The sequence below is a fragment of the Pimephales promelas genome, chromosome 8 (genome assembly GCF_988280905.1).
Source record: "Pimephales promelas chromosome 8, fPimPro1.hap1.1, whole genome shotgun sequence".
NCBI lineage: Eukaryota > Metazoa > Chordata > Actinopteri > Cypriniformes > Leuciscidae > Pimephales > Pimephales promelas.
Genome location: NC_142776.1, coordinates 11,419,174 through 11,707,531, shown reverse-complemented (window position 1 = coordinate 11,707,531; position 288,358 = coordinate 11,419,174). Strand labels below are relative to the sequence as shown.

General features: G+C 40.2%; 1 protein-coding gene and 1 long non-coding RNA gene across 16 annotated transcripts; one reads left to right on the top strand and one right to left on the bottom strand.

Moving 5' to 3' along the window:
• Positions 1 to 42,626: 42,626 nt before the first annotated feature.
• Positions 42,627 to 45,924, bottom strand: LOC120467016 (uncharacterized). Its single transcript, XR_005620081.2, has 3 exons — positions 45,589 to 45,924; positions 44,905 to 45,018; positions 42,627 to 42,856 (listed from the first exon to the last, which is right to left on the bottom strand). It is a non-coding gene; the product is annotated as an uncharacterized LOC120467016 (long non-coding RNA).
• Positions 45,925 to 84,958: 39,034 nt separating this feature from the next.
• On the top strand, positions 84,959 to 223,659 carry tns1a (tensin 1a). 15 transcript variants are annotated; one of them, XM_089133938.1, is made up of 36 exons: positions 84,959 to 85,025; positions 85,967 to 86,078; positions 100,339 to 100,401; positions 132,224 to 132,338; positions 148,736 to 148,773; positions 152,469 to 152,507; positions 154,882 to 154,928; positions 155,159 to 155,330; positions 160,120 to 160,170; positions 160,277 to 160,399; positions 161,546 to 161,610; positions 161,722 to 161,805; positions 162,353 to 162,465; positions 162,584 to 162,644; positions 165,239 to 165,314; positions 165,429 to 165,558; positions 165,657 to 165,725; positions 165,822 to 165,938; positions 196,289 to 197,818; positions 199,676 to 199,753; positions 200,209 to 200,396; positions 200,508 to 200,583; positions 203,670 to 203,726; positions 205,037 to 205,120; positions 205,526 to 205,658; positions 206,101 to 206,729; positions 206,834 to 206,923; positions 211,813 to 211,941; positions 212,021 to 212,116; positions 212,237 to 212,314; positions 219,251 to 219,322; positions 219,418 to 219,447; positions 221,074 to 221,242; positions 221,321 to 221,389; positions 221,511 to 221,540; positions 221,631 to 223,659. In XM_089133938.1, exons 2-36 carry the CDS (start codon positions 86,073 to 86,075, stop codon positions 221,770 to 221,772), a joined length of 5,049 nt encoding a protein of 1,682 aa, XP_088990064.1. In that variant the 5' UTR covers positions 84,959 to 85,025; positions 85,967 to 86,072; the 3' UTR covers positions 221,773 to 223,659. The 15 variants fall into 15 exon arrangements, with proteins under 15 accessions (XP_088990064.1, XP_088990067.1, XP_088990059.1 ...); XM_089133941.1 differs by lacking the exon at positions 100,339 to 100,401; XM_089133933.1 differs by lacking the exons at positions 84,959 to 85,025; positions 85,967 to 86,078; positions 100,339 to 100,401 and adding exons at positions 111,317 to 111,681; positions 111,758 to 111,941.
• The last annotated feature ends 64,699 nt before the right edge of the window (positions 223,660 to 288,358 follow it).

Here is a 288,358-nt window from a genome sequence, read left to right as displayed (position 1 = left end):
CTGGACAGCAGTGCATCACTGCTGAGGTCACTGCTGAGGCAACCCTAAACATTTTTTGATGTTTCAACAAGGAACCTTAAATTCAGTTCATGTCACATGTATTTCAAGAGGTCACATTTGCCCCTAGGTAGATGCTTTAAAACAAAGAGATCCATTCAGGAGCAAACTTGCATGGCCTGACTAAGAGGGTTATTCTACAACACTGATGGCTATAACAAATGAAATAGGGCAAGAGTGAATGTTCTAAAGGTTTATTAAGATTTATTAAGGTATTTTCTCGAAATGAGTCTTAATGATTAACACAACAGCAAAAAGACGTGTTATTTCTTCCAAAAACTAATGTATAAATAGGTAATTTGGGTGAATGATTTATTATTCACTCAGAGAACAGGTTAGTGTGTGCACATTTGTCATGTCAAGTATATAGGCATTCCTGTAGGTCAAAGAGAGCATGACTAGCAGCCAATTGGTTTATTCGTTTATTGGTTTATTTATTTTCTGTATATTTAATTCAATTACACTTTAAGAGTATTGAACATACATTAATATTATACTGATAACACACTTTAAGTGATTTAAAACACATTGCAATGACATTCCAAGAAAACTTGAAGTGCATTTAATTATGCAAATGGCATCATTATAGGGTGCTTCTAAGTAATCTTTATGGCAGTGCTCGAAAATTTGCCTTTTACGGACAAACTCCAGTATACCAGTAACTCGCTTATCCAGAGAACAGATGTAGGCTATGTACATTGAATGCAGCAACAACAAAGGACTGGAAGATAACCCGGGTTGCCCAAGTCATAAATGGACTCGTTTGAATGTGCCAGGATTCCAGATTTATTTCCAAGAGGGAAATCACAAGTGGCAACAGCTGAAGAGAGATAGGCCTAGTATAATGATTAGCATTAACAATGTTGTATTTATTCAGCGAATACCATTGGAGCGTTGTCAACCTATTCACAAGCAAAATATTGCGTGTAATTAAGGTGAGCCACGGCAGGGGAAAATATTGTTTTTTTACTGGTCAATTTTGAGATTTTTGGATATTTGTCTTTTTTCAGACTTGTTGTGAAAAAAAGTTTGAAATACACATTTAGGTCTTTATCTTAATACACTTTATTTGTTTGCGTCTGTAGATTTCTCATAAATTCATCAAAAGTTGGCGATCTAAGTCATCCTGCTGCACCTCGATCGCTGTCTGGCACCCTGTCATCATCACACACACCGCTAAAAAGCTCTCTCTCTCTCTCTCTCTCTTTCTCTCTCTCTCTCTCTCTCTCTCCTATACAATGCTGTCAGATCCAAATATGGTCATTTCCTTTTTATCAATAACCCATCGTAAAAGTAAAAGGGGGGATTTAATGCGCAATCTCATTTGCTGATGCTAAAAATAAGCCATTTTTTTTAAATGACCTTTCTCTCAAACTCCAAGTACGAAATCTCCATTTCAGTAGCAGCCATATACACCAAACTTTCCCGTCTTGTACCTAGTTATATTATGAAGAAAATTTCTGAGGGATTTGTATATTATTCGTAGCCTGATTTATATAACATTTTATTACAAAAAACATGGCGAAAATATTTTTTTTGAAGGCTATTGACAGTATATTCTTATTTACAGGATAACAAAAGTAGATATGCATAAATCCCTGTGTAATTTTAAGAGTAGTATACACTCACCTCGTATACACTCAAGGGTAATTAGGAACACCTGTTTAATTTCTCATTAATGCAATAATCTAACCAACCAATCATATGGCAGTTGCTTCAATGCATTTATTGGTGTGGTCCTGGTCAAGAAAATCTCCCGAACTCCAAACTGAATGGCAAAGAAAGTTGATTTAAGCAATTATTTCACAATTTGCTCAGTTACTGGGATTTTCACGCACAACCATTTCTAGGGTTTACAGAGAAAATGTGTGAAAAGGGAAAAACATCCAGTATGCAGCAGTCCTATGGGCGAAAATGCCTTCTGCCTAGAGGTCAGAGGAGAATGGGCAGACTGATTCAGGCTGATAGAAGAGCAACTTTGACTGAAATAACCACTCGTTACAACCGAGGTATGCAGCAAAGCATTTGTGAAGCCACAATACGCACAACCTTGAGGCGGATGGGCTACAACAGCAGAAGACCCCACTGGGTACCACTCATCTCCACTACAAATAGTAAAAGAGGCTACACTTGCATCAGTGGAAACATCTTATGCTGCAGACTGATCTCATGAAGTAGCGTGTGTATGAGACGCCAATTCGTATTTCCATTTTTGGCGTGCTATCAAGACGCATAATCGCCTTTCAGCGTGTTTATGAACGCCGTTGACTTAACGTTATATAAATATATGACTTACCTCAACCCCGTCCCTAAACTTAACCATCACTGGGGTTAATGGCATTTATGACTGTTCCCTTACCATCCTAGGTAAAAAAAAGATATGACTTACCTCAACCCCATACCTAAACTTAACCGTCACTGGGGTTAATGGCATTTATGACTGGAGATTTGACTGCGTGTTCAGACACGCGGAATGACGCGGACGTTAATGGCGTAGACATATACGCATACACGCGGATACACGCGGATAGCACAAAATGCGTGGAGATAACACGCCACCTGACTCGAAAGTGGCGTATATGTTTACGCAAAAGTCATGATGTCATGTTGTATGCTGAGTGAACATGTTACTTGCACACATACCTCTAAGCAATATACAGTTTCCCCCTGACATGTGCTATCTCTTCTTATGCATTCAAACTCATGCTTTTGAAACTCCATAAGATAATACACTGATTATGAATATTAATAAATAACAATAATACAGATACATAATATAATTAATAAAATGTAGTGCTGTCAAATGATTAAAATATTTAATCGCGATTAATCGCATTAATGTCATAGTTAACTCGCGATTAATCGCACATTTTTATCTATTCTAATTGTCTTTTGATTTCTTTTTGTTACATTATTTTTTCTCATTTTAATGCTCTTGTCAACATGGAAAAGTGGATCGGCTTGTTTATTGCAAATGTTTTTATTATTAATATTATTGAAAATAACAGTGTTAATAGTGTTAATAATAGTGTTCTAAATATTATTATTTAATAACTAAATAATAGTGTTCAATTTCACACTAACATATATAAATAATATCTCACACACTGTAACACTGTCTATCAATAAAAGGGTGAAAGAAATACTGACGAGGTCCTGATATTGATGAGGGGGTGGAGAATTCGCATCATCTGTGTGTGTGTGTGTGTGTGTGTGTTTTTGTGTGTTTACTTGGCCATCATCAAGTGGTGTTTCAGACTGGACGTGCTGTGATGATAATAGCTCAGTTCACAATGACAAACACACAGATCACTTGGTCTTGTCAATGGGACAATTTGGCAACTTTTTAAAAGTAAACTTTCCATTCAGAATCTTTTAAGGGCATCCATTTCGGTGTCTCGCGCTCGTCATCCACTCAAAACGTAATGTTACTATTTGGGCGGCTTGCAAGCCGAAACGAGTGTGTGCGGCACAAAACGTCCTCGTGCTGCGCTCTGAACCCATTCATTTCAATGGCTTGCGCTGCACGAGGACGTTTTGTTGCTTCTTCTACCAAAGCGCAAGCGGATCTAGCTAGAACAGAAACAAAACAACAGGCACGCCGCAAACACACTTTTGGGCTGGCGAGCCGGCTTTAAGTGGATGACGAGCGCGAGACGCCGAAATGGATCAGGACACATGCCGCGTCCTGTTGCAAAAGCATGTGAAAAAACTACAAAGTTTGCTAGGACAAAAAGGCCTTTAATCGTGCAATAAAAAAAAATAACGCCGTTAAAATGGGTTTGCGTTAAGGCCATTAATAACGCGTTAAACTGACAGCCCTAGTTTAAAAGTATCGTTCTTTACAACAGTAGCATGAAAATAGAGACTAGTAGGTTAAAAATGATTAAACATTAAACGGCTTGCCATACTCTATCTGTCGTTTCGACTAGTCACAATTACGTTACAGATATCTTAAATGATAATACAAACTATCCAAAATGTAATTACGACTAGTCAGAAAGACGTTGTTGATATCCACAATGTTAATTCTGGATAGTCAAAAGGGCTTTAAATGTTAAAAGGGCTTGCCATAAAGAAACGTACAGTAGGCTCAGAGAGAGGCTCACCGTATTCAAACCAAAATAGCTAGCTAATTAGTGAGGAAGTTGTCCGGCTTGAGGAGTACAATATGTACATGCCGATTTTTGTAACTGTAGATAAAACTAACAACCCCATTTTTGTCAAAAGGTGGCTCTACTGAGCCCTCATCACACCCGTTTCTGAAACTTTGCACATGTCTACTGGCTAATAAATGTGATGTGTCTGACGAGTTTCATGCAATTTGAAGCATGCTAAGGGTCTCAAAAGCATCCTAAAAGAATGGTAAAGTTTGATGCGTTGCCACGGCAACAGTTTCAAAGATATCAAGAATCCATTCACAGGTCTTCATCTGCCATGTATTTACATTATACAGATGAAGTTTGAATCAAATCGGGTAAAAATAAGAAGGTGATTTCAAAGGATTTTGAAAGTGACACACTTCCTGCTGCCAGTTGGTGGCTCTATAACTTTGACTCACAATAGTCACATACATGTGATCGGCCTCTTACAACGAATACACTGCTGTGATGAAGTTTCATCAAGATCAGTTAATGTAGAAGTTATGACACACTTCCTGTTTCACGTTTCTCGCCATGATTTCGTTTCCACGCCACGGCCAAACCGTTCGAGATATCAAAAATCCCCAAACAAACTTTCATCATCAATGTCTTAACTTCACGCTAACGAGTTTCAACGAATTAGGATCAGTGCTCTAGGAGGAGTATTTCAAATTCCATTGTGTGTGTTTTACAAAGAACCCTAAATAGCCGACTTCCTGTTGGGTTGTGGTAAAAAGTAAAAGTATGAAGTATATATGAAACGATGAGATCTACATGTGTACCGAGTTTCATATTATTACATGCAAGCGTGTTTGATTTATGGATCAAGTTTTCGGAACCCGTTCAAGGGGGCGCTGTCGAGCCCCCCTGCCACGCCCGGGTACCATCTTCAGCCCGGCCCTGATGGCCACGGGTTCTGACCTGTGTCCAAAGTTTCAAGAGTTTTCGAGCATGTTAAGGGCCCCAAAAGTGCCTGAATATTCGTAAGAAAAATAATAATAATAGAAAAGAAGAATAACCCCAAGGAAAACAATAGGGCCTTCGCCCTTTCAGGGCTTGGGCCCTAATAAGAATCCTAAGGAAAACAATAGGGCCTTCGCCCTTTCAGGGCTTGGGCCCTAAATATATTTACAATCAGGCAAACCAACTGAAAAGAGCAGTCCAAATCAGAGTCAGTAAACAGGCAAAGGGTATATCCCATAAACCAATGGGATATTTAGATAAAAACTGTTCACAAATCAAACAAACAAATGCCACTCACAGTCTCAAATCTCTTAACGGTTCCTCCGTTAGGCAACACAAACGTGTAAAAATTATCTAAATTGTTTATCAGAATGAATCTTGTTAAATGTAGTAAAACATACTGAGAAACAGTAAGGCAATTTATAAAAAATCTAAATTTAATATTATTCTTCTTTTTACATTAATTTGATTTTCATTCAGCATTCAAAAGATCCTTTGAGTCCAAGTGCATTCTGGTTTATCACTTGATAATACTAATGCTGTCTGCTTCTTTGCTGCTGTCTTTCACATATTTATCATCTAACAACACTAAACTAGACTTCCTTGTTAAAACACTGCTAGATTCTCAAAGTGGCATGCAGAAAAAATAATCTTTAGACTGGAGTTTTCAGTCAAGCACACAATCATGCAAACACAATCTTCAGCACTTCACCAAATCCACTATGATTAGACTAGCCTGGAATTTTCTCACAGTATGCAGAACACCTAAAGCTAAAAGAGAATACTGCTCTGGGTTGGCACTGGTTCTGGTGACCGACAAGCTCAAGCCTCTGCTGTATCCTGGCAACAGTAATTGGTTCTTTATGCAAGTAAATTGCTGAAACCCCTGAAAGAGGATAAATAAAATGTATTTAGCATTTTATTTAGCATTTTATTCTACATATATTATTCTATACCTCAGACGCCCTCTCAACGTTTGATCTTAAACTCAATTTAAGAGTATAATTATTGACCCCCCAGTGAAAATGAAATTTACTAAAATATAATTTAAATACATTTATTTTATGATAAGTATACTACACATACATTTACATTATTATGTGCTTACATAACTTAATATAAATACCCAGCAAATGTACTTTTACTAAATTGCTATACTTAAAGTCTGCCAAAATGGAACTAATTTTGTACTTATTGTATTTTTGTTATTCAGACACAGTGCTAATTTCCAACTAAAGATATACATGCTAAAGTGGGACTACTTCAAGTATACTTTAGGTACACTTTACATATCTTGCATTGAAAGACTGATGTTATACAGAGATCATACTATCTTTTCTAATATAGATATTGAAACAAATTTTTGGCTTAATATTAAGAAGTGTGCATTGTGCAATAAAGTTTAAATATGACGAAATGTCAGTAAATACATTCATGGATTTGCTGTTTACTGTTGTACAGTTCTATATAAAGTGCAATGCAATTACCCTGGGTACTTGTCTATTGTAGACACCTTTTTCTTACAGATATTTAGCCAATGTACTGAATATAATGCAGTGTGTACAATTTTATAAGAAATGACTTATACTGTATTCGCAGAGATGTACAGTAATTGATAGTTATTTATGTGTATGTGCCTACCCATGAGAAGGAAGAGCAGAAGTCTGTGCATATGTGTGTGTTCAAGGACACAAAGTACGTCTCAGCTGCACATGCAACCTCTGTTCCCTGAAGGAGGGAACAGAGTTGTAGTCGACGTTCAACTGAATGGGTTCACACCAGGGAGCCAGTCATCTTTGAGTACTTTTGAAACGAGCCAATGAAATTGGCGGCGTGCATGACTTCCATCACACAGTCCGTCCCCATGGCACAGGTATAAATACGGAAGTGGATGCACACATTAGTTGCTTTTTCGCTGAATAGTCGAGTGTAACTTCGGAATCAGTGGTGGTCCAGCAATAGCGGCAAGTGTACTACGTCTCCATTGCCTCCTTCAGGGATAGGGATTGCATACACAACCGAGACGTTTCCTGTCAGTCATTCACGTTCAACGTAGTCGACGTTCGACTGAATGGGGTCACCATAAAAACGCCACTAATGCTGCTACCTTCCAGTGCCTCGACAAAAGCCTCCTGACCCCTCCACATTGAAATGGAGATGGCAGGGCTTAGGCCAGGGAAGTCACTAATGTTCCACAGGACCACTTAGAAAGTGTACCCTATCAATGGAAGGAAGGGACGCTGCGGAAGCCACATCCTGCCTGAAGGGAGGTAACAAAGACACATATGGACTGGGCTGATGACTGGGCAGTACAACATATGGAATGTCATTGGGATAAATTTGGCCTATACATGGGGGGGGGGGGGGGGTATCATGGAAGAATACACATATGGGATAGCCATATTAGTAATGTGAACCCTCACCAGTGCCAGAGCACATAAATATTTCTCTTGTTCACACTTACATAAAATTAGAGGGAACAATTTTAATGTATATTTGGCTTGCTGGCCGGGGGAAGGGCTTCGAGTTCGGAATTCAGCCCGAAACCTAGTACTCCCCCCGGTATGTACGTGCTTATGACAAGAAGTGAGGAGAAAGGGGCGGTGGAGGGATGCAGCAAACTGCCAGTGCAACGAGGTGAGACTGCTGGGATATATATACCTTTCCTCGTTGATTGCTGATTGCTCTCCTCTCGTGTTAATTTTCTGTGCGTGCTCCTCCTGAACTTTGTTAATAAAAAAAATCATATGGTAAAAGTAGTGCACGCACTGAAACACAAGTTTGGCATGTTCACATTCTTCCACCAACGAATGTCCAGGGCCGGATTTTCAATTGATTGAGTGGCATTGATTCAAAAAGGTGCTGAAAGCATTCTTTAGAAATGTTGGGCTATATTGATAGGATAGCATCTTGCGGTTGATGGAGATTTGTGGGATGCACATCCAGGGCACGAAGCTCCCATTCCACCACATCCCAAAGATGCTCTATTGGGTTGAGATCTGGGGCCTCATTTATAAACAAAAGGTGTACGCCGCTCTCTACGCAATAGTTGGTATTTATAAAAAGCAAACTTGACGGTAAATTGTGCCTTCAAATTGGTCCTTCACGCAAGCTCTGACCCAGGCGTACGCACAAAAACGGGTGAAATGAGAAATGGCGACACCGTCGGCAGTTGGAAAAAACACGTGAAAGTGTGTGAAACTGTAGACGGTTGTGTAAAATAAATGGCTATACTGCCTCTCATAAATAACATGAAGACTTCACAAAGCAAGTCTTACAATTAACAGCCTACACGAACACCCATTTGATCGATCTGTAACAGAAAAGCAAATTAACCCATATTTCCAAAAAGAAAGTGAAATATGTTCTGCAATAATATTGGCATATACAATTCATCCTTATAAATAAGATGGTAAACAGAACGAAATAATGTACAAAATATTCTCGCCAATAGGCCTATGTCCATCTAACGGAGCAGATATAGCAATTAGTCTGTCAGATAGATAGATACTAATTAGGGAGGTAGATAGATCAATAAATAGATAGATGTATTATTTGTCCACTGGGGAAAGTTGTTTTCATCGTAAAAATATCTTCATCAGCTACGGAATCATGGTATTCATGCATATGCCTTTAGTTCGTTTTATTTTTGATAAAGCAGGCTAACGTATGACGTATGTCTCAATCATTCAGAAAGCTGCAAGAAATTACATTTGTGCTGAACTATTTCCCATTTAGATTATAAACGACATAGTGTCAGATGCAGAATTAAATGGATGTAAATAAAATGCCCATCACAATGCGTATAATGACGCACTTGGCTGATCTTGCACTCTTAGAAGATGTGGCGATTAAATGGAATGATTCGGAGTGAACGCATCATCTTCACAACAAAAGGTGTGGAAAAAATATATTATTTAAGAATTCCCTCATTGTGCAGTTTATTTCAGTTAGGATAGTCTTGATTTCGCCCAACTCCTTGGCCACCTCTCTAATTGAATTAATGACTAGACCCTTTTTTGCCTCGACTTTGATGTCCGACCATTTCTTTTTTATTTCGGCCACAGTCCGAGGTTGTGAGGCTACAGCATTTACGGCGTCTGAAACCTTTTGCCACTCAAGTGCCTTTTTGGCATTAGTAATGCCCACACTGTGTCCTCCAAACAACATTTTTCTACTCTTTTCCACCTCGCCAACGATAACTTTTACTTCACATTGAGTTAAGTTACATTTTTTGTTTATCCTCTCTGTGTTTAACATGATTTCGCAATCGATGAATATTACAGTTTTTCTCGCTTGTTTACACACATTTTCTGGTACTTGAGACACAATGACCACAACATGTAACTCATTCACCAACCCCCTGAACCAATTCTACTGAACTACAAGCACAATTCTTGCTTTACACTCAAATTGCAGTTCAAAAACACACTTTTTTCAAAACACTACACACAATTCTCTGCATTTGGCACAATTTTCATGCAGAAAATCTCTTGTTTTCATGAGGAACACACTGCCATTCAAATATTCAAACTGACTCGTCACATGGGCAAACACATTTCACACAGTTTTACAATTAGCGATCAGAGCTTTGGCATAAAATACCAAAACCAAAGAGAGGATGCAGCATAGATATTTTTTTTATTTCTTTTTTTTTACTGTAACAGCATAAGAAATTCTGTTGTTTTGTATGTAGACCACTGTATGTGCAACTTTGTGTTGGTTGGGGTGTACAACATGTTGGATCTATCTCCCATTGATTTTGTGGGAAAAATAAAATATATTTGTTACCGTGTATTTGTGTGTTCTGTGTATAAAAAACAATATTCTCAAATATTTTACAACACAGTTATGTATGTAATATCTGCAGTAAGTGTAACACTGAACAAAAAAGGCCTAAGTCATTATGATGAATGGAGAAGAAGTGTTTTCCATTACAGTTTTTTTTCGATTGCTTACACACTAAAATTAGAACTTTCCCACAATAAGCGAAACCTTACACTCAAGGAGCAAAACACCGGCCTAGATTTGCACAACTGTAAGCACATTGTCAGCTTCACACTTTTTGCAAAACATTACACACAGTGATTTGCAAAACACTAAACACACTTGTATGCATTTGACACAGAAATTTATCATGATTGAATTTCCTTGCAATTTTAAAGCAAAGGCTTTCAAATAAACACACACATGAACCAATTGGTTAAACACAGCCACCAGGTGTGCACACACACTGGTGCTTAACTGTAGACACACCAATCAGGTTTAAGTACTATAAAAAGGCAAAAGGTAAGTTCATCTGTCTTCAAAATGGACAGTGTCAGAGGAAGAGGGAGAGGAAGACCTGGAGGAGTGATAGGACATGCACAAAGAAGAAGACAACCAAATTCAGACAGGGTCAAGGTCCTGCGGTGTGAATATGTGGTGGTACGTTTTATTCACTGACTATATTGTGTACTGCACACATAACCTTTTTTACGTACTGTACATGTAATTTTTACTATATACAGACCTACAGTATATTGATCTACACAATGTGATCTTTTGCTGTATTTCAGAGAGTTTTGCAAATGGATGCGGAGGAAGTCCTGCATGAGTCCCACATTTCATCAATACGCAAAATTTACAGTTCAGTATTTTCCACCATACACCCTTCTTCTTACAGTAAGGGACTATGTTGAGTTCTTCTCAACATGGCGGTGGAAGGTTTATGATCTCTGGCCCTATGTCCAGATGCCCCTCATTCAAGCTATGAAGGAAGCATGTGATCAAATTGAAGCAGCATCCATGGATTCGTCACTCAAAAAGATTCCTCCCATGTTGCCTTGCAAATGAAAATATAGCATAATATATGATGTTTACGAGGCCCTGTGGCCAGAACCAGCTTGGCGGAGAAATGTTTAGTACTGAACTGGATATGTAATCTGTTACAGTATTACAGTATGTACTGTAAGCTTATAGTACAATGCTACGTTCAGTAATACTGTATGAAAACTGGAAAATGTTTTTTTTGTTTTTTTTTTTTGTTGAAATGTTCAGTATTGACTGAATTGAGTACATGAAAAGAAATAAATATTTTCATTAGTCTGCAAAATTTGTGCCATGTGGTGTTGGTGAATTTATTTTTTTCACTTTCTCTGTAAATGCTAAAAGTGTTTTAGGTTGAGCATAGGAGTGTTTAACTGATTCAAACAGAATCAAACCATATGATGGTTGTGTTCATGTTATGACAGCAAAATAAGGTTTTTATAAGACGTTAAATAGTTTTGATAAAAGTGTTCCATTTTGCAAATGATCTGAAGTGTTGTGCTACTTTGGTGTAGGGTTGTGTTAATTGTTTGTAGTGTTTTGACAAACCGGGCCCTGTTTTCAAAATTGTGCTTAAGCAATCGAAAAAAACTGTAATCATAGTGTTTTACATTGAGCACATCAGTGTTCAACTGGTTCTTATAAATGTCTATTCATATGATGGTTTGTGTGTGTCATTTGAAAACAAAATACCATTTTGAGAAGAAATAACATTGTTTTGAATGTAAAGTTTCCATTTACATTGTAAAGCCATTAAAAGAAATGTAAAGCCATTAAAGGATGGGTACATGGTGTCTGAAGACTAAAATTTCATCTTTTAATATAATTTTATGTATATATAAGCTATGTATATATGTATATATATAATATATATATATACCCCAGTGCCTTTAGGTAACTAAAGGAACCGGGGTTGCGGTGCCACCGGCTTGGGTATCGCTGCTCGCAGCTATATTTTATTGTTAAATTTAGAAGACAATGTAATCTATGTAATTGTTACTCTAATAACAGGGGAGTTTTAAATTATCGCGTTAGGTAGAGATTAATCCGTGTTAGATATAGATCCAGGTCGCTAAAGACTCGAATATGTAAGAATAATTGGCAAATTCCCATTTAACAGTTAATGGAATATGAAAACCTAAAATAGGCCTTCAGAGGAAAATTGATATGTTTGTCAATTGGGATATTCCTTTCTCTCTCAGTGTTGCAGTTCCTTTGGGAGATATAACAATGATGTCTGGCTCACTGGACAGCATTGCTTAAGCCACATAAAAGTTGAAGCATTGTCATTGTTTAATGAAATTGAAGCCACAGCTCTGAAAAGACAAATAACTAAAGCAATAAGTGTGTCACAAGAACTGTATTTATTTAACAATCCTGTAGTTTATATAGAGATAAATACCAAATCCCAGAATGATATATGACACTTTTCCTTTATTTTGTAGGAAAGTTGAGAACACACTGAGAGGAATAGTAGGGTAAGACAAGAATGTAATTGGGACATGACCCAGGTTGAATTCCGAGTTCTTTTGAGCCAACAGCTCAGTATGTACAGTATATAGTATAGTATACTGTGCAACTCTAAACCAGATCTCAGAACCATCACTCTGTGCATTATTCCTGATCTCATTGTCTCCCAACTTTTCTCCATTCTCTTTTTTTGTAGCTTTACTTCACTCTTTAGTCTATATTTGTCTCTTACTTTTGACCTACAACATGTATTTTATGTGCTGAACAAACAAGACTGGCTAAATTGACTGTTTTTATTTTAGTGTTAGGCCCTAATACAAATGCACACCTGACTCCACAATCGGTGATAAACTTTTAACTAAACAACTAAACAGTTGCTTTGTTTACAAGGATTCATAATGACCCGTCCACCATAATTTACACACCCTTGCAGTCAAACAAATCATTGCAATACCCGTTCATTTGAAAACATAATTTTTGAATGAATTGTTTGTGTTTGTTTCATTTCAGTGAGCACATAAATGTCCCAGTATTGTTGATAAATTCTTGCACACCATGATTCTTTGGTTACTATGGTGTATAAGTGACATTTCCAGACTGATCAAATGACATACACAATGATCACAATGCACTTTGACTTTCCCATGCTCCTCACTTACAAATACAGTTTAATGAGTTTGTTTAGTTCTCTTGCTCCCATTGTTGAGCATGTGCAACGAAAGGCAGTTTTCAGTCAATTGAACAAGTCTACACATGAGCTGTTTTTCTAAAGGCAGTTTTTCCAATAGACTCTATACTGATACTATAACTTTTGATTGCCACATATAAATTATTTGTATAATGCATAAATCATACTGCTGTTATGTATAAACAAAGTGGGTAATTCTGTGTTCCAGTAAACCCTCAAAGTGCACATATACCCTGGATATATAGTTCAGTGCTGTTTAGATATTAAAATGTGATGTATACTGTGGTTAAACTCCTGACTCCCGTGCATGTTCCTTCATAAGGAGTAGGCTATGTGAATTGATGTGAAAGATTGATGTAACCCACCCAATTAATTGAGGCTGTGTTGCTATGTATTTTCATGTATTTTTTTTTGTTTTGTTTTGTTTATATACATATTTTTTTTTCCTTGCCTAATGCATGAAATGTTCAGACATATGTTTTAGTTTTATTTTTATTTTAATTACTATTTTGTTTTCGCGGAGTGGTGAAAATAATTCATTGCGTCGATGGGTGCTGACGTCACATGCGCGCCAGATCATTGAAGAGAGAGACGTGAGCCACATGTGTGAGCTCTCGTTAATCAAATCCATCGTTGTTAATATTGTTCTAAATCGATGTCTGAACTGTTTCATTGTATTAGGTAAGTCACAATTGGGTCATATTTTCATGAATAATGTTCAAGTTTGTGTTTGTTCATATAAGAAAATGTGGATGGTTAATGGTGTTTGTGATTGAGTATATAGTGTGCAATAGAGAACATGTAAAGCACTTATGCTGCAGTAGTATACTTGTTAAAAACTGGTTGCACATTTATGTAATGGGAATAATGTAAGTTTAAACATTATTGAATGTTAAATGCATTTTTGCGATGGATGCTGACGTCACATGCGCGCCAGCTCATTGAAGAGAGAGACGTGAGCCACATGTGTGAGCTCTCGTTAATCAAATCCATCGTCATTAATATTGTTCTAAATCGATGTCTGAACTGTTTCATTGTATTAGTTGGGATTGTTTCAACGCTCTGGGATCGTGTTTGAGTTGCGCCGTGAGGGAGAACGCGCTGGATTTCCACTGGAGGAATTGCGTCATCAGGGACTCTTCACTCAAGGGACTCTTCACTCAAGAAACTCTTCACGTTCGGCTTTCATCACTGCACGGAGTTTAGTAGGCATTTACGCAAACAAACAAACCCAACTGAGTCATTTTCACTTTCACGCGAACTGAGTCATTTTCACTTTCACGCGAACTGAGTCATCTCCATCTTCTCAATGAACTGAGTCACATTTCGAACAAATTGAACCGAGTCACTTTACGAACAAATTGAACTGAGTCACATTCCAATGAAACTGAACTTAGTCATTTGCATGGCACTTATACTGCTGTGAACACGAACTGAATTTTCTTTATTTTTTATTTTATTTTTCTTTTATATATTTTAGTGTCCTTTGATTGGTCATTGTTTTTTTTTGTTTTTTTCGAAATGGTGATTTGTCAAATGGGATTCTAATGTGATGTGTGAAAAGCGATTCGTGCGCAATGACATTCAAGTAAACAGTTACTGTTCAGTGATCTGATTGACCTATCTGTTAATTCCTTTCATTATCATTTATTAATTCATTCTATTTTATATTGAAGTTTATTCATTGGTTTATTTAATATCATTTTCATTTATTTACTTTTCTAGTTAGCACTACAGACATTAATTTAAACAAGTGCAGACACACATTTAATTTTTTTTTATTGCAAGGTGTGAGACCCCGAACCCGGGACTCCAGATACCATTATAAACTGTGAATTATAGGTATTTGGTGAGCTCAGACCCAAGTAGATATTTTTCCTCCTTTTCTTTTTGCGGTGTTAAATCCCACTAATGGGTTACATCCAAGAATAGAGAGAGAAAAATTTGGCGCCCAACGTGGGGCTGCGCTTGTTTGACAAAATCGGGTTTTAGTCCTAATTTTCAGAATAATTTTCTTTCTTTTCTCACAATGGAATTTTGCAAGCAGCATAATTTTGATCCTGAACGGTCTGTAATACTTACAAAAGTAGATCCAAAAACTACTCTTATGGACGTGAGGCGATGTTTTGATCATCTTGATGAGGTGAAGAAAGTTGAGTGGTTAGGTGACAAATTCGCAGGAGAGCTTCTTTGCGAATTTCAGGAGGTTACTACTCCGTTAATAGCTGAAGAAGAATATTTGAATGCAGATGGCCAAAATGTATGGGGTGTTGTGCCACTAGAGGGTAGGCAGCTCGACGATATGCAACCTCACCCTAGTTCCCCAACACCAATACAGAGTAAATACTCGGGTCAAACCTTGGATGATATGGCTGATCAGCTATTGGTGCAAATAGAGAGTTTGGCACAACTTCACTGTGTAGATGTAAATGAACTAAGCCAGCAGGTTGTGACTAAGCTTGCACACATAGCTGATGGTGTTGATAGGGGCCCCTCCACTTCAACCCCTGCTCCAAGAAAGTTTGGTAATGTAATGCCAGCAGCAACGCCTACTGTAGCCGCCAATTCGGCATCAAAAGTGTCTTTTGCAATTCGAACCGATTCACCTCCTGTGGGTAGAAACACAACACATGAGACTCCTATCACTTTCACTATACCACAGGACGTACAGCGAGTAGTGGTGGAACATGTGGTGAAACATGACTCTGATTACCAGGGACATGTTCCCTTACCCCCCAAGTTGAGAATGTTTTCCGGACATTGCCCCAAGCCTAGTGGGGAAGTTGATTTCGCCACGTGGCAATTGTACGCTAGGCAGCTACTTTCCGACACTTCTCTGATGGAGAGGCATAAGAGAAGGCACATTTTGGATAGTCTCCTTCCCCCTGCTCTTAATGTTGCTCTAGGAGTAGGTACAAATGCGCCACCAGAAACGTACGCACGGGAGCTAGATAAAGCTTATGGTAGTGTCACAGGGGGAGATGATCTGTACATTCAGTTTATCGAGACGCACCAAAACCGAGGTGAAAAGCCCTCTGATTATTTGAGGCGTCTTCATTCCTTGATGCAGGAGGTGGTTGAAAAGAAGGGAGTGGTTGGCAAACATTCTGACACTTTGCTTCTCAAGCAGTTCATCAGAGGGTGCTGGGATGATGTCCTGATAACGCAGTTGCGTCTTAAAGATTTGCTATCAGATTCTTTACATCCCGATTTGAGCTATTCCAGCTTGCTTTTCAAACTGAGGTCTTTCGAGCATGAGAAGCAGCTTAAAGAGAAACGTATGAATGTCCATTTATGCATGCCTCCTGTTAGAGCGCAGAGCCAAGTGCATGTTACTGCCGATCAGGGATTTGTAGCAAACTCTGGGGAAGCACAAGTAAATCTGGCCTTGACAGAACGCATTAGAGAGCTTGAAGCTGAGGTAGCTAAAGCAAAAGCACCAAAGCCAGTTTCAGTGAAGAAACTGCCATATGATCAACACCAGTCAAAAGTGCCAAACAAGAAAGGGAGCAAAGAAGGGAAGTCCTCACGCCCTGTGCCTCAAACTCAAGCTAAGTCACTGCCCATGAGTGGATTTTGTTATCGCTGTGGTGAGGATTCTCATTATTTGCAACAGTGCACTAATCCAGTGAATGCAGCCTTGGTGCAGAAAAGGCTGGTGCAGAGACATGAGCAAAGGAGTCTTCCAAACAAAGTGACGACACCCGCTGCTCATTTAAACATGGAGTAGCCTCTGTTGTGGAACAAACAGAGGCTGGAGTTGTAAAAGGTTCCATAGAAAAGACAAACCAGGTTCCTAGGGGATTAGTTGGAGAACCTTGGGAAAGTCAGGCTTGGGTGGATGGAATTGAATGTTGTTGTCTAATTGACACTGGGTCACAGGTGACTTGTGTAGCTGAATCTTTCTACAAGCAGTGTTTACAGCATAGGGGTATTACCCCCATGGTAGAACTACTCCGGGTTGAGGGGGCTGCAGGGCAATTAGTCCCTTATCTAGGATGCATTGAAATCGATGTCCAGTTTCCAAAGTCTGCTTGTGGAACAGATGCAGTGGTTGCCGTACTAGCGCTGGTCTGTCCTGATCAAACCTACAGTGCTCGGTCGCCCTTGTTAGTGGGTACAAATGTTCTCCGTCATCTTGTACAAGATTGTAACACGGTGCAGGAAAAGAATTACCTACCGCAAATGCCCATTAGCAGTGACTGGATGGCTGCTTATAGTACTTGTGAAGCTACTTCGACACCTTGTAAAGGGGCACAGTGCCTCACCCCAGTTAGACTGTCGGGTAAGAGATCTGTAACGATCAGTAAAGGTGAAAAGTGTGAAGTGACCGGGGTGTATCGAGCTAAAGATTTCGGCCAGAGCAAGACAATGATCATTGATGAACCAGTGATGCATCATCTTCCAGGTGGTTTAGTCGTGGAATGTAAGTTGATACAAGCTGAGGCTAGAGCTCGAAATAAAGTCAAAGTGGTCATTCGAAATGTTTCAGACCACAGTGTGACCTTGCAGCCAAAAGGCGTTCTCGCTGAGTGTTCAGTGGTGGAATGGATGAAGTCTCTGCCTATATTTGATAATGCTAGTACTTCTCAAACTACCACTTCTCTGATGGCAAGTCTTATGGTAAAGGCAGACGATCCTGTGGTTCTCGATTTTGATGGTTCCCCCATTTCTGAGGAGCTCAAAGCTCGCATAGTGGGAAGAATAAACCGTGAGGCATCAAGTGCATTTGCCAAGCATGATCTAGATGTGGGACGAGTGTCAGGCGTGGCACATAGGATAGAGCTAATTGAGCATGTTCCGTTCAAAGAGCGTACTCGTCGTGTCTCTCCAGCTGACTTTGAGGACTTAAGGAAACACTTGTTAGATCTGCTGGCTAGTGAGATTATAGAAGAATCAAATAGTCCCTATGCTTCACCAGTAGTACTGGTGAGGAAGAAAAACGGTGACTTGAGAATGGTGGTTGATTATCGCAAACTAAATAAGTTGACAAAGGGAGATGCATATCCTCTTCCCAGGATCGAGGAAACCTTTACATTGCTGTCAGGTTCGAAGTGGTTTACGGTCCTAGATTTAAAAAGTGGATATTACCAGTTGGAGGTGGAAGAGAGTGATCGCCCCAAAACTGCGTTCACTACGCCATTTGGAAATTGGCAATTTCGGCGTTTACCACAAGGGCTGACGAATTCTCCAGCCACTTTTCAGAGAACCATGGAGAAAGTCATGGCGGGTTTGAATTTGCAGGAAGTTATAGCTTTTCTTGACGACTTGATCATTTTCTCTGACACACTTGAAGAACATGAGGCTAGACTTATGAAGGTTCTCCAACGTATCTCCGCGTTTGGGCTTAAGTTAGCACCGTCCAAGTGTAAGTTCTTTCAAACTTCCGTCAGATATCTAGGGCATGTTATTTCTGCGCAAGGCATACACCCTGACCCAGACAAGATTTCTGCTTTGACAGAATGGCCCATCCCAAAGACTGTCAGAGATTTGAGGTCATTCCTAGGCTTTGCTGGGTATTACCGGCGATTCGTTGAAAGCTACTCCCAGATAGTTAAGCCTCTGAATGCGTTATTACAGGGTGAATTCTCTACTAGAGGACGGTCAACATCATCTTACCGTGTTAGGAGTAAAGCGCAATCTCTAGCTGGGAAATGGGATAATGAGTGTCAAGTTGCTTTTGACACTATCATTCAAAAGCTCACAACAGCGCCTGTTTTAGCTTTTGCAGACTGGAAGTTACCATACATTCTTCACACTGACGCTAGTGTCACTGGCATAGGTGCTGCTTTGTATCAAGTTCAAGATGGAAAGACAAGAGTGATCGCCTATGCCAGTCGTGGTCTTTCTAAGAGTGAGAAAAACTACCCAGTGCACAAGCTAGAGTACTTAGCACTCAAATGGGCTGTGTGTGAGAAATTTCACGATTTCTTGTATGGCACAAAGTTTACCGTGCTAACAGACAACAATCCATTAGTGTATGTGCTCACTACGGCTAAATTGGATGCGGCTGGCCATAGGTGGCTCGCGGCTCTGTCTATGTATGATTTTGATATTAAGTACAGAGCGGGCAAAACTAATGTCGACGCGGACGGGCTGTCTCGTCGTCCTCAAAAACCACTTATGGATGATGAGGAGGCCATACAGATCGATGAACGAGTAGCAAACTTAATAAGCAGAGCAGAATGTGCAGCAAGTGAGTTTGAAAACATCGAACATCAAGCAATCAAAACTGTGTGTTTGCGACATTCAGTGTGTTGCGAGACGCATGTTGTACAGCCGTGTGATGAGGGAGACCTGCTGGAAGGCAGCGTCATCTCGAATTCCGCTGTCGAGATGCTTCTTTGCAATGATGATGTGGTTCCTGATGATTTGATAGAACCTGAGCACTGGCCTGGACAGACTGCTTTACCCAGTATGACTCCCACAGATTGGTACCAGTTACAGAGAGAGGATGTAGCCATCGGAAGGATAATTGCCCTTGTGGAGTCTGGAGAAATTTTAGCTCATGCGGATAGACTAAAAGAATCTAAAGAAGTGAGTCTGATGCTGAGGGAAAGGCCTAGACTAAATTTAGTTGATGGCGTTCTGTATCGTACAGTATCTGATCAGTATGGGCAAAAATACAGGCAGCTGGTGGTTCCCCCGAGTCTTAGAGACAGGGCTCTTGAAGGAGTTCATGACGAGACAGGGCACATGGGGTATGAGAGGACACTGGAGCTCGCAAGGGGCAGATTTTATTGGCCTAAAATGGCAGAATATGTGGAGAAAAAGTGCAGGACTTGCGAGAGATGCGTCAAAAGAAAAGCTCGTGCACAAAGAGCTGCAGAACTAGTGAACATCAAAGCTTATTCTCCCTTGGAATTAGTTTGTATTGACTATCTTTCATTAGAGCCAGATTCAAATGACACCCGCAACATATTAGTCATTACTGATTTTTTCACTAAGTTTTCTTGGGCATTTCCAACCAAAGACCAAACAGCCAAAACGGTGGCCTCGGTGCTGTGGGAAAATCTGATTTGCAGTTTTGGTTTTCCTAAGAGAATACATAGTGATCAGGGGGCAAATTTTGAGTCCGATCTTGTGAAGGAGTTGTGCACACTAGCAGGAGTTAAGTCCCGCACTACACCTTATCACCCGCGGGGAAACCCAGTAGAAAGATTTAATCGAACCCTACTGGATTTACTGGGAACCCTTAGTGATAAAAAGAAGGAACATTGGAGAAAATATGTCCGTCCTGTAGTGCATGCGTACAATTGCACTAGAAATGATGCGACTGGTGAGACTCCTTTCTTTCTTATGTTCGGACGCCAACCTCGTCTCCCAATTGACCTTTGCTTCGGGATTAACCCAAAGGGGCATAATTCCAAAACGCATACTCATTATGTCAGTGAGTTGAAACGAAGGTTGAGGTACGCTTATCAATTGGCAGTTCAAAATGCGGAAAAGAGGCAATTGATGAATAAAGCTAGATGGGATAAGAAAGTGACTGCTGCTACAGTAGAAGTTGGCGATCGCGTTCTTGTAAGAAATGTTAACATCCGGAGAAAGCACAAGATTGCAGATCGTTGGGAATCCACCATCTATGTGGTGGTAAAGCAGCCTAATGCAGAGATCCCCGTGTATGTTATTCAGCCTGAGAACTGCGAAGGCCCTGAGCGTGTCCTGCACAGAGATCTTTTACTTCCATGTGGGTTTCTTCCAACGAGTCATGATGAGATTGATGAGGCTCCGGTTGTCGAAGGAGCAGTTACACGCAGGAGGCGTAAACTTGAGTTGGAAGGGGATATGGAGGCTGAATGTTGTGATGAGAGTGTGGAAATTGAAGGTCACAATGTGTCTCTGAATCCTTATGCCCCAGAGTTCCAGTTGGGGACAGTCTTGCAAGAAGTCTCTGAACCTTTTGTGTCTCACAGTTTGTTGAATGAGCATGAAGTTGAAATTCAGAAAGGTGATTGGCAAGGCACTCAATCTGTTGAAAACAATGTGGATGATGTTAATGAGACTGTAATCCAGCAAGATGTCTCGCCCTTAGAGGATGATGTCAATGAGGTGTCAGTTCATCCTGATGAGTTGAGTGCTGAAGGGAAACTTGATTCTCATGTTGAGTTAAGGAGGTCCCAAAGAGAGAAAAGACCCCCAAGTAAATTGAAAGATTTTGTTTGGAAAGCACAATGTGGAAAGCAGAGTGTTCATGTAGAACCCAAATCGAGTTATTTTAGCCAAGTACTTGAAATGATGCAACAACAGATGAGAGTGCAACAAACTCAAAGTGAATTGTTATTTAGCCTTGTGGGTCATGTATCAAATTAAGTATCTGATGAGGACATCAGAGTTTCAGCAGGGGAGGATGTAACCCACCCAATTAATTGAGGCTGTGTTGCTATGTATTTTCATGTATTTTTTTTTGTTTTGTTTTGTTTATATACATATTTTTTTTTCCTTGCCTAATGCATGAAATGTTCAGACATATGTTTTAGTTTTATTTTTATTTTAATTACTATTTTGTTTTCGCGGAGTGGTGAAAATAATTCATTGCGTCGATGGGTGCTGACGTCACATGCGCGCCAGATCATTGAAGAGAGAGACGTGAGCCACATGTGTGAGCTCTCGTTAATCAAATCCATCGTTGTTAATATTGTTCTAAATCGATGTCTGAACTGTTTCATTGTATTAGGTAAGTCACAATTGGGTCATATTTTCATGAATAATGTTCAAGTTTGTGTTTGTTCATATAAGAAAATGTGGATGGTTAATGGTGTTTGTGATTGAGTATATAGTGTGCAATAGAGAACATGTAAAGCACTTATGCTGCAGTAGTATACTTGTTAAAAACTGGTTGCACATTTATGTAATGGGAATAATGTAAGTTTAAACATTATTGAATGTTAAATGCATTTTTGCGATGGATGCTGACGTCACATGCGCGCCAGCTCATTGAAGAGAGAGACGTGAGCCACATGTGTGAGCTCTCGTTAATCAAATCCATCGTCATTAATATTGTTCTAAATCGATGTCTGAACTGTTTCATTGTATTAGTTGGGATTGTTTCAACGCTCTGGGATCGTGTTTGAGTTGCGCCGTGAGGGAGAACGCGCTGGATTTCCACTGGAGGAATTGCGTCATCAGGGACTCTTCACTCAAGGGACTCTTCACTCAAGAAACTCTTCACGTTCGGCTTTCATCACTGCACGGAGTTTAGTAGGCATTTACGCAAACAAACAAACCCAACTGAGTCATTTTCACTTTCACGCGAACTGAGTCATTTTCACTTTCACGCGAACTGAGTCATCTCCATCTTCTCAATGAACTGAGTCACATTTCGAACAAATTGAACCGAGTCACTTTACGAACAAATTGAACTGAGTCACATTCCAATGAAACTGAACTTAGTCATTTGCATGGCACTTATACTGCTGTGAACACGAACTGAATTTTCTTTATTTTTTATTTTATTTTTCTTTTATATATTTTAGTGTCCTTTGATTGGTCATTGTTTTTTTTTGTTTTTTTCGAAATGGTGATTTGTCAAATGGGATTCTAATGTGATGTGTGAAAAGCGATTCGTGCGCAATGACATTCAAGTAAACAGTTACTGTTCAGTGATCTGATTGACCTATCTGTTAATTCCTTTCATTATCATTTATTAATTCATTCTATTTTATATTGAAGTTTATTCATTGGTTTATTTAATATCATTTTCATTTATTTACTTTTCTAGTTAGCACTACAGACATTAATTTAAACAAGTGCAGACACACATTTAATTTTTTTTTATTGCAAGGTGTGAGACCCCGAACCCGGGACTCCAGATACCATTATAAACTGTGAATTATAGGTATTTGGTGAGCTCAGACCCAAGTAGATATTTTTCCTCCTTTTCTTTTTGCGGTGTTAAATCCCACTAATGGGTTACATTAACTCAAAAGAATTACATGATTCACGACAAATTTAACTAAAACAATGAAACACTTTCACACACTGAATGAAGTTGTGTTAATTGCAAATAAAATATTTAAAACAAGTACACAGACATGTTAGTACACATATAACCTTGAAATACCTGCATAACTCTGACTTGTATCATAACCCACGATAGACAGAAAAGACAGAGATAAGAAGATAAAAAAACTAAAATAAGCAGTAATATAAGTTATTTCCGCTGATATAGCAGATTCTTACCAGATTTGCCATGAAAGGAACATCGCTCAGCTCAAACTGAAGGATGTTTTATATGCAAGCCATATATTTCACTGAATCGTGTAACCAGTTTCTAGCTCTGTGAACTACATGGTGATGTTTAACAGACCATTTCCTCTGGACTGCTTGCTCAGCTGGAGGAGTCCCCCCCCCAGGCCAAGAGATGCTAACTAATAACACTTATAAGATAAGTGTGCTAATTAGCAAAGGTGAAAAAGTTGAAGCTCCAGTGAAAGCAGTAATTAATTTTGTACAAAAAGTTCATTAGCCACTCATTAATCATTCATTGCTTGGGATAACCAATGGTGTAAGTTATAAAATATATAGGTTAGAATACTGTATCTTACTTACTGCATAACTAATAAGGAATTAATGAAGAACTAATAGGTAATTCGGTAACACTTTATAATAACTACACGCTAATAATAATTAGTTAAGCATGAGTAAACCATTAATTCATCATTCATAAAGCATTAATAGACATTAATAAGCAGTTCATAAATACAGCTATAAATGCTTTCTTCTTGATTTAAAAGCATATGTATAATTTGTTTAATAATTGTATTTTCATCCTTTATCAATGATCAATTTATCATTTCTAAATGAAGAATTGCATTTTTTATGAGCCAGTTATTTAAGAGTTTTCAGTGGTTCATACGATTTCTTAGAGCGAGTAAGTAAATTATTAATAAACTATTTTAATGTACATTCATACATCTTATTATTCAGACATATAGTGATGGTTACTTAATGTGTTAATAAATGCTTTATTAACATGTATTAATGCTGTAATTAAGGGTTAATTTGGGTAGTTATAAAGCATTTAGTAGTGGTCAGTTAACTATGTTCGTGAGCTCATCTAAAGTGAGGACTAGTCATGCCTTGTAAAGCATTTTTAAAGGCTGTTAAATATTTCTATGTTCTGTATCACTGCGTTGTGTTTGTTACTTTTTACTGTTTAGAAGATTGATAAGTCTTTAAATCGCCTTTATAAATGCTTTACAAAGCATGAACAGTCCTCACTTTAGATTAGCTCACAAAAATAGTTAACTGACCACTACTAAATTCTTTATAACTACCTGTATTTAGTATATTTACTTTCTAAGTGATCTTATGAATGACTGACAACTCTTAAACAACTGGTTTGTAAATAATGCTATATTTCATTTAGAAATTATTAATTGATCATTAACAAAGTATGAAAATAGAAGCATTAAACGCATTATAGATATGCTTATAAATCAAGAAAAAAGTATGTATAGCTATATTTATAAACTGCATATTAATGTCTATTAATGCTTTATGAATGATGAATTAACTGTTTACTCATGCTTAGCTAATGATTACAGTTTTTTTCGATTGCTTAAGCACAATTTTGAAAACAGGGCCCGGTTTGTCAAAACACTACACACAATTAACACAACCCTACAACAAAGTAGCACAACACTTCAGATCATTTGCAAAATGGAACACTTTTTTCAAAACTATTCAATGTCTTATAAAAACCTTATTTTGCTGAAATAACATGAACACAACCATCGTATGGTTTGACTCTGTTTGAATCAGTTAAACACTCCTATGCTCAACCTAAAACACTTTTATCATTTACAGAGAAAGTGAAAAAAAATATTCTCCAACACCACATGACACAAATTTTGCAGACTAATGAAAATATTTATTTCTTTTCATGTACTCAAGTCAGTCAATACTGAACATTTCAACAACAACAACAACAACAAAAAAAAAAACATTTTCCAGTTTTCATACAGTATTACTGAACGTAGCATTGTACTATAAGCTTACAGTACATACTGTAATACTGTAACAGATTACATATCCAGTTCAGTACTAAACATTTCTCCGCCAAGCTGGTTCTGGCCACAGGGCCTCGTAAACATCATATATTATGCTATATTTTCATTTGCAAGGCAACATGGGAGGAATCTTTTTGAGTGACGAATCCATGGATGCTGCTTCAATTTGATCACATGCTTCCTTCATAGCTTGAATGAGGGGCATCTGGACATAGGGCCAGAGATCATAAACCTTCCACCGCCATGTTGAGAAGAACTCAACATAGTCCCTTACTGTAAGAAGAAGGGAGTATGGTGGAAAATACTGAACTGTAAATTTTGCGTATTGATGAAATGTGGGACTCATGCAGGACTTCCTCGGCATCCATTTGCAAAACTCTCTGAAATACAGCAAAAGATCACATTGTGTAGATCAATATACTGTAGGTCTGTGTATAGTAAAAATTACATGTACAGTACGTAAAAAGGTTATGTGCGCGCAGTACACAATATAGTCAGTGAATACAGTAAAACGTACCACCACATATTCACACCGCAGGACCTTGACCCTGTCTGAATTTGGTTGTCTTCTTCTTTGTGCATGTCCTATCACTCCTCCAGGTCTTCCTCTCCCTCTTCCTCTGACACTGTCCATTTTGAAGACAGATGAACTTACCTTTTGCCTTTTTATAGTACTTAAACCTGATTGGTGTGTCTACAGTTAAGCACCAGTGTGTGTGCACACCTGGTGGCTGTGTTTAACCAATTGGTTCATGTGTGTGTTTATTTGAAAGCCTTTGCTTTAAAATTGCAAGGAAATTCAATCATGATAAATTTCTTTGTCAAATGCATACAAGTGTGTTTAGTGTTTTGCAAATCACTGTGTGTAATGTTTTGCAAAAAGTGTGAAGTTGACAATGTGCTTACAGTTGTGCAAATCTAGGCCGGTGTTTTGCTCCTTGAGTGTAAGGTTTCGCTTATTGTGGGAAAGTTCTAATTTTAGTGTGTAAGCAATCGAAAAAAAACTGTAATAGCGTGCAGTTATTATAAAGTGTTACCGGTAATTCTTTATTAACACTTAAGTCACTACTGTTAACTACTAAGGAAGATGTGTTAACTAATCAGTATGTAATATAATTTTATGATTGTGTTAAGTATCAGTTAGTTAATCAATAGCTAATGAATTCTGTCATACCTCCTGAAGAACTACTATTAATTATCTATTAATTAAGGTTCAAGAAAAATAACTAAGTAACTACTAATTAACAGTCATACACAGTAGTCAGTTTGTCATTCTTCAGCACTAATAAGAAAGATAAGTGCAGACATTTACCTATAGGCTGTGATCTGCAAATAAGCAAAAAACATATCATAGATATGACGCCTTATTATTATACTTAGTTCTTATACATTTTAAACTTCTTTTGCACCATTCAAGTTCCGGCAATATCGTGGTAGCCACATACACTGAGCCTGGGTTCTCCCAAGGGAACCCCTCTCAATTGATATGAGGATAAATTCAATTTAAAGTACAAAGGTACAATGACTGTCTATTTTTGTCTGATGAAAGTAACTGTATTCCAAATACTCATAATTTAAAGTTTATTTGTTAATGGCATCTACGTCGGTCCGCTCTGGTTACCAATGATAGGTGGGTGGGGAGGTGTTGGTGGTGGGATGGACCCCTATTTATAAGCTATTGCTTCTTGGGGATCCATTTTCACAATAGAATATATCTGCTTTACTGATCAGTTGTTGGGAAAGTTACATTGATCTATGGTGTACTATAGTAGTAGGTGTAATTGTAATGTGTGATGTACTGCATAATTTATACTGCTTCTATCTATACTATTTATACCCCAACAACTGCTTTTGTCAAAGTAAAATGTACTGAGTTATTGTGAAATAAATTGTGAAATTGAATTGAATTCTCCATTCTGTCACCTGATGGAGTTTTGGTTGCTTGCCACTGTTGCCTTTTTCACCTCTCTTCGCCTTTGTCGCCATTGGCTTTTGACTTGCTTAGTTGGGGACATTTAACATTTAATTTTAATTTAACAATACTATTATAACATTGTTTTCCTATTATCTATGTGAAGCTGCTTTGAAACAATTTGTATTGTAAAAAGCGCTATATAAATAAGGGTGACTTGACAGTGATTTGGTGACGCAAGAGCGCGGGCATTTGCATCCTCCTCTGGAGAGTTCTCAGCACCGCCGATTTGGTACATTTCTTTAGCGAAATACAGATTTGTGTACGTTTTATTTAATCCATAAAATTATTACTGTGCTGTAAATAATTTTGTTTTATGCAAGGCAACATACACGATGTCAGTTACCCTATAGCTAGCTAAATCTATTTACATCAGATGTTAAAATCTGTTCTCAGAGCTGTGCACTGTTATGGGCAGGTTATGGAGTCAAGTATTTTTTTTTTATTCTAAAATGTTTGTTAAATGAGTTTAAATGTAAACAGTATTATACATGTTAAAATGAAATAAAAAAAATTACAGTAAGTTTGATTTGAGTCGGAAGTATGTGGTAATTCTTTATTAATTACTAATGGGTTCCCTATATTGTCACTTTAGAATACTGTTCCAGGTTCTAAGTAATTCCTGAAGAACTATTTAAAAGTTAATTATTAATTACTAATAAGTTCCTTATATTTTCACTTTAGAAGACTGTTTCAGATTATAAGTAGCCTAATTCCTGGATAATTATTTGATAATTCTTTATTAATTACTAATGGGTTCCCTATATTTTCACTTTAGAATACTGTTCCAGCTTCTAAGTAATTCCTGCAGAATTATTTGATACTTATTTATTAATTACTTATAAGTTCCCAATATGTTCAGTTTCCCTCAGTCGTTGCCTCAAATACATGAATTTACTCAGTGGCATTCTATGCTGAGGAAAACAGACACACAGTGTATATAAAATATACAAATAATCTGAGGTTAGTTTTGTATGACTCTTCAGTAATTACTTCTTAGTTATATTTCTTGAACCTTAATAAGTAGATAATTAGTAGTAGTTCTTCAGGAGGTATGACAGAATTCATTAGTTATTTATTAACTAACTGATACTTAACACAATCATACAATTATATTACATACTGATTAGTTAACACATCTTCCTTAGTAGATAACAGTAGTGAAGAAGTAGTTAATGAAGAATTACCTATTAGTTCGTCAATAATTCCTTATTATAATTCTGCAGTAAGTAAGATACAGTATTCTAAAGTGTTACCATGCCACCTGTCTCCCTTCTTCTGAAAAGTTTGAAAAAAGTTCACCGTTGATGATCTTTTGTGATATTAGTACAATGAGCTTTGAAAATGTATGTCTTGCTTGTGAAAGCAGTACCAAAGCGAATAATAAAAACTATAAATCGAAAAATTGTGGGCTTAAGCGACATCTAGTGGACATTTGACACTGCTTTCAACAACGAAAGGATCATCTGCCATTTGTCCTCTTTAGAAAGCCAGTGTCCCCCAAGTTTCATAAGTTTGAATTTAAATTGAGTTGGCCACACCCAAAAGAAAGTAGAATTGAATTTTAAATGGAATTGACAGAACTTTACATTCACATTCTGTATTTGACAGATGGATTTCATGAGAATCTGCAGCTGGAGCACAACAGTGATGCACAGATAGCCTACTATAGAAGAACAAACAACTGTTGATAAGACATAAAAATGTTTAATAAATAATGAGATTTAAAGAACACAAAGTCTAATTCAGTTATTTACTCACCCTTGCACTATATATGTAAGCAATATCACACAAGTAGCTGTGCTATCATTCGGTCGTTGGCAATCACAGCCCTGCTGATACGTAGCCATATATTGCACAACTACAAGTGTGATATTGCGTTTATACACCAGTATAGACCTTATATAGAGTATACAAAGAATATCAAATATAAAATATAGAATATAAAGTATAGACCTTAGGACTATTTCTGGATAACTAAAGTGCATTAAGTACCAAAATAGTTAAAACAATTTAGAAGACTTTATACCAATTTAGAATAGCAAAAGTGCAATTGCAGGGTATTTATATTTATATTATATTTTCAATTTATATTAAATGTAAATGTATTTGTCAAATACATTTTAGTATATTTATTTCTTATTTTACTTATTATTTTATTTCACAAATAAGCAAATAGGTGGTTTGCAGTCACGTGATTGTGTTGACGCGCGAAATGCAGACGGAGGGCAGGGAGTGAAGAGCGCAATGAACGAGATGGAGGAAAGTCCGTACTGTACTACTTTAGACGCTATTTCAAGAGTAATATATAAACAGAAAATCAAAACATATGTTGGACGTGACCCTTACGTTATGAAGAGGACTGATTTTCAACTGAATTGAGAGATTTGCCTGCCATCGAGGCGGAAGATACCAACTACCTTGTCTTCGGAAACTGGTATGTTACACAAACAGCCACATAAGTGTATTTAAACACCTGGATAATGTAATTATAATAAGCCACATAAATAATGTATTAACTCACATTTGACGAAGTGATCACTGCACACACACACACAGGCATTTTCCTATTCGGTTCCTCCCGCAGACGTAGGTTTGCAAGGCATTTTTCCCGGTGTTTTTCTGTCAATTTCTTGTATTTTCCCCCCTTATGAACAACAACTTTTGGAACTCCATAAAAACTCCACGTGGTTTGATCGATTTGAGCAACCATAAACGACGCAAATCATAGGCATTTTGAGTTTGTTATAGTGCTTCCTATCACTTTCTGCCCTCCATCTGCATTTTGCGCCATGGCAACAGAGTGTTGTGACGTCATATGAAGCTATAAATACATTCAAATAGCCTAGCACTCCATGCTGATCTATGCTGGTTTGGTGCTGGTTTAGCTGGTGGACCAGCATGGTCTTGCTGGTGATGCTGGTCAAACAGCATGGTGATGCCTGTCAACCAGCAAGGTCTCATTGGTGATGCTGGTCAACCAGCATGGTCTTGCTGGTGATGCTGGTCAACCAGCAAGATCTCATTAATGATGCTGGTCTACCAACATAGTCTTGCTGGTGATGCTGGTCAAACAGCAAGATCTCATTAATGATGCTGGTCAAACACATTTTTGTGACAACCTTACGGGAACCTATACTTAATTACTAAGTAATAAAATAAAAACATTGAGGAGCAACACATAACATGTGCTAGACAGATGTTGCGTTATGAGTGTATATGTTTTGTTGTTGTTGCTGTTGTTGTTGTTTTTTCAACAGAAACAAATAAATGCATTCAAATAGCACTCCATGCTTCACTTTTTCCCTGCTCTTCTGAACAGGAACAGAAGAAATCTTAAAGGGTCACACAAAAAAACAAAAGCACCAGTTAGTTCATTTATTAATGATTATGTATGTTTTAATCAAGTGACTTTTTGCAATGTAGGCTACTTTTATTTTTGCACTGTTTGCCATTTCTAAAGCTACTTTATATATATTTTTTTTATTATAATCAATATTACTTTCATATTTACAACTTGTAAAAGCACTTTCAGGACATCTTTATTTGATTTTGATGGACATCTATATATATATATGTTAAAAATAAAAATAAAATCAAAAGCAAATGATGGTATAAACAATATTGCAAGCACCTTTTGCAAATTAAATACAGAGGTTGTTAAATTCTTAAACTAAATTAAAACTGGGTTAATATTAATTATATTTTTAATTATGTTATATGTTTTAATTCTAGATGTTTATTTATATGCTGCGTGCATTTGAAGTGTTTTAATGCGCGTGCACATAAACATTCGAGTCGCAATGAAAGACTGGAGCGCGCCCGAGAGCAGATGGCAACAAGGAAACGTCATCAACTGACAAACATCAAAACATATCGGTTACCTAACGTAACCGCGGTTCTCTCTAGAAAAGGGAAATTTTTGAGTATTGCGTAAGCTGGCTTACACTACGGGAAAGATTCATCTTTTCTGAGATATTACGCAGTGCAACAGCTGCCAGACCTAGAGCGGGCTATCTAGCGAGCTCATAGGCTGCTCTGTGGCAACTGCAGCAGCCTATCAGTGAACCTGGTGATGTCACGCCCCCCGCCAGAATGGTTGTGGCTTGGTGTATATAAGCGGGGATCAGAGGCTGCTTCCCTGGTTTTCATCGATTGAAGTGAAAGTCGCTCTTGGCGCGAGCACTGCCGGTTACGCAATCCTCGTTCCCTCTTCAAGAGAGAACCGAGGTTACATTAGGCAACCAATACGTTCTCTTAGGAGAGGTTTTCTTGTATTGCGTAAGCTAGCTTACGCTACTGGAACCTTTTGTCAATGACATGCGCACCACACATCCACTACATGAGCCTAGGGGGAACCTGGGGATCCCTGATAAGTGGGAATAATAGGTGGCCAGCAGCAGTGCGGGCCAGCACATGTACTTAGAGGGCGGGGCTGCGGGCTGCGGTACTCAGAGCGGCTGGGCCGGTCTGTGTAAACACATAGCAACCCAATAGTACAGCTCAACCAGGAAAGCTGTTTGTGGTGAGAGTTTCACACTTATACCGCCAGAAGTTATGCCTGCAGGACGGGAACTTCCAGATTGTAAAATCTGACAAAGGTGGACAGGGAAGCCCAGCCCACCGCCACACGTGTCATGAATGGAAATCCCACTGGACCATGCCGACGATGAGGCCATGCCTCTAGTGGAGTGAGCCCTGGCACCCAAGGGGCATTGCATGCCTTTCGACATGTAAGTAGTCCATTCGCGTCCATTATCCATCTGGGCAGTGTCTGTTTCGAGGGGGCGAGACCTTTAGTGCGCCCATCAAATGAAACAAATAGCTGCTCTGTGAGTCTGAAAGAGGCGGAGCGCGCAGTGTAGAAAATGAATGCTTTGACTAGGCAGAGGAGATTAGCATCGCATTCGCTATCGGATGCTGGGAGAGCCGATAGGGAAATGACCTGCGCTCTAAAGGGAGTATCAATCACTTTAGGGTCATAGCCGTGTCTAGGTTTGAGAATGACTTGGAGTCATTTGGCCCGAACTCAAGACACGAGACTCAAGACACCACACAGTTTGACTGATGACAAGGCTGTCAGAAAAACGGTTTTGAGTGAAAGATACTTTAAATCCACGGATTGTAGTGGTTCAAAAGGGAAAGTTTTAACCCCTTAACGCCCACTGTCGCAAATATGCAACAAACCATTTGACTCAGTCAACCAGCCGAGATAACGTCTGCATTCCCCCAATGCCGGTTTGTGCATATTCACTACGGACCTATGGACCTTCGACAAGCACTTGTTTCAAAGTGACGGACTTATTTCCTGTTTAGGCACGAGGATTTCTCCGGTCAGGAACATTTGCAACATACCAAATTGACCATTATGCCCGTTGTTGCAGATTTGCAACATACCAAATTGACCCCAAATTGACCATTATGCCCGCTGTTTCAGATTTGCAACATACCAAATTGACCCCAAATTGACCATTATGCCCGCTGTTTCAGATTTGCAACATACCAAATAGACTCCAAATTGACCATTAATGCCCGCTGTTACAGATTTGCAACATACCAAATTGACCATTATGCCCGTTGTTGCAGATTTGCAACATACCAAAATTTCTATTTATTTGTTGTGCAAAAGTGAAATTGATAATCTCAACATTATTTACCATCTACTTAAAGGCAAAAACACACATAAAACATTTTTTTATATACAGCTATATAAATTCAGACGGTAAGGGGTTAAAGGCCTCGAGGACTACAGAAATATCCCGTATAGGAAATGACAAACTCCTCTAAGGAAGCGGATGACCAGCTCGTTTTTTTCCTAATGACTAGCTGTGCAAAGGTTCTGAGAAAGCCACGACAGCCGCCACATATACTGTACTTTGAGCATGGATGGGGACATGCCCTTATCCAACAGCTCTTGTAGAAACACGAGCAGCCACGAAACCCCACATTTCCGTGGGTCCAGATTTTTGTCGGTGCACCATTTAGAAAACACAGACCTTTTAGACACATAGAGCTTTCTAGTAGAAAGAGCTCTGGCATTCACTATTGTGTTTATTACTCCTTCTGGCAGAGCAACAGGTAGTCGTTGATCAAAATTCAAACAATGGCGTTTTAAAAAATAGTAGGATACTATGGTAGTCAATGGGGATTGAGATCTGTTTGATTAAAACATTCTTCCAAATATCTTCCTTAGTGTATAGCAGAACAAATAAACACATAGAGGTTTGGAACAACATGAGGGTGAGTAAATACTGACAGAATTTTCATTTTTGGGTAAACTAACCCTTTAAGAGAAGGAGAGCTAAACGGGAGATATTAGCAGTTTCTTAAAGGAGAACTCCGGTCAATTTTAAAATTGAGCTAATTTTTTTATACATTTGGAGTGTTTTCAGTACAGACAAAAGCACAAAAATCGGTGTTGCCTACACCGTGTTATCGTCTTTTTAAAATTTACTGTCTTTTTACATTTTTTCAAATTTTAAAATGTTATCGACTAGCCCCCGACACCTCAAGAGGGCTCGACATTGACTCTGGCGTCCCAGAGTCACCCCCCTCCGTCCCCCACTCAACTCAGCCCAGCTTACTGACCTCTACAGAGACCTAACCAAAATCCAACCATATATACGCACCAACCCATTTGATAAAGGCTGTCGAGCCCCACTGGAGCGTTATAAAGCAGTTTCAGTGGCAAACGGTTCCGTATGGCATACCACTTATCGCAAACCACAATATCTGGCCAACCACCGTCATTCAAACAATATACACAGGAACGTAATGACTGTAATTTCAGTGCAACCTATACAAACAGACTGATGCATTTGTTAAATTGTTTTCATTAAAAAAAAAATGTTTTGGCAGCAAAATATCTTGCAGGTCAAGGGAGTTGAATAATTTTGATTATCAAAATTACAGTAACAACTGTATGTATTATTTATTGTGTCAAATGACAATGTCAAATTAATTGTGTCTAGTTGGTATTTTGAGGAATCATGGGCTTTTTAATGTTTGAACAACAATCTTTCCAGGCAAGTATCGCAACTTTTGATCAAGTGTTTAATCTGATTGCACTTGGTTGGACAGAATACCACATATCATGCTCTTTGCTTAGACTTCTCTTTGCCCATGTGACTGATGTGAATGCATGTGAGCATTTATTCTCTGAGTGAGGTGGGTATGACTAATTTCTCACTTTGAGAGGACATTGCAGGACACTGTCTCCTCTCCCCAGGCCATCCATCACCTCTTTTGAGCTGAACGAGTCATTTTCTTAGCTCTCAATGTACTCACAACATTAACATCTATGCTTTTACATAACAGATAACACACTTTCTCTTCCACCTTCACTTTCTCTCTCTAACACAACCAGGGCTTGACATTAACACCCGCCAACCTGCCAAATGCGGGTGGATTTCACCCATGGCGGGTAACACAGTCACTCCTACTAGCCACTTTGGCGTGTTGAAAAATTGTAGCCTTGTCAAAAGACATTTGACATAACAAACGAATGGCAATTAGAGAAGATTAAACTCGCGGACTGGCCGTCAGACTGAAGGCTATTTTCGTCGGCGTTTAATTATCAACTTAATGTGATAATATAGCGATATTTTTTAAAAGCAGGGGAATCCAGAACATGGGCGCGTGTCACGCTCTCCTGCCGTGCCGCTGCGCGAGTGTGCGTGCGCCAAATATGACATCCAGACTTTTGTAAAACAATCACACCACCACACGCGACTTTTCGCATGCACACACAAATCAACACAGCGTTCAGTCCGTTCGTCAGTGTGCGTGGCCGATATAAAGAAAAAATAGTCTACATGATTTATGGACACGGTGTTACTACTAGCAGGGCTGCCCTTATGCCACGTCATATCACAACTATATTGTCAGAGTTCATTTTATGTTTAAAATTAATCATGCAATGAAAGAAAGCAGGAGATGCGTTTGTGGGAATAATCTGGAAAATAAAGACCTGTAGCCCTATACTTGTTTCAGATGCACATATCTCCAGTTGATGATAATTATTAAGTTAGAGCTCTGAGGAAATACTGATGCAAAACAAACAATTCAAAGTCCCCAAAACTGTCATATAGGCCCATATGAAGTTGTAATCCTGTTGCCTTAATTGTGGATTTTTTCTTAGAAAAAATAAATTATTCTTTGCTCATTGTTTCTAATGCAGATACTTATTCTACCCTGTATTACAGTATATACTGCTGTTAAAAAACAAAACAAAAAAATGATGCAGCAATTTTATTTTATGTAAGAAGCTATTTTACTGTATGTGTATCTTAATACACATCTGTTTAGCTGTGCATTTACTGAATGAGCACCGTGCCACTGTTCGTCCGACTGTTACTGCATTTTATTTTATTCTAAATAGTTTTAATTTACTGTATTTTATTTTTATCATAATTTTTATTTTTCATTATTTCTTATTTTTTATTCTAAACTGTTTTAATTATTCTGATTCCTTTTGATTATTTTAATTTCTTCTATGTAAAGCACTTTGAATTGCCATTGTGTATGAAATGTGCTATACTGTATAAATAAACTTGCCTGGCCTTAATAGATAACATGTTTTCAAAAAAGGAGCTTTACAACAGAGTTAGTAAATTTTATTACGTTTAAAGCCCCTTTGTCAACTTTAATCATATAAACGTAATTTTCCAACAACAAAAATGTGGCTAGTAAAAGTGCTGCGTGGGTAGTAATTTTGGAAAACCAAAGTTAATGTCAAGCCCTGAACACAACTCATACCATTAAACAAATAAATGTTTACATTAGCCTACATTTTAAATAAAAGCTTTTCCAAAAAGTTATTTTTGTCTGTATTTGTTCTGTAACACATTATAATCACAATACATTGACCTGCTATAATGTTTTTCACATCACCATGAACATTGAAGGGTAACTAAACCCTAAACCAACTTTTTTAGTTAATGATCTGTAAGAATGGGGCTTTTTAAATGCTGATCATAGATTCGAGTAACTTTTTTAACATTTGGGAATAAAGGGCCCTATCTTGCACCTGGCGCAAATGACTTTATACACAAACGCATGTCTCATTCCTATTTTGCACGCGCGCAAAGCGGTATTTTCCCCTCCACAGACGCACGTCGGTAAACTAGGGAATGAACTTGCACACCCCTGGGCGGATCGGCGCAAAAAGGAGGCGTGTTTCGGCACAAACATTCCCTGGTGCTATTTTACACTTCCAGAAAACAATTGTGCCACTGACCAGAAAAAACCTGGTCTAAAGTCAGTGGCACGTTCCACGTTGCTCATAATGCTATTTTAAGCGTGCATGCTTGCCCAATGTAACGGGTACACAACGCGCATAAACTGATTCTCTCATCAACACAGATGCAGTAGTTTTTATTTTTGCAAATCATACATTATAACAAGGAAAAATATTAACACATGAGGGAAATCATTGTGGTTTACATGAAGATGAAAAAACCGAATTACCGATTTTTTAAGGCTAATTGTAGTACTGGATCAGACCTGTTTGCACAATAGTGGCAAGAAACATACGTATAGGCTATAATGTTTAACCGACGCTGATGTGTGAGAGTTTCTCCCATCCCCATACAACGTCACCTCTGTAAGGACTTTTGGCTAGGCAACGCAACTTCTCAAAGGAATTTCAGAGAAGTTTGGCCCTCTCTCCCTCTCTCTGAATTCTAACTAAGGAGAAATGAATCCTTATTTACATACATGTGCATTCTGTTATATATTCTCTTGAGAAATTGTATAAACAATGCATCCAATCTCCTTATCTCACGATGTGCCTTTTATTTTGTGTTTGATCGATGTTGTTTGAAAATGCTAATGGGTTAGTGTTTTAAACTCTACAAACTACGACTAACCAACATAATGTATGGCATATCTGGTACCCACCAACTGGTACAGGGAAGATTAAGATGGACAAGTACATTATCCGTCGATAACAACTTGAATATTACCAGAATGTGCTCACAGTTTCTTCATTGAAGCTTTCCTCACCCCTCCCACACATGCCCACGTGCATCCCTTTAGAGAACAAAGGACCATAAAAGAAGGCTTCGCGCGTGCAACATCCATTCTCCGATTGGCTCCAGCCAACAGGAAGGGGATGGACTTCTCCAAGGTGATAAATGTGGGAGCGCGGCTCCGCCCACTCTCTTCTGAACTTTCCTGCTCTCCTTCAGCATGTAAACCTCATGGGACTCTGATCCAACCATGGATCTTTCCTTTTGTTGGTCTAAAAGTTTCGTCTTTTCCTCAAATGGACTACCAAGTTCGTCTCCCAGGAAAGGAAGTGGACTTTGCCGAACTATTTCCTCGGGTAAAGACTTTAAGCCTTTCAAACACTCGCGCTGAATGCCAATGAACGCCACGTGAATCCCGGCGGAACAAAGGAGCCACGCGCAAGCAACCGACCAAGCACGCGCCGGGACGGGCCGTGCAAAAACGCTGCTCCAAGTGATGCGCGCACGCAGGACAGCACCTCCAGTCGACACGCGGCCCGAACAGGCTGAGCAACGAGTCCACGACTCACACAGACAAAATATGCTCTGCAAGTATACCTTCTTTTAGCGCTTCTAAGCAGAGTATGTAAGCGAAGTGGAGCGGCAACAATTTCCCCTCCACGCTCCAAGCATTATATAATCACTCCGCTCCAGCTCCGCTCCGGGTTCACCATTTACCGCTCCCGCTCCACTCCTCGCTCACTGATATCAGAAACACCGCTCCGTGTTCGCTCCCCAAGGAAATTCCGAATAAAGTATTTAAGTATGCTTTAAAATCTCACAAAATGTCTCCTCATCATAATAGATACATAGGCATAGTAAATAAATAAAAAAAACAACGTTAGGAGAATAGTTGCAATGTTGTTTATTGGATTTGGATAGTGTGCAAACTTTTCCTATGACATGCTATGCTTATTACAGGTTATCAGCATTATAAATTAAATATCATTGCTGCTTTTTGCAGAGCACATTTTGGAAAGAAGAAAATAACTACGTTTTCATCAGTTATTTATCTACGGGTCGCTACATTTCTCACAGATTCATGCTCATTTAAAATCAAATACTGACAGATAGCCGACTGTATGATTACATTTGTTTGAATGCAATGCATTAGTGAGAAAGCGATTGCGTTGGTGAATAAGTGTTACCTGTTTAAAATGTGCTTTCACCCCGCCCGATCCAGCGCCCCATCTCATGAAAGTGCGTAGGCTATCTATATTTTATTTCTCGTGGGCATAGCCTACGATACGCACTTAATGGCAAGAACGCACTTCACACCCATCCTAACCAAGGGGTTTAGTGTGCGTCATTTGCACGCACAAACAATTTTTTGGCATATAATAATAGGCACGAGAAATAAAATGTGTGCTATAGATTCGCACTTTCATGAGATCGTGGTGCCCACTCAGGCTTGATAACTATAACCTCCCGCAGCCACTCATGTCCATCGGCGTCATCATAACCCTCACATTTTTTTCTGATTTGAGTGATCCATCTGTATCATGCTAGTGTAATGTGTTTAACACGTGAATCCTTACTAAAAATGCAGTTCTATAATGAGCCGTTGGCATGAATTGTCCTCGTGATAGAGCGGTAGTGGAGCGCGCTCGGAGCGAGTGAAAACCACGACGCTCCGACTTTTAAAAAATCCGCTCCGCGCTCCATTCAAAATCATGCCGCTCCACTCCTCGCTCCGCTCCCACTCCACTCCGCTCACATACTATGCTTCTAAGAAGCATTAAGAAAGTGTTTCCGTGGTGTTCAGAAAGGTTAACTGACTGTTTTGGTGAATGTAACTCACTCTCTCTCACTCTCTCTCTCCCTCCAACTCACTTATGTGTATCCATTGTCTAAACGCCCTGCGTCGTCTTAGTTTGTGTTTTAATGTTTGTAAATACATGTATCATTGTAACGTAGTAAATGCTTAAGTAGTTGCTTTATTAAATACAATTATGCTAATTTCTGACTGAATCATTATCTCGCTCATGATACAAGCCCCTGAAGTGTCAGTTAATAAGCTACACGCTTTACAGAACTAAAAATACCTAAGAGGGTATTTGTTTATAGAGCTGGGAAAATTAAATTCTTGTGGCCACAGAATTTGTTTTCACAAGCTCTATAACTTAATTGAGCTATTTGCCTGTCTTGTAAAATGTGGTCCTTGCAATTAATAACAATTAACTTGTGGTTAAGTGCGGGGATGCACATGTATGCATATGGGTAAAATTAATAAGCCTCCCTAAATGGGAGATTTATTAACATGTAAGACCGGTCTGATCTAAATCTGTATGAATAATTATTAATTATAAATTATGAATTACGATATGCAAATTCCCCCCCTGATCGGACCGCCTTGTGTCTTTACACCTCTCTGTCTTTCACTGTCCTGACAAGAACGTCGGTCTCATCGGCTGTGAACGCTCCTGGCGCGCGCCTGGTAAATCCGCCGTTATAATAACAATCCGTCATGCAACATGCGCACCTGTTCTTAAAGGGTATGTTGGATGGCGCTCTGATTGGTTTATTTCACGTTACGCCCAAACCACACCTATGAATAATGAAGCTACTTCAGACCAACCCCTTTTAGATTTGTGCCAGGCGCAAGAGGCATTTATCCCGCCGGGAAAATAGCAACAGTGCCGGGACCCGCCCACAAAGTTACTTGCGCCATGCGCTTTGACACTTGCGTTTCAGATCGTTAAAACAGGGCCCAAAGTGTTTTATTTCTACAATATATGGTGTAAAAACGTCTTAGTGATGCCCTCTTCAGGTTGAACGGTGGCTACTGCAGTTGAATTTTCCTATTAGATGCTCCACACTTCATGACATAAACAGGTTTCAGCTCACCACGCCCTTGGTATGAGCTACCATGCCCCAGAGCCGGCTGCAGAAACAAACCAATGGACGGGCATTTAATATTGTAGAGGGGGGGCCTAATTATGACATCCAATAATTTTTTCTATAGGACAAAAACCAACTATTGCTACAACAGTTTCACGCCGATTTCAAGTACCAGGCGTTATTTGCGGGTGGGATATGTCCCCACCGTCGATATTGTACCCACCACTTTTGAAACATATCCCGGCACGAATGTACCAATACAAATAAACAAAACATCTACAGTTAACTAGCAGAGCATTTGTTTCGTTCGTTTTTTAAATAAGAGACGATCTAGCGCTGAAATGTGTTTTTTTAAATCAACTGATCAAATGCTTGTTGCCGCTGGCGCGGATAGGCTAATGTGTTTTTTTCTGGCTTGCGCACAGTCTTCACTCGGACGCGCAATCCGTTGTGGAGAGACTCTATTTATTCCGGTGAAATTAAAACACAAAATGTTCTGAAGATGTTTTGTCTCTGCCTGATATACAACCACTGATAAACATAATCAGTTTTGATGAAAACATTTTTTTATTAGAACGGATTAGAACCCAGAATCTCTGGCACGCTTGGCAAAAGTTCTACCCCTGGACCATTTACATTCACGTTAATTTCAAATATAAAGGCGTAATTGAACGACCACATAAACCTAAATCAATAACTATTTAAATCGATTAAAGGACATCGTAATGTTATTGTACATATCTTTTTTATGATTTAGCATTGTCAGGGCTGGTGCAACTTAAGAAGAGTAATAAAAATAACTGCCCCACTCACGACCTTAATACAGCTGAAGTCGACGTTTTTGGGAGTGGAATCTCCGCATGAGTTTCTCTTTCCATTCATTTCTGAATCTCCTGGTAAGGTCCTTCTCGAAGGCAAGTTGGATGAGATGGGCTTTCCGTTTGTGAAGCATGCTCTGCCGGTGTTCAGAATAGATGTTTTTGAGTGCGGAAAATGATTTTTCACACATAGCTGTTGATGCGCCTAGTGTCACAGCATTTGTCATGGCAGTAAGCACACTGGGCATTGCTTGCAGGGCACCGTTGAATTTGGTTAACATGTTGCTCAGTGTCCATTTTCCATCATCGGGAGGAAGTTCACTTTTACGGAGTTTGTTGTAAAGGAACTGGCGGCCCACGATATACTCTGATTCAACAAGTTCAGTGCCTGTTAGCTCCAGTAGAGGTTTTATCTTAACTGTATCCATAAAGTTCTCTCTGTCGGCCTCCGGGTCCAAGGCAGCCAGCGCACCAATAAGATGGCTATTACGCTCACCAAAACGCGCAGATAGCTCTCCGTGCACTGCATCCACAACACTATAAAACAACCTCTCCAGTTCAGATTTTTCATTAGTTTTGTTTTGTCCAACGCTTTCCTCCACTACAAAATCCCGTAGATTCTGATTCAAGACACGCTTTCTCTTACTTGGTCCAGTTGTTGTTGTCGCGTCGTCATTGGCGGCTGGTACAGATGTGTTCCATAACGCACAAAATGCTGTCTCATTGCGAAGTTGTCCAATGCATTCCGAAGCACTGTTAACGAGTGTTACAGCAGTATACAAGTCCATGTTCTCGGCTTGTAGCATGCGGTTTGGGGGCTCCCCTTACAAAAAATTACTGCAGGTTTTTTAGAAGTAATACTGCATGTAGAAAATGCAGTTTTTTGGACACGAAAAAACTGCATTATTGCAGTATACAGTAGTTGGAGTACAACTGCAGTAGAACTGCAACATAACTGCGGTAGTATTACAATAATACTGCAATATAACTGCGGTAGTATTACAATAATACTGCAATATAACTGTGGTAATACTGCAATATAACTGCAGTAGTACTCCAATAATATTGCAATATAACTGCAGTAGTACTACAATAATATTGCAATATAACTGTGGTAGTACTCCAATAATATTGCAAAATAACTGCAGTAATACTGCAATATAACTGCAGAAGTACTCCAATAATATTGCAATATAACTGCAGTAGTACTCCAATAATATTGCAATATAACTGCGGTAATACTGCATTATAACTGCAGTAGTACTACAATAATACTGCAATATAACTGCAGTAGTACTGCAATAATACTGCAATATAACTGCAGTAGTACTACAATAATACTGCAATATAACTGCAGTAGTACTACAATAATATTGCAATATAACTGCAGTAGTACTACAATAATACTGCAATATAACTGCAGTAGTACTACAATAATATTGCAATATAACTGCAGTAGTACTACAATAATACTGCAATATAACTGCAGTAGTACTACAATAATATTGCAATATAACTGCAGTAGTACTACAATAATACTGCAATATAACTGCAGTAGTACTACAATAATACTGCAATATAACTGCAGTAGTACTACAATAATACTGCAATATAACTGCGGTAGATCTGCAATATAAGTGCAGTAGTACTACAATATAACTGCGGTAGTACTGCAATAATACTGCAATATAGCTGCGGTAGCACTGCAATACATAATTCGACTAAAGTACAATACTACTGAAATGCAATACAAATAAAATGCTGTACAATACCATTGGAATACAACCAGAATATCCCAAATAAGTAAACAAATCTGCAATAATGAATTAAGGTACAAAACAGTGAATGTCTCAAACTGCAATGCAACAAATAACGTGATTTTTATTTTTATTTTATTTCAAATAACAGGCTGAGAGTTAGACAATGTATTTAAAGTGTTTATTTACAAATCATGCAAACATCTCCCCCCACATTATTCAGAGAAGTTGTGTTTTTTGAAGAGCTTATTCTTATTCCACTTCGTTCTTTTCACTGCCTTCATCTCAGATGTGGAAACACAATTTTGGAAGTAGTCTGCAATAAACAAACAAAAAGAATCAGAGACAATCTTTTCAGTTACTCTTCACCACAGGCATATATTATGCTTAAAATGAATCTGCAAGTTAATGCAGGAACACGCCACTGTTTTTTGAAATAGGAGTTATTCAATGGAATTAATATTGTGCCATAATTAAACAAACAAATCCAGCATTTGCAAACAAACTCAATCTGCTTTTTAAAGGAAAACTCGACTCATAAACAAAGCAAGCAATGCGCAAGTGAAAAGGTCAATTTGAGCGAAAATGCAGTGTGAGACACTTGGTAGGGACGCAAATTATTGGATTTTGGCCGATATTCGATATGCCGATATTTGCAAACTCATTTTGGCTGATACCGATATTTATACACATTTCCCCCCATATAATAATATATATATATATAAAAAAATACAGGCACGGCCCGTGTACTTTTTCGTTCATTCATTATTCTATTTCGGAATGAAAGATGACATTTAAAAAAGGGTGCAACTTGGTTTTTTGTTTAAAAGAAAAAATCAGAAATGGCTGTATTTTGTTTTCCAAATGTATTGTTGTCATCAAACAATAGTATTAGAAAATTGGACGACATTTCCGATCGTTTTTTAATCTGTAATATTTATTTGTACGTTTATTGTATTTCAAATGACTCGTAGCCGAAAAGTGATGGTCCGCCGAAGATTGATGGCCGGCCGCGGGAGCGCGCGCCGCGTGTTACAGGTGTATCGCCCATTCACTTTACGAATGCAGTTGCTTTTATGTGGATCAAGCAGACATAACGTGCAAATAAACATCACTCACCCAGTACAACCATTATTACAACCAACCTTCAGTGATTGAAGCCTCTACTTATTGATTGAAAGGTTATTTCTGCCCTGAAATGTGTTGCTTATATTAATGAGGTTAAATCTGACTGATTATTACTCACCCAGTACTTTTGACCTATTAAAATACCTGTAAAGGGCCAATACAACCATTATAATGCAGTATTTTACCTGCCAAAAAGTGATCACTTGATTTAAAAAAACAACACATTTCAGAGCTAGATGGACTCTAATTTGACAAACAAACAAATTGAATGGTCTGAAAGTTAACTGGAGATGTTTTATTATTTTGTATTGGTACATCCTTGCCACGAAGATGTTTTAAAAAGTGTTGGGGAGAATATTGAACATGGCAAAAGAGTGGTGAGTGGTGACATGTGTTAATGTGATCGCCCCCTCATCAGCGCTCCGCTGGCGGAGGGTGGCAAATAGGCACAACACCGGCTCTGAGTCATTTGAAATTATGAAATTATGACTATTTTTGATCTAAAAAACATACTAACATAAGGGCAACCCAGGAAACATTATAAAATAATAATAAAAAAAAATGTCAGGGGACCTTTAAAACTGCTCTAATGAGGACACTCGACAAAACTGACATTTTGGCACATATTGTGTGTGTGTTATGGTTTGTTCAAGCCTGAAAAAGAACTCGATACTGAAGCGCACCTTTTCCTCCACACAGCTGGACATTTAAGTTGCTGGCGCTCATGCTACGTTCACGGTCGTCACGTGCGCATAGTATATCCACCACACATTGGCAAGGCTCATCGGCAGAGATATTACTATCGGCCGATACCGATGATCATTAAGCTTTTATCGGCTGATACCGATGTCGTGCTGATGTCATCGTGCGTCCCTAACACTTGGCTTTATATAAGAGATCTCGGCTCAATTTTCTCACAAATGCAGTTGAGCAACTTCCTCTTCTAAAACAGTAGACAGCACTAAACTAGGTGATTAATTTAGTCTCCCAGGAGAAGCCCACTTGCCTTTGCATACAGCTGTGGAAAATGACCAGTGAACAGGTGTTTACTGTATCTTACTGTATCTATAATGAACCTTTTTGAGGTTTTCTTTAGCAAAATGTTATTCTATATCTAGACATATCCATATTAGATTTAATCTTATTGAATTACATCCTATTTATGTTAATTTATGGTTTATTGTTCAGCATTAATAATGAGTTTGAACACTCCAGATAAAAAGTTAAATTACTCACCCTCATGTCATTCCAACCCCGCAAGACACGGGGAACACAACTGAAGATATTTTTGATGAAATCTTTCTGTCACTCCATTGACAGTCTACACAATTTGCCCAATAACATGCATTTCTGGAAAAAAAATTTAAAGTCTGTGAGTGCATATTTGTTCCACCCCAGCCATCGTCTTCTGTTTTTAGTTGTTACCAGTACATTTTCCTGGAAATAGCAATCACACAAAAAAAGTAAGTTAGCCTACTTAAAAAAAAAAAAAAAAAAAAAAAAAATCTTTTCTACACATAATGTCAAACTACTGAACATAATTTGCTTGTATTTTCCAGTAAGTTAGTGTCTGATATTTCTAATATTCCTGATATTAAATTTAAACAAGTAAAGTCACCGTGTATAGCACTTCATACAATACAGATAACGTTAGTTTTTTTAAAAAAAAAATGTGTTAAAAGTGATAGACAATATGCTGCAAAGGGCAAACATAAGTTACACAATCTGCTGTGACGCAGTTAACACTAACGTTAAACAGTGTAACGTTAAACCGGAGAATGGTAAAACTAACATAATAGAAGCGGCGTTTCCTCTTATTTTCCCACCGGGTTGAACAACATATACGTAAAGTCTTTTTTACACCAATCTAAAATAAAAAAAAGAGAAATATGAGGACATTATATGTTATAATTTACTCACCTCTAAGCTGAATGACTTGACAAGGCCTCGCGCAATGAACTTCTTTTCTTCCAGAAAACGCTTCTCTTCCATTCCACTTGTTAATGACCGTCGTCACCACGAGTAATGCTGTCATGTCTTCGTGTTTTAATTGTGATAGTTCATAAATATGAACCTATATGAACGATAATTTCAGTGAGGAAATCAACCAAACCATATTTTATGGAGCAGACACTACGCGGAAAGACGCTGACTGACAGTAATGAGCATCAGCTGCTCTCGAGACTCGTTGTCAGGACAACGCCCGCGGCGCGTGCGCGCGAAGGAAGCTCGTCACATGGGCTATGTCTCGCACAAAACAGCAGAACTGCAGTACAGTTTAATATTGGTAGGCCAAGACTTCGAATGCAAAAAACAAAAACTTCATCTGTCTTTTTTTGCTCCTTTATTTAGGTTCAGTAATTTCACTTTTTAATGGCAAAACTGATATCATTGCCTGAGAGCCCAATAAAAACAAAAAGATAAAAAAAAAAATTATTAGTTTTCTCTATCAAAAAAAGTCTATCACTTTTTAAAGTGTATCACTGAACTGAAGTTATTGCAACTACTTCATTATACTGCAAATCTACTGTTGTACTGCAGTTTTACTTCACTATTCTGAAGTTGTACTTTTTGTACTGCTGTTTTACTGCAGTTGCACTTCAATGTACTCTAGTCACATTGTATCTATACTGCAGTTATACTTCGTTAATACTGCAAATCTACAGTTGTACTGCAGTCACATTATATCTATACTGCAGTTATACTTCGTTAATACGGCAAATCTACAGTTGTACTGCAGTCACATTGTATCTATACTGCAGTTATACTTTGTTAATACTGCAAATCTACAGTTGTACTGCAGTTTTACTTCACTATTCTGAAGTTGTACTTTTTGTACTGTGGTTTTACTGCAGTTGCACTTCAATGTACTACAGTCACATTGTATCTATAATGCAGTTATACTTCGTTAATACTGCAATTCTACAGTTGTACTTCATTGTACTGCAGTTATACTGCTTTAAACTGCAGTTTTACTGCAGTTGTACTTCATTGTACTGCAATTATTTTTCGTAAGGGTCTAACAGGGCTAAAACTCTCCGGATCAGGTTAGCTATGAACTTGAAGCTCATCTGCGTAACTGCGCGAAGGAGACCCACGGCCTCGATGCGCACATCTGCTCCAAGGGCCCTCGAACTCTCCACTTCAGTGAGTACCGTTAAAATATCATCAAAATTGTCAATGATGATAGATACTGTCGCCAAATTACCTGTCCACCGCTGATCCAACAGGCGTTTTAAAGTTTGGCCTTTGTAGTGAATTGATATTGTGGGTTTTCTAAAGAATTTGTAGAGCAGATTACAGATATGGAAAACTTCCTCAACTGCATTCTCGACTAGGGTTGGGAATCGTGAGAAATTTTCCGGTTCCGGTTCCGCCAAACGATTCCGGTTGCGGTTCCGGTTCCGGTTCCCATTCAATTAAAAATATTAGTAAGAGAAAAATCCACAATCCTTTTTGTGTTTATTTCTTATAGTACTTGACAAATTAGTTTAACAGACTGGTAATGTAAACAAACTCAAAATATTATTAAGCAATCTTCGGATAAATCGGCGCTCTAGCAGTTAATAAACAGAACTGCATGCGTCTTGCGGAAGAACATTGTTGCCGGAGCTACTTCTCTCTGTTTATGTCCATGACGAGTCACGCAGGCATTGGGCTACTCCGCAGCAGCTGTGATCCGCCGGCCAGTCTAAACAAGAAGTCCGAGTATTAACGCTTATTACAGGCTTTACGTAGTGATTCAAGATAAGACAAAAACACGGTTTGAAAAAAAACAACATTATGATGCACTCGCTCATTGTATATATTTTGTAAATTCTGAACACAAAAAATATACGGACTGTCTGCATCTGTTTTGACCACTACCGTCAATGTTTACTCAAACTATAATCTCACTAATTCTGTAACGGAAATCATTTGAATATGTGAAACAAATAAATATTGAGACTGTGATTGTAAAGCAGTTTCATATCGACAACTGCTCTCTCTCTCAGCGCAAACAGATTTGAATGTAGGCTAGAGAGTGACTCGGCGGTCGGCGCGCGCAGCGTGCCTGTGTCTGTGTGTGACAAATGCAGCGTGTGTGAGAGCAAATCGCAACTTCAGTGGTGAAGTTTTTGTCATTTAGGAATAAGACGGCGTCTTCTACTCCCAGCACTTCGCCCACATGATGATATCGCATCGGCATCAGAACCGTTTTCGGAACCGAAACTTAGGAATTTTGCACGGTTCCGGTATTTTTTCAAAAACACAACCGGTTCTGGAAAAGAACCGGTTCTCGGTTCCCAACCCTATTCTCGACTGACATGGCATGAACAATAACCAAATGGAGCTGGTGATTAAAGCAGTGCACGTATGGGATATCACGGCCAAGTTTATCCTTGAGTAGTTTCTGCACTCCTCCATATTTTCCTGACATAAGGGAAGCACCATCATAAACCTGGCTTAATATCTTGTCAGTGCTGAGTCCGCTTTTTTTCAACTCATCAATTATTGTTGTAGTTAGAGTATCCGCATCCCCCTTTTCAGCTGTAGCCATGACTAATAAGCGTTCACATGCTGTGTAATTTTCATCAACGTAACGCACAACTATTGAAATGTTTTCTTGACCTGTAGGGTCGCGGGTTCCGTCCACTTTGATGGTGTATCACGAGTCCCCGATCTCTCTGACAATTTCCTCTGTCAGTATCGCGCTCATCATTTCGATGATCTCGTTTTGCACATCATGGCTTGTGTATGTTGCATTTCGAGGAATGGATTTGGTTATTTCAGCCAGCTGATGATCTTTTCTCAAAGTATACTCAAATAATGAGAGAAAAACTCCAATGTTTGCATTTTTGTCGGTCAAATTGGCAAAACTTTCATCATCTCCTCTGAATGCCATTTGGTTTACAGCTAAAAACTCAATCATGTCAATAATAGCCGATATATAATATCTATTACGTGCCAGCTGCTCTGCGTGGACAAGTGTGCTGATCTCTGTACATGTCTGTCTGCGTCTTTTGGATTCTTTCCACATAGATTCACACCTCATGTGTTCTCTAGAGGAACTATGCTTGTTCAATCCCTTACTAGTCTCCGTTGCATGTTTTCAATCAGTGAATCCTTTCATGGTGAATGTTGTGTCTGAGGAACTGAATTTGCGACACGGGAAACAAAAGGCTGCATCTGCTTTTAACGAGTATTCAAGCCAATCCCTGTTTTTGTACCAACTGCAGCTAAAAGAACGCTTTTTCAGTCCATACAGTTTCACAGGATATTTGTCCAAAATCACCTGCTGGGGTTCATCAGTGCCCAGGTCACACACTGACTCTGTTAATTCCACTGACCTGCTTGGTCCCACCGTGACGACGTCGACATGATCGAAACATGAAAAACATAGCTTGGATCAGGACTGGTGCTGCTAGCCAAGGCTTCACCACCTTCTGTCGTTGTAGCAGGTGTTTCAGGCGCCACAGGTGTTAGTTTCGTGCCTCCAGAATCTGACGATTTGAAAAATCTTCGTATATCCATGTTTTCAATTTCCACTTGCACTTTCACGATTAATTTAACATAGCTAGTTAGCACATCTCACAGCTATAACTTTACCGAGATTCTGTTAGAGCGGTAGGCGGGAAACCCCCTTTTGTAAACAAGCAGTCAAACGTTCGGGTGTTTTAAAAAAAAATAAGATTATGACTCAAACATTACACGTAAACACACATCAATAAATATATAAATACTACACGTACATTATTGTTATTTTTAAAATAATTTATTAAATGCAAATTGCATGGAGAGGGGGGTACAGGGGGGGCACAGGCGCTCGGTAGGCGGGCCCGGCCCCCTAAGGCCCGCCCATAGCGCCGGGTATGCCATGCCCTCGGCAGTTTAAAAATGATCTTGTTTCGTCAAAACCACTGCGAGTCAAGAGTTGGAATTACGAGTTTTGAAAATGATCAGGATAGAATATTGTAGCATCTATTTAGCATAGCATTTATATAGTTATTTAGATTATTTTGTGTAGCCTAGTTAGTAGCATAGTACAGTTAGGATAGCTTCAAGTTAGCATAGATTTATCTGTGTTTAGTACAGTGATCAGGATGGTAACGGACATGCACCACACAGCTCGCGCTGAAAGCGATGCAGTGCCACACACTGCTCCTCCTGCATGGACTTCACGACCACCGGAGCGCCATTTTGATGTGAGTGATCATGCATATTTTAATCACAAGTTATGGTTAGGCTAAACTTAATCCTCTGGGGTTGACAAACGTGCCGGCGCATTTTGCTGGATTTTTTCACACAGCGGCAAAATATCGATATGAACATATGCCTACAGAGCATGCGCTATTGAGATCAACTCGACGAAACTCATCAGATGCCGATCGTGATGTGGTAGTTAAGACCACAGTTTGAGTCAGTGGCTGGAATTGATATCGCCCTGTCTCCACAGACAATTCACCCCCCTCCACTTCAGGTGAAAGTGAGGGAGAAATGTCATCGACTTCAAATGACCGCTCTGTTGCAAAGCTACTTGCGTCACTCCAGTCACTCTCATTTTTAGAGTCTGACAGCAGCTGTCACTGTGGGTCTCAGGTGGATGCCCCCCGCTCAGACCCCGCTGGGGTCTGCCCATTTTTTCAGCATTTTTCAAATATTGCTAGTGGGTGGAGTAAGGCTCTGACCAGGGGTTTAGTTACCCTTTAATTCCAGATTCACACTGTCACATAAATGAATCTCGCATTCAGTTCCACATAACCTCATGTTGTACATGCAAGTCACCATTTTGGCTCTAGCTCGCGCTTATTATCTCTCACTTCACCTCAAATTCACATATTTATCACTCGTGTGTAATTCGATATATCACTCTCATTACTGCATGCATTAATCAAACTAACAGTCTTTTTCAGTCTTCTTCTAGGTAGTCCATCGTTGTCCGATGATGACTTCTCCTACAGTATAACTTGTGGGTTCTTTGATGACGGTATAGTCCAATGCGGGATGCACACTGTCTTTCACAGACAGGGCATATGAAAGTTTCTCCTGATGATCTTAAGGGGTCAGGAACAAGCTTGGCCTGCTTTGTCTGAAGTCTTTTAGTTATGCAATGTTCAGTTCTCCTGTCTTCATAGCTTTGTACTCCATTTTGACAAAGTTGTTTCCAGAGCTTGCGATTCACAGCACTAGTTTCAAGGAATGTGGGCCTTATCACACACTTCTTAAGAAAGTTTTTTAGTTGGTCTTTCAGCCTCTTTTTTTGGCCTCCTGCAAATTGCGTGCCAAGATGTAATTGACCGTAAATTATCTTGCGTGGAAGGCAACTTGGTGGCATTCTCACAACATGACCAAGCCATCTCAGTTGATAGAGCATCAAAGTTGCCTCTATACTCCAACAATTGTTTTTTTTTCAGGATCTCAGAACTCGATCTTGCCGTGTCACTTTGAGGATGCGCTGCAGGCATCTAATGTGGAAAGATTCCAACATTTTCAGATGTTGAGCATTGTTTCGTCAAAACAATGAGGTTTTTCTTTAAATTCTGTCATACTCAAAAATTCCTGTAGAGGGCAGTGTAGTGTGGTGACTGGGCAGGAACCATTGAGAGGGTTTGTTTCCAAGGGGGCACAATAAAGTGGTGCACCACAAGAGCACATGCAGGTGAAAAGTTTGGAGAAGATCTCTTGCTGGACTTGCAACGAATTTCACCCACATTCAGTTAAAACTAATTCAAACTTGAAGAAGCAACTGGTATGAACATGAATTTATTTATTTATTTTTGATGTGAACTATAAGTTTTAAGAGATCAGTATTGTGTTTCAGCATATTTGATGAATTGTGCTAGTTTGCTTGCTACAGTACTGATTGATAGTGATGGCAAAATGAGGCTTCCTGAACCACTGAGACCTCGCAGCCCATTGCTTCACCCAAAGGTTCATTACTCGAAGCTTCATTCATCATTGCTCACTAGTGACACCTAGCTACCGTGCAGAGAAATAGCAGACAAATTAAATCATTCTGAACCCATGACCCGCCCCCTCCCGCTTTGTTTTATTTATCTTCTTCTCACTGTTAATGTCTCTGTAACCTTTCATTTGCAATAATAAAGAGATCTGTGCAAACTTTTGTCCATTGCCTGGATATTAAATAAAACGTGTATCTTTCTCTGTCTGCATTTTGTACAGAGACAACTGTCACACCATAGACTGTAAGTGTCACACACACAATTATTATTATTTTTTTTTAAATGGAGTGACAGTATGAACAAAAAAAGTGACAGGTGTTGAGTGCAGTGCTTATGGTGGAGTGACTCGAGGGAGTGTAATAAAGTAAGCAAACTGCAGTGATGAAGGAAAGGGTTACAGATTTTTTTTTTTTTTTTTTTTTGAGAAAATGAATTCTTTTAACTGTGTTGGGGTTTAGACAATTCCTCTTCTTGGACAAAACCTCTCCACCCTTGGAAAAATATCATTTCACAAGGAACAGAGGACGTCAGTGTGTCAGCGGGTAAAAATGAAGATGCTGATGCTTAGCCCAGACAGGGTTGGATTTCCTCTTTCTTGTTGGCTCCATTACCATGAAAAAGGAAGATGTCATAAAAAAAATTAAAAAAACAAATCCAAAAGGGCAATCCAAATCAAAAAGCAGTTCAGTCCAGTCCAGAACCAAAAATCCAAAGCAATCGAAATAATCTTGTCTAATTAATATAACAAGACTATAATATAGTTACTATAATTGATAATGACAAATATTAATTATTATTTCAATTTATACCTGTTAAATAATAAAATACAAGGTTAAAAATATTTTGGACTGGCAATTTATGTAAAAATTAACAGAAACAATCTTTCCATCATTAACCGTCATTTCCACCACTTTCCACCACTACACAGTTTTTAAGTAAAAACATAAGAATAACAAATTATGTGGATCTAAATGTATTTTAAATCAAATATTAATAGTTCATTACTTACAATAAATGTGTGAGTGACTTTAAAAAATAATCATAGACCTGAGCAAAAATGAAATGCTGTAGGCAAAAAATCCCAACTCGTGGCAACTCGTGGCATTTAACAACTTTAAATGGAAATGTATTAAATTCATGAAGTATTAAGATTTATTTTGTAACATGATTAGGTAGCCACTGATGTTGTTGACTGATACATAATCTTATATAATCAGTTTTACAATATTATATTGTAATAAAATACATAAATTGAAAAGTGGTGGAAATGACATCTTTGAAATCGCTCTTCAGAAAAACTGTTAAAAATAATAATATTCCATGGAATTCTAAAACTGCCCACTATTATATTGTGTTAGAAGACAAATTAATTAAGCTAGGAAGATTGTTTTAAGTGTGTTTTAAGAAAGTGAATTTTCCAAAAACTCACAGTGCCAAAAGTGCTCCTAGTTGGAGAATCCTCCAATAACTATTCTAACCTGATATAGACTAGTGTAGTAATATACAGCCCTAGCACATGACACAATAACGATAATGAGATTTCTCTGACTCTGACGTTACTACAACTTCTTATTCTGCTCATGAAACAGCCACAGGGTGGCGCGAGCCGAACCGCAGACCGAACCGATGACGTTTTTACACAAACCGAGGCCTCGTTTGTCATCAGTCACGTGATTTTCACGGTAACAACACAAGCCTCGAATCGCGGCTTCATCTGGCACGCCCATTTTTTCTCGACACAAGCTCCGAGGCCTCGGTTCAAACGTCACATTACTACTGATTGATGCTAAGATTTTGTATGATTTGGTGTGATTTGAGGGAAAGGTGTTCAAGTTTGTTAACATTTATTATTTCTTGTCAAAACATTTTGATTTAGTTGATTTACATTGTAGGTAATATGGTGATGTTAAAATGTTACTTTAAATAACATCTTTTTTATATTAATGTGTGTTTCTTTTGTTTATTTTTATCTTTAAAGATTATCAACCTATTGCAGACCTATTGCAGACCTATTGCAGATCTGTTGCAGATCTATTGCTGATCTATGTCTGACCTATTGCTGACTACTGCTTCTGCAAATACCTCTGCAATCCCAGAAAATAAACAGTCAAGTCAATGAGTTGCTTTCTCTTGCGTCCTTCAATGTTTGAACGTCATATCAAGTTTGGGCAGAGCTGAATAAAAAAGTGGGAAACTTGACAGTTGATAATCAGCGTGGCAATGAAGACAGAAGGATCAAAGGCCTAAACGTCTCAAAGTGTCGACGCAGTGAAAGAGAATCATCTGAAATCGTCTCGCAATGGCAGAGGAAGCTTTTGGAAAAGCAGTGAAGCAGCTGAAGCAAGAGAGGACCTTGGCTAAGAGTGCATTCACCAGGCAGGCAAACTTCCTCAGCAGAGGAGCCAAAAACTTGATGAAAAGTGAACTACAAGAGGAGTTCAAAAAACTCATTTCTGAGGCAAGGAGTGTCGGCGAGACAAATGATGAGTATAGAGCTGGTTTACTGGCAGACATTGAAGCGGACATGTCAGATGGTGAAGAAGCTGAACTTGATAAGCAGCAGCAGGCTGATTTCGAGAAGACAATCCATGAATGTGAGGTAAGATTGGAAGAGGTCAAACAAATTATCCTGTTCAACTTATGGTCAAGATATGGTAAAGATGAGATGGGAACAGCAATCCAGGAAGCAGAGACAGCCTGTGATAGAGCTGCTGCAACACCCGTTGTCGCTTTAAACAGAGATGGTTTTGAGTTCCAGCTGGATGGCGCAAAAAGAATGATCCAAGGTGTAATCACTACCCTAGCAGCTTGGGAGATGTGGATTCCAGAAGCAGAAAAATCCAGTCTAGAAACTAGAGTAAAGAATCTGAAAGGATGCAGTAGCAACCTTGAAGCACGAAAGGTGGAGTTCATCATCGCACAAAGAATAGCAGAAGAAGAAAGAGACAGAGCGAGGGTTCCCCAGATACCCATGCCAGTTCCACAACCACAACCAACGCTGAGAATAAAGCCAACCAGTCTACCCAAATTCAATGGATGTAAAAGGAATTTCCATCGATGGAGGAAAGACTGGGAAAGTCTACAAAAGCAGGGAGAACCAACTGGCTCAGCTGAAGTTAAAAAGATACAACTCTTTGACAGCATAGACGACAGGATGTGCAGAGAGCTCCGTTTGTCTACCTACAACACTGCTGAAGACATATTCCGAGTGCTTGAGAATAGATATGGAAACAAGTCCACAATTGCTTTGGAAATTATTGAAGATCTTGAGAAGATTCCTGTTTTAAGAGCAAATCAGCCAAGAAAAGTCATTGATTTAATTCAAAATATAGAGAAGGCCCTGGATGACCTCACAGAACTTGGAAACACGGGAGCCATTAACAACCCTCTGGTGATCAAATCAATAGAAAGTAAGTTACCTGACAACATGAGGCCATCCTTAAAAATATTTTGGTTTGCAGTAACAGCAATTTTTTTTTAAAAAAGGGTCGGTAGGTAGGTCTATATTTTTTTTTTCCAGGATTCAGTGTAAAAAAAAAAGTAAAATTTTGGTCATGGTGATCATGAATTTATTTATTTATTTTTTTTTTTTAATTGCATACTGTGACGTCACTGACTGGGTCTTCAAACTGTGCATCCACCACTAGGTGTTATTGCAACCTACAACCGGTTACGTTTTTAGGCCAGTCACACAATGAATAAATATCTACTGTATTTGTTATGCAGCAGTGTGCAGGCTTTTTTCCCCCCAAATACATGAGATATAAGCAAAAACAAGTACAAACACATGGTGAAACAAAGAATACAATTAAACAAAGATACAAATTAGCCTATATACACAGTGCTTTAATTTCAGAAAGGTCTAAAATTAGCTACTTTAATAGCTGTCTGAAAAGAAATTTAATTTAGTAAATCAAATGTAAAATGACACTGCATGGTTTATCATAGTTAGATTAATGCTTATTAAAGTTTAAGTTAATAATTCAAGAGCTGCGAGTGATTTTTCTCTGCCTCTTGTTGTGTTTGATTCCCATTACTGGCTCAATCGTCACATGTTTATTAGACTACTGCCCCTTTAAGACCGAGTGCGGATGATGCTGATGCACCACCATATCCTCCCAACTATTCACATCCATTTAAGACATAAACTGTGTTTAAATGAATCTCAGAGCAGGTCATTTTAGATTTTATGTATTTGATAGTTTAGCTGCGCACATGAAGCCCAAAATGAGGCTATAGCCTACTTTTCTTGTCCCGTTGCAGTGCATTTCGGAGCACGCATCACCTTGTGAACAGCGTCTCTTGCGCAGACTTTTGTGCTTTTAATAGCTCTTTTAATGATTGAACACGTACGCAGTTTAGCAACAGTACAGACTGCATTTTACAACAATTACCGATCGTGCTGATTCTGACGGTACGTTTGGGTTTTAGGAAGAAATGACAGCGCAACGCTGTGAAGGGAAAGTTGCGCTATAGACAGAATGCGTCTGTAATGGTTTCATCTCAAATATCTTTTTATAATCTTTGAAAGCGGAAATCTAAAATGCAATTAGAATAATATCCCAGATCTAAAGTGTAGGTAACCACGTTCTGTCCTCATTGTCACTCATTAAGCAGGGCTGTCATGTTGTTCGCGCTGTGGCTCCGGGTGATCGCTCTCTCTCTTCTGGACTGGGAATAGCAAAATTGCATCAGACAAATTGTTTAATATTATTATTATATATAGAAATGGATGATATTCAGCCCATTTAATACCGGGTTTACCAAGCGGGAACACTGAATGAAACGAAGCGAACGTAAGCCTTATAGACAGTGTGACACGGGTAAACCAATCGTGTAAACATAATCAGATGACTATGACGCCACGGGTTTTTATTTAAAAGAAAGAACGTAGCCTAGACATAAGCAACTTTCACAATACTAACTAAAATATCATTTTATGGAATTTGAATTAGTCGTTTGAAGAGTAAAAAAAAAAAAAAAGTCGGTCGGTCTGAACGCAAGTTACAACCGGCAAGTCGGTCGGACTAAAAGGGAAAAAAAATTAAAAATTGGGTCGGCCCTAAATTGACAGGGTCGGTCGGGTTACGGCAAACAAGAATATTTTTAAGGGTGGCCTGAAAAGAGATTGGCTTGTCTTCATGGTTAACCCAGCAAATGGCGTAACACCGGACAATCACTTTGAGAATCTTCTTAAATTTCTGAAAACACAAGAAGAAATTCTAGAGAAGTTAGAGCAGTTGGGAATTAGTGAAAAGCCAGAAAAGAAATATGCTTGTATGGAGAGAAGATATGCGTCCACACGTTCCACAAGGAAAGGCGGATGTGTTGTCTGTGGAGATGAAAAGCATGGAGAAAAGATATTCTTTTGCAAGCGTTTCAAAGAACTGAAGCCTGTGGAAAAGTTGGCTGCTGTAGAAAAGCTGGGGGCATGCAAAAGGTGTTTAGTCTGTCATGGTGAAGATGATGAATGCAAAGATACTTACCTGTGCAGGAACAGAGACTGTAAAAGAGATCATCACTTCTTTCTTTGTCTGAAGGGAGATTTCAAGAGAACTGACTCAGACAGAAGACAATCCCATGTGAGAAGGCATAAGTTTACGGAGGAGCAAGAGGAATTTGTATCTAAGCTCTCCCCAGAGATGGCAGAGAAATTCAAGAAAGCATTCACTAACATCACTGGGAAGACAAACTGTGGTGAGAAGAGTAAGCTTGGAGTGACTGATTCAAGTGCTATAAAAGAATTGCCAGTTATACTAATGCTGCTCGAGGTAACTGCTAATGCAGGAGAAAAGATTGGGACTCTGATCGACTTAGCATCAGATACAAACTACATCACCCACAAAGCCGCCAGGAGATTAAATCTTCGAAGTGAAAACATTTCTTTAATTATTCATGGAGTTGGAGGAATGAACATGAATGTTAAAACAAGAAGATACTTTCTTAAAGTGAGGGTCAAGATGCCTATGGGCACGGAGAGAGCTCATGAGCTTATCTGCTATGGTTTGAATGAAATTGCCAACATCCACAAAGTCATCAAGCCTGAGCAACTCAAGAGGTTCTTCCCAGAAGTCAATTTAGAAGATCTGAGGAGACCGGAGAGTATTGAGCTACTGGTAAGCCACCGCGAGGGAAGACTTGCTCCACAAAGAGTGAAGGTAATTGGAGACCTTGTCTTATGGGAAAGCCCACTGGGAAAGACTGTTGGTGGAGCGCATCCAGATCTTTTTGAAGAGATGGATATAGCGATGCACAATTCAGAAACGCATTTTGCTCGATCCATGAGGGCATCGGCAGTGAGGTATCAAGAGATCACAGAAGCACAAGAGTTCAAAGCTGAAACCAGAGTAGCTAGTAAAGAGTTTCTAAACTGGTGGAAATGGGACAGCATTGGAGCAGCCTGCGAGCCCAAGTGTGGAGGATGCCGGTGTGGCAATTGCCAGCCAGGAGGTAAGGAGATGACTCTAAATGAAGAAAGAGAATTAGAAGTCATAAAGAAGGGCCTCACCTACGTCAAAGCAGATTCTCACAGTGAGAAGCCACATTGGGACACAAGATACCCGTGGATTCAAGATCCAAGTTCCCTTCCCAACAACAGGAGTGGAGTGGAAGCCACCTTCATGAGAACAGAGAAACAACTCAAAAAAGAGCCAGAGTGGAAAATAGCATACACCGCACAAGTCCATGAGATGGTGGAGAGAAGGGCAGCGAAGAAACTCACTAAAGAGATCATTGCCAGCTGGAAAGGGCCAGTATGGTATGTCAGCCACTTGGTGGCACCAAATCCGCATTCTCTCACAACACCTGTGCGGCTGGTATGGAACAGCAGCCAGAAGTTTAAAGGGATCAGCATGAATGACCTTCTGCTGAAAGGGCCTGATGTCCTCAATCCCATCCGAGCAGTACTACTCAGGTTCAGAAGAGGCGTCCATGCTGCCCTTGGTGACATCAGGAAAATGTACAATTCTGTGTGGTTGAAAGATCTGGAGATGCACCTCCACAGATTTCTCTGGAGAGACACTGAAGAGGAAGAGATTGAAGAGTATGTGATTACCAGAGTCAACATTGGCGATCGACCAGCAGGGTGCATAGCACAATTGGCCATGAGAGAGACTGCCAAATTACCCATGTTCGCTCACCTGGAAGAGGAACGTAGGATTCTTGAAGAGGATGCCTATGTCGATGACATCCTAACTTCCCATAATGACTTGAAAAAGCTGGGCCAGAACATCGAAGGAGTTGAGGAGATCCTGAAGGCAGGTGGGTTCTTCCTCAAGCCCTGGGTCAGGTCAAGTCAAAGTGGGAGGCAGGAGATTGTACCAGGAGAACAAAGAGCGGAGTCAAGCACAGTACTTATTCTTCCAAACCAGATGAGGGAAGGAGATAATAAAGCTCTTGGAGTCGGATACCTTGTTGAAGAGGATAAACTGTATCTCATGACTTCAATCAATTTTTCAAAGAGGAAAAATAGAATGAGAGTTGGCCAAAATCTCCTTGATAAAGAGGTGAGAGAGAAAACTCCAAACCCACTGACAAGAAGAGAACTGCTGAGCCAAGTAGCTAGCTTGTATGACCCAATAGGCCTTGTCACACCTGTCAAACAGAGGGGTGCCATTCTTGTCAGAAAGGCATTTCAGGAAGCTGGAGGCAAAACTTTGACCCGCGACACTTGGGACAAACCTTTGTCGGAAAAATTGAGGGAAGAAGCCATCCAATTCTTTGAGGAATACACACGTCTTGGACAAATCACTTTCCACAGAAGTCTCACACCAGTCAACTGGATTGGAAAACCTTGGGGGAATAACATTCTCTGATGGAAGTGACAAGAGCTATGGAGCCGTAGTGTATTTCAGATGGGAGACTGAGCAAGGCATCCAAGTCAGATTGGTTGAGTCTAAGGCAAAACTCACACCATTGGACCAAAAGGGAGAACCAGTAAAAGCTGAAATCTGTGGCGCTGTCTATGCAGCACGACTGAGAAATTATGTTGAGAAGCACAGTCGAATAAAAGTTGAACGATGGCTCCATCTGCTGGATAGTCAAACTGTGCTGGGAGCAATCCAGAGAGACAGCTATGGATATCAAACTTTTTTCGCAAATAGAGTTGGGGAGATCCAAAAATCCACATCAGTCGAAGACTGGTGGTGGATTCCGGGATACCTGAACAGTGCTGATGCTATAACAAGAGGGGCAGCCCCAGAAGACCTCCAGGAAGGTTCCATGTGGCAGGATGGACCAGCGTTTCTGCGACAACCTGTGGGAGAATGGCCACATAAGTCAGCCAAAGAAGTCGCCACGTATGCCAAAGAAGGCATAAATAAACTTCAGAGGAAAGCTTTCTCAGCAGCACTGACTAGAATGCAGGCCAAGAAAGACAAGAGGGATGTACAGCAAGCTAACCCAGATGAATCTAAGATTCAGATCCGAAGATTACCAAGCGGCTCTGCAGTAACTAATCTGATTGACATCAAGAAATTCAGCAATCTGACCAGGCTGATCCGGGTCATTGCCTGGGTTTGGAGAGCTGCAAGAAGATGGAAAGAGTTGTTGAACAAGAATTCAGCCTCAGATAAACCAAAGTGGGAGGGAGCTTTTTCAACAAATTGGAGGTCCAGAGCCAAACAAGCTGTACTCACTGTCGGGGAGTGTAGAGATGCACTAAGAGACCTGTTCCTTGCAGCTCAAGAAGGTATAACCTTTCAAGACACCACTCTCAACAGACTCGCTGTTTATAAAGAGAAAGAGACTGGGCTTTTAGTTTGTGGAGGAAGGTTCCAGACTTTTGATGAGGACAAAACTGCTGTACCCATTCTACCCTATGATGCGTGGATATCCACTCTCCTAGCTCAAGAGGCTCATGGTGAAAATCATGAAGAAATAGCCGGCACACTTCTCCGGATGAGGAAAAAAGCCTGGATAGTAAAAGGTCGAAAGCTGGCTAAAAAGAGTGTTGATAGCTGTGTTGTGTGTAGAAAGGCTAGGGCCATAAAGTGCCAACAGATCATGAGTGACCTTCCATCTGAGCGGATAACACCAGCCAGACCATTTGAATATACAACGGTGGACTTGTTTGGACCGTATGAAGTCAAGGACGAGGTGAAGAAGAAAACAAAGCTCAAGGTGTGGGGAATTGTCTTCTGTTGCATGTCATCCAGAGCTATACACACAGATGTTGTCAGTGACCAGTCAACTGAAGGCTTCCTAATGGCTTACCAGAGATTCACAGCACTGAGAGGGCACCCAAAGAAACTGTGGTCAGATCCTGGAAAGAATTTTGTGGGTGCCAGACCTGCACTGAAAGAACTCTATCTCTTCCTGGATCAACTAAATAAGTCTGAGCTTGAGAATGAAGCTTCCTTGCATGGAACAGAATGGAGCTGGAAAATCCACCCAGCAGACTCCCCTCACAGAAATGGAGCTGCAGAAGCAGCTGTTCACACAGTGAAGCGGGCTTTGCACAACCTGGGAGGAGAAGGACTCTTTACATGGAGTGAGTTTCAGACATTTATATATATGGCTGCTAACCTGGCCAATGAAAGGCCTGTAGATGCCAGAACTCAAAGCCGGGAAGACTGCATAGAATATGTCAGCCCAAATTCCCTTCTGCTTGGACGAACTGGACCCAGAGGAGATTTTGGATGCTTTGACTTTGAAAACTACCCATACAAGAGGTTGAGAGCTATCCAAACAGAAGTTGACCGGTTCTGGAGGAAGTGGAGTCAGTTAGCTGGGCCCAATCTATTTGTGAGAAGTAAATGGCACACAACCCATAGGAACGTGACTGTTGGAGATGTTGTCTGGCTTGCCGACCAAAATGCCTGGAGGGGCCAGTACAAACTTGCTAGAGTCATCAGTGTCAATATTGACAAGAAGGGCATCGTCAGAGATGTACATGTCAAAACTTTTCCCAGCTATCCAGTCCCAACTGTGAAGCCTGTCCAAAGAGATAAAGTGAAGAAACTGTCAACCAAAATCCCTTCTACAATCCTTCATAGGGATGTAAGACGACTGATCGTTTTGCTTCCTTTAGAAGAACAAAATCAAGAACAAAAGTGAAAGTGTTGAAGGTGATTGGAGTGACCTCCTTAGGTTCATGAACCAGGAGGTCAAATGGGAGGTGTTTCGTCAAAACAATGAGGTTTTTCTTTAAATTCTGTCATACTCAAAAATTCCTGTAGAGGGCAGTGTAGTGTGGTGACTGGGCAGGAACCATTGAGAGGGTTTGTTTCCAAGGAGGCACAATAAAGTGGTGCACCACAAGAGCACATGCAGGTGAAAAGTTTGGAGAAGATCTCTTGCTGGACTTGCAACGAATTTCACCCACATTCAGTTAAAACTAATTCAAACTTGAAGAAGCAACTGGTATGAACATGAATTTATTTATTTATTTTTGATGTGAACTATAAGTTTTAAGAGATCAGTATTGTGTTTCAGCATATTTGATGAATTGTGCTAGTTTGCTTGCTACAGTACTGATTGATGCTAAGATTTTGTATGATTTGGTGTGATTTGAGGGAAAGGTGTTCAAGTTTGTTAACATTTATTATTTCTTGTCAAAACATTTTGATTTAGTTGATTTACATTGTAGGTAATATGGTGATGTTAAAATGTTACTTTAAATAACATCTTTTTTATATTAATGTGTGTTTCTTTTGTTTATTTTTATCTTTAAAGATTATCAACCTATTGCAGACCTATTGCAGATCTGTTGCAGATCTATTGCTGATCTATGTCTGACCTATTGCTGACTACTGCTTCTGCAAATACCTCTGCAATCCCAGAAAATAAACAGTCAAGTCAATGAGTTGCTTTCTCTTGCGTCCTTCAATGTTTGAACGTCATATCAAGTTTGGGCAGAGCTGAATAAAAAAGTGGGAAACTTGACGAGCATAAATGGTCCATGTTTCACATCCATACAGGAGGGTAGCAAGGCAGATTGCCCAAAATACACCAATCTTTGTGTGTACTGTAGATCTAAATTAGTATTACAAAATACTCTTTTCCTCAATCTCCCAATCTCCACTAGATAAGTAACTGCCAAGATATTTGAAGTGTGTCACTGTGGCAAGTGGGGAATCATGAATAGTGAATACTGGATGTTTTTGCAGAGGATCCAATGACCATTGGCAGAGGACTTCTGTTTTCTTGATATTCACATCTAAGCCCATCCTGCTGTATGCTCTAACAGCAGCATTAAGAGTGGTCTGCAAATCTTCTGGAGTGTGTGAAACCAAGGCACAATCATCCGCATACTGTAATTCCAGCACACGAACCAACTGAAGCTTAGTGACTGCCTGAAACCTCCTGATGTTAAAGAGGTTACCATCCAGTCTATAAGCCACAGCAACCCCACTTTCTTCTTCCATCTCTTTGTACAGCAGCTTTGTAACACATAGTAAGAAGATGTAAAACAAGACAGGCGCAAGAACACAACCCTGCCTTACTCCAATACCTACTGGAAAGTGTGCATATTCTAATCCACCCAATGTTACTTTAGATGTTATCCCATCATGAAACTGTCGCAAGATTGTGATAAACTTTACAGAGCATCCAAAATGCAAGAGCATAAGATGTCACGATGTACAGTGTCAAAAGCCTTGGAAAAATCAACAAAAACAATGAACAAGTTCTTATGTTGCTCACGACATTTCTCCTGCAACTGGCGTGAGGTGAATATCATCTCCACTGTACTTCGCCCCGCTCTGAATCCACTTTGGGATTCTGGCAGTAGGTTTTCAGAAATGGCATTGACAAGTCGATGGAGCATGACCTTTGCCAGAACTTTGCCTGCAGCTGAAAGAAGTGAGATCCCCCTACTATTCCCACAGATGGACCTATCACCTTTGTTTTTATATATTGTGACAAGATTTGCATCTTTCCATTGTTGGGGAATACTTTCTTGCTGCCACACTAGGCTGATGAACTGATTGATTGCCCTTGTGCAGAGGTACCCTCCTTCCTTCAGGAGCTCAGCAGGAATACAGTCAGGTCCAGGGGACTTGTTGTTTTTCAATTCCTTGATTGCAGCATACACTTCAGAAAAAGACGGTGGAACATCAAGACTCTGTATTCTTGGTAAAGTTGGTAGTTCCTGTAATACTGTAAGATCCACTGTTGCCTTTTGATTTAATAAGGCTTGAAAATGTTCCCCCAATCTTTGAACAATGCGTTTTTGGTCCTTAATGAGAGTCAGTTCATCGACTGATCTCAAGGGGCAAACAGAGTAAGATCTGTGGCCATATGGTCTTCACTGCATTGTAAAAGTTATGCATATCATGCTTGTCTGCAAGAGAATGAATCTGTTGAGCCTTAGACGTCCACCACTCATTCTGTAGTTGCCGCAGAGTCCATTGCGTTTCTTTTCTCTGTTCATGCCAGACCTTCTTAAGAGATTCAGAGGATGGATCATCAAGGTGGGCTTTATGGGCACTATGCATTTCCTCAAGAACGGTGGAAATATGTTCAGAATTTTCATTAAACCAATCCTGTTTTTTTTCTCTTAAGTTTACCGATTGATTCAGCTGCTGCATCGTAAAGTGATGTACTTATAAGGCTCCATTTACTTTCAATTGCCTCTTCATTCCTGAGAAGAAGCTCAATGTCCTGGAGCTTTCTAGCAACAGAGCATCGATAGTTGTTCCTCGCTTCAGTGTCTTGGAGCCTTACACAGTTCAGTTTCCCCGTCGCTGCCTTTCTAAGATGTACAACCCGCCGAATCCTTAGATTAAAGAGGCTGCATGCGTTTTCCTGAAATTTAAACTCGCGACTGACACCTGTGGCCAAAAAACAGAACTGCTCTTCCTTTCTGCTCGCTCTCGCAGCGAGCGCTCGTACGTGCACACTTCACAAGTCATCTGCTGCAAGGAGTCAACATTATGTTTACAGAGGTAAGAACAGTTAAATACATATATTTTTTGAGATAAGTGTTCTGTTTGCGAGTGTAGGCTACTTTCTGACTAGCAGTGGTGGGCTGGCAGAGTGATCTGAGGGTTTTCACCGACGTCACGTTCTGGGCGGTAACCCGGATGAGCGGCCATTATGGAGGCACTCGGATGTAAACAACAGCATCGACTGCACTGTTAATGTACAACTGAACACATTGTTAAACAAAAAAAAAATCCGTGGTAGATGCGAACTCATATAGAGAAGGACCTTATTCATTTGGATAAAGGTGGGCATCGGCCAGCTTTTTGACACGCTGCATTTTTTCAAATGTAGCGCCGCGTTGATGCTTTGCGGAAAATACGTAACATGAACGCGCTTGATGTTACATCCGCAGACAGCGCAGGAAAAGTCCGACCCGACAGAAAATAGGAAAAATAGGATACAGGCTTATAGGTGCACCCACTGTGAGCGGACAAGGTGTCAGTATGCTCATCAGGAGACGTTTGAGTCATAAATGGTAAAATAAAAAGGCTATTGTTATGTTTATTTTGGGGGAAAAGCTGCATATAGCCTCTTTAAGCTTGGCAACAATCATCCAATGATCAGTCCAGCACTCTGCTCCTCTCATAGCTCGAGTTATGAGGACATCCCTCATATCATTTTACCTGACTACAACGTAATCCAGGAGATGCCAGTGCTTGGATCGTGGGTGTAACCAGGAGGTTTTATATTTGTTTTTTAATTGGAACATAGTATTAGTAATGGTAAGACTGTGTTCAGCACAAAGACTAATCCATTGGTGTTAACATTCCCAGTGCCCTGTCGTCCAAGTATTCCCTCCCAGATATGACTATTACGTCCCACTCTTGCATTGAAATCACTCAGCAGTCAGATTTTATTGTGTCGTGGAACTTTCCCAAGGGCCTCATCCAGTGCCTCGTAGAAACTGTCCTTCACCTCTTTTGCTGATGGTAGAGTAGGTGTGTAAGCATTGAAAATGGTAGCATATTTTTTTCCAGCAAGGGGGAAGCGGAGTGACATTAACCTTTCATTGATGCCAGTTGGGGCCTCAGTGAGGTTTGGGAGAATGCTATTTTTAATCCTGAGATCCACCGGTAGGGTACCCTCTCCAGAAAAATGTATAGCCCCCACTTTCCTTCCTTAATGATCCCTCACCCAGAAATCTTGTTTCACTTAGTGCAGCTATATCGATGTTATAACGCTTGAGCTCAGCTGCGACCAATGCTGTCCTTCGACTAGGCCGATTAGTGCCATAGTTTGAGTCCAGGAGTGTTCTAATGTTCCATGTTGCTATACGTAACGAAATGTATTTATTTTTCATTCATTTTTCGGCCGCTGAGATGGAATGGCCTGATAGGTGCGGCATCCTGTCCAGGCTAGGTCTGAGTGGACAATGTTTAGATCACCTTTTCTAGATACTTCCCCAACTGGGGTGAGCAGTGTGATTCCTTAACAGGACTGCTCAGTCGCACAGGGGTCTGCCGGGAGCAGCTGCCACTCATTCCAGCTGCTGACGACCATATACCCTGTGCCGCCACTGTGCAGAGTCTGAGCTAGAGGCTCCCAGATCATTCAGTCCTGCCCATGTTACCAAGCACAGAAATGATTTAAGTGATGAGAGAGATGCGCCTGCTCCAACACCACTACTTTGCTGTAGGGGGACATAATCCGATGGCAAGGACAGAATCTAGGACAACCCCCCCCCCCCCCCCCCAGCTGCAGGAGGCTGCCAGAGCTCCGGTCTGTTGGAGGACTGCCTTAATGTACACCTACCAGCACATGCTTTGTTTTCAGGATAAGCTAGCCTAGTCTTAGTCTTACCAGACTTACCCGTAAGGCAACAGGATGGTGGTTGATCAAAATGATCTCTGGGGACCACCGCAACTCCGAGATCCCCTGTCAAAGTTAGCCTGAGACCGCAAGGCACCCAGTTACCGTGTGTAGCCACGTGGAGGCCTGACAGGAGTCTTGATGAAGGAGAGGCTTTATACTGGCATGGGGAGACTTACACAATAGCTGCTTCCATGTTCACCTCCAAGGGCTAGCCAGCGACAGTAAGCTGTAAGCAAGAGGATGACAAGCAAGCAAGTAATACACAAGCATGCCACTTCCTCTCTTCCTACACCACTGCACTAGACGCATCACAACACCCTGTGTGAAACACACACCTACACACAGTAACCCATCAACTTTTTCAGTAACCCATCAACAATCAACATGTTTGAAACACAGTATTTAACATTAATTTCGACCAATTTCTGAATCGTTTTTGCTCACCTGTAGAAAAATAAGCAAATGCTGTGAGACAGCTAGCTCTCTGTCTTTTTCACAACTATGAGGGCATTAACAGTAGAACTACCAAAACAGTCATTTTGACCTTTTTTATTTTATTTTACAATGTAATAACTTTGTTGAAATAAAACTCATATAGCTATTAGCTACTACCCTGACTTTTCTTAATTGTGTGCATTTTAGTCTAACTTTTTAAAATTACAAAAGAGTTCTGAGTAGTTCTACATTGAATGGCCAAAACTGTCAAATTGACCGTAAACACATTGCTGACAGTGTATCACATTGCTGATAGATTGTTGCAACATTTTTTTTTTCTTTTGGTTTTATATGTTATTGCTAAGCTAAAACTTAGCTTTACCTTTCAAATGTCAGCAAAAAAAGAGATTGGCTGCCACAGAGGTTTTATCCTTGTTTCAGAGCCTTGATGATGCTGAGTCTGATGGAAGGAGCAGGTTCAGATAGTGATGTCTCTTGACCGTTCATCTGACACTGACTCTGAGAGTGATTCAGAGAGCCCAATGTCCTGGCACTGCGTGTCTATAGCATGAGTTCATGCTTTTATTTTGCATGCTATTTATATGCAGACATTATCTTTTAAGATTACTTTTGACTATATAATAAAAATTACTAAATAATAACTTTCAGGTGGCATAAACACCATAAGAGTATGGAATTATTAATTCTAAAAACAGGTTGTGATTGGTGTGCTAGCTAATAAAGGTAGTGATAGCCTGGGAAAGATGCTTCAGTGCACAGAGATCTGTAACATCTGCCTTAGGGCAGAAGTGCAAACAGGCTGTGGCCTGGGTGAGAGGGATCTGTGATGATGTTACCTGCCTGATTCTTCACTTTAGATATACAAGTCCTGACAATTAGACAATGTAAGTGTCCCACTTTAGGTTTCCTGAGAGATGGTGGAGTCCAGGAACCTGGATGACTGCTGCCACAGTGCTGTTCATGATGGTGTGCTGTTTCTCCTGAAGTCCACAATATCTCCACTGTTTTGAGTGTACTGCACCAGACAGCCAGTTGTCGAACTACCTGTCTGTATCCAGACTTGTCACAGTTGTGGATGAGGCAGAGAGCACACCTCTGAGGAGCACCAGTGCTGATGGTGCAGGTGTTGGATGTGAATTTTCCAAGCCTCACTATCTGCTGCCTGTTTGTCAGAATGTTTATGATCCACTGATGGATAGAGGTGGGTACAGAGAGCAGGGTTAGTTTAGTCAGGGTGGATATCTGAGATTATGGTGTTGAAAGCCGAGCTCTACAAACAGGATACTTGCATAAATCCCTGATTTGCCCAGATGTTGCAAGATGTAGTGCATTCCCATGTGAACAACATCATCCATAAACCTATTTGCCTGATAAACAAACTGAACAAGGTCTAGCAAGGATCCAGTAATGTCTTTCAGGTGGCCAACACTATAGTCTCTCAAATAATTTCATAAACACGGGCTTGTGATTTTTGGTTTCTTGGGTACAGAGATTACTGTGGAGCATTTGAATCGGGGGGGGGGGGGGGGGTGGAGTGATCTGCACAGCTCTAGTGATCTGTTAAAGATAAGTGTGAAGATGGATGACAATTGGCCAGCACAGGTTTTTAGACAGGCTGGCGAGTCACTATTGGCTTTCCTTATCTTCTGTTTCCTGAAGACCTGCATACATCCTCCTCATGAGATTCCAGGCTGAGATTCAATAGGGGTGTTAATGGTTTTGTGGAGAGACTGGGTGAGAGATGGTTTTGTGGAGAGACTGGGCTTTTCAAACCTGCAGTAAAAAAAAAACTTTCAGGTCTTCAGCCAGTTGTTGATTCGCCACAGTGCTGGGGTATGGTGTCTTGTAGCTGGTGATCGCTTTTAGGCCTTTCCACGCAGATGCAAGAAAAGCTTTTCAGGGTAGCTTCTCTTAGCAACTGTTTTCTTATTTGTCAGTGTATTTTTGCTCTGTTTGTACAAGGATTTATCCCCACTTGCATCCTTGTCGGCCTGCAAAGCTGTTTGAGTTTTGCAGTGAACCATGGTTTGTCATAGTTATATTTTAAATTAGTCCTAGTGGGATGTCATTACAAACAGGCCTGTAGTGCCTTCTCTATTTCGTTGGTCCTCTTTACAGTCCTTACTACAGGCTTCACATATTTAAGTTTCACCCTGTAGGCTGAGAGAAGATGAACCAAACAGTGATCAGTGAGTCCCAAAGCTGCCCAGGGGATAGAGTGATACACATTCTTATAAAACAAAGGAGAAATCGTCCAGTATGTTACTTTCCCCCCCAGGGCATGTGTGGGGCTGTCTGTTTTAAGTCAGTTTGCAGGTGTGATTATCTATAGAGGAGCAGGGAGCGGGGGACTCCTGCTGTCTGCCCAAGGCACCCGAGGAGCCATCACCATCCACCGGGGGCGGGGGAGCGTCGAGGCGTCCACCGAGGGCCGTCCAGCGTCGCCGCCCGGTACCGCGGAGGAGATCGCCCAAGCTGGTGAGGGACAAGATGGCAGCGCGTTGTGGGAGCCGGACCATTTTTTTTTTCTTTCCTCGCTCCCCTCTCTTGTGTCCGTCGCTCCTCATGCTTCCGTCTCCGTTTCCCTCGGCTCGTCGATCCATACCCCCAGGGATCGTCACCGCCTTGGGGGGGGGTATAGGCTCAGTCTCGGGCCTGTACCCCCCAGCCTGGGAGGGGTGATGGGGGTATGTGGTGAACAGGACGGCCGAAGGACGCGAAAGAGAGTCGCGAGCCCGGTGGTGCGAGTGCTAATGAGCAGCACCTGTGAAGCACACCGGTCTCGCATCATTCACGGAGGAGCGGAGCCATAAAGGGGGAGCGACGGAGTGGATGATTGAGAGAGAAACAGGCCTGCTTTTGTTTGTGTTTTATACTTTATTTTGGTAAGCCACCAGTCGTCCACGAGGGGCTGCTGGCCGGTATTTATGTTTTATTTTGGGTAGCCAGCAGTTCCGTGAGGCAGGTAATTTGTTTATTTCATTTAAATAAAGTTTTATTTTTGATTGTCATCCGGTTCCTGCCTCCTTCTTCCCTGAACCTTGTCACACTGAGATTCGCCAGATGAATTCTCGGCACTGGGGACCTAAACCCATTGGGAATTTCACCAGTGCACCAGCTTGCTTCCCTCATTTGCATCCCTTGGTGCACTTGTGCAGGATTGCTGTTCTTCCGTCTAGAATGTCTCTTTTACATGCCTGGTGTTGCTGTAGGTTTGGGCAAATAAAAGCCGGTCTCAAATAGAGGCCGGGTCTGTTTTTTAGTTTCGGGTTGTTAATCTTCTGAAACCGTCAAATCGTCCGCTTTTTGGTGGCTGCTAAATCAAAATTTTGTTCCGCCAAAGTCTATTTTGATCAGTGAGAGAGAATAGAATGACAGCTGCGCTTGATAGGGTGCATCACAACAAGCAGAGAGAGCTCCCCGGCCGTGCGCGCACTCTTACGTCTTCAAACAAAACGAGCGCTGTCTTGCTCTCTCCCTCACGCATATTAATCAAATCAATTGACACGATAAAAGGTTGGAAGACTGCAGTTTCACGTAGAGCATTTGGAGATTGTTAGAGATTATAGACTCAATGAACTGTCAAGGTTCATCAATCCGGGTGTTCGTTCTGAGTTTCTGTTGGTGTGTTTTGTAGGTGTGGGTTTGTGGGTGTGTACTACCTGTTTGTTGCTTAGCACCAGTTGATCAATTATCAGCCTTCAGCTGCAGCTTGTCATTATGTTAGCTGTCTTATATCGCTGAAGTTGTTTGTGCTTAGTGTCGGTCCGTCACTCTTGTTTGTGTCTCTCACACAGTTCCTGTGTCCTAGTCTCCGTGCGGAGTTTATGTCTTTGTTTCCTGCGCATCCAGCCCTTAGGGAGATCGCCTAAGTCCATTCACCTGTCTTCGAGCTAGCCTTCACTGGGGATTCCCCGTTTGACATCCTTCAGTCGGAGTGTTGTCTTCCATGTCTCCCATCTGCTGAATGTGGTAATCTCCTGTTCTGTGTGTCAACAATAAACTGCTTAACTTGCATTTGGATCTACGGCTCATCACTGTGACAGGAAAAACTGTAGCAAATGCAACATTAAATAATATACATAAAATGTATTTAAGAGGGCCGGAAGGCCAATTTAGCTCATGATTCAATGATTCAATGATTTGCAATGAATCTTAACCGAATCACCATGGAACCGAGCAACTGACTCGTTTAGAGTTCATTTGAACGGGCCGTAATTATAACCTTTGCAAGGATATAAATACCCAATCTATAGTGAAGCAATATATATTAGCATGGTAACTTTAGATCGAACAGTACAAGACATGCAAGCACGACACAAGGCAATTATCTTTCAAATATATGGAAGACTTTATTAGCTATTCTAAACACACAAACCTAAGGTCTAAACATAAACACACACATTCATACACACATTCATACAAGGCGCAGAGGAAAAGAGAGAAGAAAGAGTGAGTTGGAACGGGAATGAGAGAGAAAGACTCTCTATGCACTTTACAAGACGTAACCTGGAATGGAACACCAATCATTAATTTAAACCTTCGTTTCTTAGAGAGGTTATTCGATTTACATTAAAGCACCAGTTCAGTTAGAGTCTGGAGTACTTGCTTGTCTTGCGTGGATTAGGGAATTCCTTTTGTCGCTGCGTCGAAGGGGGGTTTCCCGGCCGGGTCCGTTGCGGGGTTGTCTTCTCGTGCTTGGATGGAAGTTTCGTTGTTGGTCACGTGTGATTAGCAAGCGAATGAGAGTCTTTTCCAATTCGAAGTGCGTTGCAGGAAAGCCATTTAAAAACGAAACTTTGCAGCAAACTTAACTTTGAAACGAGACTTTTACGAAAAAAAAAACAAAGGAAAGAAATTAAAGTAAACCGAGTTAGATGGCTTGAATGAGCTGTTTAAGCCTGATCTTGATTCGGGTTATTTGTCTGGCTGGTCTAATTTGTAGTCGTGGTTTCTTGATGAGTTTCTAGACGAAGCTCTCTTGCTGTTTTAGAGAGAGGCTCGAAATTAACAGTTACAAACCGAACGAACTCGGGCTCTTGGTCTGAACAACTGAACACTGAACATGAGGTCTCGTTCCTTTGTTCGGATCTTTAACTTAAACTTTAGTCCAACCTCTTTTGGAGAATTCTGACCAATGAGACAATGGCATCATCTAGGAGGTGGATCTAGTTTCTGCTGATCATTATCTTGTGATCTGCCTGGTTCTCCCGCACTTAGCAGAGAAACAAGAGAACACAGTTTAAACATTAAATAGATTATTATAATCATAAAACAAAGCATTTTACACAGATTTCAATCAAGCCACCTTTTGAATTAAGAGAATACGATTCTTTTGATAGGAAACGAGGCATTCACACTCTAGAGTTATAAACAATCACAATAGTTAATAGTTAACAACAATTACATGATTAATATGTGATATAAGCAGAACACATCAACATGTGAATTGTAGAAACACATAAACTTATGTAGTTTGATTATGAGTCCAAGAATTGTTGTGTTTGAGTTTTAATGATCTTATGTGTGAGATCTCAGATCTCAACAGTGAGGTCATGGTATGTTTGACTCGTGGGGGAAGAGGTCTGTGTGACATCTTTGTCAGGGGATCAAAATGTGCCATTCATGTGGCATTCTGTTGATCTACAGGACTATAAAAAGTCTTTGGGGGGGGGGGGGGGTTGTTGTGATTAAGTTGTGTTTGATTCGCCTCAATTCGTTACAGAACCGAGCATATTATGGATCCAGCAAGTGCGGCAAAATTGCATGACGTATTGGTCGACAGTGACGCTCGTCTTCAGCAACAGGAGGAACAAACTATGGCCACGGGTCGTGCTGTTCAGGCGCTAGTTACCCAGGTCGCTGAACTGACGAAACAGGTACAACAACTATGAAGCGATGCTGCTGCTTCTCAACAACAGGCCACGACTAATCCACCGGCTGCAGTGATCCAGACCATCTGTTCCACTGAACCCCACCTTCCGTCTCCTGCATGATACTCCGGTGAGTCTCAGCTGTGTCGTTATTTTTTGGCAAAATGTTCACTGTACATCTCGCTTGCTTACGGTGGAATCCAAGGTGGCCTTTGTGATCACTTTACTTGCGGGTAGAGCGGGCTGCTTGGGAACGACAGTTTGGGAGCAGAGACTTCCGTGTTGTGCATCCTTTCAAGCCTTTTCTAGCAGGCTTGTGCACAATTCAGAATTGAATTGAGAATGACTACTAAATTCCAATTCAATTCTTGAATTTGAATTGATGTCAAAAACAGGATCTAGAATTACAATTCGAATTTGAATTAAAGGAAGCAGAATTACAATTAAATAAATATTCTAAGAAATTCATATAGATATTTTAAGTGAAGTGTTGAACAATGTAGCTTCACAATATACAGTATGTCATATGATTGCATATTATATAAATTATATTAGCTGAAATACCAGGAAATGTTTTCCCTCAGCAATAAATGTTAAAATCTCTAGTCACAGAACAAATAATAAGTTTGATCTATTGTAATTGTAAGGCCATTTCCCAGAATTACTTTAGTAAATCTTTAGGAGGAATTTCAAATTAAAAAGGAAATTGCTTTACATTGATAAAGTAATCCAAATAAATTAATCTAAACCACATTTATAATGGGTTAACTTATAACAGTAAGCAATTGCATTTCCAAAGTACGCTTCCTAACCCTGACTGTAGGGGAGTGCGGGGCACAACGTAACGCAGGGCTAGTTGTAACACACTTGTGTTAAATACTTCCACACGCTAGCATGACGTAACTTGATGTATTTGCAAGTTGCCATTTCAACACTATACAGAGAAAAATTTGCAATCTTTGTAAGATATCACTGAACATTTAACCATAGCAAAAGTACATTTCCTACTTAAGTTAATTTTTCATCTCTATTTTGTGTTTAATTAAAATGACACAAATCTGATTTTTTTTTAATCTCTAATCTGTAGTTTAACAGTTGATATAGTCCTAATACTTCGCTAACTAGCAGAAGACACTAGCAGGGTTTAAACCCCAGTTGTGCAGTTAGGGCATGTTGTCACACTGCGTTACATTGTGCCCCTATTAGAAATATGCTATTATATTCTATACTGTTATGAATTCTATTGAAAAAACATGAGAAACATGTAAATAAAGACTGAAAGTCAATGTTCGGAAATGATTAATTATTATTTTGTTTTGAATTATGCTGTATAGTTGTGTTTTCCTGTGTTTGTTGTCAAAATCAAAAAATAGAATATTTTTAATTATTAAAAAATTCCATTGTTTTATATGAAAAAGTTAATAATTTTGGTTTGATTTGTATATTTTTTTGATTAGGTGAGATAGCATTTTAAGCTGTCATATGGTGATGTTACAATGTGCCCCTCATGTTACAATGTACCCCACCTATGGGGCATGTTGTCACATTTAACATTTATTTCAGGGTAAATCAAGAAAAAAGTATACACTGTATTAATAAAACAAAACCACATAATTGTACTAGACATGTGGGAAATTAATGTGGGAAAAAATAAATACTTAATAGATTTGCACAAAATGAGAAAGTCAAAAAGAGTTGCGTTGTGCCCCACTTATTTCCTCTATGTGAGATTCAACACATTCTTTCTGTTGTGTGACTGTGTGGAATTTCTTTGAATTGCCATGAATTTAATTCCACTTCCTGTCATTCCAATTAAAATTCAACTTCTTGGGGGGCGGAGTCAATTCAATTCAAATTCCAATTCATGAATTGAATGGAGGCCAATTCTGAATTTTGCACAAGCCTGGTTTCCAGTTTTTACATTTTGTAGTACTCCACCTTGTAGTATGGTGAGAAAACAGTCCAATTTGTGACACCTGTACACATAAAACTTTTTTTTAAATCACACACAAAAATACACAAGACTGGAATTCATTAACCAGCCAATCAAGAAAAAAAAAATTAATGCAAAAAATTAACACTTACTATCAAGCCAATGAAAATGGGCTCGTATCCTGAAGCCTTCCCATGTCACAAGGTCTCTGAAGCAAGTGCACACAAGGACCAGCTTCAAAATTGCCTCATCACCCTACTGGAGAACCACATCGATAAAAATGTCCTCCAGAACAGATGCTGGCAACTGTGAACAAATATACAAAAAAGAGAAACAAAAGAAAGGATAATGGCCCAAAAGCCCAGTTCTTCAATTTATCTAGGTCTTTGTTTTTGGTATATGTATGTAGTGAATACTACATAAATATATACCAAAGTGGATGGTGGATACTACATACATATATACGTGACGGCCCGACTGTTTTTATTGTGAAGTAAAATCTAGAGTGATTGTGAAGTCAAGGTTGTATAAAATCCACATACTCGCTGAACAAGGAATACAATCACCGGTATTCTGTGAGACAAAATTTTCTACAATGTACAAATTGCTAGTGACTTGTCAGAAATTATACCATAAGAATCCAGTGGTCCTGGACTCCTTGGAACAACCATGCATGTAATCCACTTGATACTTCTTGAGGCTTGAGGCTTCCCTATAACATGGTAAATGGTTTAAAAATTAAAAAGAAAGTGAAAACTTTGGAAAGACTGTTTTTTGTTTTGCAAATCTGATTCTCACCTTTCATGGCTCATGCACTTTAATGCTAGGTTCAGCCAACACTCTCCGATTAAAGGCATGTCAGTCTAAGGAAACAAGAAACAAAAAAACTGAGACAAAATGAAAGAGTCATCAAAACATGTCTCTAATAAATTAAAGGCTCTCACCTGGGTAAAATAAAATGGCGACTCAAAAGTAATGTATAGTGCATATTGTAACACGTAATTTATTTATTTTAAAATTATTCATTTCCAAGCACTTACAAATTCTTCCTATACCCATTGCCTTTGAAAAGGCACTAATGCAATCCCCAAAGTCAGGTAAGGTTAACTTAAGCTTCATTTGTCACATACCATTAGCATGAACACTCCACAGTCCAAGTGGTCTCTCTGCGATGGTGGAATATATACCACTAACTGGGTTTATGCACTGTGAAGGTAGGTGACGAACATCACAGATCACAGATCTTTTTAGTGTGTTTTCTTTTAACATGAACATCAAGATTTTTCTTGTTGATGGTTACTTTACAGTGAACGCACTGCACTTTTTTCTGGATACGAACATTTTTGAGATCAGGCAGGGATTTTACAGGCAAGGAGACTCCTTCAGCCACAGCTGGTTCTTTAAAGGAAACTTCTCATTCATTTGAAATAATTGGTTCACTTGGAATAATTGGTTCACTGGTGGCAACTGGTTCAATGATTGCAACTGTCTCAACAGTGTCTGTGGGAGGAACTTACTTTTTGAACATACTTGTAGATGTTTTATAATCTGGACTTTCCTTATGACTGTTTCTGAACAGTAACAACAGTGAAAATGTGCATGTACTCTGCACTGCAAGTTGCACTTGACAATAAGGAATTCTGAGAAAAAAAAGTGATATATATATATATATATATATATGAATTTTAATGTAAATAAAGGGATAACTTATAGGGTTAGTTCACCCAAAAATGAAAATTCTATCAGTATTTACTCACCCTCATGTTTTTTCAACCCCGTAAGACCTTCGTTCATCTTCGGAACACAAATTAAGATATTTAAGATATTAAGATCGCTCCTGCATACAGTCCATAGGCTTCTTGAGGTACTGGCTCTTGCTGTCCCCGAAAAGTCATTAAAGACATCGTTAAAATAGTCCAAGTGACTACAGGGGCTCAATCTTAAGTTTATCAAACGACGAGAACACTTTTGTGCGCAAAAAAACAACAAAAATAAAGACTTTATTTCAACTATTCACTTCCTTCTCCATGAGCCTGTAAGTCAGTTAACGTAGTGTGATTGCGTAGAGCTACGTCACACGTCAACACAGTCTCATGAAGATGCGTATCTATACCACGAGTGTCATTTCTCGTGGCATTTATACGCCAAAAGTGTTTTTTTCGTGTATATGGTACGCACTAACAAACCCTGGGTTAGGTTTAGGGGGGAGGGGGGTGGGGAGTTCGTGCGTATTATACGCAAAAAAGTGCGTATCATATGTACGCGAAAATCGCGTGCCAAATACACGCAAAAACTGTTTTTGGCGTATAAATGCCACGAGAAATGACATTCGTGCCATAGACACGAACTTTCATGAGATCGGGCTGCACACGTAGGCTCACTATTGGCCGACGCTGGTCATGTGTGTGTGATGCGTGTGACGTACAATAACAGAAGCTTGTGTGACAATCACAAAAATGTTGAAATTGTATGTTAAATATATTCAAAATTATTTGTTTCATTTTGATGTTATTGTGTTATTTTGAAAAAAAAACATTCAGAAGGGTTTTATTCTAAATTTGATTCCTTTTAAAAGAAAAAAAGTGAAAAGTGTGCAATGCTACTCCTGACCGTTAGGGGCAGAGTCGAGTGATGGGTGTTAAGCTTGTGCGAGTCGTGAGTTTCTCATTACTCCAGAGAGCTTGAACTGACACGACTGTCTCCTCGTTTCTCTCCTGTGTTACAGGTGGGTTTACGTATAAAAACACTTTAAAGTTGAATTTAACCATGCTGAAATGTGTTGAGAATATAAGTGAATTATGTTAGAGAAGTGATGTTCATCAGGGGTTGGTTTTGAGTTTGATTTATACGAGAGAGAAAAGCTCGAACGATTAGCGGCCTATACTGAGAACGCACATGTAACGTAGTGAGCGTGTCAGTTAAAAATATATACTTTCCATTGTACAAAATGTACATGAAGGTATTTTACAAGCTTTAAAGTTTAATAGGTATTGTTTAATGTACTATATATGTGGTTTAAAGATCGATTGATCATTGTTAATGTGTTAAACAAGGTTTAAAGTTGGTTGGAGTCTATTAATAATTCTGAGAGTGATTTGCAGCAATGTAATACTGGTGAAATACTGTGAATAGAAATGATAATCATTTAAGAGAAGTAATTGATGCATATCTCTATGGTTTTTGTATTTCTTTTTTGATGAATAGTGTGAAACATAGAAATACAGAGTCAGTGAACATGAATGTGAAATTGAGAAGTTTATTTCATTGCAGATTGTGAATTGACATGAACACTAAAAGTCATTATAATGTTAAGAATACATTTAAAAATGTGACTCTGAGAAACAGATATTTGTTAATGCATATTGTGAATAAATTACTCCAGAGAGCTTGAACTGACACGACTGTCTCCTCGTTTCTCTCCTGTGTTACAGGAGTATAATCTGTCCCTCACGGGTGCCGTCGCCACGGTACCCGTTACAGATTTTTGGTGGCCCGTACGGGGACTGACAGTACATGCGCAGGCTACAAGCACGACCAGAATCAGAAGTTGACATGTTCCAGAAACCGACGTCTCTTCAGGCTTGAAGTGAGAGGAAGACTGGGTGATGCGTGGATCCTGCTTTCACCAGAACGAGTGCCGGTGAGGTGACGATTGTGCTGCACACGTGGAACCAGACCAGCAAGAGGCGAGTGAAAGCGTGACCAGGACGAGCAACCGACGGAAGGGAAGAGAGAAAAGCAGTCATGGCGGATGGTGAGAGAAAAGGCTTGATGTGGAGCATCAAGAAAAGTCTACTCATGCTGACGGCCGATGAACTTTTCCAACTAGCCCAGAGAGTTGGTCCAGTGCCAGGGAAGGACTCATCCACGCTTCAGGTCGGCGAAGAAGAGAGTTGCTTTGAGTACATTCTAACTTTTATGAACAGTGACATGTTGGCGGAATCTGAGGATTCAGGTATGGCAGTGCTGTTAGAGCTTAATGATACTGTGAATAATGTCATTCAGATTCGTTATGCTCAACCTAAATTAGGTGTTGGTGAAAATGTGGACGAGACAATGCCAATTCCAGTACTGAGTGAGAACAGGACAGTAGGTCCGCTAGCGACAGATACTGATAACTTGACAACTGTTAACGTGACAGCCAGTGGTTCGAATATTACTCGCACAGCTGCAGTTAGCATGACCAAACCCCCACTTACACCTATTGAAAGCAAAAGCACCCAGAACGCTGACACAGAGTTACAGAAAGTGCTCTCCAGTTTCGCTGAGCTTAGCAATAAAGTCATGCAATACATTAACAGCCCCACATCCTCACTCACACCAACACCTCCACCATTACAACCTACTCAACAATATGACAACACTACCACACCAGAACAGCAGCCACATGGAAGACAAGACCGAATAATTCCCCTTCGAGACCTTTCACTGCTTCGTCGCGAGTTCAAGATCCAAGGTGGACAGATCGGCGACCAGGGCTCAGATTTAAGCTACAATAGCATATGCAGACAAATCGATGAGGGTGTTAAAGAGCGATTCAGCGAGACTGAAATATTGAGAGGCGTTCTCAGAGCCATTAAACCGGGAAACTTCAAAGACATGCTAATACACAAAGACGACTTGACGATAGATGAGCTGAAAGGATTTCTGCAATCTCACCTAGGTGGGCGAAGCAACACAGAACTTTTCCAAGAGCTCATGTGCACAAAACAAAATGATGGCGAGACTCCACAACAATTTTTGTATCGAGTGATAGGCCTCAAACAAAAGATCCTGTTCGCTTCAAAATACGCTGACACAGAAGTGAAGTATAATGCGAACACAGTTAAAGACGTTTTCCTGCACGCTGTGTATCAGGGTCTCAGCCATAAGCATAACGACATACGTCGAGAACTGAAACCATTTCTGTCAGATAGCAGCGTGTCTGACGAGACAATCTTAAAGCAAATGATGAAGATAACAAACATTGAGAATGAGAGACAGAGACGTTTGGGGTTGGTTGTGAAGCAGAAACAAATAAGTGTAAATAGCACAGAGCTTGAAGCGGCAGCAGTACAAAGCAGTAGTACAAAGAAAGATGTTCCAGACAAACAGTCAAAGGCTGATGTACTCCAGCAGTTAACTGAGAAAGTAGAGGAGTTAATGAATAAAGTTGAACTACTGCAAAGACCCCCCCATATTCAAAACCCAGAATGCTGCCATCATTTCCAAGTCAAAGTGGATCAAAGGAAAACCAGACCAAATAGCTGTGCTAATTGTCTAGACCAGAACCGCCCAGGTTGCACTCATTGTTTCTACTGTGGTGAGGACGGTCACAGAGCAGTAGGCTGTTTGAAAAAACCCAAGCGTCCGGAAAACTGGAGCCGGTTTCTGCCACGGGACAAGCAGTGACCGGGCTTCACGTTCAGTCCCACAGTGCTGAGGGTGGCGTACGGAGCTTTGATAGTCGTGCAGAGACAAGTTCAGCTAATCAGAGACCAAAAGAAAACAATGAACAAGTCAATAACCAACTTTCTCTCTCTTTACCCACTCAAACCAGTAGACGTCTGGCCAAGTTCATAGGAGCCAAAGCCCTTGCACGATGTGACCTCAATGGGATGACATTCAATGCCTTACTGGACACTGGAGCTCAGGTGAGCATGATAGATAAAAGCTGGAAAGAGAGGTATCTACCAAACACACCCATTAGGCCGCTTAGTGAAATCTTTGATGAGAGAGAAGAGCTGGAAGTGCACGCGGTGAATGGAGAAATCCTCCCTTTTGATGGCTGGGTCCTTATTGCAGTCAGTTTCAGGGGAGATGGTGCGCTTAGCCAATCGATCATGGTGCCTTTTCTCATCTGTAGCATTCCGCTTGCACAGCCACTACTTGGATTTAATGTCCTAGAGGAAGTGATTCAGAATCGAACAAAAGAACTTGTTCCAGCACTTACCACGCTTCTATCTGACGCAATATCGGTTCCTGCTGAGAAAGTTGAGCTGCTGATGAACTTCATTCAGACTGACAAACCCTCCATGTATCAGAGATTAATAAGAACTGGTAATTATGAGACTACAGTCCCAGCCGGACAAGTAGCCTGTGTGAAGTGTCAGGTTCCACCCGCTGTAGACCAGTCAGACCCCCTTCTCTTGTTTGAACCTAACGAGAACAGTGGCCATCTCACAGAGGTTGAGATTGAGGAGGGCTTACTAGAACTACATACCGCAAAGAGACCTTATGTCATAATACCAGTAAGAAATAACACAAAGCATCCTGTTACAATACCAAGGAAGACAGCCCTTGGTAGCGTCCAGACGGTGGCCAGAGTGATAGAGAACAATCCATTAGAGAACCCCAGACCCAGAGTAGCAGTCGTTAAAACAACAACAGCCCCAGGTAAACAGAGTGTTCCAGCGTTATGGCAGCCTTGTGTGGACCTCAGCCACCTTAGTGATGAGGAACAAGAGAAAGTCAAGAAAATGCTGTGGGAAGAATCGGCTGCTTTTGCACAAGACAGTCATGATATTGGATGTATTCCTAGTTTACAGATGTCTATTTCACTCAAAGACGAGATTCCAGTGCAGAGAGCTTACTCTTCGGTGCCCAAACCACTGTTCAAAGAGGTGAAGGAGTATGTACAAGATCTGCTCATGAGAGGTTGGATTGTGAAGTCAAAGTCCTCTTATGCTGCTCCAGTGGTCTGCGTCCGAAAGAAAGACGGTACACTCCGCCTCTGTATCGATTATCGTCTCTTGAATCAGAAGACCATTCCTGATCGACATCCCCTACCTAGGATACAAGACCTGACTGACACCCTCGGTGGTTATTCCTGGTTCAGTATCCTTGACCAAGGAAAGGCTTATCATCAGGGCTTTATCGCCAAGGACTCCCAGCACCTCACTGCTTTCATTACCCCCTGGGGGCTATATGAATGGTTGCGTATCCCTTTTGGTCTCTCTAACGCCCCAGCAGCTTTCCAGAGGAGTATGGAGGAGATGTTGAGTTCCTTGAGAGATGATTGCTGTCTTCCGTACCTTGACGACGTGCTCTGCTACGCAAAAACCTTTGACGAGCATGTGGAAGGGGTCCGTAAAGTACTCCAAGCTCTTCAGCGACATGGAGTGAAGTTGAGACCTGAAAAATGTGAATTATTCCGACGAGAAGTTAGATATGTGGGTCGTCTTGTGTCAGCTCAGGGAGTGAGAATTGATCCCAAAGACCTGGATGCAGTGCGGTCGTTAGTCAGCAGGACACCACAGACAGTGGGAGATGTAAGAAAGCTCACTGGGTTCCTGGGCTATTACCGTTCCTACATTCAGGACTTCTCAAGGATAGCAAAGCCCATCTATGAGCTGCTACAAGTCAAGCCAGGACAAGCTGCTGTAGCACGTGGGAAAGTTAAAGGTCCTCAACTACCATCCAGAACCCCTGTGGAGTGGGCCATCGAGCACCAGGAAGCCCTCGATCGACTTGTATCTCTCCTTGTTAGCCCCCCCGTGCTAGCATACCCCAACTTCGACTTACCCTTTGTATTACATACCGATGCTTCAGACCAGGGGCTCGGCGCGATTCTTTATCAACATCAGAACGGCAAGTTAAGAGTCATTGGGTACGGATCTAGGACTTTGACTGCGGCTGAGCGAAACTACCACTTGCATAGTGGAAAGCTAGAGTTCCTCGCCTTGAAGTGGGCCGTGTGTGAAAAGTTTAGGGATTACTTATTCTACGCACCCCACTTCACAATATTCACCGACAACAATCCCCTGACCTACGTCATGACTACAGCCAAGCTAAATGCAGTAGGCCATCGATGGGTAGGAGAACTCTCCGATTTCAGATTTGACATAAAGTACAGACCAGGAAAGGCTAACATCGATGCCGATACGCTGTCGCGTCTACCTTTAAACATTGAGGCCTATGCTGAGTCTTGTACCAAAGAGTGTACCGAAGACGTGGTTCGTGCGATATGGGATGGAAGTAAAGTAGCCAAACTGAAAGATGTACCGTGGGTGGCGGCTCTCAACATCTCTTCTCAAGCCAACTCATCCCCCTCATTTGATCACTTGACCGCAATCAGTCACGATGAGCTTGTGGAGGCACAACATGCAGATGAAGCCATCGGTGAAATGATCAAGTTAAAAGAGGCGGGTACACCTTTAACTGACGAGATACGGAAAGCGGCTAGTGGAGCCACTAGGAGACTCTTTCATGAATGGGGAAAGTTAGTTTTGGAGAATGGTCTCTTGTACAGGCGTGCTAATGAAAGAAGGCAGTTGGTGCTCCCTGCTAAGTACAAAGGCATTGTCTTGAAGAAACTCCATAATGAAATGGCCCATGTCGGTACGGAAAGAGTCCTCAATCTTGCCAGAGAGAGATTTTATTGGCCCTTCATGGCTAGAGAGATCGAAGAACATATCACGAGGAAATGTCCATGCATAAAATCGAAGAAGCCAGTTACTCATGTTCGCGCGCCAATGGGTAGTATCACATCAAGTTCGCCACTGGAGTTGGTGTGTATCGACTATCTACACCTAGAGACCAGTCGTGGGGGTTACGAATATATCCTTGTGGTTGTCGATCACTTTACGAGATTCGCCCAAGCTTATCCAACAAAGAACAAGAGTGGGAAAACGGCAGCTGAGCGCATCTTTAATGATTTCGTCCTCCGCTTCGGGTATCCATCAAAGTTACACCACGACCAAGGCCGCGAATTTGAGAACGAGCTCTTTCGCACGTTGCAACAGTTGTCAGGCATTCGTCATTCGAGAACATCACCATACCATCCCCAGGGGAACCCGGCGGAACGGTTTAATCGGACAATACTCCAGATGCTAAGAACGTTGACAGAGAAAGAAAAGGAACGATGGAAAGATCAAATCCCACAAGTCATTCATGCGTACAATTGTACTCGGCACGAGTCGACAGGCTACTCACCTTTCTTCCTCCTCTATGGTCGTCATCCTCGCCTTCCAGTTGACTTACTGTTTGGGTTGGTTGAAGAAACAGAGCCTGACTCACCAAAGGGATATGCGAAGAAGTGGGCAAAGCAGATGTCGGAGGCTTATCGAATTGCTAACGAGAGTAGTAAACAGGCCAGTGCCAAAGGCAAAGTGCTTTACGATAAGAAAGCGAGGGGAGTGGTACTACAGCCTGGCGATAGAGTCTTGGTCAGGAACCTTGGTGAGCGTGGTGGACCAGGAAAACTACGGTCATATTGGGAGAAATCGATCTACGTTGTGAAAGAACAGTTTGCGGATAACCCAGTATACGTAGTCTACCCTGAGTTTGGAGACAAGAGAAAGACAAGGACATTACACCGTAATTTGTTGTTACTAGCAAATGACCTTCCGGTGGAAACTCTTCCATGCCAAGATGCTCCTGAAAAGAGAACACTGGAAAGGAAACACCAGACTCGACGCACCAATGTGTCAGAACGTGCAAGTCTACAGAAAGCATCAGGTTCAGACTCAGATTCTGGAGATGACTCAGATGGTCCTCGTTATTGGTTGAGGGTACCAGGAGAAAAGATAAAGGAGATACCCGTGGTAGTCCCACCACAACGACCAGTAACCTCTCTGAGCCAGCCAACTTCAATGCCTGCTGAAGAAGAGGAGGAATATAGGATGCACCACTTACCTGAAACGGATTTGTTACCTGAGGGAAACGTAGAGATAGAGGAACCCGGAGAAGAGGAAGATCAGTCTGTTGTTGCGGGACCTGAGGAAGAAGATGGATATGATGAGGATCCAGAGTTCAGTCAAAATGAACAGTTTCCAGTCAGTGCAGTGCCAGATAATCAGACCCAGGTCAGAAGGTCAAGTCGGGAGCGACGACCTAAACAGATTTTCACATATGAGAGCTTTGGTCAGCCTTCACAGACAACACAGGCTACAGTTAATGTAACAAACACACGCCTACAATCACCCGTTTACCCTGTACCTCAGACCACTCAACCTTTGCACCCATTTATGCCTTATTTGACCCCAACATGCCCACTTAACCCTTATTCTACTCCTTACCCCTTATTTACATACATGCCTTATACGGTATCAGCAACACCATATATATTGCCAGTTCCGGTTGCTTGTTAAAGGAGACTTTGAGTTAGAGAAGAAAATGGTGGGACCCATTTCTTTTTGCTGGGAAGTGTGTGACAATCACAAAAATGTTGAAATTGTATGTTAAATATATTCAAAATTATTTGTTTCATTTTGATGTTATTGTGTTATTTTGAAAAAAAAACATTCAGAAGGGTTTTATTCTAAATTTGATTCCTTTTAAAAGAAAAAAAGTGAAAAGTGTGCAATGCTACTCCTGACCGTTAGGGGCAGAGTCGAGTGATGGGTGTTAAGCTTGTGCGAGTCGTGAGTTTCTCATTACTCCAGAGAGCTTGAACTGACACGACTGTCTCCTCGTTTCTCTCCTGTGTTACAGGTGGGTTTACGTATAAAAACACTTTAAAGTTGAATTTAACCATGCTGAAATGTGTTGAGAATATAAGTGAATTATGTTAGAGAAGTGATGTTCATCAGGGGTTGGTTTTGAGTTTGATTTATACGAGAGAGAAAAGCTCGAACGATTAGCGGCCTATACTGAGAACGCACATGTAACGTAGTGAGCGTGTCAGTTAAAAATATATACTTTCCATTGTACAAAATGTACATGAAGGTATTTTACAAGCTTTAAAGTTTAATAGGTATTGTTTAATGTACTATATATGTGGTTTAAAGATCGATTGATCATTGTTAATGTGTTAAACAAGGTTTAAAGTTGGTTGGAGTCTATTAATAATTCTGAGAGTGATTTGCAGCAATGTAATACTGGTGAAATACTGTGAATAGAAATGATAATCATTTAAGAGAAGTAATTGATGCATATCTCTATGGTTTTTGTATTTCTTTTTTGATGAATAGTGTGAAACATAGAAATACAGAGTCAGTGAACATGAATGTGAAATTGAGAAGTTTATTTCATTGCAGATTGTGAATTGACATGAACACTAAAAGTCATTATAATGTTAAGAATACATTTAAAAATGTGACTCTGAGAAACAGATATTTGTTAATGCATATTGTGAATAAATTACTCCAGAGAGCTTGAACTGACACGACTGTCTCCTCGTTTCTCTCCTGTGTTACAGGAGTATAATCTGTCCCTCACGGGTGCCGTCGCCACGGTACCCGTTACACTTACGCTATTAAACTAGTAACCTGACTCGCGCAGAGGGAGAAATAAACGAATAGTTGAAATAAAGTCATTATTTTTGTTGTTTTTTTGCGCACAAAAGTGTTCTCGTCGTTTGATAAACTTAAGATTGAGCCCCTGTAGTCACTTGGACTATTTTAACGATGTCTTTAATGACTTTTCGAGGACAGCAAGAGCCAGTCTCTCAAGAAGCCTATGGACTGTATGCAGGAGCGATCTTAAATATTTTAATTTGTGTTCCGAAGATGAACGAAGGTCTTACGGGGTTGGAACAACATGAGGGTGAGTAAATACTGACAGAATTTTCATTTTTGGGTGAACTAACCCTTTAATGTTGTGAGTCATGATGGCATAAGTCGTGGTGATGCGGTTATGATATAACTGATTAAATAAACAATTTATCTATTATTTGGATTATGATTATTTTACTTATGAAATAGACTGATGTAAGAAGCATGCTAAAAAAGGTCAACAATATGTTATTTAGTTAAATAAAGCAAATTAGGCTAATAAGCAAACGATAACGTCAGTAAAGTAATATCAACATTAGGAACATGTATAATAATGACACGTTAAAATTTTTTTCGAATAAAAATAAAATCAATGCCAACTTGCCTTGATGCTGTACTGCCAACGATAAGTGGTTGGAGACATGATTCTTAACCACGTGAAGTTCCGTGGTGGGTTTGAAGATGCAGAACGGGCAATGATAATTACAACAACAGCTCTGGCATCTCTGAATGACAACCTTCCCATGTTGCAACACTGTTCTGTGCATCTATGAAGAACGTTAATTACATTTCAAAGGTTATTTCTTGCCAAGTTAGCGATGCATATCCTGGCTAGTGAGTAACGTTAGCGTGACTGACAACACATATTAGCTTACCCTAGCTATAAACATTATATCTATCAGTAGTACCAGCAGTATTATCCCAAGCTAATTACTTTAACTAAATAGATAGGTAGGCCACATCTACACGTGTGTGCTAATGTTAACGTTAACGCTAAAAACGACCTAAACTTGATATTAATGGATGGCAGTTTGGCGGACTAGTTAAACATGTCTTGGCGTTATCAAAAAGTATGGACACTATCAAAAATTTACTTAAATACACACACTAAATTATTAATCTATCTCGACTATATTAGTAAGTTAATCAAAATGTAGACTTACACTGATGAGAGCAAACAATGGACCACTATCTTCCTCAAAATGCTGGTTCATCTGGTTGTGGTCGGGCATGGGGGCGAATAATATAAAGTGGGAGGAGTTGGATCTGGATTTTCACTGTAAATATGAACTTTTTGGATTTTCACTGTAAATATCAGATGCACTCTTTTGGAATATCTTTGTTTTTCACTTTTTTTGGTATAAACACTGTACTTTTGACTTCATCAGCACGTCATCTCATTTTTTTTTACGCCTCGGCCGGTACATTCAGAGCAGTGGTGCTGCACAACCCTGTCTCACAGTTACAACTACATTCCCCTTCTGTGTCGGCACATGGCCAGACTACGAGGTTAGCGATTCCAATGCATTATTATTGCTTTGACAAGCAAACATATGAGGCTTTGTATGTTAAACACACATTTATTTTATTGTCAAAAAATAAATGAACCCAACCCACTATCTTGCAAGCTTATTTTTACCCAATCTGTATAGATCTACAGGCGAGTTCTCATCCACTGTTTCACTCGAATACAGATTGATGCAAGGGCCATCACTTCACTTCCACCCTACTCGGGGGAGCAGTGATCTGTCCTGCTTAATATATATATGTAACGGAGGTACTTTTCTAACGGGACTTTTATTTTGACGGGGTTTTTCCTTTTTCCGGTGTGCTCGCGCGAGATGCAGAGACGTCTGGGAAGGAGAAGGGTGAGCAGGAGAATTCGAGAGTTTCGCTGAAAACGAGAAGTAAAACTGTCAGATTGAGTTTTATGAGTTTAGAGTATACCTATATCGTCGTGTGACACGAGAACCGCAGTTAGAGCTGAAGTTCGGTCGGTTATATCTTCGGACGGAGAACAGTGTTGGAAGCTTGGCTGAGTGCACGAGGAAGATTGCTGCCTGGAGTCGTGAGTTCATTCATAACACTGCCGGGTGTCGTCGTTGCTTTAACCGAACATATTTTCAAGAGCCTACTGTTTTTTTAGTTTTTTTTCTGAAGTGACGTGAACCGTGCGGAGCGAGAGTTTTCTGCCTGCAATCCGTTTAAGTGCACTCGTTAGTGAACAAGATCGCGTGTGCAGACTGCAAGAGTAGTTTTTGGAGTGAATCGTTTTAGTTTTGTCTATAAAGGGGCTGAAAATCGTTCCAGAACAGTGTGTATTTTTGAGAGACATTTTTTTGTGATCCAGATCATTCCGTGTACGCGAGCCGTGTGAGAGCTGAACTGAGTCATTTTGTCTTAGGAAGATTTTTTGGGGCCCACACTGAAACTTTTCTTGTGATTTTTATTTTTTTTGCTCATTACCCTGCCATCCTGACGACATCTCGCTGTTCTGTCTCAACTGTTCATTGAATCATCACAGGTCATCATCACAAGCCTTCACGAATCTCCTAAAAGTCTTCAAAGTCATTGCTTCGAAGCCGTCGTTGCCACAGACTGGTACAACATTTCAGTACACACACGTACACATGAACATATGAACATTTTACTGAATCAGAATGGACTGAACTGAATGTTTGAACAAACTGATTGTTTCGATTGTAAGTTTGAACTGTGATTGCTGAGTTGATTGAAAGCTGAATCATAAGATTGATTCAAAAGAGTCGTTTAGTGATTTCAAGGTTAACTATGCATGTGAAATGGGTCATTTGAAGTGAATCATTTGATTGAATGAGTTATTTGAATTGAATCACAAAAGTTATTCGTACTCAGGGTTGTGAATAAGTTTTTCTGTGTTTAATGAGAATATCCTTATCCAGATAATAAGGTTGGGTAAACACTTTGAAGGTGTTTAAAGGTGTTGTTCTGAATATATTAGTCAGTTGAAGATCATTCAAGAAAACAAGAACACTAGAACTGTTATTTTATTTATTTTATTTTGATTGTCATTTTATTTGTTTGAGCTGTCTCTTTCAGCAAATACGTAACCTATTGAGGGAAGGAAAATAAATTATTAGTTGTTCAAACTAAAATATTTGACAGTTATTTCTGAACTTATCTTGGGGTAGGGGCGTCTCGCTTACACTATTAGGATTAGGTGGGTGGGGACGTGAATTCAATTTACTTCCATTTCACTTCGTGCACTTCAGGAAGCCACCGCTCTGACATACTGACCTGAAGCCTACACCACGTATTCCTGTTGCATTTTGTAGTAGTGTAAGATAAAACATACACTTTAGTGCATACTGAGACTTAAAAGAACTGGAGCGGGGACTAAGTTCCTTTCGCTTCTAAATCTCCCAGGGTAACTATTTAAATATTCCCCTACTAGGCGAGACTTAAAGTCCCGTTACATTTGGCGTCACGAACAGGATAGAATTAGACTGTATTTACCTTTTTTTGTGTGTGTCACTAGTCCCAGGCCTACAAGCTGAAGAATGGCAGAGTTTGAGGAACTGAAAAAGGAGATGGCGGAGATGCAGAGGCGGTTTGCCGAGCAGGCGGGAGCGCTCGACCAAGCCAGAACTGAACAAAGAGAGGCCCTGTCACTAGCGAGAGCTGTCATCGAGCATCAAGCCACCGCTCAAGCACCCCCAGCTGCCATTTATATTCCCAGGGACCGGAAACTTCCCGAGTTCAGTGGCCGTTCGACCAAAACCGGGGAATTAAGTGTGGAGGAATGGGTTGCATCAATGAAATCTGCCTTCCAAGTGATGAGAGTACCCGCAGAAGATCGTGTAGAGTTGGCGAAACAGCATCTCAAAGATGAAGCCAAAGCGACTGTGAGGTTCATGTTGGGTGATGGTGAAAAATCTACTGACGATATCTTTAAAGTACTGCTAGACACCTATGGAGACAAAGTGCCAATTGGGACCAGACTGAAAGATTTTTACGAACGAAAGCAAATGCCAGGTGAGACGATACGCTCATACGCATACGACCTACAAGAGAGACTCAGCCGAGTTCAGCGCAGAGAGCCAAACAGAGTTCCAGAGGCCGAAAGTGTGTTAAAGGAACAACTTGTCCTGGGCCTTCGAGATGATTTTCTGAGGCGTGAAATGAAAAGGCGAGTTAAGGAGGATGAAAGGTTGACTTTTGTTCAGGTGATGCAAGCCGCAATCACTTGGGCTGAAGAAGAAGAGACTCAAACACCGGACATTCCTAAACCCAGCCCCCGTGTCAGAGCAGTAAGTGCTGATGCAGAACAAGCTTCCTCTACGTTAACACTGGAGAAACTGCATGAAGCTATACAAAAGATCGCCGCCCGTCAAGATGAACTTTACCAAGCAGTGCATGGTAATAGCAGGCTACAATTTCAACAGAGCCGTCCAAAAAGACAACCCCTGAAGGACAGTGATGGCAGATACATCTGTTATTCATGTGGTGAACCGGGGCACACTAGCAGGCGATGTCCACAAGGTACTGATGCAGCTACAGTGACTGATCGGGCCCGACATTCTACGGGGGTGCCTGGAACTAACACTGGAAACATTCCAACAAGTACAGCACAAACCAGCCCTGGCCCATCAATGATAAGAAGTCATACAGCTGAATGGACTGACGAAGTGACGGAGACGTTGAAAAGTGGCGCATTTGGAGATTGCCTGACTGTTGAAGTTAGAATAGCTGGTGTCAAGACAAGCTGCTTACTGGATACAGGCTCAGAAGTGTCCACTATTACAGAGTCACACTTTAGGAAACACTTCGGAGAACAAGAGCTGAGGTTGACATCTGCTCACTGGGTTAGACTCACCGCAGCGAATGGACTCGACATACCTGTGCTAGGATGTTTGCAAGCTGATGTGGAGTGCATGGGGAAGGTTCTCCCTGGGAAGTGTATCTTTGTGCTGACAGACACGAGCCCACAAGCAGAGGAGATAAAGGGGCTCTCAGGAATCATTGGAATGAACATAATCAGGGAGTTCAAGTCAGTGTTCGTCACAGGAGAGAAGGTGAAGTCAGCCAATAAATATGGACAACCCGCAGAAGCAAAGATACGAAGGGTGTTAGCCAGTGTCGAGAAAACTGAAACCCTGGGTCCTGATGGCAAGATTGGGTTCGTCAAAGTTGGTGGAAAACAGGCTATCACCATCCCTCCTCTGAGTGAAAAGGTGTTCGAAGGTCGTTGCAGAGTGCCACCTAAAGTGAAGTGCCAAGTATTAATTGAGCCCACCACTAGTGTGAGTCTACCCAAGGGGCTCCTAGTGGCCAATGTGCTAACAAAAACTGAGGGTGGTAAAGTTTCTGTACGTGTGATGAATTCAAGCGAGCGGACAATCAGACTTAACCCAAGATGCAGAGTGGCAGTAGTGTCTAAACCACAGGAGGTGTTAACTGAGAATACGCTGGAGTTTGAGGAGGAGGAAGGGACACTTCATGTTAAACGAGTGACGCATGTTCAAGCAGTTGAAATCTCTGACATCCCTCCAGTACCAGTTCAGGTGAATTATGAAAAGCTCACCCCTGCACAAAGAGAGGAACTTAACCAGTTGTTGGCAAAGTACAGAGACATATTCTCCAAAAATGACAGTGACTATGGTTACACACAGTCCGTAACGCATGACATTCACACTGGTGCTGCTCTGCCAGTGAAACAGCGACACCGTAGAGTACCGCCACATGTCTTTCAAGAATTCAAGAAACACGTGCAGGATCTAGTGTCACAAGGCATCCTTAAGGAGAGTGCGAGTCCCTGGGCATCCCCAGCAGTGATAGTTGTGAAGAAAGACGGCAGTGTGCGCTTCTGTTGTGATTATAGAAGGCTTAATCAAGTCACATGCAAAGACGCATATCCACTTCCCAGAGTGGAAGAATCTCTGGACGCACTGGGGAATGCTCAGCTGTTCTCCACTTTAGATCTTACAGCCGGCTATTTCCAGGTAGCTGTAAATGAGCGTGATCGTGAAAAGACAGCAGTCACTACCCCGTTTGGACTGTTCGAGTGGACGCGGATGCCATTCGGGCTGTGCAACGCACCGGCCACCTTCCAGCGCCTTATGGGAGTAGTGCTCGGGGACTTGTCTTTTGATGTACTCTTGATATATCTTGATGATATAATCGTTTTTTCCAAGGACTTCCAGGGTCACTGTGAGAGACTAGAGCTGGTCTTTGATCGACTGAAGCGTCATGGCCTAAAGTTGAAGCCAAGCAAATGTTTCCTCTTCAGATCTGAGGTAAAATTCTTGGGCCATGTGATCTCCTCCGAAGGAATCAAAGTTGACAGTGAAAAGGTTAGTGCCTTGGATGCTTGGCCTGTGCCTAAGAGTGTGAAGGAAGTGAGACAATTGATTGGATTCATGAGTTATTACCGGCGGTTCGTACCACAGTTTGCTCAAATAGCAAAACCGTTGCATGCATTAATGGGCAGCAAAGACAAAAGGAGAGCCTCCGAACTGTTCACGTGGAGTAGTGAATGCCAGACTGCATTTGACAAATTGAGACAATGCTTGATGTCACCACCGGTCCTTGCTTACCCCGACTTTGGCCTTCCATTTATCCTCACTACCGATGGAAGTCAACAGGGCCTCGGAGCTGTATTGAGCCAAAAGCAAGGGGGAGCAGAGCGTGTCATTGCATTTGCTAGCAGAGGCTTGAGAGGGTCAGAGAAAAACGACAAGTACTACAGTGCGTTTAAACTGGAGCTGTTGGCCCTTAAGTGGGCTGCAACGGAAAAATTTAAAGAGTATCTGATGTTCTCCTGCTTCACTGTGATCACTGACCATAATCCACTGCGTTATCTGGAGACCGCAAATCTCGGTGCAGTTGAACAACGCTGGGTGGCCCAGTTAGCAGAGCTTAATTTCGAGGTCATGTATAAGCCAGGACGACTGAACACCAACGCTGATGTTTTATCAAGGATTCCCTCCAGTGAAGTTCCTGAACAAGAGGACACGGAGAAGGATTTCATCAAGTTGAACTCTGAAGAAGTGCGTGCATGCATGTGGCCTGCACAAGAGTCCAAGCAGGGCGAGACTGACGTTCGAGTAACTGTACAAGCGTCCATCAGGAAAGTGCTGAATGGTTACAGCTGGGATGAAATAAGGGAGCTGCAAAGAAGTGATGCCTTGATGGGACCCATATACAATGCCGTGTCCAAAGCCAGAAAACCAAGTGGGGCAGGACGGCAGAGTATGCCACCAGAGTCGAAAAAGCTTTGCAGAGAGTTTGAACGTCTTCAACTGCATCATGGAGTGATGTTTAGATGTCTTCTTGATCCAAGGGATGGAGAGAAAATTAAGCAGCTGGTTGTTCCGGCCCCCTTACAGCGTTCAGTTTATGACAGTCAACATGAGCATGGAGGTCATTTTGGGGAAAAGAGTACTTTGACACTGATGAGACGAAGCTATTACTGGCCGAACATGTCTAAGGATGTTCAAGGATGGATATCACAGTGTAAGAGGTGTACTTTGGCAAAGGATGTCTTTCCGAGAATCAGAGCTCCGATGACTTGTAGCAATGTCACTGCTCCTTTAGAAGTGCTGGCAATGGACTACACCCAGCTGGAAATGTCCTCAGGAGGATATGAAAATGTACTGGTGCTTACTGATATGTTTACCCGGTTTACAGTTGCTGTCCCAACCAAGAACCAAACAGCAAGTACCACTGCGAAGGCCCTTATCAAGCATTGGTTTGTTTACTATGGGTGCCCAGCTCGTCTGCATTCGGATCAGGGAAGGTGTTTCGAGGCACAAGTGATTAAGGAACTTTGTAGAGTATATGCTATTGGAAAAAGTCGTACAAGTCCTTACCATCCCCAAGGAAACTCTCAGTGCGAGAGATTCAACCGCACCATGCATGATATGCTGAGAACGTTGACACCTGAAAAAAAGAAAGATTGGAAAACCCACTTACCTGAGTTAGTGATGGCATACAACAATCATGTCCACTCATCTACTGGTTATTCTCCTTTCTACCTGATGTTCGGGAGGGATGCACGCCTTCCATTAGATGTCTTGGGTGGCAAGGATTTGGATGAAAGTGAGGTGGAAAACCTGGATGATTGGGTGAAGGGTCATCATCGTCGATTAAAGACTGCAGTAGAAGTCGCAAATACTGCCGCACAGGAAGCCTCTAAGAGACGGAAAAGAATGTACGACCGCAAGTCCTCTGGAGCGCTTGTAAGGCCTGGTGATCGTGTGCTGCTACGTAACCACAAACATAGGGGCAGAAATAAGATTCAAGACAAGTGGGAACATGCGCCTTACATTGTAGTAAAACAGAATCACCCTGACACACCTGTATTTACTATTAAACCTGAAAAGGGGGGTCAGTCCAGAGTAGTACACAGGGATCAGCTCCGTCACTGCACATTTCCTTTGTCGCCATCTAGTACGCCACGTAGAATCACAAGTAGACCCGTAAACCAGTCAGACTCTGAAACTGAATTCCCAGATCTTGTGTGTTTTCCAGCCACTGCACATAGTAGAGATAAAAGGGTGGTACAGATGGAAACCAATGATGTAGAACAAAGTGGGTGTGTAATGCAAGAACAGGAGAATGTAGTAGATGTGGTCCCTGAAGTAGAGTGTGAAGTACAAGAAGTTTCTGATGATGCTGACATTTCAGATGTTGAATGTGAAAATGTTCCAAAGCTCAGATGCTCTCAAAGACAAAACCGTGGTAAATTACCTCTGAGGTATAGAAATGATTATTTTATGTGATGAGGAATATGTATGAGACTGTGATTGAAAAGAATGTATTTTGTACAATGTTGCACCTTTAAATTGTTTTCTGTTTATATTTCAGGGACAGGCTGTCTGGAGATGTCGATGGTATGGCAGGGTTTAGCAGGGGGGAATGTAACGGAGGTACTTTTCTAACGGGACTTTTATTTTGACGGGGTTTTTCCTTTTTCCGGTGTGCTCGCGCGAGATGCAGAGACGTCTGGGAAGGAGAAGGGTGAGCAGGAGAATTCGAGAGTTTCGCTGAAAACGAGAAGTAAAACTGTCAGATTGAGTTTTATGAGTTTAGAGTATACCTATATCGTCGTGTGACACGAGAACCGCAGTTAGAGCTGAAGTTCGGTCGGTTATATCTTCGGACGGAGAACAGTGTTGGAAGCTTGGCTGAGTGCACGAGGAAGATTGCTGCCTGGAGTCGTGAGTTCATTCATAACACTGCCGGGTGTCGTCGTTGCTTTAACCGAACATATTTTCAAGAGCCTACTGTTTTTTTAGTTTTTTTTCTGAAGTGACGTGAACCGTGCGGAGCGAGAGTTTTCTGCCTGCAATCCGTTTAAGTGCACTCGTTAGTGAACAAGATCGCGTGTGCAGACTGCAAGAGTAGTTTTTGGAGTGAATCGTTTTAGTTTTGTCTATAAAGGGGCTGAAAATCGTTCCAGAACAGTGTGTATTTTTGAGAGACATTTTTTTGTGATCCAGATCATTCCGTGTACGCGAGCCGTGTGAGAGCTGAACTGAGTCATTTTGTCTTAGGAAGATTTTTTGGGGCCCACACTGAAACTTTTCTTGTGATTTTTATTTTTTTTGCTCATTACCCTGCCATCCTGACGACATCTCGCTGTTCTGTCTCAACTGTTCATTGAATCATCACAGGTCATCATCACAAGCCTTCACGAATCTCCTAAAAGTCTTCAAAGTCATTGCTTCGAAGCCGTCGTTGCCACAGACTGGTACAACATTTCAGTACACACACGTACACATGAACATATGAACATTTTACTGAATCAGAATGGACTGAACTGAATGTTTGAACAAACTGATTGTTTCGATTGTAAGTTTGAACTGTGATTGCTGAGTTGATTGAAAGCTGAATCATAAGATTGATTCAAAAGAGTCGTTTAGTGATTTCAAGGTTAACTATGCATGTGAAATGGGTCATTTGAAGTGAATCATTTGATTGAATGAGTTATTTGAATTGAATCACAAAAGTTATTCGTACTCAGGGTTGTGAATAAGTTTTTCTGTGTTTAATGAGAATATCCTTATCCAGATAATAAGGTTGGGTAAACACTTTGAAGGTGTTTAAAGGTGTTGTTCTGAATATATTAGTCAGTTGAAGATCATTCAAGAAAACAAGAACACTAGAACTGTTATTTTATTTATTTTATTTTGATTGTCATTTTATTTGTTTGAGCTGTCTCTTTCAGCAAATACGTAACCTATTGAGGGAAGGAAAATAAATTATTAGTTGTTCAAACTAAAATATTTGACAGTTATTTCTGAACTTATCTTGGGGTAGGGGCGTCTCGCTTACACTATTAGGATTAGGTGGGTGGGGACGTGAATTCAATTTACTTCCATTTCACTTCGTGCACTTCAGGAAGCCACCGCTCTGACATACTGACCTGAAGCCTACACCACGTATTCCTGTTGCATTTTGTAGTAGTGTAAGATAAAACATACACTTTAGTGCATACTGAGACTTAAAAGAACTGGAGCGGGGACTAAGTTCCTTTCGCTTCTAAATCTCCCAGGGTAACTATTTAAATATTCCCCTACTAGGCGAGACTTAAAGTCCCGTTACATATATATATATGAAGAGTTCAGATGCAAAAGCTCAGAGCCGGCCCGAGGCATAAGCGAACTAAGCAGCCGCTTAGGGCCCCCTGACCACCAGGGGGCCCCCTAATCGGGGTTATTTTTTATTTTTATTTTTTTTTAGATTATTTAAACAAGTGACATAAATCAATGAATGACTGAAAATTACTGAATGAATCATTCAAGACAACAAAACTCTGATTTAATGATCAATATACCTGCCTAAGTTACAACTGTTGCTGTGTCTGCCTGCGTTTAAGTCATGCGTCTAGATCAGACTGTAAAAAACCGGATTGAATATTGTTTAGGCCACTTTGTTTGATATAATCACAACAATTTAACGCAAGTATGGGAATTGAACTCAGATCTTCTTGATTAAAGCCCAACGCTTTATCAACTGAGCCACTGCATCTATTGCGGGTTCAGTTTTATTTGTTGGAAAAATAAATATAGAAATATAATTTGACACAAGAGGGCAGTATAGCCCCATTTATGGTTCTGAGTTTAAACTAAACCGTGACATCTACACGTTTTCCAAATTGGACCAACGTGATTATTTCACGTCTTGTCGTGATACGGGTTAGTACTGAAGTTACAGGAGTTTCTTCCCGTTGCTAAGCAATGGAACTAGGTCGAGTATTTAAAAGGTTATGGTTAACACGGTTAACGTGGTTTAACGTCGATGTAATACGTTGTTTTAGAGTACCTTTTGCTTAAACGAGGAGCTGGGGGACGCCGGAAAAGTAGACATTTTACTCATTAGGCTGCTTCATTAAAAACGTGACATTTAAACGTTTTCTTCGGGGTGGATCCAGGCAAATGAATCCTTTTCACCTTGAAAACAATATATATATATATATATATATATATTGCATTTTAAATAATAGAACATTTCTCAGTGATCGTAAATAAAACAAAATTCCATTTTTCTCGGTTTAATGAAAACCTGACATCTACACATTTTCCAAAGTGGAATATTTAGGCTGCTTCATTAAAGTGACATTTAGACGTTTTCTTCGGCGTGGATCCAGGCAAATGAATCCTTTTCACCTTGAAAATAATAAATGTTTTTTTTTTTTTGTTTTTTTTTTTTTTGCATTTTAAATAATAGACCATTTGATTTCTCAGTGATCGTCAATAAAAGAAAATTCCTTTTTTCTTGGTTTAATGAAAACCAGGTCGTGATGGTAAGTTTTAAGTGTTATTCTGCTTAGGGCCCCCAAACGGCTCGGGCCGGCTCTGCAAAAGCCTCTAAGTGCCATTTGAAATTTTCTTCTAGAATTATCATTTTTATCAAGCTTGTATATTTAAGTTCAGTGATTTCACTTAAATGGCAATGATGATTACCTATTAATTGTTATTTAAGTGAAATTACTGAACTTAAATATACAAGCTTGATAAAAATCATCATTAAAGAAGAAAATTTCAAATGGCATTTAGAGGCTTTTGCATCTGAACTCTTCATATATATATATATATATATATATATATATATATATATATATATATATTGTCACATCCAAATTCAGACTCAACGCAACCAGAGGAACGTAGTCGTGAACATTACACCATCACTCCTTGGCTTACCGGCTTTTCGTGGCCCCCCCAAATCTGGATTAGTACCTGAAGACAGAAGCAGAACGTGTTTGGTCACTGTCCCGCCGAGCACGTGCTACAGACCGCTCGAGTGCGCAACGATAGGGCTGCTGGTAGCGCCCAGCACACATGCATTGGGATTGGAGAGATTCCAAACATACTGGTGTGAGTTACAATATATCCTAATAAACACCCACATAACTTATGTTTAGATACTTCTCATGAAAAAGTATTAGTCATTTGTTAGTTGTGCTTGAGCTAAACACTTCTCTTTTATGCCTTTTCCTTCAACAATAGTAACCACTGTGGGATTTCTTGTGAATGTGGCATATGTTTACAAAAAAGCCGAGACACACAGAAGTCGTATTACATGCTTTTACTGAACTTCCTTTTTACTTACATCCTCGCATGCGCACCAGTGGTGGAATGTAACGAAGTACAAATACTTCGTTACTTTACTTAAGTACATTTTTCACGTATCTTTACTTTACTTAAGTACAATAAATAGTGCCTACTTTTTACTTTTACTTCGTTACATTTTGCAGCAATTATTATACTTTCTACTCCACTACATTTCTACAACTTCTGTTACATTTTCGTTACATTATCTGATCAGTTTTTCCCTGCCAAAACGTAATCTGACCGTCTGTTCGTTGCACGTTTGTCTCACCAGTGACGTTTGGTTGCCATAGATACAGTATATCAACCCGGTCACACTAAATGCGTCTCACACGCAGTGTTTTTTTTATTGTGCAACTCATACGCGAAAATTTGTTTTTACGTGCATAAGAAACACACCGTGTGTAGCCTAATATATGTTTGGTTTGGTTAGGATTATGGCAAGCCAAGAGGTTCAGAATTACACCATAAATGAATCGCGTTTACTGCCAAACATATTAACATATAGTAAGGATAAGCATGATATTGCCTAATTGCAAGCTTGTTTCAGAAATGGTGACATTTTTTTCCATCATTATTGAACATCATTATAGGAGTAGGCTATTAGGTTGAATGAGTTAGAATTAAATGTTTTATTAATCATTAGAAAATAGACATTAAGATAATAAATTGTTATGCAAGTACTTTTACTTTTAATACTTAAAGTACATTTAAAATAAAGTACTTTTTACTTAAGTATGGTTGTCATTGTGTTACTTCTACTTTTACTAAAGTAAATATTTATCTGGGTATTTGTACTTTTACTTAAGTACTGAGATTCAGTACGTACTTCCTCCACCACTGATGCGCACCATAAACATCGCGCAGCTGATTCTATAACCAACACAGCTAGATTACTTCATAATAGTAGTCCTCTTGTTATTTTCCTAGCAGTACGTAAATAAATGATTTCAGTAATTATGTGAACACAACATTTCCCCCTCCCTCTCAAGAACAAAACATATGTGTGACATTATTAGTTAAGTGATTGACAGTTGTGGCATCCTATCAGGGGATAGTATCATCTATTTAATGCGGGTTGGCTGTGTCCGGAGATGCGTCGCGTCTTTACTCCGCCTCCCCGTGTGCGTCATTCACTCGCGTCTCAGGTATGTTTTGATCGCGTCTGGTTTAAATCAGGTGTTTGGAACCTTACTGATATTATTCTTTCAAATTGTAGTTGTCAATCAGCACTTTTCCGGCGGTGCACATGAGTTCAGAGTGAGTGTCTGTTCACCCCTCAGGTAGGTTCTGTCTCTGTATTGAGTACTGGGGTGCAGTAATAGTGGGTCGCTATGTTACCATTAATGTGTTGCTTTCTGTATCCCAGTTAATCGGCGGTCTTGATGATTGCTGTAAACAGTAGCCAGAGGGAATTATATGTGAGGAATATTTGTGGTAAGTGTTATGTAAAATGGATGGAAATTGTAGTAAAGAGCAATAGTAACATCTCGCTTTCTTTAAGGCGTGGGTCTCCTCTCTCATTCTCCGGACTGTTCTTTGCTCTCGTCTTCAGTACGATCTTCTTCCCGTTCTGCAGTGGATTGCGCTCAAAATAAATAAATAAGTGCATTTGAGAACCACGTGTTTACGCTGCGATCGCGCCGTGGGCCAGCAGCAGGATTTGCATCGTCTACTTCCTCTACTTCTAAAGCAATCGCAAAGTTATAATCGGTCTGTCCTTTGTATGAGAGCCGATGTGTGGGTGTGTGTGCGCTACATTAGCTCGATTTTGCTGTACGTATTTTCTTGAATTCTAATGTGTGAATAGTGTTTAGATTTTGCTTTTATCTAAATGTGTGCGTATCCTTATCGACCTTGATTATTTTATTTTTATTTTCTCTGTGGTCATTGTTGTGTTTTTTTTTATTAAACTCAGTTTATTTGTTTTCTCAGGAACTGAGGTGGCCAGGCGGAAGGACCTTCTCTTGTATGGTGATAGCGGTGGTTTTGCAGTGGGTGAGACTTTTGAAGTGCCTGTGTGTGTGATTTGGTGCACGGTGACGTGTGTGTGCGTGAGTTGGATTGTGCTTTTGAAAAAAAGCCATTAAGTGGTCCTTCCGCCGGCAGACTCGGCCTGGTGGTTTGGTATATTGTTTGTTTGTATTACCTGTAAATTGAGCTTTGTAGAGTTTCTTGCTGTTCCTCCTACCCTCGTGGGTAGAGGACTGCTGATGTAGCCATTATATATTGCCCGCTGTGAGTGACGACACCTTTTGTCAATTGCCATTATTTGTGCATGTAGCGTTGTGCGCTCCTTTTTTTACAAGGACATACCACTTTTTAACTCTTTTATATATCAATAAAAACTATTTTTTGTAAATTCTTTGTACATGTCTCTGACCTTCCTGGCACACACGAACCTGTGACCTAATGCAAATTGCTGGGTTATTTAGATATTCCCTGAATTATTCAGGGTGGCGTAGTCGACAATTATCACTGGAAAACATAAAGTAAAACGTCTCTGGTTACGTATGTAACCCTAGTTCCCTGAAGGGAACGAGACGCTGCGTGTAAACGCCGTGGGAACGCCTCTGCGTGACGAGTCATGAAGCACGTATGAAATCTGTCCAATGGCGAGACGGAACGTCATAGGCGGGGTGACGTATCGACCAGGAAACTATAAAGAAACCCCGAAACACAAGCGCAACAGCTTCTGATAGGACTGAAGCAAGCGCTCACGGGCATGCTGGGAGTATGGCATAGACACGCAGCGTCTCGTTCCCTTCAGGGAACTAGGGTTACATACGTAACCAGAGACGTTCCCATTCAGGGAACTTCGAGCTGCGTGTAAACGCCGTGGGAACGCTAATACCAACGCCGCCATGCGAGCAGGTGTCCGTTGTATGAAATCAGGCACATATTTAGACGAAAGCACCTGCGCCCCTGGAGCGGAGCTACCATACCCCTGGTTGAGTGAGCCCAGACAGCCAAAGGAGAAGGCTGACCGGCGGACTCATATGCAAATGAGATGGCCTCGACCACTCACTTACTCAACCTCTGCTCAGATGCGGGACAACCTTTCTTCGGAGGTCCAAAACAAACAGATAACTGTTCAGGCTTTCTCCACAGGGCAGCTCTGTGGACATAAGCATCTAGAGCCCTCAGAGGGCAGAGCAGATTAGTTTCTCTTGGTCTGACCTCACAATACCACGAAGAAAAAGAATTACCAATGGGTATCTCCCGTGAAAAGCTCCACTCAAAGCGACGTGGTAAGCAGATAGGCCACCACATACACCTTTAGTGTGGAGTGGGATAACCCTGTGGAGAAATGCTCCAAAGGAATTCCAGCACCGCCACACCGGGCAGTTAACTGGGTCCAACTGGTGTTCTCCCCACCAAGAGGTGAAACATTGCCACCTCAAGGCATATAATCTCCTCGTGGACGGAGCTCTGGATTGGAGGATGGTCTCCACGACCTCAGTCGAGAGACCCGATTCTATGAGCTGGGCCCCCTCAGAGGCCAAGCCACAACCTCCATAGATCTGGGCGGGGGTGAAGTATCGACCCGCATCCATACTCGGGCCGGCCAACGCGGGGCTACTAACAGTAGAAAGACCCCGACTCGGTGAACCCTCTCCAGAACTCCTGGGAGCAGAGCAATCGGGGGAAATGCGTACAGGGGTGACCTCGGCCACTCCTGTACCATCACATCCAACCCCAGAGGGGCTGGTGGATACAGAGAAACCACAGCCTGCAGTGTCTCAGTCCCTGGATTCAAATAGGCCTACCTCGGTATGACCGAAATGACTCCATAGGAGCTCCACCACCTCGGGGTGGAGTCTCCACTCCCCGGGCCTCGGCCCCTGCCTCGACAGGATGTCTGCTCCCCGATTTAAATATCCTGGGATATATAATCGCCAAAGAAAGAAGCTTCCCCTGGGCCCACAGAAGGATCTGGCGCTAGCCTGAATAATGGACATGAGCGCAGACCCCCTTGATGGTCTATAAAAAGACCACCAATGTGCTGTCTGACCGGACAAGAACATGGTGACCCCTCAGGTCTGGGAGAAAGTCCACAGACCCCGGGCTGAGCGACCACTCATGATCGCCCCCAGCCCGTGAGGGAGGCGTATATCGTTAGCTTCTTTGGAACAATGAAGTAACGGCTGTAATACCCAAACTCTCTGTCGGGGGGAAGAACTCGTTCTATCGCCCCCTTCAGTAACAGAGCTTTCACCTCTTGTTCCATGACCAGAGCCTGCTCGGGGGATACCACTGTAGGCAAAATCCCCCGAAAACGAGGCGGACGTGACCTGAACTGGATCGCGTACCCGCGTTCGATAGTCTGCAGGACCCATCGAGATATATTTGGAAGACTTTCCCATTCTGCCAGAAATTCCACTAAGGGTACCAGTCTCTCGAGACTGGCCTCTGGAGTAATTATAGAGACAGAAACAGTGCCCTGTGACCGCGCACAGGCAGGGTTTAACGACTGTTCTGTATCGCTCCTCGGAGCAAACGAGCTTCCCTCGGGAAACCACTCGCTAGGACCGTCTGCGCCCACCCTCACAGGCAGGTTCAGCAGAACGGGTCCCTGCAGACCCCCCTGGTGGTTTATGTAAGAGACCACAGACATGTTGTCTGACCGGACAAGAACATGATGATCTCTGAGGTCTGGGAGAAAGTGTTTCAGAGCCTGAAACACCGCCATCATCTCTAGACAATTTATATGCCATCGGAGATGATGGTCTTGCCACAACCCGCGGGCCGAGCGACCACTCATGATCGCTCCCCAGCCCGTGAGAGAGGCATCCGTCGTCACCGTTACCCGGCGGTTCTCGTCACCGTTACCCCACCGTTACCCGCGTTCGATAGTCTGCAGGACCCAACGAGATATATTTGGAAGACTTCCCCATTCTACCAGAAATTCTACTAAGGGTACCAGTCTCTCGAGACTGGCCTCTGGAGTAGTTTTTAAAACAGAAACAGCGCCCTGTGACGCGCACAGGCAGGGTTTAACGACCGTTCTGTATCGCTCCTCGGAGCAAACGAGCGTCCCTCGGGAAATCGCGCGCTGGGACCGTCTGCACCCCCCATTACAGGCAGGGTTGGCAGAACGAACCCCTGAGGGCACCGAGAGAGAGCGGGCGCCGGATTCAGCGGCGAACACCTCTGTCTCACGGTGGGGACCACCCTCAGTAGCCTGACACCAGTGGCGTCAGGACTTCTTCGACGAAGCCTTCCTGGCGACAATAACCGTCCTCAGATCGGTTCTATCCCGGGAAGACCTCGCCTGAGAACGCCGCGTCTCAGCCCAGTTTTGCTGGGGAGGAGCCCGAGACGCGACGCTCTTCTTCTGCTGCGCCCTATGCGAGGAACCCGACGGGCGGGGCTGCTCTCGCCCAGCAGCCCCCGAAGGATGAGTACAGAGGGGGAGACATTTCTGGAGCGCCGCTGCCTGTTTTTTCGGTCGACAGCGGCGCATCCAGGAGAAAAGCTTTATCTTTCTCCTTCATATTAGTCAGATTTAGCCACAGATGCCTCTCCGTGGCCACCAGGGCTGCCATAGAGCGGCCGACTGATCTGGCCGTCTCCTTGGTGGCACGGAGAGAAATATCTGCCGCCTGACGCAGTATCTCATTAATCACGTCAGTGCCGACGACCTCCCCCTCACTCATATCTCCTAGACCCAGCAATATTAGCATACATAGAGGTCTGGTGTGTCAAAATTCTAGCTGACACTGGTTTGTTCCACGATCTACACACCTCGGTGTGTAGATCGGGGAAGAAGGGCAAACACCGGCATGGAGGTAGTGAGTGTGATTTTAAAAATCTCTCATCCATTTTACTCTCTCGACTCTTGTTTCTCAACTGGCCATTCAATGCTTCATTTTTCCACAGCCCGAGTCAAAAACCTCCATTTTTTTTTTTTTTCATTTTTTTTTTTTTTTTACTACATTCGCGGGAGACTGGGATGGCAAACGAGCTTCCCTCGCTCTCCACTGAGTCCATAGACTCTGCATCCACACTTTCAACATCCAGCTCCTCAGAACTGGATAATTGAAGTGATGGCGCCTCAGCCCGGGCATGAGAAACCGCAACGCGGACCCCCGCAGCGAGAACTGAGGCACTGGATCTACCAGGTAAGGGCAGAGAATGGGCGGGGCCCGTCTCAATCCCCGCTGATAGATCCATCTGCGATCCCCACGACGCAAGCCTTCGCTGTGCCTCGGCAGCAGCGGGACCCGAGCCGCGGGGAGCGCGCACCGAACCACTCTCCTCGAAGAGTGCCCGGCGGGAGCGAAGTGTCTTCATGGGCAGACACTCGCAGTGCTCACAGCCGGCCCCCTCGAGAGCCGACTGAGCATGCTGCACTCCCAAACAAACAACACACAGATCGTGTGTATCCCCACCCGTGATGAAGCGAGGGCAGGGATGAACACACTTTCTGAAATTCTGCTGTTGTTTGCTTGCCATATCAATATATATAAATATACAATATTAGACAGACAGACAAAATTCATACATAGAGCGCTTGTGAAGACTCAGAAGCTGTTGCGCTTGTGTTTCGGGGATGCTTTATAGTTTCCTGGTCGATACGTCACCCCGCCTATGACGTTCCGTCTCGCCATTGGACAGATTTCATACGTGCTTCATGACTCGTCACGCAGAGGCGTTCCCACGGCGTTTACACGCAGCTCGAAGTTCCCTGAATGGGAACCCTATATCGCTTACTGCCACATAACTGAGTCCTTGCCAAAACAATAGAACAGTCCAATACCTAGTGCAAGGCCAACACTGTCACTCTGTGACAAAGTCCTTTAAGTAAGCAGGGCGGACCCTGGCCCTTACAGGTCGGCCCTCCTCAACCTCAGGCTGCAGCCGTGTAAGAACTGCTGGGCAGTTCCCCATAGCTGGACCTGTGGCAGAGCCCGGCCCTGGGTCTGACTGATGGCCAGGGGAAAGCAGGTGAGGTTGCAGGTCAGGGGCATGTTGCTGGGGCGCTGGTGACGGTGCGGCCTGAGGAGTATGGGAAGCCTGCTGTGGCCCTGTACATATCGGCACCAGTGGGGGAAGGGCCGATGGCAGTGGGGCCACCATTTCCTCATCTGGGTTCCGCACTTTCCTCAGTCTTTTAGCATGCCATCGTGAACCGTCACTAAGCATGAATGTAGCTGGGCCCAGCTGACGGTGCACCTGACAGGGCTGGCTCCAGTATGAAGCCATCTTGTTGCTCTGATGCGGCCTACGTGCTCGAACCCAGTCACCTGCGGTGATAGCCGTGGCCTTGACCCTGTGTTTCCGGTCGAAATACTGTCGCATCCGTTGCTGGTGTCTGTTTACAGCCGCCTTGGTCTGGGCCTGAGAGCTGCCAGCTGTAGGCACTGCCATGCCGTGTGCCTTAAGTCTATCCAGAGGCAGTTCCATCTCCCGGCCCAGCATGAGGAGTGCTGGAGAGGCCCCAGTTGTAGCGTGTTAGCTGGCCCTGTAGTGCATTAAGGTTTGGTTGAGTGCTGTTCGAAATGTACACCCCTGAGCCAGGTGGGCCCGGACGCCATTCTTTAGGCTCTGGTTGAACCTCTCCACACCACTATTTGCTTGTGGATTGTAGTATGCTGTGCGGATGTGTTTGATTCCCCTATCACTGAGGAACTGAGAAAAGTCTGCAGAGATGAACTGGGGTCCATTATCTGTTGTGATGGCGCGAGGCGTGCCCCAACACACGAACAAGACTTCTAGAATGTCTGTGATAACCTGGGTTGTGATTGTTCCAGCCGGAACCACTTCAGGCCATTTTGAATGGAGGTCGTACAGCACCACAAGAAAACGCTGATGATGGGGAATTCCACGCCCATGGATCTCTCCACAGATGTCAAGCTGGAGATGTTCCCATGGGCGGGACGGCCATGGGACCGGCTGCAGAGGGGTTGGCACTGGAGGCCCACTTTTCCCACTAAGGAGGCATGGCACACAATCTTTAACGAGGGCTATAATATCGCAATCGATGCCTGGCCACCAGATGAGATCTCGGCATCGCTGTTTGAGTTTAACAATGCCTAAGTGCCCCTCGTGTGCCATGGATAGCACGCGGGCCCGCAGGCTACCGGGCACCACGGTGCACAAGCCCCTGGAGACACAGACATCACCCCAACATGACAGTTCATCACGCACCCTTTTAAATGGCATGAGTTTGTCACAAACCCTTGCTGGCCATCCAGAGCGAATGTATGTGCATAGCGAGGACAGTGTGGGGTCACACTCTGACTCATGCCGCAACTCCTCCAATGATACACCTGACTGCAAGGGCGTGTGAAGCATATGAATTAGTTCGTTCTCTGTGTCCTCGTCAGGGGCGACCATGGGTGTGGGAGCATCGATGGAACGAGAGAGTAAGTCGGCGACTACATTGTGCCTTCCAGGGGTAAATTTCAGTACATAGTCACATTGCCTCAGCCTTTCCCCCCATCTGTGCAGGCGCAGGGGTTTATGACCGGATCCAGATGCCATCAGCAATGTAGTCAGGGCCTGATGGTCAGTCCTGAGGGTGAAACGTCTTCCGTAGAGGTAAAGATGCCACCTCTCCGAAGCCCAAACACAGGCAAGCGCCTCGCGTTCACCCACAGAGTAGCGTTGTTCTGTTGGTGTTAGTGCCCTGGAGGCGAAGGCTACAGGTCTCTCCACCCCATCCTGCACCTCTGAAAGGACTGCACCAATAGCCCGATCTGAAGCATCGCAGGTGACTAGAGTCAGACATTCAGGGTTGAAGTGGGCTAGTACAGGAGGTGTTGTGAGCTGGGCTTTCAGTGTTTGTACGGCCTCAGAACATGCTGTAGTCCAGTGCCATTGCTCTTCTTTTTTAAGCAGCTGGCAGAGGGGTGCAGTGGTTGTGTGTCTCGATGTCTTGGGCATGAATAACAATGTCATCCAGAAAGACCGCTACTCCAGGGATGCCGGCCAGTATTGTGCTCATCACCTTCTGAAAGCAGCTAGGGGCGGAGCTTAATCCAAAGGCCATTCGAGTGTACCGGAACACCCCAGCATGCGTCACGATAGCAGTGAGGTCCCTGCTGGCTCTGTAAGTCAAGCTTTGTGAAGACTGTTGAGCCATAAAACTGTGCTGTGAGCTCCTCTGAGGTGGGCAAAGGATATCTGTCTGGAATAACTGCCTTATTCACCAAGCGTAAATCCACACATATTCTTATTCCTCCAGATTTTTTCTTTGCAATGACTAAGTTTGAAATCCAGGGAGCAGCGTTGACTGGATCAATAATTCCCATGTCCAGGAGTGTCCCAAGTTCGCGGGTGACCTCATTTCTCAAGGAAAAGGGAATCCTGCGCAGGGGCTGGATGACAGGTGGCACTTCCGGGTTCATGAGAGGCCAGTGTGTGAAGGCTGAAAGACAGCCTAGGCCATCGAACAGAGCCGGCCACCTTTGCTGCCAAGTGGAGGTGATGTGGTGGATGTCGGAGCCAGCATCGTTCCGGAGCGTGAACCCCAGGCCTGTGAACAGGTCCAGGCCTAGAAGGTTGGCTCCCCTCCTCGCAATGTGAAAGGGAAAAGATGGTAGGTGCTTGGAGCCATAGTGGACCGGCACGTGGAGCACACCTAGGATGTCAATCCTGGAGCTGTCATAGCCACATAGAGCAGTGGTAGGATGGTCTAATGGCAGGTGAGAGAAAAACTTAAAGTAAGTGCTTGAATTTAGGAGCGATGCAGCCACGCCAGTGTCCATTAATAAGGGTAAGGTTACTTCAGCTAACTGGACAGTACATGTTTTGAACGCCACCTGACCAGCAGTCACATTTCTGATCTCTGTATAGCTGTGCTGAGCTGGTGGAGGTCCAGTGTGTTGTGGGAGCGTGGCCGGGGCTGAACGGCACATCTTGGCAAAATGGTTTTGCTTCAGACAGTTTCTACATTGTTGTCCTTTGGCAGGACAATGCTCCGCCTTAGAATTGTATGATTTAAAGCCACAGTGACCACATACCCGTGCAGTTCGCCTGTTGTTCTGTCTCTGTGTGAATTGTACTGGGAAACCTTGCTCTGAACCCCGACTGTCATTGTCCGAGTGCATGCTGGTGTGATAGGCAGGCTGTAGTTGCTCAGTAGCTCCGTCTGCTAGTGGCCGCGCGCCTGCCAGCTGAGACGTGCATTCCATGGCTGTCTCTATCTGTAGCGCTATATCCACAGCTCTGCTTAAAGTCAAATAGTCCGCTTCTAGTAACAGCTTTTCTCTTGTTTTTTTTTCACATGATGTCCCCTCAATGAACTGGTCCCGAAGTATTTGATCTTGCAAAACCCCGTAATCACACAAACGCGCCATGTCTTTCAAGTTTGTCACGTAGCTTCGAACAGACTCACCAGGTCGTTGCAGGCGCTTCCGAAGTTTATAGCGATGGAGTAAAGTCCTTTGGTGGCCCGTGAAATGAGTCGTCAAGAGGGTAACCGCAGCATCATAGTCGTTGGGCGTCCCAAGATTGCGAAAGATGCGTTGCCCCTCCACTCCCAGACAATGACGGAGGAGCGCCATTTTTCTCTTGTCAGTAATGTCATCAAAGCCTAACGCGTCCAGGTAGACTGTGAAACTCTCCAGCCAGTTTGCCCATGGAACTGGAGGGTCACCGAGGACGGCAAGAAAGTGTGCAGGTGGGGGTAAACAAAATTCAGCCATCCTCGTCGCCAATATAATGTTTACAAAAAAGCCGAGACACACAGAAGTCGTATTACATGCTTTTTACTGAACTTCCTTTTTTCTTACATCCTCGCATACGCACCATAAACATCGCGCAGCTGATTCTATAACCAACACAGCTAGATTACTTCATAATAGTAGTCCTCTTGTTATTTTCCTAGCAGTACGTAAATAAATGATTTTAGGAATTATGTGAACACAAGGCATGTTTGAACATTTTTGTTTGAGAAAAACTTATGAGACGTTTGCCAGCAAAGCTGATCTTGTGCTAAAAGTTTTCTCTTTCTGCCTTAGTTTCGACAAGAATCACCACTGTGGGATTTTATTCCTGCGAAAATGTGGTGTGTTGGTGTTTCAACAGCACGGCGAAGAGCTGAGGAACAAAGGCATTGACGCAAACGACTGCATTTATATGCTGTGGTCAGGTAGACCCGCCCACGTCGTCATGCGTCATTGGCCTTTCAGGCGTGAATATAGGTGTCTTCAGCAGATGGCACTAGAGCGCGATATTCCATAGTAATGTTTTGTCCCGAGTTGACCGACTGAATGGGAACTACCTTGTGGTGTTAAACACTACAGACTAGACCTGACTAGGCAGGAAACACACAATAGGAATCATCCTCAGGCAGGGTAACAACAGCATGCATCAATGTGCAACAACAATCTGGCACAGGATAGCAAGCACAAGGGGAATAAATAGGACAGCAAACAAGGCAAGTAAACAGGTGGGCAAGCTGAACCAGAGAGAGAGAGCACATGGCACTGGGAAGCATAATGAGACTAGCCATGTGCTCACATCAAACATGAAATCACACACAAGTACATGACCAACAATAACCAATCACTAGCCATGAGCTTACACAGAACAAGACAACTAATGAGAGACACTCATAAGCTGTGTGTTCACACAGAACAAGATAACATGAATGCACGTAACCAGTGAGAAACACTAGCTGCGTTTGACACAGCACAAGACAGAAACACAACAAGACACTCAGACAAAGACAGGAGACTACAGGAGTGTCAGGGCTCTTTCACAAAACCAAGAAACACACTAGTCCAAGGTGACAGAACCCTGACCGTATGCAGACGAAAAAAGGAATTTCTCAAATCTGGTGTAGATTTTACCTATATATATATATATAAAAAAATAAGCTGGAGAGAAATCATAGGTTGTAATGTGCAGTACACACATTGCAGAGCATGTATAATTTATAAAGCAGGGACATTTTCTCAGATGAGGCAAGGGAGTTTTTCTTAAGTGACACATTTCATGCTTCCCTTGAGCTCAGTGATAATCTTAGTTGTGTCAAGAATGTGGGAAGGGGATGAGTGCAACACAAAAAGTAGCATGAGAGGTCACTGTGTAATATACAGTATGCCTAAGTATGAATAAGATCCATTCAGATCTGCAATGCAAATTTGTGGTATGTCATATGGACTATGGTAAATAAGGAGCTTTATTAGCAAGGGAGCTTGGGAGATTCATTTTTCTCAGATCTGGCACAAGGTCTGTTCATTTAAAAAAAAAAAAAACACTCAACGTTCAAACTGAATATGACAGCACAGTCAATATGGCGGCAGACTGATTATGGGAGTCTGTTGTTTTTTAATGATGGATTTGCTTGGATAAAATAGATCCTGCAGCTATGTTAAAAAGCATCTGCAGCACTGTTTTGATGCTATGGTGTTCAGTAGTGCCAGAATTTGTCTTTTGGGAGAGAATATATGCAATAGGAATTAGTTAAAAAAAAAAGACGTGAAGGGGAAAAGAGAGTGAGTATGTATGTATGTATGTATGAACATGTATCTGTATCTCTTCCTCCATTTCTGCTTTTTTCTCTCTACAATTTTTGGCATCTCTTTTTCTCTCGGTCTCTGCTTGCTCTCTATTAATCCCACCCCCGCCCCCACCTATGCAGTGTGAGGGTACGTTTGTTAGTGAAGCGTGGCGACTCTGCAGTGGTGCGATGCACCTGCAGTTGGATGAGCACTTGACACCAGAGAGCTTTTACACAGAGCTCCACAAGCATTCACATGCACACATATGCTCTCAAAAAAAAAAAAAAAAAAAAAACAGAAATGCTCCCACAGAAACCCAGTTGCACACGGCACGTTATTTGTCCCCCCTTCTTCATATAGCCTCGTGTTAGAGTGCGTGCATGTGTCTGTGCGTGTGCATGTGCGGCAGTGCGGTGACATTCAGAGACTGCAATTCAGTTTATTTCTGCCTTCCTCACTCAGTCTCCCTCTTGTGATCTCCCTCTCTTTCACTCCATCCTTTCTCTATCTAATCCTGCCTCCTATTTGCGTTTTCCTTCTCAATATTGTGCTCTTTCTTTCCTCTTAATCACTGAAATGTTTTCTCCTTCTAAAAACCCATTTCTCTATCGCACACATTCAGTTTCTTCTCAAACCTTTTTCTCATTTTCTACCTCCTCCTCATCAAAAGCAACTTGCCTTTCTGCTATTTCTAGTTTTTCCCACTGCATGCCCCTCTCTCTCTCTCCCTCACTCTCTCTGCTTTTTTTCTCTCACACCCTCCCTCTTTCCTCTTCATCCTCCTTCGACAGACAGAATGCTGCAGCATCCACTGAGTAAGGTAACGTGTGTGTGAGTAAGAGTCGGGTAATTTTTGCTACCTGCTCTGCAGCTAAAGGGATCTGTTTTCCCATCAGTTCTCTGCTATTGGATATTACTGGAGAATACACAGAGAATAGAAAGGGTGAATTTAAGGCAGCAAAATACTGACAGAAGGAGGCAACCATGGCCCGGCTGAACTGGTGTCTGGCAGCAGTGATAAGCTGGGGGAAGTTCCTCTTCTCTTGTTTCTTTCCATTGAGAGCAGCTAGGAGGGATAAGGTAAGGCTGCATACTGCGCTGTCTCACTCCAATACATACACACAAACTGGGGTCACCTTTTGAAACTGATTGTGAGTGCTACCAGACAACAGCCTGTTTATTCAGACATGGTTAATGTTTTGTTTCACCCTTGCTGTTTCAGCCTTCCTTTACCCGTGGTGTGTTTTCTGACACTCAGTACATGTTAAAACTGTCTTAGTCAAGTCTATTTTGTGAAGTCTTGTCCTGCTTGTATGTTTGTCCAGATTGTTGTGTTCAAGATGCTATCCTACTGTACATGGTGCATGGTCACTTTAATTTCACTCTTTTTGAGTGTTATTAGTGACAGTGTTGAATCTCATATCTAGTTGTGCTGGTATGATAATAATAATACTAAAAAAAAACTGAGAGGTTCAGTGTCCCCACTTTCCCCCACCCCCATTTGATATGTTATTGCCAATATATGTGCTAATTTTTGAGATGCTGCAAATGGTCCCTTAGGTTTATGCTTAGTTAATGGCTGCCATTTCTAAGGAAGGAGCAATTTTGTGGGTACATTGTGAACCCGTTGCATAAAATTGTTTGGTTTTGTTAGTGCAGTAGAGTTTTATGTGGTGTTTTAGCTTTACCAACTCCTGGTGATGCCTACTAGATTTGTAGCGTGAGATACCTAGTCTAAAGTTAATGAGTATGGTCAGATTATGGGTCAAGTTTTTATTATTTTTCTCATTTTATGTCTCTGTGGTTTTCTCCATGCTGATGTGTCTGCCAAAAAAAAACAAAAAAAAAAATTCTTCTGCCGCAGAACTACTGTTTTTTTTTTTCGTTCCATACACCCCACCCCCAAATTTCAATCTGTCCCAGCAAACGCTTCTATCCTTCAGCTCCTGCCAAGACCATAACCCAGTGTTATTAATCCAATTTCCCCATCAGCTTTCACAGCAACACCATTTTTTGCTCTTTGTAGACCCTTATCCCCTTTCTTCATCTACTATACAGTCATCAAACAAATGGCAATTTCATAATTGGGGGTGTAACAATAGATATGGATTTATACATCGGTTAAATGACTACGACATGATGTATCAATGCAACACTTGACAAAAAAAAGACGCATTTCTGTAATCGCACACTGAGTGAAGTTTCTGTGCACACACATCTGAAGTGCGCACAGAGAGTTAAGATCTTTTTTACTTCTTTTTGTCCTTGAATGGCCAAATGCATATGACATTATGTCAGAATACCAGCCTTGGCAAACACAGTCAGTTAATCAGTTATATCTTCAGTTAACATAAACTAGTGATGCGTGGCTCATGGTTATTTACACGGACGCTGCAGGTAAAGTAATAACATTCCAAAAATTGCTGGTGTGTCATGGTGAATGAGAGATAACTCATGTTTATTAAAATAAATCTCCTTTATTAAAATATTATGTTTAAACTAAACTCATTAGCCATCATTTCATGGTAAAAAGCGACAAACGTGTGCCACTCTTTTTTGTTTTCAACAACAATGTCTATCTCTTCAGAGTAAAAACAATCAAAGAAAACATATGCCTAGAGCACCTCCTAGTGGTCATTATATAAAACACAAAAGAACCTACATAAGATTGCTTACACAAGCTTATAGCCCCCTGTGGTGAAAATGAAGATTTGAAAATCAAAAAAATGAAAACTCATGTAGATTTAGCAATATAACGGGTAAGATGTATATTAAAATGTTATGATACATTATATGCCTTTCTCCACTGACGTTCTATGTTGTCCAAAGCATGTCTGATGATTGTTAGGAGCTGTCTATCTGAGATGGGGAACGGAAAACATGGTTTGTGTAACATTAACAGCATCATTAGCAGTTTGATAAACTGACATACATACATATTTAACTGAGCTCATGTCAACAAAAGCTTCAAAATGGGGTTAATTTTATCCTCTGCTAATTTCAAGATCAAAGACCGCAAAGGGGGAGAGAGCAGCATCAGCACTGGTAATTTAATTTAGTTTCACTATTTTTAATGAGGACAACTGTGTGTTAAGCTTCAGGATGGGACATTGAACATTTAAGTTTCATTTGCGGCAGTTTGCGCATCAGTTTGCTGAAGGGATACTGAGCTACTTGAAACACATGAAGCGACCAGCATGAATGGAGTTTGCACATGCGTCACCGTCATTGCGATGTGTGTGGAATTTTTAAAGGGACTTTTTATACTTTATATTTCTGAAATGTATACCATTAACTTTTTTTTTTCTCTCAAAGCTAAGTGAAATAAATAGCGGAACAAGCTAAGCTTTCAGTCAGAACTTTTGCAGACTGATTTCATGAAATTGCGTGTGTATGACACGCCAATTTGTATTTTCATTTTTGGCGTGCTATCAACATGCATAATCGTGTTTATGAACGCTGTTGACTTAACATTGCATTACTGTATATATGAATATATGACCTACCACAACCCCGTCCCTAAACCTACCCGTCACTGGGGTTAATACCATTTATGAGTCTTCCCTATATCCTAGGAAAAAATATCGCTCCACAGATGTAGATCTACATTTTGCTTCGTTTTGCTCGGACATTTAACGCCATGTACATATACGCGGAATCACTTGGACATTAATGGCGTAGACGTACATGCGGATACATGCGTATAGCTCAAAATGCGTATAGATAACACACCACTTGACTTGAAAATGGCGAGTATGTTTACGCAAAAGTCATGATATCATGTTGACTTTTGTGTGAGAGTGATGCACAGCGTTCATGCTTTCAGAGCTGCGTGCTTTTAGCCTCGCAAGCCAGACCCACATCAAGATATTGGGTCTGGGAACTCAACATTGGCAGAGCTCAATCCGAGGGGCAGGATAAACGGTTGTCTTTCAAATTCCCTCTGCATGCAATAGGATAGCGCTACAACCAACCAGAGCGTTTTCTCACCAGCGAAGCTAGTTGATAGATAAAAATTTTGCCGTATCTGGTCGGCAAACTACGAACACATCTTCCTTTTTTAAGAATGACTTAAGTGCCATTCTTTGTTCTTTTCTCAAAGCAAAGCTTAACTCCAAATCCAAGCTGATTTGAAAGGCCACTGTTCACCAGCAAGAGCAGCAGCCATTCTTTGTTTTCAAGTAATGGAACCGTCACAACTCTGTGGTCATTATGTTAAGCCTGCCTACCGACTCTAATTATAAAAATTAAAAATAAATAAACACAATTAAACACATTAAAAATAATTAAACACATACCTAGACATCTCTTGTTTTTTGCTCACATGCTAGCAATTACCCCTATGTGTGCCATATAGGTTGCCGAACCCTGGTTTAGGCTATTAAAGAAATGTAATTTTGCCAAAGAAGAACTCATGTTTTAAATACAATTTCATTCTGGCATCCATTAACCCCTTGGTCTTTGATTTCTGCCCAGGGGGACCACACCACTCTATAGCATCTTTACATTTCAAACATGGCTGTTTATTGCTCTGGCCACATTTGCAATCTATGGCATGTTCACACAGGTTAGCAGGGATTCAGTCTGTTCAGTGTCCTAAATTATTGTAACTGTGACCTTAAAGGGATAGTTCATCCAAAAATGAAAATTGTGTCAGTAATTACTCACCCTCATGTTGTTCCGACCCCTCAAAATAAGAACTCAAATTAAGATATTTTTTATTAAATCTGAGACCTGGATCACTCCTCTTCTAAGGGAGTTAGTTTGTTAGTTCACGTAGTTTAAACGTACAGTATGTAATTTTTTGGCCACCAGGGGTCACTAATTTAAAATAATAACAAAAGGCGTACTTTGATGACTTCGGAAAAGATCGTGGGCTCGCGGGTGTTGTTGTCGCTGTCAATGACAACCAGCTCAACCATCCCAGAGGCACTGTCCCCGACCGCCACGCGATGCTGCAGAGGCATGTCAACCAAGACAGCCCCACAACATCCAGAGACTTGAGGTATTCAGGGCGGATCTCATCCACCCCCGGTGCCTTGCCACCGAGGAGTTTCTTGACTACTTCGGTGACCTCAGCTAGGGTGATGGACGAGACCACCTCTGAGCCCTCAGCCTCTGCTTCCTCAATGGAAGACGTGGCGGCGGGATTGAGGAGATCCTCGAAGTATTCCTTCCACCGCCCGACGACATCCCCAGTTGAGGTCAACAACCGCCCACCCCTACTGTAAACAGCATTGGTGGGGGACTGTTTCCCCCTCCTGAGGCGCCGGACAGTTTGCCAGAATCTCTTCGAGGCCAACCGATAGTCCTTCTCCATGGCCTCACTGAACTCCTCCCAGGCCCGAGTTTTTGCCTCCACAACCACCCGGGCCGCAGTCCGCTTGGCCTGCCGGTACTTGTCAGATGCCTCCGGAGTCCCACGAGCCAACCAGGCCCGATAGGACTCCTTCTTCAGCTTGACGGCATCCTTTACTTCCGGTGTCCACCACCGGGTTCGAGGATTGCCGCCTCGACAGGCACCGGAGACCTTACAGCCACAGCTCCGAGCAGCCGCTTCGACAATGGACGTGGAGAACATGGTCCACTCAGACTCAACATCTCCAGCCTCCCTCGGGATCTGGTCGTAGCTCTGCCGGAGGTGAGAGTTGAAGATCTCTCTGACAGGAGATTCGGCCAAACGTTCCCAGCAAACCCTTACAGTACGCTTGGGTCTGCCAAGTCTGTCCAGCCTCCTCCCCCACCATCGGATCCAACTCACCACCAGGTGGTGATCAGTTGACAGCTCCGCCCCTCTCTTTACCCGAGTGTCCAAGACATACGGCCGCAGGTCAGATGAAACAATCACAAAGTCGATCATCGACCTACGACCTAGGGTGTCCTGGTGCCACGTGCACTGGTGGACACCCTTATGCTTGAACATGGTGTTCGTTATGGACAAACTGTAACTAGCACAGAAGTCCAATAACTGTACACCACTCAGGTTCAGGTCGGGGGGGCCGTTCCTCCCAATCACGCCCCTCCAGGTGTCACTGTCGTTGCCCACGTGAGTGTTGAAGTCCCCCAGTAGAACGACGGAGTCACCAGTTGGAGCACTTTCCAGCACTCCTCCCAGAGACCCCAAGAGGGCCGGGTACTCTGCACTGCCGTTCGGCCCGTAGGCACAAACGACAGTGAGAGACCTATCCCCGACCCGTAGGCGCAGGGAAACGACCCTCTCATTCACCGGGGTAAACTCCAACACATGGCGGCTGAGCTGTGGCTATTAGCAAACCCACACCAGCTCGTCGCCTCTCACCATGGGCAACTCCAGAGTGGTGAAGAGTCCATCCTCTCTCAAGGAGTGTGGTTCCAGAGCCCAAGCCATGCGTAGAGGTGATCCCGACTATCTCTAGTCGAAACCTCTCAACCTCACGCACAATCTCAGGCTCCTTCCCCGCCAGCGAGGTGACGTTCCACGTCCCTAAGGCTAGTTTCTGTGTCCAGGGATTGGGTCACCGAGGACCCCTGCCTTCGACTGCCGCCCCATCCTCTCTGCACCGGCCCCTTACGGCTCCTCCTGCAGGTGGTGCGCCCACGGGAAGGCGGCCCCACGTCGCTCTTTCGGGCTGAGCCCGGCCGGACCCCGTGGGGAGAGGCCCGGCCACCAGGCGCTCGCATACGAGCCCCAACCCCCGGGCCTGGCTCCAGGGTGGGGCCCCGGCTGCGCCATACCGGGCGATGTCACGGTCCTTAAATGTACTGTTCTCATAAGGGGGTTGTTGAACCGCTCTTAGTCTGACCCGTCACCTAGGACCTGTTTGCCTTGGGAGACCCTACCAGGGGCATATAGCCCCAGACAACATAGCTCCTAGGGTCATTCGGGTACTCAAACCCCTCCACCACGTTAAGGTGGCAGTTCAAGGAGGGGACAAGCGAACAATCGGAATATCAGTGTTTAATGCTATAGCTAATACATTTGTGAATATTTTTAATAAAAAAAAGAAAAATGACATAAAAGCAGATCATCATTCATTCAGCACTGTGTTGTGGTTGTGCTGTGTCACGTGACAAGCAATGACGCATCACCATGGAAACATTAAAGTGGCAAGTTCTAAATAACGGTCGCCTTGAAAAACTCACGCTGGGGGGTGAGTTAGAATATTTTAAACTTACGTGTGAAAGGGTTTTACTGGTAGATGAGCTCAGAGTGTCAGATTAATGGATCCTTTCAAAAAAACTCTGTATTTGTCTGGATACCTCCCTTCCCCCAGCCTCCTTCCTTCAACCTTCAGTATAGATCTTTCAGTTCATTCTTTCCAGAACTTATTTAACTCTGATGGTCCTCGGTCACTTCTGACCAAATAATTTTCTGTTTTGAATTATTAAGAATCACAGCTTCATCGGAATGTTACGAAACTTGGTGACATTTCTGGCATTAGGTATGTGAACACAAACAAATTTGAGTTCATGATCCGAGCATGCTAAGTGGTCGTAAAAACAATTACTCACAATTTTGGTCTTTGGTCAGAAATGACCCCCATAGGAAATTAATGGGGAAACATTAAACTTTAATATCAAGTAGGGGGCCACAAAATATCATCCCGCGGGCCGCGAGTTTGAGACCTCTGCTGTAGAGACTCTGTTCTGGTCTGATCAAGTGGGAATTTGCATATCATAATTAATAATTGATAATTAATAATTATTCATACAGATTTGGATCAGACCAGTCTTACATGTTAATAAATCTCCCATTTAGGGAGGCTTTATCAATTTTACCTGTATGCATACATGTGTTTCCCTGCAATTAACCACAAAATAATTGTAATCAATTACACGGACCACGTTTTACAAGACAAGTAAAATTAATTAGCTCAATTAATTTATAGAGTTGTGAAAACAAATTCTGTGGCCACAAGAATTAGTTTTCCTTCTGTATAAACAATTACCCTTTTAGGTATGTTTAGTTCTGTAAAGCTTGTAGCTTTTGATCGACATTTCATTGACTAGTATTATGAGCAGACAGTAAATCAGTCAAAAATGAGTATAATGAATTTTAATATGGCAAAACACTACTTAAGCATTTACTACATTACAATGATACATGTATTTACAAACATTAAAACACGAACTAAGACGACGCGGGGCCTTTAGACAATGAGTACACGTAAGTGAGTTGGGGAGAGAGAGTGAGAGAGAGGGTATGTAGAGAGAGAGAGTTACATTCACCAAGACAATCACCTTTCTGAAACACACGAAAACACATTCTTAATGCTCTGAAAACAGGGTAACCCAAATTTACTTGTATGGGAAAAGTGGTCTCATGTGTTGCTGCGTTCCTTGAGCGGCCTGCGTGGTCTAGCCGCGAGTTGGACGGCGGATCTTTTGTCCTCCGTGCGCGTGCGGCCCGCATGGTTTAGCTGTGCGCGTGGCTCCTTTGTCCCGTGGGCGCGGGGCGTCACGTGGCATTCGGCGCGAGTGTTTGAGAGGTTTGAAGTCTTTGAGGTGACGTTACCCAATGAAATAGTTCGGCAAAGTCTGCTTCCTTTCCTGGGAGGCGAACTTGGCAGTCCACTTGAGGAAAAGACGAAACTTTAGACGAACAAAGAAAAGATCCAGGATCGGATCTGATCTCCATGAGGAGTGTGGAGGGAGTTGCACGCGGGAGCTTGAGTTTTTATGGTCCTTTGTTCTAAGACCACGCGCTCCTCGTGGGAAGGGGTGTGTTCAAGGAAGTCTAATAGTAAAACAATTTGATCTTCATTGGCGGTAAAACATATTAAAAATACACTTTACTTTATATCTCTGTGCATATTCGGGTGTTTCATTCCCTCAGCATTCTGGAGACATCAAGGAACATTATGTTACATTAAAGGGATATACACTTATGTTTAACATGCATAAAAGAAGGTATTTCTAATTTCTATTTATGCTGTGACCAAACAAAGTTATTTCACTGTGACATGGGGGAAAACACACATACATAAAAACATTGAAAATATTTTGTTAAATGTCTTTAAACACAAAAGGAATGCCTTTTCTTTGTTCAGAGATACGTTCTGCCACATTCCAGTGGTGTCATAAAAGTCTTGTAACTCGATGCCACTGGGGTAAGTGGCTGAGTGTGTGTGTGCGTGTGTGTGTGTGTGTGTGTGTGTGTGTGTGTGTTTAAGTTCCGGGGGAGGGTTGAGTCGCCTGGCAAAGTCCGTACATGACTCATAAAGGAAGACCATCAGAGGGTTAATATAGTCAAAAAGAGAGATATAGAATACTCCATCCCAGATGTACTGATCACTCTCACTGGGGAGGAGGAGGTTTGATTAAAAGTGTTAGAGGGATGTGGGGTCAAGGGGATGTATGTTTATTTATTTATTTATTTTTTTTTGTTCACACTGTTTCAGGCTTAATGCAACATAATTTACTTAGGACTACACTATAAAGAAATAACCAATTCTTAAAGGGGTTCTATAATGCCTCTTTCACAAGATGTAAAATAAGTCTCCGATGTCGCCAGAGTGTGTATGTAAAGTTTTAGCTCAAAATAGTCACTTTTTGAGGGTGTGCAAAAACGCACCTTATTTGTGTCCCTTTAAAGGGACATTGTGTAGGAATTGCTGCCATCTAATAGTGAAAATGTATTTTGCATTCAAATGAATTGTGCTCTTTATGTACCATTATGTACCAAAAAGCTATGACAGGATTTGCACTTTGTCAAGTGTTCCTTCAGGTGAACAGATTTGTCATTTCAAACAAACAGCAACTGACACAACGAATAAACGAATGTTACAGTATGATACTTATTACTTACAGTATGATACTCATCACTTACTAATTACTTACTGTGAAAAACATGAACTATTGTAATAAGTACTTATGTTTTCTTTATTCGTTATATTTTTTGAAGTATCCTACATGCATCACATATCATCATCAACTTTTAACTATAAATGTTTATCTGTCTATATAATAAAGTACACAACCAAACAAGGAAAAAAGCTTGTAATTAAGACTAACTGTCACGGTTGTGGTGCAGGCAGAGGAACGAGGAGTCCGGAGTAACGGTGAAGATAATATTTAATGTTCAAAACAGGCAGGAAGACAGGAACTCAGGTGCAACACAGGCTAACATTAGACATTGACCGACAATAACTGAATGAAACAGAGGGAACTAAATACAGGGAGGAATCAAACATAACGATGTGAAGACAGGTGATACTAAAGAACAAGACGAGGAACAGGTGGCTGATGAGGGAGTGAGTTCAGGAGTGGAGACAAGAGGATCCTGGGAAGTGTAGTGCTGATGACAAGACAGGACGGTGCAGACGCAGACTGTGACACTAACATTGCCTTACCTGTCGAGAAGAAAGCAGGACTTTAGTGTCTCTTTTGAACTCTTTCTCCTGCATTAGCTCTATCCACCTGGAAAAAGCTATCCCGACATTAACTTGTGTTTTTTGTAATCTCCGTTCACGTTCACTTTTACGATCTATTTTTTTTTTTTTTTACTTTTCTGGCAACAAGGATTTGCAATGCAGCCTTTTAAACTTGCCGGGCCGCGAGCGCCTCTCACTGCTCTGCTCCTCCGTTTCTGCTGCTTTCAGTTACATCACGCTGGCTCTGAACGAAAACGCGCTGTGGAAATGCGTTGGCCTAGTACTTTTTGTCCCTCTCTGCTATTATAGTTAAGATGGCGGAACTACATGGAAGCCTCCATGGACCTACCCGTCCCATGTATATAAAGATAATAAATTCTTTGTTTACGAGGATAAGTCAAATGATCATTGGCAGAGGTATTTGTACACCACTGAGGACATTTATGAATAAAAATATTGATTTTAAATAATAAAATACATTAAAAAGTACAAATTGTCCCTTTAAAAAGCGATTCTGTAATAGAAAATATCTCCTTTTTCTTTGAACTTTGAGCGTTGTGATGTTGTAATGCTTGATGTTGTTTATAATAACTGCAACATTACTAACATAACTAAAGTTAAAAAAGTTAAATCATAATCAACCACCCCTTTAAATATTTTCATATTTATTTAAAAATATAATTTATTTACATTGATTTTTTTCACTACTCTAACTATAATTATAACTATAAAACAGCAAAGCATATTTCTTGTAGCTTTACTGTGCTACTATACTAATTATTATTCAGCGGATATTACATATTATTATTCACATTTCAAGTCACATTTATTTATATTTATATTAGCCCTTTTTTCAATATAGATTGTATCAAAGCAGCTTCACAGTGATACCATGAAGGTAATACAACACAGATCAATAATATTGTTGAATATTAAATGCCCCCAACTAAGCAAGCCAAAAGCAAGGCAACAGTGGCAAGGAACCAAAACTCCATCAGGTGATTGAAGATTGGAGAAAAAAACCTTGGGAGAACCCAGGCTCAGTCGGGGGCCAGTTCTCCTCTGGCCAATAAAGGAACAGTGATTACAAAACAAATTGGATCGAAACATTAAGGGAATTGTCCACTTCCATCTGTTTGGAAGTCGAAGTAATCACGCCGGTTTGGAGATGATGTTTAGATGAGGATTAGTGCCAATGGCTGTCGTGTCGATGAGGCCGGCACTTAAGGATGAGTAGGAATGGGTCCAGGCGCAGGTCCACCATAGAGGGTCCCTCGGGATAAACAGAGAAACTGATATTAGCGTAGACGCCACCCTTCTTTTGATGTACCAAGTACATCAGGATTTATGGGACGTGTTCCCAGTTCCGGCTGATCTAAACTATGTAGCCTAATTTCAATTGAGGAAATCTATAGTGTGTTATGTGTATGCTAGGTCAAAGAGATGTGTTTTTAGTCTAGATTTGACCTGACCGATTGTGTCTGCTTCCCGGACAATGTTTGGAAGATTGTTCCAGAGTTTTGTTTCTGAAGTTTGTTTATTAAGCGTGCAGGGCAACCACCCAGTAGAGCATTACAATAATCTAGCCTTGATGTCATGAACGCATGAACTAATTGTTCCGCACTTGTCAATGAGAGCATATGGCGTAATTTAGATATATTTTTAAGATGGAAAAATACGGTTCTACAGACACTAGACACATGACTTTCAAATGAGAGATTAGTATCAAAGAGCGCACTAGTGATGTGTCGTTCATGAACGATTCGTTCATTTTGATGTCGGTCCGAGTCTTTCGTTCTTCCTGTCAGTCCCATCAAACCCATGACTGACAGCATAGGCTCTATGGGTAGATAGCTACATAGATTAGATCAGCCGGAACTGGGAACACGTCCTGTAAATCCTGATGTACTTGGTACAAAAGAAGGATGGCGTCTACGCTAATATCAGTTTCTGTGTTTATCCTGAGGGACCCTCTATGGTGGACCTGCGCCTGGACCCATCCCGACTCATCCTTAAGTGCCGGCCTCATCGACACGACAGCCATTGGCACTAATCCACAACATCGTCTCCAAACCGGCGTGATTACTTCGACTTCCAAACAGATGGAAGTGGACAATTCCCTTAATAATTAGGCTATTCAATACGGTGACAATTCATGTGACTAAAGAACGAAGGACTCAAACCCGAAGACTCAAATGAACTAATCATTCCTCTTTCCGGTGTTCTGACACATAGGCTCAATGGGACTGACAGGAAGAACGAAAGACTCGGACCCGCCGAATCCAAACTCGAGAGATGAACTAATCATTTTTCTTTCCGGTGCTGACAGCATAGACTCTATGGGACTGACAGGAAGAACGAAAGACTCGGACTCGGGCGAACCCGAACTCGAGACTCGAGAGATGAACTAATCTTTACTCTTTCCGGTCCTGCTATATCGCACGGCACGGCCCAGCAGACAGCACAGATCAGAGTTAGACACTGACGGGTCAACAGCTAACCTCGAGACATGAGAGGAGGAGAACAAACCTGATAAATATGAAGTTGCAAATGAAAGAACGTCTCGGATCAGGAGGTGAGGTGAACTAACAGGGTCAGACTGCAATAGCCTGAACTTGAGACCCAGCAACTATTAAAACAGTTATTTCAGTTGCTTATAATTTGGCTTTGGCTGCATTACCCTATAGTTATTTATGTTATTTTTATTATTTTTACAAATGTAATCAAGATTTCCGTAGGTACTAGATGTTTTTGGATATTTAACATGACATTTTAATTATATAATGATGAAATGACCGAAATGAACGAAATGACTCGATAAAAGATTCGTTAATTTTGCTGAACGAGACTCAAAGATCCAAGTCAGTAAAATTATCCGAACTTCCCAACACTAGAGCACACCCAGACGAAGACTTAACAGAGCTGACATCAAGTGTTAGGGAGTATTCTAGGCTGTTACGTGTGGAAGTTTTTTGTTCAATAATTAGAATCTAGAATTTAGTAGTAGGAAATTACTAGTCATCCAATTTTTTATATCAGCAATGCATTCCGTTAATTTTGTGAGTTGGTAAGTTTCGTTAGGTTTTGAAGAAATATACAGCTGGGTATCATCAGCATAACAGTGAAAGCTTCCATGTTTCCTAATGATATCTCCTAATCGTAGCATGTACAGAGTGAATAGCAGCGGTCCTAGTACTGAGCCTTGTGGTACGCCATACTGAACTTGTGATCGATAAGACATCTCTTCATTTACTGCAACAAACTGATAACGATTAGATAAGTATGATTTAAACCATGCTAATGCAGTTCCACAAATGCCAACATAGTTTTCTAGTCTATTTAAAAGAATGTTGTGGTCAATTGTGTCAAATGCAGCACTAAGATCGAGTAACACTAATAGAGAGATACAACCACGATCGGACGATAATGACAGCTGTCTCGGTTCTACAGTATGATGTGGTCTAAATCCTGATTGAAAGTCCTCACAGATATAATTTCTTTCAAGAAAGGAACACAGTACTGCTTTTTTCCAATATGTTTGACAGAAAAGGCAGGTTCGAGATTGGCCTGTAATTAACTAATTCTGTAAGATCAAGTTGCGTTTTTTTAACAAGCGGTTTTATCATAGCTAGCTTAAAGGTTTTTGGTACGTATCCTAGCGACAAAGACAAATTAATGATATTAAGAAGAGGATCTATGACCTCCGAAAGCATCTCTTTCAGTAGTTTAGTCGGTATAGGGTCTAGCATACAAGTTGTTGATTTAGATGAATTAAGGAGATTGCAAAATTCTTCCTCTCCTCTAGACCATTTCACAACAACACTGGTCCAGAAGCACTTCATGTTTCAGTTTTTTAACACTACATAAAAGCTGGGATAAGATACAACCAACAGAACATTTAAAACTGAATCAAAAAGTTAAACAAACATCTTTAAGATGTTTTCTTGTGAAATAAAGAAAACAGTTACAAACTGAAACAGGAAGTGTTTCTGGACCAGTGTTGTTTACATCTTGTGAAATGGTCTATAGCAGCAAATTAAACAAATGTTTCCTCAGGGAGACAACAACGCACCCCCTGATGTGATACTGTAGTAGACAGTTGCATAGTTATAATTTTATCCCTGATATTATCAATCTTATAAGTGAAGAAATTCAAGTCATTACTGTTGTGTTGCTTGGACACTTCTGGGCTTGAAGCTTTCTTTTTCGTTAGTTTAGCCACTGTTTCAAATAGATACCTACGATTATTGTTTATTTTCTTCTAATAGGTTTGAAAAATATGCAGACCTAGCCGTTTTTAAGGCCTCTCTGTATGCAAACAATTTCTCCTTCCATGAAACAGGAGTTATTACAATACAAAGTGTATTATTGAACAACAAATCCTTGGAGAACACTGTGGGCCCTATTTTAACGATCTGAAACGCAAGTGTCAAAGCGCAAAGTGCAAGTAACTTTGTGGGCGAGTCCCGGCGCTGTTGCTATTTTCCCGGTGGGATAAATGCCTCTTGCACCTGGCGCAAATCTAAAAGAGGTTGGTCTGAAGTAGCTTCATTATTCATAGGTGTGGTTTGGGCGTAACGTAAAAATAAACCAATCAGAGCGCCATCCAACATACCCTTTAAGAACAGGTACGCATGTTGCATTACGGATTGTTATTATAACGGCGGGTTTCCAGGCGTGCGCCAGGAGTGTTCACAGCCGAGGAGACCGACGTTCTTGTCAGGGCAGTAAAAGACAGAGAAGTGACGTTGTATTGGGATGGGAGAAACCCTCGCACATCAGCGTCGGTTAAACATTATATAGGTATGTTTCTTGCCACTACTGGGCAAACAGGTCTGATCCTTTAGTACTACAATTAGCATTAAAAATGGATAATAAGGTTTTTTCATCTTCATGTAAAGCACAATGATTTCCCTCATGTTTTACTATTTTTCCTTGTTATAATGTATGATTTGCAAAAATAAAAACTGCTGCATCTGTGTTGATGAGAGAATCAAAGTGTATGCTCGCTGTGCACCCGCTACATTATGGCCAAGCATGCACGCTTAAAATAGCATTTTGAACAATGCGCAACGCACCACTGACTTTAGACCAGGTTAGGTTTTTTCTGGTGAGTGGCGCAATTGTTTTTTGGAAGTGTAAAATAGCACCAGGGAATGTTTGCAACGAAGAGAAAAATGTTTGCGCCGTCTGTGGAGGGAAAAATCCTGCTGTGACAGTGATGAAGCCAATTTGTATGTATATGGGGATGATTAGGAGGCCATGATGGACAGAGGCCATTGGGCAAATTTGGCCAGGATGACGGGGTTACACCCCCACTCTTTCGAAAGACATCCTGGGATTTTTAATGACCACAGAGAGTCAGGACCTCGGTTTAACGTCTCATCTGAAGGACGGTGCTCTTTGACAGTATAGTGTCCCCATCACTATACTGGGGCATTAGGACCACACAGACCACAGGGTGAGCACCCCCTGCTGGCCTCACTAACACCTCTTCCAGCAGCAACCTGGTTTTCTCAGAAGGTCTTCCATCCAGGTACTAACCAGGCTCAGCCCTGCTTAGCTTCAGTGGGCAACCGGTCCTGGGCTACAGGGTGATATGGCTGCTGGCTGTGGACAACAGATGTCTTGGCAGGATCAGGTTTAACACCCTGGTCAGTGAGTAGGTGACCAACATAAGGGACTTCGGTGACCCTGAACCGGCACTTGTCAGGGTTCAATTTGAGGCTGACAGCCCGTATTCTGTCCATGACTTGGCAAAGGCGCAAATCATGCTCCTCTCTTGAGCGGCCCCACACCAAGATGTCGTCGATAACAATTGCACATGGCTGCCCCTCATAAAGCTGCTCCATGCACCTCTGAAAAACCTCACTCCCTGTGGTGATGCCATAGGGCATTCGAAGGAAGGCATAGCGGCCCACTTCATGCAGAATGCAGATTTGAATGGCAGAATTTAATGTTCTATTTTTCTCCTTTAAAAGCTATGCACGGACAGGGTCACTGTGGATCCTGATCAGTTCATCATTTAGTGCTCCGAACTCACATTTCTTGGCCATTATTTTCAGTGTGGAAACATAAGACTGGGCCGACTCATGTTGTTTCTGGTTGGTCGTGTTAAATGCATGTCTGTCCATAATTATGCTTTTAACTGGCAGGCATAGCTGTTCAAACTTATGTACGCGAACGTCACGGTCCTCTCGGTCCTCGTCCCCCTCGAAGTCAAACGTGTCAAATTTATCCAGTGGGCCGGCAAGGTTAAGAAACGTATAAGCCTTCACCTTTTTTGTAGCTGTTGATAGTCCGGCGTTGCTGTAGACGCGCCATTCCCGCTTGAACTTCTCCCAGTTGTGAGCGATATCCTCATTGAAAACGAGCGGGTCGATCCGGCCGAGTCCTTGAGCCATTCTGACACCATGTAGATGAGCGTGTATGAAATAATAATCTCCGTGTTGAGAACACTAGCCTTTATTGTAGCTTAACACCCACAGCTTATACAGTACACAACACGGGCTCTGGTAATGTTCAACTGCCATTCCCCCGCCCCCTGACGTGATCACATCATAGCCGCAACCATGGCAACTGTCACCACAGTCTACACAGTACACCTTTTTGACAGAGACAATGGCTTTCAATCCTGTGTTCCTTTTTAAAACTGCCAGATGTTTCTGTGATGGACTGCTCAAGGAATTCAGGCAAGCTAAGCAGGGGAAGCCATGGGAAAGAAAAGAGAGTAGTGAAAGATAGAGAGTAGAGGGGCAATGAAAAATTTAAGTAATGTGTGTTAGCAGAGACATAATCAAGCAGGCATGCAGGCATACAGGCAAGATGGAAGAAAGCAGAGAAGGGAGGAGGGAAACAGAAAAGGATGCTAAGCATTGGGGGTGGGCTGTGTTGCTTGAAAGAGAACAGCACTTGAATAAGACAGAAAAATGAAAAAGAGGAGGGAGCACAGAGAAGATCTCCAAAACCACCACTGGATGTTGAACAGAATACATGGCATTTATATAATTTTGAATCCGATTCAGAATAAATTTGATCAGGTTGCCATTGTCATCAACCCAAGAAGAGGTCAACATTAATGAATACATTCACTCCTACAAATTTGTAGTTTATATAAATAGCGTCAACATTCTAAAGAAGGGGTCAGGGAGAAGTGAGAAACAAATAATACAGCTCCCTTCAACACATACCACATATACTCAAGATCCAATGTGCAGGAAAGCCTTGGGTATAATCACAAATGAACATAATCACAATAACAATATTAAGGACAATATTTCATTAATGCAAAATTAAGGAAATAGATTAGGGGCCATTTTTCTTCTTAAAATATACTGACATAGACATTATGCAACAAAATGGGAGCTACTTTTATCTACACATTTTAGAGTGAAATTCAAGATTTTTTACAGAACAGCATTTAGAATAGCATTTTTAAGGTATAACAGAGCTTTGTGCTTACATTGACTCAAGCATTTATTTTAGTTTTGTTAGTGTATATGAATTATGGAGTGAGAGCTGTCTTTTAAGATATTTTTATTCTGTTATGCTCGTGTATAATTTAATCTGCTGGTTGCAGAAAACAGAGTGCTCTCAGTCCAATGGGCTCCTAACGCCTAGGAGACAGCCAGGGTCACAGGGCAAGAAAAGATATCCATTATTTCCAACATTTTAGCGAAGATTCCTTAGGGACTGGTGAAAACCATGCAAGCTAAAAATGTATGTTTTATTGTTAAAGGTCCAAGCACCAATTTTGTTCACCTGAAGTATGTATTGTTTGTGTTAGCTTTCTTATTCTTTGAATTATTATTAATGGTTTACTCCACCCCGGGTTCTGCAGCCCCGTTCTCTCCACGCCAATCTCTTGACCCACTCCCCGCTACTGGGGCGGCGGGGAAGCCTGGGCCGGCCTGTTGATGCTGCGGGGACCCAGAAAACTTTATCAACCGCTGTGCGGTGATGGGGGTGGGGACACTGATCCAGGTTCCCGACGCACCACAGGCTGCACCTGATCAAGCTGGCCTGTACCAGATACCAGTGAGTATCATCAGGCTGTGGTGTATTCAGGCTGCAACCAAACCTCCATTTATCAAAGCCTGATTAAATCTTTGGCATTGGATAACAGTCGCATGGTTAAGGTACGGTATGTGAGGACGGGGTGGTGGTGAGTTATCCTATAATGCCTGTGGTAATTCAATTCAGGGGACAAAAGCATAGTGTGGTGGAGGTAGCAGTTAATCCGCACCTCCAGCATCCGCTAATTTTGGGAACGAATTGTCCGGCTTTTAGTGAATTATTTGGATCTTTGTGTGCGGCTGCCTCTTGGGAAAAGAAAAGTAAGGGAAAGACAGTGGTGGTTCAGGTGAGAGATGCTGAGCCGGGACCTCTGGGTTCTGCTGCAGGGGAAGGGAGTGCTCTGGAGAGAACTACAGTATCATCACAGAGTGCGCTGAACACACAAAAAAGGTACTTCAGAACGAATTAGAGGCAATGCTGGACATGGGGGTAATAGAAGAGTCCAGCAGCAACTGGGCGAGCCCGATAGTTTTGGTTCCTAAAACCGATGGCTTAATAGGTTTCTGTGTGAACTATAGAAAGGTGAATGCGCTGTCTAAGTTTGATGCTTATCCAATGCCAAGTATTGACAAATTGCTTGATCGCCTGGGTTCTGCTAGTTTTTATTCGACACTGGACTTAACAAAGGGATATTGGCAGATCCCCTTGTCTCCCATGTCTAAAGAAAAGACAGCTTTCACAACGCTGTTTGGATTTTTGGACCAATTTGTCACCCTTCCTTTCGGCTTGTTCGGGACTCCTGCGTCTTTTCAGCGTCTGATGGACAAAATTCTCAGACCGCATGTTGCATGCCGCTGCCTGCTTGGATGATATTATCATCTATAGTAACGACTGGTAGCATCATATGCAACATTTGCGTGCTGTCCTGAAGACGCTGAAAAGGGCTGGGCTTATGGTCAACCCAAAGAAGTGTGCGATTGGACGTGTGGAAGTAAGGTATCTGGGCTTCCACTTGGGTCACGGACAGGTGCGTTCCCAAATTGATAAGATAGTAGCGGTTGCGACCTTGGTCGTACAGTGGATGTCACCTACAAAGTCACTATCATGGCTCCTCCCTCCATCGATTCCGCCATGGGCTTTCATCCTAGCTGTCCTCTGGGTCACTAACAACTGACCACTCCTTCCATCATTTCCACCATGGATGCTACCTCCATTATCGCCACCCTGGTCTCTCCTGCCTGTATGTCTGCCCTCTTACAGGCCTTCACCTGCTCCTCATCCACCTCTAAGGTCGCGTGTCCACCAAAGCATTTTTACCCAGTTGAAAACGGCAGATGCTCTGCTGAAGACGCCGTGCTTTTCCGTTGAGACGTTTCGTTGCTATGATACAGAATATCCACAGCACAGTTTACTTGTAACTGATTTCGCAGATAATTTGTTTCATAATAAAAATGTATTTTTCATCCATTTTGTTCGGTTAGCTCTGTTGGTTGATGTCGTTTTACAGAAAGAATGTTGTGACAGTTGGTTAGTGTGCTTTAGTCCCGCCCCTCCTCCACTGTGATTGGACGGGTGGGTAAAAAGTGACAATGATGAGCGGTGTGTTTTATCCAAAGTTGAATATTTTACAAACCATACAAAACGTTGGGTGCTCAGCACTTCAGTGTGAAAAAACAAACAAACCAAAAAAAAAACCCCGCTGTGCTCCCATTGAAAATAATTGAAAAACGCTTTGGTGGACACACGGCCTATAGCCCCCAACATCCCTCCCTTGTATCATCTCTTGCGGCGCAAGGTCACATCTTCCCGGAGGGGGCGTTATGTCACAACTATGTTATGTATGATACGCTGTTATGTTTGTTCTTCTCTAGTTTGTTTTATTTAATAAATACAATTGTTATTTGTACTTCTTGGACATCTTTGTCTTCTTTGGAGCTAAAACTTTACATTGTCGTAATTATTTATCAGATGGTACAACATAAGGTTGTTTTGTAAGCATTATGCATGAATTATAATCCATCAAAAATACATTCTTCATAGAAAGTGCTAATTTTTAATTTGTTAAATCATCTGGAAGCAATGATTCACTATGTTTTGGAGGTGTCCCATAATAGCTACTTGTTTGCATATAACTACTTGTCAACTCAAGTCAAGTCAAATATATTTATATAGTGCTTTTCACAATACAGATTGTATCAAAGCTGCTTCATAGTATCAATCAAAACAACTTTACTTGTTTGCAATAACTACTTGTTTGCAATAACGACCTGTTAATGACCTTTTTTTATTTATGAGACTCTAAATATTATGATTGATATATATATATATATATATATATTTTTTTTTTTATTTTTTTTTGGATGTGAAGTCTTGATGCATATAAATGCGCGTGCCTCTCGTCAAGGTCACTGTTAAACACAAACCATTCCCATTCGGAGTGAATGCTGCACTTACGGTAATGGTGGTTTAATAGAATTGTTTTAATAAATGTCCAATGATTGTCCACCCTTCTCTCTGGCTTTCTACAGCCAAGGTCACTGATGCCAGGCTTTGCTGTCCTGAGCTTGAATGGTCTTGTCAATGTGTGACAAAAAGGCAGTAAGATTTAGGGAGATAGTACAGTTGAAAATGCTGAGGATCATACTTTTCATTACCTTGACCAAATGGCTTTTGGGTACAGTGACTTAATACATGTGTTGTGTGTTTGTGTGTGTAACTGTAATGTTGACATCCTTTCTGTCATTCAATCAATAAAACTGTACAGGACCTGCCATCACTTAAAATTAGCTGTGACATTTGTGTGAGGCTCAAAAATATCACTACCATAAAAAAGAGATATATGGTCTAAAAATGTAATTACTCTGATGAACCTTGTTCTCTCTCTCTCTCTCTCTCTCTCTCTCTCTCTCTCTCTCTCTCTCTCTCTCTCTCTCTCTCTCTCTCTCTCTCTCTCTCTCTCTCTCTCTCTCTCTCTATCTCTCTCTCTCTCTCTAGCCAGAAGACTTTGAGGATGTCCATTCCCACACCTTCAAGGCTAAGACCTTCAAAAAGGCAAAGAGTTGTGCAGTATGCAAGCAGGCTTTGACGAAGGAGGGCCTAGTTTGCAAAGGTCAGTACTGCTATTACAACATATTCTATATTATTATGATGGTGACATACTATGATTCAGCACCAGACTATCCTTGGATAGCTCGTCAAAAGATCTGTGTTCATTATTTTGTCCAAGTATGGTTACTGAATTTGTGTTTTTGATACAAAATATGTGTTGTAAAAATGTGAAAAAACAGAACATCCATATTATTATTAAATCTAGTTATATCTTTTCATATAGCATACACATTTAAGAAATATATTTTGGCAGCAGCAAGGCTGTTAAAATTAGCCTGCTGATTTAACATATAGTAAAAAAAAAAAAAAAAAAAAACACCACAGAGCTTGACAAACTCACTAGCCATCCGTTACTCTTTTGTTCCTTCAAACATCACACTGCCCTTACCTGTTTACTCTTTTTTTTCGTACTAATTGACGTTTATTTCTCTCTTTCCATCAAAATGGTACATTAAACAGACAATAGTATCACTTTTTGTGAATGCCCTTTAGTTTTCCTATCTTTTGACGATTTATACAAAATCAAGTCAAGTCACCTTCATTTGTAAGGTGCTCTTTACAATACAGATGGTTTCAGTAGCTTTACAGTGATAACAGAAAATGAAGGTAACAAAGATTGTTTTACAGCAGATCTATAGAAAGATATTGTCCAGTTTAAAGCTACACTGTGTGATTTTTACCCCCATCTAGCGGTGAAAATGTATATGACCATCCAGTGAATATTAGTTTCTGTTCCTCTCAATTCCGATTTCGTTTTAACTCCTACGGTGGCCAATGTAGTCCAAGATTAACATGGCTTCCAGTTCGACCTAGTCCATGAGTGTTAACTCAAACGTAAACGCGAAAGGCAAAGCCTGAATTAACATGTATGTCCCTCTTTGGCTAATGTACATTCAAGATGGAGGGGCAGCATGGCGACCGACATTAGAACCCCTTACCCGTATATATTTTCAATGGCATATTATACACTCACGAATACTTTATTACTTGAACGAAGTAAATATACATTAATGAGCACATATATTTTTGAAAGAACTAAGTGTTTTTAGCTAAGAATAAACTAAAAGAGTTACACAGTGTAGCTTTAAGTAAGTTCAGCATTAATTAATTTCCTTTGTAAAGAACACTTAATGGAGCACTATTATGATGTTGTTAAAGGCAACAAGTAATGGAAAGCATGTACAATTTGGTTGTGTTTAAGATAGACTAAAGCTCTATCAGGTTTTTCCCTGGGTCAAACATGATCTTCGGTGGTGATGGACGACCACAGTCATCCACACAAACACAATAAAAAGTACCCTACCCATGTGAACTGTGAGCCCAGTACTGACAATAAATCAAAATAATTGCAAAAAAAAAAAAAAGTTTGTAATATTAACTTATCCTATTTATTCATGAAATAAAAAAAAATAAACACTGTCAGGACAATTCATAACAAAGTGCTTAGAACTGTCTTATATTTAAAAATCTGTTAATTTATATGTAAAAACTCACTAACTGACTGATTTAAAAAGAACAACAACGGAACACATTACATAGAAAAAGTCAATTATTTTGCATTTACACCAATAATTGATGCACAGAATATTTGTTTTGCCCATTGCTATGTTTATCACTGTCAATTGGATTCAATCGTGCATTTACATAGGTTGTCAGTCCAGACACTTTTGGCGCTTTTCCACTGCATAGTACGGTACGGTTCGGCTCAGTACGCTTCGACTCGGCGCGGAACAGTTCGGATCGCTTTTCGTTTCCACCGCAGTAGTACCCCTTCAAAGTGTGTGGGACTGATCGTTATTTGCGCGCGCCTCTACTGCCATGACATCATCTTAAAAGCGCCACATTTTCAAACCCACAACACAGGGACAATGGAGACTATCGAGGGGATGGTGTTCCTGATTCTCGGTATGTGGTTGTTTTTAACTGCTAGACGGAAAAATGTGTTTAAAATGAGGCTGATTGCAGCAAAACAAAAATACTGCTAAAAAAGTGTCTCGTGTCTCGTGTCGCAAATCCAATGAAGCTAGTAGTGACGCAGGGAATGACGATTCTGTCTGACCAATCAGTGATCTGCAGTGTTTCACGTCACATTTTAATACCGGTACGGTACGCTTGGAACCTCAACAGACCAGGTACCATTTAAAGCGGCCTGAAGCGAACCGTACTGTACCGTACCATGCAGTGGAAAAGCACCACAAGTGAGACGTAGCGAACCGAACCGTACCGTACTATGCAGTGGAAAAGCGCCTTTTGATTTGTAGGTTAGCAATATGAAAAATATAAATTTTATACAGAAAGCGAGCAAATATCGCTGCCATTAGTCAATGATGTCATGATCCTGGTATTCTCCTTCCTCTGTCTCCCCCTTTTGGTCACACATTGTCATCTTCATTCACCCTTTCTCTGTGCTGACACGCCCACTTAGTATTACTCTTCATTTTCTACCAGCCGTCTCGTCAATTATCGCTATTGCACTCATCTCCTCCTCACCTGCTACCTCTTTATCTCTAATTTGTCTTTCTATTTCTCGGCCTATCTCCCAACTCTCCTTTGCCAGATTATTGTAGATGGTTACATTCATGTCGGATAGTTCTTCTGTTTAACTAAGTCCCGTCCTGTTTGGTGAGTCCTGTCCTGTTTGGTGAGTCCTGTCCTGTCGGTAACTCTTACTGTTCATATGCTAAAGTCTGCCCAGTTGAAGAAGAGAGACGGGTTTCTCACCTGTGTTTCTGACCGCTGTTTCTGTTCCTCATCTGCTTTCTCCGTTGTCTCTCCGGGACCAGCCAGCCCAGCCCGGGTGTCATTTCTACTGTTTTGTTTAAGAGACTTTCTGTTGTTAGCCCAACGCGGCGCATTCCTTGGTTATATTAAAGAGACTATTAATCTGCTTACGCCCTTGGGTCCTTCCTTCAGACATCCTTGACAGAATAATCTGGCCATTATAGACCCAGCATTGGAGAACCCAGTCCAGACTGCGCTAGAGATTCAGGGAGCCATGCTGGGCTGTCACAAGGAGGAACTGTCCGCTACCAGACACGCCGTGGATACCTTGGCAGCTCGAATTACTGACCTCTCTGAGCAGTTACTCATCTCCGTCGCGACCCTCCATCTAGACAACAGGAGGTTCATAAGCCCAGGGTAAACAACACGCCCTGCTTTGCCGGTGAGCCATCTGAATGTCGCCCCTTTCTGACTCAGTGTGAGGTGTTTTTTCTCTGCATCCTGTCACTTACTCCCAGGATCAAAAACACATCACCTATATTGTCTCTCTGCTCACCGGGAGGGCACGCAAGTGGGGTACGGTCGTTTGGAACGCCAAGTCGGACCGCTTGGACCGGTATTCGCTGTATAAGGAGGAGATGATTTGAGTTTTTGACCGCTCCGCTCACGGAATTGAGGCATCTCATCTCCTCTCCGAGCGCCACTGCTCTTGACCCTCCGCTCAGAACCCACACTACTTTTTCCACTACTCTCCACTGGCCATGCTCCTCTGTTTCCTGTCAAGCCCTAATTTACTTGGGAGCCGAGGGTAGTTTTATTGATGAGGCCTGGGCCCTTGAACAGGGCATTCCCTTAGTTGATTTAGAAGAGTTCACGTCTGGCAGCCTCCTTGAGAGGGTTCACCGGGCTACTATTCTGGTGAGTCTGACTGTTTCTGGAAATCATCGAGAAACTAGGTGTGGAACGGTACATGTATTCGTATTGAACCGAAACGGTACGGGCATCACGGTTCGATGCACGAATTTACACGGAGAATACACGGTACAAAAATAAATAAAACTCGCGTGCATATTAATTTATGTAATGCGGAACTACTGTTAGATACTCGCGTTCTTTAGGGACACATAATCTGTACCATCGGCTAGCTCTGAACGCGCGTTCACTTCAAATGTTGGCTTTATACGCGCATCCTCACTTTGCGTCAAACTAGACGCGAATGTGGCACTCTGTTCGTGTTTTGTGTGACCGCATAATGAACAGGCTGCGATGTCAAGATTGCAGTGTGTGTGTATGTGTGTGCATGCGTGCGTGCGTGCGAGAGAGAGAGAGAGAAAGAGAGAGAGGCGCGATAGAACTGTGGTTACACTGAATCCCACAGCAGAAACGCCCCTTCAAACAGAATGTTCAAATCAGAGGCAAAAATCAGGCTAGGAAAAATGCCCTTTATTACTAAATTATGACTATTTTTAATCTAAAAAATATACTAACACTACCGAGGAAACATTATAAAATAATAAAATAACCCCATGTCAGGGGACCTTGAAAGCATATTTTAAAAACTGAATTATAAATTTACATTTATTTGTTTCATATTAACACCAATAATAACATATTCCTTTTGTCACTGCGTAGCATTGTTGTACTAACATTCCATGTGAGTACAACAAGAGCATTAAGTGGCTTCATTATGACATACAAGTGTCATACTCCCTCCATTTTAAGGGCTTTGGTCTTAAGAGTTAGTAGGGTATAGAGATGGTCACTTCCACATGGACTTTCCCTGTATTTTCCCTTTCCCTTTTCCCTGTATTTTCATACCTTCACGCATGCACCCTGCAGATATCACGCGTCATCAGCACGTTTCATGCTATGCAGAGTTCGTCACTAGACAGATGTCAGTCACCTTTTACAGTTCCTCCTGAACCAAAACAACAAACTTATGCTTCGTTCACACCAACTGTCATTTGGAGGAGATGGAACCCTGAGTTTCAATGACAGCCCTATCAACGGCAAAATTAATATTGCATATTTTGAAATCTGGATGCCAAATGCAGCATTTCTTAAAGTCACCATAGAATCTAAATTGACCAATTGTATGCCCTCCTAATCTTTAATCAAAATAAAAGTCCCCTCCCACCAGCGACATCTCTGATGAAGTGTCTTTTGGCGCAAGGATGGGACAACCTTGGCAATCACATGAGATTGCAAAGCAATGGCAATCAACAACAATCCAATCAATTCCCGTAGGACAAAATTAAGTCCCGCCCAAGATTTTTTCTAGTTTGAGAAACCGTTTCACTACTTCCATTTAATTGACTTTAAAGGGTTAGTTCACCCAAAAATGAAAATTAAGTCATTAATTACTCACCCGCATGCTGTACCAACCCCGTAAGACCTTTGTTCATCTTCGGAACACAAATGAAGATATTTTTGATTAAATTTGAGAGCTGTATAACTACCACACAGGCTCCTAAGGGAAAGACACTTGACGGCCCAGAAAGTCAATGAAGAAAATGTTTAAATATTCCATGTGACTACAGTGGCTCAACTATAAGTTTATCAAGGGACGAGAATACTTTTTGTGCAAAAAAACAAACAAAAATAACGACTTTATTAGACTATTCCTTTTCTTCCTTGTTGGCCTGAAACGAGACTTCCTTAGATTTCCACGACGCATGCGCGAGAATTGAACTGAAGTAGTTGAAGGAGATCGCAATTTTCGTGCATGCGTCGTGGAAATCTATTGAAGTCTTGTTATTTATTTATTAGTGTGAGCAATAATTCCCATTTCTGCCAATTACCTTTACTGTGTGCATGTGTGCCATACATGCCTGCAATTTATCATGAAAAACAGTTTCAAAACTCGTATTATTGTGTATTTAAATGTACTTACTGATATCAGTGTAGTTTTAGACAGGCAGTGAGGAAAGTGTTTTAGAGACAAAGTCATTTCTGTGTATCATTAAATATGTGTACTAACTCTAACACTTTATTATTATTATTATTATTATTATTATTTTTAAATCAAGTACACTCAAATGAGTGTAGGGGAGAGTGGGGCACAACCTAACACATTTTGGTTTTGGCTCAATTAATTAAAAATAATTAGGTTAGATTAATATTTTTTTACACAAGCAACATACACATCTCTACTACAAATGAACACTTAAAAAGTTTTTTTCTAGGACCTACCATTTTCGTACAGTTGCACTGAAAGTGACAGAAGTGCAAATGTTACAACTTACCCCATATGCGGGGTTAATTGTAACAGACAGAAGGTTTAGTTGTAGCACTTGTGTCTAACACACATAATTCAGTACTATTTTATTTGAATAGTTTAATATTGTTTGTGCATCTGTATAGACAGATATCCATACATCCATCCCTCATGCAATCATCCTTCTATTGTGGATCAATATCATGGATAGAGACATAGAAAAGGGTTGCACAGTTTTGCAATAAATAATAATAAATAAAATTGTAAAATATTGTAATTGCAATTAAATTATATTTGTGTGTGGAAGCTGCATGTACAATTATTATTATTGTTATTAATAATAATAATAATAATAATAGTCATAATAATACAAATGAGCTTAAAATAAAAAATAAAGGGTTTATTGCTTTAAAAACAGGCCATATTTTTAATAAATAAACAAGTTATCATTCATAGTACACTACATTTGAAACATTTTTAAATTCCAACATTGTTTGTGAAAGTCCAACAAAGTTAAATGTATACTCAAACCTGAAAAGTTGTGTGGCTCCTTTTTCATTTGATTATCATTATACACTTGGCGGCTTAGTTGTAACACTGTGTTACAACTAACCCCGCTGTATATTACATATTTTTAAGCCTAGCTAACAGTCGCTAGGAATTGCTGACATGTTTAAAACGGTGCTATGTTTGAGCCAACAAGACAGTGATTAAGGCAATATAAAGTTAGATTTGGAAACGTATATACCCAACTCAGAAACCGAAAAAAATCTATGATGAAAAAATTTACTTGCATGGTGTCAAAACACTCTTTGTCCAGTATCTTCACTAAATATAATTTAGTGGGAGGGCCGTCTTCTGGCAGTGAGAGAAAAAGAGCAGAAAGACAGCCTGCTTGATCCTGATGAACTATGTAAAACGTCCATGTTACATTTAACCCCACGTTAGGTTGTGCCCCGCGCTCCCCTAGTCACATAATTAATCAGCCTAATGAAAGTCATTTTATTTTATATGGAGCAGGTCACCTCAGGAGCTGACATCATGATCACATAACAAGCCAAATACAGTACACTTTCTTTTGGTGATCCCCTTTATTGGACAATTTCTCCCCTACAATAACCATGAAGAACCATGGCTGAATTGTGTATAAAATATTGCAAACAGTGTATTTCTACAGTGGCAGGGTACAGTTTATCATCGGATGAGCTGGATGGTGCCTTGCATGGCTGACACCGCCATCGGTGTATGAATGAGTAAGTGAATGGGTGAATGTGAGGCGAATGTGAGACAAATGTAAAGCTCTTTGGTGGCCATTGGGTCTGTGAAAGCGCTATATAAATGCAGTCCATTTACCATTTTATTTTCTTCAGTAGTAACACCAAATTTAAATAGTCTCACTTAAGGTCATTTTATGGTAAACTCGTGATAAACTACTAATATAATAAAATAAAATAAAAAACAATTTGATCAAATGGTTGCAAGAGGTCTTTTTAAGGACACTATAAAGTATATGCATGTTGATAAGAGTGGTGATGGTGGGGGGTTGTGTTTTATGTTGAAGTGCATATTTGTGCAACCACAGCAGCATGTCAACTTGCTCACTGCAGCATGTCTGTGTATGTATTAGCAGTTGCACAGCTTTGTACTTGCAATGCATCAGCAGCATAAGCAGATCCACTGTGACCAACTACTTGTCATATACATAATAACATGCTAAAGGTTTATCCTGAGAGTTGTCATGACTGAAATATGTTTAATTTTACATGGTGCATGCTAGTGGTTCATATTGGGGTTTTAGGATCAAGGTTTCATTGCGATTTGTTTTGGGGGTGGAGTACAAGGTAAATAAAAAGTCTACACACCCCTGTTAAAAAAGCTGGATTTTTTTTTTATATAATTATGTAATAAATGAAACAAAGATAAATTGGAATCTTGGCTTGGGAATATTTTCCCACTCTTCTTTGTAAAAAAACTTTCCCAATCTGTTAATTTCTGAGGGCATCTCCTGCGCACGTGTGTCCTCCTCTGTTTCAGAGTCGGTTGACAGTGTGCGCTGTCCCCGGATCATACTGCTCTCATCCCCCTCTGTCCCCAGAACCCTGGCAGAGCAGGCCCCCGTGGAATACTGGTCCTTCCCTGGCCTCCTCTGTCAGGGCACGGATGATGACCGTGCCCCCACACGGAGCTGCTATGCCGTCCACGTCCGGGCAGGTCATTTCGCTTCACTGCATGACCGAGGGGATGTCTGTGGTTTGCTTGACTCCGTTGGCACAGTTCTTGTAAGCCTGGCTAGAGTTTCCTAATCTGTTCCGCTGGGTCGTACGAACCATCGGCTCGGCTATGCGATTCAGTTTGCACGGTCTCCTCCCTGCTTCAGGGGAGTCCTCTCCTCTATAATCGGTGGCTATTCCCCTATTATGAGAGCGGAGGTTGCTACCCTACTGGCGAAGGGTACGATCGAGACTGTCCCTCCAGACACTGCTCTTGCATTGCTCAAGGTCAACGTGTACTAGCCCACTCTGACATTACCGTGTCAATATTATACATGTCACATTTATTTATATAGCGCTTTTCACAATACAGATTACACAATATCATACATCTAACATCAAGGTGGTCTGTGCTCCTGCCGTATGTCACAACTCGCCCGCCACCTCTTTATGGAGTCAGAAGCGCTTCGAGACATTATTCCTGGAGCCCTGAACTGTGTAGCCTAAGAGCTCCCACGGTTTCACCCCTCCCTGAATGGTGACTCCATCCCCTGGCGGTTCAGCTGGTTTTGGACCAGTTCTGGGATATATCTGTTTGCCTCTTATGACTCGACCCATTGCTCACTATATTATTCCCTGACCGAGAATTACTTCCTTCAAGATTGGTTGGAGCGAAGGCTGTCTCCCTTCACCCTCAAAGTATCCATTGCTGCTATTGCTACACACCATGACACATCCTGGTAGAAGGTAAGTCTGTTGGGAAGCACGACCTGATCGTCAGGTTCCTGAGGGGAGTGAGGAAACCTCCTCAACCTCCTCTCGTTCCCTCTTGGGACCTCTCAGTGGTTCTAACTGCCCTGCAGAGTGCTCCCCTTGAGTCTTTGCAATCAGTGGAGCTTAAGTTCATTTTAATAAAAAAAACAGGGCTCCTGGTTGCATTGGCGTCCATCAAGTGGGTAGGGGACCTGCACGCATTCTCCGTTGACGAAGCACACCTGGAATCCGTGCCGGCTTACTCTCATGTGATCCTGAGACCCTGGCCTGGATATGTGCCCAAGGTTCCCACCACTCCCTTCCGGGACCAGGTGGTGAACCTACAAGCACTGCCCCTGGAGGAGGCAGACCCAGCCTTGGCACTGCTCTGTCCAGTATGTGCTCTCAGCGCCTATGTAGAAATAACACAGTGTTTCAGGACCTCAGACCAGCTCTTTGTCTGTTATGGTGGGAAGCAAAAGCTTTCTCAATGGATAGTAGACGTCATTGCTTTGGAGTGTGGCATCCTCTTGGGCTATACCTCATGGCACCTCGCTAATTGACATCTGCAGAGCTGCAGCCTGTGTGACACCCAACACATTTGCCAGGTTCTCCAATCTCTGAGAGGAGCCTGTGTCAATATAAACAATATTCTCTCAAAAATACAAACATGTACATACATGTTGCTCACATATTATGGTAGCCCTCTTGGTGCAAAATAGAGTGTAATTTCACCTTTACCATTAATATGTTAATAAGCAACTGAAAAAAGCACAAATGTCAGGGCATTTGAAAACATCTCAAGGACCCCAAAAACACCTTAGAACCCAAAAGGTTAAAGAAGTGAGAGAGTCCCACTGAAACTTATTCAGAGGCTCCTGGGGCATGTATGGCAGATGCAGCTCCATATGAAGATCGCTTCAGCACTGGCTTCGGCTGGATCCCTAGGTGGCCTTGGCAGAGCGGCACACCCCATGTAACAATCACCCTGGCCGGCCACCAAACCCTCAGCCCTAAAACAGACCTTTTGTTTCTCCAGCGGTGTCTTTAAAGAGAGGTGAAATGTACGCAACTCAAGCCACTGGATTCCAATGCAGACAGAGGGCGCTAGGCCTCTGTTCCTGCATGCCCTTTGTACGTGGCCCCTCAGCTGTAATGGTTTATACTAGTTCTAGAAGCCATTGGCCCGGAGAAACAAAAGATCTGTTTGCAGGCTGAGGGTTTGGTGTCCACCTCAGTTCCAGAAAATTGATATGTTACAAGGACTCCTCAGGTGACCAGTAGCTGCCAATTAGCCTATCGACGGCCCCTCTCCCAAAACGGTCATTGTCCAATCACACATCATAGCAACTGTTACTATGTGAGCTGGTTCATCAAACATTGACTCCAAGCAAGATGGTGAAGCGGTGCGCCCACAGCATTTGTAAATCAGACACAAGATGTTGATGAATGTAAAAATGTAAATATGAATTGGCGTGTCATACATATGCCATTTCATGAGATTCAGTCTGGAATATTCCATATATGGAACAGACGAAGAAGTGCCATAATCATGTGACATTCCAGGAACAAAGCTAACAGAGGCCGTTTCTTAAAACCAAGAATGCAAAGAACGGACTTGTATTCTTGGGAAGAAAGCTCTTGCTAGTTGTTCTTGGAAGAACGAACTCACTAGGTGACGAGCACACAGAACGCTGCTGACAGTTTGAGACGATGTGTTCTTGCTGGTATTGCGCAATAGTACCCCCGTACAGACGCCGTCTGCAGTGCCCAAACATAAAGAGAATTATTACAGCCAGGCTTTATCACCCAAACCTAAGGGATTACTATACATACACTACAATGTAATGTATATTCATAACAATAAAGCAACATCTGTCTCATTTTAATTCTGCTTCTGTTGTTTGTTTGTGCACATCATTAGCCAACGGCGGGAAAAAACGCCGGTAATATTCGGTAATATTCAGGTAACTTTTGACCTTCCTCTCTCTGCTTCCCGCTCCTTCCGCGAATGCCGAAATGAATTATGGGATATTTCTGCCGTCAAGTTCACACAAGTTACCAACCGATGCATCCTCGGTAAAATGGGAGTGTCAAGAACACATCCGGGATTTTTAACCGTTCTTGCCTAAATGCAAACTTGTGTATTGGGACAGTACTTGGGCCACGACTGATGACGTTTTACAAGTCCACAAGAACACAAGTACAGACAAAAAGGCATATTGAGAAACGGCCAGAGATCGCCGTAACATGCAGATGAAGATGTTTTGAAGACATATGAAGATATATATATATGGTTGAACTCAATGAAAAATCGGAATCGGCCTAGAAAAACTTCACCTAGTTTTATTTATTTATTTATTTTTACATTTGCCGTAGTATTGTTGATAGTTGTCATCATGAATATTGATGTATTTCACATTAGTAGTGGGAAGTTGAGTCTTTGAGTCTCGTTCAGCAAAATGAACAAATCTTTTTTTCCAAGTCATTTCGTTCTTTTCAGCATAATATAATTAAAATGGCATGTTAAATATCCCAACACATCTAGTACTTACGAAAACCTAGTACTTACGAAAACGACTACATTTGTAAAAGGAATAAAAATAAACTATAGGGTAATGCAGCTATAGCCAAAGCCAAAAAAGATGGCCAGAAAAAGTAATGATTAGTTCATCTCTCGAGTTCGGGTTCGGCCGGGTGCGAGTCTTTTGTTCATCCTGTCAGTCCCATAGAGGCTATGCTGTCAGTACGAAAGAGAAATGATTAGTTCAATCATTTCAGAATAATTAGTCTTCGGGTTTGAGTCCTTCGTTCAATTGTCACGTGACTGCTGGTATCTCGCATCAAATACAACATTAGATTCGTGTTATTGATTGCGTCTGAATGTATATTGTTTTATATTTAGGCATTAAAATACTAAATATGTGCAATGAACATTATGTAAAAAAATAAAAGTTCCACTTTGTCCCTGTCCGTCTCTTTTCTATATTGTGCATCCGTGGTGTGTTTTATTATATATTAGTAATTAACTACTATTATATTACATTATCTATGTGCTTGTTTGTAAAATGTTTTGTAGGAATTAGTAGGCTATTCAATACGGTGACAATTCATGTGACAAAAGAATGAAGGACTCAAACCCAAAGACTCGAGAGACGAACTAATCATTTGTCTTTCCGGTACTGACAGCATAGTCTCTATGGGACTGACAGGAAGAACGAAAGACTCGGACCCGGCCGAACCCGAACTCGAGACTCAAGAGATGAACTAATCATTTCTCTTTCCGGTACTGACAGAATAGCCTCTATGGGACTGAAAGGAAGAACGAAAGACTCGGACCCGCCCCGAACCTGAAGATTCAGAGATGAACTAACGTTAATCATCTGTTTCCAGTACAGATTCAGAACCCATATGTTGCAATGCGCATGCGGGGTTAATACAAAATGAACGAATCACTATCTAGTTAAAGATCCGTTCAAAATGAACAAATCGTTCATGAACGACACATAACTATTTCACACCTGGGAAGACAAAGACCCTCCTCTAATTGTCCTATCAGGTGGGACTGTGAGGGAACTATGGAACAAAGAATGTGGAGAGATTAAAATAATGGCTTTTTAATTGTTTGGATTTATTTACAACACAACACAATCCAAAGATACCGTAGGACAAAAAAGCTCATTATTGAACACACTGATCTAAAGACAGAGACTTGACACCTTTGTTCCATTTCCAACATACCTGTCATTTCCAAGGTGTTTGCTTTTTTATAGTATCATGTTCATATACATAGACGCGTGTGAATGTTTAAGTCAGCAGGACTCATCAGTGGCATCTGACAGGCATCTAAAATCACAATCAAATCATGGCAATCACATTGACTGGCAGACAGCCCATGACTCATTAGCGTGAAGGATTAACGTGTGACCTGAAACTATTAAAGGGCCCCTTGCAGACATGACAATCACCTTTCATCTGAAGGGACTGTTTGGTAGGCAGGCCCCGAGGCATGGCAAGGAAATGCAGTGTTTCATTCCCTGTTCTCAGGGAACATGGGTTACAGTCGTAACCTAAGGCGTTCCCTTTCAAAGCGGAACTTGCACTGCGTCGATGACACTGTGGGGAACGATATACCCTTGCCGCCATGCTAAGGGAAGTGCATACCCATTGGCAGTGACAACTGTCAGAACCAGCAATTCAGGTCACACTGGGCTGTCAGTGATAGGATTCCCTACGGTCGTAGCCCCAGCTATATGTTCCACTGGAAACCTCCAAAAACATAGTTTAATGAAAGGCCTACCTCAGCCTGCTAGGGCCTAGGACCACAACTCCGAACTTGACGCGCAGGAATTTTTTACGCGCATAACGCGTCTTTGCATTGACTTAAAATTGAAATCATTCGCGCCTGACGCGCTATTCGCGTCCGGTGTGAACGTAGCATTAAGCTGCAGGCAGCGCAAATAAAGGATCTATCATGAGCGAGAAAGCGAAAGAGACTGGGGTACACCAAGTTACTGTCATGACGTGAGTTTGTTGTTATATTCTCTTGACCTATCTGGCTGGTGCTGTGATAATCCACTAGTGCTTATCACTGCCTCTGACGGTCAGGAGGAATGAAACTGCTCTCTTTGGGGGTCATAATGGACTAAGGCTTCTGCTGACTGAAAAAATAATTTTGCCTGTTCAAATGTATTCTCTTGTTCAACACTCCATTTGCACTTGTAATTAAAACTGTGAAGAAATTTTGGCAGAACCTTCAGCTCTTCAGGGTCCACCTTGTGTCCTTGAACATTTCCATTCCCATTATGCTTCTCGCTTCAGTCATAGCTCTCCTCTTTGAAGTCTTGGCAGTACTGTAGCAAGAGTCAGAAGGTGCTTGTGGTCAACTTGTAGTCCCAACATAGTCTCACTGAATTGTCAGGCTTTAGAATAGGTATGGGTTCTGGGTTATTCATTGCCTCTATTATCATAGGTTTAAAATTATAAAGTTGTGTTGTGAGCAACTTATGTATGTTCCTCTCTTCATCTGTGAGTCTTTTTTTGTTTTTTGTTTCCCATGTACTGTATGTGATGTAGCCTACTCTTTGCACTTTTCCTTGTTTGTCTGTCTTGTGCACTGCTCCCCCTTTAAACTCTTCCATTTTTGACCTCGTATGTCTTTTTGACACATTTATGTCATTTTATTTTTACTTAATGAGTGACACCCTCACAACTACTGCTGCTGCAGCTAAGCCCGACATCTGTAGCATGTTTTGCTTTGACCCCCTCTTTCCTTCTTGCTTAGGCCAGGTTACACCACTGTTTGTGCATCTCCATGGCCCTTGGTATCTGCATTTTGGGCCTGCAAATTCCTCATATTCTTGTTGGCTGTCTCTATTGCTCTGTTTCTTACAATAACCTGTGGTCACTGTGGTCGTTGGATATTCCACAGACCAGCCTCTTTCTCTGTGCATTTCCTGTTGATTTGTTTCCATACTTGCAGTTTCCATCTTTACATAACATATACTGTATATCCTTCTGTGTGTGAATTCTAATAAAAATGATTTCTGTCTTGCTGCATCAGTAATATGTATTTGACTCGATGATAAATGGCATCTTGCTGCCTACCATGCTAGCCATCTTCTATTCCTTTCTTAAAATTTTGACTGCATAATCAGTAAAGTTCCTGATCTTTTTGTTCTAGAGACCTCCTCAGTCTTTCCTTTTTTTTCTTGATGGCATTTATATAATGATTTGAGACTTGAGGTTTCAGTCAGGATGTTCACTGAGAAGCTATCCCTTGCAAAAATATAGTGTTCTGACAAACTCCTGTGGCAAACTTATGGTGAACATTGCCACAAATTCAATTTTTTTATTTATTTTTTACATGTGAGCTTTGTGGCGAACAGTGTGCAGCAACTTTGCAGCAGACAGTTGTGGCAAGTCTATGGTAAATATGAGTGTACAAGTGCTTCTACTTTTTGGTGTAGATTCAAAGTATTTTTTTATATCATTTAAGGTTTAAATATAGAAAACAATTATCTCTTGACAATACATCAAAATACAACTACAAAAAAATCAACACTATGTCCAATACTTCTAAACATATTGGTCTTCAACATATAACACATAATTCAAATTAAAAGGAATGGTAAGCTCTAATTGAATACATAATATTAAATAACCAAGATAAACAATCAATATTACATTGTATCAATATGTAAAAAAACAACAACAACAACAACAACAAAACAACAATATTATCATAACCTCAGCCATTAAACACTATAAATTCATTCATTTACTTGTTTTTTATTCACATATTCTATTAAGCATGACTGCTCCCCTACAGGTACAAGTTCACTTCTTTGTTGAAATCTGCATCTTTCATTTTCAGATGATCTGAAAATGAACTGAAAAAGAGAGTGAAACTAAACTGTATAATGGGGTGATGGAACATTAAGCATGTGTTATTCATTTCATTGCTCAGACTTTATTAATTTTAACTTAAATGCTGTTGATGTCTTGCCATACAGATCACATGATTCTTAAAGTCCCTCCATGAGTTTGTGAATGGTGAAGCCTGGGCCTTCATGCTGGAACCTCTCAAGAGTTGTTACAAGCCATGTTTTTAAGACTGCCAATGACTTCAGTATCAGGGGCAGGCTTCATTCTCTTTCAGGATCAACTGGTAAATAAATGAGTTTCTAAACAATCTATATATATACAGCTGATACAGAATATGAGCATGACTATTCATCTAATCACATCTAACGTCATCAGCAGGCAACATATTTACAGTCATTGAACTGAAAACCTCACTTACAGCTGTACATAAGTAAATATAAAGTATGGGAGAAAAGAGGGACACAGATGAAATATGACACACAAGTGAGATAGATAGATAGATTTTACTTAACTAATTTGCTGTTTTGAATGAAAAAAAAAATCACTTACATGATTCATCTAGATCTGAAGAACTGTCACATTACCAGAACCTCAGTCATATCTATTGACATAAAGTTCATGCTATTTTCATATTTTTGTCATTTATATAATTTGTTATGAAGTAAAATGGCCTCACCTCAGAGAAACTCACTGCTTTTAGGTTGCTGCAGATTTGCCGCAAAGTACCCATAAGTTAGCCGCAAAGAAATGTTTTTGCAAGGGACATGCTATTTTCACTGTAAATAGTGTTACAGTGTAAATAGTGGTAAATGCTGTTTGCACCAAATATACATAGCACCAAATATCACCTTGCTTGCATTAAATACAAATAGTGACATGACATTCACATAAAGTATAAATAGAAGTAACTGAATATTTGTACTATTAAATAGTACAAATAACCATAGCCTATTTGCACCTGTCTTGTAGAACACAGATCAGATTATCTTTACAAAGCACTTTTGTAGTGTGAATTGGGACAGTAAGAGTAAATGATTGTATATTGAACTTTGGATTCAATACTTCTATGATCACATTTAATGCATTTTTTTTTCTTTCCTTTCCCTGCAGTGTGCAAGTTGTCCTGCCATAAGAAATGTGAGGTAAAGGTAAATCATGTATATATTTTTTTTCATATTTCACTTTCTTTTAAGAGGACTTTTACAAAATTATATATTTGTATTATCTTTCTTGCTGTGTATCATGCTAGATTCTGACACATAAGATTTTATAGGTGTATTTTATTTAATTGACCTTTATTGACCTCTGTTTACATGTTTGTTAAAATCACCCTGCTTTGCAGTGCCAAATGTATGAAATGTGCCTTCATACAGTCACATAAGCTGTATGTGTTTTAAAACACCAATCAGGATTTACGTGTCAACATTTTTACTTACCAATACAAAAGCTCAAAATAATCCAGTTATTTAAATCACCCGCACGCTGTATTTATCTGAGCATGGCTGCTGATACCACAAATGTGCAAATAAGGAATTTAACTGAGGGTTTAAGAATGTAAAGTGTGAAACATCAGATTATAAATACCCAGGATTAATTGCTAAATCCCAAATTAGGTATGAGTAGACAAAACATGAATCAAGATAACCTCGGAACCTTGGGTGTGCAAAGCCCTAGCCATGCTTGGGCCTCATGGGAATTCTTGTTTCTCGACTCTTTGCTCAGCCCCACAGCGGTCAGTGAATTATCTGTACAAGAGGTTGGATTCAGGAGTCATTTTTTCAGTGCCCCTCCTGGGAGAATGTTGCGTCTCGGTCACCACGATCCAAGAGCTGTGTTGCCTCTGCCAATTTCACTGCCTTCACTTTTTCATTCATAGATACTGGGTTCACACAGCTTACTTCTGTGGCCATGGGATTGAAAACAAGAGTTTGTCTACTATGATATCACTCATTCAGCCACCTTGAGCAGGTTTAAATCAATCGCTCATAGCAGCTTATACGAGAGTGAAGAGACACACAGAAGAGGATTGTGTGTCAGAATAGATTCCGGGTGTATTTCCTTGTCACTCCCTGCTGAGAGAGAAGTTGTTACTCATTTTTCTAGTTTGCCATTGGCTAAATCTCCCACCAGTGGTGATGTAGATTGTTCACACAGGGCCGGCCCGTGGCATAGACCTTATTCAGAGCAGCGCCATGACAGGTATGAAAGTGAAGCTGTGAGGGATAGACTTACCGTGTTTCCAATGGCATCCGCTGTAAAAAGCTGAATAAAGCTCCTAGATTACTTACAATTTTCCACAGCTTATGTTGTCGGGAGTTTTTTGTCAACTGACATTTCTTGGAAAGATATTTTTCTAATGTTTCATGAGCAGAACAATCCCAAACACATTAAATAGTAAATAAACAGTAAATTAAATTAGTAAATTAAACAGTACAGCTCATTGAAGAGATGCATGTCTATCCCTCACAGCCTCGCTTTCATTCTCATTAAAAATCAAAAATGGCGCTGCAGTGAATGTATAGGCAGTATAGGCAAATGCTGATTTTTTAAAAAAAAAATTGTATTACTAATACTATTTTAAAACCATTAATTTTAAATACTACAAAATAAAGCAAAACAACTCCACAAAAACTTAACTAAGTCCCCCGACTCCGGTCCAGTGCATCAATCTCCCCCCGCCCAGCGAGAGCTTAAAGTGTGCCAGAAAAAGAGTGCGTGCGATCAGTTTACTGTTGGTAATTTGTTGTTTAGCGTCGCCGCTCGCCGCATCCAATGTAGACAACATTGCTTTCGTTTGAGGGCGCTTACACTCAAGCACTCCCTTAGAAACGGGCCTCGCGGCCATCTAGACACGGTGAAAGTTTCCTCATTGTGACGGATGGCCGAATTTTCATGACACATTTAAATTAGCAATGTTAGCAATAGTCTGCTGCGATAGATAGCAGGTTATAACCGTGTGTTCTATTTCATAGATCAAAACGTGAAAATATTTAGAGGCTCTGTTCACCACAGACCTTATTTCAGGCGATTTAGCAAAAACCCATTCAAAAATCCCATAGAGCGAGGGAACCATAATGCTAAAATGCTAACTCACTTCCGCGTTTTGGCCTACAGAGTGACGTCGTAACTTCGGGACTCAATTGCGTGCAGAGATGTCATGCGCGCACGCATGGTTTGAATGAGCGACCTCCTGTTTCGTCACGTGTAGATCTGTTATCCTCTCGCGAAAGTCATTTGCCATGCGTGCCAGCATCAATTGTGTGCACGTTTATTTTAGTCATTAATTTGTTGCCATAGTTAATACAAAACCTCGATTTTGTATTAATGTTGGTCAGAATTTGTGCATGCAACAAGTAGGCTAAGATGTGCATTTGTGGATCAAGTGACACGCGTGCATTTATTGACTTGTTGGATGGATCTTTTTGGATTCATTTGGAGTTTGACACTTTCATTTCGCCGGTTTAGAAAACCTGCTACCACTTGATGGCAGTGCTTAAACAACGGCAGCGTAATCAAGCGTTCTTCCCAATTTAAGATGCTTTTGTGGATTATAAAGTGATAGTACAAAATACCTACCTTATTAATAAAGAATAATTTGTAGAAGCAAACAGATTAAATCAGATTATGAAAAACACCCATAGAAAACCATTATAAAACACTTAATGTGCAATAGCACGTTAATAATACTCTTGAAAACTGTTCTAACTCAAACTTTTAGGGATTAAAAAAAGTGAAACTTTTTGAGTGAAAAGTAAAACTAAAAGTGTTGTCAGAAATTTAGTAATGGTGATGTGACCGTTATGTAGTCCATTTATAGCTTTTCACATCTGCTGATTGTATTTGGGCTTCAAAATTCGTAAAAGTTGTGTGAAGATATTGTGAAGATTTTGTGTGAAGATATTGGAAAAAAATGTGTATAAACTCATAAACTTTTGTTGGTCACAGAGATCCTATTAGAATTTTGCTGAGGGAACCAGGGTGATGCTAACTGTTGTACCAAACTTTGGTACAATTTCAGATTACATTTTCATTAAATTATGCTTTATGTAAAAGCAGCAGTATTTTAAAAGCATCTATTTTATGAAAGAATGTGATTACGTAATTAGATTTTGCTAATTACTAGAAGTGAGAGTTGTATTGCTTAAGACGTTTTCCCTTCACTGCTGCTACCACCTATTCTTATCTACATTCAAGGCAAAGCTTTTCTGATCTCAGATGAGCCTACAGTTCTGGAATGTTTTTGATTCATGTAGTCACTGGTATGAATCAAAATTGCGAACATTGGTCACCCATATGTCACTTTAAGCAAGAATATATATGTAAAAGATTTACCTTGATTCCTGCCTGAAGTTGTCATAAAATTTGACTTGATCGTACAGTGCTTTCCAAACCTGTCCCAGAGGGCCCACACCACTGCATTTTGTAGAGAGTGCAATATCTGAATTAGTTGTGACCATTATGGAGACATCTTAAATGTGTAGAAATATGATAAACAAATTATATAGTAATTCAAAGTGGGTAAAAATTACAACAATTTATTTATTAATTTTGTGGACAAAATATTTTATCTGCAGCAAATTGTAAAGTTTAAAAGTTACAAAATTCAGATTTCAGTATCCAGAACAGTATTCTATATGAGAACCTGATATTGACAATGTGTTGATTACAATTGTTATTTACTGTAGGTAAAGAAAATGATAAGGGAACAAATCACAATTTTCCTGCTTAAAATACTGTAGGCCTACTGATATATTTAGACTCATTGTGGGTTAAAAATATAGCTGATGTTTTCAGTCACAGTTGTCTTTTTTCTCCCTCTATCTCCTTCTCGATTTATCTGTAGGTATCCACAGCCTGTGAATCTACAACTAACAACAGCCAGGTTAGATGTTTTTAATTTAATACTTATTTTGTTTTTTTGTAGCTCAATATTCCTCCTTTCATTCAGCACAGAATGAATTTGAGTTATTCATGAAACAACACATATTGCACAATTATTATTACTACAGATTGAGTTGCTTTAATTTTAAGGTCTCCATCAAAATTTCAATTAAACCACTAAGGTCCCCATCACAATTTCAATTAAAATTAAAATGAAATCGGCAATAAAAAAAAGTTTTTGTCTTGCTGCAATGTAAGTAATTTAGAACTAATTTTGATGCAGGCATTTCCATGTTTGTCATTTTACAGTAGTGTAATTTTTTATTCAAATGATACCAAATATTGCATGGTGGTAATAAAAATGCATTTTTCTGAACCTATATCCAAGAAACATGTACATGAAATTGAAAGTCATGAAAGTCCGTTCAAAAGATCTCGGAGTAGTTGAAAAACTGATGTGTTCTCTCTTGCTGTTGTCCATGTGTATCACAAATTTCGAACAATGTTGCAATAGCCATTATGGACCACGCCTAAAAAACAAATAGGTTATATCTGCTTAAACATTGGTATTTATTATACGTTGAAAATATATATGCAATTATACTCTATATTGCCAAAAGTATCGGACACCCTTCCAAATCATTGAATTCAGGTATTTCAAATCACTTCCATGGCCATGGCATGCAGACCGCCTCTACAAACATTTGTGAAAGATCGGGTTGCTCTTAGGAACTCAGTGAATTCAAGCATAGTACCATGATAGGTTGCCATTCGTGAAATTTCCTCAATACTAAATATTCCACGGTCAACTGTTAGTGGTATTATAACTAAGAGGGGTCAGCACATGCTGAGGCGGACAGTGCGCAGTCGCCAACTTCCTGCAGATTCAATAGCTACAAACCTCCAAACTTTGTGTAGCCTTCAGATTAGCTCAAGAACAGTGCGTAGAGAGCTTTATGGAAAGGGTTTCCATGGCCGAGCAGCGGCATCCAAGCCTTACATCATCAAGTGCAATGCAAAGTGTTGGATGCAGTGGTGAAAGCACAACGCCACTGGACTCTACAGCAGTGGAGACATGTTCTCTGGAGTGATGAATCACGCTTCTCTGTATGGCAATCTGATGTCTGGGTTTGACGGTTGCCAGGAGAACTTCTCAGGTTCGTCCTTCAGATCTATTGTGACAAACCAATCCTCGGGTTGAATTTTATTCACTATGGTGAGCATCTTGAACCTGAACCTCCTCAGAGGCCGATTCAAGTGCCTGAGATCTATCATTAGACACAACCCCCCTCCTACTTGGGAACTATGAAGTAGAGGCTTTAAAACCCGGCTACCTGTCTGGCTGAGGAATATGTTATATAGCTTCATTTACCAGCAGGGAGTTTACTTCTTGTTCCAATACTCGACCCTCCTTTGGGTTGGCTACAGTCCAGACCACCCCGATGAAATTTGTTGGGAGGAAACCGAACTGCAGTCTGTACCCCAAGGAAACCAGCCTCTCGAGGCTGCTTTCGGGTATCGTTTGAGATTCGTTCAAGATCTCCTGAAGCGGCTCTCGGTCTGCAGGGTCGAGAATCGAAAGGATTCTCGATATGTGGGTGCGAGCGCTGCCTAGCCATGGGATACAGACATTGATTTCCTGAGGACTCCCCAGATAGTAGGTTTTCATTCTTGACACCCTGAAGCGGAGGACCAGCATGGAAAAATCGAAAACGATTTTTGACGTTCGTTGCTCATCATTTTAATTTCTCAGAATTAAATGCAGTCATTAACACTGGATAAGTGAAACACGGTCTGGATGGTAGGCTGAAATTATAAAATATATAAATTCTTAAAGTCAGATAATATTCCATCATTTCAATTTCATAGAATTAAATGCAGCCATAATCACCAAAAAATACTGTTTAAATATTATTTACGGTCTCTCAATCTACTCGCTGCCTCAGCAAACATCCCTCAAGAATAAAGTCAACAGGTGCGAGGCTGAAACTAGATATTTCTCCTGGCCTCAACTCGATAGAAGACCTTTGGGATGAATTATAGCGGAGACTGCGAGCCATGCCTTCTCATCCAATATCAGTGCCTGACTTCACAAATGCGTTTCTATGAATGGTCAAAAATTCCCATAAACACACACCCAAACCTTGTGGAATGCCTTTCCAGAAGAGTTGAAGCTGTTATAGCTGCAAAGGGTGGGCCAACTTCATATCAAACCTTACAGATTAAGGAAGGGATATCATTAAAGTTCATATTCATGTAAAGGCAGATGTCCCAAAACTTTTGGCAATATGGTGTATTTGTGGAAAAATATGTGCAATTATATTTGTGAAAATATATGTGGATTGTGTGTGTTTTCTATCATCATCTATAACCAGGGATCCACAAAGTCTCCCAATATGGATTCAAAACGAAGACCATCCAGGTACGCATGCTACACTGACATCATATCTTGGTCTGGTATACAATATCAACTCCCCTATGGCTGGTTTATCATATTTTATATTTGTATATTGTATATCTTTGTTTTTTTAGATCGATAAACAGCAAGATGTTTCTAAAAAAAAAAAAAAAGCATGCCCACTTACACTATATAAAGCAGGTTATCTGTGTCTTTTATTTAATGTCTAGCATTTGTTACTTATCTTTCCTAAGAAGCCTGAGTCTGGTGCAAGCAATGGAAGAAATTAATGAGGTGGACCTGGTCTATATCACAGAACGCATCATTGCTCTGTCCTTTCCTGGTGGAACAGAGGAGCATAAATACAGTGTACACCTGAGGGATGTGACCAGCATGCTTCGTTCTAAACACCAGCAGCACTATCTAGTAAGAATCCTCCAAACCTTGGGGCAAATGACAATCCAAAAAAAATTGAAAATAAGTTCTAGTACATTATTTTTGGTGAATAAGAGTTTAGTGTTCCTATCAAGGAAACGCCCCTTATTATTGGTCTATAATCAGACCAATGGTGTGACGAGACGTCACAGGCGGGTGAGGTCATAGACCAGGAAACTATAAAGCACACCTGAAAACAGACCATGCTAGCTTCTGTGCCTTAATTTAACACTATGTCTATTTGGTGTTTGTAATTGAAAACAAAATCAATCTATCTATCTATCTATCTATCTATCTATCTATCTATCTATCTATCTATCTATCTATCTATCTATCTATCCATCCATCCATCCATCCATCCATCCATCCATCCATCCATCCATCCATCCATCCATCCATCCATCCATCCATCCATCCATCCATCCATCCATCCATCCATCCATCCATCCATCCATCCATCCATCCATGGGATCTATCTATCTATGCTCTCACCTAAAGGATTATTAGGAACACCATACTAATGCTATGTTTGACCCCCTTTTTGCCTTCAGAACTGCCTTAATTCTATGTGGAATTGATTAAACCAGGTGCTGAAAGCATTCTTTATAAATGTTGGCCCATATTGATAGGGTAGCATCTTGCAATTGATGGAGATTTGTGGGATGCACATCCTGGGCACGAAGCTCCCATTCCACCACATCCCAAAGATGCTCTATTGGGTTGAGATCTGGTGACTGCAGGGGCCATTTTAGTACAGTGAACTAATTGTCATGTTCAAGACACTAATTTGAAATAATTCGAGCTTTGTGACATGGTGCATTATCCTGCACTCTTAGAAGAAAAGGTTCTATATAGAACCTTAAAAGGTTCTAAAACGCTACGTATTTGGAACCCCTAAAATGCAATACATGTGAATGGTCACAAAATTAAAGATATGGGGGTTAAAAAATGTATTTAATCAATATCAAACAAAGAGTGCAATTTCAGTTTTTATCCTCCAAAAATCTGCATGATTAAAATGTGATATTAAGTTACTACAACAGTTTAATAAACAATAATTTAATTACAACTACAAAATGTTGCAGAATAAAAAGAGCGGGATAAAAATAAATAAATAAAAACTTGTGTGCCATTGTAGTTTACACAGGACTGGCGGGACCTTTATTCTGTTATGTGGTTTTATAACCGTTACTTAGAGCATAGAGTAATGACAAATAATAATCGCTTGTTATTACCACTAAAAATTTTCAAAATAGCCCCACACTAACACGGTAGCATAATAAGGGTCTCTACATTCAAACCGAAGCATTGAGAACTTTGTCAGTGCCCATACAGTTTATTAAGAAGATATTTTATACACACAGTCAACTTCGCAAATACAGGAGGAAGCCATCTTTGAAAAATAGTCTCTACCAGTCGATCTACGAACGCCGATCCAAGTGCGCTGAACTGTGCAGAATCTGATATGGTCCGTTGTTTCCAAACACAAACCATTTTCTTCTCTTCAATATGTACATGTAACTATTTTGAGCCTTGTTAGTGATAATAACAAGCGATCTTTATTTGTCATTACTCTATGCCCAATATACTAGCGTTATACTAGCGTTATAGGCTAAACTGTTTTTTGAGATGAAACTATTTACATTCGGCAATCATGAAAACAAATCTCAGATAACGGTTGACTAGGTAACAATGTGTAATTAGACCAAGGTTCATTTTGCACCGGAGTTCTCCTTTAATTCCATGAATCCATCTATCCTCATCACAGGAAGTTTCTGAGATTCGCTGTCAGGGGCCAGTCACTCACTGTGAAACAGTTTTAGGGACTGTTGGGTCTCATGGCAGCTGCGTCCAACGTAATAACTTTTGGCCTCCTGTGCATGAGTGGTGGGTTGATGCTTAACGTTATCGAGGGATGCTTCCCTCACAGGTTGGATCATGAGTGGTCTCTCGGCGAAAGGTTTATAGCAGGTCCATCTACTTTCTTGGCACATAAATCAGCTAGAAATGATGGTGGTGTTTCGAGCTCTCAAGCACTTCCAGCCAGACCTAAGAGGTTACCATGTGCTTGTGGCCGAGGCTCCCCTATTATGGTTTTCCTCCAATATCTATGCTTCTGGGAGTTCTGGAGAGGGTTCGCCGGGAAGGGGCCCGTCTGTTACTAGTAGCCCTGTACTGGCCGGCCCGTGTTTGGTTCTCGGACCTTGTGTCCCTTCTAGATGGCTCTCTGATGGAGATTCCGATCAGGAGGGACCTGCTGTCCCAAGCAGGGGGCACGATTTATCACCCTCACCCGAAGTTGTGAAAACTGTGGGCTTGGCCCCTGAGGGCCAATCTGCTTACCACACTCCTCTGGGTGGTGCATCATTGGGGGAAGATCCTCTCATTACTTGTTTTTTTCGCTGCACCCTAAGGCCGAGGCCTGCACTGCGCACTAGAGCACCGGCTTGGGATTTGGCCATTGTTTTGGAAGGCCTGGCTTTGGTTTCCATCGAGCCCATTGAAGAGGTTTCTGAAAAGTTCCTTAAACTAAAAACTTTATTTCTCCTCTATTTCTTCTATCAAGAGAATTTGAAATTTGCAAACCTTGTCGGTTGGTCCTTCGGGCCTACAATTTGCACCTGGTATGGTGAAAGCCTTTCTTCCCCCTTGGCCTCGTTATATTCCTAAGGTCCCTACTAATGTTGCAGGCCCAGTTGTGCTGCAGGCCTTCTGTCCTCCACCTTTTAATACACCAGATCAGGAAAAACTTAATCTGCTGTGCCCTGTGCGGTCTTTGGATGCTTACTTAAACAGAGCTGCCCTATGGCGTAAATTGGATCAACTATTCGACTGTTTCGGGTAACCAAGAAAAGGTTAACCTGCGTCTAAGCAGAGAATGAGCAAGTGGGTTTTCGAGGCTTGCTTATGAAGCGGCTGGTCATCTTTAGTTGTCAGGGCCCATTCTACCAGGAGTATGGCTGCCTCAAAGGCTTTATTATTGGGGGTTTCCTTTCTTGACATCTGTGATGTGGCAGGCTTTTCCTCACTGCATACATTTGTTAGATTTTACGACTTGAATCCACTCCAGGGTCTAAGGTGCTTGCTGCTTATGTTCAGACTGCACGATTTTAGCCACGATTTTGGCTCACGACAAATGCCCGAAATGACAGGCAAATCGGCGCTCATTCACGCGAGTGACAATCACGCAGTGTGAATGAGAAAAGATTAGATCTGAGAGAATCGCCAACGAGTCGCCAACACCCGTGAGATATTTGGCATGCTAAATATCTGGACCTGTCGGTGATTCAAAATCCTGCTGTGTATAAAGTGTTTTGATTAATAAACTACATCAGCGATTACAGACAGCCAGTGAGAGTGTAAGACACAGAGCAGCGGGTACTTCGGGGAGGAGTTATAGATCACGTATCAACATATGGCATTGTTTCAGAAAAAGGCTTCTTCTCGGTCTATTTGGATTGGACCCAAGAAATTGAAGAAAAATTTGTAGATATTTAGCTGGAGCATCCGTGTCTGTTTGACGTTTCATCTGAGCTTAACCACAACCAGGTCGAAAAAGAAAAAGTCTCAAGTGAGAACTCTGGTCTTGCACCTGAGATGTTGTTCCCTTGTCACATCTCACGTGTGTTTGTTGTGAAACGTACGTAGTTTGTGCGCAACGTGCTGGACAGAGTTGTCGGTGATTCTATTGTAAAATCATGCAGTGTGAAACCTTCTGTTGCCGATCGATCATGCAGTGTGCGATTAAGACGATGCATATTAGAACCGTTTTGGACGCGTTTGAATTCCCACGAAACAATCCCACGTGGAAGGAACAAAGGAATCTGCGCTTTCCATTTCACGGACTTCACACGCCTCCGTCTCTCACCACCAAACCAGGTCTGAAATGCAAGTTGTTCCAACTAAATTTTAGACTCAAGCTTGAATTTTGTGGGTGTCCCTGAAGGTCTAATTGTGCTAGCAATAGTATTTTTCTTCGAGTTTCCATTTTCCCTTTCTTAGTGTTTTATTCTCATTTTGTTTCAGATATATCCTTGTGTGATTATAATGTAACTTAGTTGTGTTCTTTATTAAACCTCATTTTATACATTATTTGCCATTGTCTGTATTGATCACATAACAAAGCCTCTTTAATATGAGATCCTAACGCTACAATCTGATATTTGTTAAGTGCACAAAACATTGTCAGTAAACTTAAGCTAAAATAGACTGTTGGTTGATAACTTCCAGCAGAACAGCACGGCGGACGAGCTGACTCAAAGGAAGCAGCTTCAATTATTTTGGTAAATTGTAAAGATCAACACCCATCTGTCTGTGCGGGATGTATATTCCTAATTAATCATAATTCGTTGTGTTTAATTGTTTATATATGCCCGAAACAGACGTGTGTGTTGTAAAACCCCTCGTTGGGTGATGTATTTATGTAAGGACTCGGTTCAAGCTAAATTCAATAATTTGTTGATCAGAGATGTTGAACATCTTTTCCCGAAATTCAAATTGAGCTATAAGCATTACTAAGCCGAGATTCTTTACACTAGCGTGGTCTGTTTTCAGGTGTGCTTTAAAGTTTCCTGGTCTATGATGTCACCCGCCTATGACATCCCTTCACACCATTGGACAGATTATACAGTACATGTAATTCACAGCGCAATCACACTGCGTCTCGACACAGCATCTGCGGTTACATACTGACCTGAGATGTTTCCCTGTATGACTATTAACTGGTCATTATGTGGGGTTTTAACAATTCATGTTTAATGTTTTTTGTTTCCAATTTCAGCTGCTTAATCTCAGTGAACGGAGGCATGATATCACCAAGCAGAACCCAAGGGTGATCTTTTGAATATTTATTTACCGTATTTATTTGTTTTTTTATTTTACAGTTCCTTTCAGCTTGTGGTCTTAGAGGTGATTTTATGTATCTGCATTTATGACAGGTGCTGGATTTTGGTTGGCCTGATCATCATGCTCCTGCTCTAGAAAAAATTTGCAGTATCTGTAAAGCCATGGACACCTGGCTTAATGCAGACCCTCACAATGTAGTGGTACTGCACAACAAGGTGATTATCATATCACACCTGTCCTTAGGCACCCAATCTCCACCACCCTCGCTTTGCATGACTGTCCGGACTGACGTGCAGTTGTTAATTAGTATGCTGTAATTGGAACTTTTACAATGGAACTATACAATGGAATTTACAAAAATAAGCTGATGTTTTCATGAATTGGAGTTCCATATTTTATGTTGCTGGTTGTTAGCAGTAGTAATCTGATCACAACTGGACACACAGAAGGATTCTTCTTGTATCATCTCCCTAATTGCGGAACCTGATTTCACCAAGTGCAACATGTTCCTGGATCATCACCTTTGTTGATCCTGGAACAACATTCCAATCAACCAATCAGATTTGAGGGACAAGTTTAGAGTTTATGCTTACAAGTTTAGGCTTACAAACAGGGTTTGGTGCTCCGACACCTATCATTTCCCTCTGATTTTAGGGATGACTTATTGGAAGGGTTAGGTTTAGAAGTAGTCAAATGATTAAGACTAAATTTTCAAACAGGAATGTTTGATGTTCCAGAATCAACAAAATATGCTGACCCATGAACATGTCTAACTCGGCAAAATCAGGATAAGCTGGGCTTTCTTGACATCTGCAATCTAAGATATATAATGGTGAAGATAATTATGACCAGAGGTGACAATTATTTTGTGTCATATCCAGAACAACAGTCATGGTGCTGTTAACAATTGATGGAAATCCAAAATTATAGGATTTTCCCCCTAATCTCTTTGTAGAAAAATCTCTTTGTAGAAAAATGCTGCTATATTTGCATCCATGGGAAAAAAAATCTAATTTTCCTTCAGCTTCGCATGTTCAAAGTTAGCAGTCAACCACTTGAAGGATACCTGCATATATTTCTGATGGTTAATAACTTACAGTTTTTTTTAAAAAAAACTGAACAGTTTTCATTCATATTTACACAAACAATTCCAAACATTCTTTTCCCACAATTTTTCTGTCAGCTAGTCTGTGTTGTCATTGCATAATTCAGTAATTACGCACCTGGCATGTATGGTTCATGTGATTGGCTTAAAATATCCTGTGGTCCCATAACCCAAGATGGCATATTTCAAATGACGGTGCCTTCTTTGTTTTCACTTTGCATATTCTTATTTATAAATCTGGCACAAATTCTTGCAGGGAAACTGGGGGAGAACTGGTGTGGTGGTTGGTGCCTATATGCACTACAGTAACATATCTGCCAGGTAGGATATTCTATTTGAACCATTTTGGTTGTTAACATTTTTGGTGTTAGATAAATTAGAGAGGATTGTGCATTTGTGTTGAGTGTTCATGTTTTGTGTTCATAATTTCAGTGCTGATCAGGCATTGGACAGGTTTGCCATGAAGCGTTTTTATGAAGATAAAGCCATGCCCGTGGGCCAGCCTTCCCAGAGAAGGTTAGCAATGACTGATTACCCTGTCACACAAGCCTATTTTGACTCTGCACCACAATATCCATGCCAATTATTGAATTTGTATAATGGAATTAAACATATTGCCCGCTGAATCACACTGTGACTTGCTATTTGTTTTGTGAGAAAAAGGTCATTGTGCTTTAGATATCTGCGAATCACATCACATTGCAAAGTCTAAACTGAGTCCATGCACTTGCAGTTTTGAGATGAACCAGCAGATGATACCAAAGTACATGGAATTACAGTGGAACATAAAATTATGTCTAATAGCCATGGTGTTGAATGTAAACCAATATGAATAATGATTAATATACAGTCCCTATAATTTAAGTGGCATTTGGGGGAATTTAATTTAGAGAGAGTACATTTTCCATAAAGGCTCCAAAATACAACAAAGTATTAATGTGATAGTGATCACTAAAATGACTTAAACCTTTAAATAAAACCTTTAAATAAAACCTTTAAGGTTAAAACCTTAAACTGCTAAATTTTCATGTGATTTTATTTAATAGTTTCCCTTGCTGTATAGGTATGTGCATTACTTTGCTGGTCTACTTTCTGGGCACATAAAAATCAACAACAAGCCCCTGTTCCTTCACCATGTAATCATGCATGGCATCCCTAATTTTGAGTCTAAAGGAGGTAGGTGCAAACACTTCTACACATTCAAATCCATCAGTGCAATGTATGTGTATGATACTATGTTTGAACAAGTTACCTTAAAATCAGTGATGTGCTTTACTATATCTAACCCTGTCAGGTTGCCGACCCTTCCTCAAAATCTATCAATCAATGCAGCCTGTATACACTTCTGGAATTTAGTAAGTAAATTACTTCCTAGTATGTATGCTAAATTATTTTAATATGTAAAGTGTGGTTGTGATCTCATTTTGTTATATATGAAGTCTGGTTGTAGCACACATAGGGCCTACTTTTTTGTTTATATAAAGACATGTACATTTTACATCACTGACAGCTTTTAAAGTATAAGCAAACTTTAGCAAATACATTTCAAGATAAGATCGAAAAATACATTTATTTTAGTTAATAGATAAAAAAAAAAAAAAAAATCAAAACTAGTGTATCTAACGGATGAAGTCCTGCTAAGGGTCAATCAAGTCAAAGTCAAGTTCCAATACCAAACAGAAAAAAAGTAGTTTATATCGGCCTAAACCTTACACTTTAGAATACTGTATCTTACTTACTGCATAACTAAGAAGGAATTAATGAAGAACTAATAGGTAATAGGTTTTTTTTCTCCATTCTGTCACCTGATGGAGTTTTGGTTCCTTGCCACTGTTGCCTTTTTCGCCTCTCTTCGCCTTTGTCGCCATTGGCTTTTGGCTTGCTTAGTTGGGGACATTTAACATTTAATTTTGAATTTAACAATACTATTACAACATTGTTTTCCTGTTATATGTGAAGCTGCTTTGAAACAATTTGTATTGTAAAAAGCGCTATATAAATAAAGGTGACTTGACTTGACTTGACAGTGATTTGGTGACGCAAGAGCGTGGGCATGCATCCTCCTCTGGAGAGTTCTCAGCGCCGCCGCAGATTTATTTAATCCATAAAATCATTACTGTGCTGTAAATCATTTTGTTTTATGCAAGGCAACATATAAGTTATCCTATAGCTAGCTAAATCTATTTACATCAGATCTGTTCAGTTAAGATCTGTTCTCAGAGCTGTGCACTGTTATGGGCAGGTTATGGAGTCAAGTATTTTTTTTTTATTCTAAAATGTTTGTTAAATGATTTTAAATGTAGGCAGTATTATACATGTTAAAACAAAATAAAAATTTTGCTGTATTAAAAATGTTCTCATCTGAAATAAAGGAAGATATCATGTAAACAAGTAATTGTCGTGTATTTTAGAAAGGTTTAGATTATTACATTAATATATATACACTTTAAAAAAAGGGTTCTTCAGAGGTTCGTTGCGGTGCTCATGGTGGTATATAGCACCACCGGTTCTTCAGTGGTTCTTCAGTGGTTCTCTGGGGTGGTTAACGTGCTCTATGGCACCTCTTATGGTTCTACATAGCACCATATGACAAAGATAAGTAGCACTTAAAGAGTGTAGACTGTACACTCTTTTAGAGTGTAGGCTATATATATATATATATATATATATATATATATTACAGTAAGTTTGACATGTTAACACATGTTCCTTAGTAGTTAACAGTAGTGAAGAAGTAGTTAATGAAGAATTACCTATTAGTTCGTATAATTCCTTATTAATTCTGCAGTAAGTAAGATACAGTATTCTAAAGGGTTACCACTTCTTATGTTGTTTTTCGTCATTGGAAAGAGTAACATAATTGGCTTAAGCATGATTTGGAAGGAACTGTGGCAAATGTCGTTGTGAATTTACATTTTACCAAACATATGCCATCACTAATTATTATAATTTTAATTTATTGACGGCCTTAAGCTTCATTTGAAAACATAATTTTGTATAAAGAGGCATGCTGTTTTGACCACTGTTCTCTGTAGATTAAGCGTTTGTCAAATTAACTATAACAGACGTGGTGAAAGAAGTTCGAGGTTGTGATGGTCGTTTCTGATATCCCTTGCCAGTTATTAAGCGTACAACAAATCTTCTTGTAGGAATATCGTCAATTTCTATAGTGTTTATATTCAAAAAGAAACAATGCTGGGAGATGTTTTTGTATTTAGCGTGCTCACCACTCCTGTGCTTGTGCAGCATCACGCAATCCTGCAGAATCTGATGACTGCGTCAATGGCTCCGTTGCTTTCATTTTGTTCATCGATTGATGTTGCAATGATTCATATAAAAAACAATATATATATATATCAAGTCATTCTCGAGTCATACAGTTCAAGTCAAGTCTCGAGTCATTAGATTTCAAGTCAAGTCATTTTCTTTATTTAGTCAAAGCAAGTCTCAAGTCCTTAAATGTGCGACTCAAATCAAGTCATGTGACTCGAGTCCTCCATCTCTGCCTTCTACGTGTTTTTTTTTTTTTTTAATATATATATTGTTGAGAAGTCGTTACGTTTAGGATATGGTTGATGTAAATAAACAACGTTTGAATGAAAGGCTACTCTGTGCTCTCTGGCCTGGCCAAGAAAAGATCCTTGAATTATTTTCTCATCTGACTTTTGCGCCAAATACTTGTCCATCTCTTTTTCTATCTGAGTTTTTATGGCATTAATAACCTGTGTAACTCCAGAAATTCCACTGTTGCTATTTAATTTTTTACTTGTTCTTGTTCAGCAGAGGATGATATTTTAACAAGCTAGTCATCTTTAGTTTATATAATTCAGCATCGAGACAGTTTGAAGTATGCCTGTGACAACCCCAATTCCTGTGATAGGAATGTGAGTATGCCTGTGATAACCCCGGTGATAACCATCATTTCTTCCCTTCCCTCTCTGTTTTACAGTAACGTTCAAGGCGACAGCCATACAAGCATCTGTATCACCATTGAGCCTGGCCTGCTACTAAAAGGAGATATACTGGTAGGAAGTGCAACGGTACCATTATCAACACCAAAATTATTGTAGTAATAGTTATATATATATATAATATACAATATATTTTCTGTCTCTTTTTTTATATCCTCCATCCTGAAGCTGAAATGTTATCACAAGCGTTATCAAAACCCCAATAGGGATGTGATCTTCAGAGTGCAGTTCCACACATGTGCATTACACAATTTAGCTCTGGTCTTCACTAAGAATGACCTTGATGAGACATTTAAAGGTTAGTGTACTTTGTTTATTTTTAATTGCGAATTTAAAAAAAAAAAGACTAAACACCACCACAGTGGCATGCAGACTGATCTTAAATTTGTGATTTAGCAGATGAGAGGTTTCCTGAATATGGGAAGGTGGAGTTTATCTTTTCTTTTGGACCAGAGAAAATCAAAGGTAATAGTTTGTATATCTTTTCTGCACAGAGATGTGATCATGATAAAACAGATCCACATGATTCGAGACCTTCAAGATCTTTTTTGTCCCTCTAAGGGTTGGATCATCTACAGAACGGACCTAGTGTTTCTGTGGACTACAACACCCAGGATCCTCTAATCCGCTGGGACTCTTATGACAACTTCAACAAGAGATTTGATGACATTAAAGATGGTGAGAGGAACTTTTCTTGGTGTGCTCAGGCTTAAGGTGCTGACTGGTCAGATATTTTTACGTGCTGTGGGTTAATGGAATGATTGTTCTCTTGGCGAAGGCAGCTTCTTTATGGAGACAGAGGGGGTCAGTTTTTTCCACTAGCTTTGCTGAATGGCATAAACACCCAAGTGAACAAGGAGAGCTAAATGAGATATATGGATTCTCCTCTCATTGCTACTAAAATCTCCTCAAGACTTGTTTCATGGATTATGATTGTTCTTCTGGGTATTCAGCATATTGCAGATTTTATGAAGTAATTTGACTTTATGATAGGATAGCTCTGTTTGCTTATTTCCATCCATCAAAAAAATTTAAAAAAAAATTAAAAATGGTGTCGGGTCATTAGGACACTTATACCGTGGCTTATTTTTTTTAACCATGTGGTCTGCCATAAAGAGCCCTTCCCATGTCTCCTGCCAATCATAGTTTTAAATAGCATCTAGAGAAATAGAAGGCGTCAGTGGCCCTGCTGGCAGCCCCAGGGAGGGGTGGAAAACTGACACTCCTCTCTTCAGTGTCCTCTTCATGGAGGAAGGGCTGGTGGGTAAGGCCAGGAGACGTGGGTACCCCAAAACACACACACGTGCGCACACACACATACAGTTAAATACACAATGGATACATTGACAGTAAAAGAAAGATCGTTGCAGTCTTGACATTGACAGGTCTTTGGAAAATGGCACAGAGCCCTAAGGAAATTCACTGTTACAAAGCTTAAAATTAATCTGTAATGGAGCTGCATGCAAATAAATAACTATACACAGCGTACAGCGTAGATAAGCAAGTTTTTTATAACTTGCCTATAACCCCCCCCCCCCCCTTTCAGAGGAGCCTCCAGATTTAAAGGTGAAAAAATAGACACATTTAATATATACCATAAAAACATAAATGTAAATTCCTGTCCTTTTTATGTATTTCTAAGTGATCTAATCCTGCCAGTCACAACACAAGAGTAATCATATACCGGTATAGAAGGCCGCTTACCTCACTCCAGTGACAATTTTTCCAGCAACCCTCTACCTCCTCATCTCCACCGTCTCAAGCCATTTTATTACTAATATTTATTTAAGGAAGTTCAGGGGTGTTTAGAGCTTGAGTCAAGCTTGGCCAACCAAATATGTAAACCTTTATCTCTTTCAAAAAGGATTATATATTCTAATGGCATGCAACATTGCTTTTAAAGTAAGAAAGAGTCTGCTGAGGTTAAGGCACACTTTTTACTTCATGGTTTAGATAGTTTAAGCGATATGAGACTCTCAGATCTCTATCTACATATATACATTTGTGTGTGTTTCCAGGTAAAGGTTATGTGGTGTCTGCGTGCATATTTCTATGACAGAGACAGAGGGGTGCTCTGGGGCAGTATAGCCACCAGGGCTTGTTTACAGCTCAGGCTCCCATATTTGGCTGCTGCACAGCTTCATGGCATTTTTGGAATGACTAAGAGGGAAGTGTGTGGAACAGAACAGAGAGGGACAGAGAGAGGTGACTGTGACTCTTAGTCAGAGTGACTCACAAAAGCGAGCAACTGATTAATGAACTAGACACAATGATCTCACAACAAAGACACAGAGACTGGCAAAGTCTCTGGTGAGCAGCGCTTAATGCCGTTTTTGGAATCAGAACTGAATTTTATTTTCCATTGGGCTTGAAATTAGGTGAGTGTTACAGTCGAAGTATCCTCATTCAAACTATCTACAGTACTCATTCTCAATGCATGTATATGTGTGCTTTCAAGTGACTAGGTGTAATTTTTATGTTCTGATACTGTATTTCTTTTGGGGGGTATTGTCACAAGTAATGTTATCATCTGTGCTGTGCTAATATGTGTGATAAGCATTTAAAACAGAGAAAAATGATGAGGTAAACTCAAGAAGAAATATGTAACACATAAGTAACATATGTACAATAAGGTTTCATTTGTTAACATTAGTTATTAACTAACAGTGAACAATCAATAAAGCATTTATTAATCGTAGTTAATGTTAATTTTAACATCTACTAATATTTTAAGGTTCCATTTGTAATTGTTAACAATGCACTCTGAACTAACGTGAACATAAATATTTTATTAAGTGCCATTAACAAAGACTAATAATGTTAGTTATTGCACCAATAATGTTAAAGGGGTCCTATTATGCCCTTTGCAAAGTCTTGATTTTGATTTTGGGGTGAATTAGAATATGTTTTCATGCTTGATTGATCAAAAAACAGATTATTTTTCACATATTTTAAATTATTACAGCTCCTCTCTTCCCAGTCTGGTTGAACACACCGTTTTCAATGAAGCCTCTCCTCCCGAAATTCGTAATTTCTTAGCTGGCTCAGTGTGTTGCAATTGGCACATCGCATGTTCTGGAAATGTCATGCTCCTTCATAACTGCGAGCTCTTCTCAGATACAAATATTAATGATGGAATCAATTTCAAACCATTTAGAACCGGATTCAGACCCTGATCGTTAATTAAGTAGAGGAGTGTAAGCACAGACTTTGCAAGCACGGATTTCCCAGGACGTCTCAAAGTGGTGTGTTTTTGTAATGTTATTATAGATACGATGTCATCCACCATTTAATTATATTTAATGGTAAACTGTGGTAATACAAACTCGATCACAAAATCATGGATAATTTTCCTAAGGCCGGGTTAACACTGAGATTTATTAACATCCTTTACAATTGGTCCTTGTCAGACTGTACGAACATGATCATTGCTGTAAGCCATGTTACACTGTAAGATCTAAGTTGTCATTAATATCAGACTATACACAATGTTAATTCTGGTCACGCCTTGTCTTGAAAAATGAAGGCAATTTGATGGTCGTCTTAAGAGAAGCCACAATGCAGGACTGTGAGTCAAATCTTCTGACACTGCTAGAAATTTGTGTAAAAATGTATCGCAGCGGTCATTAATCGGCTGTTGGTGAACATGTCAAACTAACATTCAAAGACTTCCGATTTTAGCCTAGGATCAGAGGATTCTTTTAGGATTTGCTAAATTTGTCTCAGACGGCCAAATCGCGGCCAAAATCGCACCGTGTGCACTACGTCAAAAATGTTAGTTAGCAAGTTAGCAGGGGCATAGCCTTGTCCTTAATTTACATCATAGCTATTATAGCAACTACATAAAGCTTATAATTGAAACTGTTAATAGAAAACTAAAAATAATAAGACATACTTACAAGTTGTGATCTATAAACAAGATTGTCCCGACAAAGTGGGAATGGCTATGTCTTTCAGGAGAAGCTTTTGTGCATATAGACTGCATTGTACTCTCTTCTGAAAGCTGTTTTCCGTAAAATGTGCAGCACACAGACAAACAGTTAGGTTATAATGTTCAGGAACAGTGTTAAAAATAAATTTTAACCTCTTACAAAGGACAAACTTTTTCCAGGGTGAAAAAAACCACCACAACCAGTGAGCCACAACTCCTCTTCTCTAAAGCACCCCAACATGGCCTCATGATGTTGTAATTTTTATGTAAATTTATGTAAATTTTAGGGTTTGTTATGTCACCTACATTACCCGGGAAGAAGCTTGTTGTAGTCCCTACCAGCCATTTGTTGTTGTCTTTCCTAAGTGATTTCTGTAAAAGAAAATATCTCCCTTAGTATTGAACTTTGAGCGTTATACAGTAACTTTGCAGATGTAATTTATGCTCAAATAGCAACATTGCACACTAACTATTGTTAAAAAAGTGAAATAATAATCAAGGACCCCGTTAACAAATGAGACTTTACAAATGAGAGTGTTACAGAAATATGTAATCATTTTATAACTAGATCATTATTTCTCTGTCTCATTTGCACAAGACATCTTGGCTTCCACTGAAGGCCACAATTTGCTGTTTGGAATATTCTCTAATCATACCTGGACCATCAGGTGAAGCATTAACTTGTCCATGCAAGAGTGTGCATGGTTTATTAAAACTGCATTTTTTTTTAACCCAAACTAATAGGCTGGACATTATTTAGGGGGCATTACTTCCTTACTATCTCAGCCAACCTAGAAATCTTTTTATAAATCAGCTAACCATAAAATCTTTATTTAACCAGGGCAAACTGAACCCATCTGAAAATTTGACTGGTCCCATTCAGTGCCCCATACTATAAAATTGTGTGCAATGTGAAGCCAAATGATCCAATTGTGAAGCCAATTGTGATCTCGTTTTACATTCTATTTGAGTTTTGTATTTTTTTATTTTATGTTTTTAATATGTAAGCAAGATTTTACCTCTACTTAAATCTGCAGTCTGTATTTGTTCCTCTTTGTCACCATCGCTGTTCGAAATCTATAATTGCAATTATTCGATAAATTATCAACTTTACGTGTGTTGTGCCTCGGCACGGCAGCACGGATGAATCCAATGGTTTGAGGAGAATCTGCGGCTGTCAGTCACCGCGACCATGTGGATACTGTCATTCAGACAGTATTCTACTTTTTGGAAGTATGATCAATATAAGAAGTTTCACTGAAAAATGTCATCTGAACAAGTATGTAACATCCACTTTTGTTCTGACCAACTAAAGCATTGAAGTAAATGGCGATAATTAAATCTAACGATCGCTTATGTCACGTCAAACCGTGCAAATATACTTTGTTCTCAAATAATTAATTTTAACATCAGCATTGAGTGACTACATTTAATGTGTATTAGGGCTACCTGTAGTTCAGTACTCCGTAATTGTATGAATTAAGCAAACAAGTGCTTCTGTAATTGAACCATTGAAATGTCTTATCTGTCCAGCAGAAAAAAAGCCTTATCTGTGTTCGCTTTGAACCCCTTCAAAACAAGTAGTTCACGCCACCTTTCAAAAGCCCTTTCCATATTTTTTCATGCTTTCGCATGGGACCGGTTGCAGCCTCTTTTTTCTTTATCCACTCTGAAGTCTTTTGCAGTTTATGGATGAATGGGTGAATCTCCAGTTGTCACTTGTGATTATCGTTTGAACTTTTCTGGATCTGCCATCAGATTGAAAAGTTTAATTATATCATGTGCTGTGAGAAAAGCTATAAATCTTCACCTCCAACATCCTCACACGCAATATAGCCTACTAGCCGAGACTCCTTCTTTATGTAGATGTGACGTAATGACGCAAAGACATGCTCAAATTGCCCGTGGAAATTCAAAACATTATTACAAGCTTACTATTTTGAATCGAGCTAAGTCAAGCAGATATTTAACACTGGCTAGTTATGTAGGGGAGAGCGGGGCACAACCTAACGCATTTTGGTTTTGGCTCAATTAATTAAAAAATAATTAGGTTAGATTAATAGTTTAGCAACATACACATCTCTGCTACAAATAAACACTTAAAGTTTTTTTCAAGGACCTACCATTTTCGTACAGTTGGACTGAAAGTGACAGAAGTGCAAATGTTACAACTTACCCCATATGCGGGGTTAATTGTAACAGACAGAGGGGTTAGTTGTAACACTTGTGTCTAACACACATAATTCAGTACTATTTTATTTGAATAGTTTAATATTGTTTGTGCATCTGTATAGACAGATATCCATACATCCATCCCTCATGCAATCATCCTTCTATTGTGGATCAATATCATGGATAGAGACATAGAAAAGGGCTGCACAATTTTGCAATAAATAATAATAAATAAAATTATAAAATATTGTAATTGCAATTGACTAATAATACAAATACAAATACAATAACAGTAATAATACAAATGAGCTTAAAATAAAAATTTAATGGGTTTATTGCATTAAAAACAGGCCATATTTTTAATAAATAAACAAGTTATCATTCATAGTACACTAAATTTTAAACATTTTAAATTCCAACATTGTGAAAGTCCAACAAAGTTAAATGTATAAATAAACACTCAAACCTGAAAAGTTGTGTGGCTCCGTTTTCATTTGATTAACATTGTACAATTGGCGGCTTGTTTGTAACACTGTTACAACTAACCCCACTGTGTATTGCATATTTAACCCTAGCTAACAGTCGCTATAGGAATTGTTGATGTGTTTCAAAACGGTGCTATGTTTGAGCCAACAAGGCAGTGATTAAGGCAATATAAAGTTAGATTTGTAAACGTATACACCCAACTCAGAAACAGAAAAAACCTATGATGAAAAAATTTACTTTCATGGTGTCAAAACACTCTTTGTCCAGTATCTTCACGAAATATAATCAAAACTTTCCGCAAATTCGCGGGAGACCGTCTTCTGGCAGCAAGAGAAAAAGAGCGGAAAGACAGCCTGCTTGATCCTGACGGACTATGTAAACGGTCAGTGTTACATTTAACCCCGCGTTAGGTTGTGCCCCGCGCTCCCCTACTTTGGATAAAGTACTTTGGCTAGTTATGTACTTTGGATAATTTTTAACCCAAAGAAGTTACAGACTGCAGCTTTAAGATTCTAATGAAATCTTACATTTGAGGCAAGAAATGCAACTAGCAAAGAATTGCTATGAATTTGAATAGTGTTTTATTTTAGATCTTTTAGTCTCTCTCTCTCTCTCTCTCTCTCTCTCTCTCTCTCTCTCTCTCTCTCTCTCTCTCTCTCTCTTTCTCTCTAAAATCTTGTGCAGAAACATGGAAAACTGTATGTGTGTGTGTGTGTGTGTGTGTGTGTGTGTGTGTGTGTGTGTGTGTACTTGTCTACCTATCTAAGAGGGGACTTTGGTGTCGTTACACACTCACCAACAGGGGACCGCCGAGGGAAGTGGGGACATTTTTCAAGTCCCCTGTTAGCTATGCCTTAAAACATGTTAAAATCAACTAAAAAACGCTCTGGTGAATTTTTTTAACTTTTGACCAAGTGGGGACTAACACACGTGTGTGTGTTTAAGCCCATACTCAGCAGCGCTCCTGTAGGCTGGAGCAGGAACTGCAGTGGCCCATTAACACACGTCGTTCACACTTCTCTATTGTCTGAATGGCTGGCTGTCCCAAAGCCTCTGAGACTGTAGAGCTGCTTAGTTAAGGTACTTTCAGTAAATTTAATAACCCCACACTAGTAATCATTAGTTAAGCAATAGTAAATGCTTAACTAATGAAAATACAATTATTAAAACACATTATAGATATGATTTTAAAACAATATTAAAGAATTTATAGCTTTATAGCTGTCTTTATAAATTGCTGATTATTGGTTTAAAAGCATATCTATAATGTGTTTTAATCATTTTAATTCCATGCTTTATTAATGAACAATTTATGATTTCTAAATGAAGTATAGCATTATAAACCATAATAATAAACCAATATAAAGTTATTTAGGAGTTGTCAGTGGTTTATAAGATCACTTAGAAAGTGAGTAAATGATTAATAAACTATTTCAATGTGCATTCATGCATCTTATTATTCAGACATATAGTAATAGTTACTTAGTGTGTTAATACATTTTTAACATGTATTTCTACTGTAATCCAAGGTTAATTCAGGTAGTTATCAACCATTTAGTAGTGGTCAGTTTACTATTTTGTGAGCTCATCTAAAGTGAGGACCTGTTATGCCTTGTAACGCATTTATAAAAGAGATTTCAAAGGCTCAGTTAAATATTTGTATGTTCTTTTATGTTCAAAGTGTTGTGTTTGTTTCCTTTTTCTGTTTAGAAGAGAACTGAGCCTTTAAATCTAATTTATGAATGCTTTACAAGATATAACTATTCCTCACTTTAGATGAGCTGCCAAAAAAAGTTAACTGACCACTACTAAATGCTTAACTTCTTGCATTTACTACATTTAAATACACTTAAGTGATCTCATGAATCACTGACAACTCCTAAATAACTGGTTTGTAAATAATGTTATTCTTCATTAGGAAATTATAAATTGATCATTAATAAAGTATGAAAATACAATGATTAAACACAATATTATGCTTCTAAATAAAGAATAAAGCATTTACACAAGAATAGAGCATTTATAGCTGTATTTATAAACTTCTTATTAATGTCTATTAATGCTTTATAAATTACAGATAAACTATTTACTAATGATTAACTAATGATTAATAGCATGCAGTTATTATGAAGTGCCCAGCGGCAACAGTTCGAAAGCAGAGGCGAGAAGACGCCTCTTATCATTCATAATATTATTTTTTTCTTATTTAACGCTCTCTCTTCATAGATACTGTCTATGCTTGGTTATAGCAGTCCCTAACAATTTACTTGCCATTGTTACTTTTCTTAATAATTTTGTCTGTACCTCAGTAGCAATTCCATACTAACAAATAATACAGAATATCATAACACTTTCGATGAAATTCCTATAAAACATCAGAAGCTTTATGTTGTGGACAATACAGGAAAGTTATTGCTTTAAAAAATTAATTCTCTGTTGTGGCTTTATACTTACAGTATATGATTGGTCCACATATCGCATTTAAGCTTATTGCCTACTGATAAGTTGTATTTGACAAATATACAAATAGTTGTATTTGACTATATTTTACATTTTACAAGCAGTTTTGACTGATATGTGTGCACTGTAAAACAATTATTGTTGGTTTAACTTAAAAAATGAAGTTACCTGGTTGCCTTGAAACTTTACGTTCATTGAAATTGAAAAATTGACTTAATACAATGAAGGAGATTGATTTTATAATCAGAAACTCAAAATATTATGTCATCTGAACCACATACATTATCTAAGTTGATTTGACAGAAGAAACAACGTTATGATAACAAATCATGATTTTTTTTTTTTTACAGTGTATATTACTTTAGTTTGAAAATTACTTCAATTATCTTTTTAACAGTTAACTGGTTTCAATCTTATTTATGGAACAGAAAGTTTTTGTTCAGGATAGGTCATTTCTTCTGTTCTGTCGCTCACCTCCACAGGGATCGATCTCGGCGCCCTCCCTTTACTCGTTCTACATGCTACCATTGGGTTCTATATTTTAATAAGACATGGTGTTGCCTTCCATTCTTATGCTGAAGACACCACAATATATATACACCTATTGAGAGAAATGATCCGTCTGCTTCCATTTCTCTTTTATTATGCTAAGATGAGGTTACATCTTTGCTTGCAAAAAAATTGTGTCTTTAAATGAACACAAAACTGAGGTGATAGTTTTCCCCACTGATAATTTTAAGACCACCAGCATCGCTTTGAGGAGCTTCTCTGCATTCAGATCTATGCGGGATTAGGTGTGCTTTTAGATGGGCCTTCAAAACGTGATAATTATCTTCCGTAACTGCATCTAGTTTATCAACTCAATAAAATCAAGCAGAAATATCTCTTTAAGGTATAATTGCAGGTCTCCACACAAGCTAAACTGTACATGATCTAGACTCTAGATAAATAAAATGCAATGGCAGCAGTAAGTCTGGGGAATGCTTATAATTCTCCTTTTGGTTTCAATTATGAACATGTTTCAATTCTTTTTAACAAGGCCAGCCCATTCTCACTCCCAAGGCGTCACCTAACTGACGCCTTGGAAAGCATTTGGACATGCTTCAATATCTGACGCTTTAGGCGCTCTTTAGCGTCAGTAAGATGACGCCCTAGGATCGCGTGTACCCTACCCCCACCCCACACCTAAACCTAGCCGCGTCCTCTAACTGACGCTTTCCTTTAGCGTCAGTTAGATGACGCCGTAGGATCGCGTCATTTAAGTGACGCTGAAGGGCGCCTAAAACGTCAAATATTGAAGCATGGTCAAAGGTGACGCCTTGGGGTGAGAATGCGTTGACAAGGCATATATTTCATAATACAATTATAAAAAGATATAACATTATTTGATATTAGCATATTAGCAGCAGTATATAACAGTATATTAGCAGCAATTACACATTGTTCCCTTTACCATCAAACTGGAGAGCCTCTTTTCTGTAATGAAAGACCAATCTTATGGGTTGTGGTCCCTCATATTGGCCAATATCAGTAAAAAAAAACAACAACCTTGTTTCCCTTAGGGCTTAAATTACCCAGATTTGTTTATTTTTTATCATTACATTTTTATCCTGACTGACATCAGGTGATGCTTGTAACCCAATCATAATCTGTTAACCCACAACATTAGAATGTTATATTCCCATTAAATTAAATTAAATTAGAATGTATTTATTTCTAAATACTTATCACTTTTTTAAGCTCTTCACTTCAGCTTCACTGCAGTACATTTCACATTCAAAACGCATTAAAACTACCAAAACACATCATTCATATATATAATAAACCAGACCGTTCTCATCCTTTAACGTCATAGAACGCTATATGCAAAAACGGCGCTATACTACACACATGGCACCCTTTATCATTAATATAACACGCGAACCCAAGTCGTCATAAATCCTTTAGCGTAAATATGATACGCAGACCCTACCCCACACCTAAACTTAGCTCTCACAGCACGTGTTATATTAATGATAACAGGTGCCATGTGCGTAGTATAGCGCCGTTTTTGCATATAGCGTTCTATATGACGTTAAAGGATGAGAATGCGTTGAATAAACACACACACACAACAGGCAGCAATATGCACTATTTTTTGCTGTTCAGAATTCGTTGGTTCATGTTTATATGGAAGACTTAGACTTGTTTTCGTGTTTAGTTAATTCTTAATTTTTAAGTGAGTGAAGAGTTTTGAGAAGTTGTTCAATGTTGTATTATGTTCAGAGTTTTAGCAGTGTTGTGTCAAAGTGAAATATGTAGTTTGGAAGATGTAGTCACTGAATGCATTAATACAACTCTAAAAAGAAAAACAACAACAAAAAAGCAACCTGTAATAGCAGCTGCAAATGGGGCCTTATTTATCACTCAGAAAGAATTAGTGTTAAACACATTTACACAAACTCTAGACACAGAAGGATCATATGTTCCCCACATCACACCAGGATATTTCACTCAAAATTGTGAAATATTTCACTCATTAAGTGTTTGATTTACTCATTCAACTGATGTTCAAAACAACTGTGTAGTTACAGTGCTGCAAAAAAATGCAGACATGTTTCTTTATAAAATAGCAGACACAATACCACTGATATTGAAAAAAAAAAGATCTAAATCAACTTCTAGGTTTGGGTGAAGTGAGAGGGTCACAGAGACAGAACTAAAAACCTAATTTGTCAAATAAACTCTAAAAATAAAAGATATTCAAGACTGTGGTATAAATAATTGGATGATCTGACCATAACTCATACTATCCTTGATTTTCTAACTTAGGACATTTCCTTTGTGTGTGATTACACCGCCCTCCCCCACACTAATTTACATTTCAATGCAGGATGGCTTGGTCTAGTGTCTAGGTGTCAAGGTGTCTAGGTGAAGTGGCCTGAGTGCTTACAAATACAGCTACCAATGTTCAAGAATCTGTGCAACTTCTCAAATAAACTACAATAAACTAGAGAAAACGTTGGGATTTACCCTTCCAAATTTATTTTGTAACATATTCTTTTGTAAAAATGTATTTAATAAATAAATAAAAACAAGAAGTAAACTACTGTTAACTGCAGTTTGTTACATTATCCATGTTTACAATACTGTAATCCCTGGTACTGTCGATGAACAGAAATCAAAAGATCAAGGGACAAATTATCAGTATATTTTCTAGAATCTCGGAGTGAAATGGGCTTATGTGACAAACTGTGGATCATTTAATTTTGCTTTGGAATTTATTTATTCAATGGCGTCTTTCAATTTACATGAATGTATTTCACACTTAACACAAACACCAACAGAACTTTATGTTCTATAAAGACCAAATTGCACATCTTTACATTCTCCAATCAAAACTGATGTTCAAAACCTAACACAACATGAATAAGACCAAAATTTGCAATATTTATACAGTAATACCATTTTGAAATATAATCTGAATTAAAAACAAAACAAAAAAAAACAATTATATTTAACTAAACACCTCCACAAGTGTTTGTGTTAGTCTCAGTTTAATCACCAATTTAATCTATACAAAAGGGGAAAATTAGGAATAATTTTGTGCAGTATTGTAAACATGGATAATGTAACAAACTGCAGTTAACAGTAGATAGTCTAATTCTTGTATTTATTTATTTTTTAAATACATTTTTACAAAAGAAAACATTACAAAATAAATTTGGAAGGGTAAATCCCAGCATTTTCTCTAGTTTATTGTAGTTTATTTGAGAAGTTGCACAGATACTTGAACATTGGTAGCTGTATTTGTAAGCGCTCAGGCCACTTCACCTAGACACCTTCCAGCCATACTGCATTGATATGTTAATTAGTGTGGGGGAGGGCGATGTAATCACACACAAAGGAAATGTCCTAAGTTAGAAAATCAAGGATAGTATGAGTTATGGTCAGATCATCCAATTATTTATACCACAGTCTTGAATATCTTTTATTTTTAGAGTTTATTTGACAAATTAGGTTTTTAGTTCTGTCTCTGTGACCCTCTCACTTCACCCAAACCTAGAAGTTGATTTAGATCTTTTTTTTTCAATATCAGTGGTATTGTGTCTGCTATTTTATAAAGAAACATGTCTGCATTTTTTTGCAGCACTGTAACTACACAGTTGTTTTGAACATCAGTTGAATGAGTAAATCAAACACTTAATGAGTGAAATATTTCACAATTTTGAGTGAAATGTCCTGGTGTGATGTGGGGAACATATGATCCTTCTGTGTCTAGAGTTTGTGTAAATGTGTTTAACACTAATTCTTTCTGAGTGATAAATAAGGCCCCATTTGCAGCTGCTATTACAGGTTGCTTTTTTGTTGTTGTTTTTCTTTTTAGAGTTGTATTAATGCATTCAGTGACTACATCTTCCAAACTACATATTTCACTTCGACACAACACTGCTAAAACTCTGAACATAATACAACATTGAACAACTTCTCAAAACTCTTCACTTAGTGATCACACGATCAGTCTTGGCTAAACTAAGATCTTTCGATTTACATGAATTGATTTCTGGCAAACAAAACTTGATTTACTGTACAGGCACATGCTTACATATTATTTCCAAGACTGTTATTTAAGTTCAAAACTTATCAACACAAAAATGAATAAGATATTTCTACCGTATTTCACACTGAAACATATTCTGAATCTAAAAAAAAAAACTGAAAAATTAAGAAGTAACTAAACACATACACAAGTCTTAGTCTTTCATGTAAACATGAACCATGTAAAATGCTTGACATTCTGTCCCCCTCACTTTTGAAATGATTGCTACGCCCCTGATTCCAAATCCCCCCACACTCATTTACATTTCAATGCAGGATGGCTGGAAGGTGTTTTAGGTAAACTGGTCTGAGCGCTTACAAATACAGCTACCAATGTTCAAGTATCTGTGCAACTTCTCAAATAAAAACTAGATGCAGTTGATAAACTAGATGCAGTTACGGAAGATATTTATCACGTTTTGAAGGCCCATCTAAAAGCACACCTAATCCCGCATAGATCTGAATGCAGAGAAGCTCCTCAAAGCGATGCTGGTGGTCTTAAAATTATCAGTGGGGAAAACTATCACCTCAGTTTTGTGTTCATTTAAAGACACAATTTTTTTGCAAGCCAAGATGTAACCTCATCTTAGCATAATAAAAGAGAAATGGAAGCAGACGGATCATTTCTCTCAATAGGTGTATATATATTGTGGTGTCTTCAGCATAAGAATGGAAGGCAACACCATGTCTTATTAAAATATAGAACCCAATGGTAGCATGTAGAACGAGTAAAGGGAGGGCGCCGAGATCGATCCCTGTGGAGGTGAGCGACAGAACAGAAGAAATGACCTATCCTGAACAAAAACGTTCTGTTCCATAAATAAGATTGAAACCAGTTAACAGTTAAAAAGATAATTGAAGTAATTTTCAAACTAAAGCAGTGTTCATTTTGACAACAAATTTTGATTTAGTTTTAGTCTTTTGACTAAAATGCCATTTAGTTTGTCATATTTTAGTCATCTGAATTGTTTTAGTCTAGTTTTAGTCAACGAAATTCAATATGATTTTAGCAGCCTGGTCTCATTGTTAATACGTAGGTATTTTAAGTTTTTTGCAAAGATAGAAAACATACTTTTTTGTACGTTTGGATAGATGCTGAAATGTATAATATATACGTATTTGCAACATTTAAAAGTAACATTATTATGTTTTTACAGCTACAAAACGTTAAGTATTTACGTATATTCTATGTCATAAAGATATCTGTATATATCCCTTTTTACCATTTTATGTAAGATCCCATAACCCTAATCCCAAACCTAAACATAACTACAATGTAAACGATTTCTGTTGTTTTCACAGGATTATACAGTTTTTGTCAACAGTTTCTTACTGTATAATCTATGTACAGTAAGTTACAGTAGAATTTAGTTGTTTTCACAGTATTATTTTGTTTTTTCAACAATTATGTACTGTGCACACAGTTGACAGTATGTTACTGTAGAATTTCAATGCATTCTGGGAAATTATCAGTTACTGTTAATCTAAATACAGCAGTGCAAACTGACCGCGAAAAACTCGACACACAGTTCCACGGGTAAAATTGCTAGACCTCTAATGTTATTATTCTTACATTAAAAAAAAAAGAAATGTAGCACTGGGCCAGTGACCATTAACAGCCTTAATTCAGTGTGCATGAGAGCGCATTTGAATTTTGAAAGAGTTTGTCGTGTCAGTGGTGCCGCTGTCTTTTCTGCCGACCAGGAACTTCTTCATCTGGTAAGTAATAATTATTATGGATTCTTGCTATAACTTTAAAGTTATATAGAATAGCTGACCACAATTTCTGTATTCAATTTAATCTATTCTAGACATTTTACTATAAGATGTACAATTTGACACTCTTCAATGTAACCTAGGGACATGTTACTGTCAATTTAAATACATAAGTACGAAATGACTGCGAAAAATAACCACAACAAGCTGCCATTTTATGAAGAACTCTTCAGTTCCCTTATTCCCTCTGTGAGAGCGCGCAGGCCATGCATCGCGCCGCTGTCGTCTGCAATGTTTTCGCCATAGCCTACATATGATATATCTGGTTAGTAATTTTATATTTTATGCAAACCATATCAGTTACTTACATTAACGGATTAAGGTTAGAACTGGCCGCGGCATGAACTATATGAAGTTACTTGATTAAATGTGATTTTATTAACATGTATATCATATATAGCCTCTTATAAGGTCAAAATGGTCTAATCAGTTTTGTTATTTACCACGTTATGTCGGTGGAAACGCCTGCACGTTCATTATTTTATAACTTTATAGGGTTGGGAATTGAAAATCGATAAATGTATCCTTAAATCTGATATCCAAGGTTAGGATTCGGATTAGCCTGTTGTTATAAAATTAAAGTTTCGATTCCTCTTATTGATTTTTTCACGCTTATTTTTGTGTAAATCCTGACCTGGCAATCTGCTATTTAAGTTAACGTTAATGTTTACCTCAGTGACAGTCTCTACCGCAGCGCCCAAAAAGTGCAGTTTTGTCCAAATACAAAGCTATGTGTGACATTTACAGTATTGTCTGATATCGTAATTGTTTTTATAACTATGTGTAAACTGACATGTAACGTTACTTATTTGAAGGGAAAGACGCCCTGTCAAGCTTCTTTTGTCATACGATGTAACTTAGTATCACACAAGCAAGATTGACGTTTTCACGTGACCGTAAATGAATTGATTTTAAACAGTCCAACAAACAAGATAGTATTAAGTGAACTACACTTTAGACATCATTTTGTCTGTTTTTGCTGTTTAGCTAAAAAAAAAACAACAACAACAAAAACGCTTTTACTGTAAAAACGTCTCGTCTGTTCTCCTTTTCCACAGGTGTGAGCTGTGCATATTAAGAAGACCCCATCCATCTTGACGACCGATGAATTGTAAATCTAATCTAATTTAATTATTCTATTTATCCAACTACTACTACTATACCTTGGCCAAATACTGACCCACTGAGAACATTTTAAACAGATTATTTGCTATCTGTGAATTTTGAACAGATAATTGCCTATCTGCAAGTTGTTAAGAATTGTTCTGGTTCAGTTGCATAAAAGCTTGGATAGAGAACTTCCTATTGCAAATGTTAGAACATTAAGTCTGCATATAAATGATTATTAATACCGTAATGCAAGTTTTTCATGGCACATGTGCATGATGATATTGTTTTGTGTTTAGATTTTTTTAAAGGACACTGGATAACACACTCTAAAAAATGCTGGGTTGTTTTAACCCAACTTTGGGCCAAATATGGACAAACCCAGCCGTTGGGTTAAATTTTTACATTGCATTTTTAAGCCAACATTTGGTTTTGTCCATATTCTACCCAAAAATTGGGTTAAAACAACCCAGCATTTTTTTTTGAGTGCAACTTGTCATTTTGTAATACTCATCTGGATTGGTGGTTTACTCGTCAAAGCTAGTTTATACATTTCTCCCAGCCCTGCAAATCTGGTCCTCTAGTTATAAAGGAGCCCAAAACCCTTTAAAATCAGCAACAGACCAGTCTGACCAGTTAGACAGTCTATCTCAAACCAATAGACTATCTAGTTTAAGCCCCCCCCCTTTCTAATAGATTGATCAGATAGCGCCCCTTTAATCTTTTCTATTTTACCTGTTCATAATCATTTTTGCATGAATTGAAACGCATGATTGTTCATGATTTTCATGCATGATTTAAATTGTATTATATTACATTATTATTATTCATGTATTTAATTTTATTCATGTATTTAAATGTATATATGTAAATGTAATTTGAAAATACACAATAAACCTTGAGCAGTTAAAGCTTCATTTGTTCTTTTTTCTATTTCCTATAGTGCTACTGTGCAAACATGTAGAATATGTAGAAAATCCATAGAAATATTATTTTAACTGTTAAATAATACTCTATTTCTACGGATTTTCTACATATTCTACAGGTTACACAGTAGCACCAAATAAATACAATAACATTTCATAACTGTATAATACTATACAGTATTATTAAAAATTAACAGTGTAATACTGTACTTTTTATATGGTAAGAAATTACAGTAAAATAATGTTATTTGATTTTACAGTATGCTTAACAGTACTGTAGTTAGTGTTAAAGTAATTTTATTGTTGAATGAAATACAGCAAGTACTGGATAATTGTTGCCAGTAAGTTACTGTTAATTTGACAAGACATTTTTTTACAGTGTATTTTATACAGAATATAAAAAAAGGATAAAACATAATGGACAGATGTGTTGGGAAATGGCAGTTGTATTAACAATATGGCATTAAAATATATTTTGAGCCACCAATCCTACTCCTACCCCTAAACCTACCCCTAACAATTCGTTAAAACTACGTAAACTAACGTTACAATTATGAAGAAAAACGTGACTAACAGACAAGTATAATCACAATAATATATTTATTGCGAAAATGTCAAAACCGCTACCAAAAGCCGTTCACATGAAGATGCTTTGCAGTCGCAGTCCTCTCTGGCAACATTGTAATAGTTTTGTATGAAGTACAGAGCAGAATTTAAATTAATAATCAATGAAAATGTTCATCCGGCTTCAGTTCGCAGCTTCGCACTATTTCAAAAGAACTAAACCAACCGTCACAGAGTCCTTCATGTCTCAATCTGTGATGAGGCAGGGAAGAGCCAATGACCATTTGATATCTCTGCCGTAAAACACGACGTATCGCTTCTCAAGGGCGCGATTTTTGAATTTGAATTCATCACCAGCGCGGGATTTGACGTGTACGGTTGCTGCTGAGAATGGAGGCGAAGATCACGACTGGATAAAAGGTTGAATTAGGATTTTTTTTCTTGTAAACAACGTAGGCTATGGATTCTAAAGATTTGGATTACATCAAACTAATAAAATTGATGTCTTTTGTGAATTTATGTTTTGTTTTATAGGAGAAAACACTTTCTGTGCCTCACGACAAATAAACTATATTACAAAATGGTTAAACGAGTAAAGTTAAAGAATGTATTTTTAAGGTTTTATAGTGTATTGTTTAACACCATGCAGGCGAAACGAGCAAAATGTTAATATTTATGAGTATTATATCAATAAATGAGACTGAAAACGTAATGAATAAGACAGTTGAATGCAATAGAGTCAAAACATAATGCTACGATTTTAATTTGCATAAATTGTGATATGTACAAATGTGTACATCGGTGGATTTGTTCAAATGTAAATAAATTACGTTTTTGTGCTGTCAATAACGTAAATATTTTACATTTTAGTTCTGTAAATACGTCAGTATTATACGTTTCTGCGCATATAAAACGTAATTATATGTACGTATGATAGAACTACACTTTACGTACAAATGCATACGTATTCTCATGAGATCACATTGGATTTTAGTCGACTAAAATATAATGGGTTTAGTTAAATTGTAATGCGTTAATTTAGAATTTAGAATAGAATAAAATGTACAAACCCATACACTCCCGAAGAAAACATCTATTAACCTATTAATATAAATGATTTAAAAGTCTGAACATGCAATACAGATACGGATTTAACTACTGTGATTTAAAAAATATTTCTTAAAATTAAATAAAAACCACTTTTCCTAAAGTACAACACAGCCTTTTCAATGGATGATATACAGTATGCATTCTTTATAACCATGCATACATCCTTCTTTATTCTTTCAAGCAGAAATATTCTTTGTGTAAATTAAATATAATTAATCCTTATTATACTAAAGCTATTAACAAACTGTGATTGCTTTTCTCTTTTTCTTTGGTTGCTTGATCAATATTAAGGACACAGACCACATTATGTTTGTTGCCACTTTCACTTTAAGACGTCGGATTATTTCCAATGACATACGGATCCAATTGCACTGATGCACATCCGATACACTCACAACTGTTTAAGACATAACCGACATAATTTACATGAATACTGTCCAAAGCGGACATTTAAAGCACTCAATAACCTTGCCCCTTCATATTTATTGGACCTTCTTAATATCTATATTCAATCTCGGACTTTAAGATCGTCTTCCTCGCTCACTCTTGTTCTCCCTAGAACCCGCACTACTTCTATGGGGTCCCGGGCTTTTAGTTTTGCAGCTCCTTATTTATGGAACCTGCTGCCACAGGATGTGCGAAACAGTGAAAGTATTCATGTTTTTAAATCTTGCCTTAAGACCCATCTTTTCCGGCAGGCTTTTATGTTTTATGTCATTTATATATATATATATATATATATATATATATATATATATATGTGTGTGTGTTAGGGCTGGGCAAAAAAAATTCATTTTTCGATTAATCGGTTTTTAAAATGTGGCCGATTCAAAATCGATTCTCAACGGCCTCGAATCGATTTTTTCCATATAAAGGGCTCGCGGACGCGGTGCGGCGTCTTCTCGTCTCACTGCACTAGGCAAGCACTAAGCTAGGGCTGAAACGATTCCTCGAGTTACTCGAGTTACTCGATTACAAAAATTCCTTGAGGCAAAAAATCTGCCTCGAAGCCTCGTTAAATGACGCAGTTCCTATGGCGCACGCAGGGATCTGATTGTTTCACACGGACCGTTATTCAGGAAGCACACCACAGCGCATGATACATATGACTTCATAAATTGCAGAGAATGTCTAAAGTTTGGGATCATTATATGTTTATAAAGGGAGAGAACAAGATGCAATGTGTCTGCAAAGTATACCTGGCAGGGCTGCCAACTCTCACGCATTCAGCGTGAGACTCGCGCAATTCGATTTTTCACGCTGCGTGTATATCCCTTCGGTCAAATGCCTGAAAGATGAGTTCGTCTATAGATCTACCTGTTGAGCCACTCGTGATCGACTAGTTTTACCGCCGCATATTAATTCGCAAGTTAAAATATCCTGTAATCTAGTGCGAGCGCGCATGCGAGATGTTGAGCTCCTAACCGCGGCTCGCGCACGACGGCAGAGAGGTAAGCGAGCGCGTGCACCCATGTCTCTCTCACGCGCCAGTCAGACCAATTGCGGCAATTCATCATATGCTTAAACTTTTATGTAGCCACGCAACAAAAATTTCAGCATACATTCACCGGGACGTGATGGAGGAACAAATATTGTGAGACACACAGACACACACACTCTGATGTTTGTCTTGAGATTACAGTTGAAAAAGTCTGATTCTTATTTATAATTGTTTTATTTCCATTTATTTATTTTTTATAAATTGTACACATTTGTGTACCTGTTTGGGTTGATATTTTATATTAATATATTTTTGTTTCCAGGTGGGTAATTTGCAGAAGGTGCAATCCTTTTTTTGTAATGTTGTATTAAGAAGACAAAACTAAGGCCAAATGGGCTTTACTATTTAAGTTTGTATTCAAAGTTTTACATGTTATGGGCTACATGTAACAGGTTTTACAGTAAATTGTTTTAACTGTATTGTTATATAATTGTTGGCACTGGCACTTATAAACACGGGTAAAAATTGCAATAATTAGTTGTGGAGCCAAATGTTGCAGTTGGAATAAATACCTCTATTTTCTTTTAAATAAATAAAAGCCAAACACCTTATCATTTTCGTAATACATTATTTGTTTTGGTTGCTTAAAAACACACATAAACAAATTATCCGATTACTCGATTAATCGATCGATTAAGTGCTAGATTAATCGATTACAAAAAGAATTGATAGCTGCAGCCCTACACTAAGCGCTGCAGCTGTCGATACACACTCGCGTTTAGGAGTCGGGACACGACGAAATATTCACTTGCACAATCGGGCCAGCATTGCATCGTAACCTATGATGGTAACTAACGTTTATAATTTTCACGTCTTTTTAAGTTTTAGTTTAAACATTCAAGCAATATTAAACCATCCCGTGCTCGCGCACTCTCAGAGATGTCTTTCACTGCGTGCACATACAGTAAAGCCAATCCGCCTCAAACAGCTCGCCTGAAACAAACGTTTTATCCCTGGATTATATCGCTTTAACAGTTAAAAACACGCGACATTATGTCAAAACTCTGGTATTGGTGAGTAACCTCGTAAAGACAGTCTAATGTCTTAAATAAGCATTAAACGCGTGTGACAGACAGACAGTACAAATGAGACAGGGATCCGTTCTTAAAGTGAACGCAGCCATATGTGTCATTAATTCTGTTGAATTAAAACAACAGAATATAGCATTAATTCTAAGCAATCAGAATTAATAGCCTTTGTATTTAATTCAGTCTGGACTAAAAAGACTATCCAGTGTTATTTTACATTGGATTACTTTATTCAGTTTCTGTAGTATTTCTGACATACCAAAAAAACTCTTTATTCTATTCTATTTATTTGCTACTTTTTTCAGTTTAATTCGAAGATTGAAATCAAGCTTCCATGTGTTACTTAAACTCTTAACAAAAAAAAAAAAAAAAAAAAAAACATTTAGGTAAGATCAACGTAAAAAAAATTTCTAAATATTTATATTTTTATTTATCTATATCTATCTCAAACATAAAATAACATGATCCTGTTTGATCAAGCTGTGTGACTGTTCTGACTTTTTTTGCATATTGCATCAAAATCCTGTCTATTCTTTGTATGCATTTAGTGTATCTAGAATAAAAAGAGTTTTATATACAGGTTTGTGGCTCTTAAAAAACTTTTGCTGGTAATTTACTCACCCCCATGTCATCCAAGATGTTCATGTTTTTCTTTTCTCAGTCGAAAAGAAATTAAGGTTTTTGATGAAAACATTCCAGGATTTTTCTCCATATAATGGACTTACATGGGAACCAGACGGTCCAAGGTCCAAAAGACGGTTAATAACAGTTTCAGATGCAGCTTCAAATGTCTTTAAACGACACCAGACGATGAATAAGGGTCTTATCATGCAAAACGATCGGTTATTTCAAAACTTATTCCAAAAATGTAACTTTTCTAAGGACAAATGCTAGCCTAGCTCTATTCTGTCAGGCGCGTTTGTAACGTCACGTATTACGTAATTACGTTCAAAAGGTCACGGGCGACGTAGCCGGAAGTACAGAATCAAAATCGTCCGACATCGTTGTTTTACCTTTTAATTACTTTTTTGTAAACAGCGTTTGAGTTAGTTTGCACGTTCAACCTATGCGTTCAACTTGTAAACACTGACTCTGTACTTACGGCTACGTCGCCCGTGACCTTTTGAACGTAATCCTGCTGCCGCCACAGAGTGCCATTTAGTTTTATATAAAGTTTAAATTATTTTATTGTCTGAAATCGTTGATAATGTATACTGACTTTGCCCTATGCTGCAATAAATTTAGTTTTGCATTCATTTACATAAATCAGCTGCTTGAATGACAATTGCTGATGTAATTGGGTTTTCATGTGAGATTCTCAATTCATTCAGTTAACTGATGCTCTGAGGTAGTTTTCAGACTGCAGACTCAGCAACGATTGTATTTAATTGTACAGTACAATTATAACATAGAACAAACATCTTCATTTCATGTCATTAAACATAACAATATTGCTGGCCATACACTGATGAGAAAGTGTGAGTCCGGTGTGCGATACTTGGAGTTGTCCTAGACGTGGCGCAGCGCTGCGCTTCTCATTCGGTGTGCGACCCTCTTTACGGATGTGTATTTCACTGCCACTTCAATTCACTGTTCACACACACACACACAAAGTCCCCACTTGGTTGGACAGATATCATTCAGAAAGTTCCCTCTTGGCTAGTGTGCAGCGACACTTCTGTGTTAATACATGTATATGTTAGTAATATAGACGTGTGTGTGCAATGGCACATAACTATGGCAAGTAAATTGTTAGGGACTGCATAACAAAGCATAGAAAGTATATGAAGAGAGAGCGTTAAATAAGAAAAATAGTATATATATATATACATAATGTATATAATAGATATATAATTTAACTGTAATGAAGACATATTTCACTGCCAGTTCACACACACAAAGTCCCCACTTGGTTGGATAGATATCGTTCAGAATGTCCCCTCTTCGCCAGTGTGGAGCGACACTGCTGTTAGTAATATATAAATATATAGTTTTAGATCGGTAAGATTGTTTATGTTTTTAAAAGAAGTCTCTTCTGCTCACCAAGGCTGCAATTATTTGATAAAAAAAAAACCAGTAATATTGTGAAATATTATTACAATTTAAAACAGTGTTTTTCTATATATATATATATATATATATATATATATAATGTATATAATATATATATATAATGTAAGCGTAATTAAGAAAGCTTTCACTGCCAGTTCACACACACACACACAAAGTCCCCACTTGGTTGGATAGATATCATTCAGAATGCCCCCTCTTTGCCAGTGTACAGCGACACTGCTGTTAGTAGTATAGAAATATATAGTTTTAGATCGGTAAGATTGTTTATGTTTTTTAAGAAGTCTCTTCTGCTCACCAAGGCTGCAATTATTTGATAAAAAAAACAGTAATATTGTGAAATATTATTACAATTTAGAACAGTGTTTTTCTATGTGAATATATTATATATATATATATATATATATATATATATATATATATATGAAGAGTTCAGATGCAAAAGCCTCTAAATGCCATTTGAAATTTTCTTCTAGAATGATCATTTTTTTCAAGCTTGTATATTTCAATTCAGTACTTTCACTTAAATAACAATGAGGATTACCTATTAATTGTAATTTAAGTGAAATTACTGAACTTGAATATATAAGCTTGATAAAAAATGATCATTTTTGAAGAATATTTCCAACGGCACTTAGAGGCTTTTGCATCTGAACTCTTCATATATATATATATATATATATATATATATATATAATGTATATAATAGATATATAATGTAAGCGTAATTAAGAAAGATTTCACTGCCAGTTCACACACACACACAAAGTCCCCACTTGGTTGGATAGATATCATTCAGAATGTCCCCTCTTTGCCAGTGTACAGCGACACTGCTGTTAGTAGTATAGAAATATATAGTTTTAGATCTTTAAGATTGTTTATGTTTTTAAAAGAAGTCTCTTCTGCTCACCAAGGCTGCAATTATTTGATTAAAAAAACAGTAATATTGTGAAATATTATTACAATTTAAAACAGCGTTATATATATATATATATGAAGAGTTCAGATGCAAAAGCCTCTAAATGCCATTTGAAATTTTCTTCTAGAATGATCATTTTTTTCAAGCTTGTATATTTAAATTCAGTACTTTCACTTAAATTACAATGAAGGTTACCTATTAATTGTCATTTAAGTGAAATTACTGAACTTGAATATATAAGTTTGATAAAAAATGATCATTTTTGAAGAATATTTCGAACAGCACTTAGAGGCTTTTGCATCTGAACTCTTCATATATATATACATATATATATATATATATATATATATATATATATATATATATATATATATAATGTATATAATAGATATATAATGTAAGCGGAATTAAGAAAGATTTCACTGCCAGTTCACACACACACACAAAGTCCCCACTTGGTTGGATAGATATCATTCAGAATGTCCCCTCTTTGCCAGTGTACAGCGACACTGCTGTTAGTAGTATAGAAATATATAGTTTTAGATCGGTAAGATTGTTTATGTTTTTTAAGAAGTCTCTTCTGCTCACCAAGGCTGCAATTATTTTTTTTTAAAAAACACAGTAATATTGTGAAATATTATTACAATTTAAAACAGCGTTTTTCTATGTGAATATATTATATACTATATATATTTCTATATCTATATATATATCTATATATATATATATATATATATATATATATAATAGATATATAATGTAAGCGGAATTAAGAAAGATTTCACTGCCAGTTCACACACACACAAAGTCCCCACTTGGTTGGATAGATATCATTCAGAATGTCCCCTCTTTGCCAGTGTACAGCGACACTGCTGTTAGTAGTATAGAAATATATAGTTTTAGATCGGTAAGATTGTTTATGTTTTTAAAAGAAGTCTCTTCTGCTCACGAAGGCTGCAATTATTTGATTAAAAAAACAGTAATATTGTGAAATATTATTACAATTTAAAACAGTGTTTTTCTATGTGAATATATTATATATATATATATATATATATATATATATATGAAGAGTTCAGATGCAAAAGCCTCTAAATGCCATTTGAAATTTTCTTCTAGAATGATCATTTTTTTCAAGCTTGTATATTTAAATTCAGTACTTTCACTTAAATTACAATGAAGGTTACCTATTAATTGTCATTTAAGTGAAATTACTGAACTTGAATATATAAGTTTGATAAAAAATGATCATTTTTGAAGAATATTTCCAACGGCACTTAGAGGCTTTTGCATCTGAACTCTTCATATATATATATACATATATATACATATATATATATATATATATATATATAATGTATATAATAGATATATAATGTAAGCGGAATTAAGAAAGATTTCACTGCCAGTTCACACACACACACAAAGTCCCCACTTGGTTGGATAGATATCATTCAGAATGTCCCCTCTTTGCCAGTGTACAGCGACACTGCTGTTAGTAGTATAGAAATATATAGTTTTAGATCGGTAAGATTGTTTATGTTTTTTAAGAAGTCTCTTCTGCTCACCAAGGCTGCAATTATTTTTTTTTAAAAAACACAGTAATATTGTGAAATATTATTACAATTTAAAACAGCGTTTTTCTATGTGAATATATTATATACTATATATATTTCTATATCTATATATATATCTATATATATATATATATATATATATATATATATATAATAGATATATAATGTAAGCGGAATTAAGAAAGATTTCACTGCCAGTTCACACACACACAAAGTCCCCACTTGGTTGGATAGATATCATTCAGAATGTCCCCTCTTTGCCAGTGTACAGCGACACTGCTGTTAGTAGTATAGAAATATATAGTTTTAGATCGGTAAGATTGTTTATGTTTTTTAAGAAGTCTCTTCTGCTCACCAAGGCTGCAATTATTTAAAAAAAAAAAACAGTAATATTGTGAAATATTATTACAATTTAAAACAGCGTTTTTCTATGTGAATATATATATATATATATATATATATATATAAATATATATATATATATATATATATATATATATATATATAATGTATATAATAGATATATAATGTAAGCGGAATTAAGAAAGATTTCACTGCCAGTTCACACACACACAAAGTCCCCACTTGGTTGGATAGATATAATTCAGAATGTCCCCTCTTTGCCAGTGTACAGCGACACTGCTGTTAGTAGTATAGAAATATATAGTTTTAGATCGGTAAGATTGTTTATGTTTTTTAAGAAGTCTCTTCTGCTCACCAAGGCTGCAATTATTTGATTAAAAAAACGGTAATATTGTGAAATATTATTACAATTTAAAACAGCGGTTTTTTATGTGAATATATAGTGAAGTGTAATTTATTCCTGTGATCAAAGCTGAATTTATCATCATTATTTCAGTCTTCATTGTCACATGATCCTACAGAAATTATTATAATATGATGCTCAAGAAACATTTATGATTATTATCCATGTTGAAAACAGTTTTTTACATTTTTATTGCAGGATTCGTAGATGAATAGAAAGTTAAAAAGAACAGAATTAATCTGAAATGGAAATATTTTGTAACATTAATCACTACCATTCAAAAGTTTGGGGCCAGTAAGAATTTATTTATTTTTTATTTTTGGAGGAAAGAAATTCGAAAATACTTTAATTCATCAAGGATGAGTTAAATTGATCAAAAGGATCATGTGACACTGAAAACTGATGTGTAATCAGCAACAGTAATGGTGTTGAAAATTCAGCTTTCAAATTACATTTTTAAATATATTAAAACAGAAAACAGTCATTTTAAATTGTCATAATATTTCACAATATTACTGTTTGTCATTTTTTTATCAAATAAAGCAGCCTTGGTGAGCAAAAAACTTACTGATCTAAAACTTTTGACCGGTAGTGTATATATATATATATATATATATATATATATATATATATAATGTAAGCGTAATGAAGAAAGATTTCACTGCCAGTTCACACACACACACAAAGTCCCCACTTGGTTGGATAGATATCATTCAGAATGTCCCCTCTTCGCCAGTGTACAGCGACACTGCTGTGTAGCAATATAGACATGTATATGTTTGAGCATTATATAATGACACACCCACACACACACACATATATGTGTATAAGTATGTATAAGTTACAAAATGAAGACAAGATTTCACTGCCAGTTCACTTCACTGTTCACACAGACACACAGTTCAATTGCAGGCTATATGAGTCCCCTGTTGGTAAGGTAGACATCGGCCAGAGTTTCAGGTCCCCACTTGGCATGTTTTTTTAAAAATAAAAAAATGCATATTTAAAGTCATATTATGAAAAAAGACCTTAAAAGAGAATTTTGTACGTCATTTTTGTTTCTTCAAAATGACCAGAAACACTAGTCCCCTCTTGGCCAGTGTAGAGCGATAGTCCCCTTTTAGTAATATAGACGTGTATGTGTGTGTGTGTGTGTGTGTGTGTGTGTGTGTGTGTGTGTGTGTGTGTGTGCGTGTGTGTGTGTGTGTGTGTCTGTGTGTGTGATGATAGGGTTATGCTCAACATGAATGAGATGAGCTATGCTCTCTCACTGAACAGTAGCTGGATCGCTATGTGACTTCATGTTGCATATAAACAGTTCACCCCCTGCCAACACCCCCCCCCCCTTTTTTTTTTTTTTTTACTGGATCATGATGCCTCTTATGCTTTCACATGTCACTGCCATTTTGTCAGATTACCATTGGCCCATTTAATTTATGTAAAATGTCTGTAAAATTACATTTTTATCCCCCCCATCCCCCATGTATGTCTGTCAGTCAGTCAGCCATTCTATATAGCTGTCTACATGTTTGCTGTCCACCTCATATTCTTTTTTCAACCTCTCCCTGCATGCTGTCTGTCTGCCATGTGTCTGTCACCTCTAATATACATTACTTTTTTTTCTCTTTGTATACTTTAGTTATTTACTAACATGTTCTTATCTTTTTTTCTCTCTATTTATACATTTGGCCTGTATAACAAGATTATGGAATGTTGCACTAAAGTTTCCCTCTGCCTCTTCTTTCTCTTGACCAATAGTTTGGCATTATTTACCCATGATATCATTCCCTTGGCCCTAACCTAATGGCATGGCTGTTGCTAGACAGACTGAGTTAGACTTGGCTATCATTATGCCAAGCAAGTTTGTGCGTATTTTCGGAACTCCAAACAACAATCATTCATTAGTTACGCAAAACTTAGATATAAGTTACCAGGTACCAGTTGCATAAACATAGTCATTGAGTTTTTCTTAGACTGTGTCTTAAAATCTAATTTGGCCAACTAGGAGTTAGTTAGTTAGTTGGTTAGTTAGTTAGTTAGTTAGTTAGTTAGTTAGTTAGTTAGTTAGTTAGTTAGTTAGTTAGTTAGTTAGTTAGTCAGTCAGTCAGTCAGGTAGTCTTAGTTTTCAGTGTCAAATTAGACTAATCTACATTTTTACATAACTGACATAGAAAAAGTCACAGAACACAGTGGTGATTGGGTAAAAGTTGCTGTCTCATTTGCCTTGTAAAACCTGCAGCTTTGGCCCATTAGACCTCATTAGCCCATTAGACCTCATTAGACTTCTACTGTCAATGATTTCTAATCATTATGCAAGAACAAACATGGTACTAGAAGAGTGGAGAAGGGGTGGTAAAGGGATGCTGCAATTTGGTCAATTGAGACTGGTATATCTATATACACCTCTTATCAGTTTAGTGCTCTCCACCTGTGTTAATTATCGGAATGTGCTCCTCCCAAACTTTGTTAATAAAACATCATTTAATCTTCTGAAGTCCATCCGAAGTGAAGTGATGCATTCGTGTAAGAAAAATATCAATATTTCAAATTTTTTGACTAAAATAACTAGCTTCCGGCAGATGGCCGGTATGTAATGCAATGCTATGTTTCCTGTTTCGCCACTTGTGTCATTTATCAGAGACCAATGCACAATTTTTCGTTGTGAAATATGATGATTATACCTGCTGGGCAAAATTTAATGTCATCAATCTGTTGTAGAGCAAAAACAGGTGGCAGGGTTGGTGTCATTGCCCCAGAGACAAGGTGTGTCAAAAACTCAAATAACTTGACCACCTGAACAAAAATAAATTCTACTGGCACATACAGTTTTATTCAAATGTTTTGGCATCTCGGATAATTATCATTATTTCTGTTTAGAATTTGCTGACCTTTCGAAGCAACTTCATTTGGATATAATTTACTCCTTAAACAGTAAGATTTCAGTTCTGAAATAACATTTATTGAATCAACAGAAACAACACAGTGTGTGTCATAACAAACACAGACAGGTCCAAAAATGTGGGCACCCCAATGGAATTACCACATCAATATTTAGTAGGGCCTCCTTTGTAGGAAAGCTCATTGTGGGACTGGCTTGGAGTGGCTATAATTCTGTACCAAGGCTAAATTTTGGGAAAAGGATCTCAGATACAGTACTAGATACCACTAAGGCCTATATCAAAGCCTACAAAAAGAAGCATGTCTTGGGACCTTTAAAAGTGTGATGATGCTAAAACTGACCTGCTTTTGGATGTGTTACCATCCAGGATAGGCAGCCATTCATACAGGTTAATGTCTGATGTGGGGATCTGTTGCTGATTTTATGATATATGCAAATAGCAGAAGAGATTCAAACAGAAGGTGTTCTAAATAATTCTAAATGTGATAGGTTGTGCAAGGCACAGAATAAAATGGTAATTGTTGTTCTCAAAGAAATTTACACATTCCAAAAAGCCCCTAAACAGGCCTTGGTGATGGAAAAAATATGAGAAAAAAATATAGGTGCTCTTCGGTCCAAGATAGGACATCTAGGAGACAGTAGAGAAAGAAGTCTCTGATGACCAAGGCACTCCTGAATTAAAATGTCTTTATTGAACAAATGACATGTCCTAAACGGACAAATTTAAAAAGCCCAGAGCAGCATGCTCCTTCTAGCAGCATGGAGCCTTCTTCAGGGCATCTTCATCGGTCTCGGTCATCAGAGATTTTTTTGTGCCTTTTAGAATTCTGATTTAGGCTTTGGGCATATTAAAGACACTACTTTTTAAATTGAACTTGAGCGCAAATGACATTTGAGAGCTCAGGCGGAAGGTACGATTTTCAGTTAATAACAGATTCGATTTGATCTGTTGGCCTCCATTGTCAAAAGTTATCATTTGACTTCAGAAGAGAAACTGTCCAGAATAGTGGATGTGTCATATGTACTAAGTTGTATAGCTTCAATGATGTTACAAAAGGGTTTGCAAATGATGGCAAAATGTTCATTTTTAATACAATTTTAATCCAGAAAACGAACAAATTGAGTCTATTAATGCTATTTTTATAACCTCTCTTTCAGATGTTGCTCATTCTCAAGGTTCAGTAAACAGCAGCCTGTACGTCCAGGTTCAGAAGAAAGACTCTCTTGAGGGTATTGTGTCTGCCAGTGGGGCTTATTCAACTAACCGTGCTCCTCCTGTAGTTGAACACGCACTTCCTCTTCCAGTGGCCAACCATCCACTACCAGCTGCAGATCACACCCTTTCTGTCAGCAGTGACTCAGGCAACTCCACTGCTTCTGTTAAGACAGACCGCACAGATGATGCTCAACAGTCTTTGTCATGCTCAGGCCCTGTGAGCCAAGTTCCTCCTGAGACTGCAATTAGCCCTTGTGAGAACCGAGAGTTGGAACAGCTTCTGAATGGTTCTGAGGGACCACCACATCTCTCTCATCAGAATTTCCTCTCTTTTGCCAACACAAGCCCAGGGGGTGGTGTGCGGCACCTTGTGCCTGCCCAGGTCCACGTTAACGGACAAGCAGGTGCTGAGCGTGAAACTGATATTATTGACGACGAGTTACCGGAAAGCCAGGTTGGAGATAACAGTGCAGGCAGTCTTGGCACACTGTCCTCCTTTGAGGGTCAAGATACACCAGCCGACAGAAAAGAAGTCACTGAATCCACTGTAGTAGAAGTAGACGGACAACGTGGTACTTTCCTAGAGCGAAGGCCTAAAAAGGAGATGCCTGTACACCAGCTTCGAGGGTCTTCATCAGCACATGGACTGATAGACTACAGTGGGCAAAACGAAGGAATGTACCGCTCACAGTCATATGGTGGCCTGGTGCTGGATGGAGGACCCCGGTACATGCCACAAGCTCCTGAACGTAATACCAGCAGCCGAGAGGCAGTGCAGCGAGGGCTCAGTGCTTGGCATCAATATGGTCTTGTGGATGACCCCTTCTTTGGCTCAAATGGTACCCTGCCACACTTCCCAAATCGTGGAGGAGGATCACAGCAGGATGTAGAACAGTCTATAGATGCCCTAAACATGCTCATGCTTGACTTGGAGCCTTCACATACACCAGTTCCCAAATCTCAAAGTGCCCCCCCTGGTGAGAACATCTCAGCTTTCCAACCACCTTTTGCCCAGACACTAGCTAGACCTTCTTACCAGGCTGACCAGGCCATCTATAGCGTCACTGGTGGCCCACCTCTCTCTTCTTCAGCCAGTTTTGGCCAGTCCTCACAAAGATCATCACCTGCTTACCCCATGACTCCACTATCTGAGCATCATCAAAGGGGTTTTCAGTCCCCTCAGCCCCATTCACCAATCTATCAGCAAGATCCCTACAGTATCCGTGGAAGTTCAGTTACAACACCATCCCCAACTTTACCCCTCCCATCTCCAATAAAGCCCCAGTATGTCTACCCAGGAACCAGCGAGGTGTCTTACTCTCCAGATCTTCAGGGCACATTCCCAGGCCCTCAGAGAAGTTACAGCACATCGTCATCACCACTTCCCCCTGTTACCCTTGTAAAAGAGCCTGAGCCGAAGTCTGAGGAAGAAATGCTAAACATTGAGGGTCTTGTGGCCCAACGTGTGGCAGGTAAGGAAGATGGAAACAGTTTGGTCTGAATACATGATTTTTTTATGCATATGCAAAATGTTTTTAAATTTAAAGAAGACAAAAAAATCAGTCAATTCTTTAAATCATCTAATGATTATGTAATACATTTTCTTGGTTTTACCTCTGTAGTTTAGAGATTTTTTTTTTTTTTTTTTTTTGCTGAAGCTGGCTCGCAATTATGGTTCATTATCGAAGTTTGTAAGTGACAACTTGATGGATAATCAGGACATGATTCTACCTAGCCTCAGTGCTCATTTTGACACTTTATGAGAATATATCTTAGTCTTCTCCTGTTTTCATATAACTCTTCGGAATATAGACAAGTCATCTCACTCACTTAAATAGTGCATGATCTAATATTTAATCATATTTGACAAAGAAAATAATACACCAAGCCTTGGTAAGCCATAAAACTGTGATCAAGTTCTCTCATCTCCTGATTAGGCCTATAGGAGTTAGACCAAATATATAAACATTGGAAAAGTTCCCTGAAAAGTATGTCCCACTGCATGGATACACAATAAACACATGTTCTAATAATGAACTAAAGTTGACCTACACACTAAAGAATGACGAAAGGAGATTATAGATCTGTCATCATTTCTCATGTGTATGTAAAGTATTCCTGGCAGACAATCACACTGTTCACATCAACACTGTGCTATATGTAGGAGTGAATAGCTGCATAGATGTAAGTCACCAGCAATGAAAATAGACCCTTACCATGCTGTACTTCAGCTACTGTACCATGCATTTTCTGGTTTGAACAACAGACTATTGAATTTACAGGAAAATACATAGTAGCAGCACCACCTTCTGGCAATGAATTGAATTACTGGGAAGAGCTCACTGAACCAAACTTATTCTAAAGAGACTCTGAAGCCCCGTTCACACTATACACGACTTTGTCACTGCAGGTCGCCTGTGGCTGCGCTGGAGGGCGTTCCCCACTACTGGTTGCTTAGTAATGTTTGTGAGTGACATTCACGGAAGTTACTCTATGTTAGACAACAAATCGTTTTATTGCCGCTACAAACAAATATTTTGTAAGGAAAAGTCTAAATATAAATGGAATCAGTACATAAAATGCATAATATTAAAGATGAACGAGAAACAGTGAGTGTTCTTTGCCATCGCGGCAATTTAACTGCAGCAAACGGGTAAATACCAGTCTATCTGGGTTCCCTGAAACCACTCAGTCACGGAGTCAGTACGATGAACACCACTGTATGTACACGGAGATATATCATGAATTATAGGACAGTTTCTGACTGCTAAAATGAGCTTCTCGTTCAACTTGCCTCGGTCAGACTCAGCACTGAAGAGTGACGCGCTCCACTGACTTCACTCCTATTGGTTGTCGCTCGCGAAAATCGCCCTTCATTTGCATGAAGTTAAACATTTCTCAACTTTGTCACGTCGCTGGACACACCCCTCCGGTCGCTGCCGCGCGTGTCGCCGGAAATCGCCCGCTTACCACTGATAATGAATGGTATTGCGTCGCTTGGTCACGTGTAGTGTGAACGGGGCTTCAGGCCTCTTGTGCCACCCAGTACTATAGCAGGCAACTATATCCTTTTGGTTACTTTATTATTTAGTCACATATGGAAATCCACAAACAATTACAAAAACAGTTTCTAGTAATGTAGAGTTGCACTATAGTACTATATGACATGGTCCATAAATTAGGATTCAGATTCACCATTTATTCATTTTTCTTGATGTTCACCCTTCTGTCTATCTCTGCCTTGGCATGTGGACCACCCCTCACACCACTGATACCCCACCTGCACTCTCCTCTTCTTCTACTTCAACCCACTCCATTTCTCCACCCAGAGTACAACGCTCGCATCCGGGGCATCTCCAAGAGCATGTCCATCCGGTCTGAACATCATCGTTCCTATTCCTTCTCTGGTTTGTCCCCTCTCCCAGTCCTCCACCTCTCACACTGTCCCGTACTCCCTTCTATTCTCTCTTTTCTCTGTCATCTTATTTCAGTTTTATATCACTGGAATACTTGGATAAATTATTGCAAATTTAAAGAAGATTTCATATCAAAACCAGGTCAAAGTTTAAATTCAACATGGCTGCTCCACTTTTACTGAAATGGCCAGCTATTATCACAAATGTCGGTACACAATATGTACAGTAAGGCTCAGATCTGAGGAGTGTTCAGTAATCAAAAACATTGCATTCAGAGGCCACTGAATAATGTAGGAAAAATCTACTTTAGAAGAAATTAATTTGTGATATTAGAAACAAAATACACATTTAATAGAAATTTAGCAAAACGCAGTAAAGTAAGGAATATATATGGCCTGGATCTGGATTTGTTTAACGAACTTAGAACACTATTCCGTGTTCTTTAGGATCCCATTCACGTACAGTAACCCCAGATGAAGCAATGCCAACTATACGCCGACGAACCACCAGTGAGAGCCAGTACCTCAGTAGCCAAAATGAAAGTTCAGCCCTCGGGGTGTGTTCTCCATTGAAACATGTGTCTCCAGACTTTTCCAACACAATTGCAATGAACCCAGGTGGACAACCCAAGGAGGTATATAATTTAATTTATTTAACATTGTATTGTTTTAAATAAGTTGTTGTACAGTACATTTGTTTTACTTCTCTCAGTTGTATTAAATTTGTAAATTTGTTTCCCTTTCAGAAGCCAGTGCATAGTTTCAGGGATGCCTTTGAGGAAATGGAAGCAGTTCCTTTTAGTCCCTCCTGCAATATTAGTGGTGAGACATACATCCTGTCCTGGCCCCTACCATTCCTGTGTTGCCAGAAACCTTACCACATTCTCTTTAACATGTAATTTTAGCCTTCCTGCATAAATCATGACTCATATCAAGCAATAAACAAAATGTATATGTATTTATGGACAGTTAAAGTTCTGTCATGACTTCAGGTGACGAAACGTAAAGGTAAATGTAAAGATGATGTCTTTTGTAACAATTGCTTTTTTTTACTATCTTGATATTTTTATTAATAGCTTGTTTTCACGTGACAATACGCCACTGCGTTGCCATGGCGCGAAATGCAGATGGAGGGCAGGAAGTGATTTTCTATATTTAGGAAGCACTATAACACACTCAAAATGCCTATGTTTTGCGTCATTTATGGTTGCTCAAATCGATCAAACCACGAGGAGTTTTTATCGTGTGCCAAAAGTTGTAGTTCATAAGGGGGGAAAATAAAGAAATTGACAGAAAAACACCAGGGAAAATGCCTTGCAAACCTACGTCTGCGGTCAGGAGGAGCCGAATCGGAAAATGCCTGTGTGTGTGTGTGTGTGCAGTGATCACTTCGTCAAATGTGAGTTAAAGGGGTCATGAACTGGCTTTTAAAATGTTATTATATTGTTGTCTGAGGTCAACTTAAGACGTTCGCTTGGTTTTTGCATTCAAAAACATCAAAATGAATAAGTAATAGGCTATTTTGTACCCAAGTTGTGAGCCTTCCTGAAAAACGGTCGGTTTTTATGGGCGTGTCGCACTGAAGACTTGGAAATAAATGCCCACTGCTGCGAGTGGGTAACAGTTTTGCATATTATAATGAGTTAAACTCACCCGTCAGTGTACGTGGGGGAAAACGTCCAATGTTGTCAAATGGCAACCGGATTCGCCCATGAATGTTCAACCAAGAGTCCGTGTGTTGCACAATTCCTGTCAGATCCAATATAGACGACACAGCACCGTTCTTTACTCTTAATCGGTCAGCAAATCCAGTCTTTTTTACAAAACAATCCTCAGTGAAATGAAGCGAACAGACGACGATGTTTTACCCTCATCAGCTGGAAAGTCATTAAAAATAAAGTTTATCCATGAAGTCCTATTGGAATCCAGAGGACGCTTATGCAGCAACTGTCTTCTTCCACAACCAGGCACAGCACACAATATTCTGTATTGCTCGTTAGATCGATCCGGTTTGTCATCACGAGGTAGGCATAGGCATGTATGTTAGGCTACTTAGCTATGCGTGTAATGCGCGAATTGGTGGGCGGGCTAAACCGGCTGTGTTGAAGTAGGTGTTGATCTTCTTCTGCGGGGGTGGTGTTTTAACCCCTTCGACGTCATAGTTTCCCACTTTTAAAAACGAGACGTTTTCAGAGGCTGGTGTAAATAAAAGCTTTTATTGGACTAACAAGGACGTTTTCAGTTCTGAAACTTACAGGATATTCTTATAATATGATGACCTCTTAGATGTCAAAAGCTCAAGGAAAATTTGATTTCTCAGTTCATCACCCCTTTAATACATTATTTATGTGGCTTATAATTACATTATTCAGGTGTTTAAATACACTTATGTGGCTGTTTGTGTAACGTACCAGTTGCCGAACTTTGTAAAGTCAAAGTATGTAAGATGAGTTAGTTGCTGATATCTACCGCCTCGATGGCAGGCAAATCTCTTAATTCAGTTGAAATTCGGTCCTCTTCATAACGTAAGGATCACGTCCAACATATGTTTCGATTTTCTGTTTATATATTTCTCTTGTAATAGCGTCTAAAGTAGTACAGTACGGATTTTCCTCCATATCGTCCATTGCGCTCTTCACTCCTTGCCCTCCATCTGCATTCCGTGCGTCAACACAATCACGTGACTGCAAACCACCTATTGTATACCACTTGAACATTGAATACTTCTATTCCATCATAATATTAATTCCTCTGTTGAAAAATGTTTTGGATGGACAAAGCACATATGGAAGTTTTGGCTTTCAAATACCAAACAATGATGAAAATATTCTTGGAAAGAATTTGCATTGAATGCTGAACTTACAAAGAATTGCTGAATCTGCTGTGACAAGGGATGCTGCATGTGAAAAACTGTTCTGTGGCAAGGTTAGGCCAAATGCCTTTTACCCTGCCCTTTTTATTTATTTATTTATTTATTTAGCATGTTTAAAGGTGTGAGAAGCGGTCCATGCGTAATGCGGGGTTGGATACTGTGTAACATCCAATACTGTGTACAGTACATAGTAACTGAATTTTTTGTTGTCACTACCTCTGAAATTATCTATACTCTCTGTATGTATATTGTATGTATATTGAGTAGTTTAGCTCCTTCACGCAAAGTTAATGATTTAAGGCAAGTCTACTATAAAACTTAAAGTGACTTATATTTTCCACTTTCAACACTTGTATATTTCCCTGCTTGACTCATGCCTTGCTTGTGGCTTCTGAGTTTGGTCATTTGCATGCATCACGGGCACCTCCTTAAATTATTGACATTGAAATACACTCACCTAAAGGATAATTAGGAACACCATACTAATACTGTGTTTAACCCTTTCGCCTTCGGAACTGCCTTAATTCTACGTGGCATTGATTCAACAAGGTGCTGAAAGCATTCTTTATAAATGTTGGCCCATATTAATAGGATTGCACCATGCAGTTGATGGAGATTTGTGGGATGCACATCCAAGGCACGAAGCTCCCGTTCCATCCCAAATATGCTCTATTGGGTTGAGATCTGGTGACTGTGGGGCCATTTTAGTTCAATGAACTCATTGTCATGTTCAAGAAACCAATTTGAAATGATTCGAGCTTTGTGACATAGTGCATTATCCTGCTGGAAGTAGCCATCAGAGGATGGGTACATGGTGGTCATAAAGGGATGGACATGGTCAGATACAATGCTGAGCTAGGCCATGGCATTTAAACATGTGTCCAATTGGCGCTAAGGGGCCTAAAGTGTCCCAAGAAAACATCACCCACACCATTACACCACCACCACCACCAGCCTGCACAGTGGTAACAAGGTATGATGGATCCATGTTCTCATTCTGTTTACACTAAATTCTGACATCTGAATGTCTCAACAGAAATCGAGACTTATCAGACAAGGCAACATTTTTCCGGTCTTCAACTGTCCAATATTGGTGAGCTCTTGCAAAATTGTAGCCTCTTTTTCCTATTTTTTAGTGTAACAGGTCTTTTGCTGTTTTAGCCCATCCGCCTCAAGGTTGTGTGTGTTGTGGCTTCACAAATGCTTTGCTGCATACCTCGGTTGTAACGAGTGGTTATTTCTGTCAAAGTTGCTCTTCTATCAGCTTGAATCAGTCGGCCCATGCTCCTCTGACCTCAAGCACCAACAAGGCATTTTCGCCCAAGGCAAGGACTGCCGCAGACTGCATGTTTTTCCCTTTTCACGCCATTCTTTTTAAACCCTAGAAATGGTTGTGCGTGAAAATCCCAGTAACTGAGCAGATTGTGAAATACTCAGACTGGCCTGTCTGACACCAACAACCATGCCATGCTCAAAATTGCTTAAATCATATGTCTTTCCTGTTGTGAGGAGAGAGTAAACCCAACAGCGAACCATAGTCAAAGTGTTCTTTTAATGATAATAAATTAGGAAGCCACCAGAAACAGAAATGTTCTTGCAGAAAAAGTTCAACAGATAACAGCCTGAATCAGGGCCAGAGAACATTAACAGAAGAATCAACTCTGGAACAGTGAGGGCGGCTGATTGCAAGGAAAAGGAGCACTGGTGGCGGCTTGCCTCTGGTCACTCGGGAAGCTCCCGGAGGATGGTCAGCTGGAAACAGTAGCTGTCTCTGGTAGTACGAGTACTGAATAAGCACAGAGAACAATCTTAGCTCAGGTGAAACAGTACTTGCAACTGAGGTCTCCCGGAGGGATCAACCAGCATCGGACTGGACAGGACAGGAACAAAGCAGGCTGAAGGAGGGTAAATCTGTGTAGCTTCTTTCATCAGAGGTTCACAAACAATCTGACAAAGAGATAGGGAAAAGAGAGGGAAGAAGTAGCAAGTGTAATCAGAGAAAAGAGAGAACAGGTGCGGGAAATCTAGAGCCAAGCAGAAGGGAACAAGGAACAGCTGGGAAGAGAGAGAGTAATTGCGAATCAGTAAAAGAGTGTGTACAATACTGTGTGTATGACCAGTAGGGAGGCAAAGGAAAGAGAAAGAGACAGGATCATAACATTTCCCTTTCTGACATTCAGTTTGGAGTTCAGGAGATTGTCTTGACCAGGACAACACCACTAAATGCATTGAAGCAACTGCCATTTTATTGGTTGATTAGATAATTGCATTAATAAGAAATTGAACAGGGGTTCCTAATAATGCTTTAGGTGATTTTATATCTATAACATTTTTGAGATGGAGAGCTTAAACCTGACAATCAAAGTCTTTTTTTCTTGCCTTTATCCCCTTTTGTTTAAATAGGCAATTCTGGGCAGGCCACTCTGCCAGCCACAGGCCTGAAGGCCCAGAACCCTGCAGAAGCTCTGGTACAACAATGCAGCTCAGGTGAGTTCCTATAGTACACTATAAACTTTTCTTTAATGTGATGGATTGCTGAACATTTTTTTATTTACAAGTAATATATTTTCCAATTGTTATAGTAATCTATTGCTTGGTTTATTAATCATTACATCAGAAATACCACTCTGGCCCACACCTCTCTTCTGTAGTGCTGATTTCTGATACTACATTCCTGCTTTGCATTCTCACCACATTCACACTGTTAATGTTAATCCTGTTCACCATTGGGCTGTTGGTTATTGGTCATATTGGTTCACCATATATATATATATATATATATATATATATATATATATATATATATATATATATATATATATATATATATATATATATTGTTTTCGTATTCCCAAGTGATGTTTCTTGTTTATGTTTTTGTTTTTCTTCTAGAGCCACATGGTTTCATGAGAACAGGAGTGATTTCTCCATTGCAGCATCCATACTCCTCTGCTTTTGAAAGACCAGTTCCTCCTGCACACACTTTCAACCCACCTCAGCCAATTGGCAAATCTTGTTCTGATGGGTAAGTGTTGTTATCTGACCACCATCCCTTTTTCAAATCCAAAATATGGTAAAACATCAGAATAATGGTCTGTCATAAAAAGCACTGCAGGGAAAGTGCTGCATTAGATAGTGCTGCATTAACACTTCAGCTATTACTATTAACTAATATGGAAACAAGATTAACTAATTACTGAATAAGATTAGCCTTATTAAGAACTATCAACAATGACAAATCATAAAGAATTACCAATAATTACTAATCACAACATTAACATGACTGCCTGAGATGTGAGAAAATGTGTATTTTTAACTCTGAACATGGTGCTAAAACGCATCTCTAATTACATTGTTCCTCAAGAACTACATTACAGAATGATGTGTACTCATTTGTTTCGGTGAAATGTATCTTTTTTCGTTTATGTACTCACACTTTCTCTTGTATCTCTTTTGTTTCCAAACAGTTTTGGCAGTCAGCCTGCCTTTCCATCATTTCCATCTGAGCCCATCCGGGCTCCTCTCTTTCCAGACACCTTTACTTACCTTAACCCTGATGAGGCCACTGTTAACATCATGGGTGTTCATCATGTCCCAGGAAGCCCCAACACACTCCACCGTACGGTGGCCACCAATACACCGCCAAGCCCTGCCCTTCAACGTAGGCTTGGTGGTCAGAGCAGCCCTGCTTTGGGGCGACGTATACCAACATCCAGTGGCAGCAGTGAACCAACCACTCCCAACAGTCCTCTTTTGGGTCGCAGTGGCAAATTCATCCCACCTAGTCCTGTGCTAGACCGTCACCCGTCACCTGCAGTTGCCTCTAGCCCAGTTCACAAAGCTCCATCTAGGGTCCAGGCCACTCCAGATGAGAGACATGGGGCTCAGTCCAGGCAAAGCACCACTTCTATGCTTCAGCCTGGACCTGCTACCCCCACATTTGCCCAGGAGCAATCCTGTAGCCCCTCACTGTTCTTGCCCCTGGATATAAAAGCGGGATCCATCGCAGGACATTCTGAAAGTTTTCCAGCAGAAAGTAGGAAAGCTTCAACTCCTACACAATTGTCACAAGGGCCTGAAATCACCTCAATATATGGTAAGATAATAAATACAGTTAGTAACCATATAAATTAAATCACTAAAAGATACAGATGTGTACTTATTTGATAAAATCTTCAGCAAACCATTTATTCTTTTCAGCCGATGGACCTCCAGATATTAGATTGAATATCAAATTTGTTCAAGATACATCCAAATATTGGTACAAACCAGAAATCTCCAGGGAACAAGGTGAGAGATTTAATATCAGATTTCACATAGTATTTTCCCTGAATCCGTGTAGAGTGGAGCCAAACCCTTCTGTCACAGAAGTGACCATAATAAAACACAGGGTTGGGCCACTCTGGCCCTCAAGATCCATTTCCCTGAAAAGCTTATTCTGCCTTCACATTCTATTGAAAATTTTGTAAATATTCAAATTTTCTGCTGTGACTGGTATATCTTTATTGTGTGCTTTGCATGGTCGTTATTGTTACGTGACAACTAAAGAAAACTAGGTGAGGAGTCAATTGCAAAAGAATAACATGAACCCACAATGGGGGGGGGGGGGTATAATATAATATAAAACAAAACAACAATAAAAAACAAACATACCGGAGAGTCACAGGAAAACAGGAAACATATACAAGACAAAGATTCGACACAGACTGCAAACACCAAGGAACTGAGGGATCATAAGGTGGGTCAAGTCAAGTCACCTTTATTTATATAGCACTTTTTACAATACAAATTGTATCAAAGCAGCTTCACAGTGATAACATGAAAATAATACAACACAGATCAATAATATTGTTGAATATTTAATGTCCCCAACTAAGCATGCCAAAAGCCAAGGCAACAGTGCCAATTCAACTCCGGTGAAATATCAGGTGACTGAATGGAGAAAAAAAACCTTGGGAGAACCCAGGCTCAGTCGGGGGGCAATGGCAGCCAATGCAGGGTTGACAGAACCGGGCTAATATGGTCATACTTTCTGGTTCTTTTAAGAACTCGAGCTGCTGCCTTTTGAATGCAGGGCAAATAAAAACAATCATGAGATAACAAGGAAAGTGGGATCGAGACAGTGACGTCGACTACCAGACGCTCCACTAGGGACATGAAGGACAGCCCAGGGAGGAGCGGGAGGGACAGCCCAGGGAGGAGCGGGAGGGACAGCCCAGGGAGGGGTGGGAGGAATAAAACAAGGTGGAACAGGAAGGACAGACCAAGGTGAGGCAGGGGAAATGGACATTTCAGAAGGCCAGGGCAGAAAGATTAGTCTATCTGGGGGCCAGGGCGAAGACTTTCCCTTGGGTGGCCAGGGCGGAGGCTTTCCCTCGGGCGGCCAGGGCGGAAACCTTTCATCGGGAGGCCAGGGAGAAGCAGGTCTTGCAGGCGGCCAGGGTGGGGACGTCATCTTGGGTGGCCATGGCGGAGGAACAGCAACAGACACCAGGTCAGGAATAGCAACAGACACAGGATCGGCAGACGTGACGTGAACAGTCTCTGGATCAGCAGACATGACGGTCACTGGAGTGGCGCCGGCAGGGTGAGGAGCTTGAGCGGGGCAGGCAGGGCAAGCAGCCTGAATGGGGCCGGCAGAGCAGGGTGACTGGGCGGCTCAGGCAGAGCAAGGCGCCTGGGCGGTGCAGGCAGAGCAAGGCACCTGGGTCGCATGTCAGGGATGGCGGTCACCTCCTGGATGGTCTCTGGGTTAGGAAACACCGGACAGGTTGCTGAGCAGGACTTTCCCCTCTTCCTCCGACTCTGGACCACCGGACTCGGGACCACCGGAACCGTCACAGAGGGAGTTTTCTTTCTCCTTCTCGAGAGCACCGGAAGAGCAGACTGATCTCATGAAATTGCATGTGTGTATGACTCGCCAATTCGTATTTCCATTATTGGTGTGCTATCAATACGCATAATCGCTTTTCGCCGTGTTTATGAACGCCACTGACTTAACGTTATTACTGTATATATAAACATATGACCTACCTCAACCCCATCCCTAAACCTACCCGTCACTGGGGTTAATAGCATTTAAGAGTTAGGGATCCTGGGATAAAATATCCCTCCCCAGATGTAGATCTACATTTTGCTTAGTTTCTCTCGGACATTTAACTAAGGATGGCTGACAAGAAACAGACGTTCCGAAGCTTTGCGAGATCCCGAAGCGCAAATGATTCGAAACACTGATCCAAAGCGTGATTCAAAACACCCACGTAAAGTGACTACGGCTAAATGAAGCTTTTGAATGTTTCATCAGGTGGAGTGCTCCGCCGAATCAGGGTTTGGTTGGTAGGTAGTTCGGGAAAGATCACACAGAACCATACTGATCGCGTGAGCAAAGTGCACACAGAATGCCTATTCTTAAAGTCTTGTGCTGTTTTATGAAGACAAAAAGCCATATAATATTTTCGATTTTAGTTAATTGGCAAAATATAATATAAATTGGCAAAAATTTATATAATATAAAATATAATGTATGTTCGGCAAAAGGCAGATTTGACCCCCCCCCCCCCCCCCATATATACTGTATAGCACATTTGCTTTAACTGTTTCATTGCTTCATGAAGCCTCAATCTGCCCATCACTACATTTAACGGCATGTACATTATGACTCAATTGAAAAAGAATAGTGATTTATTTCATAAAAGAAACAAAGTAAAACAAGAACCCACAAGGGGTCAAACATAATATAAAACAAAACAACATCTTCAAAAACAAACATACCGGAGGGTCACAGGAAACCAGGAGACGTATATAAGACAACAATCCGACACAGACTGCAAACACAAAGAAACTTATCCACAAGTTTCCGAGGGAAAAAATAAAGTGGGTGAAACTTCCGGTAAGGCGGCGGAAGTAGCATTCCTATGGTATTTTGTGTGTTAGTTAGCGAAGAGGCTAGCTGTTTTCAGATAATTATTTTACTATTTAAAGACGCAAATCTTTATGAGAGATGTCGTTACGGAGCTCAGGGACAACATGTGCTGTTCGCGGTTGTATGTATAACCGGACTAAACTAATTCAGTGGCTTAAACGTGATTGTTTTGAACATAAGCCGAAAACGAAATCAGAGTGATCCTGCCAACGACTGTAGTTTCCATCAACTCCCAAAAGACGACGAATCTTCCTGTATACATTTGTTTAAATTCTTAATATTCTATAAACTCTATCAATCTCCAAAGCACAATGACTAAGTGTGTATTTTTTATTTTAATTGTTTGTCAGCCACACAACTGTGTAACCTTGCCTTCATGAGTATTGATTATTAATAATGTTATTATAACTCCCAACCAACTACTGTGGAGGGTAAAGGTACTGTTAGCTAGTTTGGATCGCTATAACTTGAATGACTGTCAACTGTTGAATGAACGATTGTCAAGCATGTCAAGTCGCACTTTGTTTACTTCGAACCAGAAGATGCGCCCACTTTTGACGCAAGGCCTCATGGGGCGTAGGAAACTTGTGGATAAAAGACACAAATCAGGCAGGTAATGAGGGATCAACAGGTGGAGCAAATAAAACTAATGATGAGATAACAAGGAAGGTGGGATCGAGGCAGAAACACAAAACACCACATGTTCTACACGAGACAGGACTGGCATGTGACAGTTATATCCATCAGGCACATTTAATTAAGTATATTATTTAAATACAGATAGTGTTAGATTTAAGCCTATTGATAATTGTTTTGGGAAATTTTTCATTTGTATTGATATTTACAACAACACCAAACAAAAAAATATTCTCACTCATATCGACATTTATTTACATGTATTAGATACTAGTTTGTGGTGTTAAAGAGCCCCTATCATAGCATTTGAAATGTTTCTATTTTGTTTTAGGAGTTCCCAAAAACAGTTTAACATGCATGCAAGGATAAAAAACACTATTTGTCTTATAATATGCATTTATTTTTAACTGATTTGCTCACCGACTCCCAAATGATTCGTACAACGACTCATTTTTCCAAACCACTCCTTTGCGTGACACTAATCGGCGGTGATTGGTTAGATGACAGACCCAGTCAGTTATTGTTTGTTTGCCCAATGCATAAACATACTGATAAAGCACTGCAGTACTACAAGACGATCTATTCTTTATGACAACTCCAATAACAGCGACAAACATTTCACATATTTAAAAAAAAAAAAAAATTGACATTCGAGACCTAGAAGCTGCACTGAGCGTAACTTACACACACACACACACACACACACGCATACTTATCGCGCCTTTCCTCCTCGTGCCCATAGCTCGCTACAAAACCGTTCAACTAAAAGCAACAATTATAAATAATACTTACAGGTTGTGATTCATATGAGGAAGCTGATCCATATACACTGGGTAAGTAAGTTACTGAGCCCTCCTTCAGGAACAACCACTTGTGAATCCACATTTGAATTCATTTATGTTTTTGAACGATTCGTAATTAAAATGATGAAAACACAATCGGGCTATACTGTTGTGGTATTGTTGCAAATATGAACTCTAACCACCGATTCTTCACATGCTCGTCCCTGGTAAATGAAAACAAAGTGGCGGAACTATCTTTGCATTGTAGAACACAGCGTCTTCTCGACATGATGCTATGATGAAGTATTTGAATGTGTAGACTTCAAGTTTACACTTCCGTCTGTGTGCGCAGTAACTGGGCGCGGCCAATATGTCTCTACGCCATGATGTAACAGCTAATGACTCGTTTCAAAAACAATTCATTTCATAGACTCAGAGTCGACTCTCACTTTTGAAAGACAATAACTTTATATACGGTGCACTTTCAGATATAAATCTTTGCAGGATGTTTTCATTCCCTTAGAGCTATATTCCACACCATATGAACAGTCATTTTCAAAAATCCATGATAGGGGCTCTTTAAAATAACATTTCCCCAAGAAACAGGCAATTATGAATCTGGCAACCTCCATGATTTCAAACAGCAAAGCATTTGAACACAACAAACATTGATCAGGATTGGAGGTAAACTCTGCAGGAAAGTGGATCTCGAGGACTAGAAATGCAGCCTTGTCAAAGCCCCATTTTGGTCATTACAGAAGATTTTTTGTTTACTGTGTGTTGCCTTTATAATGACGTTTAACTGATTGGTGACACATTTTCTCATTTGTATGTTTCAGCCATTTGTATTCTTAAAGATCGTGAACCAGGAGCATTTGTCATTCGAGACAGTAACTCGTTCAGAGGAGCATATGGTTTGGCCATGAAAGTAGCCTCTCCTCCTCCAATGATGCAGCAGAACAAGAAAGGTAAAATAACTGTGTCATCATTTGATTCATCACTGAACAGACCTTCCTCCTCATTTATCTTTTTTTCTTTACCTTGAAGTTGGAGACATCACAAATGAGTTGGTACGACACTTCTTGATTGAAACCAGTGCCAAGGGCGTGAGACTTAAGGGTTGTCCAAACGAACCATACTTCGGTAATAAGGAATTCCGACAGATGTTTGTATTTCTGTCTGCTGTCTATTGCACTGACTTGAATTGGTACCCTTTGAATACAGTCTCTGTAACTTGTCTTTTGTGTATGTGTGTCTTTACAGGGTGTCTGTCTGCTCTCGTATATCAACATGCCATCACACCTCTGGCTCTTCCATGCAAGCTTATGATTCCTACAAGAGGTGAGAATGCCATTGTCACCCCATTCCTGCAGCCTCGGTAATACACCTTTTCCACAACAAGAACCAGGTGCTGGTTCAGAGCTAGAGCTAGTGACGGTTTGGAGTTGGTTCGACTGACGAGCTTTCAAAGAACTGGTTTGCCTTTCCACATGCTAGAGATCCATCACAGAGCCAGCTTACATCACTGCATACACAAACACACCGGGCTTGTTCGAGATGGTTCGGCATTGCGAATCACTGTGAAAAAAACATTAGAAAAAGATTTGATTCAAAAGCAGAAGGAGTTGTAAACTCTCCAAACACTCCCGCAGCTCCGATCAGTCCACGCTACTCCGATGCATCTCGAACAAGCCTTCCATCAACAATGGCGGTTGTTGCGTTACTATTTATGCTCATGGCTTTGCAAACCTACATTGGTATCCAAACACGGCGAATCCAGCACATCCGTGCAGCTCGCCGTAACTTGCATTAACGGAGATTACAATCGAGCTGCTATTAACATGATTAGCTGCTATTTAAAAGATGAAGTCACAAGCTTCTATTCGTCTTGTTGGTCACGGTAACCTAGCCCCCAGCCACTGACATAAGTGGTTTTTACTTCTAGACCAGCAATGATTTCGTGCTACTTAAGAACCAATTTTACTGGTTCGGAGCTGGTGCTTTAGTGGTCGAAAATCAAAGAACCGATTTGAAACTCTGGCTCTGAACCAGCACCAGCTCTGCCTTGATGGAAAAGGGGTATAATTGACCTCTTCTCAGGCCACGTTTACACAAAGCCGGTGTAACCCAGACACACAATAGTACATTTGCAGTCTATATTAAAGTAAATTGTTCTAAAACAATTAAAGAAACTCAAAATATAAATCTATATAATTATTTTAAATATGTATGCCAATGGACAGGAAATAAAACGAAACTTTGTGACAATGTACAAGTTTATTTTAATATGTAAATCATACATTTTATTTTTCATATATAAATTATTGCAGCAAAATTCAACTAATGAAAACTGGGAATAGCACTGCAGATGTTAGGCCTCCAATTAGGAAAACCAGGCCGCAGCATTAACTCCGCCCCCTATGAGCAAAGCAGATCGAAAATACAGACGAAGATCAAGAAAAGAGATGAAAATAGAACACAGAGAGAAGAGTGATGACAGTGAATGGTGATGATTCTCTATCAGCAGTTGGCATTGTTTTCACGTCACATTTTAGTATTGCCTCAACTCGCCTTAGCTCGCTCAGAACCTCGCCGGAGGTGATACAAAAAATAGTACCCGAAAGCAGGTACAGGTCTAACTTTTACACAGTCAAGTCGAGCTGGTTCTGTGTAGTGGAAAAGCGCCATATGTTTCTCACTTTCCTTTGGATTTGCATCGTTTCAACAGTTCATTTCACCTGGAGGATTTTGTTACTCTGTTGACTTAAGAATTGAGGTATTTGGTTATTTTTGGACTAGGACAGTTCTAAGAGCAAGAAGGAAAGAGAAAAGTTACATGTTTTTAACTAAAATCTTTGAACTGAAAGTAATTAATTGATCTGATAAGATATTTACATTTTCTGCATATTTTTTCCCCTATTTTTCATTATTAATGTGGTGCCGAAAGGTTTTGTAAATTCATTGAGTTAATTTACATTTTGTTGGGGAACTGTAATATTTTGGTGTAGGATTTGAGCATGCCGTAGCCTACACCAACTTCCTTTTTGATAAATCTCAAAGTCACTGTGGTTTTGGGAGTTATGGTGTATGCACTTTTGATAAATGAGGGCAAGTGAATCAACAGCTTTGAGCAAATCTTGTCCAACAGTTTTTTTTCCCTTGTACACCAGGTTTTTAGAGAAACAAATTAGAGAGGGCTCGGATAGGGAACAATCAATTTAGCTTAGCTTGCTCATCCAACACATTTGGTGGAGGATGGAAGGCCTGGAGAATTATAGACCTTGCCACATTTGACGGCACTTTAGGCACATAACCAGGTCTAGGGTGGAGAATCGCCTTTACTTTACCGGGAGCCTGCAGGTCCCCGACTCTTTTTAGGGACGTGATGGCGAGCAGGAAGGCTACCTTGAAAGACATGAACTTCTCAGTCACCTCTTCCAAAGGTTCAAAGGGAGCCAGGGATAGCCCCTCAAGAACCACTGCCAAGTCCCACGTGGGGACCCTGGACTGGATGACAGGCCTCATCCTCCTAAATCCACGGAGGAAACGTACAATAAGTGGGGGTCTCCCCAAGGTGCCCATCCCTAATGCCGTGTGGAATGCAGCTATGGCTTTATATGCAGCATAGACTTGGCTAGACTTGACATAGCTTGGACAGGGAGAGCCTGTCAGAGAATCGACTCTGGAGGAACTCCAGCACTGAAGCCAATGGGCAGTTAACTGGGTCCACCTGAATTTCTCTGCATCATAAATTGAAAACATTCCATTTTAATGCATACAGTTTCCTCGTGGAGGGGGCTCTAGAGTTTAAAATGGTCTCAACAACCTCAGTTGAGAGACCAGCATTTACGAGTTGGTTCCCCTTTAGGGGCCAAACCAACAGTTTCCATAACTCCGTACAAGGGTGAAATATTGTGCCCTCGGCCTGAGAAATAGGGTCCTCTCTTGATCGGAACCTGCCACGGAGAACCATAATGTCCGAAAGCCACACTCGGGCTGGCCAGTACAGGGCTACTAGGAGTAAGCTGATCCCGTACTGCCGGACCCTCTCTAGAACCCCTGGGAGCAGAGCGATCGGGGGAAATGCATACAGACGTTGCCAAGGCTACATGGCAGAGGGGCTGGATGCGTGAGGGAGTACCAGAGCGGGCAATGGGTGTTCTCTTGAGAGGCAAACAGATCCACATTCAACTGACCAAACTCCCTCCATATTAACTCCACCATTTCTGGGTGAAGTATCCCTTCCCCGGGCCTCAGCCCCTGCCTCGACAGGATGTCTGCTCCCGCATTGCTGTCCCCAGGGATAAACATGGCCCTAGGAGAAAGAAGTTTTCCCTGGGACCACAGGAGAACCTCATGCGCCAATCTGCACAGGGGGCACAATCTCAGGCCCCCCTGTCGATTTATGATAGCGACCACTGACATATTCTCTGTTTGCACCAGAACATGATGGCCTCTGAGGTTTTGAAAGGAAATGCCAAGGGCCAGAAATACTGCTATCATCTCCAAGCAATTGATGTGCCATGAGAGATGATGGTCTCTCCAATTACTCCTGGTGTATTGGCCTTCCATAACCGCACCCAACCTGTGAGGGACGCATCCATGGTTAAAACTTTTCTCTGACACGGTGCCCCCAACACAGGGCCTAGGGACAGGAACCCTGGTCTCGTCCACATTACCAAAGAATGAAGGCATCTGTGCATTACTTTGATTGTGCGAAAAGAGTTGCCCCTTGGTGAAAACCCTCTGGTCCTGAGCCACCACTTCAGGGCCCTCATGTACAGCAGGCCAAAAGGAATCACGTTGGACGTCGTTGCCATAAGGCCCAGAAACTTTTGTAAATGTTTGACAGTTGAAAACTGATGTGCCCTGAAGCGCACTTAGCGGCGGGAAGCACACATCGATTTCCTGAGGGCTCCGTGAAGGAGCGAGCTGTTGGTGCTCAATCACAGAGGGGACCACCCTCAGAGGCCTGTGCAACGCATCAGGACCTCTTTGACGAAGGCTTCCTCGCCTGAATGACAGTCCTCAGATCTGCCTTTGGTTTGGTGGACTTCGTCTGAGAGTGCTGCCCCTGGCTCCAGGCTTTTCTCGGGGAGCGCGAGAAGCAACACTCTCCTTCTGCTGCTGCAGGTGTGAGGAGTTGGCAGCAGCCTCATGGGACAGCAGACTACCCCTCTCGACAATAGTATTCACTGCGTCACCGAAGAGGCCAGAAGACAAAATCAGGGCATCGAGGAGGAAGGCCCTTTACTTGTCCCCGATGCCCGACAGATTCAGCCACAGGTGTCTCTCCATGGCTTCCAGTGCTGCCATAGAGAAGCCAATGGCGCGGGCCGTCTCTTTGGTAGCACAGAGAGACAAGTCGACCGCTCAACGCATTTCTCGAATATCGTCGAATGCGACCTCCCCGCTGTCGTCCACCTCTTTGAGGAGGTCAGCCTGGTATACGTGCAGAAGCCCCATTGTGTGCAGGCATGCACCAGCCCGACCCGCTGCCATATATGCCTTCACAACCAATGCCGAGGTGGTACGGCAGGGCTTGGAGGGAAGCGCCGGAGCCCTTAGGGACGATGCAGCATCGGGCAAGAGATGTGATGCAAAAGCCTCTTCAACCCGAGGCATCGTCCCGTAGCCCTTCTCTTTCGACCTCATTATTGATGAATATATATGTACATTGGGACTGGACAGACGAGAAGAGAAGGGCTTATTCCACGATCTCGACATCTTGGTGTGGAGATTAGTGAAAAGCGGGAGACTCCGGCGTGAAGGTTGTGGCCAGGCTTGCAGGAAGCGCTCATCTAACATTATTTTCTTTGACACCTCCTGCTTTTCTGGGGGCCAGTCGATCTTTAATTTACCCACAGCCCTGGTCATAACCTCCAGCAGCTCCTCAAAGGCAGGAGAATGTAACAATGGAGCGTCACATTCTCCTACCTCAAAGTTTAAACCTTCTGATTCCTCAGATCCAGACAATTCAAACATAGGGTCCTGAAGCCGCTGTGCGGGCTTCTGCATCGCGAGCAGGACCGCGAGAACTGGCCGACAACTGTTGAGAAAGGGCCGAAGCCGCTTCAACATCATCGGGCAAAGCTCTCTGCGATCCCCATGAATGCAGGCACCGCGCTGCCTGGACAGACGCGGGACCTGATCCACGGGGAGCGTGTGCTCGGCCTGATTCATAGAACAAACCGAGGTGGGAGCGGAGCGTTCTCAGGGGCATTTGATCACAGTTTGTACAGACAGCGCCCTCGACCGCTGCCTTTGCATGCTCCACTCCGAGACAAACAACACAGAGGACGTGTGTGTCACCCTCACTTAAAAAGCGTTGCCAAGGGGACACGCACTGCTTCTCTTTATTTCTCCATCTCTTTAATACCTTGATTTTACCGAACAAACAACACCTAATAAGACACACAGTTTCACATATATTGCATGCTGAAGAGCAGAAGCTGACGCTGCTTTGTTCCAGTGTCCCTTTATAGCTTCCGCTCAACGTCACATGCAGGGCCGTGGGAACTAGGGGTGCTGAGGGTGCTGCAGCACCCCCTGGCGACAGCTGTTTCACTACATTGAAATTTAATATGACGTGACTTTAAATAACTTTGTTTTTCAGCATGTTTTTTAAGAACACCTTCTACCTTTATAAAACGACTCTAACGAATATTTCATTTCCATATGTTGTCGAAGAGTTGTATAGAAATTAATATAGGCTGCCTATCATAAGGCAAAAGTCGATCTCGCATAGAGTGAGTGACATGACACTGGTTGAAGTCCAGCATCTCAAAATTGATTTGACACTCATTTTATGCATGTGAAAAAACAAAATATAGATGTCTTGATTAAAGCATTCTTTGACATTAAGGGCTGTTCACAAAGAACGAGTTTTTCAGTTACCCTCTGCTACTGTTCCAATGACTGTGAACGCGCACGCAACTGTTGCGCTCGCGTCTCGCGAATGAAACCTCATTCTCAAAACGCGGCACTCAAGTTAAAATAAGTTCAACAAAAATGCACCTCGAGACCTTGCATTCCCCCAAATTCGCCTGTATGTGGTGTAATGGTAGTAATGTAATGGTCAAGTGGAAGAACATTAGACTAACGTGCAAGAGTTTCTGAGTTCTATCCACACTCGCATAGTTTTTTTTTCCCCCCTCATTAAAACCGATTATGTTTATCAGTTGTTGCCAAGTAGGGACATGACAAAATGTTTGAATGCATTTTACTTTGTGGTTTCACCGGTACGAATAGAGATTTCTCCGCAACTGATCAAGCTCGTGTCCGTGTGAAGATGTTCCTTGTGGCAGCGCGAGCCACAAGAGAACACTTTATCAGCACTGAGTCAACGAGTACCTTACTTTGATCACTTGATTTAAAAAAAACAACACATGCTATTTCTTCTCTTATTTAACAAATGAATGTTCTGCTAGACTAGTTAACCGGATTTGTTTTATTTATTTGTAGGCCTATTGGTACATCCATGCCGCGAGATGTTTAAAAGTGCTGGGGACAATATCGACCCTAGCAAAAAGTGGTGGAGAAATTCCCAAATAATAATTATAAATAATTATGATAGTAGTAAAAGGTGTTTCTGGTTTGTTTGTTTTTTTGCGTCAAAATATTTCTCAAACGGCAGTGCCCCTCCAGTAGATCTGCTCTGGCGCCGACTCTGTCAAGCCACGCCCATTAAGCCCCGCCCCCAGCACCCCCATGATAAAATATGTTCCCACGGCCATGGTCACATGCGACGTCACGGCTGACGTCATGACGCAACACAAATCAAAATTGGACTAGTTCCATACAGGCTTCAGACGCGTTGGGCGTTCCACCCATGAATTTCCGACACAGCAAAAGTTCCCTCGAAAGGCAACGCATTTACACACCTGCCTCAAAAAATTTGAAGTCATGGAGAAATTTTGCAACAAAAATATTTTCATATAAAGCCATGCAAATTCTCAGAATCGACAAGAGAGAACCTAAAACCCTATTTCTCCCAGCTGACACGACAACCAGTGTTTTCAGAAATCTCCACTTTGGCTGGAGTTTTTAGAAATAATTGTTTTCTGTGATAAAAAAAGGGGTTTTCATGTAAATGAGAGGCCAAACCGCAGGGAAACCACAAACCCTTCGTGTAAACGGGCCTTAGTGGATGGTGTTTTTGTTTGTGTTCCTGGCGTTTAACACTGGCTGTTATTTTTTCACTCAGTGTCAATTTGTATTTCATCAAATCAGTCTTTGGTTTTTGAGTCTTCATGTCTTACTTTTATTTGTTTACAGATCCAAATGAAGAGGCCTTGGAGTTAGCAACACCAACTTGTTCCACCATGGAATTATTACACCAGGGAGCAGGTGAGTCTCTCTTTTTCTGTTTCGGTTTCACTTCCTTTATTGTTCTCTATATATCTTATTTTTGTCCTAATTTCTTGTCAATTTCACCACTTCAGGACCTCCTAAACCTACTGAAGACCTTTATGGTAAATATGGAACAACTTATCCTAGGTTTGCATGCTAATTTTATATTAACTGGCTACATCATCTACAGTACTTTCAACATGTGGACCTGAAACCGGTCCTGGAATAAGATGATAACAGCTTACTTGCAAGTTCTCAAACACTACTGGGGGACATACTGTATGGTTAAATGTGCTTTGGCACTTTTTTCCTGAGTTTATATTTAGTATCTTTTACCCAGAGGTGTAAAGTCCAGGGGTTAGAAAGTAAAAGTCCTGCGCCGTATGTTTATTCCACCCATGAATTCAGCCAACTGATTTCACTAATTGTCTCCTGGCTGAAATTAGGCTTACTAATTGTCTCCTGGCTGAAAATAGGCTTGTTTGAGATGAGCAAAATCTGCACAGAATCGATCACCGTTGATAAGCATGAGATGCATGCCAGTTAGAAATGTGTCCGTGTGCGGTCTGCCTTGCTCTGATGTCATGCCGACGTATGTCGCGAGCTCTCCACCAACTGCGCTGATCAGAAGCACGATGGGAAACGACTTGCTGACTACACAGTTGAATGCTCATTGGTTTAAACTACCGTGATGTATAGTTCTCTTTTAAAATGTTTGATTTTAAAACTCTGATATCATGTTTTATGTGTATACATATGTTATGGTTGAATAAACTCTCTGACAGTCCCATATGGGTTAATATGTGATGTAATTTTTATTAAAACGATATATAAAAACACGTCTGTATTAAAGAAAAAAATGATTGATAAACATATTTGGAATGTAACAAGTACTTTGGATGTAATTTACGTTCTGTTGCTTTTATATGAAAATAAATATAATGAACAAGACACCCAGTTTATTAGCAACACGTGCACAAGCATGAATCCCGCCATATCAGTCTATGATCTCACAGGTGTCTGATCCACTGTGAGATGCGAGATCTGTCCGGCTTTCCTGCACTTTTTTCACTCCTCCTCTCACTGTAGCCACCTACTCTCGCATACATTTCAGGCGAGGCAAGGCGCATCTCAAACAAGCCTAATATCATGATTGCTAGTGGAGAAATGGGTGAATCCAAACGCAGCAACATGGTAATCAGGGGAATCCAAATCATCGTCATCTATGTCAGTGTCGAAAACTATTTAATCAGTAATAGAACAAGCAAGAACAAAAGCGAGAACAGACTTGAAACCAGACCTTAGATTAGACGAGTGACATACAATAATGTTTTCGTGACAACTAACACAGACAGGGTATCTATGCATAGACACTAACAAAATAAAAGGGAACAGCTGGGTGCAATCACAAGTGATGGGAATAAACAAGGATTATGGGAAATGTGGTTCCAGGATCAATGGAGACAGGAAGGAAGGGACACCTAGTGGACACCCAGTAGAAAAACAACAGACACTGTGACAGAAAAGCTGTGCTAATTAGCAAATCCCGGTGATTGGAACAAAATACTGAGGAGGACTTTTACTTTCTGATCCTGAAGCTCTGCTTTTACCTCAGATCATAGCTATGACAATGTTGTTGTTTTTTTTGCATGATACTGTTTTGCATGATGATGTTTTGGTGTTGTTTGAGACAAACAAGTTTCAGGATGCAATCTCTGTTTTGCACTTTTTTTATCTTTTTCCCCTAGCATGTAATGTTTTGTACATAAACTCTGTGGATATGGAATCTCTGACCGGTCCTCAGGCTGTGGCCAAAGCCATCACTGAAACGTTTGCTGCCAAATCTGCTCCTATGGCAACCATTGTCCATTTCAAAGTGTCTACACAGGGCATCACCCTCACCGACAATCAGAGGAAGTGAGTTTTTATTTTTAAACACTTGTCTTGATTCAAGCATGTGTTCTTTTGAATAACCAAACTTCTTTTTCCTTGAAGGATTTTCTTCAGACGTCATTACCCGATCAACATGATAACATACTGCAATTTGGACCCACAAGATAGAAAGTGAGTGTTTTGGTTGGATATTTTAGTTGACTTTTCTGCATGATCCATGGACATTTAATCATTTCAGAAATATGTTTGCCATTAAATTTCAATGACATCCTCTGGCTCATTGTTCTTACAGGTGGAACAAAGCAGAGGGTGGTGTAGCAAAGTGAGTATGCCACATTGAATCATATCAAAAATGTAGTTAAAGAGAGAAATATATTGCTCTAACAAATATTTTCTCTGGGTTATAATGCAGACTGTTTGGGTTTGTGGCTCGAAAACAAGGCAGCACAACTGATAATGTGAGTCACCTGTTTGCTGAGCTGGAACCAGACCAGCCTGCTTCAGACATTATCTGTTTTGTCTCCAACGTAATGCTGAACACTCAGAAACCTTGAGTGGCTGCCCAGCAACCATCTTGATTTCTCCAGAGTCTGAATTTTCTGGCCAACGAGGATTTGGTTATTCTTATCTTATTTTTCCAGAGTGGATTATTCTTTTTACATACTGTATTACTTTATTTTTGTTGAATAACTTTGGGAATTGGGCTCTTACTCCTTCTTCTTTTTGAAGATTTGAATAAGATTAAGAGTGTGCCAGGGTTAAGGTAGTTAGTGTAGATATGGCAGGGATAAAGGTAGTCCCTCTGGCCTTCCATATCAGGAGGCAGAACTTTACAAAAAAAAAGAAAGGAAAAAAATGTGTGTGTGCACATGTGTGTGTGTGTGTGTATATATATATATATATATATATATATATATATATATATATATAAATGCCATTATTGTGATTGAACAACCAAAGGTAGAAAAAAAAGAAGAAAAAAAGATAAGATCAGACAAGTCAAAAACTCTCTGTGTCCTCATGTGAAAAGTATGAAGATTTTGCATGTTTGCTTGCAAGATTCACAAGAGTAAGTCATTTTCTCTGAATTCAGGGGACTTTAGTTTGCTCTGTTGTTATTCAGAAAAGCATTTTGCAGAATTTAGCTTTTCACTTCAACTTCAAATAATAGACCAAATCTGTTGGGGGGGGGAAATGGTCCAAAAAATGACAAAAAAAAAAAAAAAAATCACCTTGCCCCCAGGCTTGCCAAATCGATTAACACAAAAAGACTTTCTACACTTGCCTGTGGACATGGAACTAGCAACTTCACTGCAGTCACTGGAAACTTTCTGCTGAGATATCCATCTGGATAGTAAAGATCCCACTGGCTCTACCCACAATGTCCTGGCTGTGGTACTAAATGTTTAGCTTTTTTCTGAACTGTGGTCAACATCCCATTCACAGCTTTGCCCCAGTCAGTGACAAATGTACAAGATTTTGTTGCATACTATCTGAGTGCATGGGTAGGTCCATTTTGTACTTGTCTAAAATGTATTATGACAAACCATGACATTTACTGAATATTTATTTTTGTTTTAGTACTCATAAATACTATTTAAAAATAGTGTATAGTCTACAAGAAAAGAAAACTTGACTGAAAAGTTAAAAATTGAATTATTTTAGCTAAAATATAAAAATCAGGTTTTGTCAAGCTCTTGATGTAAAATGTATGTTACAGTTTTTGTCTTTATTTGAATGTGTTCACTGTGTCATTGTTAGCTATTTTAGAATGAAGAGGCATGGATGTGGAAGAAATTGAGAAAATTATTAAAGTATTTTAGATTAAAAAAAAACACCAATACACATATAAATTTGCCATGAGTGCTGCCATTATGTGTGTGAATCAAATAGCTCCTGCAATTGATATGGATTATGTTATGGTCAAAGGGAGGTCAGTTATTTGCAGTTGTCTATGGAAATAAAAGAGGCAATGTAATGTGTTTGCCATTAGAATATGAAATGTCATGTAATGCCCTGTCCATCCTGTCAGTAACTAGGTTATTATAGCATGTTCCTTCTCTGTTCACCGTCATTAAGTGCTTTATAATCATAGATGGGGCAAAAGAGATTGAATATAATAAATTATCTAAATTAATTGACAGGATAACAAGAGGCAATGACGGTACAAGTAAACTCATATAAGTACACTATTGGTAGAAATTCAAAGCAGTTAAAATGGGTTAGCAGGTTTTAATAAATAATGTAAGGTTTTACTGTTTTTCAAAGTGAGTTCTAACTGCAACTGCAATGTTCCACGGTTTTAAGGAGAGTGATCATGGATGAAGTGCGAGGAACTGTGGGGTTTACAGTCATCTTGTCTATTTTCAAATGGTCAAAAATGAGCAATTTGACAGATCATGTGCAGATGAAAATAAAAACAAAAATCCTAAAGTGAAAAACTTTTGGTTGTATATATTTTCAGGATGTTTTGTGGTTGGTGAATGCTGACCATGTTGAAATACATTGATAGAAAAAAATCCAGTAAATTGTGATTAAACGGAAAAGTGTGCTGTCATTTTGTGGAATTGCAATGCAGTTTAGTAGCTTACTAATAACAGGGTTGTGGACTCAAGTCGCATGACATGGACTTCACTTGGACTCGAGTCTCAAAACTGATGACTTGTTGCGACTCGACTTAAGCCTTGTTCACACTAGATGATTTTAAAACGTCGGGCTGGACTGTGCGGTTCACACTACGTGACTTGCTCTCAGTGAAATCAGGAGTGTTCAAGTTGTTTAGCTGTTCACACCACACAACACATCGTGATTGATCAACAACAGAAGGTAACTCACTACATGAGTTGACACAACACGGTCTCATGAAGATGCGTATCTATACCACGAGTGTCATTTCTCGTGGGATTTATACGGCAAAAGTGTTTTTTTCGTGTATATGGTACGCACTAAAAAACCCTGGGTTAGGTTTAGGGGGGAGGGGGTTGGGGAGTTTGTGCGTATTATACGCAAAAAAAAGTGCGTATCATATGTACGTGAAAATCGCGTGCCATATACACGCAAAAACTGTTTTTGGCGTATAAATGCCACGAGAAATGACATTCGTGCCATAGATACGAACTTTCATGAGATCGGGCTGGTTGACAACGCACTACATTGAGATACAACCACGATCGAATGATAAGAGCAAATCATTTTTGACTCTAATGAGAGCTGTTTCAGTACTATGGTACAGTCTAAATCCTGAAAATAATCAAATAAATAACAAGTTGACAATAACTCTGTCACCCAACGATTCTATCTTGTCTACAAACTACGTTTTGTCACAAAAAATCACGCAATAAAACTAACCAGAAATGACGTGAAACGGCATGTGCGCCAATACCCAGCAAAGAAGAGAAGAAAACAACACACGAATATGGATATCAGACAGAAACTAGTGCTGCTCACATAGGCTGCACACTGTTTGTGCGATGATTTGCTCTGAGAAAAAAAATGCAAAAAAAGAAAACATAAGATTTAACCGCCGGTTACCTCAACCCATGCCTTGCTATGATTGGTTGTTGCTCATGAGATGACTGAGGTTGAGTCGTGCAACGGCTATGGATATCTAGCATGCTAGATATTTTTCTGGGCTCTGCGACGCATATTCGCTGTGTTGTTGGCTCTTTCATACTAAAAGATTGGCAAGCGTTCATCGCCCACTAATCCCCCGCAATTTGCACGCGATAACACCCTGACCTGTCGGCGAGCTCAACGATTTGCAAATCGGGCTTAAATCGGGCTTAAAATCCTGCAGTGTGAACTTAGCTTTAGACTTTGACAACAGTGACTCGTGACTTGACTCTGACTTGAGCCCTGTGACTAGGAAAGACTTGATCTACCTTCTAAAACCACAGATCAGATGTAATCATTGTAGTATAACACTGCATCATTGACACATGATCACAGCGCTGATTAGCGCTTCTTTTGCACTTTTGCACTAAAAAATGCAAATTTTGGAATGGGTGGAATATTTGTAAATATGACCCAAAAAGTGTCATGTGACGCTTGATGTGTTGTGATGGGGCTGTTTGCAGCATATCATAAGAGAAACAGAGGCAAAACATTGGGACCACTCCAGCACATTAAGGAGACAAGTTGTTGTAGCTCCGTCCTCTGTGCCAGGAGCAGCAGCTCATTTGCGTGTAAAGGGACAGAGACAAAAACAGTGCATATTTTACAGTATTTTACATCTTGTGAAAAGGGCATTATACCACCCCTTTAATATAATCTTGACAGAAATGAGAAATTGACCTGCTCCATTTAAATAAAATAGGTGTTAATATTTTATCAATGCTAACATAGTTAATGCTTTCAAATCTGACCTGTTCTAATCTAACATTTTTTGTTTTTGTTTTTTTAAAGCTGTAACGTCCCACTGTAATGCATTTTAAAGGGGTGATGAACTGAAAAATCTATTTTTACTTGAGCTTTTGACATCTAAGAGGTCATCATATAATAACAATATCCTGTAAGTTTCAGAACTGAAATCATCCTTGTTAGTCCAATAAAAGCTTTTATTGACACCAGCCTTAGCAAACAACTCGTTTTTCAAAGTGGAGAACTATGACGTCAAAGAGGATAAAACACCACCCCCGCAGAAGAAGATCAACGCCTACTTCAACACGGCCGGTTTAGCCCCGCCCACCGATTCGCTAATTACACGCATAGCTAAATAACATATGCCTACCCCATGATGACAAACCGGATCGACCTACAGATCAATACAAAATATTATGTAGTGCCTGGTTGTGGAAGAAGACAGTCGCTCCATAAGCTTCCTCTGGATTCCAATAGGACTGCAAAACTTTATGTTTCATGACCTTCCAGCTGATGAGGGTAAAACCGTCTGTTTGCTTCATTTCACTGAGGATTGTTTTGTAAACAAGACTGGATTTTCAGACCGATTAAGAGTAAGAAACAACAAGTAGCATGGGAAAATGATGCAGGATTTAATATCTCAAATGAGATTTGGGAAGAAGGACTAAAGCGAATTCATAATTGTTCTATTTATGCAAGACTACAACTTATTCAGTTCAAAGTGTTGCATAGATTACACTATACCAAATTTAAACTTAATAAAATTTACCCCTCAGTTTCCCCGTTATGCTTTAGATGCAAGAGCTCTGATGGGACGCATGCCCATACTTTTTGGTTTTGCCGTGAGATTTCTGAGTTTTGGAATAATATTTTTTCGTGGTACTCAAACGTTTTTGGAGAAGAAAATAGTCTAGATTTTGAGTTGGCATTGTTTGGGTGTTCCGACCCAACATTAGCATTGACACATTCTCAACAACTGTCTCTTATGTTTGGTATGGTGGTGGCCAAAAGGGTGATTTTGATGGACTGGAAGTCCATTGTACCACCCAGCTTTCATAAATGGCTGGCTGAAATGGTTGCTGCCCTCAAGCTTGAAAGGATTTTTCTAAAGCTGATGCCTCTAAAAAAAATTGATAAAATCTGGGGCCCCTTCCTTAAGTATCTTTCTAAGAGTTGAAATATCTTTGGACATGTATGTAATATGGATGACTTTTCTCTTATTTCATCTCTACATTGTCAATTTATATTTTATTTTATTATTATGAATTTTTTTTTTCCAATTTTGATTAAGTGATTTAAAGTGTAATTTTTTTATTCTCTCTGTCTGGTGTGGGGTTGGGTGGTGTCACAGTCCTTCATCTGCACTAGTCCGTCTTCGTCATCTGCACTACACTTCCCAGGATCCTCTTGTCTCTACTCCCGAACTCACTCCCTCATCAGCCACCTGTTCCTCGTCTGTTCATCAGTATCACCTGTCTTCACATCGTTATGTTTGGTTCCTGTCTGTATTTAGGTTGCCTGTGTTCATTCAGTCTTTGTCGGTCAATGTGAATGTGTTCTGCCTGCCTGTATTCAAATTATTTGTGAGTAAACCTTTGTAGTGGAGCTTTTTGGAATCTGCCTGTTCTTCTGCCTGCACCCACACCATGACAGGTGGGGGCTGTTTGTTTAGTTTTATTTTATTTTATGTATAACAATCTTTCTGTAAATTTTTTTTGAGATTTGGAAAAAAAAAAAAAAAGAGTACTGTACTGTGCCGTCTATATTGGATCTGACAGGAATGGTGCAACACATGGACTCTGGGTTGAACATGTATGGGCAAATCATTCCTGTTGCCATTTTACAAAATAGGACAACATTTTCACAAACAATTTTCCCCACGTACACCAACGAGGTGAGTGAAACTCATTACAATATGCAAAACTGTTATCCACTCACACCAGTGGGCGTTTACTTCCAAGTCTTCAGTGCGAGATCCCCATAAAAACCTAGCGTTTCTGAGCTCAAAACTAGGGTAGAAAATAGCCTATTACTTATTCATTTTGATGTTTTTAAATGCAAAAACCAAGCGAACGTCATAAGTTCACCTCAGACAACAATATAATAAAATTTAAAAAGCCAGTTCATGACCCCTTTAAATTCATCTTATATTAAGACTTGATTAAAACACTGATTAAGTAATACTATGTACTGTCTATGTGTTTCACCTCATCATTTACACTTTGAGTTAATTTCTTACTCTTTCCAATCCTTACTGACTATAGAGATACTTTTTACCACTATATTAGACATCATACATAGAAGGTCTTATGTCAAACCCTATCATGATTAGCCTGAAAGGAATGTATGTGGAGAGAGAATTAGAAATGCTAAAGATGGTACTAAAGGGGCATACACACCAGGACAAATATCGGCGAGCGTTGTTCGCCAGCGTTTTCAACGCATTTTTTATGTTCACATCGAAGCGATTTTAGCTGATGATGAGCCGAGTGAACATGCAAATTCATTCATAGATGGCGCCCATTTGCTCTGCAATACCACACCATAACAGTTCTCTTTTATCAAGATATTTGTAGTCACTGTCGCATTTGTCATATAGTTCTTTATGTTCCGACACCAAAAAGACTAGCAGCTCTACTTTCATCTTGCCTTGCATCTTCCTTGTCTTATTTCTTCCCGGGCCGGCAGTGTAGACGCTATTTGGTGTACATCTTCTTTGCCATTACATATGTGTGCTCGGCAAGACCGTTTTGTGTTTGAGCGCCCCCCAAGTTGTGTTTTACTGTAATTTCTGAAGCTCCAGACACGTGAACATAAGCGCCAATCTCATTGGTCGTATAGTTTTTGGCGTGGAACATCAAACAAAAAAAGGGTCTTTTTTTTTTTTTTTTTTTTAATTACGCTTTTACGTGGTGTTTATCGTGTCAGTCTGCACGCTCACATTGGCGCCCCTTGTTTAGTCACAAGGCGTTAAACGTCGGTGAACGCCTTAAAATTCATCCTGGTGTGAACAGGCCTTTACGTGTCAGAAGAGATGTTGCAATCATGTTCTATTAGTTCTGCACCTTACAGTACTGTACAGGCATCCTGTTGAAAGTGAGTGGGAAACAGATGTAAAGAATCAGTGTCGCTGCTAGCCATTTTGGTGCCCTAAGCGTTATTCCTTTGACAATTATTTTTTGTCATTCGTTTAACATTTATGACCTAAAAAAACTGTCAACTATATAAAGTTAAGTTTAGCTACTTAGCTATCTTATCTCGCACTTGACCGTACACTGAAGCGCCGAGTTGCACAGTTAAAATTAGCACTCAGCGTCTGTGAACATAAAGACTGCCTGCTTTGATTTGATTGGTCATCTCAAGTATTCTGATATTGACGAGCAGTGACAGACCATTGAGGCTCAGAACACATACACACAGATACACACACACACACACCCTGTCCTTTGTTTCTGATGAGCTCTCTGCTGCGGACTGAAGATGAAGAACGTGCTGAATCTGATTATAACTTGAAGTTTGATGATTGATTTTTCATTAGGCTATTTTTGGTGCCCCCTCAGCACTTGGTGCCCTACGCACAGCGTGTGATGCTCATGATTTGGAGTGGCGGCGCTGTAAAAAATAATTATGGTACAGTAACATCAGTAAACTCGAAGACCAGCATTCAAGAGAATTAAAATAGAAATAAAAAAAATCCTTATTTTGGCTTTATTTATTTATTTATTTATTTAAAAGGGACAATGCATATTGATAGACATCTTAGCTTTTCAGCAATGTAAATATGCCAGAATTAGTCCCAGGGCTACTTTCCATCTGCAGTCCCCTGTCAGGTCATCACAAACAACACATAACAAAGCTTAAATAAGATTAAGTTTAAATAAGATGCTACACAGTTTAAAGAACACCTTAGAATTCAGTAACATATTACAAAAGACACCACTGTTTTCAGACAAATTACACATTTTATGTACTTCAAATACATTGCAATTATGCTAAAATACTAGAATTACAATAAGTGCTGGATCTGGTTTGATATACATACAACTTCTTACACAGTACTACAGTGATCTTTATCCATATACCTCAATTTGAAAGAAGGGGGGGAAAAAAGGAAGAAGATTGTCACATTTTTAGTGTGCTGTGAGCTAGATAGCGCCACGGCCAAGACACAGAAAGCGTTTGATGTGAAACCGCAGTTTGATATGCACCAAACAAACCTGCAGTTCATCAGGTAATCAGCGCCTGTCCCCACCCACTATACCGCAAATTGCGTGAATTTAAACATGCAATTGAATGGGCCTCCTCCTCTAACTGCTGATGCTATGACTGTTTGAAATTTTCCTGATGCAAATAATACATTGGAGTTTAACTGCTGGAATGGAATGTAAACGTGTCAGAGATTAGATGTCATCTTTGATTGACTTTGATTTCTTCCAGTAACATTGCATAGTAATTTTGTATAAAAACTTTTTTAGTAAGTAATTTAGTATAAAACATTGCTGTAATATTGCATAGCTGCTTAATCTGTAACGCTTAATGATTTCGTTTTCACTCAACTGAAAAAGTGTGATTCTTGTGACAAAACTATTTTCTGCTTGTCTCCTTAGCCTATTTCTTCCTCTTGCTTGGATTACTGCTGCCATTTCACCAGGAGGCATATGCCAGGAAACCCGCTTCCTAAGTTACAAAGCTGCTGTCGGGAGTTTTGAGAAAACGTTGACTTAGTCTGAAAATTTGAACAAGCACAACTTACAGGTCCCACCCCCTTGCACTCTGCGGCTCTACAGCCCTCCCTCCACAGCTAGTCCCCCACAGCAGAGCCGGCCGTGAACGCGCAGGCTAGTAAACAGGGCCACCGATGACGGCGGATAAAAAGTTATATGGCACATTCACTAATAGGGACTAAACGTCAACAATATGCTTTACATTGACTATGGCCTGCCCATACTTTGACTACAAACTTGGTCCTCAAATGTATTCCAATACATGTAACTTTATGTTGCACTCTTTCTATAAGTTATAAATAGCTAGTAAGATAACGTTAATATAACGGTAACCAATGTTACAGTATGTAAGTAATTATTCTAGCGATATGTAATGCAAGATAAGGTGTGCTAGTACATTATTTCAGCAACATGACAAGCCAGTGAATTAGCAGGTTTCAGTTGTTGCTTAGCATAGTGTGTGACATTTAGTGTGTGCGGCTACAATGGGCTGACAAATTAGACAAGATTGTCTTTTTCCCTTTACCTCTTTGTTTTATGAGCAGCTGTCCCTCGAGAATTGGCAGTAGGGTACTTCCCTGTCATAAGCACAGCACTTGCAGCTCACCAGCAATCTTGAGTTTGAACGACGGTACGCGCTCGCGCTGTGCAAGAGAGGGGTGTGATCAGCGCGTACACGAGCGTGATTGACACTGCTAAGACATTCCTCCTGGCTGATTGGTTGTTTCTGACGAGAGAGTTGTATTTCTGCCAATGGCAATAGGACCACTGGGAGGAGCCAGAGGAGCTTGATTTTTTTTTCACCGATTATCTGTCTCATATTCTACTGTCAGGACAAAATGACAGTTTTAACAAATATGTAAAACATATATTTTTTACAAAAGTTACCTACAGCAGCTTTAAAGGCACAATATGTATTTTTTCTGCTTTAAAAATAGCAAAAAATACTGTATCTATGTTATATATTTCTATTAGATGTGTACTTGCATTATCCAGACAGTTTCCACCAACTTTCAAATCCAGAGAAATGTATAGTTTAATTCGAAGACACGGGCTGTTTCTTTATTTCCGTTTTGTCGCCCGTCTATGACGTCATATAACCTTTGACTCCTCTATTTTCTCTAACTTCATGCGGAACCCAGCGAAACAGCCAAACACAAAGGGGAACACCGGACTACCTCCAATAAAAGCAAAGAAAATGACGACGAAGAAAAAGTATTAGCTAGTATCATTTTGCACCTGCAGCAAACTTGAGGGGGGTTTTGCTGCACGCGGAAGATCTCTTGCTAGTGCTTTGGTAATCAAAATATCGTAAACCTAGCAAACGTACAGGTGAAAAATATAACCCGAGAAGGGTTTGAGACAGGAGAAGAAGCATGACACATTAAACAGTGGGGTTGAATTTTAAAATGGAGAGAGCTTTGACAAGCTAAATAGGCCTATAGGCAACAGAGAGATGCCGATCTTGCTTGCATTCTAATAAACAGGTAAGCACCTATTCAGTTAACTGTATCTATACATATATTTTTGTGAAATTATGTCATGTGTGAAACGCAGACGGGCTACCTCTCATGTATAGTAGCTATAATGTAAATAAAAATTTGTTCTAACTTCTAAATTGAGCTGGAGAAAGTAGCTTCATAATGCAGTTCACTAACGTTGTCTTGTTCGATATCATAGCATAAACGTAACTATTTTATTAAAAAAGGTGACCGTGTTTTTTAAACTTCTATTAATACTAGCTAGATGGAATATTGATTTAATAGGGATCTGATCATTCATTTATATCTCTGTTCGAAAAGACGTGATTGTCAAAAATACATAGTTAGAATGAGTGAGGAATGAAGGGAATGATAGTTCCGATGTGTTCGCTCGCACTCTCTTTCTCTCTCCCTCAGAGGGCTGGTTGTCAGGGACAGCAACAACAACTCCCGTGAGCCCATACTCTTTCCCAATGTCAAAGTACGTCTTTTGTTATTATTTAGATCGAGTGCCCCCTGGTGTCCAAAAATTACAGACTGTACGTTTAAGAGGCAGAGAACCAAACCGGAAAACAGGTCTCATCGCATCCGCTTGTCAGAGAAAGTAGCCGTTTCTCAATACCAAGTACGCAAAGTTCGGACTTGCGTCCTTGTTAGTTCGGACTTGCCAAGTTCGACTCCGGAGAACGGACAAAAAAATTCATGAAGCACATACAAAAGACCTGGACCGGAAGCGATGCAACCTGTTTTACAGTCTAGAATGCGGAAGTAAGTTGTGCATAGAGCCTATTAGGCGCAGTTTAAGCTATCTCTTTATGTGACACGCTTTCCCCTTGACCATATCCCATGAATGCATATGCATGACACAAAAAACGCATTTTGCCATTTTCAATTCCCGCAACAGGTAGTCTGCGCTTTCATCTGTGCATCCCATTCGTACATACCTCACCATGGTTTTATGTGCAATTCGTGAAACAAATATGCCTGAAATGGGCGTAAAAGCGTTAGTAGGCGTACATCTGGCCCAGAGTGTCACTTTTTTCTATTGTTGTAGATTGTTTATCGTAAAACAGATCATTTTCAGAGCCATAACTAGTCGGCAGTCATATTTCTAGTTTATTTCAATTTATTTAGAGCTTTTTATAATAGGCCTACACAATGTCTAAAAGCAACTTTACAGAAAAAAAAAAGAAAGAACAGAAAAACAAAGATGATAAAGTAAAATGAAACTAGTCAACATTGTATACAATCTGTCTAGGCTGTTTGATATCAAGTGCTAATCTGATTCTGAAACTCCCTGAGAACAGTCAAGAGATGTGCTCAAGATTTGCATTCAGCCCCTCCTTCTCTCACAATGTTGTCAGTGTTTATTGGGCATGCAGTAAGTCTCCGCTGATCATTTTCTTTCATTTTTTTTTTTTAACTTTTACTTTTAATTTTAGAAGAGTTATTGAAAAAATATAGGCAAGTGCAAAGATGCGATCTCTTTGGTCTATATTGGGATTATCACTTTACCTGGTACTTATGAAGAAAGTAACAGAATCTCATCGTACAGGTAACAAAATCGCCTGTTCCTCTTAATCGAAATGTTGCATTTTAAAAACACTGTGATTAATCAATTATAATGTCCAGCATTCACTAGAATTGTAGATGTATAACATTGGCCTATATTTTGTTTTGTGTTCTTGTGGACATCTCACAGTATTCTTTATAAATGTGTAGATGCAATATTATTCTTCAGTGATTCAAAATGTATGATATGTTTGCCAATGCATGTGTTCATGTTTGGACATCTCAACCATTTTTAATATCTTAAGTCACATAATTTAAGACATTATTGTTTGTTCTGACTTTGTGTAGCCTATTTCTTTCTGTAGTATACATCTCCAAAGCAACCTATTGAAACACAACAGTAAAACTTTCCAGGCAAGGCATCCTTTGATTATATGTAAACTTTTACAGGCTATTGTGGCAGGGCTTAAAGTTTGCAGGGCTGCTGTGTTTTTTATTTTATTTTATTTTATTTTTTGATGTTTTTGTAAACCAATGAAACAATGTGTGTTGTTTTTTTTTTATGGGACAGTATCTATTACCACTTCCTGTCATATTGCCTGTACCCTTCACCAATCCACTAAATTGTTATGTCAACAGGGAATTCTTTTTCTGTTAGGGCAGTACTGGCAAGGCATGTCCATAAAGTGTTGCAAAGAAAGACAAAGGCTTGTTCCACTAAGTATTGCTTGGATTTCCAATGTGTGTTAATTGTGAGTGAAGAACTGGGAAAAAATCCCAAGGCTCCCCACACAGACAAAAATGTAACAACTCAAAGTCATTTTTTTAAATTGACATGGCATAGCTATAGAAGTAGCCTGCACATACCACATTCAATTTATTTTGAATGTTTACGACAACAAAAAATAGAAAAGATCTCTAACATGCACACTATAAAGATCACACAATGCATGATTTCATTGGAAGTGATTGTCCAGTTTGATGCATACAGTAGCCAAATATTTAGCTGACAAATGTAATAATCCCTGTCAGAATTCTTTTTTCTTTCAGTTAACTTGAATCCCTTTAGTTTTCTTGTAAAGGAGGGAATGTGTCCTAAAGGAGGGAATGTCTCTGTGTCCTTCTGTTCTGACTTATGAATGCTGCATTGTGAAATATATGGAACATTCAGTCCATTACCTCACTCTGCCTAAATCCCACTCTTATATGGCATACATGTTGAAAAGTTTGTGACGGGATGATACAAAGCTGAAAGGGAGAGAAAACCCTTCACTGGGCAAATATTCTGGTGTGCTAAAATATTTTCACACTTTAAATTAATGATCATAGACAGGAATTGTTGTATATTACTACATTACAAACATTCATTTAAAGCCAAAGATTTCAGAATCTGGCAATTAAACATTGCATAAACTACTGTATAAAAATAGTCAATATAAATATAAATATGTCTAACTTTATGTCTAATACATTTAACAAAATAGTTCATACGTATTCTGTGCAGGTAGTATTGAAATATTTGTATGGTGTATGGAGCCAGAATCCATTTTCTAATTATTTAAGTTTTATGTGTGGGAAATCACTGCTGAGTGTCTTGTCACAGTTTCCACTTCCATGGTAAGGACTTTTAAAGTTGATGGATCTCATAAGATTATGGGTATTTCTTTTTGGGAATTCAATTCAGCCATTATGATGATTTTTTAAAAACTAGATTATATCACTCTGACATGACTGAAGCATACATACGTCATAGCTTAAAAAAGGTCGGTTTGTCTTTAAAAGTTTACCGGTTATAATTTAAGAGGATGTTTTACTGTACAGAAAGAGAGACGTTGGCAGTATATCTAAACACAAAGGTTCAAAATATTGTATTTATTTTCCAGCAGATGGTGCTGTTTCTAAACTATGTCTCTGACTATCAAAACACCATCACTTTTTAACAGGGGAGCAAATGCAGGGTTCAAAATGATGGGGGTCAGGAGGGGTCTCCATAAGTCAGGCACCCCCCATAAGAATTCATTTTTGGATTTTGGGCTACATTTTAGCATTAAACATTATTGTGAAAATTATAGGTCTTTAGTGACGCTTTATATTTATAACAGTAATTAATTTATTTCCTAGTGCGAGGCAGCAATTAGGGCAGCAGCTATTAGCAGAGTGAATTGTTGTTGTGGTGCTCCCACTATAGTACAGACTGTAACAAAGTTGCGCTGTTGAGGCTCGGGCAGTTATTTAAAACATATTAATTTATAGTTGGGAAACCACAGCTCATCTCAGAGCAACATTCACCTATGATTCATTACTGAGTAATTCAGCGTTTTTAACTAATCGTTCAAGTCAAAGATTCAATTACGCATTATTAAACCGCCTCATACTGAAAAAAGCCGTTTGAACGAATGACTCAATGACTCGCTCATTAAGACAGCCGCCTGCCCCCTCTTACTGGCGGTTTAGTTTCAAGGTAGCCTATCATTCTTTTCAACATTCCTTTTTTGTATATTCAAAAGATGTTTAAAACAAGCTCATACTCTTATTTATACAGTTATAATTGAATTACTGTATAATTGAATAATTGTGCTGTGATGATCAGATGCAGATATCTAAATCAAAGAATGCGTGGTTGGCGTGTGGATTATAATTTATTTTTAAAGGTCTTGTAGGTAAGAATTTTATAAAAAACTTTTTTTCCAAATTTGTTTAAACTTTCTATATATATAAATGCATAATTAAAATGTAAGTACTCTGATAAAAAGAGTATAAAATTGAGTGACTCTAGACTATTTAATCTGCATTAAACACAGCTCATTATTTCCAACCGGAACGAAACAAAGGATTGGCTTAGGTGACTGTCACTCTCTCGCAAACATGGCAACCACCCTTTTGCCACACAGGACGTGCCCACTTGCGCGTATCCAGATCATCAGCGTGTATCCTTGTTTGAGCTTGAAGATGCAAAACTCGACGCAGGTCGAAGAAGTGCTCCTTGCCCTGCACTTCGACCACCCCGTCCTCGGCCTCTACTTCCTCTGACCCTAGGTGCACGGCCTCTTGCACGACCTCCTCTGCTTCGCCCTCGACCACGGATCTGTCCACGAGCTGACGATGCGGTAACATGACATCATGACTTTTGCGTAAATATACTTTCAAGTTAAGTGGCGTGTTATCTGCATTTTGAGCTATCCGCGTGTATCCTTGTGTATGCATGTATGTCTATGCAATTAATGTCTGAGGGATTCCGCGTGTATGTACACGCCGTTAAATGTCCGAGTGAAACGAAGCAGAATGTAGATCTACATCTGAGGAGCGATATTTTTTTTCCTAGGATAGTAGGGGAAGACTCATAAATGCTATTAACCCCAGTGACGGGTAGGTTTAGGGACGGGGTTAAGTCATATTTATGATTTCCCCTCTCTATGTAAAGCGCTTTGAGCAAATTAAACATTGATGTCCATGTTACACAAAAATAAATACTGAAGTTTATAATTTCTATGTTGTTTTTTTGTTTGTTTGTTTGTTTGTTTTACAGTGGATCATAATATACCATATCTTTTAGTTTGTCAGTGCGTTTTGTGGTGTTAGGAATTTTTCTGCGCATTTCCTCACTAACTTAAAACGTGCGTACACCACCTCCTGAGCTGGTGTAGGATTCGAGCGTGCCGTACGCCAACGTCCATATTGATAAATCTCAAACTCACCGTGGTTTTGAGTGTACGCAAGGTGTACGCTGGAAATGTGGTGTACGCACTTTTGATAAATGAGGGCCAATGTCTTGTAGGCCCCCTCTTAGGCAGGCCAAATGTATATTTTGTCAAAGGACATTTTAATATGGCATTTACAGTTTTACTGACTTAAAATTAACTTTGTTGAACTATGCTGAAGTAAAGTTCATAAATGCTTGTTCTTTCCTTTAGGAATTTGTAAAACGCATTGATTTGTACCAGGACAATAAACAGAGTCTCAGTCTACATTACATTATCAATGGTGTTTTAGGATGCCAAACAATTATTATAATAAGGTGTAAAAATAATTTACATAATTATTCCTATGACGTAAAATCCATAGAGCTTATAAATGTACTATTTAAATGAAAATGAATATTTCAAAAGTAGCCTCTATTTTAGTCTACATTACACTATAATATAGGAAAATTAAAATACTTTTGTCCTTATTTCTTCACTTGCAAGAAATAAACCCTTGAGCTTGTATTTAGGAGAAAACACCAGATGACCATGATGATCGCGTGAGCAAAGTGCACACTTTTCTTTAATTCACCCAGCACTAACAGGATGCCTATTCTTAAAGTCTTGTGCTGTTTTATAAATGCAAAAATCATGGTTTTGCGATTTTAGTTTGTTGGCAAAATATAACTCTAGAGACCTATGTTAGGTTATACATTTTACATCACATATGTGTTGGGGAAAAGGGAGAAGAGACTTCGGCAATAGGCGGATTCGAACTCGCGTCGAGCACATCAAAAGCTCATTCACGCGCTTTACGTGCTACGACTTACGCCACTTCAGCTGTGACATGACTGGCATCTTTTTTCATTAAATACAGGCACTTAGTGCAAACATACGTTCCGTTTTAACAAACCGTCCCTCACGGCCTAGAAACACTACCGGCCCACCTGGGAAACTTCCGACTCTCCTGATTGCCACTGGTGTCCAGGGCCCCTTAGATGTCGTGGGCCCCTGGGCAAGTGCCCAGTTGCCCTAATGGTTTATCCGGCCCTGCTTGCTGGCCCTGACGGCCCACCACTGGTGTAAATGATGGCAATGGAAAAACGTGTATCATGCAACCTGTTTTTAGCTTTGCCTTATAGATAGGCCTAACTAGCTTAGCGAATCAATATATATTTTAACCTTTACCAATATCAATATGCTAGCTTGATAGTGAGTATTAAAATACATCTTATTTGTTTATCTTCATAATGATAAAGTTAGATTTTTACATGTGACTCTGACATGATGTCATTGCACTGCGCTCCTTCCTCTTCGCTCGTCTCAGGTAAAAAATGCATCTTTAGCTCAGCCTTCGGAGTCCCCCTCCATATTCATGACACCCTTATTATTCATGTGTTTGTAGGATTCGAGCGTTCATGTGTTTTGGGGGCGTGGCTTTGGAAGGATTCATGCGTTCATGTGTTTTGGGGGCGTGGCTTTGGAAGGAGCCCAGAAGGGAGGGGGTGGAGTGAATGGAAATAATGAGCTGGCTTTAAAACAGTTCATGTGTTTTGGGGGCGTGGCTTTGGAAGGAGCCCAGAAGGGTCGTGAGAGGTCTACAGACACTCGATTTTTATACTTTATTTTTCAGAGTACTTATATTTTTAATTATGCATTGATACAGAAAGTTTAAACAATTCTGTTAAATAAGTTTTTTATACAATTTATACCTACAATACCTTTAACAATAGAGTCGAGTGACTCAAAGTGCACCAGATTAATGAATTTATCTTTAAAGGACAACTCCGGCGCAAAATGAACCTTTGGTCTAATTACACATTGTTACCTAGTCAACCGTTATCTGAGATTTTTTTTCATGATTGCCGAATGTAAATAGTTTTATCTATAAAAAACAGTTTAGCCTATAATGCTAGTATAACGCTAGTATAGGGCATAATGACAAATAAAAAAAAATAAAATAAAAATAAAAAAATAAAATAATAATAAAAAATAAAATAAATAAAAATAAATAAATAAATCGCTTGTTATTACCACTAACAATAAAGGGTGTCATGAATATGGAGGGGGTTCTCAGATGCAGACGAAATGCAGAGACTGAACGTTTATTATTACTTAAACAGAAAACAAAAACCCACGATGGGGCAAAACAAGACAGGATAACATACACTAGACTAAGACTCAGATGGTTAACTCACAGCTAAGACAGATAAATGCTTCTTACAAAACAAGACAATCAACTGGTAACTTACAACTTGACTCTCACAAAGATTGACAAGGTAAGATAGACAATGTACCGACACAGGACAGCAAACACAAGATGATAAAATAGGGAGAAACTAATGAGGGAAACAGGTGACAGTAACAGGGCAATCATGACTAAACAAGGATAACAAGGGGACGGGGTTACGAGACGAGACAACACAAGCACATGGCCCAAACAACAGACCATGCACTTGTACAGAAAGCATGGTTCTGCCATGATCCTGCCACAAGACTAAGAAAAATCAGCAACATGAAGGCAGAATCATGACAGAACCCCCACCTTAAGGAGCGGCTACCAGACGCTAAAGGGACACTAAGCACAAGACAAGACAGAACGAGACATAGACAAAAACCAACAGAACATAGCAAACATCAACAACTGCAAACATGAATAAACAATAGCAGGGTTCGGATGAAAAAATAAAAATAACAAACATGGGAGGGGGGGCGGGGGAACAAGAGAGTTCATGGGAGATAGTCCAGGGTGGATGGGTGGACTGGGGGTCTTGGGCTTTCGGGACGAGGGCTGAGGGCGAGAAATCGGGCGGGCTTGGGGACGGGAGCGGGCTTGGGGACGGCGCCTGCTGGAGCGGGCTCTGGGACAGACAGAGGATTGGAGGTTCCCTTCCTTCTCTTCTTTCTCCTTGGCCATGGAGCAGATGCCATTGTTGGACTAGTGACTGGTTGGGGAAGCTCAACAGGAGCAGCGACTGGGGCATGGAAAACAGTCTCAGACAGGGCTATTTCAGTTGTAGAGGATTCTGATGCAGACTCCCAAGAGGTCCGTCTCCCTCGCTTGCCGAGGAGACTTTCGGGTAACGTTGATGCCTCGGGATTGAAAGTGGAGCCAGCTTGATTCCCTTGGATAACCACAGCCAGGACACGACCCTTCGGGATCACTGACCGCTTGGGTGATGGTGACGACAAGGTGGAATCCCGCGACTCCCTCCGTGACAAACAATCCACCATCTCACCAAACGGGTAGGTGACCAGCTTCTCCCGTTCAGCCAGGGGTGGAGGAGCGTTGAGACCCGCAATGAAGTAGCAGTTGAGGAGGATATCAGGTAGGAAAAACCTCCTCTCGTTTGCTACCTGGGCATACTCCCTCAGGGACCGCTCTCCCTGGGAAGGGATCGGCAGCTTGCCATTACTTGCATCAGAAATAGTCCTCAGCCACCATTGAGCAAGGTCGTCCGGGTTGTGCTCAACAAAAGAGGACATACTGTCTGCTGGGTTCTTTGTTGGTCGGTACATTCTGTCATGAATATGAAGGGGGCTCTCAGATGTAGACAAAATGCAGACACTGAACGTTTATTATTACTTAAACAGAAAACAAAAACCCACGATGGGGCAAAACAAGACAGAATAACACACACTAGACTAAGGCCCCGTCCACACTACTGCGTTTTCGTTTAAAAAAAGAGACCTTTTGCTACGTTTGCACCTCCCGTCCACACTAAAACGGGAAAAACGAAGACCTAAAACGGAGAAGTTTAGAAACGCTGCAGCTGCGTTTTGCGTTTTGAATCTCCGGAGGGCGTTTTAGTGTGGACGAGACAAAACGGAGGAGTTTACAAACGATGACGCAGAGGCTCACGCTCGGCTCTATGATTGGGTGTCATCAGTCATGACGTATCTTTCCCTGATTCGCCAACCACTGTTTACACCGGCGCGCGCATGCCCAGTGTTGGTGAATGGTCACGTGATCCACGTTTTCAGTCGTTTTAGTGTGAACGGAGATAAATTCTAATACGCAGGTAAAACGCTAGTGTGGACGGAGATCGTTTTCGTTTTAATTCTCCGTTTTTAAACGAAAACTCAGTAGTGTGGACGGGGCCTAAGACTCAGACGGTTAACTCACAGCTAAGACAGATAAATGCTTCTTACAAAACAAGACGATCTACTGGTCACTTACAACTTGACTCTCACAAAGATTGACAAGGTAAGATAGACAATGTACCGACACAGGACAGCAAACACAAGAGGATAAAATAGGGAGAAACTAATGAGGCAAACAGGTGACACTAACAGGGCAATCATGACTAAACAAGGATAACAAGGGGGCGGGGTTACGAGACAACACAAGCACATGGCCCAAACAACAGACCATGCACTTGTACATAAAACATGGTTCTGCCATGATCCTGCCACAAGACTAGGAAAAATCAGCAACATGAAGGCAGAATCATGACAAAGGGTCCCTACATTCAAACCGAAGCATTGACAACTTTGTCAGTGTCCATACAGTTTAAAAAGAAGATATTTTATGCACACAGTCAACTTCGCGAATACAGGAAGAAGCCATCTTTAAAAAATAGTCTCACATGTGCAGTCGATCTACGAACGCCAATCCAAGTGCGCTGAACTGTGCATATGGTCCATTTTTTCAGGAAGAAACACAAACACGAACCATTTTCATCTCTTCAATAAGTACATGTTGCCTACTGTTCGCGCTCACCTTATCACCTTATTCATCTCATCACTATTTTTCAAAGATGGCTTCTTCCTGTATTCGCGAAGTTGACTGTGTGTATAAAATATCTTCTTATTAAGCTGTATGGACACTGAGAAAGTTTTCAATGCTTCGGTTTGAATGTAGGGACCCTTATTATGCTACCGTGTTACTGTGGGGCTATTTTGAGCCTTGTTAGTGGTAATAACAAGCGATTTTTTTTTTTTTTTTTTTTTTTTTGTCATTACTCTATGCCCTATAGACTAGCGTTATACTAGTATTATAGGCTAAACTGTTTTTAGAGATAAAACTATTTACATTCGGCAATCATGAAAAAAAAATCTCAGATAAAGGTTGACTAGGTAACAATGTGTAATTAGACCAAAGTTTCATTTTGCACCGGAGTTGTCCTTTAAAATGTACAAAATTTTCGGACCGCACTGGTGTTAAGATTTTTCAGACTCTGCCTAATTTTGAGACAGGAAACACCCTGACATTGTTCCATATATATTTTCTCTACAGTAGGCTACTGTACATAGTGTAACAAGGTAGTCTTCAGAATTTTTATCATTTTATAGAATTTTTATCATTTTATAATTACATACATTTTAGGGGACCCCCCCAAGAGTCATAAATCATTTCGAACCCTGAGCAAATACATTCTGACTATAAAAACATCATCACTTATTGTTGTTGCATTTAGTTTAAGGTCATTCTATGCCCAGCATTTTGTGCAATTATTGTTTTAGACTCAGCCCTTTGACAATACAGTGTGCTTTTTTTTTTTATCCGGTTTCCTGTAGCCTACTGATTTTCATTTTACTGCTAGGATGTAGGCCTATTTCCTTTGGAGATCCCCCTTTTCTCACAAGCACAAAATCTCAGGAGTAATAGTGGCTATGGTAAAATAAAAAAAATATAGCAGAAGCCAAATCTGTTTTCTGACCTTAAATGTGGTTGTGAGAATAATGACACATGAAGAGTCGCAATAAATCCAATTTTCCTCATTAAATTGAGTAAAAATGTATTTTCTTTTTCAAGTAAGTGGCAAGATGAAAACCACTATTTTCTGTTTCAAACTTTCACATAGCATCAGGTTATAATAACATTAAAAAAAATCTAATCCAGATTTTGAATTTTTAAAGATGTATATAAAATAAATCCATGACACTTTTTTTGAAATGCAAATAATCCATTACATCAATATAAAAGTTATTTTTCATATTGACAGCCTATGAACTTGGTCAATACTAATCTTACAGAGGCTATAGGCACTGGACTGAAAATACATACATACATCAGCCATTGCTCCCAAAATGAATTTAAATAGTGAAGGGTCATCTTGTTAATGCTATAAATTAATTACAACAATAAACAAAAAATTCTTCATGAACAACAATATCACATTAGACCACAGATATTCCAAAATGACATTTTCCCTCACATTTAAGTCCGAAGTGCATTCATCTTGCCATGTTACATTCATTTCGTTGACTAGTGCTTTACGCTGTATTAACAAAAACATTAATGGCATTAATAAAAACCTGTACTTTGTCATATTAAGAACACTGTAAAGAAGAAAGATTCACATAGCATCATTATTTTAAGGGCCCCTATTATGGATTTTTGAAAATGACCTTTCATGTAGTGTGTAACATAACTCTAATTGAATGAAAACATCCTGCAAAGTTTTTAATCTGAAAGTGAACCGTATATTAACTTATTGTTTTAAGAGTCGATTCTGAGTCAATTTAATGAATCGTTTTCAAACAAGTCATAAGCAGTTTCGTTGTGAAGTCAAGGCGAAACATTCCTATATTGCCCGCCCACGCATGTGCAGACACCGGGGAAAACTTGAACCTCGAACCTCAACCCGGCAGCTGATTCCTGTGGACCCTGGACGGCATCATGTCGAGAAAATGACACTGTGCTCTATAATATGAAGGTAAAGCCGGTTTATTGCAGGATTCGCAAATGACTTGCTCTTGAAAGTTGGTATTCAAAAAACTCTCGTACTGCGTAAATCTTATGCTTGGGGAAAATCTCTTTTCCACAAGATATTGAAGCCAAAAAATTATCCTTAATTTTGATTTGATGTAAAACACAGCATGCAGACATATGGACCAATCCCCGTTTCTAAAACATTTCTCAGCTCCTCTTAGTTTGAGCGGCTGAAAATGTCAATATTGCCGTAATGAGCCTGTTGTATAACACACACACGTCTGCAAACATATGTCGACACACAGTAAACTGTTATGACGCTCAACCACGAGCTAATTTAAGCTTATGTTGTTTCAGTGGCGAAACACAAAGCCTTTGCACAGGAGACCTCAGCCCATTCTCATCCCAAGGCGTCATCTGACTGACGTCTTCGGAAGCATTTTGACCATGCTTCAATATCCGACGCTTTAAGCACCTTTTAACATCAGTTAGGTGACGCCCTAGGATCACGCCTAACCCTTACCTTACCCCAGACCTAAACCTACCTGCGTCATCTAACTCAGGGGTTCTCAACTCCAGTCCTCGCGACCCATTGCTCTGCATATTGTGTATGTCTCCCTTATTTAACACACCTGATTCAGATCCTCAGCTCGACAGGATAGACATAGAGGGCCTATTTTAACAATCTGAAACGCAAGTGTCAAAGTGCAAAGCGCAAGTAACTTTGTGGGCGGGTCCCGGCGCTGTTGCTATTTCCCCTGCGGGATAAATGCCTCTTGCCCCTGGCGCAAATCTAAAAGAGGCTGGTCTGAAGTAGCTTAATTATTCATAAGTGTGGTTTGGGCGTAACGTGAAATAAACCAATCAGAGCGCCATCCAACATACCCTTTAAGAACAGGTGCGCATGTCGGCGGGTTTGCCAGGCGCGCCAGGAGCGTTCACAGCCGGTGAGACCGACGTTCTTGACAGGGCAGTAAAAGACAGAGAAGTGACGTTGTATGGGGATGGGAGAAACCCTCGCACATCAGCGTCGGTTAAACATTATATACGTATTTTTCTTGCCACTATTGGGCAAACAGGTCTGATCCTTTAGTACTACAATTAGCCTTAAAAAATGGGTAATAAGGTTTTTTTCATCTTCATGTAAAGCACAATTATTTCCCTCATCTTTTAATATTTTTCCTTGTTATAATGTATGATTTGCAAAAATAAAAACTGCTGCATCTGTGTTGATGAGAGAATCAAAGTGTATGCGCGCTGTGCACCCGCTACATTATGGCCAAGCATGCGTGCTTAAAATAGCATCATGAACAACGCGCAACGCGCCACTGACTTTAGACCAGTTTTTTTCTGGTCAGTGGCGCAATTGTTTTCTGAAAGTGTAAAATAGCACCAGAGAATGTTTGTGCCAAAACACGCCTCCTTTTTGCACCGATCCGCCCAGGGAGAGCAAGTTAATTTCCTAGTTTACTGACGTGCGTCTGTGGAGGGAAAAATCCCGTTTTGTGCGCGTGCAAAATAGGAATGATACATGCTTTTGTGTATAAAGTCATTTGCGCCGGGTGCAAGATAGAGCCCAGAGTGTTTTATGGTACATTAAATGCCAGTGTATTTAAATAAGGCTAAATAAATAAAAATATGTAGCCTAAAGTTATAGCCTTGTAAGGACTTTTGCCAGGCGACTCAACCCTCCCCCGGGATTTGAACACACACACACACACACACACACACACACAAGCCCTTCCCTTCCCCCACACACGAGGGAGACTTCTGTTACAAGACTTCGGAATGTGCCGAATGTCTCTGAACAAAGAGAAGGACATTTGTGACCTGATCCAGTAAAATGAGTCACAGTGACCCAAATTTAAAAATTTAGATTTTGATATTAATGGAAAGAGGACACTGTAAGCTTTCAAATGACACCTTGGTCAAAGTCATACCTTGAATGGTTGTAAAGATATACACATTTGAATTCTGGTCGTCTGCCCTTTTTTTCCAATTAAAAACCTGAGAAAATCGTTTTTAAAGTTTTTTTGCCCGTATTTTTGTTGATATCTTTCAAAATCCATTGCATTTTAAGGGATAAACTATTTATTTTATAGCTTAATTTGACCAAATACATTAATATATATATATATATATATATATATATATATATATATATAAATGTGATTTAACCAGGCTGAAGCTCAAATCATTTTTAAGTTTTTTGGAATAAATAATTAAAAAGGCACTTTTACAAAAATGTTCTAAAATCAGAAAGATTGAAGAGGAGTCAGAGAGAAATTCACTTTTCATACGGATTAGCCCATAAGCAGAGAGCAGTCTGTTTATTTTCGTTTTGAATGGTTTTGTTTAAAAATAAACATTTCAATATATATATTTCTCAGGTATGTGAGGCTAGGATACCTTAGACGCTGACTTTCGGTTCATGAGACGAGCTTCAGTTCACGTGCCGCCTCCTCCGCGTCGTGATTGGGCCTAGCCTATATTGTCTGCAATTTATTTCTTATTGTTAAATCCTAGTAATTGGTTGATGAAACATTGATTTAAATTAAGATAATTATTTTAGCTCTGTGAAAGTTTTAGTGCTCCAGAGAACGGTCACGTTCGGATTGTTTTTTCCTCAAAAAAATGCGAACACGGAAGATAAAATAAAATGAAGATTTTATGTTCTGGAGAGAGTCAACCCTTCTTCATCCGATGGGTATTACTTTTGGTTTGTGCAGTGTGGTTCACATAGGCCAATTTATTAAAAGGATTAATTATCTGGGAATTATGGATCTCCGGCCATAACGCTGAAATTACTCAATTTTAAACAATTTAGTAATAATTTAACTAGTTTTATGGTGTAAGTCTACGTATTTTATAATGTTAACTTCAAATAATACTAATAGTAATTTAAAGATGTGGTATAGCATTGGGTCTGGACGTGAATGATAACTCGACGTGTCGGTGTCGTGATTCTGTCTTCCCACACCGCGACACAGGTTCGTAGATCTGAGTGTCGCGATCGTTACAGCCTTATATTCTTCTTGCAGATAAATATACTCACACAGCTTAGGTTAGAAGCCCAGTGAGTGTAGAATTTTGCTTTGTACTTGTAGAATTTTGCTTTGTACTTGTAGAATTTTGTTTTGTACTTGTAGAATTTTGTTTTGTACTTTTAAAGATTTTAGTTTGTACTTGCAGGATATTTTGGTCATTGAAGAAATACGTTTCTATGTATATGTAAAACATACTGTATTTGTTTGATAGGTACGTTTTTTTATTTGCAGAACAATATGCATTAGTTTGTGAGTGATATTTTGTATTTACAAACCACACTGAGTGTGTTTGTGAATCATTGGGTGTGAGTAAAACACGTTTTGTTTGTGTGTGAGGTTTAGGCACATACTTCGCTCCATACATGTCCCCCACACGTTTCACTGAGGCGAGAGCGAGAAGCAAAGCAGTGTTCAGGGAAAGCTCCTTGATAGCAATTGAAGCCAGTGGCTCAACCGTGGATTAGACAGAGCCCTCAACACTAGGGCTAAATCCCATGGCGGCACAGAAGGCGGCCGTGACAGACATGATCTCCTAGCTCCCCTGAGAAAACTTATCACCAACACGTGTTTACCGATCAAATGTCCTTCGATAGCAGGCTGAAACGCAGCAATAGCAGCCACATACACCTTCAGAGGAATTTCCCATGGGGAGTCCACTAGTAGTAGTTCCATCATGTCCGCGAACCAGGGCTGATTTGGCCAGTTCAGGGCTACGAGAATCACAGATGCTTTCTCCTCCCTGATTTTGCATAACACTATAGGCAGAATTTCACCGGAGGAAAGGCGTAAAGCCTGACTCTCAGCCAGCGCGAAGTCAAGGCATTGGACGTCCGACCCAAGAGACAGCGAAAAGAACGCCTGGCAGTGTATGTTCTCGTGCGATGCAAACAGATCAACTTCCACCCTCCCGAATCGATCCCAGATCATCTGCACCGATCCCTGAGGAATTCCTTTCATCAAGAGCATATGCGCTCCGCGATTCAAAACACCGGGAATATGCGCTGCTCTCACGGAAAGAAAGTGCCGTTCTGCCCACAGCAAGAGACTCGCTGCCTGCTCGAATAGGGGCATGGACCGCAAGCCTAGCTTATTCCTCGACAGTTTTCAGCATCCCTCCACCACCCCATCTCCTCACACTTGCCTAGTTATCTTCCTAAACAGAGATACCGGGGGAGTACAGCACGCCAAATACGCATATCCATTTTATTCTCTGATCATTAGTAAGTGTGAACTCGGGAATGAAAACATGATGAAATATTTGAAAAATGTGCACTTTTGATGATCTGTTGTGATATTAGCACTAAGAGTTTTGAAAATGTGCATCTTACTTGTGAAAATAGTACCAAAGCGAATAAAAAACTGTATATTTCTGCTTTGATTCGAATAAACCTATAGCCTGGTAATACCAGACTCTGCTACTTCACTTTGCTTCGTAGACAGAGTCTGGAATGGCATAATAATAATAGAGAAGTGTTTTCTCTCTCGCAAGGGGGCGCTTCTCTGAAGTTTAAAATCATTGGTTACCCGTAAGCCAATCAGATAAGTTTATTTATGACGTATGTTATGCGCCGACACGGCCGCATCGAGACATTATGCATTGAACTCAAATCTATGATCGAACTTCCACTGTAAACAGGGAGCGGCGCTTTTGTAAGGGCTGCAAAATGTGTGCCAACCAGGAATGAACAATTCACAAACTAGGTTATTTGTATGAATTACTGAGTTGCGGCTGCCCCGCAACTTCGGCGTGCCCACTGGCCCGCTCTCACGAGTCATGACTGATTTAGCTTCCGTCGCCCCGCAGCGCCGCGAGGACGAGCCCCTGCTCTCACGAGTCATCATGAATGATTTACAGTAGCTTCCGCCGCCCCGCAGCGCCACGAGACCGAGCCGCTGCTCTCGCGAGTCATGAATAGGAAGTGCATTTTACTGATTTTCCGACTCATTTAATTTATTTAAGTGGCTTAATTTTATAATTTTAACAGCCAAATTGCCCGATCACATCCACCTATGCAATGTTGATCATATTCTGAATTAAGATATCATAATGCAGTAAAAAATGATTTACAGGGAACATAAATAATCACTTTACCTTCCGAGTCTTACGTTCATTTGTCACATGACATACACAATGAACAGATCGTTCATGAGTCACATATCTGGGACTAATGCAGCAGAATGTCGAAACGAAATATGGTGGATTGTTGTTATTATTATGATAATAATAATATGAGAATAAAAGCGCACCAGGAGCGTTCACAGCCAAGGAGACCGACTTTCTTGTCATGGCCGTAAAAGACGGAGAACTGACGTTGAATGTGGGTAAGTTATGTCCTTATAGTTAAGCATATAGTTATGGCCAAACAGGTCTGATCCGTCATTACTACAATTAGCCTGAAAAAATTGGGTAGCCTAAATGCCTAAGCTTGAAGTGTTAATATTTTTCCTTGTTATAATGATTTGCAAAAATAAAAACGGCTGCATCTGTGTTGATGAGAGAATCAAAAGTGTATGCGCTTTGTGCAAACTACATAATGGCCAAGCATGCTAGTTTTTGCTGGTATACGTTGCAAATAAATGGGCAGCAAAATTGTTTTTTGCCTAGAGCGGCAGAAGTGCACGCGCCGGTCCTAGCTGTAAACACTGATGATGCGAGCGAAATACCGGAGTGAACATGGCTGTAAACGACTTTTGCTTCAGTTTGAAAAACCCTGGAATGTTCTCCATAACAGAGCGAATTGCATCCCGTGTCTTGTGTCCCATTTCTGCGGTTGTTTCGGTTTTCGATTTCTCTAACCTACAATGTAAATCTCGGCGCTTAGCGTCTACGTCACGGCTCTCAGCCCGCCCTCTGTTCGTTAATCGGCCGGCTGTTTTCAGGCCGGTGGAAAACTGAAAGATAGGCCGCTATCTCAGACTCACTACAGGAGCGAAATGAAATTAGCGGAAGTAGGAAGTCTGACATAGTCAGGCTAATAAACCTATGTTGTTCTAAAATATTTAATGATTGTACGAACATTGACTCAGTGAAACGATTGGCTGCTTGTGTGTGGGTGATCTATAGTTATGTTTCAATGGTATTTCACAGTAAATTTGTTTTTTGAATCAATGATTGTGCAAGTGCAAGATTTCTTTAAAGATGTGAATGCACAATGCAATGTTTTGGACATTAGACAGTGTTACAAGTGATAACCATTTTGAATTTTGTGTCTAGAGTTTTGAAAAATGACATCAAGGTTCTGAAAATAGTAGCAAAGAGATTGTAAAAAACTGTAATAAAAGAAATAGTTGAGCAAGAAACAAAATCATACATTTACAGCTACTGTACAATTACAGAGCTATGAAAAATGTGTCCTTACGATTTGAATTGATTTTCATACAGATCTTCAGTCAAGATCTCTCTTAGGAATTGGTCATCATGAGGACTTTACCAAAATCTGTGTGAGCTGGTGAACAGTTAGTTTGCGTTTACCATCGGCCATGCAGAGGATTCCCCGCTGGTTATCCCACTCGTCCTGCCCAACTGGTTTGGCTCAATTCAAGAGTTTCTAATGCCCTTGCTGGTTCTGCCCAGATCAGAGTTTACTGCCTCCACTCTGCCAGCTCAGAAATTCCTGCCAGACTCCCTTTCCCACCTCCACTACCAAAGCCAGCCAGTTCTTCCAGTCCCCAACTCCGCTTAACCTCAGGATTACCCATCTCCGATTCCAGCCACTGATCCCCAGACTCCACCTTGGTCCTCCAACCCATCAGCTTCACCTTGGCTGCATGCTCCCACATCTTCCACAACAAAGGGAGAGTTCAATCTCTGACATTGTAGCAAGTGGGTGGGACCAGATGCTGAAACTGTCAAGGAATGTTAGGTGAGTTGTCAGAGTGAATATATATATATATATATGCTTCCTCTCGTGCTGATGGGGTAGACATGACAATTGTTTGATGACAAGTTGATTGCAATGATTGTTTGGACGTGCTCCTTCTGAACTTTGTTTATAAAAAATCATTTGTGGAACTGCTCGAGGTTGTTGTTGTTAATGCCATGGCCAAATAAAATTTGAATTGGCCGAAATTCAGGCTGCTGGCACCAGATGCGGACCCATTCCAAAATCCAGTACCTCACTATTCAGAACCAATTTTCCCATAAACCACCCATTGAAACCACTTGATGCCTCTCTAAATTCCCTTCTTCAAGCCGTTTCATCCAGCACCTTCCAATCCTAATTAACCGCATGGAAGAGTTTTAAGTCTTTTCACTCCACATATAACATGCCTTTTCGAATATTTTCTCTGCTCACTGTCACATCATTCATATGCTATCGCAACAGCATCAAGAACCTCAAAGCCTAGTCCATCAAGGGTTATCTAAGCAGAATCCAATTCTTCCACAAACTCCTTTTTGGTTCACCTTCCACAGACATAGCAAATTCTCAGACATCAATGCTCATCAAAGGCATCCAAAAAACACTAACCACCTGTCCAGATGCCAGACAATCAATAACTTTAGACATACTTACTAAGTGCATCTTCACCCTCCGCCGAGGCTACCACTCCACCAACACCGCCCGTACAGAACGCAATGTTCATATTGGCTGTTTTCAGTTTTCTCAGATGCTCAGAACTCACCATCACTTCCAGCTTTAACCCAAAAGTCCACCGCACAATCACAGATCTATCAGTGCTAGACAACGAAACCATCTCTTTCTTCATAAAGCAAGGACAAATCAAATGAAAAAAGGCCATTTCATATACATCTTCAATCTCCCAGCACCAATCCAACCGTACCAATCTCTCTTAGCATACTTACATTTCGTACATACTTACAGAAACTCGCTGACCAAGTCCCCTTCCAACCCACTCTTCAATGAAAACATCGTCCTGTCACCTCCCAGCAGCAGATTCAAAAGCCTTTAAAAGTTAAAGGTCGCTTCCAAACCAAAAAGCTCAACGAAGCTTCATCAGCTAAATTCTCCAGTATCAACTGTATCATACATCCAACCTTACATGCCCACCACTCCTACAGGAGCTCTGTCCCCAATGCCATGCATGGCTCTCCTCGGGCAGCATATTCAAGAGAAGACAAAAATGGGTAAGTCGGGGCAATTTCTTGGGTAAAAAATAATTTTATGGCTGAAATTGAAACATATTAGAAATAGCATACACAATATAAAACAGGTATACATGAGAAAAAAAGTGTTCAGAATAAAATATTTGTATAACTCTACATACTGCATGACATTTCTATTCAGTCAACAAAAGTTGGCAAACAACTGCTTAAAAGGCCTATATTTAATAAATCATGTTTATGAATAGAAATGTCATATGTAGAGTTATACAAATATTTTATTATTTGTATAATTACATAAATAGTCTGAGTCGGCCCTGTCAAACAACCTCTCGTGTCCCCACTGCGCGGACATGCCAGTGTGCGCCCTCAAGGCAAGGAGAGATATGGCTCGGGCAGCCGTAGGGATTGGGCTGCGACGTCGCAGATTTCATCACCTTTGGAGCTAGGACTGGGGATCCGAGCAGGCCACGCCTCCCGAGCAAGGGAGCCCTGCAGACCTCCAGGAGGAGCTTTTTAAGGTCCTTACTAAGGCCGTCACCGAGTTGGACCTTTCCTGGAACATGCCGGATGAGCCAGCTAAGAGCAAGTTGGACACGTGGTTCCTTCAGTCGAGCCGCCATCAGGCCGCGTCAAAGAGGGGAACCCCGTATTTCCCAGACGTCCATGAACACGTGGTTAAGTCGGCGCGCACACTCTCTGCCACCCAGTCCTTGTTTGCGCACTTCAACGATGCTGTAGCCCATGGTTATGTGCGCATGCCCCTTGTTGAGAAGACCGTCGCCTCTCACCTGTACCCATCAACGTCTACACTGGGCACGGACCGCAGCCTGCCGTCCAAGCCCTGCAGGTTCACGGCCCACCAGGCGGATAAGGCGTACGGAGCGGCAGTTTCGAGGCAGTTTCAGCTCTCCACACCATGGCTATCCTTCAGGTATTCCAGGTGAAGCTGCTTAAGTCTCTGGATTGCGTCGCCTGTGTTGAGACTGACGTCATCCGGGATCTTCGCTCAGCTACGGGCCACCAAATTATCAGTGCAAGCTATCGGTCGCTCGATGGGTTTTCTTGTCATCCTCCACTGACACCTGTGGCTGACTCTGTCAGATGTTAAAGATTCTGACCAGAAAACTTTGCTTAATGCTCCCATCACCCAGGCTGGTTTCTTTGGACCCTGACACGGGCGATCTTGGACTTGAGACCCATAAACCACTTTCAGCACTTCACAAGCATGCGTTCAGAATGACAACTCTGAAGCAAATTCTGGCACAGGTTCGTCCAGGGGATTGGTTCGCTTCAGTGGATTTAAAAGGACGCGTACTGTCATCCAGATAGCAGTGCGCCACAGGCGTTTTCTGAGGTTTGCGTACGAGGGCACAGCTTATCAGTACTCAGTTCTCCCGTTTAGACTGGCTCTTGCTCCCTGCACCTTTTCGAAGTGTGTGGACGCGACTCTTTCTCTCCTCAGGTCGAACAGAATGTGCATCCTAAATTACCTGGACGATTGGCTGATTCTAGCCCACTCGCAAGAGGTGCAAATTGGTCTTGTGGAAATACTACTTCGTCACCTGGACTCGCTGGGACTGCATGTAAACGAACAGAAAAGTGTGTTCACGCTGAGTGAGACCACAATGTTTCTGGGGGTGTGCTATATAACGATGCGAGCCCATCTCTCTCAAGAGCGCATAAAGTCTCTGGCATTGTCTCTGAATCGTTTCAGACCGGGCAGGTCTGTTCCACTAAAGGAATTTCAGAGACTGTTAGGTCTGTTGGGGGCAGCCTCCCCGGTGTGTCATCTGGGTCTGCTGCATAATATCCATCCACTTCAAATCTGGTTGAAGCTCTAAGTCCCTCAGGGGGCGTGGTCGACCGGCCTCAGGCGCATCACGGTCACTCACAGCTGCTTTTGCACTTTGGTACCGTGGAAAAATCCGGTGTTATTGAGTTCAGGGCTACCGATAGGTACCGTGGTGAATTGCATCGCGGTCTTGACGAATGCATCAACCTCAGGCTGGGGAGCGGTGTGCATGGGCGCGACTGTCTCCGGCTTGTGGACGGAGTCGCAGCGTAAGTAGCATATAATCCGCTTGGAGTTGAAGGCGGTATCCTTAGCCCTCTAAGCCTTCCGGTCTCAGTTAGAGCATCAGCATGTATTGATTCGGACCGACAACACGTCGGTGGTCTCATACATAAATCGCCAGGGTTGATTGTGTGGACCAGTTGATTACTGATTGCTGACAGCTGGCTGAATTGATTGTTTGATCATTAAAACGTGTTCCTCCGGAACCTTGTTAATAAAACATCAATTCACGAGTTCACACTTACTAATGATCAGAGAATAAAATGGTTATGCATATTTGGCGTGCCTCCGGGGGGAGGGCTCCGAGCTCGGAAATTGGACCCGAACACAGAGTACTCCCCAAAAAGCAAAGTGAGTAAAGACCCCCCGAAAGACCCGCCTGCTTAAAGACCCCCCGAAAAGAGGGCAGAGATTGGCGGGCTAGCATTTCAAGGAGAGCCTGGTAGTTTTGGCTGGGAGAGCTCACGGTGTCTGACAAGAGTTTGATGCTTACGGTGTCGGGTGGGTAAGTATGGATGTTCGAACGGGAGGGTTCTTGTGGCAATGGTCCCAGCATTGGAAAGGGTAAGCCTCACCAGTCCTGAAAGAGAAAAACATAGATGCTTTACTGGGAGGGTTTGGCTATGTCCACTGGGAGATCAATACTCGCTGGAAGGATGGAGGAGAAGAAGATGCTTGTCCAATGGAGCTCTCACTGTGTCCGCTGGGAGATCAATACTCTCTGGATGGAGAAATAGGAGATATATACTCGACCGGGAAGCTGTCTCTGGGTCCGCTGGGAGATCAATACTCGCTGGACGGAGAGAAGACAGAAGCTCGACCGGGAAGGCTCTCGCTGGGAGATCAATACTCGCTGGACGGAGAAAGAAATGATATAAATATTCGACCGGGAAGGCTCTCGCTGTGTCCGCTGGGAGATCAATACTCGCTGGACGGAGAAAAAAAAAGAGATATAAATACTCGACCGGGAAGGCTATCTCTGGGTCCGCTGGGAGATCAATACTCGCTGGACGGAGAGAGAGAAGACATAAAAGCTCGACCAGGAAGGCACTTGCTGTGTCCGCTGGGAGATCACATGGAAGACAGGAAATGCAATTTTTTTTTTTTTAACCAATGAGGATTTGGTGGGCTTTTTTGATATGGAAACGATTAGTTCTGATATTGGTTAGAAACACGTCTGATGACCACGTGTGTGTGCATTAAATGTTATGTTTTATTCTCATTTAGTTACATTTCATTATCCACAAGTTTCCGGGGGGCGCTCCTGTAAAAAATAAAGTGGCTAATAATTTAAAGTCACAAATCTTTGTGAGAGATGTCGTTACGGAGCTCATGGACAACATGTGCTGTTCGTGGTTGTACGTATAACCAGACTAGACTAATTCAGTGGCTAAAACGTGATCGTTTTGAACATAAGCCTAAAACAAAATCAAAGTGTTCCTGCCAACGACTGTAGTTTCCATCACCTCCCAAAAGATGACGAATCTTACTGTGTACATTAGTTTAGATTCTTAATATTCAATAAACTCTCTCAGCATGTGATTGGCTGTTTGCTACTGATGTTACACCTAAACTCAGGATCAAAGCTAGCCTGGTTAAAACCAGACCATTCTCAGTTTAATTGAGTTATGGTCTGGCAAAGCTTCATAGACAAATCATTTCCAGAGGGGTGTCACCAACGGATGTAGCTCAAATGCCTCTGGGTGCAATTGGATGGACCTAAAACCAATCAGAGCACTGAAGGAGATGACGTATGCAGAGCGACTTTCGTCTGTTTGAATAAACGAGCAGACAATCTGATTAGCTACTTGCTCTACGTTTATTTAAAATTAACAGCAAGACAACTATAAGTGAATGTGCTTTCCATTATATAAATCACACACAGCAAACAAAACCTTAACAAAAAACACATTGCAATTTAGACACGCAAACTGCATGCTGGTATGGTGAGACCTTACGGTCTATGGGTGAGACGTACATGCCCGGGGCAGATTCGGCTTGAAGTCGTTCATCCTCGGACGCGGCGCCGCTACAAAAAAGCTGTGCACATAGCCAAGTCGGTCTGCGCACCAAACGCGTCATTTTTGCCGCACATCTTTGCTCTCGTGCGGACGCTTCGAAACAAGGCTTTACTCCATGTCAGTGCATGTTCTGATCGGTGAAGGTGCACAGACCTCTCCCGAATCATCTCCAGCAGTAGCAGTCTCTGAAGCACCACTAACTCGGCCTCCGTTTCCTTCGTAAGCTGATATTAGTATTTAAACATTCTCTATGATAAAAAATGTTTGTGAAAAATAAATTGTAATAACATGGTTTTGGCGGTTATAGAGATCTAATGACAGTGTTCATCTATAACTGTCACACCCCTTTGTAAATGTTCAAAATCTGCTTCACCGTCACTGTGCTGTTGTCATCGTGTAAAGCCCGCCCCAATGTTTCTGATTGGTGCCGCGATTTCGGCGGATTGGAAATGGGTTTGAATGAGCTCTTTGCCAGATTAACATTCAGAGCAAATCTAAATTTGCTGGAAGTTTTCTGGGTTTTCCCAAGCTAGATCAAAGCCTGATTTGACAAAATACCACTGTTACCAAATGGGCCAGTTAATGTATTCAAGTGGCACATTCATTTATAATTTTGAATAAACTCCAAAGCACAATGACTATTTTTATATTTTATTTGTTTGTCAGCTCACACAACTGTCTGTCACCATGCCTTAATGAGTATTGATTATTAATAATATTATTATAATTAGGGCTGTCAAACAATTAATCACGATTAATCGCATGCAAAATAAAAGTTTGTGTTTAGATAATATATGTGGGTGCACTGTGTATAATTATTATTATATATATATATATATATATATATAAATACACACACGTGCTTGTATATATTTAAGAAATATTTCCATGTATATACTGTATATAGATTTATATATAATTTATATTATATATAAATATAAATATTTTACATATAAATAATATTTTTTTCTTAAATATACATGTGTGTGTATTTATATATACAAAATGATTACACACAGTGGACCCACATATATTATGTAAACACAAACTTTTATTTTGGATGCGATAATCGCGATTAATCATTTGACAGCCCTAATTATAATATTAATGAGAACAGTGTAAACCTTCCCCCACCTACCCATTAAAGATCTTCAGGTATGTTGGACAGAGATTTATCTTCTTGTCAGTAAAATCATCAGCCAACCTAGGTAGCATGCCATCCCTGTCTTGCCCTGCCTGACAGCATTCTCAAATTAAATTTAATTAAATTTTATTATCCAACAATTTTAGACTAAAGATTTTAAGTGAAGGCTACTGTGCAGCAACATATACAGAACATGAATGACACACAGTAAACATTTCAGTTTAGTACATTTATTAATTAATTAACAATATCACAATGCAATAATAATATATTTTCTTTCCCCTAATTATCCTTATTTTACTAACCTTCCACAATTGCTGCTGCATGACTACAAGAGCGTTCTGGCCCTGCAATACATGAATGATCTGCTGTCTGTACTTCGCCTGTCACTGATGCAGACATGAAATGGTGTATGTATGAAACGCCAATTCCTATTTCCATTTTTGCCATGCTATCAACACGCATAATCACTTTTCAGCGCGTTTATGAACGCCGTTGACTTACATTACTGTATATATAAATATATGACCTACCCCAACCCCGTCCCTAAACCTACCCGTCACTGGGGTTAATAGCAGAGTCTTCCCCTACCATCGTAGGAAAAAAATATCGCTTCCCAGATGTAGATGTACATTTTGCTTCATTTCGCTCGGACATTAACGGCGTATACAAACACATGTACACGCGGATAGCTCAAAATGTGTTTAGGTAACACGCCACTTGACTTGAAAGTGTATGTTCACGCAAAAGTCATGATGTCATAAGTTACTGATATGCCTCCGAGCTTTTCAAATTGCTCATCGCCTTACTGTCACAGGCTACTGAATCTACAAAATACCTAAAAATACTATACTGTACACGTGATAGGAGGCCACTTCTTCATGTCATCCTCTCAACCAACTACTGCGGAGTGTAAAGGTACTGTTATTTCACCCTTTTTAATTTCGTTGTGTTCCCACATCGTTAGCTAGTTTGGATCGCTATAACTTGAATGACTGTCAACTGTTGAATGAATGAGTGTCAAGCATGTCAAGTTGCGCTTTGTTTACTTCTAACCGGAAGACGTGCCCACTTTTGACGCAAGGCCTCATGGGGCGTAGGAAACTTGTGGATAGAAAGTATACCTATCTGAAAAATAAAAACTACAGTAATTTGCCCTGATTATAGACGATGTCTTCATTGATCCTTCACTTGATTACACATATGATAGATATTTTGGAAATTATAGATTATGTAAATGTTGGGTTATGTAAGTGTATTGCATAATGTGAAAAATGTGTAATCTGTCTTTTATAGTTTTTTAGCATATTAATTTCAGCACTTATAAGGCCGATTTGAAACCTGTATTTTGCATTCTTTGCTTTTGGATGAACTGACTGTTAAAAGTACTAAGTAGAAAGAAGCTCATACTGTTGTGTTTAGGGGATTAAACCAAATTTTTTCATTACACACAACAATAATCTTGCTTTTGAAACAATGATTATGTGGACTGAAAATGGATAACTGTAATGGAAGCATAGGATCTAGCATGGTTTTGAAAGAATGACTAGCTGTGTTACTGTAAAGTGATCAGTTTGGATTTTTGTACTAAGAGTTTTGAAAATGTACACCTTACTTGCACCTAACGCTAATTGGTGAAAATGAATCTCGTTATCTTGAAACTTTCACGATTTACTGTAAACGTGGAAGGTTGTGTGTCTGTTTCCACACAACTATGCATTAAAGGGTCACTTCACCCATTTGCATTAAGCTTTGTATCTTTAGAAACCCAGTCATATTTTTGAATGGTCATGGTTTATTCCCTTATTTTCCTCTGAGATGGGATAAATAAGGATTTAAGTGTTTTACTTCCTGCTTATCGTGACGTAAAAATCGTCATTTTGCGTCACGATAAGCAGGAAGTCATATTTACTTAAAATCTTTAGAACTACATACATTAGCTCATTATTATTCCAGGGTGTTGGACCCACTCACCCTACAAGCCTATTAAAGATCAGTGGGTGGGACTTCACTTGCAGAAACTGAAATCAATATCTGCCATCTTGTTTGGAAGCTAAGCTAATAAGTGCTGTGGAGATAGTAAGTTATGACAATGACGGAAGAAACTAAACATGTGGAAGAAGAGGATTTTGAAGTCCTGCTGCTCGAATCCGATGATCGTGGCTATCTTTACGAGCCGCAGTAGCCTATAGTTTAGACAACACAGTCTCATGAAGATGCGTATCTATACCACGAGTGTCATTTCTCGTGGCATTTATACGCCAAAAGTGTTTTTTTCGTGTATATGGTACGCACTAAAAAACCCTGGGTTAGGTTTAGGGGGGAGGGGGGTGGGGAGTTCGTGTGTATTATACGCAAAAAAGTGCGTATAATATGTACGCGAAAATTGCGTGCCAAATACACGCAAAAACTGCTTTTGGCGTATAAATGCCACGAGAAATGACATTCGTGCCATAGATACGAACTTTCATGAGATCGGGCTGAGTTTAGAGCACCTGAGGCTGATGGAGGAGCAGGAGACGCCGAGGCGGCGGCCTGTCGCGGTCGAGGACCCCGCACTGACTCTGGCGCTGGGTGGATTGCTGTTGCCTGTACTCTCGCTGCGTGCAATGAACAAATGATCTAAGTTTTATGTGTATTGTATCCAAGCAATTGATAATTGGTTGAGTTTTGTGTCAAGAGTTGTGAAAATGACATCAAGAACACTGTATCATTGAAAACTGTATTATTATTATTATTATTATTATTATCTATAGTAACATCACCAGTTGCATTTCAGTATATTAGTTTTATATTAGTATGTAGGCTAATACTTTTATTTATAATGATAACAACCTGTGCTCTAAGGCCAATTCACACTGCCAGAATTGAGAAAACACAGTCAGTGTCACCCTGTTGGGACCTAATCTGGAAGATGCTGTGAATGTGTGTGTGTGTGTGTGTGTGTGTGTGTGTGTGTGTGTGTGTGTGTGTGTGTGTGTGTGTGTGTGTGTGTGCGTGTGTGTGTGTGTGTGTGTGTTTTGCTTGTGCCTGTTATAAGTTTGCGTGTTAGAAACAGGAAATGTGAGAGCATGCAGGAGACAGAATAGACACAGTGATTGTTAGAAGGCCAAGTACCCATGGTGTGATCAGGGTTAGAGCATATGTCGAGTCGAACAGCTGGACAGACAGTTTGAGATTTTGAGCAGAGGAGGTTCCGGCATGGTCAGAATCAGAATGTGGGAAAACTGCCTTTCACAAAGATGAGGTTATGGGTTTCCACACATACGTAGGCTGATGCATCCACCAGATCAGATATGCTGTCAGCTGTTGTGTGTCTGTCACTCAGACCCACGCCAAAAAGCCCTGTTGGCATGAATAGATGCACTATGAGCTCTGAGTACAACCATTGGGGGACTGAGAAGAAATGCTGTTTGTAACATTTGCTTGGATTTCCCCTTAAATAACAGCAGTACTATTTTGTGCAGCTGAAATTTAGGAATAAACAGTATTAAAACATTTTAAAAATGACTGAAGACCATACAGATTGATATTTGGACAGTACTGAAACTAATTTAGTTTGGGTGTTATTGTTGTCACACAAATTTTAAAGGATAATGTTCATACACTGAAAGTCAAAAAGATCTAATGCTGTTTAGACCACAACATTCTTATAAATGTCTTCTTTTAAATAAAAAATGCATAAATGGAGACAGCATATGATAGTTTTTGTATTATTCAAATTAATTATACTTATTCATATTATAATTTAAAAAGTTATGTGCACATGGTAACCATTCATTCAAACAATCATTCATGAAAATTGAAAAGTAACCAAATTAGGTAAGTTACAAGCAAACAAGCACACTCCATACATTGATTCTATTCACAAAAGAGGAGCATTAGTAAAACTGAGCTGCACATGGGCTGCACATCTGTTGGAGTGTTGTCCATTGGGACACAAAAGGATATTGAGTGTTACTCACATTTTGGTGGGCAAGTAGAAGTGGCCAATGAGGTTCAGCTATTAAAAAGAACACGCCCTCTGTCTCTCTCTCCCTCCATCACAATGAGCTAAGAAAAGGAAAGGATAGCACATTTTGCATTGCAGTATTGCTTTGGCTCCTTTTGCAAGACACACCTGATAGCATATTCTGAATGACTTATGCAGCGGAAGAACTAGTGTATGTGCAAAGATGAGGTTCAGCTGGGGCTTGACTCTCCTGTTGATTCTGGACATGGGTCCTCTTAATGCCTTTTGGTGGACCAGTCAAGGTGTCACAGATGGCCCCACAGTGGACAAAGACAGTTCTGACAGTGGAATGACCAGTGAGGACAAGGACATTGGTGATGTAGGTTCAGATATCATAGATGTAGCCAGAGGGATTCAAGGATTTGTGCAGAACTGGGACGAGGACCCAACTGTGAAATGGAATAGTGCTGTCACCTGGATACCTGATATCTCTTCGAAGGATGGCCATTCGAAAAGGGGTAATGATAAGTATTTATCAGAGAAAGTCAAACATGAAATAAATGTCAAAGGTTCCTCAGGTGATGCCAGAGGGTCTGGGTTAGGCTCAGGGCCCACTTTGGATTTGTCTCTGGAAGGCATAAAAACAACCAACCATAAAGGGACGTGGGTTACTGACAGCAGGATTAGCATAATTAGCACCACCACTTTCCCTAAGGATTCCACAAACTGCTTACCAAGAGGCTCTGACTGGCCTTTCTGTATATCTCATGGTGAAGTAAAATTTTCTCTACCTAATTTTTTTAACCACACTCGTGCAGAGGATGTGGTAGCTGTATTGAATGAATGGGATTGGCTCCTGCGTTCAGGCTGCCACCATGGTTTGGAATGGTTTTTTTGCCTACTACTGGCACCAAGATGCCATCAGCCCTCTGAAAATTCTGGGTTAGTCCTGCTACCCTGCAGGACATTCTGTGAGGTGCTGCTCGATAGCTGCTGGACAGTCCTACAGGAGAGGGGCCTGCCTGTGGCCTGCCACACCCTCCCAGAAGGACCAGAGCCTAGTCAGCCATGCATAACCGTTAGTAACCACAAAGGTAAAACTGGGATACATTTTAAACTTGTGCTGCTTGCTTGTTGGTATGCATCATTTAATGGCGTGCTATCTACCGTGAGAGGCACAGGTCACTTCCAACACATTCTCATCCCAAGACGTCATATAACTGACATTTTTGACCATACGTCAACATCCAACGTTTTAGGGTACCCTTTAACGTCAGTTAGATGACGATCCTAGGGCGTCATCCAACTGACGCTTCACCTTTAACGTCAGTTAGATGACGCGGGTAGGTTTAGGTCAGGGGAAGGGTTAGGATTAGATAGCGTCATCTAAGCCAGTGTTTCCCAACCCTGTTCCTGGCGGCACACCAACACTGCGTGTATTCTTTGTCTCCCTTATCAAACACACCTGATTCAACCCATCAGCTCATAATCAGGTGGGTTAATGAGCTGATGGGTTGAATCGGGTGTGTTTGATTAGGGAGACAAAGAAAACACGCAGTGTTGGTGTGCCGCCAGGAACAGGGTTGGGAAACACTGATCTAAGCGACGTTAAAGGGTACTCTAAAACGTCAGATGTTGACGTATGATCAAAAGTGTCAGTTATATGACGTCTTGGGATGAGAACGGGCTGTCACTTCCTGTCTGCCAGAGGTTGCTCTGCTACTGCTTTGCCAGGGATTAGACCAACATTTAGGGATATGCTAACCAGCGGAGAGTTTGGACCCATGCACATCTGCTGTGATGTGAGGTCTGCACCTGCATGCGTGGCTCAATGTAAATCCATTAAAATTATGTGCATGCATAAATACTAATTACATTATCATTCTTTTTGCATTCTCAATGTTCAATTCAGAGTTCTGTTTGACCCATAGCTCATATTTGTATGTAAAGCCTGTGCGCAAACCTTTTCAAACAGACATTATGATTCATCGGTACATTTGCACTTAAATATAAAATTTAGTATAAAATAAACTACAAGATTTTGGTAAAAAAAAAAAAGAATCCTGGCGGTCAACATTTATTATTATTTAAAAAAAAATAAAAAATAAGTAGTGCACTACAATTAAAAGTTAAGTGGGTCACATTTTACAGTATATTAGATATCTTTTTAAGATGTACTTACATGAAAGAAAAATGACACAGGTGTATTCTGTTCGTGCTGTTTTGCAATACACTTGCTGCTAATGAGGTGGGATACGGGTAAGGTTTAGGTAAGTTAGGTGGCATGGTTAGGTTTAAGGGAAGGGTCAAAAATTTAATTATAGATGAACATGAAGGAGTCTTTATAAATGTTTATGACTGTCATTAAGTGTCATTCGGTAAATTATGACACTTTAAATGCAAAGTTGGCATTGTTTAAAATGTCTTTGTTATGACAACTTGACATTAACAAAGACAAAAATGTCTTGATTATGACAACTTGACATTAACAAAGACAGAAATGATTCTAAGGGCCTTGTTCAGACAGGATGCCAGTTCTGCTCAATCATGTGGAAATTATTATAACAAGACTTACAATAATAATTTATATAGTATTCAATTTTTTTATTAATCTGCAATCCAAATTACTTGTCTTTCTCTATTTTTTATTCTCTCTTATCTAGCTCTTTGTGTCTGTTACCTGTTCCTTGCTCTTTTGTTTTCTTTCTAAACTCTAGACTGAGCTTCTAGTCATCTGTCAACCAAATTTTAACTGTTGGTAAGCGCTGCTAGCCTGACTACGTCAGACTTCCTACTTCCTCTAATTTCATTTCGCTTCTGTAGTCAGTCTGAGATAGCGGCCTATCTTTCAGTTTTCCACCGGCCTGAAAACAGCCGGCCAATCAACGAACAGAAGGCGGGCTGAGAGCCGTGACGTAGACACTAAGCGCCAAGTGTACATTGTAGGTTAGAGAAATCGAAAACCGAAACAACCGCAGAAATGGGAAACAAGACACGGGATGCAATTCGCTCTGTTATGGAGAACATTCCGGGGTTTTTCAAACTGAAGCAAAGGTCGTTTACAGCCATGTTCACTCCGGTATTTCGCTCGCATCATCAGTGTTTACAGCTAGGACCGGCGCGTGCACAAAAATATTAACACTTCAAGCTTAGGCATTTAGTCTACCCAATTTTTTCAGGCTAATAATTGTAGTAATGATGGATCAGACCTGTTTGGCCATAACTATATGCATAACTAAGGACATAACTTACCCCCATTCAACAGTTCTTCGTCTTTTACGGCCATGACAAGAAAGTCGGTCTCCTCGGCTGTGAACGCTCCTGGTGCGCTCTTATTATCATATTATTATTATCATAATAATAATCCACCATATTTCGTTTCGACATCCTGCTGCATTAGTCCCAGATATGTGATTCATCTGTTCATTGCGTATGTCACGTGACAAATGAACGTAAGACTCGGAAGGTAAAGTGATTATTTATGTTCCCTGTAAATAATTTTTTACTGCATTATGATTTCTTAATTCAGAATATGATCAACATTGCGTTGGTGGATGTGATCTGGGAATTTGGCTGTTAAAATTATAACATTAAGCCACTTAAATAAACGAAATGACTCGAATGACTCAGAAAATCAGTAAAATGAACTGCAGCGGCTCGTCCTCGCTGCACTGCGGAAGCTAAATCAGTCATGACTCGTGAGAGCGGGCCAGTGGGCACGCCGACGTTGCGGGTTGGCCGCAACTCAGTAATTCATATAAATAACCTAGCTTGTGAATTGTTCATTTCCAGTTGGCACACATTTTGCAGCCCTTACAAAAGCGCCGCTCCCTGTTTACAGTGGAAGTTCGATCATAGATTTGAGTTCGATGCATAATGTCTCGATGCGGCCGTGTCTGCGCATAACATACGTCATAAATAAACTTATCTGATTGGCTTACGGGTAACCAATGATTTTAAACTTCAGAGAAGCGCCCCCTTGCGAGAGAGAAAACACTTCTCTATTATGCCATTCCAGACTCTGTCTACGAAGCAAAGTGAAGTAGCAGAGTCTGGTATTACCAGGCTAAAGCGCTGCATGACCTATTCTTAATGGGCTCTATGCACGCCGGTATTTCCGGTGAAGGATTAAGGATGCTCGATAACTTCCGCCGATCGTTGAGTCCAATGCAATACAGAGAATTTATATTGAATTTTATACTCCATGGTTATAATAAAGAAACGTTAGTCACAAAAACAGATCAAACAGACACCCCTCGTTGTGTTTATGCTTCTTTTAAAAATTACATTAAATAAACATAACTATATATAAAATTACATCTAAACATATGTACGTTTCGTTTCAAAGTCGGGAGGACAGTAAATATTGAAGACTCTGCCATAATCCCGTTTTCCTCGGTTCTCCTCCGCTTTAATCTCCACAACCGGAAACGGGCGAGCATCCTTGCGTCAAATGCGGAACTTATGCGTGCATATAGCCCATTGTGTATGAGAAGAGAGAGATCACAGAGTGATACAAGACACACTATTATGACTGTTCATAGGTTAATGTTTTAGGAAATTAGTGGTGAATTTGTATGAATTCATGAATTCAATTGCCTACGCCCCACTGAGGGATAGATTTAGGGGAGAAGCGTCATGACGCTTGCTTTTTAAATTGTATGTTTTCATTCAAATAAAAAAATTGGGAATTCATATTAAATTCATATTATATATTCATGTCATATTATAAATCATCAATTTATAATAGCTGTTTTCTCTTAAAACCAGGTTGAAAATCTGCAGGCCAGCTCAACCATATATCACAATGAAATTGATATTGATTCCCACCATGGTGAATTTTATGTCAGAATTATTGTCCAACACAACCACAGTTTGACCACCCAATGCACTTGCATATGTGCGAGTTGTGGTGGATATACTTGAAAAATCCTGTATAAGACCTCAGCCATGTATGGTAGAGAGAGAGCACTTGGACTAAAAATCAGATTATTGTCTATGTTTTTAAAAAATGAAGCAACTTTCTTTGCATTCTGGATTTTGCACAAGATTCTCTATGAAAATGACTGGATACTGGGCACTCTATGATCAAACTCAAGCGCCTTTATTTTTAGCTATGAGGGACTTTTTTGAATGATGTGCAAGAAGCGTTAAGAGTTTGATAGAAAAAAGGATTCATTGTGAAGACAGTTGTGTAGATCTGTTGTGAGGGGAGAGCAATTCTTATCTGACACAAAGTCTTCCTTGACCATTTAATGATCTTGCATGTTTATGACCAGCACTGGCATTGCAGTATGATGGCAATTAAAAAGGTTATTGCTCTGATCTTGCACTGTGGTCTTGTTGAAAGCACCATGAAAATCCCAGAGTTCTCAGAGACAAGCAACTGCCAAAAAACATATTAAAGATTATCGTGCAGACCATGATGTAAGAATTTTCTTTTCTTTTTTCCCCCACATCTAGCACTGCATCCAGGCTTCATAATTTAACAAGATTTCTTTGTTTCACTGCATTTTCTTAAGGCCATTTTGCATTCAGTGTTCTAGTTTTCCTTTATTTACCCATAAAAATAAATTCATCAATATGATTTGTCCAACAGCGTGGGTGCTGAGTTACAATAATTAGTAGTGCCAGCTGTTTCACGCTGGTCATTTTCTTGAGTAACTCTTTGTCTTATCTCTTGGGAAGCCGGGGCTCAGATCATTTTTTGAAGGGAAAGTTTATCTTAATTTGGTCCATGAGGTATCAGTTAACAGGATCCTCCGGTTACCATCTCATGCATTTAACTCCCAATTACCCACCCAGCTGTCAGTGGTCTGTGGATTTGCGACCATTAAGCAACAATTTTACCTTAAATAAGTTTCCTGACAGAACAATTTAAAGAAAAAAAAGGTTGGCAACGTTTTTTTTGTTTTTTTTTTAAGGATATTTGCACTTTTAAAAGTTTTCAGTGTTAATAGTGTTGAATGTTTGTTATTTTTTGTACAATATTACTAAACTTGAGTGTGTTTAATGTGGGTATTTAGTTATGATCTGCCTATCACAGCTGAAGGATACACATGGGAGACAGTCTGGACAGACTGATCTCATGATTCATGAGGTGTGTATGACACGCTTTTCAGCGTGTTTATGAACGCGGTTGACTTAATGTTATTACTGTATATATGACTTACCTCAACCCCATCCCTAAACCTTACCGTTACTGGGGTTAATGGCATTTACTGTATGACTGTTCCCTTACCGTCCTAGGAAAAAAAAAGATTGCTCGATGTAGATGTACATTTTGCTTCGTTTTGAGCGGACATTTGACGGCGTGTACAGACACGCGGAATCACTCGGACGTTAATGGCGTATAGACGTGGATACAGGCAGATAGCTCAAAATGCGTAGAGATAACACGCCACTTGACTCGAAAGTGGCGTGTATGTTTACGCAAAAGTCATGATGTCTTGTTGGTCTGGAACAGTTGGCCAATAACACTAGTGCGCAAGGGATGATTTATTCATCAGCATGTTCATAATAGTTGTAGTACTGCACATGTTTCTGGACAATAATTTCTTTATGCATAGATTTTTTAGGTAGTCCAGAATGAAAATTGACCAGAAGGCTGCTTTAAATTATTAGGGGCCAAGGACTGAAAGTGCGTAGGCACCTCTTGAAATCGTTGGTGTTCTTGTTATTAGGGGCCAAGCATTGAAAGTGCCTAGTCACCTCTTGAAATTGTTAGCGTTCTTCTTCTTATTTTTAGGGCCCAAGCCCTGAAAGGGCGAAGGCCCTATTGTTTTCCTTAGGATTATTCTTTTCTATTATTATTAGGGCCCAAGCCCTGAAAGGGCGAAGGCCCTATTGTTTTCCTTAGGATTATTCTTTTCTATTATTATTATTAGGGCCCAAGCCCTGAAAGGGCGAAGGCCCTATTGTTTTCCTTAGGATTATTCTTTTCTATTATTATTATTATTATTATTATTTTTCTTACGACTATTCGGGCACTTTTGGGGCCCTTAACATGCTCGAAAACTCTTGAAACTTTGCACACGGGTCAGAACCCGCGGCCATCAGAGCCGGGCTGAAGATGGTACCTGGGCGTGGCAGGGGGGCTCGTCAGCGCCCCCTGGAATGGGGTCCGAACACTTGGTCCATAACTCAAACACGCTTGCATGTAATAATATGAAACTCGGTACGCATGTTGATCTCATCGTTTCATCTATACCTCGCGCTTTTACTTTTTACCCCAGCCCAACAGGAAGTCGGCTATTGAGGTTTGTTTGTAAAACGCTCGCAATGGTATTTGAAATACTCCTCCTAGAGCTTTGATCCAAATTCGACGATACTCGGTCAGCGTGAAGTCAAGACATTGAGGATGAAAGCTTGTGTGGGGATTTTTGATATCTCGAACGGTTTGGCCGTGGCGAGGAAACGAAATCATGGCGAGAAACGTGAAACAGGAAGTTTGTTATAACTTCAGCATACATTAACTGATCTTGATGAAACTTCAGCAGTATGTTCGCTGTAAGAGGACGATCACATGGATGTGACTATTGTGAGTCAAAGTTATAGCGCCACCAACTGGCAGCAGGAAGTGTGTCACTTTCAAAATGCTTTGATATCACCCTTTTATTTTTACCCGATTTGCTTCAAACTTCATATGTATAATGTAAACATACGGCAGATGTAGACCTGTGAATGGATTCTTGATATCTTTGAAACTGTTGCCGTGGCGACGCATCAAACTTTACCCTTCTTTTAGGATGCTTTTAGGATGCTTTTAAGACCCTTAGCATGCTTTAAATTGCATGAAACTCGACAGACACATCACATTTATTAGCCAGTAGACATGTGCAAAGTTGCAGAAACGGGCGTGGTGAAGGCTCAGTAGCGCCACCTTTTGACAAAAGTGGGGTTGTTAGTTTTATCTACAGTTACAAAAATCGGTATGTATATTGTACTCCTCGAGCCGGACAACTTTCTAATTGACACTCATTAGCTAGGACCCACAGAAAGTCAGATATGTTTGTTTGAATGTAGAGAAAATCTCAGAATTTTGCCAGTCTCTCAGTGTCTCTCTGTGTGAGTGAGAGGAGGGGGGCTTGTCAGGTTAATTTTAACCCTTTATTTGCTGTGTGCGACTTCTCTGGCATTTTCGAGGGCCTTAACAGCCTCGAAAACTCTTGAAACTTTGCACACGGGTCAGAACCCATGGCCATCAGGGCCGGGCTGAAACTGGTAACCGGGCGTGGCAGGGCGGCTCGACAGCGCCCCCTGGACTGGGATTCGAACATTTGTCCATAAATCAAACACACTTGCATGAATTAATATGAAACTCGGTACAATTATAGATCACATCAGGCCAAACAACTTTCGTGCTCTAAGTTTTATGACAGTTCAAATGGAAGTTATTTATGAATTATGAATTATGGGTTGTTTGAATAATTGTCCTAGGAGAAATACATCAAATCACAATGCATGTGTTTACCAATCACAACCAAACTCGGTGTGCATGAAGTCAAGACATTGAGGATGCTCAATTCCGGACGGATTTTTGATATCTAGAACGGTCTGGCCGTGGCGAGGAAATGAATTTTATGACTAAAAAAGGACACATAAAGTGTGTTATAACTTTGCTCAATTTACCTACAGTTACAAAACTTACCACGTATATTGTTCTCGTCAAGCCGATCAACTTTCCAATTTAAAGTCATTCGCTCTGAGCAACAGAAAGTCAGATATTGTAGTTTGAATGGATTTATTTCCCCTGCGATTCTCTCTCTCTCTCTCTCTCTCTCTCTCTCTGTGTGTGTGTGGGTGTGTGTGTCTGTGTGGGGAGGGGAGGGCTGTTGTCTGTGTTTATGTGTGTGTGGCTGGCTGTGATTTTTCCTACAAGTCCTTGTTTCTAAGTCCTTATCTTTTTGCATAACAATTTTGCATAACAATATTTTTAAATGACAAAATAGGCATATAACTCCCATCTTTTAAATGTATAGATTGCTTTAAATAAAAGTAAGATTGTATTTGTAATTGAAGTTGAATGAATTTAAAATTAATGTGCTATATTTCAATATATTTGTTTTCCTTAAGATTTTAAAACACTAACTTCATTCTTATCTGAATTACAAATATTTGTTTCTGTATAAAATAATACTCTGACTAAAAACACATTTGATGTTTTTTTTTTGGTATTTTTATTTACATGTATTTATGTGTGTGTGTGTGTGTGTGTGTGTGTATAAAGTGCAGGGTTTTTTTTTAGATAAAGTAGAATTTCTATAACTATGTGTTGAACTAATGAATCACTCTTGTGTGTGTTAAACACAATCTACTTAATACAGACAACTTCATTATAAAGATAAATAACAAATCCAAAAAATATATGATTATAATCTATGACAAAAAAATCCATTACAAACTATATTAATGGAAAATACACATTGCTCTTTGTATTGTTGTAAAATATTCATGAAAAACAAGATAACAAAAATCAAAAAGATAAATTATTTTAGATATAGCCATGTTTTAAATGTATAGCAGAGATGTTAATTGAGACAGCAACATACAAACTTTCTAGAACAACATGGACCTGGATAGCTGGTTTTTATGGAGGACAGTGAAGAGGAAGAGGGTGCAAATCAAACAGCTCATTCTCAGACTACACAGCAAACAGCTTAAGTTTTTAGTGCTTTGTTTGAGGTTTTTAGTGCTCTGTCCTATCTATTATCAACATATAATAGATGGAACAGAACAAGAAAGGCAATTAATAATCTGTCATTGCGTCACTGCATTATGATATGAAAGGCTCAGTACAGTGTGGCACAAAACGCTTATGCGCATCCCGAGTGGAGAATGATGCGCTTAAAGCCACATGGGGTTACAGCGCACAGCGCATCGAGTCCGCATTGATGCAAGCTCTACAATACACTTCTTTTTGATAGTCAAAGCGGGGGTTACGTTTTTACACGTCGTACAGAATAACCCTAAAGGCACCAAGGTGGCGGTGCCACCGGCTTTATATTAAATATAAATATAGCTGTGAGCAGCAATAAAGCGCCAAAGCCGGCGGTACCACCATCCCGGTGCCTTTGGGTAACTAAAGGCATCGGGTTGCGGTGCCACCGGCTTGGGCCCGCAATCGCTGCTCGCAGCTATATTTAGGGCCCAAGCCCTGAAAGGGCGAAGGCCCTATTGTTTTCCTTAGGATTATTAGGGCCCAAGCCCTGAAAGGGCGAAGGCCCTATTGTTTTCCTAACGATTATTAGGGCCCAAGCCCTGAAAGGGCGAAGGCCCTATTGTTTTCCTAACGATTATTAGGGCCCAAGCCCTGAAAGGGCGAAGGCCCTATTGTTTTCCTTAGGATTATTATTATTATTATTATTATTATTATTATTTATACGACTATTCGGGCACTTTTGGGGCCCTTAACATGCTCAAAAACTCTTGAAACTTTGCACACGGGTCAGAACCCGCGGCCATCAGGGCCGGGCTGAAGATGGTACCCGGGCGTGGCAGGGGGGCTAGACAGCGCCCCCTGGAACGGGGTCCGAAAACTTGGTCCATAACTCAAACACGCTTGTATGTAATAATATGAATCTCGGTACACATGTTGATCTCATCGTTCATATATACCTCATACTATTACTTTTTAGCCCAGCCCAACAGGAAGTCGGTTATTTAGGGTTGTTCATAAAACACTCGCAATGGAATTTGAAGTACTCCTCCTAGAGAATTCAAACACACGGCACGAAACTCGGTCAGCATGAAGTCAAGGCATTGAGGATGAAAGTTTGCGAGGGGATTTTTGATATCTCGAACGGTTTGGCCGTGGCGAGGAAACGAAATTATGGCGAGAATCGTGAAACAGGAAGTGTGTTATAACTTCAGCATACATTAACTGATCTTGATGAAACTTCAGCAGATTGTTCGCTGTAAGAGGACGATCACATGGATGTGAATATTGTGAGTCAAAGTTATAGCGCCACCAACTGGCAGCAGGAAGTGTGTCACTTTCAAAATGCTTTAAAATCACCCTCTTATTTTTACCCGATTTGCTTCAAACTTAATCTGTATAATGTAAATACACGGCAGATGAAGACCTGTGAATGGATTCTTGATATCTTTGATACTGTTGCCGTGGCAACGCATCAAACTTTAAAATTCTTTTTTTTGATGATTTTGAGACTCTTAGCGGCTTTTGGGGCCCTTAACGGGTTTGAAAACTCTTGAAACTTTGCACACAGGTCAGATCCCACAGCCATCAGAGCCGGGCTGAAGATGGTACCTGGGTGTGGCAGGGGGGCTAGACAGCGCCCCCTGGAAGGGGGTCCGAACACTTGGTCCATAAATCAAACACGCTTGAATGTAATAATATGAAACTCGGTACACATGTTGATCTCATCGTTTCATCTATACCTCACACTCTTACTTTTTACCCCAGCCCAACAGGAAGTCGGCTATTGAGGTTTGTTTGTAAAACGCTCGCAATGGAATGTGCAATACTCCTCCTAGAGAATTCAAACACACGGCACGAAACTCGGTCAGCATGAAGTCAAGGCATTGAGGATGAAAGTTTGCGAGGGGATTTTTGATATCTCGAACGGTTTGGCCGTGGCGAGGAAACGAAATTATGGCGAGAAACGTGAAACAGGAAGTGTGTTATAACTTCAGCATACATTAACTGATCTTGATGAAACTTCAGCAGTGTGTTCGCTGTAAGAGGACGATCACATGGATGTGACTATTGTGAGTCAAAGTTATAGCGCCACCAACTGGCAGCAGGAAGTGTGTCACTTTCAAAATGCTTTGAAATCACCCTTTTATTTTTACCCGATTTGCTTCAAACTTAATCTGTATAATGTAAATATACGGCAGATGTAGACCTGTGAATGGATTCTTGATATCTTTTAAACTGTTGCCGTGGCAACGCATCAAACTTTACCATTCTTTTAGGATGCTTTTGAGACCCTTAGCATGCTTGAAATTGCATGAAACTTGACAGACACATCACATTTATTAGCCAGTAGACATGTGCAAAGTTTCAGAAACGGGCGTGGTGAGGGCTCAGTAGCACCACCTTTTGACAAAAGTGGGGTTGTTAGTTTTAACTAGAGTTACAAAAATCGGTATGTATATTGTACTCCTCGAGCCGGACAACTTTCTAATTGATACTCATTAGCTAGGACCCACAGAAAGTCAGATATCTTTGTTTGAATGTAGAGAAAATCTTAGAATTTTGCCAGTCTCTCAGTGTCTCTCTGTGTGAGTGAGAGGAGGGGCGCCTGTCAGGTTAATTTCAACCCTTTATTTGCTGTGTGCGACTTCTCTGGCATTTTCGGGGGCCTTAACATCCTCTAAAACTCTTGAAACTTTGCACACGGGTCAGAACCCATGGCCATCAGGGCCGGGCTGAAGCTGGTCATCGGGCGTGGCAGGGCGGCTCGACAGCGCCCCCTGGACTGGGATTCGAACATTTGTCCATAAATCAAACACACTTGCGTGAATTAATATGAAACTCGGTACAATTATAGATCACATCAGGCCAAACAACTTTCGTGCTCTAAGTTTTATGACAGTTCAAATGGAAGTTATTTATGAATTATGAATTATGGGTTGTTTGAATAATTGTCCTAGGAGAAATACATCAAATCACAATGCATGTGTTTACCAATCACAACCAAACTCGGTGTGCATGAAGTCAAGACATTGAGGATGCTCAATTCCGGACGGATTTTTGATATCTCGAACGGTCTGGCCGTGGCGAGGAAATTAATTTTATGACTAAAAAAGGACACATAAAGTGTGTTATAACTTTGCTCAATTTACCTACAGTTACAAAACTTACCACGTATATTGTTCTCGTCAAGCCGATCAACTTTCCAATTTAAAGTCATTCGCTCTGAGCAACAGAAAGTCAGATATTGTAGTTTGAATGGATTTATTTCCCCTGCGATTCTCTCTCTCTCTCTCTCTCTCTCTCTCTCTCTCTCTCTCTCTGTGTGTGTGTGTGTGTGTGTGTGTGTGTATGGGTGTGTGTGTGTGGGGAAGGGAGGGCTGTTGTCTGTGTTTATGTGTGTGTGTGTGGCTGGCTGTGATTTTTCCTACAAGTCTTTGTCTCTAAGTCCTTGTCTTTTTGCATAACAATTTTGCATAACAATTTTTTTAAATGACAAAATAGGCATATAACCCCCATCTTTTAAATGTATAGATTGCTTTAAATAAAAGTAAGATTGTATTTGTAATTGAAGTTGAATGAATTTAAAATTCATGTGCTATATTTCAATATATTTGTTTTCCTTAAGATTTTAAAACACTAACTTCATTCTTATCTGAATTACAAATATTTGTTTCTGTATAAAATAATACTCTGACTAAAAACACATTTGATGGTTTTTTTTTTGGTATTTTTATTTACATGTATTTATGTGTGTGTGTGTGTGTGTGTGTGTGTGTGTGTGTGTGTGTGTGTGTGTGTGTGTGTGTGTGTGTGTGTGTGTGTTTATAAAGTGCAGGGTTTTTTTTAGATAAAGTAGAATTTCTATAACTATGTGTTGAACTAATAAATCACTCTTGTGTGTGTTAAACACAATCTACTTAATACAGACAACTTCATTATAAAGATAAATAACAAATCCAAAAAATATATGATTATAATCTATGACAAAAAAAGCCATTACAAACTATATTATTGGAAAATACACATTGCTCTTTGTATTGTTGTAAAATATTCATGAAAAACAAGATAACAAAAATCAAAAAGATAAATTATTTTAGATATAGCCATGTTTTAAATGTATAGCAGAGATGTTAATTGAGGCAGCAACATACAAACTTTCTAGAACAACATGGACCTGAATAGCTGGTTTTTATGGAGGACAGTGAAGAGGAAGAGGGTGCAAATCAAACAGCTCATTCTCAGACTACACAGCAAACAGCTTAAGTTTTTAGTGCTTTGTTTGAGGTTTTTAGTGCTCTGTCCTATCTATTATCAACATATAATAGATGGAACAGAACAAGAAAGGCAATTAATAATCTGTCATTGCGTCACTGCATTATGATATGAAAGGCTCAGTACAGTGTGGCACAAAACGCTTATGCGCATCCCGAGTGGAGAATGATGCGCTTAAAGCCACATGGAGTTACAGCGCACAGCGCATCGAGTCCGCATTGATGCAAGCTCTACAATACACTTCTTTTTGATAGTCAAAGCGGGGGTTACGTTTTTACACGTCGTACAGAATAACCCTAAAGGCACCAAGGTGGCGGTGCCACCGGCTTTATATTAAATATAAATATAGCTGTGAGCAGCGATAAAGGGCCAAAGCCGGCGGTACCACCATCCCGGTGCCTTTGGGTAGCTAAAGGCATCGGGGTTGCGGTGCCACCGGCTTGGGCCCGCAATCGCTGCTCGCAGCTATATTTATTATTATTATTATTATTTATACGACTATTTGGGCACTTTTGGGGCCCTTAACATGCTCAAAAACTCTTGAAACTTTGCACACGGGTCAGAATCCGCGGCCATCAGGGCTGGGCTGAAGATGGTACCCGGGCGTGGCAGGGGGGCTAGACAGCGCCCCCTGGAACGGGGTCCGAAAACTTGGTCCATAACTCAAACACGCTTGCATGTAATAATATGAAACTCGGTACACATGTTGATCTCATCGTTCATATATACCTCAAACTATTACTTTTTACCCCAGCCCAACAGGAAGTCGGTTATTTAGGGTTGTTCATAAAACACTCGCAATGGAATTTGAAGTACTCCTCCTAGAGAATTCAAACACACGGCACGAAACTCGGTCAGCATGAAGTCAAGGCATTGAGGATGAAAGTTTGCGAGGGGATTTTTGATATCTCGAACGGTTTGGCCGTGGCGAGGAAACGAACTTATGGCGATAATCGTGAAACAGGAAGTGTGTCAGAACTTCAGCATACATTAACTGATCTTGATGAAACTTCAGCAGTTTGTTTGCTGTAAGAGGACGATCACATGGATGTGAATATTGTGAGTCAAAGTTATAGCGCCACCAACTGGCAGCAGGAAGTGTGTCACTTTCAAAATGCTTTGAAATCACCCTCTTATTTTTACCCGATTTGCTTCAAACTTAATCTGTATAATGTAAATACATAGCAGATGAAGACCTGTGAATGGATTCTTGATATCTTTGATACTGTTGCCGTGGCAACGCATCAAACTTTAAAATTCTTTTTTTTTGATGATTTTGAGACTCTTAGCGGCTTTTGGGGCCCTTAACGGGTTTGAAAACTCTTGAAACTTTGCACACAGGTCAGATCCCACAGCCATCATAGCCGGGCTGAAGATGGTACCTGGGTGTGGCAGGGGGGCTAGACAGCGCCCCCTGGAACGGGGTCCGAACACTTGGTCCATAACTCAAACACGCTTGCATGTAATAATATGAAACTCGGTACACATGTTGATCTCATCGTTCATATATACCTCAAACTATTACTTTTTACCCCAGCCCAACAGGAAGTCGGCTATTGAGGTTTGTTTGTAAAACGCTCGCAATGGAATGTGCAATACTCCTCCTAGAGAATTCAAACACATGGCACGAAACTCGGTCAGCATGAAGTCAAGGCATTGAGGATGAAAGTTTACGAGGGGATTTTTGATATCTCGAACGGTTTGGCCGTGGCGAGGAAACGAAATTATGGCGAGAAACGTGAAACAGGAAGTGTGTTATAACTTCAGCATACATTAACTGATCTTGATGAAACTTCAGCAGTGTGTTCGCTGTAAGAGGACGATCACATGGATGTGACTATTGTGAGTCAAAGTTATAGCGCCACCAACTGGCAGCAGGAAGTGTGTCACTTTCAAAATGCTTTGAAATCACCCTTTTATTTTTACCCGATTTGCTTCAAACTTCATCTGTATAATGTAAATATACGGCAGATGTAGACCTGTGAATGGATTCTTGATATCTTTGAAACTGTTGCCGTGGCAACGCATCAAACTTTACCATTCTTTTAGGATGCTTTTGAGACCCTTAGCATGCTTCAAATCGCATGAAACTCGACAGACACATCACATTTATTAGCCAGTAGACATGTGCAAAGTTTCAGAAACGGGCGTGGTGAGGGCTCAGTAGCACCACCTTTTGACAAAAGTGGGGTTGTTAGTTTTAACTAGAGTTACAAAAATCGGTATGTATATTGTACTCCTCGAGCCGGACAACTTTCTAATTGACACTCATTAGCTAGGACCCACAGAAAGTCAGATATCTTTGTTTGAATGTAGAGAAAATCTTAGAATTTTGCCAGTCTCTCAGTGTCTCTCTGTGTGAGTGAGAGGAGGGGCGCCTGTCAGGTTAATTTTAACCCTTTATTTGCTGTGTGCGACTTCTCTGGCATTTTCGGGGGCCTTAACATCCTCGAAAACTCTTGAAACTTTGCACACGGGTCAGAACCCATGGCCATCAGGGCCGGGCTGAAGCTGGTAACCGGGCGTGGCAGGGCGGCTCGACAGCGCCCCCTGGACTGGGATTCAAAATTTGTCCATAAATCAAACACACTTGCATGAATTAATATGAAACTCGGTACAATTGAAGATCACATCAGGCCAAACAACTTTCGTGCTCTAAGTTTTATGTCAGTTCAAATGGAAGTTATTTATGAATTATGAATTATGGGTTGTTTGAATAATTGTCCTAGGAGAAATACATCAAATCACAATGCATGTGTTTACCAATCACAACCAAACTCGGTGTGCATAAAGTCAAGACATTGAGGATGCTCAATTCCGGACGGATTTTTGATATCTCGAACGGTCTGGCCGTGGCGAGGAAATGAATTTTATGACTAAAAAAGGACACATAAAGTGTGTTATAACTTTGCTCAATTTACCTACAGTTACAAAACTTACCACGTATATTGTTCTCGTCAAGCCGATCAACTTTCCAATTTAAAGTCATTCGCTCTGAGCAACAGAAAGTCATATATTGTAGTTTGAATGGATTTATTTCCCCTGCGATTCTCTCTCTCTCTCTCTCTCTCTCTCTCTCTCTCTCTCTCTCTCTCTCTCTCTCTCTCTCTCTCTCTGTGTGTGTGTGTGTGGGTGTGTGTGTCTGTGTGGGGAGGGGAGGGCTGTTGTCTGTGTTTATGTGTGTGTGTGTGTGGCTGGCTGCGATTTTTCCTACAAGTCCTTGTCTCTAAGTCCTTGTTTTTTTGCATAACAATTTTGCATAACAATATTTTTAAATGACAAAATAGGCATATAACCCCCATCTTTTAAATGTATAGTTTGCTTTAAATAAAAGTAAGATTGTATTTGTAATTGAAGTTGAATGAATTTAAAATTCATGTGCTATATTTCAATATATTTGTTTTCCTTAAGATTTTAAAACACTAACTTCATTCTTATCTGAATTACAAATATTTGTTTCTGTATAAAATAATACTCTGACTAAAAACACATTTGATGTTTTTTTTTTTTGGATTTTTATTTACATGTATTTATGTGTGTGTGTGTGTGGTGTGTGTGTGTGTGTGTGTGTGTGTGTGTGTGTGTGTGTGTGTGTGTGTGTGTGTGTGTGTGTGTGTGTGTGTGTGTGTGTGTATAAAGTGCAGGGTTTTTTTTAGATAAAGTAGAATTTCTATAACTATGTGTTGAACTAATAAATCACTCTTGTGTGTGTTAAACACAATCTACTTAATACAGACAACTTCATTATAAAGATAAATAACAAATCCAAAAAATATATGATTATAATCTATGAAAAAAAAGCCATTACAAACTATATTAATGGAAAATACACATTGCTCTTTGTATTGTTGTAAAATATTCATGAAAAACAAGATAACAAAAATCAAAAAGATAAATTATTTTAGATATAGCCATGTTTTAAATGTATAGCAGAGATGTTAATTGAGGCAGCAACATACAAACTTTCTAGAACAACATGGACCTGAATAGCTGGTTTTTATGGAGGACAGAGAAGAGGAAGAGGGTGCAAATCAAACAGCTCATTCTCAGACTACACAGCAAACAGCTTAAGTTTTTAGTGCTTTGTTTGAGGTTTTTAGTGCTCTGTCCTATCTATTATCAACATATAATAGATGGAACAGAACAAGAAAGGCAATTAATAATCTGTCATTGCATCACTGCATTATGATATGAAAGGCTCAGTACAGTGTGTCACAAAACGCTTATGCGCATCCCGAGTGGAGAATGATGCGCTTAAAGCCACATGGAGTTACAGCGCACAGCGCATCGAGTCCGCATTGATGCAAGCTCTACAATACACTTCTTTTTGATAGTCAAAGCGGGGGTTACGTTTTTACACGTCGTACAGAATAACCCTAAAGGCACCAAGGTGGCGGTGCCACCGGCTTTATATTAAATATAAATATAGATGTGAGCAGCGATAAAGCGCCAAAGCCGGCGGTACCACCATCCCGGTGCCTTTGGGTAACTAAAGGCATCGGGGTTGCGGTGCCACCGGCTTGGGCCCGCAATCGCTGCTCGCAGCTATATTTATTATTATTATTATTATTTATACGACTATTTGGGCACTTTTGGGGCCCTTAACATGCTCAAAAACTCTTGAAACTTTGCACACGGGTCAGAATCCGCGGCCATCAGGGCCGGGCTGAAGATGGTACCCGGGCGTGGCAGGGGGGCTAGACAGCGCCCCCTGGAACGGGGTCCGAAAACTTGGTCCATAACTCAAACACGCTTGCATGTAATAATATGAAACTCGGTACACATGTTGATCTCATCGTTCATATATACCTCAAACTATTACTTTTTACCCCAGCCCAACAGGAAGTCGGTTATTTAGGGTTGTTCATAAAACACTCGCAATGGAATTTGAAGTACTCCTCCTAGAGAATTCAAACACACGGCACGAAACTCGGTCAGCATGAAGTCAAGGCATTGAGGATGAAAGTTTGCGAGGGGATTTTTGATATCTCGAACGGTTTGGCCGTGGCGAGGAAACGAACTTATGGCGATAATCGTGAAACAGGAAGTGTGTCAGAACTTCAGCATACATTAACTGATCTTGATGAAACTTCAGCAGTTTGTTTGCTGTAAGAGGCCGATCACATGGATGTGAATATTGTGAGTCAAAGTTATAGCGCCACCAACTGGCAGCAGGAAGTGTGTCACTTTCAAAATGCTTTGAACTCACCCTTTTATTTTTACCCGATTTGCTTCAAACTTAATCTGTATAATGTAAATACATAGCAGATGAAGACCTGTGAATGGATTCTTGATATCTTTGATACTGTTGCCGTGGCAACGCATCAAACTTTAAAATTCTTTTTTTTTGATGATTTTGAGACTCTTAGCGGCTTTTGGGGCCCTTAACGGGTTTAAAAACTCTTGAAACTTTGCACACAGGTCAGATCCCACAGCCATCAGAGCCGGGCTGAAGATGGTACCTGGGTGTGGCAGGGGGGCTAGACAGCGCCCCCTGGAACGGGGTCCGAACACTTGGTCCATAACTCAAACACGCTTGCATGTAATAATATGAAACTCGGTACACATGTTGATCTCATCGTTCATATATACCTCAAACTATTACTTTTTACCCCAGCCCAATAGGAAGTCGGCTATTGAGGTTTGTTTGTAAAACGCTCGCAATGGAATGTGCAATACTCCTCCTAGAGAATTCAAACACACGGCACGAAACTCGGTCAGCATGAAGTCAAGGCATTGAGGATGAAAGTTTGCGAGGGGATTTTTGATATCTCGAACGGTTTGGCCGTGGCGAGGAAACGAAATGATGGCGAGAAACGTGAAACAGGAAGTGTGTTATAACTTCAGCATACATTAACTGATCTTGATGAAACTTCAGCAGTGTGTTCGCTGTAAGAGGACGATCACATGGATGTGACTATTGTGAGTCAAAGTTATAGCGCCACCAACTGGCAGCAGGAAGTGTGTCACTTTCAAAATGCTTTGAAATCACCCTTTTATTTTTACCCGATTTGCTTCAAACTTAATCTGTATAATGTAAATATACGGCAGATGTAGACCTGTGAATGGATTCTTGATATCTTTTAAACTGTTGCCGTGGCAACGCATCAAACTTTACCATTCTTTTAGGATGCTTTTGAGACCCTTAGCATGCTTCAAATCGCATGAAACTCGACAGACACATCACATTTATTAGCCAGTAGACATGTGCAAAGTTTCAGAAACGGGCGTGGTGAGGGCTCAGTAGCACCACCTTTTGACAAAAGTGGGGTTGTTAGTTTTAACTAGAGTTACAAAAATCGGTATTGTACTCCTCGAGCCGGACAACTTTCTAATTGACACTCATTAGCTAGGACCCACAGAAAGTCAGATATCTTTGTTTGAATGTAGAGAAAATCTTAGAATTTTGCCAGTCTCTCAGTGTCTCTCTGTGTGAGTGAGAGGAGGGGCGCCTGTCAGGTTAATTTTAACCCTTTATTTGCTGTGTGCGACTTCTCTGGCATTTTCGGGGGCCTTAACATCCTCTAAAACTCTTGAAACTTTGCACACGGGTCAGAACCCATGGCCATCAGGGCCGGGCTGAAGCTGGTCATCGGGCGTGGCAGGGCGGCTCGACAGCGCCCCCTGGACTGGGATTCGAACATTTGTCCATAAATCAAACACACTTGCGTGAATTAATATGAAACTCGGTACAATTATAGATCACATCAGGCCAAACAACTTTCGTGCTCTAAGTTTTACGACAATTAAAATGGAAGTTGAGAATTATGGGTTGTTTGAATAGTTGTCCTAGGAGAAATACATCAAATTACAACGCATGTGTTTACCAATCACAACCAAACTCGGTGTGCAAGAAGTCAAGACATTGAGGATGAAAGTTTGTGAGGGGATTTTTGATATCTCAAACGGTTTGGCCGTGGCGAGGAAACAAAATTATGGCGAGAAACGTGAAACAGGAAGTGTGTTATAACTTCAGCATACATTAACATATCTTGATGAAACTTCATCAGTGTGTTCGCTGTAAGAGGACGATCACATGGATGTGACTATTTCGAGTCAAAGTTATAGCGCCACCAACTGGCAGCAGGAAGTGTGTCACTTTCAAAATGCTTTGAAATCAACCTCTTATTTTTACCCGATTTGCTTCAAACTTCATCTGTATAATGTAAATACATGGCAGATGAAGACCTGTGAATGGATTCTTGATATCTTTGATACTGTTGCCGTGGCAACGCATCAAACTTTAAAATTCTTTTTTTGATGATGATTTTGAGACTCTTAATGGCTTTTGAGGCCCTTAACGGGTTTGAAAACTCTTGAAACTTTGCACACAGGTCATATCCCACTGCCATCAGGCCCGGGCTGAAGATGGTACCTAGGCGTGGCAGGGGGGCTAGACAGCGCCCCCTGGAACGGGGTCCGAAAACTTGGTCCATAAATCAAACACGCTTGCATGTAATAATATGAATGAAAAACTTCATCTGTATAATGTAAACAGATGAAAAACTTCATCTGTATAATGATGAAAAACAGATGAAAAACTTCATCTGTATAATGTAAACATACGGTAGATGTAGACCTGTGAATGGATTCTTGATATCTTTTAAACTGTTGCCGTGGCAAAGCTTCAAACTTTGAAATTATTTTAGGATGCTTTTGAGACTCTTAGCATGCTTGAAATTGCATGAAACTCAACAGACACATCACATTTATTAGCCAGTAGACATGTGCAAAGTTTCAGAAACGGGCATGGTGCAGGGACTAAATAGCGCCACCTTTTGACAAAAGTGGGGTTGTTATTTTTATCTACAGTTACAAAAATCGTTATATACATTGTACTCCTCAAGCCAGACAACTTTCTAATTCATAGTCATTAGCTCAGACCAAGAGGAAGTCAGATATTTTGGTTTGAATATGGTGAGACTCTCTCTGAGCCTACGTCCGTGTATGGCAAGCCCTTTTAACATTTAAAAGCTAAGTTTGCCTATCCGGAAATTAACATTGTAGATATCAACAATGTCTTTCTGTCTAGTCGTAATTACATTTTGGATAGTTTGTATTATCATTTAAGATATCTGTAACATAATTGTGACTAGTCAAAATGACAGACTATGGCAAGCCGTTTTAACATTTAATCATGAAAGGGCCAAAGCCTTCGGCACCGCCACCCCGGTGCCTTTAGGTAACTAAAGGAGCCAGGGGTTGCGGTGCCACCGGCTTGGGCCCGCCATCGCTGCTCGCAGCTATATTTATTATTAGGGCCCAAGCCCTGAAAGGGCGAAGGCCCTATTGTTTTCCTTCCGATTATTAGGGCCCAAGCCCTGAAAGGGCGAAGGCCCTATTGTTTTCCTTCCGATTATTTTTTTTTTTTCTTTTATTTTTCTAACGACTATTCGGGCACTTTTGGGGCCCTTAACATGCTCAAAAACTCTTGAAACTTTGCACACGGGTCAGAACCCGCGGCCATCAGGGCCGGGCTGAAGATGGTACCCGGGCGTGGCAGGGGGGCTCGACAGCGCCCCCTGGAACGGGGTCCGAACACTTGGTCCATAACTCAAACACGCTTGTATATAATATTATGAAACCCGGTACACATGTCGATCTCATTGTTTCATATATACTTCGCACTTTTACTTTTTACCCCAGCCCAACAGGAAGTCGGCTATTTAGGGTTGTTCGTAAAACACTCGCAATGGAATTTTAAATACTCCTCCTAGAGCTCTGATCCAAATTCGACGAAATTTCGGTCAGCGTGAAGTCAAGACATTGAGGATGAAAGTTTGCGAGGGGATTTTTGATATCTCGAACGGTTTGGCCGTGGCGAGGAAATGAAATTATGGCGAGAAACGTGAAACAGAAAGTGTGTCATAACTTCAGCATACATCAACCGATCTTGATGAAACTTCAGCAGTGTGTTCGCTGTATGAGGACGATCACATGGATGTGACTATTGTGAGTCAAAGTTATAGCGCCACCAACTGGCAGCAGGAAGTGTGTCATTTTCAAAATGTTTTGAAATCACCCTCTAATTTTTAGTCGATTTGCTTCAAACTTAATCTGTATACTGCAAATACACAGCAGATGAAGACCTGTGAATGGATTCTTGATATCTTTGAAACTGTTGCCGTGGCAACGCATCAAACTTAACCATTCTTTTAGGATGCTTTTGAGACCCTTAGCATGCTTTAAATTGCATGAAACTCGACAGACACATCACATTTATTAGCCAGTAGACATGTGCAAAGTTTCAGAAACGGGCGTGGTGAGGGCTCAGTAGCGCCACCTTTTGACAAAAGTGGGGTTGTTAGTTTTATCTACAGTTACAAAAATCGGTATGTATATTGTACTCCTCGAGCCGGACAACTTTCTAATTGACACTCATTAGCTAGGACCCACAGAAAGTCAGATATGTTTGTTTGAATGTAGAGAAAATCTCAGAATTTTGCCAGTGTCTCAGTGTCCCTCTGTGTGAGTGAGAGGAGGGGCGCCTGTCAGGTTAATTTTAACCCTTTATTTGCTGTGTGCGACTTCTCTGGCATTTTCGGGGGCCTTAACATCCTCGAAAACTCTTGAAACTTTGCACACGGGTCAGAACCCATGGCCATCAGGGCCGGGCTGAAGCTGGTAACCGGGCGTGGCAGGGCGGCTCGACAGCGCCCCCTTGACTGGGATTCGAACATTTGTCCATAAATCAAACACACTTGCATGAATTAATATGAAACTCGGTACAATTATAGATCACATCAGGCCAAACAACTTTCGTGCTCTAAGTTTTATGACAGTTCAAATGGAAGTTATTTATGAATTATGAATTATGGGTTGTTTGAATAATTGTCCTAGGAGAAATACATCAAATTACAACGCATGTGTTTACCAATCACAACCAAACTCGGTGTGCATGAAGTCAAGACATTGAGGATGCTCAATTCCGGACGGATTTTTGATATCTCGAACGGTCTGGCCGTGGCGAGGAAATGAATTTTATGACTAAAAAAGGACACATAAAGTGTGTTATAACTTTGCTCAATTTACCTACAGTTACAAAACTTACCACGTATATTGTTCTCGTCAAGCCGATCAACTTTCCAATTTAAAGTCATTCGCTCTGAGCAACAGAAAGTCAGATATTGTAGTTTGAATGGATTTATTTCCCCTGCGATTCTCTCTCTCTCTCTCTCTCTCTCTCTCTCTCTCTCTCTCTCTCTCTCTCTCTCTCTCTCTCTCTCTCTCTCTCTCTCTCTGTGTGTGTGTGTGTGTGTGGGTGTGGGTGTGGGTGTCTGTGTGGGGAGGGGAGGGCTGTTGTCTGTGTTTATGTGTGTGTGTGTGTGGCTGGCTGCGATTTTTCCTACAAGTCCTTGTCTCTAAGTCCTTGTCTTTTTGCATAACAATTTCGCATAACAATATTTTTAAATGACAAAATAGGCATATAACCCCCATCTTTTAAATGTATAGTTTGCTTTAAATAAAAGTAAGATTGTATTTGTAATTGAAGTTGAATGAATTTAAAATTCATGTGCTATATTTCAATATATTTGTTTTCCTTAAGATTGTAAAACACTAACTTCATTCTTATCTGAATTACAAATATTTGTTTCTGTATAAAATAATACTCTGACTAAAAACACATTTGATGTTTGTTTTTTTTTTGTTTTTTTATTTACATGTATTTGTGTGTGTGTGTGTGTGTGTGTGTATAAAGTGCAGGGTTTTTTTTAGATAAAGTAGAATTTCTATAACTATGTGTTGAACTAATAAATCACTCTTGTGTGTGTTAAACACAATCTACTTAATACAGACAACTTCATTATAAAGATAAATAACAAATCCAAAAAATATATGATTATAATCTATGACAAAAAAGCCATTACAAACTATATTAATCGAAAATACACATTGCTCTTTGTATTGTTGTAAAATATTCATGAAAAACAAGATAACAAAAATCAAAAAGATAAATTATTTTAGATATAGCCATGTTTTAAATGTATAGCAGAGATGTTAATTGAGGCAGCAACATACAAACTTTCTAGAACAACATGGACCTGGATAGCTGGTTTTTATGGAGGACAGTGAAGAGGAAGAGGGTGCAAATCAAACAGCTCATTCTCAGACTACACAGCAAACAGCTTAAGTTTTTAGTGCTTTGTTTGAGGTTTTTAGTGCTCTGTCCTATCTATTATCAACATATAATAGATGGAACAGAACAAGAAAGGCAATTAATAATCTGTCATTGCGTCACTGCATTATGATATGAAAGGCTCAGTACAGTGTGGCACAAAACGCTTATGCGCATCCCGAGTGGAAAATGATGCGCTTAAAGCCACATGGAGTTACAGCGCACAGCGCATCGAGTCCGCATTGATACAAGCTCTACAATACACTTCTTTTTGATAGTCAAAGCGGGGGTTACGTTTTTACACGTCGTACAGAATAACCCTAAAGGCACCAAGGTGGCGGTGCCACCGGCTTTATATTAAATATAAATATAGCTGTGAGCAGCGATAAAGGGCCAAAGCCGGCGGTACCACCATCCCAGTGCCTTTGGGTAACTAAAGGCATCGGGGTTGCGGTGCCACCGGCTTGGGCCCGCAATCGCTGCTCGCAGCTATATTTTTTTTTTTTCTTTTATTTTTCTAACGACTATTCGGGCACTTTTGGGGCCCTTAACATGCTCGAAAACTCTTGAAACTTTGCACACGGGTCAGAACCCGCGGCCATCAGAGCCGGGCTGAAGCTGGTACCCGGGCGTGGCAGGGGGGCTCGACAGCGCCCCCTGGAACGGGGTCCGAACACTTGGTCCATAAATCAAACACGCTTGCATGTAATAATATGAAACTCGGTACACATGTTGATCTCATCGTTTCATCTATACCTCGCGCTTTTACTTTTTACCCCAGCCCAACAGGAAGTCGGCTATTTAGGGTTGTTCGTAAAACACTCGCAATGGAATTTTTAATACTCCTCCTAGAGCTTTGATCCAAATTCGACGAAACTCGGTCAGCGTGAAGTCAAGACATTGAGGATGAAAGTTTGCGAGGGGATTTTTGATATCTGGAACGGTTTGGCCGTGGCGAGGAAACAAAATTATGGCGAGAAACGTGAAACAGGAAGTGTATCATAACTTCAGCACACATCAACCGATCTTGATGAAACTTCAGCAGTGTGTTCGCTGTAAGAGGACGATCACATGGATGTGACTATTGCGAGTCAAAGTTATAGCGCCACCAACTGGTAGCAGGAAGTGTGTCATTTTCAAAATGCTTTGATATCACCCTTTTATTTTTACCCGATTTGCTTCAAACTTCATCTGTATAATGTAAACATACGGCAGATGTAGACCTGTGAATGGATTCTTGATATCTTTGAAACTGTTGCCGTGGCAACGCATCAAACTTTACCATTCTTTTAGGATGCTTTTGAGACTCTTAGCATGCTTCAAATTGCATGAAACTTGACAGACACATCACATTTATTAGCCAGTAGACATGTGCAACGTTTCAGAAACGGGTGTGGTGAGGGCTCAGTAGCGCCACCTTTTGACAAAAGTGGGGTTGTTAGTTTTATCTACAGTTACAAAAATCAGTATGTATATTGTACTCCTCGAGCCGGACAACTTTCTAATTGACACTCATTAGCTAGGACCCACAGAAAGTCAGATATGTTTGTTTGAATGTAGAGAAAATCTCAGAATTTTGCCAGTCTCTCAGTGTCCCTCTGTGTGAGTGAGAGGAGGGGCGCCTGTCAGGTTAATTTTAACCCTTTATTTGCTGTGTGCAACTTCTCTGGCATTTTTGGGGGCCTTAACATCCTCTAAAACTCTTGAAACTTTGCACACGGGTCAGAACCCATGGCCATCAGGGCCGGGCTGAAGCTGGTAACCGGGCGTGGCAGGGCGGCTCGACAGCGCCCCCTGGACTGGGATTCGAAAATTTGTCCATAAATCAAACACACTTGCATGAATTAATATGAAACTCGGTACAATTAAAGATCACATCAGGCCAAACAACTTTCGTGCTCTAAGTTTTAAGAAGGAAGTTGGGAATTATGGGTTGTTTGAATAATTCTCCTAGGAGAAATACATCAAATTACAACGCATGTGTTTACCAATCACAACCAAACTCGGTGTGCATGAAGTCAAGACATTGAGGATGCTCAATTCCGGACGGATTTTTGATATCTCGAACGGTCTGGCCGTGACGAGGAAATGAATTTTATGACTAAAAAAGGACACATAAAGTGTGTTATAACTTTGCTCATTTTACCTACAGTTACAAAACTTTCCACGTATATTGTTCTCGTCAAGCCGATCAACTTTCCAATTTAAAGTCATTCGCTCTGAGCAACAGAAAGTCAGATATTGTAGTTTGAATGGATTTATTTCCCCTGCGATTCACTCTCTCTCTCTCTCTCTCTCTCTCTCTCTCTCTCTCTCTCTCTCTCTCTCTCTCTCTGTGTGTGTGGGTGTGTGTGTCTGTGTGGGGAGGGGAGGG

Bases quoted from the DNA above. Each gene is read 5' to 3' on its own strand.
- tns1a (XM_089133933.1), top strand. From the start codon at position 111,846: ATGGCCCGGCTGAACTGGTGTCTGGCAGCAGTGATAAGCTGGGGGAAG. The intron at 162,645-165,238 runs GTAAGTAAATTA...TCTGTTTTACAG, and splicing joins GTATACACTTCTGGAATTTA to TAACGTTCAAGGCGACAGCC. The intron at 221,390-221,510 runs GTGAGTGTTTTG...TTGTTCTTACAG, and splicing joins TTGGACCCACAAGATAGAAA to GTGGAACAAAGCAGAGGGTG.